Source organism: Geotrypetes seraphini, chromosome 15 (genome assembly GCF_902459505.1).
Source record: "Geotrypetes seraphini chromosome 15, aGeoSer1.1, whole genome shotgun sequence".
Lineage (NCBI taxonomy): Eukaryota > Metazoa > Chordata > Amphibia > Gymnophiona > Dermophiidae > Geotrypetes > Geotrypetes seraphini.
In genome coordinates this window covers 20,861,835-21,105,855 of record NC_047098.1, presented here as the reverse complement: position 1 = coordinate 21,105,855, position 244,021 = coordinate 20,861,835, and the positions used below count along the sequence as shown (strand labels likewise).

Sequence of the window (244,021 nt, the reverse complement as noted above, 5' to 3'; positions counted from 1 at the left end):
ACTTCACTGGAGATGTGAAGTGACAGGTTGGGGGTGGGTGGGTTTAGAAGTGTTTTGAAACCAAGTTCTCGAGTTTCTGTGCATCATGACCTAATGGAGGGCCAGAGGGGGCTATGCCCATGGCTCCTGCTCCTCCCTGCATGTCCCATGGCATGTGGACACTCCTCAGGTCCCCTGTCCAGCACAATATTTGCATGATATAGGGGTCACACCCCCTGAGGAGCCCATCCCAATCAATTATAATTGTAAATCAAGGGGTTTTGAAGTCAGGACATGCAAGATGACCATGGTGGCAGTGTTTAGCACCAAGAAATGGCCCTTGGGAGCAAAACCAAAAAGTCCAAAATAGGATTTTAGATGAGGGGGACCCTTGGGCTAATACCAGAAAACCTTAGTTTTGCCAGATTCAGATCCACTACGATTTTCCCATAAAATAATGAGCTGTACTCACAGATCTGCCATGTGCTGTGCCAGCATCAGCTTTGCACAACTGGAAATGGAGAAGGGATTTCTGCCTCAAAACAAGCGAGGGAAGTTTCAGTGGCTTGTCCCTTCGGGCTGCCTTTTATTCAGGTTAAAAAACCTGAAACCCTCAATCCCTCACAATTCTTCAGAGGGGGATGCAGTTGACCTCTGTCAAGCCTCCTGGCTAGTCAAGGGGTCTAAAAAGCCTGTGCTCCAGCACCTGACCCCAAAGAGGCAAGCACTACTCCCAAGGAACCCAATAAGAACATAAGAATTGCTGCTGCTGGGTCAGACCAGTGGTCCATCATGCCCAGCAGTCCGCTCACGCAGTAGCCCTCTGGTCAAAGACCAGCGCCCTAATTGAGAAAAACCTTACCTGCACACATTCTTGTTCAGCAGGATCTTGTCTAACTTTGTCTTGAATCCCAGGTGCTCTTTTTCAAAAGTGTTGCCCTCCTGGCTGCAGATCCTAACGTCTGGCCCTTCTCCCAGGCAAAATTGTCCCAGGACTATTGGGAACCTCTTAGCACCAGGAAGCCTCAAACAAGATTGGATTAAGACCTGAAAATAAAGAATCTAGTGCAGAGCAGAGGAAAGACATTTTCTCTACTTGCTTGTAGAAGGGGTGCTGCCGAAGGAGGTGGAGCTGAGAAAAATGATCGACTTCTATAATCCAGCACACGAGTTGGGGTTGACAACTCATTCATACAGAAATAATTATGCTTGTACCATGCAGCAATGAAGAATGTTACTATTATGGAGCAGATAAGAAGGCTGCCATCATGAAGTAATATATTCTTCATAGGAGCAGCATACAAGGAAGCTGGCACTGGGTAACACTTAAGGCAGTGTCTCAAACTTTTTTTTAGCTCCGGCATACTAAACGGAGCAAATGTTTTTCACGGTACATTATAATTGAAATTGTAAAATTGGCATTGTCATAGTGATATAGGGACTTTGGATCATCTTATATTTTTGTCCTTTTATATTTATATTTTGGAAGTCAATTTGGGGACAAATAAATCTGGTTTTGGATTCAAATGTTCCACTATCATATGAGGCTATAATTTGTGAAACGATATTACATGTGAAACCTACTTTAAATAAATATATGGGCTGTCTTTTTATGATCATAAAAGGTTTAGCCATTCAATTGATCATGAGTAATTGGAAAAACCATGACAGAATAAGTTACACCTTTTGGTGGGTGAATGTGTGCACTACGTACAAATATGAAAGAATTAATGCAGAATGTAGGGGATTTAGTGATGTATTTAATAAAGTTTGGAGCCCATTAACAAATTTTGTGGATTTATAATGTCTATTTATTTTATATTTCCTTCTGTTCATTTACCTTTACACATCCATGGGGGGAGGGGAGTTGGAGGGAGGGGAATAAATTTTGATGGTGACATTTAGGTAACTTTATTCTTCATTTATATTATATGTTATATTATGTTATTATTAATTCTAAATCTAAATAAATTGGAGATAAAATCTATATACTAAATTCACAATTTAAACAATATAGCTAATAAAGTGAATTTGAATTATAAACAATATTAATCAATCATTAAAAATGATTTTAAGAGTGCTCAGTGTGATATCTTATTCATAACCAGCAGGTTATTGGAATGAAGATGTATACTCATTGCATCATCGCACTCACCTCCCTACCAGCCCTAAACATCTTGTAGAAGATAAACTGTTCTAACAAGTTTATGATAAACGATGTAAAAAGATGAGTACTTAGCTGAATTCACAAGATGTTGATAAGTCCACCGCTCATGAATGAGATTGCTCAAAAAGAGACGTCTTTGGAGGCTGATCATTGATTATTGATGAAAACTAATTAATTGCAATGAATTATTCCAAGTTGTTACTTCATGTTGTTACCGCTGGTTAAGAAATAATGTCAAATAAAGTGAGTCTCCACAACAACCACAAAAATGAAAAATAAATGTGTAACTAAAATGTCTTAATCTAAAAACTGAAGTAAAGTGTCCAATATCTCCTCATTTCCTCAACACCAATCGTGTTTCGCTACGAATAGCGTCATCAGGAGGAAAAAACTAGACGTAAAACAAAACATAGCAATGAATATATTATAGTTGTCAAATATCATAAATGTATTTTAAAGATAAATTTTGAAAAAACTAATAATAAATTACCTTCGGGCTTCCAAAAAGAGGGAACACACCGTCTGGGATTTTTCAGCAAGTGAGCCGAACCTACGTTTGACGTTCAAACGTGGCGCCATAAAAAGGCCGTCAGAAGGTCACATGATGTATAGCGTATTGATGAAACCTACAGACTAATTATTACCTAATGGTCCATTCTATTTCTCTGTTGAGACCGTTTGGAACTACTGTGTTCCAAGTATAAATCAGCCGTTGTTCATGGTATAAAAGAATGTGAGAGATATCACCCTGCCTATTAAAATTAAATTGCCTGATTACACTAAATTTGAGTTCATTTAAAGAATGAACTGCTGGCCATTCTTTAAATGAACTCAAATTTAGTGTAATCAGGCAATTTAATTTTAATAGGCAGGGTGATATCTCTCACATTCTTTTATACCATGAACAACGGCTGATTTATACTTGGAACACAGTAGTTCCAAACGGTCTCAACAGAGAAATAGAATGGACCATTAGGTAATAATTAGTCTGTAGGTTTCATCAATACGATATACATCATGTGACCTTCTGACGGCCTTTTTATGGCGCCACGTTTGAACGTCAAACGTAGGTTCGGCTCACTTGCTGAAAAATCCCAGACGGTGTGTTCCCTCTTTTTGGAAGCCCGAAGGTAATTTATTATGTTTTTTCAAAATTTATCTTTAAAATACATTTATGATATTTGACAACTATAATATATTCATTGCTATGTTTTGTTTTACGTCTAGTTTTTTCCTCCTGATGACGCTATTCGTAGCGAAACACGATCGGTGTTGAGGAAATGAGGAGATATTGGACACTTTACTTCAGTTTTTAGATTAAGACATTTTAGTTACACATTTATTTTTCATTTTTGTGGTTGTTGTGGAGACTCACTTTATTTGACATTATTTCCTAACCAGCGGTAACATGAAGTAACAACTTGGAATAATTCATTGCAATTAATTAGTTTTCATCAATGATCAATGATCAGCCTCCAAAGACGTCTCTTTTTGAGCAATCTCATTCATGAGCGGTGGACTTATCAACATCTTGTGAATTCAGCTAAGTACTCATCTTTTTACATCGTTTATCATAAACTTGTTAGAACAGTTTATCTTCTACAAGATGTTTAGGGCTGGTAGGGAGGTGAGTGCGATGATGCAATGAGTATACATCTTCATTCCAATAACCTGCTGGTTATGAATAAGATATCACACTGAGCACTCTTAAAATCATTTTTAATGATTGATTAATATTGTTTATAATTCAAATTCACTTTATTAGCTATATTATTAATTCTAAGAAATCTTGAATGATATACGTGTTACCTGTACAGATAATAGTACATTGTAGGTAGGATATATTGTTCTTTTTGTTTGGCACTGTTTTAGATTAAAAATCAATAAAGATTACAAAAAAGAAAAAGATAAATTGTAAAATCAACAAAAAATTAAAATTGAGAGTTATTTAAAGCTTCTTAAAGCTATGCATGGTAAAGTAGATAGAATTGCTTATCAATGCAATGAAAGTGCTTGTTTTTTTAGTGCAAATTAACTCAAATTGGGCTTTATAGTCGACAAGCAAACACACATTTCATCATTTACCATCTGTAGTCAGTCTCTTTTTTTAATTTAATTTCTGTCAGAGCTGAAAATCCAAGTTTGCAAAGCCTTGATTGCTTTGTTGCTCAAGTTAGGATAGCTACTTCATAAAAAATAAAAATCACTTGCCTTTAGTTTTCGAGGACCAATTACATCAAAGTATGATGCTTGTCTGGTTGGTTGTATCCTTATGCACACAGATGCTCATAACATTGACAGACTTACATATGCGATGTACATGTCATCTATTCTAGTGTACATGAAGGGAATTTTTAAAAATAAAAGTAAATTCTGGAATTTCTCATGGCACACCTGGAATCTCTTTGGAGCACACAGTTTGAGAGACAATGACTTAAGGAGACCTCTACATTTAAAGAGGCACATGAAGAGACTGCTATTAGCAGCGCAAAATGGAGGCTGCCTTCTTGTAGCACATCATGACACTACTATTTGCTGTTTATAATGGCATTGCCACTATACTGCAGCCACGGCTACTAACTAGAGAATGACATGGGGACAAATTTTTTCCCGTCCCCGCAGGAACTCAATTTCCCCATCCCCCATGAGTTTTGTTGCTGTCCCTATGCAGTAAGCTCTGCCTTAACCACACAAGCCTCAAACACTTATGATTTTAAAGTGTTTGAGGCTTGTGCAGATGAGGATGGAGTTTGCAGGAATAGGGCAAGGACAAGAAAATAACTCTTGGGGACAGGACAGGAAAATGAGTTCCCACAGGGACGAGGAAAATTTTGCCCCCATGTCATTCTCTACTACTAATATGATAGAACAAAAGAGAACAGGCACCAAAAAAAAAATTAGGCGACTGACCCCTAAGCCCAAAAGAAAACTGTCAATACTGAGGCAGCTAATGACAGGAAAAATAAAACCAGAAGAAAACTGCCAAGCTGAAAACAGATACTGGAAAGGCATAAACAACATAATTATTTTTGATTACTGGTGATTAAAAACTCCAAACACACTTAAATTACCGATGCCAAAGCTAGCAAACAAGAAAAAAATAGGGACTTACCTCAGTAAAACTAACTGTAGGAAAAGTAAATACACATTATTCTTTCAGGAGACTACCACACACAGAAATTCCATTAACTTTTGCCTCATTTCATACTCCAAAGTCACCTCAGTGGTCAGGAGTGGATCTGGAGCGAAGGAAGAAGAAGGAACCGGCACCACCAGATATCATCCAAGATCAATAAGAAAGTTCAGATTATAACCTGAGCAAAGATGACCAATAGAGAATGACATGGGGAAAAATTTGTCCCCGCTCGGTCCCTGTGACCACTGTCCCCGCCCCATCCCCACGACTACTGTCCACTTCTTCCTAGCATGAGGGAACATGCGCGATCACGGATTGCGCGGTCCAGAAGCCCCCTCCCGCCTGATCGCCGCGTCCTGCCATCTCCCTCCCTTCACCTCACCTTAGGTGCCTGCCTAGTTCGACTTTAATTCTTCTCCCAGCCGCACGCTTTTTATAAGCCATGCTCGCGGCTGCTTAAGCTGTTGAATCTTCTCCTTTGACCCAACTTCCTGTTTCCGATTACATCAGAGGAGGAGATTCAACAATTTAAGTAGCAGCGTGAGGCTGAGAGAATTAAAGTCAGACTTGGCAGGCACCTAAGCCACCCTATACATCCGGAGAAGGAGCAGTGCTTGATAGGCAGATGAAGCTGCTCATATGTCCAGAGATGGAACAGTGCCCAACAGGGGGCGAAAGCCAAACTGTAGGTCCAGAGATGGAGCAGTAGCAGACAAGCAGCAAAGCCACTCTGTACATCAATGATGGAGCAGTGCCATACCGGCAGCCCATGTTGCTGTGCACCTACGGTGAGATGGAGGGAGGGAGATGGCAGGACGTAGTATGCAGCGATCGTGTGGGGATGCTGGACTGCACGATCCGTGCTGGCTTCACTGCGGAGACAAGACCATTCACCACTCCACGGGGCAGTGAATGACCTTGTTCCCATCCCCGCAGCGACCACTAACCTGTTTTGGTGGGTTACCCGTGAGTAACAACCACCGTGTTATTCTCTAATGACCAGTATAACCCCTTGCTCAAATGCCACCTGAAATTAAACCAAGCCAGGAGCTAACAGACAAGCACCAAGAAGGAGCACGATCTATCCACCATCTGCTTGGAGATAGAGAAAAATACTTAACATTCCAGGCTGCACGATACCCTTAAAGGGTGAAGCTCTTTGAACTATTTTTTCTCTGTCTCCGTCTGCTGGTAGATGGACATAACCCATTTGTTCTGCATTGGTCTGGCATAAATGGAATGCCAAATAAAACTATTCATTTAGTGCATTCAGATATGTGCACCACGTTCAAGAGCGGATATGCTCAGTTTGACATTTGCATGTAAAACATTAGATTAACCTGGCAACCACACTACTTACATGAACAAATGCAGTAAGTGGTGCATGAATTCAATTCTTGTTCCATTGTAAAAAGATTCAACAATATCAGATTTGATGTTCTCAAAATTGTTAAGTCTTAAATGCAGTAATTACATTTTTAGAAATCAAATTTGAACACATAAGCAATAAAAATATTAAGCATTGTTTTGGCTTTAACCAATACATTGCAAGACCAAAAAACACATTATGAATTGTTGATGAGCCTCCTATGGAAAAGAATAAAATAGTTCCTTCTAATGGAATAGTGGCTTGGAGAAGCAATGAATTTACAGAATTCTTAATTCATTAGCCCTTTCAGGACCAAGGGACATATTTGTCCCATAACTTTAAAATCCTATAAATTTTGATTGGGATAGTCTACAGTTCTAAATTTGATATGTACGGATTCCATATGATACTGCCTTTATGTAAACAAACTGGTTCCGACATTCATTCATTAGCGTCGTTGCCAGATTGACGAGAAGATTCACTTGCCACACTGTCCATAAGCCAGAAGTTTGATTTTTTAAATAAAAATAATGATATTTCACAAAAAAAATCAATTTTTTGGCATCTGCAAGCCCTTTTTACCATAAAAATGTCGTCAAAACCACAAAAATTGGCCTACGATCCTTATGGTCCTGAAAGGGTTAAGATGTGAGGGAGTGTGTTTAATACATTATATGCAAAGATGAACGTATGAATTTACTCATCATATTTGATTAGACACATGAAGTTACCTAAAGGCAGATAGTGAATTTTACTGCTTAGACCAGTGTCCTGCAAACTTTGTCAAGCCACAGCACACTAAACGTAGTGACCGTGACACGAGGTATCCAGAAGTGAACGGACCTTGATGCGATGTCACACACATGCGACGTTATCACGTCGACATCTTTGCATGTGGAAGGCCCTCCCAGTAGGCCCTGAGCTGTCAGTGGGAGGTGACGCACAGAGAGGAGAGGCGCTGACTGATGCGGCATACCTGAAATCTCAGGAGGCAAACAGTTTGCAATACACTGGCTTAAGACAGTTCACTCTTCAGCAGTATAGCAAGACTTAAATAAATTTGAAACTGACTGAGTTTCTGCTCATGTTGTGCAAGGTGAAGATTTGCAGAGTAGAAAATGAGGGGGGGGGGGAAGAAAATCCAGAAGACCGCAGTAATTGAAGCAAGATTAAAACACCACAATGTATATGTTATTTGGTCAAACATTTGTTCTGTTGGCTCTGAAAGGGTTTTCTGTATGATGTATGCACTGAAAAGCTAAAATGCTAACCAAATTATGGAAAAAAATAAAGAGACTTGCAATAAAATCCTGTATTTAAACAGAAAAGGAGGCTTTACTTATTCTTTTTAGGATTAGAAAATTGGAAACTTTTCTTGAATGGTTAGTGTTCTGTTCACCTCTTTATCAAATGTATGCCCAAAGTTCAATGCACTATTGCAGACGAGGGCTGGAAAGTCAGACAAATGTCAATTTTTCCTTGCTTTTGGAAGCTAGAGGTTTTAAGAGGTAAAACAAAAGAAACAAATCACCAATTAAAAATAAAAATGTCCTCAAAGAAAAGCCACACAACTTCATATATGTCCAAACGAAGAAGGAATAAAATTCCACTTAATTAGAAGCTTCTTTATCAAGTCAAATAGATTTTAAAGACAAGATCTCAAATAGAAAACACAATACCTTTAATAGAATCAAGGAAAGTACAGGTCAGAGACATCAATTAAACTGAAGATATAAACTATGGGCATTGTTTTAAATTTAACGAGCAGAATGACAAAGTAACCATTCTTTAAAGCTTCAGTTCTCCTGAGTGCAGAATTAAACTAACCAAAGAAAAGTTATATTGTCCGAAACCCCTCTATATTGCTCTACCTACTGCATGCTAGTGTCCTGCACTCAGCAACTTGCAGATACAAAATACTCTTTCCAGAAATGTATCCAGACATCAAATATTTATGACAAGTCATTGCTTAAGTCCCAGTCTTCCGAGTAGTAAAACTCTCAAAACATATAATACATATTTTTTACATAGTGTACAGCATTAGGCCATACTCCCAAAGCAAACCATATCAAATGAACAGAAGATAAATATAAACCTAATATAGGCATATAGTCTATTTAAAAAGACAGGATTTTTTTACATTTGAATAATGTAACTAGGATTTCATACAAAATATCTCAAGTCCTGAATTGTTGTAAACATTAATATTTCTGTATGCTGTGCCGATTGCAAAATTGAGAAAGTTCTCAAATATCTTGTTGTCAATGCAAATGATGTATTAACAATGGCCTTGTCTGCACAATACATGAAGATACTTAAGGCTAGCACCAATTGTTGCATTAACAGCATCCACCATTTGGTGGCAAAAGCGGCATTGAGATTTCTCAGGGCATAGCTGTGCAGTGATGAAGTTGTAGTTTCAGCACCCGAATGTCACTGGAGAAAATGCACACGCTGGAAAGTCTGCCTTCACATTTGTCTCACCTCCGATGCCTGCCATGTCCAGAATGATCTCGTTCATAGCGATGGCCCATTCTCTCATAAGATCGTGAACGTTCATGTCTTGGATCTCGATAATAGTGATGTCTCTTCTTATATTTGCCAGGGTTCTCAGATGAGCGCTCCCGGGAAGAGCTTCTACTGCGTGAATGCCGATATTTCTGGCTGGAGTATTTGTGATCCTTTGCTTCATAAGCCCAAGACTTGGAACTTTTGTAGGAACTGTGATTTGACTGTCTTGGAGGAGAGTCACTTCTACTTCTGGAGCGACTGCGTGATCTGGAATCGCTGGAGGGAGAGTAACTTTCACTTTTTCTATTACAAAACAGGGAAAAAGTATTTCAAAATCTCAGCCCATATTCCTTAACTAATGCTCCTTGCACAAGAACTTTTAACATGCAATGATGTCTTCTACAAGAGAACAAGTGATAAAGAAACTGGACCAACTGATACTATCACTGAGAACTTCCTTCCCCTTCTATTTTGGCAGCCTTCACAAAATTAAACTCTGTAATTAACACTACTGTAATATTAATGTGCTTCATTCAATCTCACAGTGCCAGCAAAAAGTTTCAGCAACCCTTCAATGGAATCCAGACCACAACACAGCAAAGCTTCAAACTTGTGGTATGAAGGCCTATGGCTGCAACTCCCCCTACTTTTGGCAGGGGGGCACTTACCTCCTTTTAGGCGACTCTGACCTAGAATGGGATCTAGAGTAACTGCGATCTCGGCTTCGGCTCCTGCTGGGTCTTTCCTTTTGTAATCTGTAAAAGAGCAAACGAGCTTTCATTTTTGAGTACTACTAAATCATTTCTATAGCACTACCACACACAACACATATTACATGCAAGTACTTTTTCTGTCCCCAGTGAGCTCCCAATCACGTGCTTTTGTATCTGGGGCAGTGAGGGTTAAATGACTTGCCCAGGGTCACAAGGATTGCAGGATCAGTATGCTGGACTAATCATTAGGCAATTTCTTCACTCCACTTTGAAACCTACACAGAAAATCAAGCTCATAACAATCTTACCCATTCACAGGGCTGGACGATCTAGCTCTTTTGACATCAAGTTTTCTTTTGGCATTCTTCATGGCTTGAACCGACAGTGGAGAAGACTTGTTTGCTTTCCCTTCCTGTGGGGAGTCTGAAATAAACATTTTATAAAATTATTTCAAGTCTATTTGGAGGGAAAGCAATAAAAATATTAGATGTATACTAGCATATTATCTATGCGTACTATGCTAACAAACAAGATAATTAAAAACAAACCAGGAATGTTTCAGCAGGGAAGGATGTTGTCTATCCTTAGGCTACAGGGAAGTCAGATGAAGGCTCCTACTGCTCAGTGCTCGATATTTAGACTGCTTGCTGTGAATATTTCACCTTTCCAAAACAGCCCACCAACCCAGGCATTACGTAAAAGCAACACCATGCCAATCAACTTCTCCACAGCAAGCTGGAGAGCTGAATATCAATTCCTATTATTTAGATTCCTCAGAACACACTGCAGCAAGTTAACAAATCCCTGTAACTATCTTCACACAAAACAGAATATAGCAAAAAAAAAGCAGCTCTTGCCCATTTAAAATCAAAAGAGAAATGCACATGTTAAAGAGATGTTTATTGCCTCTCTACCAATCCAGGCAAATTGTTCTAGATACGATTACAAAAGAAAGCAGCAGACTCGTTTGGAAGAAGAGGGGCACAATTGACATCTCTCAGCTATACTATAAAAATCCATGGAAACATGGGCAGCTCAAAGTTACGCTTTGCTAAAACTCACCATTTTTTGAAATGGGAGAAAACTGAGGTGCATTTTCCATGCAGGGTGTCCCATCAGGTAACAGCCCTTTTGCTCTTGCTTTAGCTTCCTCGAGTGCAAATTTTCTTTGCTCAACTTTGCTTTCCAGGTATGCCAGGTCAGCCTATAATTTAATGGAAAAAAAAAAAAAAGATCAGTTCAAGAAACTGATATCTGCTATGCTCTAGTTGAGGGGGTGAAAGGCAGTGTGGTGATCAGAATTCAGTACATCTCTGTTTTTTAACACTTACAGTATGTCCCTTCTCCATGAAACTTGTTTTCCTTGGACTAAGCCAGGGGTAGGCAATTCCGGTACTCGAGCCAGGTCAGATTTTCAGGATCTCCACAATGAATATGTATGAGATGGATTTGCATGCATTGCCTCTTTGAGATGCAAATTTATCTCATGCATATTTATTGTGGATATCCTGAAAACCTGACCTGGCTCTGGCTCTTAAGGACTGGAATTGCCTACCCCTGGACTAGGCCTTATAAACATGCAATTAAGTTTGCATGTAGCTACGTATGTACCACTCAACAAATGAAAGCAATACTCTAGAAGCCCAATACAATATGCTCTCTACTGTGGTTTTAGGCCAATTGTATTTTCAGATGACTAAATAACCATCCAGTCTGTAACTAGAGCCACTTAAATTTTTTCCATTAGCATCAAATATAAACCAACCTTTTTCTGAGAGTAAAGTCGTAGGATTTGATAACAAATCTCTTTAATTTTTTCCTCCGATGCTCCAAACAGGAGGAACCAGTGTGGTCGATTAGGTAATGGAATCTATGATAGAATAAACCAAGTAAAATGATAAAGCTTTATAACCTGCAGGAGTCATTTAGAGCACACAAAATTCAACTAACTGCATACACATGCTACCTGAAATAGCAGCCCCTTGAAATGACAAATACCTTCTTCTATTGTCCCAGTTAACCTGAAATATCAGCTAACCAATCATAGTAGATGGGCTTGTTATGCCACTGGGGCTTGAGTGCATCTGTGAAGCTGAAAGCTACGCTGTCAGTAGTTCACTACCTGCAGGGCCTCCCAAGGCAGACAGGTTTCTGTGGAGATGTCAGACTAATGATGTACCACTCATCTGGGCAGTGTTGGAGGAGTACTATTTGGTGCAACATCAAATTTATACTGCGCAGAAGAAAGGCCTGGCAATCTACTTCTTTATTCTGCCTCAAAAAACTTGATATCAAGTCGCTAGGACTTGAACACAAGTTGATGGCACTTAACCTGAAGTAAGTCCGTTGAAATGACAAATGCCTTCTCTTTTGCCCTAGCAAACACTTTTTTCCACACTCCATGATCTATAAATTACCACCCAATGATTTAAAAAAAAAAAAAAAAAAAAAGTCATGTTATCTAACCTCTAAGGTTCTAGCAGCAAGGTAAATGCAAGCACATGCGATGGTTTCTGGATTAAATCTCACAAAGACATCTGTGCGAAGGCTGTCATTCATATAATTCCTGAAAGAGAAGATCAGAGAACTACAGATCCTAGAAGTCCCTTAGCACTGTGAAACATTAACATTTGCACTATTTGGTATGGTATTTCTACTAAATTCCAGGAAAAAGCATGAGAATGGAGAGAGAGAGAGATTAGGTTGGAGAGGAGAAAGAGAACTTGCAGTACACATACTGATGGAGAACCCATTTTAACACTGCTACTCCTACTTGCCCACATACCAACATGTACTGGCCTGGTCTTGAGCTTTTATAGAAATGAAGCTTGACATTTATCAATCTTTCCCACAGGAACCTATTCTCAAGCTTTCTTTAGGACAGAAGTAGCATGCAAATATGTAAAAAAGTGTCAGCGATCAGTGTGGTCATTTCTTGTTCCAGTTTTCCACTGCCATCCACATCAACATGCACCATTATCAGTTCCTTTTAAGAAATCCATAACCAGTCCAACAGGTTCTTCATCAAGGACAAGATGAAAGTTGCAAGTACTATGGCCATTGAGAAACAAAGCAGGGGGGAGGGGAAAGAAAATTCTGGTTGAGACTGAGGCGCACAAGCTGGTTTCCTCTTCTGTATCCCATGAAGTCCAAGTGAAAATGGTTTCCATGCTTTCCTGTTCAACAAGTCTTTTTATATTCAGAAGGCTGTAACTGTAAAACACTGTATAATGTTCCGTAAGAGTCATTAAGCATTTCATGCATTCCATAACTGTGTTTCAGCAGGACAAAAAAAGCAAAACTTTGTAAGTGCAGCAGCTCACTTCAAAAGGAAGGTGCGGTGGATCAAGACATGGAAGTAACCGGAGGGGTTTGGAGATTCACTGGGTTAGGCTCACACTAAGGAGCAACCTCAACTAAGTGTGCAAGCAGAAAACCTTGGCTGGTTTTTAAGTGGCACCCATAAATTTGCTGGTGCTGGGGGATACGGAGAAAAAGGCAAGTAACTAAACCTCTGATGAAGACTTACAATCAAATCAGGATACAGTTGACCAGGAAAGAGAAAGTGGTGAGAAGCCCTGCAGTGTAACAATGGTACCTGTTTTACCACTATCACAGATAGAAGTGCTCCAGTTGGCACACACAGGGCAAAGTCAGTCAAGTGTAAACATTCATGTACACAAAAATATACACTACATTGGAAGATTAGGTTTACTGTCAGTAATCTTATTTCTGGTAGTCCCTGGAGGATTCAATACACGTGGTGTTCAAATCATAGCTGCGATCCAGTGTTTGTAGAAATCCAAAACACTTTTCTCGTGTGTTCCTCCTACTGCTGACAGAGAGACAGAGTCACCTACAGTTACATTAAAAAGCCAAGCAAACACATTAGAACAAGGCAGTCACAAAAGGAGGATGCACGGTGAAAACTCCCCAGGAGCATAAGCATAAGTTCTGCTCTGTAAGACCTAACGACCTAACAGCCACCATGCAACACAGAGAACATTAGTGAACAATGTAGAACTAAACTGCTGTATACAATGAGCACCCACTGGAAAGCTGCCACCAGTAATGATTGTACTCACATAAGAGTGAAATCCTCCACAGGGTCTGTCTGCTGGCTATAAGATACTTCAGCCCGTTAGGAGAAAAACAGAGGAAGAAAAAAGCAGGTGATTCATCAAAACTGAGTCTATACTGAAAGGGTGGGCCGCATTGAATCCTCAAGAGACTACTAGAAAGAAAGATAAGAACCTAATCTTCTATTCTGGTATATCCCTTCTGGATTCAATACGCGAGGTGACATACCAAAGCAATGGCATCATCTAGGGAGGGACAGAAGAGTTTGCCCTCAACACCGAGGTCCCAAAAGCGGCACCAGAGAGTGCTGTCACATCCACTCGGTAAAACCTGGTAAAGGTATGAAGAGAAGACCAAGCAGCTGCCCTGCAAATTCCGTCCAGAGAAACAGTACAATCTCCATCCGTGATGCTGCAACACTTCTAATCAAGTGGGCCTTGAGAGAAACCAGCGGCTGTTTGCAACAGGCGATGTAAGTCAACGAAATGGCCATGTGGATCCAACGGGCGATAGAAGCCTTAGATGCTGGCCTACGATGAGGCTGGGCCATCAGGACAAAAAGATGATGTGAAAGGCAAAAATCATTTGTTTCCTCCAAATAGTGGAGGAGAACTCTCCGCACATCGGATCCTTTTGCACTCCAGTGGAGCAGAAGGCAGGTAAACAAACTATCTATTATGAGCGGAAAAGGCTCCTTGCATGAAACGGTCTGAAGCTCCAAAATATGCTGTGCGGAGACAATAGCCACTAGAAAGTCTTGATCATCAGATCCAAAAGTGTAGCATCCTTCAGTAGCTCAAAAGGAGCTTCCCAGAGCCCTGCAAAACATAAGGAAAAGGCTGATGCGATGGAGGAAGCAAGTGAAGTGTACCTCTGAGAAATCTGGACACTTCTGGATGAGCCATCAGCGAACTTGAACCACTGTATGCTCAAAAACATGAAAGACCTGCCACTTGAACTTTAGGGGAGACCACCACCAAACCCTTATCTAAGCCTGCCTGGAGGAAGCCATAACCACCGGAATAAAAGCCCTCACCAGCTCCATCTCATCTTTAGCACACCACTGCTGAAAAGCCTTCCATGCTTTGGCATAAAAAAGCCATAGTAGGTGGTTTCTTGTACTTCAAAAGCGTCAAGATGACCACATCAGAATATCCCCACTTCATCAAGGCTGAGTGCCCAAGAGCCATGCTGAAAGACAAAAGTGCTGTGGGTTATCCATGGGAAATGGACCCTGAGAAGGTCACGATGAGTTAGCCTGAGCTTCCTAGCTCATTGAAAACAGACCAGATCCGCATACCACGGACAGCGAGGCAAGTCCGGAGCTACTATATCACCAATCCTGGATGTGACGCTATCCTGCAGATGACCCAACCAACCAGAGGCCATGGAGGGAACACAAAAAGGAGTTCATGAGTTGGTCATGGCTGACCTAACGCATCTAGGCCCAAGCTTCCTGGTTCTATTCTTCAACTGAAGTGCCTGGCTTTTGAGTTCCATCAAGTCCATATGAGACTCACCCCAGCACTGCACTATTAGACAGAATGCTCTTTGGGAAAGATACCATTCCCCTGGTCCAGGACCTGTTGCGTGAGGAAGTCAGTTTGTCTGTTGTCAACTCCGACCACATGTGCTGTGGAGAGGGCTAGAAGATGCATCTCTGCCCAATGGAACAGCATTCAAGCTTCCTGGCCCAAGGGAGTACTTCTTGTAGCCCCCCTTTCCCCAGGGTGATTCAAATAAGCCACTGCCATGGCGTTGTCTGAAAACACTTCCTTCCAGAGTGCTCTGTAGAGTCCTTAATGGCAAACAAATGGCCCAAAGCTCCATACGACTGATTGACCAACGCTTCTGAGACAGTGTCCATTGTCCCTGAATGGAGCGAGCCCTGCAGTGGGCACCCCAGCCTGCAAGGTTGGTATCCGACATGTTAGTGATTCACTCCTCGATCTGAAGAGGCTTGACCTGCCGGACAGCCTTCCTCTGGATCCACCAGCACAGACTGCTGTGAGCTGGCTTTGTCCAGGGGAGTGGCATCTGAAGGGGAATGATGTTGTAGGAACCACCAAGAGAGAAGCAACTCCTGTAGAGGACGCATGTGCACTCTGGCCCAGGACTTCTGACATCATTACGACTTTTTAGGCACCGCTCCGGGATGAGATCCCGATACCTGTAGACGTCTGGAGTTGAAGTATAACGTGGGCAATATTCTTGGGAATATCTTTGGGACGAAGAATATCTTTGGGACAAAGAACCCGAGGGACCTTGATGAAGTCTGTGTGTGGGACAAAAGTAATTGTGATTCCCTCCTGAAGAACTCTTAATACTTATTTCTCAGGACTTAAGACGACGATCCACCACACTGGCTATAAAGTCATCCAGACCTTTACCAAAAAGTAGCTCACCCTTGAAGGGGAGCCTGCTCAGAGTCAACTTAGAAGCAGAATCACCTGCCTAATGACAGATCCAAAGAGTTCGGCATGCTGACACTGCATAAGCCAAGGCCTTACCGAGAACTCACATGAGATCATAGAGGGCATCCGCAACATAATTCATGCCTTTCATCATCAACTCGGGACCAGCATCCTCCTTTACAGGGGCACCCAGCGTAATTTCGTGTGACAGGCACACGTCATGAAGGAGGCAGCTGCAGTAGCTTTGATCACATCAAAAAGCTTTTTCAAAATAAGGTCCACTCTTATTATCCTTGGAGTCCTTGAGCATCACACCTCCATCGCTAGGAAGGGCTGTGCACTTGTTAAACTGCGAAATCCACCTTTGGCTGCTGAAATTCAGGAGCTACAAGTTAAAGAAAATATGAACATAAGTAATGCCTCTGCTGGGTCAGACCTGAGGTCCATCGTGCCCAGCAGTCCGCTCATGCGGCAGCCCAACAGGTCCAGGACCTGTGCAGTAATCCTCTATCTATACCCCTCTAATCCCCTTTTCCAGCAGGAAATTGTCCAATCCTTTCTTGAACCCCAGTACTGTACTCTGCCCTATTATGCCCTCTGGAAGGGTATTCCAGGTGTCCACCACATGTTGGGTAAAGAAGAACTTCATAGCATTCGTTTTGAATCTGTCCCCTTTCAACTTTTCCGAATGCCCTCTTGTTTTTTGAAAGTTTGAAGAATCTGTCCCTCTCTACTCTCTCTATGCCCTTCATGATCTTGTAAGTCTCTATCATATCCCCTCTAAGTCTCCTCTTCTCCAGGGAAAAGAGCCCCAGTTTCTCCAATCTCTCAGCGTATGAAAGGTTTTCCAAACCTTTTATCAGACTTGTCACTCTCCTATGTAAAACCTCTCGAGTATCGCCATATCCTTCTTAAGGTACGGCGACCAATATTGGACGCAGTACTCCAGATGCGGACGCACCATCGCCCGATACAACAGCAGGATAACTTCTTTCATTCTGGTTGTAATACCCTTCTTGATTATGCCTAGCATTCTGTTTGCCTTCTTAGCGGCCGCTGTGCACTGTGTCGTCGGCTTCATTGTCATGTCCACCATTACCCCCAAGTCCCTTTCTTGGATACTCTCATTCAATGACATCCCTCCCATCGTAAAGCTGTACCTCGGGTTTCTGTTTCCCACATGTAATACTTTACATTTCTCAACGTTGAACTTCATCTGTCATCTCGTCGCCCATTCCCCTAGGTTGTTCAAATCCCTTTGCAATTCTTTGCAGTCCTCTTTAGTCCGAGCTCCACTAAATAGTTTGGTGTCGTCTGCCTTGACATAGCTTTTGCTAGCCAGAAAGAACTATCCGGGGTATCCCACTGCTCTGTAATAAGGCCCGTGAACTCTGGATGTGCTGGAAAAAAATGAGGTCAGAGCATTAGAACGACTCGTGATTAAACACTGCGATGTACAGGGCTGACTCTCCAAGCTGAGCTCTTTCATGGCATCAGTGATAAAGGTCAGATTTGACGAGCCTGCGGATGGAAGGATCCTAACCCTGATCCAGACTCTGTGAGATATCACAGTGAAGGGACCTAGTGAGCGTATCCAAATCATCCAGGATGGAAACAAGTGTCCATAGTATACATGCACAAACTAAAACAATCCAGATCTGTGGTAGCCAGCATAGAAGGACCCCGCAGAGGTACATTTGACAAAGTAGCTATCTGTTTTTCAGCTGATGTGCTCACCTGCCATGTCAAAAGAACTAGGTGTATGGAATATGCTCTCCACAAGAGCAGAACAAACTCTAGAGAAAAGGCACACTGTGGGGCAGCGGCCGGGTCTCGCTGAGCCACTGGAGTTGCTCAAAAGGAATCCCCCGTCTTGGTACGCTGATGCTTGTTGCCATCATCCAAAATGGACATTTGGCAGGATTTTTTTATCTGGATCCCGGACACATGCCAGCTGCAAGGACCTGGAGGAAGCGAAACCCGAAGCTCCCACTCCCTCCTCTAGTGTGCTGCGATATATGGATGCTCCTGTACCGGCTATGTGGTGCAATCCAAGAATGTATTCAACAGATTAGGGGCTGAGTCGTCGATCCTTACCGATTTTAAATAAAATCAATGGGTACTGAGGCAGAATTTAAACTTTGAAAAAAAGAAATCGATAGAAATCCAAGATGGCCGCCGCCATTTATTTCACTTAATGCTAATGAATTTGCACCAAAAACAACAAAAATAAACAATTTCTGAAAATAAATAGCAATTTGGGGTTTGGGGAGGTGGGAAACCTGAACCCTACCTTCAGAAAGCCTTAAAATTCAATTTTACAGACCACCCCCTATTCTCCCATAGGAAATAATGGAGGTGTACTTACAGTCACAGAAGTGTTTTGCCTGTCAGCTCTTTTCACTACAGCTGAATGGAGGAAAAGTATTTTCTGCCTCAGAAAAGCTCCAAAAGGACCAAACTTCAAGATCTTCAGACTGCCAATCGGACACTGACTGAAACCTCTGCTCCCTCAGAACCTCTCCACGTGACCAGGGGCAGGAAAATGCAGCCTGTACCATGAGGGCTGTTACTCACGACGCATCCAGCCTGTGCTTAAACCTCTGACACAATCAGAAGGCAAGCTAGCTCCTAGGGGGATGGACCCGAGCCCAAAAAGGGTGGCACACAACAGGCTGGCTCCACAGATCCATCTAAGTTTCTCTGTAAAGCAATAGTCCAGTTCCTTTCCTCCAGCAAAAGACTACCGCAAGGGGTCTCGCGGCACCCAGTAACTTTAAATTGCAAAAAAAATAAGAAAAAGAAGCAGAGCAGATCACTTGCAAAACTTGAAACTATATTTATTTTAAAACTTTCTTTTCCATCTACAACCTAAGCAGTGGCTCTGTCTCTCTCTCAGCAGTAGGAAGAGCACCTGGTGAGAAAAAAAAGTGTTGGGATTTCTGCAAACACTGGATGGTGGCTATGGATTGGACATCTCACATATTGAACCTGGAAGGGACGTACCAGAATTTCATATACACATTTAAGTGTTAAAAATATGCACTTTTTCTGAATACTTTTCACCATAAGATTAAGAACAAAGCATCATATACATATGCTTATGTAAAAAGTAAAAAAATATGTGCTAAACTCTTGATTATGCACATCCCTGGCTGCCTACCCCCCCCCCCTTTTTTTTACAATGAATAAACTCTGTATTTTAAGAGTGGCTTTACAATAATTGATATCACATCCTAAAAGACTAATTGCTACAGATGCATTTAATCAGTTTAACAAATGAAAAAAGTACATTTAAATAGAAATTAACAAAGTCAGCAAGATATAAACAAAGTTAACTAGAAGTAGGCCAGTTATTCTAACCACATACTGTATATACCACCTGTCTAGAGAGTCAGCCTTCTCTCTGGAGAGCCTGCATTGGATTGACAGAAGACGGCCGCTATCCCTGCACCAAAGCGCTTGGACAGCAGAGGAGATGGCTTAGTCACTTACCATCACAGGCTACCCTTTGATCAAAAGAGTACAGAAAAGAAAAAGTTAAAATTGGTTCTCCATCATTTGTGTAACAGCACCAGACAATTTAGTCAGCAGAAACACGCCCCATACTTTTACACCCCTTTCTACTTATTAAAGTTTGTTAAAAGTACAGTTATGTAGATGAGCCCCATAAATGGGAACAGAGCAAAGGATGATGGGAAAGGCAGCCTTATGCTAGGCTGAACACAAACATACAGGCAAGGGAAGGAATGAAGCATTACTAAGACACTGCAACATAATCCCTTCTGTAGGCTGAACAAAGAGAAACAGCTCAACACACAATGGAATACAATCCATTTTTGTTATCCATAGTATCACCGACTGTTAACCCCTGCAAGAATGAACAGTTTATTTTGAAGGTCAGGCAACTGATGTGGATAGTCTTGTTTCCTTACCATCTTAATGAACATACATGTTTCAACAGATGATCAATACCGTGCAAGAGGCAGAGCTCCAGGCACCAGTGGAGTCCATTCCATTGGTGCCACTGATGACTGGAGAGCCTGCCAACCTCTCTGCTACTGCCCTTGCTGGTTTCTAAGAACAAGAGAACAATCAACTTACCATGCAGTCTGGACCAGGTGTTGGTTACGTTCACATTCTAACACCTGAAGGTACATAACGATTATCTGGAAAATATGAGTTAGGCAGTTATTGTCAAGAATTTCTAGTTGTGGGCATGTAAATTGGGCAACCACGGTAGACCTGCTAGAACCTAAAACCATTACTGCTTTAAAAAAGGATAGAAATTATGCTCTGCAACATTACAGCCCTAGGATCCAGGGAATTCTACATTGTTAGCTATGACTGAACTGGGGTTTAAACAGAAAATGGTCCACAGTATCCCAAGTTAACACCAAATCAATAATCCTAACCTAGAATAAGTCTAGTATACTTCCCCTACACCTATGAAAAAGGTTTTAAAGATATGAACTCAAACAAAAAAAATCGGAAAAAAAAGTTCTGCTAGCAGCAATATGAAATTAATTTACTAGCTTCTTCTATACACAAGTAGCCAATTGGTAAAATATTGCCAAATTTGCTAAGTAGTGCATTAACTACTTTAACAGTGTAAGATATGCAAAGCTAGGTTACATCACTTGGCCTACTGAGCCCAACATCCTGTAACTAACAGCTACCAATCACTAGACAGTACTGAGCTAATCATAAAGGGGAAGTCCAATCCCAAGGTTTACCTGACTAATAACAGCTTAAGATCTGTCCTTCAGAAACTTGTCTAAATCTTGCTTTAAAAACATAACTGTACTATTACTCGTAACCTGGATCATCTTCTGGCAAAAATTCTACTGTTCAACTGACCACCACATAAAGACTTCCTTTAAATGCAATACTGGTTAGTTCATAAAAGCATCCACTATTCCTATTTGAAAGTTTACATAACTGTTCCCTATTTACATATTCCACACCACTCAGGATTTAATAAACCTTCCATATTTCTTCTTCAAAATGAAGAACCCTAACCTGTTAAACCTTTATGAATAAAGGAGCAATTTCCATATCATTTGCTCTTATCTGTACCTTCCAGTTCAACTCTAAGATAAGATGATAAAATTGCACACAGTACTTAAGGTCTGGTGCTATTATAAACCTATATAACCTAAGATTGTGTAATAACAGCCCACATGAACATGCCTATTGAGAGGCACCTAACTTACAACAATTTTCAAAACCAAACTAAACATTTAATATCACTCTGAAAATTATCCTGGCAGAAAACCAGCAGTGTTACCCTGTCTACACTATGCAACAAGTTTTAGCAAGAAAATGTACATGCAAACCTTTCAAAGTTGAAAAGTATGCCATCAAACTAACCTACCCAGACTACTCCCTGAGAACACCACTATATATATATATATATATATGCACATTTAATTTTCACATAGACAGAACATTTTCAAAAGCTGCCATTTCTGCAGGGATCGCTTTTTTTCTGTATGTCCCTTTGAAAATCATTTTTCCCCATTTGCATCACTTTATAGGTATGCAGATTGAATTTAGATGCCCAGTTTTCTAGTCTTGCAAAATATATCAGCAACTACTTAATGTGCTTGTGAGGAAGTTTTACATATAACCAACTGCTGAAATTATTTCATACAAAGAAAAGGAAAACACTGTTCTATTAATAGTTGAATGAAAGTAATCCATTAGCTCCAGCTAACGTGTAGCCATTTTTTTAAATTAAACTGCCAATACACTTGGTAGTGCTATTACATACCTTATGAGGGTGCTTTACATGGACACAAAAACCCAGCTCCTTTAGAACTCTTCTTTCTGCTTTTATAATTTGATTTTTCAAATTAACATAGTCTTGATCCAGTATTAAAGGCACAGGTTTCCTGCAAGATCAACAGAGAATAAAAACAAATGGTAAAATTTGGTCTTACATGCCCGTTCTCGTTTCTTCAGTCCTACCAGAAGAATTCAGAAACAAAATGTCCACAAACCAGAAGATGGGAGACAGCCAATTAAATTTGGCACTGTGCAAGGTCATCTATCAGTACTGTGATAGCAAAAGTAGTGTTGAGCAAAAATACAAAACCAAACTACAAAACCAAATACAAAACAAAACCAAACTATCAGCTCCCCCTAAAAAAGGAAATTCTGTGTTTGAAAAATAAAGACTTTTTCTTCTGGAAAGATTAGGTTCTTACTTCGATAATCATCTTTCTTGCAGATGTGTCTAGTGGCCCTGAACGCTAGGGATGTACCAAAGCAATACCTGGAGTCTAGGGTAGGGCTTTTGAGCCTGCCTTCCAAATGAAAGACCTGAAAACGATGTCCTTCCTGGCTGCTACGTCCACCCTATAGAACCTGGTAAAAGGTATGAAGGGTAGACCAAGTAGATGCTCTACAGACTTCCTTGGGTGAAACCGCCCAAGTCTTCGCCCATGAGATAGCAACTCCTCTGGTGGAGTGTGTTTTCAATGTGATTGGCAGCTGCTTATCGCAGCCCACATATACAGAGAAAACAGCTATTTTAATCCATCTGGGGGGAAGGAGAAAAAAAAATCAAGGCTTTATATGCCAGCCTCCCTTTCTTGGCATGACAGGTCAGAACAAAAAGGTGATCTAATACGCAAAACTCATTGGTAACTTCGAGGTACCGGCGAAGCACTCGCTTGACATCCAGCAAATGCAATCCTTTAGGATGGAAAGCAGGCAAACAGACTTCCTGATTGATGTGGAAGGCCGAGACTACTTTTGGTAAGGACTGAACTATGCATAAAGAAAGCCCTGTGTCTGTAATTTTATGGAATGGTTCCCTGCAGGAGAGATTGCAACTTGGAAACTCATCTCGTTGATGTAATCACCACCGGAAACACCATCTTGGCCACAAGATCCAGAAGGGAAGCCTCATATAAGGGCTCATACGGAGATCTACTGAGACCTTAGAATATGATGTTAAGATCCCAGGAACGGAGGTGCACTGGAGGGCGCAAATGAAAGACCCCTCTAAAGAACAGGGTGACCATGCAGATGGCCCACTATTAAATCTGGTAAAGTTGGGACAAAGCCAAACAACCTGCACTAAAACTCCTGATAAATTACGGCTGCGAGCAGCTATGCATAGGATGGCTCCTGAGCACAAAAAAATATACAAAAGCAGACTGGCTAGCTAGGTGTCCTTGAGGGCTGATCCTGCTAGCAGCAGACTTCTGCAGTGCAAGTCTATGTCTTCTCCCAGGCAAAGGTCTCAACGAGTGAGAACGCTGGACACCGCGCTTCCAATTGAACACTTAGAAAAAAATACCCAAAAATAATAAAACCACAGAAAAGAGCAGAAACACTTCTGAGCAACTTGCTTGCAGAAAAAAACCAGAGGGGACAGGAATAGCTCCCTGGGAAGGAGGTGGATGGAGTTAAAAAGATGATTGACAGCATTCTTCAAGCAACTAGTGGGTTCAGATGCATAACCCTAGCGCTCAGTACCACTAGACAATTGCACTAGAACAAGAATAAATTTTTAAAACTGACTATGCCTAATTCATAAACACAATTTTAGATTTTTTAACTTTTTATCCCACATTTTCTGTTCTTAAACAATATTTGGTAATCTTTTCTGATTGCTCTTGTTGCTTTTGTCTTTCTGGCCTTGATGCTTCTTTTTTGTCATTTATATTGTACAAATCAAAGTACAAGATAGCATAGAAAAATTAAAAAAAAAATTTTTTTTAAATATTCTTTATTCATTTTTAAAACTTCAATTGTGCACAAAAGATGATGCATTTACATAAATTAATATCATTACAGCACAATATACTTAATAGAATAAAGACAAAACTTATTTTCTCACACCCATTTTCAATTTACAAACATCTCATAAAATATTGTAATGAACCCTTCTATATTTCTTAACAAATGCCAAAACATATCCCCCTCCCTGGATGTGCACGTTATCCTAAAAAAAAAAACATAAAAAAATTAAAAACTAGACAGAGCTTCAGAATATATGACACTGGCAGAGCCCACCCTTAGTTTCTGCTCCTAGCCCAAGTTCAATCCATTAGGGTAGCTTCTTCAAACTGACATATAAAAACTTTGAAGTACCAACTGGCGCATTGTGTTAAGAATCAGGATACTTACTTATTTTCCCTTAGCTGTCGAAGACGATGAAACACGTTAATTACATCCCTTACACGTCTTGGAGCTTCTTCAATTTTGGAAGCCAAATGAACACAAGCCATTGATACATGCTGAAAACAAAACAGTGCAACATACTTATATTTTGGCTAAATGGAACAGACAACCTCCATCAACGTAAGGAGGGATAATAAGTTAAAAAAATCCAACAACAAAACACCTCACACAAGAGTAGAGAGTGAGAGAATAGAGATTCCAGTCCATGGGAGGAGGGAAAAAAAGATTCCAGACAAGGGGATGAAAGGGAAGTAGCAAAGAGGTATCAGACCACAAAAAAGGGGGACGGAAGGATAAATATGTCAGATCACTGGACAGGGGAGGGAAGAAACAGAGATGCTAGACCAAGGAAGAGAAATGAAAGATTCCAGACTAAAGTACAAGTAAAGGGAAGAGAAGGAGGGGGAAAGAGATGCCAAACTGTAGAAAGGAGAGGAGAAAGATCCCAGACCATAGGAGGGGAAAGAGGGAAGGCAGATGTCAGACCATGGGAGAGGGAACGAGAGGGGGGAAGAAATACTGTTTATGAATAGATGGGAATAGAGAAAAAGAGGGAGGAGACTGCACATATGGATGGAGGGGAAGGGAGGAGATAGTGCACATGGGAAGGGAAGACATGGAAAAGTATGTAAGATTTGAGAAGGAAGGATAAAAACGGAAGAAAGTTGAATGTTAACATTAATGCCAAAGATGGATGTAGGTTTGATCCAAACAGACCGGGGATTTTAAATTACAGTTGAGGGGGCAATACTTTCAAAATAGAACAAGGTGTTGTACAAAAGTTATTTAACAGTAGACCACTTATCTGAAAAGGTCCGTGAACTGACCTTTTCAGATAAGTGGTCTACTGTTAAATAACTTTTGTAGAGCCATAACATTTGCCACTCCAGTAGAAGCAAGTATCCTTGCTCCATCCAATGTATTATGATTAAAATTCAAGCACCTTTCCAGCGACATTGTACCGCTGCTGTGGCGCCTTGCTGAAGAGCTTATGAGCACATTTAAATATCTAAAAGCCTTTAAATGTTATATGAAGATATTATTTGAGAAACTTGCCCAGTATTGATGAGAGGGTTTTTTTTGTGTTTTGTTCTATTTTGAAAGATGGATGTAGGGCAGACAGTGAAGGAGAGAAAAACAGCAAATGGATAAGGCAGCCCTAAAAGTAGAGTTAAGAGCACAGACAGAAGTGCAACCAGAGACTGGGAAAAGATGATTAGAAAAATAAAAATCACCAAAGATTGAAAATAAAATAAATTTTTCCTATTTAGTGATCGAATCATGTCAGTTTTGAGATAGAGAGCTGCACGGGAACGGGGATGGCGGGGATCCCGCAGGTTCCCCCTTTGGGTCACGGGGATCCCGTGGGGACGCCTCCGAGGGTCGTGGGGATCCTGCGGGGTTGGATCGCAGTGCATTCGAGCCGCGAGGGTAGTCTCCTCCTCCTTACCTGCACTGTTGCAGCACACAGCCGAACGGAAGTCTTCCCGATGTCAGCGCTGACGTCGGAGGGAGGGCTTAAGCAAAGCCCTCCCTTCCTCCGATGTCAGCGCTGACATCAGGAAGACTTCCGGTCGGCTGTGTGTGGCAGGGCAGGTAGGAAGAAGGCAATGGCGAACGAAAGAGGGGGGAGGGGGCGGTCCGCCCCGAAGAATATGCACAGCCGGTCAGGTCCCCCGATCGACCGACAACAGGCCCGGCCGACAAACCTCCCTGCCCTGTAGCCGCGAATCTAAATTACCTCTTACAGCAGCTTCAATACTCCAGCTGCTGTAAGAAGGTAATTTAGATTCGCGGCTACAGGACAGGTAGATTTGTCCGACCGGGCCTGTTCTGTTGTCGGTCGGGTGCAGAAACACCACAAAGGTAAGGGGCAGGGAGGGAGGAAAGGTGGAGTGGAGAAGAAAAGACGCTTAAGGGGGGAGAAGGCCGCTGAAAGCACTGGGGAAGACAAAGGGGTGGAGAAGGACGCTGAAAGGACATGGGGTAAACGGGAGGAGGGGGCGAAGGATGCTGAAAGCACATGTGGAAGACAGAGGGGGGTGAAGGACCCTGAAAGCACTGGGGAAGACAAAGGGGTGGAGAAGGCCACTGAAAGGACATGGGGAAAACAGGGGTGGAGAAGGCCACTGAAAGGAAATGGGGAAAACAGGGGGGGGGAGAAGGCCGCTGAAAGGACATGGGGAAGACAGAGGGGGGAGAAGGCCGCTGAAAGGACATGGGGAAGGCAGAGGGGGGAGAAGGATGCTGCCTGACAGGACATGGGGAAGATGGTGGGGGAGAAGGACACTGGAAGGAAATGGGGAAGAGGGAATGGGGAGAAGACCCTGGCAGGGAAGAAGACAGAGGTGCCAGACTATGGGGGGAGTGGAGGGAAAAAGATGGGTGCCAGACCAATTTGGGAGAGGGGAGAAAGGGAGAGGCACAGTAACAGAGCAAATGGAAGACACAGAGAGAAGAGAGGCAGTGGATGGAAGGAATTGAATGAGAATATGAAGAAAGCAGAAACCAGGCAACAAAGGTAGGAAAAAAATTCTTTTTTTTTTTTGCTTAAGGATAAAGTAGTATATTAGTTGTGTTGATAAAAATTTATAAACATTAGAGGCTCTGGTAGAAACCCGTTTACAAAGTATGTATCCTTCCCAATTAATATTTCCAAATTAATAAAGTCTTTTTGCTTATTTTTAAATGGGTTTCTACCAGAGCCTTTAATTCAGTAGCATAATTAAATGAAATAACTATTTCTGTAGTTTATAGGGGATTCCTCGCGGGGACGGAGGGATTCCTCGTGGGGACGGGTGGGAGTCCTCACGGGGACGGGTGGGACTTTGGTGGGGACGGGTGGGATTTCTGTCCCCGCGCAACTCTCTATTTTGAGACTTTACATCTGCTTTTTGCACTGCTGAGGAAGAAATGCATTTTTTTCTATTTCTTTGGTGTTGTACTGCATGCAGAGTCTAACATCTTTGGGTTTCATTTGTGTACATTAGGACTTTAGTTTGTGGTCCTGTATTTGCATGGTGTTTTTTTTATCTGCGTTCTGCACATGTAACCAAGGCCAGGTGTTCTGGTAGGAATGAATGTCATGAAGCGTTATTGGTGTCATGGTCCCAATTAGGAAGATATTTGTCAGCTCTCCTTCAGTTCTTTTGGACCCAAACGGCCCTCACTTAAAAATTAGCAAAGACCATAGTAGCGTAGTAAATATAGACTTGAATGGTTCAACTAGTCTGCCCAACAGTTACACTCATAACAGAAATTTATGCTTAAATTTAACTATTTTTCTTTGATATTACAGGGTGCTAGATTGTAGAAGTTCACCCAGAACTACTGGAGTTAGTATCAAAACTTGATACCTTGGGTTCCAACCAGGGCTGTGGAGTTAGAGACAATTTTGGATACCAGAAACTGAGAATTTATCTACTGACTCCACAGCCCTGGTTCCAACTACTGGAGCTGTCATCTAAGCTCACTCCAGCCTAACTGGTCTGACCCAGCAGCGGCAATTCTTATGCAGGATACAGACTGTAAAAGTCTGCACAGCACCTTCCTTATGTTTTAAATTACTGGAGTTTCCACTGAAGCCCTCCCCAGCCCCTTATAAACCAAAATGCCATATACAAGGCACAGATATTATTTTTCATGGAGAAGGTGGTTGATGCCTGGAATGCCTTCCTGAGGGAGGTGGTGGATACGAAAATGGTGAAAGAATTAAAAAAATAAAAATAAAAAAGTGTGGGATAAACAAAGTGGATCTCTTAATTAGAAAATGAATGTCATTGAAGAACAAGGGCCAGTACTAGGCAGAATTGCATGAACTGTGCCCTGTATATTGCATTTTGGTTTATAAGGGGCTGGGGAGGGCTTCAATGGAAACTCCAGTAATTTAGAACATAAGGAAGGTGCTGTGCAGACTTTTACAGTCTGTATCCTGCATAAGAATTGCCGCTGCTGGGTCAGACCAGATAGGCTGGAGTGAGCTTAGATGACAGCTCCAGTAGTTGGAACCAGGGCTATGGAGTCAGTAGATAAATTCTCTGACTCCTCAGTTTCTGGTATCCAAAATTGTCTCTAACTCCATAGCCCTGGTTGGAACCCAAGGTATCAAGTTTTGATACTAACTCCAGTAGTTCTGGGTGAACTTCTACAATCTAGCACCCAGTAATATAAAAGAAAAATAGTTAAATTTAAGCATAAATTTATGTAATGATTGTAACTATTGGGCAGACTAGTTGAACCATTCAAGTCTATATTTACTACGCCTGCCAGGCTCTGAACACTGTCCCCCCTCCCTGCCAGGATCTATACCCTGTCTCACTTTCCTTCCCTAAACCCTCTTCCCACTAAAAAGAGTCAACCTCATCAGTGATGTCACAATGGCTTGATTGTCCCATACTCCCCTCCCCTCTGCTATTCAACCCAACCAGTGGGCATCCCTCCCAATTTTCTTTCGCGGGGGAGTTTTGGCATGGCAGGAGGAAGTGGGCATTTCTCCTGCCATTTTCGCTGGCATTGGGAGAGGGGCAGTTTGCCATGCCAGTTCATTGGTGTGGGGGGGGGGGGGGGGGGGAAGAGTATTCTTTTTTTTTTTTTTTCTAATGGGGCAGATATTGTGCATGTATAACATACACAGCATCTGTGCCCATTAAAAAAAAAGGTCAGACAGGGAAGCAATTTGACCAGAAACTTCTTTTTTTTGGATAGCTAAAAGCGATCACTTTTTTTTTTAGTGCATTGGGAAGACGTGTTAAAGCATCAACTGCTCTGCTAGTTTGTATTTTAATATTAATTAGCTTATTAGCATGGTTGGATCAGGAAAGGTGCGATCATGCAGAAAACCAGGCATTGAGCTATTTTCTGCACCGGGTTGGCAAATGCGATCATCACTAAACCTGTTAAAACAGGTAGAGAGACAATCACTGGCTTTAGTGCATCTGGATCTTGGAGTATTGTGTTCAGTTTTGGAGGTCATATCTAGCTAAGGATATAAGAAGGCTTGAAACGGTCCAGAGGAAGGTGACTAAAATGGCAGAGGGTTTGAACCAAAAGATGTACAAGAAGAGACTGAAAGTCTTGAATATGTATATTTGAGAGAAGGGATAGGAGTGACATGAACGACATTTAAATACTTGAAATGTATTAATATAAAATCAAATCTTTTTCAGAGAAGGAAAAATGGTAAAACTAGAGGACATAAATTCAGGTTGCAAGGAAGTACAATTAGGAGTAATGTTACGAACATGCAATTCTGCCTAGTACTGGCCCTTGTTCTTCAATGACATTCATTTTCTAATTAAGAGATCCACTTTGTTTATCCCACACTTTTTTTTTTTTTTAATTCTTTCACCAGTTTCGTATCCACCACCTCCCTCAGGAAGGCATTCCAGGCATCAACCACCTTCTCCGTGAAAAATAATTTCCTAACATTACTCCTAATTATACTTCCTTGCAACCTGAATTTATGTCCTCTAGTTTTACCATTTTTCCTTCTCTGAAAAAGATTTCATTTTATATTAATACATTTCAAGTATTTAAATGTCGTTCATATCACTCCTATCCCTTCTCTCAAATATACATATTCAAGTCTTTCAGTCTCTTCTTGTACATCTTTTGGTTCAAACCCTCTGCCATTTTAGTCACCTTCCTCTGGACCGTTTCAAGCCTTCTTATATCCTTAGCTAGATATGACCTCTAAAACTGAACACAATACTCCAAGATCCAGATGCACTAAAGCCAGTGATTGTCTCTATACCTGTTTTAACAGGTTTAGTGATGATCGCATTTGCCAACCCGGTGCAGAAAACAGCTCAATGCCTTGTTTTCTGCATGATCGCACCTTTCCTGATCCAACCATGCAAATAAGCTAATTAATATTAAAATACAAACTAGCAGAGCAGTTGATGCTTTAACACGTCTTCCCAATGCACTAAAAAAAAAGTGATCGCTTTTAGCTATCCAAAAAAAAGAAGTGACTGGTCAAATTGCTTCCCTGTCTGACCTTTTTTTTTTTTTAATGGGCACAGATGCTGTGTATGTTATACATGCACAATATCTGCCCCATTAGAAAAAAAAAAGAATACTCTTCCCCCCCCCACACCAATGAACTGGCATGGCAAACTGCCCCTCTCCAAACGCCAGCGAAAATGGCAGGAGAAATGCCCACTTCCTCTTGCCCAATGCACCGGGCGCGTCTCCTCAGTTCAGATAGCTAGCAGAGAAGCCAACCCAGGGGAGGTGGGTGGGACATGAGAATAGCTGCCTGCTGTCCCTGGATAACAACTGTTACGGTAAATAACATTGCTTTATCCCAGGACAAGCAGGCATTCTCACTAGTGGGTGACCTCCAAGCTAACCATAATGGGATGGTGGGAGAGTTGGCAACTTAGGAGAATAAATTCTGTAATACAGTTTGGCCAAACTGTCCATCCCATCTGGAAAAAGTATCCAGACAATAATGAGAAGTGAAGGTATGAACCGAGGACCAAGTGGCAGCTTTACAAATCTCCTCAATCGGTGTCGATCTGAGGAAAGCTATAGATGCTGCCATAGCTCTGACCTTATGGGCTGTGACTTTACTGTGAAGGGGTAATCCAGCCTGGGCATAGCAGAAAGAGATTCAAGCCGCCATCCAGTTGGAGATGGTACGCTTAGAGATAGGACGTCCCAACTTGTTCGGATCAAAGAAGATGAAAATTTGAGGAGCAGTTCTGTGTGGCTTTGTGCGTTCCAGGTAGAAAGCCAAGGCACGTTTACAGTCCAGAGTATGAAGAGCCGATTCAACCAATGCCTGAAGCTCACTGACTCGACGAGCAGAAGTGAGGCCAATGAGAAACACCACTTTCCAAGTGAGATATTTCAGATGAGCCTTGTCAATAGGTTCAAATGGAGGTTTCATAAGCTGAGAAAGAACAATATTGAGGTCCCAAACCACTGGAGGCGGTTTGAGAGGAGGATTGACATGGAAAAGTCCTTTCATGAATCTGGAAACCAGGATGAGCAGAGAGAGGTTTCTCTTGAAGCGGCTGATGGAAAGCAGCAATTGCACTAAGATGGACTCGGATGGATGTAGACTTGAGGCCAGAATGAGATAGGTGCAAAAGATAGTCCAAAATAGAGGATAAGGAGGCATGTTGAGGCTCCTTATGATGAGAAAAACACCAAGTAGAAAATCTAGTCCATTTTTGGGAATAGCATTGTCTAGTAACAGGCTTCCAAAACATCCCGCACAGCTGGTGAAAACTGGAGGGGAGTTGAGAGGAACCAAGCTGTCAGGTGTAGAGACTGCAGGTTGGGATGAAGCAGAGATCCCTGATGCTGTGTAAGCAGCGATGGAAATACTGGTAGAAGGAAGGGCTCCCTGCTCCTGAGTTGAAGTAGAAGGGAGTACCAAGGTTGTCTTGGCCACCGAAGAGCAATCAGAATCATGGTGGCATGGTCGGACCTCAGCTTGACCAGAGTCTTTTGAATGAGAGGAAATGGAGGAAACGCATACAGAAAGAGATTCGTCCAGTCCAAAAGAAAAGCATCTGCCTTGAGGCGATGAGGAGTGTAGATCCTGGAGCAGAACTGAGGCAGTTTGAAGTTGTGGGGGGCTGCAAAGAGGTCTATCTGAGGTGTTCCCCACAGAGAGAAAATATGATGAAGGGGCGTGGAATGAAGAGTCCATTCATGAGGCTGCAGAAGACGACTCAAGTTGTCCGCTAAGGCATTGACCGCCCCCTGAATGTAGACAGCTTTAAGGAAGGTGTTGTGGTGAATCGCCCAATCCCAAACTTTTAAAGCTTCCTGACAGAGGGAAGCCGATCCCGTGCCTCCCTGCTTGTTGACATAATACATGTCGACCTGATTGTCCGTGCAAATGAGGACTACCATGTTGTGAAGCAGATGCTGAAAAGCAGTGAGAGCATTGAAAATCGCCCTGAGTTCCAGGAGATTTATGTGGCGCAGGCGGTCCGCACTCGTCCAATAGCCTTGAGTGCGGAGACCATCCAGATGAGCCCCCCAAGCATAGGTAGAGGAGTCAGTCGTGAGAACCTTCTGATGGGGAGGCGTGTGAAACAGGAAACCTCTGCGAGTGTAGGCCTCCTTGAGGTCCAGAGAGCATAACCAGTTGTTCTGCTCGAGGAGGGGCTAGAGAGAAGCCAGGGTCAACATGCGAAACTTTTCTTTGACCAGAAACTTGTTGAGTACCCTGAGATCCAAAATAGGACGTAGATCGCCCGTCTTCTTTGGAACAAGGAAGTACCGGGAGTAAAAACCCTTGTTCCGTTGAGCCAGAGGGACTGGCTCGACAGCTCTGAGCTGGAGCAAAGCCTGAGCTTCCTGAAGAAGAAGGGCGGTCTGGGTCAAGTTGGAAGGATACTCTATTGGAGGATGGTCCGGAGGAACTCGATGGAACTGAAGAGAGTATCCCTCCCTTACGATGGAAAGGACCCAGAGGTCTGTGGTAATAGCCGTCCATCGATGATAAAAATGATGGAGGCAATCTCCAATGGGGGGAAAAACAGGGAAGGGCAGAACGACGGACGTTATGTTTTCCATGAGACAGTCAAAAAGGCTGAGGAGCCTTGGGGACAGCAGACGCTTGAGGTTTTTGTGGCTGCTTCTGCGGATGCTGCCACTTAACAGGCTGACGGATAGGAGGGGCCTGTTTCGGTGGATAACGCCGCTGGTAGATCAAAGGCGGGCATGATGGACGAGGAGGAGCAGCTTCGGGCGGAGAATCGATTGGAAGGATTTTTCATGATCCGACAGCTTTTTGGTCGCCGCCTCGATAGACTCATCGAAGAGGTCGGCTCCAGCACACGGGATGTTAGCCAGCCTGTCCTGAAGATTGGGGTCCATATCGACGACGAAAACCGACGATTAAGAGCAAAATGAACCCAAAACCGCGGACTCAGAAGGCACAAGTGAAGTTACTTCGCACACAGAGTCGAAGACGGACTTCTCAGCTCCGCGGAAAAGTAAGAACTGAGGAGACACGCCCGGTGCACTGGGCGGGAGGGCACTCGCACATGTGCGGTGCGGGCGACTCAAACTTCTAAAGTTTCTACAAGCAAGTATGCTTGTGAGACATCTGCATTGGGGCTCCATCGGATGACGTCACCCACTAGTGAGAATACCTGCCTGCTTGTCCTGGGATAAAAGGCAGAACCAGTCAAAAGGGTTCCGAGAGTGGTAGCCCAATGATGAAAATTCCTGCAAGTACCAACACAACTTCAAAATAAGATAATATACTAAATATTTGTGAAAGTGGATAACCTCAGTGTGGAGGGGAAGGGAGAATTTCTGCAGCGTTTCACACAACGAGGCAAAGGTAACCATTTGCCTCGTTGTGTGAAGTATTGGAGAAATTCTCCCTTCGCTGACCCTCCACAATGAGGTTACCCACTTTCACAAATATTTAGTATATTATCTTATTTTGAAGTTGTGTTGGTACTCTCAGGAATTTTCATCATTAGGCTACCACTCTCAGAACCCTTTTGACTGGTTCTGCCTTTTTTGGTCAGTACCTCCCAATATTAAAACATAAAATGTAACCCCCAATAGAAAAAAGCAGGCTAAACCTGGTCTAAGCACTACTGTACACGTGAAAAGAATTCTGGATAACCACTACCTCCCCCCCCAAAAAAAACTCCCCAAACCAATCAACCCACCTCATTTACATGAATATTGGTTTACTAAGTCTCTTCTATTTACTGCTCTGACCTGTTGAGAAGCAGTGGCTGTGTAAAGTTTTTTCTTTACTGGCTCTCCCTTTTTATCATGCTTAAGATGATTCCTATGTTAAGACTTCTGCCATATGAACAAGATTTTCTTTTTTAATAAAATAGTCCAAGTACAGCAGTGCATCAGCTCAAGAAGCCTTAGATGCTCTGTGATATTTGGAGCCAGTCAAACTACACTACAGTATCTTAAAAATGCATATTTTTAAAGTAATCAAAATAGACTCACCTCCATTGAATGTTTTACAAAAGATTTTGTATAAAAGAAACGCTGAAACAAAACTTGCCCAGTAGCCATGGCCACCTAGGTACAAAAAAAGAAAAAAAGGAAACGTTATAAACGTAAAATGAAAACGTATTCTATTTTCAACAAACAAAATTACTTTGCACTCCTTAAAACTACTTCTCATGTATATGCTTAGAACTGGGTATTAAACTTTGTAGATTAGGTTTTTACCTTCGATAATCTTTTCCGTTAGTCCCTGTAGGACTCCGTACGCTAGGTTTTCAATCCGGGAGTTGCAGAAGTTCAGACACTTTTCTGAGCATGTGCTCCTACCATAGAGAGCAAGTTAGAGCCCCTACAGTTCAGTTTCAAAGCCAAGCAACCATACTGGAACCAATCTAGGACAAATATGGGGGCATGAGGGAATCTCCCCGGCAACAAATAATTTCTGTTAAAAGCAGCTCTGCAAAATATAAAAACAGAGAGGCAAAATACAATACAGAAAAGACACTGAGGAACAATGTAGAACTAACCTGCTGTGTGCAATGAGCACCCACATGAGACATCCTTCAGTTAAGCATATTCACAATTCACAGAAGTAGAAAACTCTCCACAGGATCCGTCAACTGGCTGGAAAGTCTTCAAGCCTGCAAGGAGAATAACCGAGGCAGAAAGACGCAAGCTATTCCAAACAACTACGTGTACACAGAGAGGGCGGGCCGTATGGAATCCTACAGGCACTAACAGAAAGATTATCGAAGGTATAAACCTAATCTTCCATTCTGTCACGTCCCTTCAGGATTCCATATGCTAGATGATGTATCAAAGCAATGGTAGCAGTTAGGGAGGGACAGAAGAAGCCCTCAACACCGAGGTCCCAAAAGTGGCATTAGAGCGAGCCGCCACATCTACTCTGTAAAACCAGGTAAAGGTATGAAGAGAGGACCAAGTAGCCACCCTACAAAGTTCATCTGGATGAATTTTGCAAGACTCCGCCCATGACACAGCAAGACTTCTAGTCGAGTGAGCTTTAAGAGAAACCAGTTGGTGGCCGTGGGTGATAAAAGTCATGGAAAGAGCCAGGTGAATCCATCGAGTGATTGAGGACTTGGACGCCAGCCAACCACAGCAAGGCGCAGCAGTCAGAACAAAGAGGTGATCAGACAGCTGGAAGTCATTAGTCCTCTCCAAATAGCGGAGCAATCTCCATATGACCAGGGGCAGGAAATGCAGTCTGCATCCTGGAACCAGGGAGACTTTCGCTCAGGACACATACAGCCTGCACTTAAACCCCTAACAAGGAGGCAAGTGAACTCCCAGGGGAATAGATCCTGAGTCACAGAATGGTGGCACACAGCAGGCTGGCTCCACAGATCCACCAAAGTTTCTCTGTGAAGCAGCAGTCCAGACTGCGTCCTTTTCTCCAACAGAGGATCACCAGAAAATAGTCTCAAGGCACTGAAGCCACCGAAAAAGACAAGCTTTAAGCGAAAAAGCAGCAGAGCAATTCAAGAGACTTCTGCATGGACTGCATGCAGAAATTGAAACTGTAGGGAGCTCTAGCTCATTCTCTAAGGTAGAAGGAGTACCTCAGAAAAATGTCTGGATTTCTGCAACTCCCGGATGCAGAAAGGGTTTAACACCTAGCATATGGTATCTGGAAGGTATGTAACAGAACTGGAACTCTGTTCACCAGGGCTGGTACATCCTGTCTGGAAATCCATAAAAACCACATCTCTGAACTAACTAACTAAACACAAAAGTTCAAAAGTATTTTAGGTAAACAAAATGTTACTAAAAGGTATCAGTAATGAAAGCTGATTTCTGGCAATAAACAACTTGTTTACTTTAACATTGCTACCTCCACTATTTTAGAGCGACTATTTTAAAGACCGACCAAAACAACTCTGCTAGTTTCATCTGAAACTGCATAAGGCCTAAGAAGAAATTAAGGCTTACCTGCTAATTTTCTCTCTTTTATTCTCTCCAGACTGGCACAGACAAATGGGTTTACACACCTCTACCAGCAGGTGGAGAATAAGAACAAATGTGGTCAGCGACAAGTATAAATGGGCTAAGCAGTCCCCTAATGTCAGTCCTCAAATAGCCAAGAAGATAAACTAAACTAGTTCATAACTGAAACAGTAAATTGATTGTGTCTTTTTAAATGACCTATGTAATAAAACCAAAAGAAATGATATGTAATAGAACCAAAAGAAAGGAAAATACCTCCTCCCATCACAGCACTATCAGTCCACCAACTAACCCAGTAGATCAACAGGCTGCTGCCCAGAAGATAACATCTTGCACCCCACAATTCAATAGAAGACAAAACGCTGAACTGAAATATCTTTGTGCACCATGTGCTGCTACTCTGAAAGGAATCTTGCAACAAGTTCCCAGGAGGGTCCTATAGCAGTCTGGAGTGACTAAAGAAAATTAACAGGTAAGCCCTAGTTTCTTCTTCTTTAGCGTTCCTCCAGACTGGCACAAACAAATAGAAAGTACCAAAGCAGTGACCAAAGGTGGGACCTCTGGAGTAATCTGCCAGTAAGAATCCACAAAAGCCAGGTTCTTATCAGGCTTAGGAATCAGCACTATATGAGCACGGTTGGCATGAGCAGGAAAAGTGCCAGCCAACACAACCATAGCAAAATAGGCCTCCAATGGTTCAGCAATATGATCCTGCAGAATTTTATAGAACTGAGAAGAAAGACCATCAGGTCCAGAGGCCTTCAAAGGCAGAGAGTCCTTAATAACCCTCCAAATTTCTTGAGCCGTTATTGGTTCATGTAGGAACTGGCTATTCACCCCTAGAAACTGTGGCAAATATAGAGTCAAGATAAGTGGCCAAAGCATTAGGAGAAGACTGCTTTCTAGACTAAAACTTCCGGAAACGTTTGAAAAAGATCTCAGTAAAGCGCTCCCTATCTGTTATAAAAGGTTGCTGTTGCAGGATCCCCTTACAAAAATGAGGGCCCTGCCAAGGATGTACTAGGCAAGCCAATAATTTACCAAAACAATTACCTTATCTATCAAATCCTCCCCCCGTGTTAGGGAGTATCTGGAAGAAGCAGGGGTGATGCCTATGTGCTCTTGTGTCCAGCACAACCATCTTGGAAAATGGTGGCACTTAATCACACATTCAGGGTCAGTTTGCCATATAAGGGAATTTCTCTCTTATCCGACAGTCTGCAGAAACTACCAAATAAAGGTAAAATTATCTTATGTAGCAAACACACTTAGTGCATCCCAAGATGCACCTTGCAAATCCACTTAGTGCGTCCCAAGATGCACCATGCAGGGTTAAGGACCATTACCACTCACACTGGCAAGAAGGGTGATGTTTTGCAAGGAAGCCATGATTTTAACACTGTAGTAAATTTACTTGCTTATTAATTGCTACAGAGCCGGAGCCATGGCATTTTTCTTGTTAACTTTGTAATAGCAGTGTGCCAAGCCAGTTTTCAAGATAGATAAAAATCAATGATATATTTTTTTTAATTTAAATTGTATTTTTTTAAAAAAATAAAATGCTTTTTGGAGGACAAAAAAAAGTCGTATCTACAATAGCTTTCTGTTTAAGATACATTATAGTCCAAAAGTTAATGTTCATGAAATACTGACAGGTTTTAAATTATGACGGAGAATGTACCTATATTCATGCAATGTTTAAATTTTTTGGTAAATGAATTTCATCAATCCATTCATAATTTCACAGGCAATTTTTCTATCTAGAAGATATTATCACAGATGCTTGATTTTGCATTTCTCAAACCTGTGAATTTGCGTCTGCAGAGATAACATGCTTCTTCGCAGCAAAACGTTTATAAAATATAGAGTTGAGAAAAAGACCTTAGCTCTATTTTTCCTTTGGTAATTGATGTACACATAATCAACCTCTTACCTAAATGATAAGTTTATATATCCACACAAAGAGCTGAGAGAGGGGAGAGAAGTAAAAATGAAAATGAAACCTTTCGAGCAGCATACTCCACAAATGTTAGGATCTTTGTGTGTGTAGCCTGAGGTTTAACATATTATTCTCTCCTTGGAGGAAAAAACTATAATGGCAGCAGGGCGTAAAAGACACCGTTTGGGAATATTTTAAAGATGTTCCTCTACTTATGGGTAAGGTAGGCATGTGTGCAAAATGCAAACATTGCAACAAAGAAATGAAAGGCCTGGTGGTCCAAATGAAACTATGAGAAGTGCTTTGAAGAAGATGACAAAAGGAACATATTTGAACAGGCAGGATCTTCAGGATGGTAGATGTTTTGATTTCATCATATTTCTAAAAGGCTGACTTGAAGAACTACAAGACCAAAGACAATATACTCCACAAAAGAGACACAGACGATATGGTGCATGTAAAACCTGTACAGTCACATTAGAGTGTGATTCTTTTTGTAATCCATATGACAAGGAATACACAGAACACAGAAACATGATGGCAGATAAAGGCCAAATGGCCCATCTAGTCTGCCCATCCTCAGTAACCATTATCTCTTTCTCTCTCTCTCTCTGAGAGATCCCACGTGCCTATCACAGGCCCTTTTGAATTCAGACACAGTCTCTGTTTCCACCACCTCTTCTAGGAAACTGTTCCATGCATCTACCACCCTTTCTGTAAAAAAGTATTTCCACAGACTACTCAGGAGCCTATCATCTCTTAACTTCATCCTATGCACTCTCACTGCAGTTTCCTTTCAAATGAAGGAGATTCGACTCATGCGCATTTACATTACATAGGTATTTAAACGTCTCTATCATATCTCCCCTCTCCCGCCTTTCCTCCAAAGTATACAGATTGAGATCTTTAAATCTGTCACCATACGCCTTATGAAGACCACATACGATTTTAGTAGCCTTCCTCTGAACCGACCCTACTCTTTTTATATCTTTTTGAAGGTGTGGCCTCCAGAATTGTACACAATATTCTAAATAAGGTCTCACAAAAGTTTTATATAGGGGCATCAATACCTCCTTTTTCCTACTAGCCATACCTCTACCTATGCAACCTAGCATCCTTCTAGCGTTCGCCGTCACCTTTTCAACCTGTTTGGCCACCTTAAGATCATCACATACAATCACACCTAAGTCCCGCTCTTCTGTCATGCATATAAGCTCTTCACTCCCTAATCTGTACCGGTCCCTCAGGTTTTCCTTAGCATTAAATTTTAGCTGCCAAATTTCAGACCATTCTTCAAGCTTCGCCAGGTCTTTCTTCATGTTATTCACACCATCTGGCATGTCTACTCTATTGCAGATTTTCATATCATCCGCAAAGAAGCAAAGTTTACCCGACAACCCTTCAGCAATATCATTTATAAAAATGTTAAAAAGAACAGGCCCAAGAACAGAACCTTGAGGCACATCACTGCTAATATCCCTTTCCTCAGAGCGATCTCCACTGATCACTATCTTCTGTCGCCTTCCACTCAATCAGTTCTTGACCCAGCCTGTCACTTTGGGACCCATCCCGATGGCACTCAGTTTATTAGACTTCTGTGTGGGACACTGTCAAAGGCTTTGCTAAAATCTAAATACACTACACCTAGCGCACATCCTCTATTCAATTCTCTGGTCACCCAGTCAAAGAAATTGATCAGATTTGTCTAACAAGACCTACCTCTAGTGAATCCACATTGCCTCCGGTCCTGTATCCATAGGATTCCAGAAACTTGACCATTCTCTGTTTTAAAAGTGTTTCCATTAACTTGTTTACCACAGAAGTCAGACTTACCGGCCTGTAATTCCCTACTTCTTTCTTACTTCCACTTTTGTGGAGAGGGACCACATCTGCCCTTCGCCAGTCCTCTGGTACCACTCCTGACTCCAATGTAGTATATATCCTTATATGCAGTTGTAATAAGCTGTACGTAGGGAAAACAACTAGAACTCTGAAAGTAAGGATAACAGAACACAGATCAGCGATTTCTACAATGAAGTTAGGTGCCCCCTTGATACAGCATTATCGAGATACTGGACACCAGTTTGAATGCTTTAAAGCATTTGTGATTGATATGATTACGTGTGTGTGGGGGGGGGGGGGGGAAATTGACAAATATCTGGTTCAATGTGAACAGCGCTGGATATATCACCTACACTCTCTTGAACCGGTGGGTTTAAATTGGATTGTGGAATGGAGGGCTTTTTTTTTTATTAAATAACCTTAGAAAACATCTTTCTGATTGGGACTGATTGCTTTTGTGAATGATGTTTTTGAATGGGCAGTGAGTGTGTGCTTAGGGATGATGGTTTTTGATGCTTGATTTTTCACAGTAAATGGTCTTTTATAGTGATTGATTTTGCTTAGCGAAGTATGAGACTTGCAAGTGAGTTCTGTCAAAAAACTGATTAGCCAGTAAGGGTTTTTGAATTGCCCGGTATAAAGTTTATACATGGACTTTTTTTTTGGTGGTGTGCCTCTAATGATCAGCTGTTTCATTAGAGAGTATTCCCACTGTGAGTGTGATATCATTGGCCACTGGTGAATGAGGGAGAATCAGTTATAAGACCTCCATGAAAATGTAGGTGAAGACCCCTACAAGACACCCAGAGGATATTTTACTATTGAATGCAGGATTCTGAATAATGAAAGAATCATATCTCTCTCTGCCAGCAGAAACAATATGCTTATGTGAGAGGTTCATCTTTGCTCTAGTAGCTGGAATATATCTGCTGACTGTAACAGCATTGGATATTTCGGGACTTTCTAAGAAGACAAACCCAAACAAGAAGATAAACTCAGGCAACAGTTCTGCGGGAAAAGATGTCCTACCGAAAGTTATCTGAACTGCTGATGAAGCTCAGGAAGGTGGGGGCCTACTCTCAGAAATTATTGAACTTAGTATTAAGAATGCATTGTCAGGGGAAATAGAGGAGTCAGATTTGACAGTAGGTGACATCATGCTTCAACATGACTCAGTGATAAATATGGTGACCATACAATAATAAATGGGAGGGGGGAGAGGGGGAAGAAATGGCCGTTTGGTTGAGGATGGGCTGGGGAGGGCTTCAATGGCTGGGAGGGTGTAGATGGCCTGGAGTAAGTCTTAACAGAGATTTCGGCAGTTGGAACCCAAGCACAGTACCGGGTAAAGCTTTGGATCCTTGCCCAGAAATAGCTAAGAAGAAAAAATTTAAAAATTTAAATTGAATCAGGTTGGGCCATTCGGGTCTTTATCTGCCGTCATCTACTATGTTACTATGTAAATGCTGAGAAGAAACAATGGGCAAAACACAGGAGTTGACTAACCCAGAAGAGGAGGATAAAAGGATTACAGCACAGGAGAAGAAAATAAAATTTGAAGTACCAGGACCTAAATTGCATATATACTAATGCAAGGAGCCTAAGGAACAAAATGGGGGAATTAGAAGTCATGGCCAAAACTGAGAACATAGACATCATTGGGGTCTCCAAAACATGGTGGAATGAAGAAAACGAATGGAATACAGCCCTGCTGGGGTACAAACTCTTATCGCCAGGACAGGTCAGATCAGAAAGGAGGAGAAATAGCCCTATACGTAAAAGAAAGCATACACTCGACCAGAGTGGACACAGCAGCAACGACCAACAATTTGGAATCGCTATGGGTTAAAATACCGGGAAGGAAAGAGCCTGAGATAAAGATGGGCCTGTACTATCGTCCACCTGGGCAAACCGAAGCTATCGATGAAGAAATGGAAGCTGAGATGAAGTGAAAATGCAAAAGTGGTAACACGATTATTATGGGAGACTTCAACTATCCCGGGATAGACTGAAGTCTTGGAAGCTCAAAATGCGCCAAAGAGACCGGATTCCTGGAGGCTATACAGGATTGCTTCATGGATCAATTTGTTAGAGAACCGACAAGAGGGAATGCCACTCTGGATCTAATCCTAAATGGGCTAAAAGGACCTGCGAAGGAAGTGGAAATAGTGGGACTGTTGGGAAACAGCGATCACAATATGATCAAGTTCAAAGTTGAAGTAGGAATACCGAAGGGAAAGAGAACCATAGCGACAACTTTTAACTTCAAGAAAGGAAACTACAAAGCGATGAGAGTAATGGTAAGGAAGAAACTTAGGAACACCTCAAAGAAATGGCAGACTGTAGAGCAAGCCTGGTCTTTTTTCAAGGACATGGTGATCGAGGCGCAAAATCTACATATTCAAAAAAGGGTGCAAAAAGAATTGAACAAAAGACCCGGGAGGGATAACAATAGAAGTGAAGAAAGCGATAGGTGATGAGAAGAATTCATTCAGGAAATAGAAAAAGGGCAAAACTGAGGAGAACTGGAAAGAGCACAGGAAGTATCAAAAAGAATGTCACCGTGTTGTTAAAAAAGCCAAAGGAGAATATGAAGAAAGGCTAGCCAAGGAAGCACGAAATTTCAAACCGTTCTTCAGATATGTTAAAGGGAAGCAGCCGGCTAGGGAGGAGGTGGGACTGCTGGATGACGGAGATAGGAAGGGAGTGGTGAAGGAGGAGAAAGAAGTGGCGGAAAGACTAAACATGTTCTTTTCGTCTGTATTTACAAAAGAGAAAACATCCAACATACCGGAACCTGAGCAAATCTTCAAAGGAGCCCAAACAGATAAACTAACATCCATGGAAGTAAGCCTTAAAGACGTACGCAGGCAGTTAGAAAAACTAAAAACTGACAAATTGCCGGGCCCAGAAGGAATCCACCCAAGGGTTCTGAAAGAACTAAAGGAGGAAATAGCAGAACTACTCTAGCAAGTTTGCAATCTAACCCTGAAACCAGGCGTGATCCCGGAGGATTGGAAGATAACCAATGTTACGCCCATCTTTAAAAAGGGATCGAGAGGTGACCCAGGGAACTACAGACCGGTGAGTCTGACCTTGGTTCCGGGGAAAATGGCGGAAGCGCTGATAAGACAGCATCGATGAGCATTTTGAAAGAAATAAACTTCTAATCACAAGCCAACATGGCTTCTGCAAGGGGAGATAGTGCCTAACGAACTTACTGCACTTCTTTGAAGGAATTAACAAACGGATTGAAAAAGGGGACCCCATAGACATCATATATTTAGATTTCCAAAAAGCCTTTGACAAGGTACCCCATGAACGCCTACTTTGGAAACTGAAGAACCATGAGGTGGAGGGAGACGTACACAGATGGATCAGAAATTGGTTGGCGGGGAGAAAGCAGAGGGTAGGAGTGAAAGGCCACTACTCGGACTGGAGGAGGGTCACGAATGGTGTTCAGCAGGTGTTGGTGCTCGGACCGCTGCTATTCAATATATTTATAAATGATATAGAAACAGGGACGAAGTGCGAAATAATAAAATTTGCAGACACCAAACTATTTAGTGCTGCTCGGACGAAAGAGGACTGCGAAGAATTACAAAGGGACCTGAACAAGCTAGGGGAGTGGGCGACAAGATGGCAGATGAAGTTCAATGTAGAGAAATATAAAGTATTGCATGTGGGAAGCAGATACCCGAGGTACAGTTATACGACGGGAGGGATGTTATTGAGTGAGAGTACCCAAGAAAGGGACTTGGGGGTAATGGTGGACAAGACAATGAAGCCGTCGGCACAGTGCGCAGCGGCCGCTAAGAGAGTGAATAGAATGCTAGATATAATCAAGAAGATTATTACAACCAGAACGAAAGAACTTATCCTGCCATTGTATCAGGCGATGGTGCGTCCGCATCTGGAGTACTGCGTCCAATATTTGTCACCGTACCTTAAGAAGGATATAGCGATACTTGAGAGGGTTCAGAGGAGAGCGACATGTTTGATAAAAGGTATGGAAAACCACTGAGAGACTGGAGAAACTGGGGCTCTTTTCCCTGGAGAAGAGGAGAATTAAAGGGGATATGATAGAGACTTACAAGATCATGAAGGGCATAGAAAAAGTGGAGAGGGACAGATTCTTCAAACTTTCGAAAACTACAAGAACGAGAGGGCATTCGGAAAAGCTGAAAGGGGACAGATTCAAAACCAATGCTAGGAAGTTTTTCTTCACCCAACGGGTGGTGGACACCTGGAATGAGTTTCCAGAGGGCGTGATAGGACAGAGTACGGTATTAGGGTTCAAGAAGGGATTGGACAATTTTCTGAAGGAAAAGGGGATATAGGGGTATAGATAGAAGACTACTATACAGGTCCTGGACCTGTTGGGCCGCCACGCGAGCGGACTGCTGGGCGCGACGGACCTCTGGACTGACCCAGCAGAGGCACTTCTTATGTTCTTATGTGACAAGCCAATGGAAAGGGAGTATGTAATCTGTAACTAGGTAGTACTCTAGGCTACTGAACTAAAGTATATTAAGTAGCATACCGGATGGCTTAAGCTTCAGAATAGATCCATAACAGCTATTATGTATATTATCCATTGGCTCCCGGGATCGTATCCTCCTATATCTCTGCTTAACTTCGATGTTAAGCTTTTGGCTAAGATCTTGGCCAACCGACTTTTGCCGCTTCTCCACGAGTCTCAGGTTGGTTTTGTTAAGGGTCGCTCGGTGGCGAGGAGCTTGCGGAAGATCTTGACTTTTTTAGAGTATATAGCACACGAATAGCGTCGCCTTCTCTTCTTAGTTTTGACGCTGAGAAGGCGTTTGATCTGGTTCGGTGGGATTATTTGTTTGCTGCTCTGACCAAGTATGGCTTTCAGGGTCGCTTTGTCTCAGCTATTCGCGTGCTTTATGCTATTCCCCAAGCCACTCTGTGGGTTAATGGCTGTAGATCTTCCTTATTTGAGATTCATAGAGGCACCCGTCAGGGCTGTCCCCTCTCTCTTTTGTTACTTGTCCTGGCTCTTGATCCGTTCCTTTGCGATATTTACTCAAACCTGGATGTTAGGGGAGTCACCCTGGGGTCTCAGAGTTTTAAAATTGTAGCTTTCGCGGACGATCTTTTGGCTCATCTGATGGACCCTAGCCACTCTTTGCCAGCTTTTTTGGAAACTATTAGAGAATATGGGGATTATGACGGATTTCATTTGAACTTGCTTAAATCCGAAGCTCTACCCTCCTCTTTGGCTTTAAAGGCTAAGTGGGGTGCCTCCTTCCCCTTACGGTGGGCTGTGGGCTCTTTTAAATATTTGAGGGTGCATCTTTTTATCTCTACGACCCATCTCTATTCTCTTAATATCTCCCGGCTCTTGGCCAATACTAGGGCTCAGCTTGAGACCTGGGGTGACCTTCCTTTATCCTTGATGGGCCGTATCGCCTTGATTTGCATGGTAATCTTCCCCCGTTGGTTGTACGTGCTGCAAACTTTTCCACTTCACCTGTTGAAGAAGGATATCTCCAGATTACATTGTTTATCATCTCGATTCTGTTGGCGTTCCCGTAAGCCAAAGCTGCGCTTTTCTTATTTAGTGGGCGGCTGGAAGCAGGAAGGCCTTGGCATCCCCGATTTTGGTCTTTATAATGAGGCTTGCTTGCTTCGACACCTGAAGGATTGGTTACGGGATAGCCAACAATATACTCTTTTGGCTTTTGAACGCGTTCTTTATTCACCTCATTCTCTCTTTAGCCTTTTGCATTTGCCTGCTAGGGAGCTTCCTACCTTGTTCCGTTCCAGTGTTCTTTTGAGATTTATGCATGCTGTGTGGGGCAGCTTGGTTGGTAAATTGGGAGGAGACCCCCGCGTGACGAATCAATTGCCCCTCCAGGGGAACTCGGCCTTTCTGCCGGGCCGGGATAATCCTACTTTTCTTCGTTGGGCTGCCCGAGGCATCACTTTGGTGGAACATTTGTTGACTGAGGATGGGAGTTTGCAACCCCTTGCTGCTATTTCTTATCGTTTGGGTAGGTGTTAGGGTGATACTTTTGCCTATTATCAGGTTAAGCACTATGTTCTGGTCAGTCACTGCCTATCTCTTTTTTTTCGGGGGGGGAGGGGGGGTTTCCTCTGGATGTAGCCCATGGTCCACAAAAGTACAGGCCTTTGGCTTTTGAGAGACCTTTGGGTGGTTTCTGTATTTTGCTGGTGGGGGACCCCGGAGGGATAGGTTTTTTTTGTTTTTTTTGGGGGGGTTGGGAGGGGTGGTGGGCGATTGGATTAGCTCTTTGTATTGTTTCTGAATCTTGAGTATTGCTGGATGCTGATTCCTTTGTTCTTGTTCTGTTTTCTTGCTTTTGTTTTTTCTCACGTTCACAATAAAACTGTTTTGAACATAAAACTAATAGGAGGAAATATTTTTTCACCAAGAATAGCTAAGCTTGGAACACACTGCCAGAGGTTGTGATAAGAACTAATAGCGTAGCTATTTTTAAGAAAGGTTTGGACAATTTCCTGGAGGAAAAGTTCATAGTTTGGTTATTTAGACAGACATGGGGAAGCCACTGCTTGCCCTGGATTGGTAGCATGGAATGTTGCTACTTTTTGGGGTTTTGCCAGGTACTAGCGACCTGGATTTGTCACTGTGGGCTAGAATAGATCATTAGTCTGACCTAGTAAGGCTATTCTTATGTTCTTATGGAAAAAAAAAAAAAAATTGTAGCAAGATATTGCAACAATTAGCCAAAACATCAAAGGTCCAGGATTGAATGAAATGTCTAACCCAGGGGTGTCCAACCTGCGGCCCAGTGAAGTATTTTGTACAGCCCTGGTCGAGGGTGAGGCAGTGTTTTCCTCTGCTGTCCCCGGGTGTTTACTGTCTTGCCAGCTCCTTCCTCTGTCTTGCTGCAGCGTTTGCATGTTTGTGTGGCCCCAGAAACATTTTTTTCAGCCAATGCGGCCCAGCGAAGCCAAAAGGTTGGACACTCCTGGTCTAACCAGTATAGAAATTACACAATGTTATTCTCTTTCCACACCTCACGTAAAAAAAACAACCCAGTTAGAAAACACACAATGTTATTCTCTTTCCACACCTCACGTAAAAAAAACAACCCAGTTAGAAAACAACAGGGATCTTTTACTAAACCGCGCTAAGGATTTAATGTGCAGTAACTGCTAGAACAGAGCCATGTTAATATGTGATTCACCACTGCTAAATTACTATAAAGCCCCTTAAAGTGCTTTTTATGTTAGGAGTGCATAGAATAGATAAGAGTGAACATAAAGGCACTTGGCAGTTAAATGAGCTGTAGTTACTACTACACTCTAAGGCAGAATGAAGGACCACTTATTGCCTTCTAAATAGGAGGCATTATGGCCTGGATTCTCTAAACGGTGCCGCAGTGGCTGGCGATAGCGTGTCAAACACGGCACCATTTAGAGAACTGTATCTCTGGCAAAGGTAGGTACCAGAAATGTAGGCCAGGGTTTTCAAGGCCTACACTTTCCATGCCTACATTTAACGTGAATCACGCCTCCAGAGATGCCTGCCAGCCACTAACACTACTTCCAGTGTTAGCCATGTCTAGTGGCATGAGAAACCATAAAGCACCTATGGAGGCGGAAGGCTGATTTTATAAGCAGCTTGAAAATCAGTTTAAAAACTGGCACTATTTACAGAATATGGGTCTATATGCTTCTACCTTAGGGCAACAACTATCTGTTAATGTGAATGCGTGAAGAACAATATAAAATACTGAGAATACCCCCAATAGGTGCCCAGAACAATTTGCATCTACAATATATCAAAGTCCCATGTTAAGTTGCAGTAACTGCAAATTTTACAGTGGTTTAGTAAAAAGGTCACAAACCGTTCTTCGAGTACTGACTGTATCAAGATTAATGAATTTTTAAATAAGTATCTGATAAAGTCACTTTCTTCAAGTAAAGAGAACACAGGCACCATTTTGGTTAAACCATATTATTCCTATTATTTTCTACGAATCTAACCAAACTTAGTTATTTATTATTTCATAAGCCTACCTAAATATTACTAATGAAATGTTTATTGGTGACGATTGCCCATATAATGATGAAGTAAAAATGTAGTTATTTAATGAAGCGAAAAAGTGACCTCAACTGTAACAGATACCAAACAAATTCCCCAGGAATTATACGCCTAAATAATCAAAAGCAATCACTTCAGCAAATTCTACCCTACCCCACCCCAGCCAGCAAACGCCCCAGTGAACTAGAATCGGGGATAGGCGTTCTTACGATCCGGGACCACCATCTTTGCACACAGCTCGATGGGCATCAGCTATGAGCCAGAAACACAAGGAAATAACATGAAACGCGCAACGCCCAGTAGGCCCAACCCAGAGCAGCCATCGAGTCTGAAGAATACGGAAAGCGAAAACACATTGTTTCCGATACCAAAAGTAAATTAAAAATAAAATAAATAAAAACTCCACTGCGAAACAAGCCCTAACGGCCTTCACATATCACCTGAGGCAGCCGAAGAAGAATACCCGCAGCTTGGATGAGCTCGCAGCCGGCGCAGCGAAGGCCCCGCTCCGTGGTCACGTCCAGCCCGTCCATCTGCGACGGCGTGAGAGTACAGCATTCCTCCGACAACAGGCAGTTCTCTAACGTGATGAGAACACCCGAGTACATCTTATCCCCGATAAGGATCCCTTGGGACCCGGGTCCCGCACTAGGCCCAGTGGCCGTCGTTACGGCCGCCATCTTCCGCTCTAGTCCTCCTTCCTCACTCTAGGCGTAGACGACGGTTACCGCTCCAGCCGGTCCCGCCTCATTGGCACATCCGGATTGGAAGAGACACCGTCATCTTTGTTCTCTCCCAGCGTAGGGATTGGCTCAAATCAATGTGCATCACGTTTTCCCGAAAGGGGGGGGGGAGTTCCGGAGTGACGTCAGGGTGTTGCGTAAGAGCACGTCGACGTGGACGTGTTAAAATAAAGTCGGGAAGTAAAGGCCTGGGTGGTGGTTTCGGCCTTGGGCGAGGTTGAAACTTTAGCTTTATTGTGCTGGGCACACAGGGATCTCATCTTAAACCGTGTCTGAAACTTTGAAAGCATGTTCGTCTTAAAGAGAAATAGAAAACATCTTGCGGGTGTGTGATTGACTACTTAACCGGAGTCCATGTTGTATAAATTGTGCGAGTTGTTCGTCATCTATTCAAAGAACGTGTAGGACAGTGGTCTCAAACTCGCGCCCCCCTCCCCCACCCGGTACTATTTTGAGGCCCTCGGTATGTTTATCATAATCACAAAAGTAAAATAAAATAGTTTCTTGATCATATGTCTCTGTAGCCAAGATTTATAAATTATAAAGAGTTTTACCTCATGCAAAATTATCATTTCTTTAATAAGACATTAACTATTTTTTTCTGAGGCGCTCCAAATCCAAAATGTGGCCCTGCAAAGGGTTTGAGTTTGAGACCACTGGTGTGGTATATTGTGGCTTGGCAATAAATGTAACCCATCCAGAGACCAAACAATAGCACCTGGAAATTGCTCATTTTATTAGGACTGGGTAAAACACGGACTCTGGCACAGGAACTTCACGTACTTAACCAAACCCCCTTAAAAATCTGCTCAGATTGTGGAAATTCAAATGAGGATCTCCACAGACCCCACGGCCGCTTTCTTTTTAAGGCCATGCGCTTTAGATCTGTGGGATCCTTGGGGGCTTCAGGTAGAAGACATTTGGTACACTGGGAAGCAAAAAAGCTGGCCAGAAGTATCACTCCTGCCCTAATGTCTCACTAGACCATGGAAGCACAGAAGGCTTGGGGGTCCTGCCAATGGGTCCAGGAGGGGGGTGGGTCATCACTCTAAAGCAGGGGTGTCCAATGTCGGTCCTCGAGGGCCGCAGTCCAGTCGGATTTTCAGGATTTCCCCAATGAATATACATGAGGTCTATTTGCATGCACTGCTTTCATTGTATGCTAATAGATCTCATGCATATTCATTGGGGAAATCCTGAAAACCCGACTGGATTGCGGCCCTCGAGGACCAACATTGGACACCCCTGCTCTAAAGGGTACGGGGAAGAGGGAGTATATACAGCACAGGTACAAGATCCATTCCAAAAACTTGAAAGCTCCGAAAACCAAAATATGCCTGGTCCTAAGGATTTCAGATAAAGAATCTTGTATCTGTACTAAGATTTGTTGTCGTTTTGAAAAGGAATCTACACAGCAGAGCTGCAAATCGTATACATAAATAACCCAGTAGCAGTTGGAGCTGCAATTCTGCAGTTCTTTCCCAAGCCAACTGCTCTTTTTATTGAATGTAAAACTTCCCTATCATCCTGTTAGACCAGTCCAGATGAGGGGGTAGAAGGGGTGGTCAGTGAGCACTGGGGGAGTGTCTTACCTTGATGCACACGATGGTCATCTGGTCAGTTTGGGCACCTTTGTGGCACTTAGACGCTTCTAAAATAGGTCTAGTTCCAAACATGTAAGTTTCATTCAGAATATCTTGCATAATGTTTGATTTTATCACTGCAAGATGTCCATGTCTAACCCGCCCTTAGGCACACCCAAAGCTTGCCCATAGCATACCTTCACCCCATCCATCTCATGCTCTGGCTGCACAGAGGCTGGGACACTACAGTAGATATCCAGAAAGGCGGTTTCAATTATTCACACTTAGACATCCTGGCAATCAGGACATCCAGGTGCCAATTTAGGATACTTTTTGGACATGTGTTTTTTTATTATGAGCCTGAAAGCCATCTATCATATACTGCATTACTAATATATTTATTTTACTGTATTACTGTCCCATGATATTCTATTCACAGACATGTTATTTCTTACATTATTAACTAACTGCCTATATTCCAAGGACTTTAGCTTCATTAGTTTTCTTTCAGTTATTGCTGCTCCAGCTCTTGTTTCTTAGCTTTAGCTTTGAAAGGGTATTTATATGTAGATTGCATCATTGATGCCTTTTGAGGCCATTTGGGTGCTTGAAATGCCTACTCTACCTGAATGTAATGTACTCTAAGCCAGTATTTCCCAAGCTTGTCCTGGAGTACCCCCTTGCCCATCAGATTTTCAAGTTATCCACAATGAATATGCATGAAAGAGATCTGCATACAATGGAGGCAGTGAATGCAAATCAATCTCATGCATATTCATTGTGGATATCCTGAAAACCTGACTAGCAAGAGGGGGGTGCATAAGTACTCCAGGACCAATTTGAGAAACAGTACCCTAAATTATTACTGAAAAAAGATGTAAATTAAATCCAGATCACTTATGAGATTACTCATTACCCTATTCCAGATTCCTAACATATCATCCCAAGTAGCGAATTATGTTAAACACCTTATCACATGCTACTTGAAATTCCTCACTATTAATCTTGCCCCTACACATTTGATGTTCTACTGGTTGCACTTTTGAAATATTTTCACAAATATTTGCTCTGCATTTATAGGGATTAGATTAATTTCTACATCTCATCTCTTTTAGGACTCAAGAGATAAAAGTGACGCGGAGCTATTGCACGTATGAAATAATCATGAGAAGTCAGCTTTTCTGCCATCATCATTGGTGCTCTTAGGGGCCCAGCACTTACAAAGCAGACAGAACACGTAACAGTCAAAACACAAATGCTGTTTCTGTGAGCTCAAGAAATGATGGCCCTTTAATTCTTCATTGATTTATTTTTGTTATATTGCTTAATTTCAGACAATTGGTTGAAAAACTGGATTACTATTTTACCCCTGAATTAGCATTTTAACCTCACCAAGAACTTGTTTTAAGATCTTGCATTCCTCTGAAAGAGAAAACAACTCCAACTTTACCTGTACAGGTGTTTCCAACTGGATGCGTCTCCTGTTTCAGTCTAGAAATCAAAAAGGTTTTCATTTTTGTGCAATCAGGAATAATCTGGCTATTTCTTTTTTCCTTACAATATTCTGCTATATGCCATCTGCATATAATGGTGTTTAGAGATGTATTTCTTAGAATCTTATAAGCTAGATGGGGATCCAAGAAGGTGGCAACTTAATTCCCTGACCCCTGCTAATTGCATTATTGACTATGGGGAAAACATAAATCTAGACTGGACTGTAGTCTATTTGCCATTGGGTACTATGGATACAATTGTGCACTGTGTCCTCTCAAAAAAAGCTCAGATGGTCAGCCAATGTTGGAGGAAGTAGGACCAGGTGGTCTAAATTCAACTTTCACCTTGCAATATCTCTCAATTCTGAGCTGCAAACTGCCTCTGCCCCTGCCTGAACAGCAGGCTACGATGAAGTCTTAACCACAACATAAGATTTTCCTGCAGGGCCAGCTGTAATATGGGAAGAGGGGTTTGCCTTTGCATATAGAGCTTTAGATTGATGAGCATGGGAAGGAGCAGCATCCATTGATGGAATGGTGAGTGAAGCGTATTGCAGCCAGTGTACAACTTTTTTTCTGAAGCATCCAATGGAATTCACTTTGGGATTCTTAATGGGAACCTATTCCTGCTTAGGGTGCTCTGTTGCTTCCTCAGATGCAAGCTTTAAATTTGAAGGTTCAGACTCATGTCTGAATTAAAGGCGTAGCAATTCATGCACAATATGAGATTGAAGAGCAGGAAGTTGCAAAGCATGGTTAAACTGGACTCAGATCTGATTAAAAATGTTACTTCTCTTGGTAGAAAACTGGAAAATTTAGAGAATGCTGTCCAAAACTTCTAATTTGCATTTGACTAATTTTCCCAAATCATCTACAATACATCCCAAAGAAATGTTTTAAAAACATAAGATTAATACTGAAAATCCCGCTCTGAGTCTTTACCTCCTATAATGAAGATTTCTTATTTCACTTCTGGTAAAAAAGGAGCTGGAGTGGCTTTGTTTGAGCAATTTGAGGATATGGATGTTTTGGATCACTCAGTAATATTAGAAAACATTTAGTGCACATCTGTATAAAGGTTCTAGCTTGATTGTTAATTGGAAATTGTATAAATAAAGAATAAATAAAAAAAATTGTGGATGCTAAGACTTGCTTCTGAACAAAGTAAAAGTTTTGTCATCAGCCTTGGCTGTTTTTATCTTACTATGAGTTTTTGTATTAATACAGTTAATTCTGCTTATGGTGAATCTCTCTAAAATTATCTAGAGACCTTTGTAATACAAATTATAAAGCTCATGTTTTTATTTTATTTTTTAATATAAGTCAAATCTTGATCTTATATTTATGTTTTCTTTTAACAGTTTTTGAAAATAATAACAAAAGAGTACCAGAAACATTCTTAGCACTAAATTCTAAGACCAATCTTGTTTCAAGACCTGATAGAAACCAAACACACAGACAGTGAAGACTTTTCAGCATAGACAGTATAAAATATACAGAAACTTGTCAGTGGCAAACTCCTATTTGTAGTCTGTGAAACAATCCAGGTTTCCACATCCACAGGCAGGAAGGAACCAAGTCTGCTCATCTAATGATGCTGGACCACACGGGAAAATATTCCTTCTGGCTCTTTGCCATCTCCCAATGCAGCCAGAAAACCTTCCTCCCTTCTTCGCTTGGCCAGAGCAGCCAATGATTTGAAGGTTTTTGGTTCATAAATGGCAAAGTCAGAGACCACTTTTCTGTTCAAAGCTACCTGGGTCTAAGAAAAGCAGAGAACAGTGGTAGATGATATATCATGTTAAATGTTCCCAGCATTTAAAATCTTTAGAATATTGCAAGTGGTATTTTAGAAAGGATGTACAAGCTTGCCTAGAAACATCCAAGTCGGGATGTCAACCTTAGATAAATATTTTTAGAGAAGGATTTACTGACAGAGATCCTCTTCTAAAAGACAAACCTACCTACATGGATTCTCAATTTAGAGAGTCAGATGGTGAAAATAAAACACTAATCACCCTGTCATATTCTTGCCAGGTTCAGCACTGCCACATCTACGAATGTGCTGATTTTATGCAGAAGCACCTAACCATCACCCAGGTAACATAGAGCCCTACCCAACATGATCCAGGCCCCTCCCCTCCATCAACTAGACCTCCCAGAACTGCCCCCTTCCTTCAGAAAAAAGTTGCCATATGTGGACACCAGCCTTTACATATGGCAGTTTGTCCCATCACCCCCCCTACCTGGGGGCCTGAGGCCCCCAAAACTGGTATAGGTCCACAAGCCCCTTCCCCCACCCCAGACTTACCAGGGGTCCCTGGTGTCTAGCAGAGCAGGAACAATGCCCATTTGCTTCTGCCTCTGCTTCATGCCCTCCTATAAATCAAATGGCCGAAGAGATCTCTAGTGGCAATACTACAATATTACTGCTAGAGGTATGGGCGACCATTTTAATTCACAGGTCATGAGGGAGAGAGTAAGTATTGCTCCTGCCCCCCCCCCCCAGTAAGTCTGAGGTCTAGATTGGGAAGTGGGAGAAGGGAGATCAAGGACTTATTTGGTGGTCTTGGGCCCCAGAGATGATGGAGAAGCTGTCATATGTTGTTCGGTTCATATCCATGCGTGGCAGGGTTCCCTGCTGGTGGAGGAGTGGGGTTTGAAAAACTGACATTGAAGTGCAGTGCAGATGTAAGAGAGGGAGAGCAGAAGATGGTCTCAGGGGGACTGGTAACAGATGTGTTTTGAAGCAGGCATAAATAGGGAATACACATCTGCAGTATTGTGCTGTCCAGACCACATCCTCTCCTCATGCTCCTTGCCATTTAGACAAAGTGAGCTTCTACACAGCTGAATGGTCCTTCTTTTGAAAAATGGCAGTTCAAAAAAGTGGGTCTCTCTAGATGTTTTAAGGCTTCCATTTAGATATGTTGGTTGTTCTAAGTCAGTGTATTGCAAACTGTGTGCCACCTGAGATTTCAAGTGTGCAGCGGCACACTGGTGAGGACGAGAGGCGCCAGCTGATTTCCTACAGAACATGCCTCTACGATGAGAGGCATGTCCTATAGGCAATTAGCTAGTGCCAGCGCCTCTTCTTTGGCCCTCTTCTCTGCTGGCACCCCCCACTGGTGTCTCAGGGCCCATGTGGTGGGCCTTCACACATGCGCGGACATCGCCGTGATGTCATGCATATACATGATATCATCATGGCACCATCCGCTCACTTCTGGATGCCTCGAGCCGCGGCCACTACGTTTAGTGTGCCGCAGCTCGAGAAATTTTGTGGGACACTGTTCTAAGTTAACAACCTGTATAGCAGAGCACTATGAAACCTCTGAAGAAGATTGTGAACTCGATACAGTATTAAGAAGAAAGAATGAACGTAGTTTATGTATAGAATTCAACTATATAATTTTGATCTGCTTTTGGTTGATTGGATTTGATGTTTTCTTTAAAGGTTTCTAAATGTGCTTCTATTATGTTGTGGGATCTGCCTCATCTATATGTAATTACTACCATGCAGTAATAACTTTAAAGTCACATACGTACCTTAACTAAATTATGGATGAGATTGGGATATTTCAAACCATGTTCTTGACAAGCTCCTGCAATTCTGCTAATCCAAAGCTAAAGGAATAAAAACATCTCAAGGTAAGAGAAGATTAGGTACTTACCTCAATAATCTTCTTTCTAGCAAATAGGCACATCATTCCTGAGCACTTGGGTAATCAATCCCTTCTCTTGAGATCTTGTGTAGACAGCCTCATTAGCATTCCTTTGCTCCACCTCCCATCATTCTGGGCTGTCCTGTAATTCATCAAAATGCAACAACCAGTGTAATCACAACAAGTGAGAACCAAGGGACTGGTAATGACTCAAACCAATATATTATAGCAAGAGGGGAAAAGACCTCAGAGACCTTTTTTATGCCATAATGATGATTGAATCAGGCTAAAAAAGCAGGTCAAGCCTCATTCATAGGTCAGACCCCAAATGCTGAGAAAGAGTTCTCTGCTTGAGAATGAATGCAGTTCCAACACCCATTGAGCTGAAGTGATTGCCATTAAAAATGCCATTTTAATTGCGAGGTCCAACATTGATGCCTGCTCCAGAGGCTCATACAGAGCTCTAGTAAGTGTCCGATGGACAAGATTAAGACTCTACACTGGAAAAGTGAGTCAAACTGGTGGACACATACGTAAAGCCCCCTTTAGAAACCCGGCCACATCTGGGTGTGAGGCCAACGTCCTCTGTTTAACCTGAGGTCTGAAGCATGAAAGACCCAATATCTTAACTTTGAGGGAGCCAACTGCCAGGCCTTTTTCAAGTTCCTTCTACAGGCATGCTAGGAGATCGGAGCTGTGACCGGGTCCTCACTCTTCTGTGCACACTAGGCCTGGAAACACTTCTAGACTTTTGCATAGGCGACTAATGTTGCCTGCTTTTTGGATTTTAGGATGGTGGCAATCACCAAGTCTGAATAGCCTTTGTATGCTAAGGCTGCACGCTCAAGGACTAATGCCATAAGAACAAAATGCTCTGGATCCTCCAGGACGATTGGGTTCTGCGTGAGTAACCCCAGACGGCGCGGTAGTCTGAGATTCTGGTCCTGCTGTAGACAGATGAGATCTGCATACCATGGACACCTCACCCAGTCCGGTGAGACCAGAACTACCAGTCTGGTGCAACCAGAACTACCAGTCCTGGGTGTGACATTATTCTTCGCAGAACTCTGCCTATCATGAACCAGGCGTCCACACCATCACTTCCTGGTTCGCATCTTCGATTGAAGAACTAAGTTTCCTTCTTGTTGGCTGCCAATGCTATCAAATCGAAAGTCAGGTGCCCTTTCTCCAGGATCTTTCATATGAGAAAATCCACTTGTACATTATCCACTCCTGCTATATGTGCTGCCAAGAGAGCCATTAGGTGAATCTCCACTCACTGAAACAAGATTTGAGCTTCTAGGCTTAAAGGCGCACTCTTGGTGCCCTCCTGCCAACTGACATAGGCTACCGCCGTTGCATTTGTCTAAGAAAACTTGTACCACCTTTTTCTGTAGAGCGTTTTTGAATGTCTACAGCGCAAGGTGGATGGGTCTTGGCTCCAACCGGGTGACTGACCACTTCCTTTGGGAGGAGCCCGGAGTGATGGGAGGCGGAGCAAAAGAATGCTATATGAGGCTCTCTACACAAAATCTTGACAGAAGGGACTGACTACCCAAGTGTTCAGGAACGATGTGCATATTGCACTAGAAAGGAACTTTTATCATACGAAAAATGTATTAAACTTTTTATTTCTCTCATATTCACCTTTCTTTAACTGTGTCGAGTGATTTCTTTAAAAACACAGAATAATGATGGGGGCCACCCCCAAATGTCTCCAAGAGCTGTAACTGGCCCCCAGGCCTTGCAGTGAAGGCACAGGAGGTTTATTCCTATCATGGAATGCATAAAACAAACCCATTTGGAGATATCACCCAGGGTACAGAAAGTCATAAGGAATGATGTTTTATTTTTGAAATGAGATATATACATATTAAAAGGTGACCGTCCCTGATACTTGTATCCATCAGTATTTAACCTAAGGATTAGATTAGATTTATATATACATATTAGGAATTACGGTATATATATTATATTTGGAGGCTATGGTTAAATCTGATGGCCATAACAAGGGTTCAATGCAGCAAGCCACGTGCCAATGCTGGAAGCACGTCTTCTTTTACAAGGTCAGTGAGAAAATATTCTGCAGTGATGCAATAATCTGAGATACAAATTCAAAGCAGCAGAACTTGCATGCTAATCAAGGAAAGCCTACTGAACGCATTCAACTTAACCCTCCTATGCTGTTATGGACCTGGTGGTGGATTTCTCCCATTGTGCGCATGTTAAAAAAAAATCATTTGTTTCTGTGCATTGCAGAGGAATACTTAATGGCCTTATTACCATGCATTTTAAGAAACTGTGCACTCAGGTGTACTGCCTGAACTAACTACCGTGGTAAATCTGTTTCTGCACTATGTAACTAGCAATGTGCTAGTTCCCATGAAGTGCAGTGCAGATGAAGTGCAGTGCTTCTGTTCACAGTGGCTTTCTGCAAAGGCCCCTAGATAATTACCCATACCATCACATGTTAACATGAGCATTTCTAAAAAAACAAAAAACCCCAACTATCCCTCTCCTTGAATAGCAATTAAACTTCCATTTTAATAGCTAGTTTACCTTTCTCATATGCCGCGCCTTAGCTTTCCTTGCTTTTGTGGCATATACAAAAGCTCTGTGAACACTTCTGATGGCCAAGCTGAAGCAGCGATTTTTCCTTCCACGAAAATGCTTAAGAGAGTAAGAGAGAGAAAATAATTGAATCTGAGTGATGGTTTATTCAATTCGTTGATAGGATGGGGTGTCGAGATGTATTTTGCTAATGGGGTTATGAGCCTAATGGTCTCAAAACAGTGTCTCTGTGGTCCTTTCTTTAACATTTGGGAACTGCTTTAGTTGCAGATGATCGCTAGCAAAAAATGTAATTTTCTTTTCTGGTAGAGCTGATGAACTATTCATGATCATTATTATGCAAAATTATGGTATTATTTTGTAGCCATGATTTTTAACGTTTGCTTGTATGTTTATTTTATCATGTTTCTGTTTTAAAACTATGTATGTAAATTATTTAAACCGTTTAGTTGTAAACAGTATAGAAATGTTTTAAATAAATAAATGTTTAAAATTTGGGATCATATTCACATAAACAAAATACACTCCACCATAGGTGCCAGCTGTGTGGGTGCTAGAGCATCCCCAATATGTCTTTTAGCATCTAGACATCAGAGCTGAGGGGGGCTGTATCTCTGCAGCTACACTTCTCCTTGCAGCCTATTGGTCAGATATTCCTTAGCCAGTCAATAAACTTCAGAGTAGCTTAGGAGACATCATTGGACAGACATTCCTTAGCCAGCTGATAGGCCACAGGGATGGACGGTTGGTGTATCCTAAGCTACTGGTCCTACCTCCCCCTGCAGCCTATTGGCTGACTAAGGAATGTCTGAGCAAGGGGATCATAGCAGGAAACAGAGTAGAGCAGGAGGGTAGGTCAGATAGGCTTCCAGCCTTTGGTCTACCATAGAGAGGGTGAGAAATACTGAGGAGGAGGCAGGGGGGGGGGGGGCACTGCAAAAAGAATGAGGACTTGATAGAGAAGCAGGGAAAGAATATATAGCACAGGCACCGATAGCTCTGAGTTTCTGGCCCAGAAAAATCTAAGAAAAAGGACCTTTAAAATTAAATGATTAATTTATAGAGCATGTATGGTTGGGCAAACTGGATGGATCATTCGGGTCTTTATCTGCCTTCATTTACTATGTAAGAGAGGGATAGAAGTGGTAGGAGTGTGAGACTAAGAAAAAATAATAAGAACAAGCAACAGCAAGAACATTTTTAGATTTTCGTGCTCTTAGTTCAAATCAATCAGTTGCATCTCACAACTGAGCAAACCCAAGAATCACCGAGTGGGAGATATATTACTAATTGAGCTGAGTAAGTTTTGGGTAGCTGCTCTTTTCTTCCAACCCTGCAGTCACTGGTGGTAAATAAGGCATTTCATTAGAATGATGGGGAAAAGGGAGAAAGTTGTGGAAGTATGGAATACCAGGAACTGAAAATCTCCCTTTCAAAACTTTATCTTGGCAGCTCTGATATTGAGAAGAGCTTTGGTCAGAGTTTGAACCAAAGAAGAATGGAATGTAGCACTGTTCCCATTCCTCACAAAAATGAAAAATATTATTCCCCCAGGCACTAGGCTTTGTAAGGCTAAAGAAATAGCACAGCAGCTGCAGTAGGAAGAGTGGCACGAGACTGTAGGGGTATATTCTTTATAAGCTTATTTTGCTACATAAAATCCTGTCTTTGTGCTAGAATGCATCCAAGGTCACATATACCCCTACAGAGACCATTGGCAGTATTGGGGATGGGGGAGAAGGGACAAACTGTCTCACAAAGTCTGTGTTTCCTGGTTTGGCTCCCTAGCTTTCTTCTTGCTTAATTGCTGAATCCTTACTCTTAGTAAAACTCTTCAACCACCTCCCAGATCTCAACTCGGCTCCTTGAGCTGGATGCTTGTTCCTTGGCCACTGGAACAATATCCTCCAGGCAGCCTAGAACACGGTGGTTTAGTATGAGTGCATGCTGCTATGCCATGGGCTGCTAGAACACATTCTCCAACTCAGCATGTAAATCTTTGACGTTTCAAATTGTGATCCTTGCTTGGCTTCCAGATCTCAAGGTGAGTATGTGGCAAAGAATCTGATGTGGACTTTGCAGGCAGAAGGTGGCCATTAGCTTGGAATCTTTGCCAGAGGAAGTGCTGCAAAATGGGATAGGGAACCAATCCCAGCAAACAGAAACATGCCTGGAGCCAGGGAGAGCACAGCAGGGAAATGATCTAAGCCTGTGGTCAATAGGGAGTCACAAATTGAAGATGAGTTAAATCTACAAACATAAGGAAGCCTTACATGTAGAGGAGAGTGAGAAGTGGGAATTGGTAAAGGGGTGGATGTGCCAAACCTGCATTGAACAGCAACTGGCTAGGGAAAAGTGTATTGGAGTTTGCTGGAAAGTGGAGGGAAATAAAAGGCTGGGTCAGGGGAAAATGAGAAACAAAACAGACTAAAAAGATTTAGGGAGCTGAGCAGGAGAAGTATGGAAGGGGGAAAAGGACAGGGAGAGAAGAGGAGGGGGGCGAGGGAGAAGAAGTTAGGTGTATGGTGTAGATGGGCTGAGGGAAGAGAGGAACTGATTGGAGAAAACTGCTATGAATGGAGGCAGAAAGTGCTAACAAGCTACGAGGGGGAGGAGAGAGTGGTAGCACCCTAACTTTTGATTTGTCCATATTACCTGCCCTGCTCTTGACATGGCTGGCCACTCACTACCAGATGTATGTTTTTTCTTTACTGGATGAGAGGGGAATATGTTGTGTTATGAGTTAATCATCTCTAATCATTTTCAAAAGCTGGCTCCTTCTATGCACTCTACATCATAAGTATCAGTTTTTCCAAATGATTGGGGTGCTAAACATAGGGTTACCAGACATCTGGGAAAACCCCAGACATGTCCTCTTTTAGAGGACTGTCTGAGTGCCCAGATGGATTTTCAAAACCTGGCAGTTTGTTCAGGTTTTGTAGGCCCCAAGCTCGGGACCACATCTGGAGGGCCTTTGAGCATGCACAGATGCAACACAATGACATCATATGCATGCATGGGATGTCATCACGTCGCATTGCACATACTCAGAGGCCCTCCAAATGTGGCTTGGACTCAGCTAAAGAGAAAAGATGAGGTTTGTGTGGGGGTGGAACAGGGCAGCGCCACATGTCCTCTTTTTCTTGAGAAAATCTGGTAACCCAAGCTCAGTGTCCCGTAAAATTTTCAGCCAGCGGCACACTAAAATCAGTGCCCTGGCCGGAAGGCACCCAGAAGTGCACGGAGGCAGCAGCCCATCTTGCCGTGAACCTGAACCTGTCATTTCGGTGGAGAATCCTGGAGGAGGGGAAAGGAAGAGAGTCTCTGGCGCTGGCTGACTGCCTACAGGACTTGCCTCTCACAGCGAGAGGCACATCCTATAAGCAGTCAGCAGGCGCCTCTCCTCCTTACCGGTGTCTCGTTGGGGCACACAGTTTGTGACACACTGCCCTAGCTGAAACCCAATAGACATGGTCAAGGTGTTTGCTCAATAGTGGAGATGCTCAAGCACAGAGATGTTTCCTATGCTCCGCATGCCTTTCAAGTTTATTAGGTTTTTATATACCGCCTATCAAGATTATCTAGGTGGTTTTACAATCAGGTACTCAAGCATTTTCCCTATCTGTCTCGGTGGACTCACAATCTATCTAATGCAGTGGTTCCCAACCCTGTCTTGGAGGACCACTAAGCCAATCAGGTTTTGGGGATAGCTCTAATGAATATGCATGGAGCAGATTTGCATACCTGGCACCTTCATTATATGCATATCTCTCATGCATATTCATCGGGGCTATCCCAAAAACCTGACTGGCCCGGTGGTCCTCCAGGACAGGGTTGGGAACCATTGATCTAATGTACCTGGGGCTATGGAGGACTGAGTGACTTGCCCAAGGTCACAAGGAGCAGCGCGGGGTTTGAACCCACAACTCCAGGGTGCTGAGGCTGTAGCATCAACCACTGCGCCACACACTCCTCTTCCTTTCGGGTGTCATACAGCTGCAGATAACTTTTTGCCATTAAATAGCAGGTGCACACGAACGCCTTCAATGGTCTATAAAGATAAATGCACCGTCACGTGAGTTAAAACAAGATGCCCGATTCAGAGCCAGAGGATTTTGCTGTATAACCTGCCAACCCCTAAAACTTCGCTACTCACCCGGGCATGTTTAAGCACCTCCTGAACCCGCCAGTATCGGTCAGGGCCGCGATTTCGAACCCAGCAGGACAAACTCAGAAATACCATCGTCTACGGCTTGGAGCCGAGCTCTTCTGATCTCCTTTCGCGCTCTCGCCCTTCCTCAGCAACCCCAGGACGCCGCCATCTTGCTCAGCAGTAAGAACTATTTCCGGGTCAGTGTGGGGTGTTTTTTTTTTAAAAAAAATGCTCTTTATTGTCCCTGTAACTGTTCTGGGATTTATCATTTGTGCAGCATAACAATTAAGAGACGAGGACTGCAACGTGTCCTTCACATGGAGCAGAGAGTGACCCTACGGGAGAGGGTCGCATGGATCGAAAGCGCACGCGGCCGTGGCGGTAGAGAATGGCACGGGGACAAATGTTTCTCTCCCCCCACCCCCATCCCCGCGAGCTCTGCCCCTTTCCTGCAAGCAATACTCTCATCTGCACGGGGTCTGGGTAAAACCAGGATTTGCAGGATCTCCATTATGACACTTGGTGCATTCATGCAGTCAGTCTCTCTGTCTTGTTGTAAACCAGTGGTCTCAAACTCAAAGCCTTTGCAGGGCCACATTTTGGATTTGTTGGTACGTGGAGGGCCGCAGAAAAAAATAGTTAATGTCTTATTAAAGAAATGACAATTTTGCATGAGGTAAAACTCTTTATAGTTTATAAGTCTTTCCTTTTGGCTAAGTCTTAATAATAATATTGTCATTTATAGCTAAAGAGACATATAAGAACATATGTCAGGAAACTGTTTTATTTTACTTTTGTGATTATGATAAACAAACCGAGGGCCTCAAAATAGTACCTGGTGGGCCGCATGTGGCCCTCGGGCCGCGAGTTTGAGACCACTGTTGTAAACCGTCTTGAACTGAAAGGTATGACGGATATAAATAAAGCTATTATTATAAATCGTCTGGGGCTATACACCAGGCTCCTTCAATTCTGATTTGCTGCTGCATGGTTACTGTGGCCCAGGTAAATATGAAGAATACATAATCCAAAGATAGTCTCCTAGACATAATAGTTTAAATTCAATTCATACTGTGAGGGGTAACCAGTGGTTAAAGCTCCTTAGGACCCTGGGCAAGTCACTCAGGGCTCCTTTTACTAAGGTGCGCTAGCATTTTTAGCGCACACTACGTGACAAGAACTAACACCAGCTCAATGGAGGCGTTAGTGTCTAGCGTGAGAGGCACTGCAACTTGCGCTAAAACCACTAGCACAGATTAATAAAAGGAGCCCTAAATCCCTCCTTTGCCCCATGTACATTAGATAGATTGTGAGCCCACTGGGACAGACAGGGAAAAATGCTTGAAGAAATTCATGTTAACTGTTCTGAGTAGAGAATGATACGGGAATACATTTTTTCCCCCGTCCCATCCCGAAGAGTTATTTTCCTGTCCCTGCCCCATTCCTGCAAGCTCTGTCCTCAGCTGCACAAGCCTCAAACACTTTAAAATCATAAGTGTTTGAGGCTTGTGTGGTTAAGGCAGGGCTTACGGGATCGGGGCAGGGACAACAACAAAACTCACGGGGACAGGAAGGGGAAATTGAATTCCTGCAGGGACGGGAAAAATTTGTTCCCATGTAATTCTCTAGTACTGAGCTCCCTTGGGAGAACGGTATAGAAAATTGAATGCATAAATAAATCATGTGTTCGAGGTTTGTGCGGTTAAGTCAAGAGTTTGCAGGAATGGGACAGGGACAGAGACAGGACTTGCGGGAACGGGATGGAGATATTGAGATCCCAGGGATCCCACTCACCCTTTGTGGACCCTACTCCACAGCCGCTTTCTTTTTAAGGCTGTGCACTTTAGATCCACAGGATCCTCGTTTACCATCAGTTTCTCCTTCCAAAACATGCTAGCTATGTTGGAAAAGAGTTTAGAAATTGCTTAAATAAAGGCTTTTTTTTTTTTTTTTTTAAATGACCCTATAGTTTCTGCATCTTTAAGCTTCAATCATACTGTATTCACCTGGCAACTCTCATCCTAATTCTATGTTTGCCAAGCTGTGTTTTGCTATGTTTTGTAATACAATGCTCATCGTGCTATGTCTCACCATGTTGTTATGTTGTGTTTTGCTATCCCTGTCGGACAATGTCCTGCCATGTCATGTTTGCCAACACCTTGTATAAAAAAACACTGTAATATATATGTAACCCCTTCTGAGCCCCTTCGGAGGATGGGTTATAAAACTAACTAAATAAATAAATAAATTGTAGGACAGTCATTTATCACATAGGCAACAGAGAGAGCAGCTGTGCATCCACTGGGCTCACACCTGAGCCTGGCCGAGCAAGTACACTTGATGTGGTTTAAAAGATCCAGCATAAGGTGGCCTCGATTATGTGCTTTCCTGAAAAATCAGCTTCATACTGACACAAAAACTGGACGTGAGAATACATCTGAGAGGCAAAAGACCTGGGGAAGGCTTCAAACAAACATTTGCTAGGGTACAGAGCGACCTGGTACAAATCATCAGTTGATTACCATATGTTCTGGTTTGACATAGTTGGCACTGAATTGCAGAACAGAGAGGCCTTAAGAAATTCAGTAATTAAAGTGGGTGGTTGGCAAATCCTCCACAAATGGGCGCATCCTGCCTTACCATGACACTTCAGGAGTGATTCAGTTCCTCCTTCAGGCAACAGACAGGATTTATTTCTGAATGATCTCCAGGAGACACTTGAGTCAATTATCACGATCAGCAATTGATGCAATAGAAACATAGAAAAAGACGGCAGATAAGGGCCGCGGCCCATCTAGTCTGCCCACCCCAATGACCCTCCCCTATTTATCTCTGTGCAGAGATCCCACGTGACGATCCCATTTCTTCTTAAAATCAGGCACGCTGCTCGCCTCGATCACCTGAAGTGGAAGTCCATTCCAGCGATCAACCACTCTTTCGGTGAAAAAGTATTTCCTGGTGTCACCGTGCAATTTCCCGCCCCTGATTTTCCATGTATGTCCTCTTGTCGCCGTCGGACCTTTGAAAAAGAAGATATCTTCTTCTACCTCGATACGGCCCGTGAGGTACTTGAACGTCTCGATCATGTCTCCCCTCTCTCTGCGTTCCTCGAGTGAGTATAGCCGTAACTTATAGTGCTCACTGATTAAAGTTGCAGCTGAAGATGGGGGATCTGTGAATCGGGAACCTTCCTCATCGTTCACTTGTCTGGTCTGTTCCCTCCTCCTACTCAGGCCCATTGGGGAAGTTCCTGCTTTTGGCTGTTCCTCCACATTAGAGCCTTCCTGCTCGAATTAATTAATTAATAGTGAAATTAAGGTAGATATGTTGCTCCATTGGACCGGAGTGAAGCTTGGTCCTAGTACCAGACTGGAATTTATTTCACTTTAATTTATAATTCATTTCATTTTAGTTTGCGGAGTTTGTTTAATTTCTGTTTTCTGTTTAATTTCTTTATTTTAATCTCTTATTTTTTTTTCTGCTTGACATTGTAATTTATATATTTATTATTTTTGATAGTTCTACTTTTTGGGGTGTCTGCCTTCCTTCCTTCACAGAAAGTTTTAATTCCAGTGAAGCAATTTCCTAAGTTAACTGCCGCTTCCACCTGATATTATTATTATTTTTTAAATTTATTTTAAGTTAAGTTAATATGTGATGGTTACCTGCCTGAATCATAGTGGCAATTGAGGGGCAGGGCACTCTAGCTGACTTACAAGAGAAACTGCCCCAGGAGTCTCCTCAAAGATGGCAACCAGCCAGACATAAGGCAGCCAACAAGATCTTCAAGAAATGAGCTAGACCCACCAGCAAGGGTAGGCGGTGGTCTAACTCAGTCTAACAGTGCTTCAGGAGTTTTTCTTGGCTTATTGGCTTGGGTGCAATGACAGATGCCCTACCCTAGTTTTTAACAGTGTGTTCGATAAAGCTGTAGCTGTATTTTTACCATAATATTCTGTAGTGCTGTATGCTTATTGGCAAGATAACCATTATTTGTGAGGGAAAGGGAGGGTGACGGGTAGAAAAAAGACAAAGTTCTGTGGTTGCTGGATATGCAAAGAGCGTTACTTCAATATCTCGAGGTCACTAATGTGTTTTGTCTCTCCAATCATTTGCTCATATTCATCAATCTAAACTGGGCAAGCCAGCTAGATTGATTCACAGGGCCATCGAGTAAGCTTACATTTATCTGCAGGAAACAGCCACCAACATCTATGAGAGTGCACTCGAGAAGCGTTGCTTCCTCATGGGCAGAAGCCTGGGTGATTTTACCGGATGAGATCTGTAAGATGGCTACCTGGTCCATTCTTCATACTTATACAAAGTTTTATAGATTGGATGTGGTGGCGAGAACAGATGCGGCCTTTGGGTCCTTGGAGTTGAGGGCAGGCTATGAGGAAAGGCTAAAGCAGCTAGGGTGCTTCAGCTTGGAGAAGAGACGGTTCAGGTGTGATATGATAGAGGTCTAAAAAATACAGAGTGGAGTGGAAAGGATAGATGTGAAATGCTTATTCAATCTTTCCGAAAATTACTAGGACTAGGGGGCATGCGAAGAAGCTACTAAGTAGTAAATTTAAAACAAACCAGAGAAAATATTTCTTCACACAATGTGTAATTAAACTATGGAATTTGTTGCCAGAGAATGTGGTGAAATCGGTTAGCTTAGCAGGCAAATCTCTCTCATGCATATTCATTGTGGATATCCTGAAAACCTGGCCTGCCAGTAGATCTTGAGGACCGGAATTGGGCAACCCTGGCTTAGATCATTTCCTAAAAGAGAAGTCCATAGGCTATTATTGAGATGGCTTGGGGAAATCCACTGCTTATTCCTAGGATAAGCAACATAAAATCTGTTTTAATACTTGGGATTTAGCTAGGTACTTGGGACCTGGGTTGGCCACTGTTAGAAACAGGATACTGGACTAGAAGGACCTTTGGTCTGTCCCAGTATGGCAAGTCTTATGTTCTTATTTTAGTGAGAAAAACATCCAAGTGCTGACTTATTTGGGTTTTTGGATGTTTTGCAGTTTGAAAAATGCCCCTAATAGTAAATTTTTAATAAATTATAAACTACTAGTCTTTAAGCCTGTTACATTAACGGGTGCTAGAAAGCAGCCCCCTTTCCCTCTCCCCCTCCAGTTCCTTCCCTCCCAAGCAAAGCTGTCTGCCTCCCAGCATACCCCTCCCCCCCCCAAAGCCGACCCCTTTCCCTCTACCCCTCCAATTCCTCCCTGACTGTCTCTCCGTGGCCCCCCATTTTGTCTCCCCCCCCAAGCAAAGCTATCTACCTCCCAGCACACCCCTCCCCCAAAGCAGACCCCTTTCCCTCTGCCCCTCCAGTTCCTCCCTGACTGTGTCTCCTTGGCCCCCTTCTGTCTCCCCTCCAAGCAAAGCTGTCTGCCTCCAAGCACACCCCTCCCCCAAAGCAGGCTCCTTTCCCTCTCCCGCTCCAGTTCCTCCCTGTTTCTCTGTGGCCCCCCTTCTGTCTCCCCCCCCCAAGCAAAGCTGTCTGCCTCCAAGCACAGCCCTTCCCCAAAGCAGGCCCCTTTCCCTCTCCAGCTCCAGTTCCTCCCTGGCTCTCCGTGGCCCCCCTTCTGTCTCCCCCCCCAAGCAAAGCTGTGTGCCTCCAAGCACACCCCTCCCCCAAAGCAGGCCCCTTTCCCTCTCCCGCTCCAGTTCCTCCCTGTTTCTTCGTGGCCCACCCAATTTTCTCTTCTCGCGGTCTGGCCAGCTCCCCTAGTTCCTTGCCGCCGCCGCCACCCCCTTCCCTTCCCGCGGTCGACAAACCTCTTGGCTCCAGCAGCGGCCGCAGCACTGTAAACACGCTGCTTCGCGGCCTCTACTGCCTTAATTTGCTCTTCCGTGTCCCTGATGACGTCATCAGAGAAACGGAAGAGCAAATCAAGGCAGTAGAGGCGGCGAAGCAGCATGTTTACAGTGCTGCGGCCGCTGCTGGAGCCAAGAGGTTTGTCGACCGCGGGAAAGGAAGGGAAGAGGGTGGCGGTGGCGGCAAGGGACTATGGTAGCCGGCCAGACCGCGAGAAGAGAAAATCGGGTGGGAGGCTCAATGGGGATTGGGGGGGAGGGGCGAAGACGAACTGAGCCCTTGCTTTCTCCCTAGCTCCCAGTGCCCTACCGGTCTGTACACCGCGATCTGGAGAGCAGGGAGTCCAACGGTTGCGGCTGGCAAGCAATGCGGCTGGGAAGCAGTAAGGCTGGGGACTCGCGCATGCGCACGTCTGCAAAACCACGGACATACATCTCACAGATCAGGGATTTCAGATCATGCAGATCTGAGTGCGCATACGCGTCTAGCGTTTTATTATATTAGAAAATTGGTAATTACTAAGCTGTGACAAAAATGTAGTATTATATTACAGCAAAATTTAAAGTATAAATTACTCACCAGTAGTAGTGCAGGTTAGTGACCAGCACAGTAATTTGAATTTGGTATTGCTGCAGCCAGGAACATAAAGTGCTCCTTTTGCTAAGCTGCATTAGGGCATTAATGTGCGGAATAGCGCACGCTACAATGCCGCAGGCGCTAGATGCTAACGTCAGCATTGAGCTGGCATTAGTTCTAGCCACGTAGCGCGGGTTTAGCGCACACTAAAATCCTGCGTGTGCTAAAAACGCTAGCGCAACCTTAGTAAAAGGAGCCTCAAGTTTATTTATGGCTTGATATACCGTCCATCACATGTATCTGGATGGTTTACAATATTAAAAATTAGAAAAATCTAATAAAATTTAAGATTTAGTTAAAATAAAAGGGGGGTAAAACTAGGACTAAGACAGATTAAGACTTAGAAACAAAAAGTGCTAGGGGGATAGGGAAGTTTTAATTACAATCTATTTATATATATAAAATCGGAGGTATGTATGTGTGTATGTATGTGTGTGTGTATGTATGTGCCGCGATCACGCAAAAATGGCTTGACCGATTTGAACGAAACTTGGTATGCAGATCCCTCACTACCTGGGGTGATATGTTCTGGGGGTCTCGCGGCCCACCTGCACACGTGGGCGGAGCTACAAACAGAAAATCATATTTCACCCATTCATGTCAATGGAAAATATGTAAAAAGCTGCCATTCTCACAGTTATTCAAAAACGGCTTGACCGATTTGAACGAAACTTGGTATGCAGATCCCTCACTACCTGGGGTGATATGTTCTGGGGGTCTCGCGGCCCACCTGCACACGTGGGCGGAGCTACAAACAGAAAATCAGATTTCATCCATTCATGTCAATGGAAAAAATGTAAAAAGCTGCCATTCTCACTGTAATTCAAAAACGGCTTGACCGATTTGAACGAAACTTGGTATGCAGATCCCTCACTACCTGGGGTGATATGTTCTGGGGGTCTCGCGGCCCACAACTCTATGTTGCTTGCTCAAGGGTGGGTTCACCCAAGAATTTATATGTTCTTGCTCCAGGAGGTGAAACTAAAATTGTTGTTTATAATCACGTTTTGCGTTAGTTGTATTGTATTCATTTTGTCAAATATTTCACATTATAATTTGAATATTGTACTTTTTATTAAGCTATAAAAATATAATTTCATTCACCACTATAAAGTATCTTTGTTTGAATCCATTTACAGTGTTATTGCTATAATTAAATACCCGTGCAACGCCGGGGCATCAGCTATTATGTAAATAAAAAGGAGGGGTAGAGGGATAAGAAGTAACAAGAGGGAGACGGGGATGTCGCTTCTTAAAAGCATTTTTTTCCCCTTATTAATAGGCCTCTTTAAAAAGAAATGTTTTAAGATTTGTTTTAAATTTATTTAGGGAATTTTCACTGCGGTGATAAAGTGGCATTGCATTCCAGAGTGATGGTGCGACTACAGAAAAAATGGAATTTCTAGTATACAGTAGTATAGATCCTTGATTGAGAGTACTGTAGGTAAGTTCTGATTCGTAGATCTAAGGGCCCTAGGAGGGGTATGTGGAATGAGATATTTGTCTAAGAAAGCAGGGAAGTGAGAGGTCTTAATTTTAAAGGTTAGAAGAAGGATTTTATATGTTGGTCTGTGAGAGACTGGTAGCTAGTGTAACTCTTGAAGAAGCGGGGTAACATGATCATATTTGATGGCCTTATAGATAAGTTTGATCGCAGTATTTTGGATTAGTTGTAATCTATGGGTTTCTTTTTGAGTTATGCCATGGTAAAGAGAGTTACAATAGTCTATGTGTGAGATGATTAATGAGTGTATTAAAATTTGGATCGAAGTGGGTTCTAGAACAGAGGTTGCAATCTACGGTTAGCCAAATCTCTGTTAAAGGATTTGCAGATTCTCTCTCCCCCCCCCCACACACACTCTCTTCATGGGTGCAGCATCACTCCTTTCTCTCTCTCACTCTTCTCATTTCTGTAAACCAGTGCGCGGCAAACGTTTTGAAGCTGTGGCACACTAAACTTGGGGCCCTGGCTGGAGGGCATCCAGAAATGCACGAATGTCGATGTGATGACATCACACGCATGCACGCCGCGGCTCTGAGCCCCTTATTACTGCCATGGGGGGGGGGTGCAGAGAGGAGAGGCATTGACACCAGCTGAATAAAGGATGTGCCTCTCCGCAAGAGGCACGTCCTGTAAGCAGTCAGCCGGTGATTTTCCTCCTCGCCGGCATCTCACGGCAGACAGTTTGTGATATACTGCTGTAAACTGTGAGAATTGCCAGTAGCAGCAGCAGCCTGAAGATAGGCTGCCTCTGCCCAGGCCCTCGGTCTTCCCACAGGAAATTACATCACAGGAGGCAGGACACGGCAGAGGGAAGACCTAGGGATTGGGTGAAGGCAGCCTCTTTTCAAAGCACCCACTTAGCAGTAATCTTGAGGTAATACTGCCAAGAGGTTAGGCCACTATTTAGGCTACTCTGAGACTAGTGTTAGGGAGCTGGCGCTATTTTGATTCCAGGTGTCATCTAGCCCTCTACTAGCCGCCAAGAACACCCCCCCCCCCAGTATGTATTGGGAGGGTGGGGAGAGGATCTTGGAACTAGAGTAGAGAGGCGATTGGAGGATATATGGTGATGGTGAGGGATTGGAGAGTGGTAGTTGGGGTTTTTTTTTCTTTATTAACTACTGACCCTTTCAAAGTTCGGATGCTCAACTTTCTGCCCACTGTCTTTGCATTGCTGTGGCCAGGAGCTTCTGGAACCCAAATGTCAATGTACCGCAGCAGTCATTGTACTGCTGGTAAAGTGATTCATATGGTAAATACTGCTGCAGTAAAACTGCCCCCCTTATTATAGCTTAGTAACAACCTCTATTACTCCCCCCCCCCCTCCCTTACTCTGAGCGTCGGAGCATTTAGCACAGCGGGCCTTGGTAGAAACCTCTACTGCAGCTTAATAAAAGGGTGGGGTGGGGGAGATTCCTCAATTTTTCTGAAATGTCATTTTCAATCATTCTTAAGAGGGAATTTGTACATAAAAAAGAGAACACTCCTTTATTTCTGTAGCAAAACTAATAGCGAATATGATAATATAATCTAATCATATATACCAAAATCAGTGAACCATTTGTCTTTCATCGTTGAATTCTAATTACTAAGAGATAAATCCCTAGTATCTGGATATGCTATCTAATACAGTTGTATTGTTTAAACGTGTGCAGATTCTCACTTGCAAAGGGGCAGGGACTGCACCTTGCAATTAACATATGATACTTACTGCAGGTAAATTGTTATCATGGCAGATAATGCACATCACTTACTGCCAAATAGGTACAACCATGTTAACTGCAATGCAGTTAAAAAAGAGACAATGTACTTGCCATGTATTACTAACTGCATGGGAAGATGCTGGATATGCCCTCAACAGTTACGAGAGGCTTTGCCATTTACAAGCACTACTTTTTGCAGCCAACGCTCAGAATGTGACTGTTGGGCAGACTGGATGGACCACACAGATATCTGCCAGCATTTACTATGTTTTTTCTAAGGTGCACTAACGGATTTAGTGCACCTTAACACTTAGCACATGCCAACTGCTCAGAAGCCCATTATATGCCCGTGGGCTTCTTAGCATTTAGTACGCGCTAAACCCATTAGCACACCTTGGTAAAAGGACCCCAGCAATTGCTAATTTTACTGCCTTACAGTAAAAGGGCTCCTTAATCTGCTCCGAGAGGCATTGTTCATTATCACGGATTACAGAAGAGCACATGTTAGTGGGGTAAACTAACATTTAGAGAGCTCTAATTTTGGCATGATCACCTCTCAATATCCGCACTGTAGCTTAGGTGTTCCTACAGTTCTGTCAGCACACCATGCTCTGGTAGGGAGTTTAGATTTTTACAGTAATAGAATCCAGTTTGTGGCATGCAATGAACTCTTCCTTTCTTTAACTGTCGCTCTGGAGGCTAATTCTTTGACTATTTCGCAGTCATACAGGCATTCAGGGCGGGCTGCTCCCTATTGCAGTAATGACTCAAAATGGACGTGACCCTCTTCCATAGCCAGCTGAAGGGGAGCTTTTTTTAACCACTCCAAGGTTTCAATGTTGGCCCCATGGTCTAGGAGATAATTTGTGACATCCTCATGCCCATTTCTCATGGCTCTGTGAAGTGCAGTCAGGTTGGTATCATCTACGGAGTCAACACAGACCCCTGCCTCCACCAGTGCTTGCACTATTGTCACGTGACCAGCTGCTGCTGCTCGATGCAGGGCAGTACAGCTGTGGTTATCTGCTAGAGATACATCAGCCTTCATGTGCAGCAGCATTCGGGCAATCTGTGAAAAGGAAAGAAGAAAATAATAACTTGTACTTGCAGAGAAATATAGAATATAGACACTGCAAACTTTTTTGCAGCTGCTGCACACTAAACTCGGGCCACGGCTGGAAGGTATTTGGAAATGCACGGATGTCGACGTGATGATGTCATGCGCATAGGCCCTCCAGATGGGGCCCCGAGCCTGCAATTATTACACCGGTGGGGGGAGGGGGTGCTGCAAGAGGTAGAGGCGCTGGCTGCCTGCCTACAGGACGTGCCTCTCGCTGCGAGAAGTACATCCTGTAAGCAGTCAGCCGGCGCCTCTCCTCACTGGTGTCTCGCGGCACACAGTTTGCGATACACTGACTTAGTCCTTGGGTGGGCATTCTCGGTCCTTTAGGGCCATAACCTAGTTGGGTTTTCAGGATTTCCCCAAACAATACACATGCGATCTGTTTGCATGCCCTCTCTCCGTTCTATGCAAATAGATCTCATGCATATTTATTGTGGAGATCCTGAAAGCCTGACTGATTTGCAGCCCTCTAGGACGCCTAAAGTTAAGTGCTTAGATCTACATGCCTAGTCTATCTAGGTGCCTAACTTACCGCCTCCCCCTTTTACAAAACTATAATAGTGGGCTTTAGTGCAGGCTGGTGCGTTGAATGCTCTGTGCTGCTCCCAACGGAGCGTCGGGAGCACTGCAGAGCATTCAGCGTGCCAGCCTGCGCCACAAACCACTATTATGGTTTTGTAAAAGGGGGTGTTAATTATTTAAAAAGCGTAAACAGCACCAGTAAAAAGCTTAATTGGCTTAAATTAAAATTAGTTGCTTTCTAGGCACCTAACTCAGCAGGCGCCCACCACATTCAGCTACGCACGGAAACCAAGGCGCCCACCAGAAAGTGGGTGTGGTTAAGGGCAGATCGTGGGGATGTTCTATATGTAGACACCTAAAGTGGACATAGGCACTGGTATTTAGGCCAAGAAAACCATGGCGCCTAAGGTTTTGATGCCTACCGGCGCCTAAATCCAATTTGGGTACCGCTAGGCGTGATTCTATAAATTGCACCTAACTCATGATTGACATACGGCATGTGGTGCATTCCTCGGTACCAATGTTTTAGGCTCTGTTTATAGAATCAGAGCCTAAAAGATTTACGCACGGATCTTTAAAGAATGGCACTTAGCAAGATGTGCGCGCAAATCCTAACTGGAGCCAATTAACTGCAGTAATGGCTAGTTATCAGCGCATTACTCAAAACAACTTAGGCGCACAGTTTAGGGCACCTGGGGGGGGCTTACGTGCAGGAAAGGTTTGTCACATTACTTCCTATGTGCACGGAACTGAAAATGGGACACACAAGGGAGGAAGAACGTCTATATATGTTGCCTTACAAGAAGGGTGTCAAAGTCCTTCCTCGAGGGCCGCAATCTAGTTGGGTTTTCAGGATTTCCCCAATGAATATACATGAGATCTATTTGCATGCACTGCTTTTATTGTATGCTAATAGATCTTATACATATTCATTGGGGAAATCCTGAAAATCCAACTGGATTGCAGCCCTCGAGGAGGGACTTTGACACCCCTGCCGTACAACATTCAGAACCATGTGCACGCGCCGCACCTCTTCATTTCCGGCGCTAGCTGCAATTGCAAGCGCGGTTCTTCCAATTCCATCTTTCCTGTTTATACAGGCCCCTTTTGCGAGTAAGAACTGGGCCACTTCTGTCTTTCCGATCTCTGCCGCCACGTGTAGTGAAGTCATGTTCCCACCACAGCCGAGATCAGGGCACACACCCTGGTGAATCAGCAGGTCCATAACATGGAGCTGGTTGCTGATGGTGGCCCAGTGCAGAGGGCTCCACCCATTATTGTCACAGCAGGTGTCCAACCCTGCACCCCACTTCATCAAGATCTGTACGCTCAGTATGTGTCCATTGGTGGCAGCGTAGTGAAGAGGGCTAAGTCCTTCCTTAGTGACAGCTGTCGCCAGGGCCCCTCGATGCAGGAGAAACTCAACTACTTGGGTGTGTCCGCTCCAGGCTGCTCGATGAAGAGGTGTGCAGCTGTACTTATCCAATATGTTCACCGGTGCCCCACGTTGAACCAGAAGCTTAACCAGTGCAATGTGACCTCTGAATGCAGCCCAGTGGAGAGGGGTCCACTCGTTGGCATCCCTGAAAATTTAGTGTCAGAAACACGGAGAGAAAAGCATGATTATATGTTACAAAGTCTTGATTTTTCAGACAGCAAACAAAAGTGTGTGCACCAAACAAGGGTGTCAGGTCAAAATCGCGCCTGGACAAAGGCGCGAGCAGACAATTGAGCGCACCACGGAGGCGAGCGCCGAAGAAAATTACTGTTTTTAGGGCTCCGACGGGGGGGGAGGGCATGGCGGGGAACCCCCCACACACTTTACTTAATACAGATCACGTCGCGTTGTGGGGGGGTTTGGGGGGTTGTAACCCCCCACATTTTACTGAAAACTTCACTTTTTCCCTGTTTTTAGGGAAAAAGTTAAGTTTACAGTAAAATGTGGGGGGTTACAACCCTCCAAACCCCCCACAACACCGGCGCGATTTGTATTAAGTAAACTAGGGGTGCTCCCCAACAAAACCCCCCGTCGGAGCCCCTAAAAACAGTAATTTTCTTCGGCGCGCGCCTCCGTCTTGCGCTCAGTTGTCGGCACGCGCCTTTGTCTTCCGCGTTGTTGTCTATGAACCCGAAACAACTGAGGCTGAGCTAAGAGTCAAGTTCAGTTTAGGTAAATTTTTTTACGTTTACAAATCTTGTGTTTAATGACCTTTTCGTTTAAAGAGGCCTTCAATATTGACTTAGGTGCTGACAGTACAGTGCTCTAATGCAGTGGCAAAATAAGGGGGAGGGGCCGGAAGGGTGGCCTGACCTGGGCGCCATCATGATGGGGGCACTGGCATCTCTCTGTCCCCCATGCCACACTCGTGACCTCCCTTCCCCCACCCCCATACCTATTTAAATCTTCACCAGCACGAGCAAATTCTCCAGCCTGCTGCTCGCACCAGCCTGACTCCCCTGTGAAATCACTTCCGGGTCATAGGGCCAGGAAGTGACGTCAGAGGGTAAGCCAACTCATGTTTCGTGTCTTTTATGTTTATTAAAATTTGATGCAAACGCTTGTAATATTAATTTCAAAGTGAATTACATATATTAAAATCAGGGTAACAAAAACACATAATTATATGTACAAGGACAAATTCTGCGGACCGACTTACAGAAACAAGAGAAAAGAGGGTAGAACTACAAAATTCTAGAGAAAGGCAACACTGAAGGATAACATAGTAGGTTAGGGAAGAAAGAAAAGAGAAGATGCTTGCATGGGCAAAGGTTTAAAGAGGTACAGGGGATGGAGGCAGGGAAAGAGTGTGTATGGACGCGTTAGTGTTTAGCGCGCGCTAAAACCCTTAGTGCACCTTTGTAAAAAGCCTATGTAGGCTAAATAGTCGTATCTGTGCTTATTGGGGTACAGCACAGTACTTAAGGTTGTACTGGCTTGGGTATGGTTCAGGGATGCTAAGAAACCGTGTCCCCAGATTTTGTGACATTAGTAACTAGATAACATTTCTACCTGGTGCCAGTACAAGAGTTCTCCTAGGACAAGCAGGATGAGTCAGCCACATATGGGTGTTGTCCCAACAGCTCCCAATTTGCGGATAAGCTCTCCAATAGCTCAGAGAGATTTTTTTTTCCCTCTCTCTCTGAGCACGTGCAGTGCCCAGGCCCCACTGGGCATGCCCGAGCCCTACCCATTTCCCCCTGCTTCCCCCTAATCCCCAGTCTTTAGTTTCCACCCGTTCCCATCGGTCGGATTTTCTACAGCTCTCCATTACAACTTTTCTACTCATCACCTTGAAGATGCCTGAATCATCTAAAGAAACGACTGGGATGCAGGAAAAGGATGAATACACTGGATCCTCATGAATTGTGCGCCCACTGATTGGATCCGGCGCTTGAGGTTTCCGTGTTGCTTGCATTGTGCGCACATGTCACCATGTGCACGCAAGCTAAGGAAGAGGGCACTGAGAGACTTCATGAAGAGAAGTGAGGCCCGAGAATCTTCCTCCAGCAGCCATCCTCATCGGAATGCAGCAGTGGGGGATCCACAAGCTACAGCGGCAAGGAGCCTCCAGGATGCCCTGGCTCAGCTAATCCCCCCGCCTGCACTCGGCCCGAGAGAGAAATATCTCCCGGAGTCCCTGCATGTTGCCGCTTACAGCCAGCCTCTGCAGGGCAGCCAATAGGAGTCTCACCAGACCGAGAGATCTCTCCAGGAGTCACTGCATGCTGCCGCATAAAGCCAGCCTCTGCGGTCAGCAGATCGGGGTTTTCGCCCTCCAGACTGATAGATCTCCCCCGGAGTTTTTGCATGCTGCCGCGTAAAGCCAGCCTCTGCAATCAGCAGATTGGGGTTTTCGGCTGACTATCCTGTCCACGGAGAACCTACGTTACAGGTAAGTAACTACACTTTCAGGGTGAGGGAGGGTGGGAAAGTGGTTTCTATTACTGATGAGAAATGTTTGATGACTCGCATTTCTTGTATCTTGTTCTGTTGCCAAGGTTGGCTGCAGTACTATGGATATTAGGCATTCTTTTTAATGGTTGTCATTAATAAAACTGTTTGAATTTTTTAAAAAAACAATAACAGAACGACCCCATCTAACAAAAATCATGTATCACAGAGTAGGACTCTTCACCAATCCAGCATAGAAACGCTCAAATGGCACAGTTTTCAACATTTTCCTAAATTGCAAAACACCGAGCATTTGTCTCAATTCCAGTGGCAAAAGGTTCCAGCAAATGGCCCCCCTGAACTGTCAACACAGTCTTCCAGATCCCTGATAGCTTAACCAGACCGAGAGGCGGGACATGAAGACAAAACTCATCCGCCGATCGTAAAACTCGTGTTGGCCGACGAGCATGTAACAACGCCCGCAAAAGGTGCAGGCGCGTCGTCCTGCGGCAATCTGAAAATGATGCAAAGAATTTTGAATTCAATGCGTACGGTAATCGGAAGCCAATGTAACTCCTGCAAAATAGGTGTGATGCCCACCACAATAAGAAAAGGATGCAAATCCACAAAGGCTCCAGGCTGGCAACTTGGCATGATGTGGCAGAAAATCACCACTGATGATATTCAACATTTGCACTTTATACCACTAAATCACACGATTCCACCCCTCCAGTCAATCCCTGATAGATTAAAATCTGACTTTAAACACCTACAGGTCTGCTGAAGATCACACAGTAGGTGGTGGGGTGAGATTATACCCTAAGACTCCAGCCCCCTAATTCTATATTGGGTGCTAAAAGTTAGGCGCCCAGTTATAGAACAGGGTCTGATACATGTGTAACTCAGGGCCGGATTCTCAAAATTTACCATGCCCTTAACGATGGTCGATAAACCAGTTCCAGCTGGTTTACTGCACCAGTATTTTACCAGCCGGTTATCAGAATAGCTCATCGTGGTCTTTTCCAAGCTTCCTAGCAGTCTCCGAGGTTGCTAATATTAAAATGGTAGTAAAATAGGCTCATTAATATATAAATGAGCATTCCGGGTGATTCTCTATCATTGCTGGGTGATTCCCTAACCTAGTTGTGACACATTTTCTTGGAGGCTCTGAGCTGTCAAAGTCTTACTTTCTGGTCAGTGCTCCTGAGTGATGATTGGCTCAGGAACTGACAAGAAAGCAAGGCTTGACAGCTCAGAGACCGTTCCCCCCCCCCCCCCCAATTAATAATAATAATAAAGAGAAAGAAGACCCCCCATTTCCTCCCTTTCATTGATCCCTCCCAGGGCCGTTTGATGCCGTCCACGATGCCGGTATCCCCCGCTCCCCTGACAACCCCCGAACCTTTAAATTGTAGAACAGCAGGAGGGATGCCCACTTCCTCCCCTCGCCTCCCCCCAACCTTTAAGACAAAGGCTGGCGAGTGAGATGCTTAATCCCTCTGGCCGGTAGACCTGCTTCTTCAAAATGGCAGGCCTTCCTGTTCCTGGTGCATCCTGGGATGCACTAAGGAGGGGCCTAAGGCTCTGACTGGAGCTTGAGTCATCAATCCCATTGACTTATGAAGTCATAATACGTGAAACACTATTACATGTTAAACCCCCTATGGATCGTTATAAATGCTGGCATTTCTTAACTATGATGGGAATAGCCATGCAGATGATAACACGCAATTGGAAGAACTATGATCGACTTAACTTTCCTTTCTGGTGGGCGAACTTATGCTCTAGCTACAGAGCCTTACCAAAGGTACCATTCACTTCCCGAAGTCTAAGCATCTTAACACTTCGGGTAGTGAACGGTACCTTTGGAAAAATATGTCTTGAAAGTCTTTTTCTTTAATTTTTGTCTTCACTGATGTAGAGCCCTGATGCAGTGATTTGTTGAGTCATGAAACGTTGGCCATTGTCGACGAAATGAGAATACATGGAGGAGCAAGCGTTACCTAGCTTCTAGTTACCATTGAGTGCGATTATCAGTCATCCATTAGGCACCATTTAGCAGTCTTAAATGCCAGTAGATGTTGAATCCTTAGGCACACTGTCATTTAGGCCGGGGTTTTCTTGACGTAAATGAGTGCGCCTAAGTCAAACTACACTCTAAATCTACCCCCTAACCACGCCTACTTGCTGAGGCACCTCGAAGTGGTAGGCGCCTACTAGCTAATTAATTTTCTTAAATTGTTTTTAATGGTGCACTGATTAAGCCAATTAAGAAAATTAAGTTAAGCATCTAGATCGGCTAGGCATGCTGATCCTAACTTTAGGCATCATTTATAGAATCTGGGCCTTAGTGCGCTATTAACTCGATTACTTTGTTAAAATTTTAACCCTGATTAAATTTTTTAACTCTGATCTAAATTTTCAACTCCCCTCTATGGTCCAGCATTGCTTTCTCTCCCCTTGCCTATCCTGCAGTCCAGCATCTCTTCTCCTACCTCCCTTTACTCTTTAATAGCTCTTCATAGAGTCACCAGAAAAGGCCACAATTCCCACCCGCTATCTGCAGCCGACTCAAAAGCCTTCCCCCCCCTCCCCCAACTGCTTTCAACTCCTAACTCTTCTCACCTTAGGTTCTGCATCCTTAACCCTTTATGTCATGTCTGTCTGTCCATCCAAGTTAGATTGTAAGCTCTTCTGAGCAGGGATCATCTATTAAATGTCAAAAGGTACAGCACTGTGTACATCTTTCAGCGCTATATGTGATAAATCAGGGGTCTCAAAGTCCCTCCTTGAGGGCCGCAATCCAGTCGGGTTTTCAGGATTTCCCCAATGAATATGCATGAGATCTATGTGCATGCGCTGCTTTCAATGCATATTCATTGGGGAAATCCTGAAAACCCGACTGGATTGCGGCCCTCAAGGAGGGACTTTGAGATCCCTGTGATAAATAGTAGTAGTAGATGAAGTGTTCTGCCCCTCCCTGCCACAACTTCCTATTTTGCCTTCGCATCACGATCAGTCGTGTGATTAAAATTTTTAATCACAGAATTAATTGTGATTAAAATTTTTAATCATTGCCCACCCCTAAATGGAATAGAATTACCGTAAGTATCTGGGTTTATGCAACCAGCTATCTCATATGCAATTAAAATGTGATTTTCAGACTTAAGCACATAAGCATCACCACATAAAGATAGGATCTACTTTCATGCAGTTTGATTTGACTACATAAGTGGTTAAATGCTAAATATCGCCCTTAACCACATCATTGCCAACTCTGCCCCTAGTATACCCACAAAATATCTGGCTATTATCGCTAACAGTTAAGTGCCACTGAATTTCATCAGATAGGCTCACACAAGCAATTTAACTAGCCAGCTAAATTGTTTTGATGTTGACCCAATTTATTGCATAAAATTATCCAAGATCAACAGGTCTTTCCTCAAAACTATAAAGTGATTAAAGCCAAGGAGCAAATAAAAGTGAAACAGAAGAAGCTGGTTGGAAACAGAGCTAAAGAAAGGGCATAGGGTTTGGGGGAGGGGGAAGGAAGGGGCTTGCCTGCTGTCCACGGCTTCCCCTTGCTGCAGCAGCTGTTTCACCAAGCGCACGTCCCCATTCCAGGCAGCCTGGTGGATAGCCATCCAGTCCCAGGGTTCAGCGATCCAGTCCGTCTTTTGTCCAGTGAAGTCCCAGCCTATCTCGTCGCCTAACTCTATCCATAGCCTCGCGTGCTCAGTTTCCGGACTCATTCCTTTCATCTTTTCAAACTGAATGTAGGAAAAGAAACCCCAAATCCTTATTGACTTTTTTTTTTTTTTTTTTTTTTAAACCGTGTTTTGTTTTGTTATTTTCTTTTATAATAAATACATGTCTTGCATGCGTGTTGTGTCTTGTTTTTTTTAGACAGCCACATCCATTTGTGTGTTATTTGTCCAGGGCTGTGTACATTTAAAGAAATAAGTGCTAGTGATACAGTGCGGTTGCTCTGTTAGTCCACCTTAGAAATAAATAAAGCAAAAAGTAGAGGCACTCATCTGTGATCTCTTGGTGTGATAATAAGCAGCGCAGGACGTTTCTCGTCGGAAATCCTGCACACCTCGACCTGACAGACTGACACTTTTTTAGGGCAAATAAAGACGTTATTACCATACCATATCCTTCAGGCCGGTGAGCTTGCCCTTCTGTAATATTAACTGCTGGAGAGGAATTAAACAATAGGCGTTTGTGCAATAACACTGGCAAGCACGGGCATGTCCAGTTTTGGTTAACAGATAACTAGTGCAGGAGTGGACTTCAGTCCGGGCTCGGCGCTTTGGTGCTACGCAAATTACACGCACATTAGCCGTCTATTTCAAGCCCCCCCCCCCTAAGACGCACCTAGTGATACGGAGAGAGGTATTTTACGTGATCCTCGGGTTTTCTTTCACCATCGGACAGAATCAAATTGAAAAATACAACTACGAAAATCGGCGAATCCAGTTTGTAAGTTGTAATGTATTATTAGGGGAGGAGAAGCCCGCCACACTTAGGCGCCCGGGGGTTGTTTTGCTGCGGCTTCTGTTTGTGTCATTCGGCGGGTAATTTGATATTTTAATTGGCAGGGGGAGGGGAAGGAGGTGTTGCAGGAACTGATTTTATACCTGACGTTGGGCGATGGGAAGGATTGATCTTTTTTTCCCCCTGGCAATAGTCTTTATAGCGGTGTTGTCGAGTTGGTAGGGCGTTAAAGTCCACCCTTCCCCCGGGTTTTCAGTCTCCGCCTAAAGGCTTTAAATGGTCAACAGCCATTCAACGAATTATTCCCATCGGAAGAGAATCTGGATTCTGAGAACTAGGAAAACCAGTTTATTACACTCGGCTTCCTTTTGGCACTCCTTCTAAACTTTCAGAAGTGATGTTCTCTCTCTTTGCCTCAGACACGCTTCACACATGTAAGCTCTTTGGAGCAAGCTGAGACATTACTGTATCTGAATTACTAAAAAAAAAAAAAAAAAAAAATAGGATACATATAGCATAATGTTACAAGAGTTAAAAAAAAAGGTTTCTATACTGATCCAAATGTCCACTATCCATCAGATTCCCCAAGAGTCATGCCGCTGAATTTAGTTCAATCAATATGGGAAATATCTGATAAAATGAAAAAAAAACTGTGATACAGATGTTCTGGAGATAATTTATTATACACTGACATATAAAAACATGAAAATTCAATTAGAAAAGTACACTGATAAAAAATACAGTGGTACAAATCCAACTGGACCCTACACGGTCCGTGTTTCGGCGAACACGCTTTCCTCAGGGGTCCAATGGTTTGCAAACTCACATATAAAGAATTGGACTGAAAACTGTCTATTGTCTTTAAACATGTGAGCAAAAAACACCGCAGACAAGCTGAAGTAGCAAAAAAAATGCTAAGGATATGTCAGTTCCAAATGACTCCTTAAAGTAGAAGGTCTTAAGCCTAGTTTTGAATGCCTTTGTGGTTACTTCTAATCTAATATCCTGTGGTAGATGATTCCATAATTGGGGACCAATGAAATAAAAGGCTTTATTTCTTGTAGATTCCCATTTGGCCCTCTTTGCTGAAGGGAGGATCAGCTTAAAATCCTGCATTGATCTCAACATTCTGCTCGGAGAGTAAGAAATTATTTAAGAATGTAAATATTCAGGTTGCTGATGATACAGGACCTGATGAACTAGAGTTAGGCCTCCTTTTGCAAAACTGCGATAGCAGTTTTTAGCGCGGGGATCAGCGCTGAATGGTCCACGCTGCGCCCGATGCTCATTGAGTTCCTATGAGCGTCAGGAGCAGTGTGGGCCATTCAGCGTGGCTTCCTGCGCTAGAAACTGCTATCGCAGTTTCGTAAAATGGGGGGGGGGGGGAAGGAGAGTGGGGAGGGGGGGAGGGGGGAGTGTTTTGAATTGTATGCTAGAATTAATTATTTGCTAGATCCTGGAAAAGACTCTGCTCATGCAATGCAAGAGACCATTGACAATTACAATGTTTTATGTAATTTTTCCTGTGGATGCCTAAATTGATAAAAGCAAGCCAAATGCTAAAGACCAGAATCAACCTACATAGATATATTAAAAATTGCAATACCAACCAAGATGTCACATCTGTCGGACAACACTTTGGAAAAACTGACCACTGCGTCAATGATTTTATGGTGAGAATACTAGAACTTTAAAACAATCCAAGAACGTGAAACCTTTGAAATCAAAATAAGGTATTTTGACACCTACCTGACAGGACTTAACAGAGATCTGGGCTTCCTTTCCCACTGCAAAGACATTTAAGACTACTCTGCCACCTTTCTGTCGCCTGCCCACACACCCACCTCTCCCTCTTCCTAGCCCTGAAAATGCTTTGATGTTTTCCTTCTATATACTATTATATGTCAACATTTGCTTTTATTTGATCTGAAGAAGGGTTGTCTTTGAAAGCTCATCATAAAATGCATTGAGTTAGTCCAATACAATGAAGCCGTCTGCGCAATGTGTGGCGGCAGCGAAAAGGGCGAACAGAATGCTAGGAATGATAAAGAAGGGGATCAGGAACAGATCAGAGAAGGTTATCATGCCGCTGTACCAGGCCATGGTACGCCCTCACCTGGAATACTGCGTCCAGCACTGGTCGCTGTACATGAAGAAGGACACGGTACTACTCGAAAGAGTCCAGAGAAGAGAGACTAAAATAGTTAAGGGGCTGGAGGAGTTGTCGTATAGTGAGAGATTAGAGAAACTGGGCCTCTTCTCCCTTGAAAAGAGGAGACTGAGAGGGGACATGATCGAAACATTCAAGATAATGAAGGGAATAGACTTAGTAGAGAAAGACAAGATGTTCACCCTACTCCAAGGTAGAGAGAACGAGAGGGCATGCTCTAAAGTTAAAAGGGGATAGATTCCGTACAAATGCAAAGAAGTTCTTTTTTACCCAGAGAGTGGTAGACAACTGGAACACTCTTCCTGAGGTTGTTACAGGGGGATACACCCTCCAGGGATTCAAGATAAAGTTAGATAAGTTCCTGGTCAACCAGAACATACGCAGGTAAAGCTAGTCTCAGTTAGGACACTGGTCTTTGACCAAAGGGACGCCGGGTGAGCGGACTGCTGGGCACAATGGACCACTGGTCTGACCCAGCAGTGGCAATTCTTATGTTCTTATGTTCTTTCCTTTGTTTTTTTGTTTTATTTCTTTATATTACCCTGGAAAGTGGACTAGCACGGCCATCACACCATTTCACTCAAGAGATAAAGTTGAAACTGAATCTGAATGGTGTGGGGTCTTCGTGATAAGGTGTATGGGGTCAGACTTAAAGATCTCAATCTGTATGCTTTGGAGGAAAGGTAGGAGAGGGGAGATATGATAAAAACGTTAAATACCTACGTGATGAAAAGGCGCATGAGTTGAGTCTCTTTCATTTGAAAGGAAACTCTGCAATGAGAGGGCAAAGGATGAAGTTAAGAGGTGATAGGCTCTGGAGTAATCTGAGGAAATACTTTTTTACAGAAAGGGTGGTAGTAGAATAGTTTCCCAGAAGAGGTGGTGGAGACAGAGACTGTGTCTGAATTCAAAAGGGCCTGGGATAGGTATGTGGGATCTCTCGGAGAGAGAAAGAGATAATGGTTACTGCGGATGAGCAGACTAGATGGGTCATTTGGCTTTTATCTGCCATCACGAATCTATGTTTCTTTAACCATAAAGTTGTATGATCTCACAATGCAGGTGTAAAGAGCCTTAGCCTATAGGAAGAGGAGATGCAAATGTTAAGAGCCTTAGCCAATAGGGAGAAGAAGAGATAATGTTTACTGCGGATGGACAGACTAGATGGGCCATTTGGCCTTTATCTGCCGTCATGTTTCAATGTTGCTATGCACGGAATACTAGGCTTGCTGATTTCTTAGGAATTACTTCACCTCTCTCTCTTCTTAATATGATCTTTCTCCTGTTGTCGCCCTTTCATAATCCTTCCTTTTCTAGTTTTTCTTGAACCCCTTTCCTCTAGTGCTGTCTTCTATTGCTCTGCGGGTCCTGCTGATTTTATCTGTTGTAATACTGCATAGGTGCCACCATGTGGACACATTGCGGTATATCAAGCAATGTAAGTAAAATAAAATCTGGAGATGTCAGAGCCTGGTATCTACTGTCACATCTTAAGACATCTTTGTCATGCCTTAATCCCTCCAGGGGTGAGCAGGTCAGTTAGGGCGTCTTTTTCTGATTTAGTTGTGACTGAAACAGGTCTAGATAAAAACAAGCTTCTTTTATGCCCTAGACCTTTTTTTTTTTGTTTTTTTGTTATGAAAGATGCTTTTAATGTGATGTCAAGTCTTTATGGCAGCCAAAGAGAACAAGGAATAATCAGGTGTACAAGACCTTTTTTTCTGTTCCATTATAACTGAGAAATGGCCAGATTTTGAACCCACCCACGTCCTCCCCAAACATGCCCTCTTGCGATTAAGACCTGCAGAGTAAAACGTCCCAATTCGGCATTACAACTTAGACCTTTTACTAATTTTGAGATGTTTTTCTCTTTTGAAAATGAAAAGCTGGGTGTCAGAAATTAACACACGGCGGAATTTCATCTTTTCCGTTACAGCTCCTCAAACATGGAATTCCCTCCCTATGTACTTAAGGGAAAAAAAAAATTTGGATAAATTTAAGAGCAAACTAAAAAGCTTTCTTTTTAAAGATGCATTTAAAAATTAGAAAGCCTAACTAGGAGTTTCATTTCAATCCCATAACTTCTCTGAGATTTATTGTTCTTTTCCTTCCTATTGTTTTTTTACCATAATTGTCTTCTCTTTTATCAATTAATTTGTATTTCTTTTCCCATCCTTTCCTCGTGTTTTATTATGTTTGTAAAGTTATTTTTCAATATATTTTGTAAGGTTTAGTTCTCTGTTTGTTTTGTTGCCCTCTTAATTTTGTAATTTTACTGAGATGTTCATCGCTTAGAATTTTGAATAAGTGATCAATCAAATTTATAATAAACTTGAAACTTGAAGGGTAGCAAACGAGCTCATAGTACAGCAAGCTGAGTAGAGCAACATGGTTGGTGGAGATCCCTCTGCCCTCAAGGCCAAGAAAGAATAAAGTCATCTGCAGTGGCATTTCGCCTTCTCTCTTCTACATGCATCTCTCCCTGCCCTCCACCCTATGTCCAACATTTCTCCTTCTCTCTTCTCCATGCATCTCTCCCTGCCCTCCACCCTATGTCCAACATTTCTCCTTCTCTCTTCTCCATGCATGTCTCTCTCTCCTCTACCCTATGTCCAACATTTCTCCTTCTCGCTTCTCCATGCATGTCTCCCTCTCTTCCACCCTATGTCCAACATTTCTCCTTCTCTCTTCTCTATGCATGTCTCCCTCTCCTCCACCCTATGTCCAACATTTCTCCTTCTCTCTTCTCCATGCATGTCTCCCTGCCCTCCACCCTATGTCCAACATTTCTCCTTCTCTCTTCTCCATGCATGTCTCTCTCTCCTCTACCCTATGTCCAACATTTCTCCTTCTCGCTTCTCCATGCATGTCTCCCTCTCTTCCACCCTATGTCCAACATTTCTCCTTCTCTCTTCTCTATGCATGTCTCCCTGCCCTCCACCCTATGTCCAACATTTCTCCTTCTCTCTTCTCCATGCATGTCTCTCTCTCCTCTACCCTATGTCCAACATTTCTCCTTCTCTCTTCTCTATGCATGTCTCCCTCTCCTCCACCATATGCAGGATTTCTCCCTCTCACCTCTTTCTATCTCTTTGTTGCATCTCCCTATTCTCCAGCCCATGTGCAACAATTCTTCCTCTCTCCTTTCTCCCCCCTGTACAGCAGTTTTCCATCCCTCCCTGTGTAGCAATTTTCAATCTCTCCTTCCCATCCAAGGTCGGTTTTAGACATGCTGGGGCCCAGGGCAGAAATTAAGGAGGGGACTCTTGATCCTCTCTCTTCCTTGCCTCCTCCCTTTAATCTCCTCTCCTGCCATTACTACTACACATAAAAACAACTTTAAATGACTTCTAAACACACAAAACACAGACCTTTAGTACTGGGAACCCCAATAAATTAAACTCAGCAAGTGTCTATCATGAATTACTTTGTCAAGTGCCTTTTGAAAATCCAAATGAACAATATTGACAGCTCACCTTCATCCACATGTTCATTCACCCCATCAAAGAAATGCAGTAGATTGGTGAGGCAAGATTTCCTTTGACTAAATCCGTATTGTCTTTCTCTCATGAATTCATGCTTATGTTCTGTCATTTTGCTCTTTATAATTTTGCCCAGCATTGATATCAGACTTACTGGTCCATAATTTCCTGGATCACCTCTGGAGCTCTTTAAAAATCAGTGTCACGTTGGCCACTCTACAGTCTTCCAGTACTATGCTGGATTAAAAAAAAAATAAAATTACACATTACTAACAATAGCTCTGAAAGCATTTAAGTGGGTAGAGAGTCCCTTGAAGATGGCCCTCACACTGGATGGCCTGTGGAAGCAACTTCCACAGAAATGTGCAAGAAAGTCAAGGATTTAATTTTGTCAGACAGATGAATTAAGGTTTCCCAAATAGCTGAAGAAATGGGCATCTCAGCAGGTACAGTTTGGAAAATAATTCATGAAAGGTTGGGCATGTCCACGGTTAGTGCAAGATGGGTTCCAAGAATGCTGATGTCATGTCAGAAGGCCACGAAGCTCCAGTGCTGTCAGGAGAAATTGGAGATGCTCTGTAAAAACCAAGTGACCTTTTTTTTCATCTTTTGGTGACGAGATCCTGAGTCCAAAATGGAGTCAATGCAATGGAAGCACAAGTCATCCCCCACCCCCAAAAAGTTCAAGACAGAAAAATCTGCCGTCAAAGTCATGGCAACTGTCTTCTGGGATGATGAAGGACTTTTTTGTTCTGGAGTTCATGCCACACAAGACAACCATAACCGGGGAGAGTTACACCAACACAATGATCACTTTGCGGGAGTCAATCAAGGAGAAAAGATGAGGAAAACTCATAGCGGACCTGCTGCTTCTTCACAACAATATGCCGGTGCATATGACACAGCAATCACAGGCTGCCATCCAAGAATGTGGGTTTCAGCAGCTGAACCATCCACCCTACAGTCCTGATCTGGCTCCCTCGGGTTATTTCCTGTTCCAGGTTTTGAAGAAATCTCTCCATGGACAGCAGTTTTCAAGTGATGAAAATGTCAAGGATGCTGTGAAGTCCTGGTTTGAAGGTCAAAGAGAAGAATTATTTTCAAAGGGGTTAAAGACATTGTGGGGAAAGTAGATGAAGTGTATGGAGCTTTCAGGGGACTATATTGAAAAATAAATAAAAATTTTTTTTGAAAACTCTTTTCTTTCCTAATGACATAGTAACATAGTAGATGACAGCAGATAAAGACCCAAATGGTCCATCCAGTCTGCCCAACTTGATTCAATTAAAATTTTTAAAATTTTTCCTTCTTAGCTATTTCTGGGCAAGAATCCAAAGCTCTACCCGATACTGTGCTTGGGTCCCAACCAGTGTTCCCTCTAAGCGGGCGGGTGTTGTGAGCAAACTTTTTTCACCGTGAGCCAAAAATATCGGGCGCCAGCAAGTTATGAGCCAACTCGCCCGATTCTCCTCTCGCCGCCCTGCCATCTGCCGTACGCCTCTTCCGATCGTGCGCTGTGACGAGAAACGTGTGCGCTGCGATGTAATATTTTGTGCGCCAGCGCACGCCAGCGCAGCTTAGCGGGAACACTGGTTCAAATGGTTTTATTTATTTCCCCAAATTTATTTTTGTTATACGCATTGAAAATATTTGATATTGCGTTTAAATCAAAATCTCAATAAACTTGAAACGAGTGCCCGTGAGATTGTGGGAGGGTTAAATACTCAAAACTTAGAAGTTTTTGCTACGCCAGCTTTCTGGTATCTTTACATACAGTGGCGTACCTAGCATATGTAACATCCGGGGCCCATCATTTTTTGGCACCCCCCCCCATCTGTAAGAAAAACATGATTTTTAGTAACAAACCACACGTCACACATGAGTACCTAGGAAAAGGCAGCATCTTACATATTGCAGTGAGCAGTACATCAATACACCCATTGTAAAACTAAACAAGCCAGACCAGCACAGATCAATCCTACACCGTCAATCCTAACAGAAAACCATGTCTTTCGAACACACAGAACACAGAAAACACCTTCGCCTAGTAAGGAATATGTAATCACAAACTAACCCCTCCCTCTTTTACAAAACTGTAGTGTGGATTTTAGCTACGGAGGTAACAGCTCTGATGCTCATAAAATTCTGAGCATCAGAGCTGCTACCACCAAGGCTGGTGCTAAAAACGCTTCACAGTTTTGTAAAAGGGGGGATAAAATAAAAATACATAGACAAAGGTTAAATTGAACCAGCAAGAAGCTGGACTCTGCATATAATGCTTCACAGAAACAGTGACACATGTCTCCTAAAGCAATAAATAAATAGAAATTTTTTTCTACCTTTGTCTTCTGTGGTTTCTCCTTTCCTCATCTTCTTGTAACTCTCTTCCTTCCATCCACTGTCTGCCGTCTCTCTTCCCCTATATGGCATCTTCTCTCCTTCTATGCCCCTTCCAGAAACTGTATGCCTCCCCCTTCCATCTCTCCTTTCACCCCATTGGTCTGGCATCTCTCTCCTCGCCTTCCCTCTCCCACACCTCTCCTCATAGTCTGGTATCTCCCCTTCCCTGATTCTCTGGCATCTCTCTCCTTTCCTTTTCTTCCATCTTTCGCTCCCCCTCCATGCTCTCACATCTCCCCCTTCCTTTTCCCTTAGACTGGCATACCTTCCTCCTACGCTCCAAGCCCTGGCATCTCCTTTAATTCCCTCCCTCATCTTCCTTCTCCCTCCAGCTGGGTACCGCAACACTCTTCCCTGCAGCTCTGCACTTCCCCACAATTGCCATGCTTCGGTTCCTCTTCTTCCTTCCTTCCTCCCCCCCCCCCCCCGCGGGACCCTGCGGCACCATCAACTCTTACTCCCTCTAATGTCGGCCCTGCAGCTCCAGACTTCCTCGCACCTTCTCCCCTCCCCCTTTGGATCGCTATTATTTTAAATGTTATAGCCGCGGAGCTGTATCCATCAGTGGAGATGTCTAACCTCGGCCTGCCCCGGAACTCTTACTGCAGCAGACGCCCGTCTAGGCAGGAACAGGAAGTCACTGTTGCAGTAAGAGTTCCGGGGCAGGCCGAGGTTAGACATCTCCACTGATGGATACAGCTCCGCGGCTATAACATTTAAAATAATAGCGATCCAAAGGGGGAGGGGAGAAGGTGCGAGGAAGTCTGGAGCTGCAGGGCCGACATTAGAGGGAGTAAGAGTTGATGGTGCCGCAGGGTCCCGCGGGGGGGGGGGGGGGAGGAAGGAAGGAAGAAGAGGAACCGAAGCATGGCAATTGTGGGGAAGTGCAATCCCCCCAATGCGTCCCCTTACCTTACCGACGCGTGTGTGCGCTGTGAAGAGAAACTTTGCGCTGCGATGTAATATTTTGTGCGCGAGCGCAGGCCAACGCAGCTTAGCGGGAACACTGAATTTTTACTGCTGAAGTCTCTGTCAAAGCTCACTCCAGCCCATCTACACCCTCCCAGCCATTGAAGCCCTCCCCAGCCCATCCTCTCCCAAACGGCCATTTACAGACACAGACTGTGCAAGTCTGCCCAGTACTGGCCTTAATTCAATATTTAATATTATTTCCTGATTCTAGATCCTCAGTGTTCATCCCACGCTTCTTTGAACTCCGTCACCGTTTTCCTTTCCACCACCTCTCTCAGGAGCGCATTCCAGGCATCCACCACCATCGCCGTAAAGTAGAATTTCCTAACATTGCTCTTGAATCTACCACCCCTCAACCTCAAATTATGTCCTCTGGTTTTACCATTTACCATGAGGTAGATAAATTATTGAAAACCCCTCATACCTTATAAGTACATAAGTAAGTACATAAGTAGTCGCCTCCGCCGGGGCAGACCAGAGGTCCATCCAGCCCAGCGGTCCGCTCACGCGGCGGCCCATCAGGCATATTGCCTGAGCAGCGGTCCCTGACTAATTTTATACCTACCTCTACACTTATCTCTAAATCTTCCACTGTTCTTATCTGTACCCCTCAATCCCTTTGTCCTCCAGGAACCTGTCCAGGTCTTCCTTGAAACCCTGTACTGTGCTATTTCTTATCACGGCCTCCGGAAGGGTGTTCCATGTGTCCACCACCCTCTGTGTGAAAAAGAATTTCCTTGCGTTTGTTTTAAACCTGTCCCCCTTCAATTTCATCGAGTGACCCCTTGTTCTTGTGGTTTCTTTCAAATTGAAAAATCTGTCCTTGTCAACCTTTTCGATGCCCCTCAGGATCTTGAAGGTCTCTATCATATCTCCTCTGAGTCTCCGCTTTTCCAGGGAGAACAGCCCCAGCTTCTTCAGTCTGTCAGTGTATGTAAGGTTTTCCATACCCTTAATCAGTTTAGTTGCTCTTCTCTGGACTCCCTCAAGCATTGCCATGTCCTTTTTGAGGTACGGTGACCAGTACTGTACACAGTATTCCAGATGCGGGCGCACCATAGCCCGGTACAGTGGCAGGATGACTTCCTTCGTTCTGGTCGAGATACCCTTCTTAATGATACCTAACATTTGGTTTGCTTTCCTCGAGGCTGTGGCGCATTGTGCCGACGCCTTCAATGTCGTGTCCACCATCACTCCCAGGTCTCTTTCCAGCTTACTGACACCTAGCATTGATCCCCCCATTTTGTAAGTGAACATCGGATTCCTTCTCCCTATATGCATGACCTTGCATTTCCCTACATTGAAGCTCATTTGCCACTTTTTCGCCCATTCTTCCAGTGTCGTAAGATCCCTTTGGAGATCCTCGCAATCTACCGTGGTTTCAACCTTGCTGAATAGTTTGGTGTCATCTGCGAATTTGATGACCTCGCATTTTGTTCCCGCCTCCAGGTCGTCAATGAATATGCTTTTTTTTTAGCAATTGTCGACCTTCATTCAACCCCTCCCCCCCCCCCAGTTTCTACTTTAAAAGCTGCTCTATCTCCTTTTTAAATATTGACACCCGAAGCCTGGTTCCACCCTGGTTAAGGTGCAGCCTATATTTGTGGAATTGGCTCCCCCTTCCTCAGTATGTCACCCAGTTCCTAAGAAATTTAAAACCCTCCTCCCTGCGCCATCGCATTATCCACACAATTGAGACTCCGGAGCTCTGCCTATCTCTTGGGTCCTGAGCATGGAACAGGGAGCATTTTTGAAAATTCTACCTCGAGGTTCTGGATTTTAATTTCCTACCTAAGAAGCTAAATTTGGTTTCCAGAATCTCCCTACCACAATTCCCTTTGTCATTAGTACCCACATGTACCAAGACAGCAGAGTCCTTCCCAGCACTGTGTAAAATCTTATCTAGGTGACACATGAGGTCTGATACATTCACACCAGGCAAGCAAGTGACCAAGTGTAGAGAATGACAAAATTCATCACCGTTCCCATCCCCGTGGATAACCACGGGAAATAATCCCATGTCATTTTCTAGTGTCTCTTTCAACCTCAGTCCTTCTACACCAGCATTCTTCAAAGCAAAGCTTGCGGGTCAATGGTTGTGGCCATTCATACTCTGATTCTTATGTGAGCCAAGGATAATGAAGCCATTGTGACATCACTGATGTGATTGGCTCTTAGGCACTGGTGGAATGAGGCATTATGACATCATAATATCTGCTCTGGATACCAGAGACTGTCATTCTGTAGTGTCTGTTTCAACCTCAGTCCTTCTACACCAGAATTCTTCAAAGCAAAGCTTGCGGGTCAGTGGTTGTGGCCATTCATACTCTGATTCTACCCTCTCTCCTTAAAAAATGACATGAAGATGGTTTCCTGCGGTTATTCACAGGGACGGGGACGGTGATGAATTTTGTCACCGTGTCATTCTCTAACCAAGTGATCCTCTTGTCCACCAATCTACATGCCTAATGATTGAATCTCCCACTATAATGACTGTCCTAACCCTTCCCTGCAGGACAGAAGCCCCTGAAGACACATCCTCAGTGTGAGAGGACATTGCATCCCCTGGTGGGCAGATTCTGGCTACAGGATTGCTTCCTACTTCACCAGGGTGATTCTCTCCTTTAAGAAGATCCCTCCTCCGAGGCTGCAAAGAGGCTGCCAGACTGGAGGGGGGACTTCTCTACTCTCCCTGTAGATCTCCTCTATGTATCTCTCTGTCTCCCTCAGCTCCTCCAAGTCTGCTACTCTAGCCTCAAGAGATCGGATCCATTCTCTTGAGAGCTATGAGCTCCTTGCACCGAGCACACACATAAGACCTATCTGTCAGCCTAGCATTGCAGTCAGCATTTTCGTCAACCTAACCCCTCCAAACCTTACACTATCACTAACTGGGAGATAATCAAACATGTGACACTCGGTACAAAAGACTAGATAGCCCCTATCTTTCTACTGCTGCCTGCCTCTTAATAATGATAAATTCTTTGTTAAGTTGCTAAGGGAGTTGGAATATGTACACTAAGGTCCCCTAAGAGTTATATGTTAGGCTATGGTAATGTTTAATTGTTTGGTTTTTTTGTAATATTGTAATTGGTAGGTTACCTTCTAAAGATTTCGTAGACACTTTCTTAAGAGCTAATTACTAGCTAATAGAGATTACCAGTTCATTAAAAGATATTTTAAAGGTATTGATTCTAACTTATAGGGACTTTCTGGAGGAGCTCCCCCCTGCCTCTTGCTCAATTAACTACTCCTTACTTGCCTGGGCATTTGTTACAATTGGCAAATGAATGTAGACTCTGTGTTCCTCCATTGTGATGGAGCTTTCTTGTACCTGGCCTCACTTTGTGGAATGCATTACTAAAGCATTATGGGAAGGCGGATTGTTAAGGTGATTGAAATGTTTGTTGAAGCCCATTATTTTACCGCTGCTGTTAATGCCTCTCTTTCTGTGCACTAGTAGTTTATTGGGCACAGGGTCTGACCGCTTGATTGTTGCAGGTCAAGTGTGTTCTTTTATGTCAGGGTGATTTCCTATCGATTTTATTTTCTTTTTTTTACGGTGATTATTGTACACCACCGTGTTCTTTAATGAATCTAAGTAGCAGAGCAAGTTCAATAAGCTATAAATCGGGGTTGGCAAAACAGGTGGGCACAATCCCATTTGTTTAAGATGCCCAATATCCCTGGTGGCACAGGGAGATTCCCCCGGCCCTACCACCTTAAAAATGTTTCTGATGGCCAACACGGGCCCCTCATACTTCTCATCCCCTGACCCCCATAAATCCCCTGGTGATCTAAGGGGATAGGAATTGGGGGAGTCGGGTTTGTGCTAGTGTTAATTGGAGCTCTCGCGTGAGACCTCTAGTTGTCACTAGTGCAGACCTGCGTTTACCTGTGTCTGGCATGCTCTCCCATGTTAGGATACATTTTTTTGTGCTGGGCCTATTTGCAAATTATATGGTTACTGCATTGGGGAGCTTAAATTTTACGTTACAGCTTTAACCCCATTACTGCAAAGCCCCACAGGATGGCAGTGCAGTTACAAAGACTGGCCAGCAAAGAAACAGTCTGTGGTAGAGACTGTTGCTTCTCTATTGTGAGCCACTGATGTTGGTTAATCAGAGCCCTTCAGCATTCAGCAGGAAGTCACATATGCTGGGTGTTTCTGTGCTCTTACTGACTATGCTGTTGTGAATGCCAAAGTAGGTCATGAGTAAACAGTAGTAGCTGAGAAGGTAAGAAAAAAGAGGCTAGTTTTCATGAACTACAAAAGATCACAGAAAGAAGAAGATAGGCAAAAATATCTGGAAAAGTTAAGAGAGGCTGAGCAAGTAGTCAGGAAGGCAAAGATGCAAATTGAAGAAAAAAAAAATAGCCACCACGGTAAAATGGGGAGACAAGACATTTTTTTGACGTATTAGTCATAGCAGGAAGTGCAAAAGTGGCATTGTGGGACTCAAAGGGGAAGGGGAGAAAAATGTAGATGCTGATAAAGATAAGGCTGGATTGCTTAACAAGTATTTCTGTACAGTATTCACAGCTGAAGTGCTGGGAGCAGGACCGCAGAAGACAAAGGCAGATAGGGCTGGAGGTGTGGTAGACCCTGAACAATTTTCAGAGGACTGTGTTCGTAAGGAGCTAACTAAACTAAAGGTGAACAAAATGATGGGGCTGGATGGTATACATCCGAGGGTGCTGAAGGAGCTTAGGGAAGTTCTGGTTGCTCCACTGGCTGACCCTTTCAATGCTTCTTTAGAGTTGGGCGTGGTATCGGAGGACTGGATAAGGGCAAATGTGGTCCCTCTCCACAAAGTGGAAGTAAGGAAGAAGTAGGGATCTACAGGACCATAAGTCTGACTTCTGTGGTAAGAAAATGAATGGTATTTTTTGGATACAAACTGTTTGTTGATTCAGATTAAAGACTTGGCATTTTGTACATCACTTTTCCTTTTTGTTTGTTGGATTGACATATTACTGCAGTTTCATTGGATTTCTTTGTGTTTGCATAAATGAGACTGACCCATTGTCGAATATACGGAGAACAATGGTTACCCCTGAAAAATGCACAGAAAGCTTGCTTTATGCATAAAGAAAAAGCAAAACCAGAATCCAGATCCAAAATTTGCTGCACATGCTGGAAAAGCATGGTCTCAGCTCAAAAACAAAAACATGGCTTCCTTGCAGCATATGCTTCATAATGAAACAATAACATCACGATTGGTGGGGGTGGGGAGTCTGTTGGATATGATGGATGGTCAGATTAGCGAAGATTGGATAATTAGTAATAAAAATTGGTGTTAATAATTCATTATAATTGGAGTTAATTGGTGCTAATTGGCACTTGAAGACCCTAGGCCTTCACAGATAGACCACTCAACTCTCCTTATGCTGGTTCAAATAATATGAATTTAATAATAAAATAGTAATAGCTTACAGGAACAAATCACACAGCATACAGAGTGATAGAGCACACATCAGACTGGCCAGGCTGATGGAGAACCTCCGATGAGTTCTGAAACCATGGTTCAGGGAGCTTTCTTTTATATGATTCTGGCAGCTCTGGCCCACGTTGGTGCATGTTACATTTCACACTTTCATTGGTTAATCATATTCATTATCTCATATATTAAGCTATGGGTTGGTTAACATAAATTGAGTGATTCTGTGTCACACCTTTTCCATATGCTTCTCCCTCATTTTCCCGTAAATGTCCCGTTAATATACCAAGTTCCTCTTTTTGGACACCTGGGCCTAACGGTTTTTCAGCTCTGTGGTTAGCCTTTTTGTATACTTATGTCCGTGGTTCTTCTTTCCTCTGGTGAAAGTTATCATGTTGCTTGTCTTTTCTCTAGTGAAAGTTATCATGTTACTTATTTTTTTCATCAGAGTTATTTTTCTTTATAACCACACTCTCTGTTTCTAGGAAAAAGCACAAGTCTTTCAGAGTTCACGGCTGCTCTCAGAGTTGACAATTTCTAGTCAGAGAGCCTATTTGCTTTTTCAGCAACCATTTTAGGTCTTAGCTGTACTGGCCTTGCTTAGGCCTGCTACTGCTATGACAGGGAAATTCTCGGGGGTCTTCACCTGAGCTTACAGGACTTTCCCCTCCCCCCTCTCACACTAGTTTGCAGTTACAAACATAACTGCTGGAGTGGTATGAATTGGAGTTACCAGATGTTCGGGGAAAACTCAGACATGTCCTCTTTTTAGAGGATTCTCCGGGCTCCAGGACAGACTTTCCAAAAAGCCAGCATTTGTCAGGGTTTTGGACAGCCCCGATGAGCTCCAGTCACATCTGGGGGGGGGGCCTCTGAGCTTTCGCAGATGATGTCATACACATCTGCGCATGCTCCAGGCCCTCCAGATGTCACTGGAGCCCTGTCGGGAAGAAGAGAGGAGGCTTTGTGAGGCGCGGGGCTGGAAGTAACCCTAGGTATGGACATGGGAAGGGCATGGGCATGCCTAGCACTGACATGCATGGGTTATAGAATACAGTACTCCCCTGAAATTCACAAGGGTTCTGTTCCAGGAACCCCCCATGAATTTCAAAAAAACTGCGAATACGGTTTTTCACTTGTCAAAAGGCAGGCGAGGGCGTTATGCTCCGACCGCCTCATCCTGTGTGTCAAAGCAGCTCCTGATTGGTGTAGCCTGACTTTAGTACATAAGAACATAAGATTTGCCACCGCTGGGTAAGACCAGTGGTCCATCGTGTCTGGCAGTCAGCTCACACAGCGGCCCTTAGGTCAAAGATTAGGGCCCTATATGAGTCTAGCCTTACCTGCGTATGTTCTGGCTCAGCAGGAACTTGTCTAACCTTGTCTTGAGTCCCTGAAGGGTGTTTTCCCCTATAACAGCCTCCGGAAGAGCATTCCAGATTTCTACCACTCTCTGGATGAAGACAAACTTCCTTACGTTTGTTCGGAATCTATTCCCTTTTAACTTTAGCGAGTGCCCTCTCGTTCTCATCATCTCGGAGAGGGTGAACAATCTTTCCTTCTTTACTAAGTCAATTCCCTTCAATATCTTGAATATTTCGATCATGTCCCCTCTCAGTCTCCTCTTTTCAAGGGAGAAGAGGCTCAGTTCCTCTAACCTCTCAATATATGGAAGAGGCGGTCAGAGCATACTATGAATTAGTGAGACCACTGTTCACTCAGTTTTGCACCTAATTGACAGCAGTTAGGCACGAGCAGTTATACCAGCCATTGATCTAGTACAGTGTTCCCCAAGTCGGTCCTGGAGTACCCCCTCGCTAGTCAGGTTTTCAGGATATCCACAAAGGATAAACATGAGATTGATTTGCATACATTGCTTCCATTGTATACAGATTTCTCTATTGCATATTCATTGTGGATATCCTGAAAACCTGACTGGCAAGGGGCTACTCCATAGGGTTGCCAGATTTTTCCTTTTGGAAAATATGGACCCCCTAGCTCCGCCCCCCAGGCCTATCCTAATCCCGCCCATTCCCGCTCTAGCCCTGCCACCCGCTGCCTGCCTTGTCGGGCAGGGAGGAAGTCTGCGCAGGCGCTACGTGATGATCGCACGTGCACATGACGTCATCACGTAGCGTCCGCACATGCGTGGACTTCCTCCCTGCCCGACACAGCTTTTCAAAAACCGGACAAAGTGCCAGGTTTTGAAACGCCGTCTGGACCCCCGGAAGACATGTCCGGGGATATCCAGACATCTGGTGAACCTAGTACTCCAGGACCTTGGGAAACACTGATCCTGGTGTAAGTACTCATATGTAAAGTTAGACGCTTAACTGCGGACTTACGCTAGAATTCTGTAATGGCAATTGTACGTGTAATTGCCCTTACAGAGTTGGCACTTTGCAGACATACTTTAGGCGCCCAATTTTAGGTGACCTTTTGAGAAATACCTCCTTAGTGGGGGGCAGTCTTGGAGTGGAGTCGGGGCAGAGGAAGAGCTTACCTGGTTATTGATGATTTTCATTCCGCTAACTGATCTCTTGAAAGAAAAATCCATAAGCCACTATTAAGATGGACCTGGCAAAATCCACTTCTTATTTCTAGAATAAGCAGCATAAAATCTGGTTTACTCTTTTGGGATCTTGCCAGGTAGTGATTTGGATTGGCTCCTGAAGGACCTTCAGTCTGTCCCAGTGTGACACCTCTTATGTTCTTAAGTGTCCAGATAAGGTTAGAACAGCAAAAGGTTGTCCAAACCTCATCTGCTTAGTTAATCGAATACTGATCTAAAAATCGTCTGGCATCTGAATAACTGCTGACAGCTGCATATGACCTGGATATTTAATGCAACTAATACAGATCCAAATGCAAGTAATACAGATTCATGCAGTAGTGGAAAAGCACACTAAAAGGACTATAGATCGCTAAGGGAGAAAAGAACCTCAGTGTATGGGTGCTGTAGAAATTTATCACAGTTTATGGGAGTTTTTGTTCTATGATGTGTTTGCCTCTTCTGATTGGATATCAGTAGCTGGTAGCCAGTGGTGGTTGGCTATTTTTGCCTTTCACTTTTTCTGTGTAACACGGTACACCGACATTTGAGCACAGGACAAAAGTGCTCTGACAAAGTCGCGCCGTCAATTGTGCGTAGGGTCGAATGTGCGCCGCCGCCTGAAGCCGCTCAGACCGTTCCCGTTAGCACTGTGAGGGTGTGTGTGTTGGGGGGAACCCCCCCCACACCGTCCCACAGAGTGGAAGAGCCTGTGTTCAGGAGGAGAGTGGGACTTTTCGGTGTATTAGGGGGTTCCCCCTCACACCCCCCAACGTGGGCGCGAGTATTTCTCAGTGTAATGTGTGTGTGTGTGTGGGGGTGTCCTCCCCCACGCCCCCTCACAGCGCTAATGGGAACGGTCAGAATGGTATCAGGCGGTGCACATTTGTCCCATTGTGCAATTGTCGGCGTGCCAATGTCCGGCGCACTTTTGATGGGTCACCGTTCAACACTGAAGTTAATAGGCTTAGATTAAGCTTTCAGAAGACGGTGTTGTGCGTCACAAGATCACTAGGTTCTGATGTCCCAGCAGCATTTGAGTTACTGGGACAAAGTGTGCCGGTTGTGCGGGAAGTGAAATATTTAGGTATTCTTGTGGTCTCAGAGCTTACATTTAAAGGGCAGGTGCTAGCAGTAGTTCAGAAGGTGTATTTCCATCTCCATTTGATGAATGGACTCAGACCCTATTTGGCAGCACATTCTTTAAGGAGAGAGGGAAGAATCAGAGTATAATTGGGCACAACCAGTGACCCGCAAGCTTTGCTTTGAAGAATGCTGGTGTAGAAGGATTGAAGTTGAGATAGATACTACAGAATGACAGTCTCTGGTATCCAGAGCAGATATTGTGATGTCATAATGCCTCATTCCACCAGTGCCTAAGAGCCAATCACATCAGTGATGTCACAATGGCTTCTTAGCAGTATTATAAACACGTTACGTTTCTGTTAAGTGGTCTAGAGAAAACCATAACCTTATTCAAGTTCAAATATCATGGTCTAATTATACGACACAAAACCCAGGCTAATGAGAAATATCTTTATTATGAAAATAGAAAAATATAATTCACAAGCCAGCTGCAGATCTAAATATTGTTCAAAATATCTAATTACACAAATGAAACTCAGTACATGATTATCACAATCTAATGGTTAGACAATTAAGTAAAACTTCTTGTTAAACACACACTATTCCTTATAATAATAATCCCTGATTAGCAAATGATTATATTATCACCCAGGTAACTTTTCAACCCTTTACCTTTATCAATAGATTCCTATCTAATTCCCAAGCTAATAAAAGTAATTTCCGTATGCTCACCCTTAATTAGCCTCTCCGGCACGATTAGGTGGAAGAGAAAATTTTCTTGTCAGCTGGAAGACGTCAGGAATACCGTTGTAAAAGTTACACGTGTTGAAGATCCTTGATGAGGCTATAAATCATCAGCAATAAGTTCCGTTTATCTGTGCTAAGTTCAGAACAGTTTTTAAATGTCCGAATTTCTATCTCTTAGGCAGAGAATCACACAAGGTAACTTACAGGTCTAATTATTGAAAGAAAAAGTTTACAATTAGAACATCTGTGAGCAGATCTGAGCTTCCCCGGACCTTATCACAGACTAACTAATTATTAATTAATTAGCACCTTTCTTTTCTTGAATCTCATCAGATGACTTCCTCGGACCAATCCAGAAACAGAACTTGATGAATAGCCTTTCTGTATAAAGTATCATATATGCTGGAAGACCCAGGGCCGTTAGACAGATAAGAACAGAATAATTTCTTCAAGATTCACACTGTCCCATTATTAAAGCACAGATGAATGCCCTTGAATAGCAACATTCGGGTACATCCCCATAATGCATCACTCTTCTTACTTCTTGCAAAATTCATGCTGGAAAGTTGCTTGCAGAGAGAGATTCTTGAAACAATGGTTCAGGCTTGATGACATCATAGAGGCCTAACCTCAGGTGTGAATACGGAAATATCCCTACAGTCCCCCCTTTTGGAGGAGAAATAACTTCAATGGAGTCTATTTCACCTTCAACCTAACTAAGTAGGAAAGGATCGACAAGACCCAAGGTGATATAAAAATGCATAAACATAAGCAATACCATATAAATCAGCAATAAATCAAAGATATCAATAATCAATGTATAATAATCATAAAGGCAAGGGCAAAATATGTGAACCCAGCCAAATAAATGAATAAAATCACTGAATAATGGCAATATATGATAAAATCAAAAATCATAACTACTTAGCAAGGCACAAAAGGTATGCCAAAGCAAAAGTTAAGACAGAAAGATCATAATCAAAAATACGGCTAGCAAAATTACTCTTTCATAGCCGCAATGAAATCATGCATTCTTAAGTCTGTATGTGATGGTTTCTGTTGAATAAGACGTCTAATCCGGATGGTCTCATAGAGTGCAAAAACAGAGAACCCAAATAAGAGAACCCACAAGATGGCAAAAATTGGAATAACAACAGTGATAAAAAGATCAATACTGCGGGTATCAACAACTTCATGTACATTGGAGGAGCCAATATGAAAGTCCTCAATATGAAGCTTATCATTATCAACTTTCAGTTCAATGGTGTGGGAAAGTTTTGTCATCAAATATTGTTCCACTTCAAGGGTAAAGTTGATGGAATGTCCACGGAAAACATCCAGGATTTCCAATTCAGTTTCAGTAGGAGTAGAGTCCAAATGGAAAAGAGAAACATCGAAAGAAGATGTTCTGGAGCAGGATCTGGAATGGGAAGAACAAGAAACCAGGAGAATCTTGAAGGACAACACGGGACTGCGGACCAGGATCGATTACTTTGGTACCAACGCCAATCAGCAGGACAACCAGGAACAGCATCGGCAGAACTCGTTTCGCCATCTGAAAAACAGAAAAGAGAGAGAACAGCCTAGGCTGTTGCTAGGTTAATGTCTTCATCACAACAATGGTTTCATCCTGGGCAAATTTACTGGGATGACATGGTCTCAGTTGATTAATGTGGACCCATTTAAGGACATCTGCACCTGGAGAATTTGATTTGATGCAAATTTGATAAGCCACAGGTGAAGCTTTTTCCACTATAGGGAATGGACCATGCCAACTTGGCAAAAATTTACTTTCTTTGGCCTTGGTTTTGCCAAAATTGTAATAGAATACCTTGTCGCCAATTTGGTATTCCTTTGTGGTAGTCCTATGATCATAATAGGCTTTTCTACCTTTAGCAGCAATTTCCAGATTTTTCTGGGCAAAGGAAAATGCACCCTGTAAATGGTTACGTAAATGGGTGACATATTCATGAGCAGTAGTAGCGCTAGAAAGATTTACATCATTAGTTCTATACAACAAATGAATTGGTAATGTCATTTCTCTACCTGTCATCATTTCAAAAGGCGTCACCCCCGTAGACCGGTGAGGCGTGGCACGAATAGCCATCAGTACCAAAGGTAACTTCATGTCCCAATTCTTACCAGAGGTAGACACGTACTTCTTCAGGATCGTGATGATGGTACGATTCGCTCTTTCCACTTGTCCCGATGATTGAGGGTGGTAAGCTATGTGCAATTTACTTTTCACTCCGAGTATCTTCCACATGTGTCGCATCACATCCGCAGTGAAATGTGATCCTTGGTCTGAGTCCACTCTCATGGGCAAACCCCACCTACTGAACACATGATTCAGTAACAAGATAGCGGTAGTCTCTGCCGTACAATTGGGTGCAGGCAAGCACTCAATCCACTTTGTAAACAAACAAGTGACAGTCAACATATACTTATTACCTCGGGAGGAACGGACCACTGGGCCAATCCAGTCAATCTGGATGTCGGACCAGGGCATGACCAAACCCTTCTTTCTCAAGGGTGCTCGGTGAAGTGGTGTAGAGGGTTGAAATTGACAACAAGTCAAGCAACCTCTCATATATAACTGCACATCTTGCCGCATATGAGGCCAGTAGGCCACTTGCTTCAGTGTCTCATAGGTAACTTCTTCACCTCTATGTCCTGCACAAGGTTCATCATGGGCATGTTGCAACATGATTCCTCGATATGCACGGGGTACAACCCACTGCACAATACCATGCTTACTCGTCCGAGTGAGCAGGTTCTGATGAATCGAAAATTTCTCTCTGGAGGTGTAGAGTATCCTAAGTTCTTCATCCTTCCGATCGTCTTCAGACAATGGATGATCCTGTGGATTCTGTATGAAGTTATAGAACTTTCCCAGGATAAGATCGGTCTTCTGAGCGGTTACAAGATCAAAGGAAGGGATATCATTACCCCACTGCACTACAGGTGTTTCAGCTACCTGTTTAGCTTGGCGTCGAGTAATAGCATGTACCATCGAGAACAACTCTTCAGGGCATTGCCATAGTTCACCTGACAAAGCACCTTCTTTGGCCAGTTGATCCGCAAGGTCATTTCCGATCTTGTCAGAACTATTAACTTTAGCATGACCTTTCACTTTCTTCCAGTAGATGGTCATGTCATTGTCTCGTACCAATTGATCTAAGGCTAGAATCAAGTCACCATGATGGACAGGCTTTCCTTTGGAATTTAACATGTCCTTCTTTTTCCACACAGGTAAGTGAGACACAAAGTTTTGACGCACATAATCAGAATCTGTACAGATAATCAGTTCTGGGATCCCCTTTTGTACCGCAGACTGTACAGCGACCAAGGCTGCTACAATCTCTGCGTATTGGTTGGTTTTAGCACCCAATCTATACTTCAAAGTTTTCATAGGTGTGTCGACATTCCACACTACACCTACTCCTGCGACCAGAGTATGGGTCGAGGTCTGGTGGAAGGCACAGCCATCTACGTAGACTTGAGGTATATTGGCACATAGCTGTTCATCATAAAGATGATGACGATGGGGTTCCTCCTCTTCTGGTGGAACATCAGGTTCCGGTATACCTGTAAGAGAATCTTGTTCTGTACAATCATGTAATTCTGCTATCCCTTGGGCTACTGTATTTCGATGTTTCAGGGCATACTTTACCTGTAAAGGCCATCCTTGGAGAGCCAAAGTCCATGAGACTATTCGGCTATTGGAGACACGACCAGTCTTGATCTTGTCACTACCCAAGAAACTAATGGGTTGATGACAAGTCTCTACAATGAGTTTTTCTCCTTGGATGTAACTCCGAAAATGTTGAAGAGCCCAAACAGTTGACAGTAGAGCTTTCTCACATTCAGAATACTTCTTCTCTACATCGGTGAAGCCTTTGCTGGCATAGGCCACCACACGCTTGTCAGAGTCGTATTTCTGGTACAGGACAGCACTCATAGAGTGTTTGGAGAATCCTAGGTCGATGAAGAATTCACGACCACTCTCGGGGTAGGCCAAGCAAGGAAAGTGACTAAGCTGCTCTTTCATCTCTCGCATAGCATCGTCCTGTTCAGGACCCCACGTCCAAGGTACATCCTTCTTAAGTAAGGCAACCAAGGGTCTAGAGATCTCTGCATACTGATCTATGAACTGTCGAGAATAATTGCAAATTCCTAAAAATGAACGAAGTTCCGTCAAATTGGTAGGTTTCCTCAACTGTTGTAGGGCCTGTATCCTTTTCTTCTGTGGTCGAAGACCTTCAGAGGAAATGTCATACCCTAAATAATTCAGAGATGTTCGGCACCATTGACCTTTGGCAAGGGTCAATTTAGCTCCTGCATTTTGCAATTGTTGGAACACATGTTCTACCTCTTCCAGGTGTTTCTGAAAGGTGGGACTCTTGATCAGGATGTCATCCACATAGACTAGAGTTCCTCGAGCTTCCGCATCTGGAAGGGCTTTATGGAGAAATATATTGAACTCAGCTGGAGAGTTCAGAAAACCAAAAGGTGTTCTATTCCACGTGTACTGTTTCTTCCCAAAGGTAAATGCTAGTTTGTATTGATCTGGTGGATGTACAGGAACTGTCCAAAATCCAGAAGCTAAATCCAAACTGGTAAAATACTTAGCTCCTTTGATGGTAGTCAAGCTCTGGTCAAGATGGGCCATAGGCCACCTAGACAAGGGTACCCGCTTGTTTAGCTGTCGGTAGTCCAAGGCAATTCTCCAACTGTTATTCTTCTTCAGGATTGGCCACAAGGGTGAGTTGTATGTACTGTTGCAAAGCCTAATGATACCCCTAGTCTCCAGGGTATCAAGTATCTCTTGCACGGACTCATACGAGGCCAAAGGAATCTTATACTGACGTACGAAGACGGGCTTACTGTGGAGATCCGTAGGAATCTTGGTCACATGTAGATCAGTCAGACCAGTGTCATAAGAATCCACTGCAAAAAGGTCTCGATACTTGTACAACAACTGTGTGAACTGAGCCTTTTCTTCATCAGAAGAGCACGCATCAGCTAGGTCCACTAGTTCCTTTACCATAGCATCAAACTTAGAAAAAGGTTGGTTGGAAGAGATTTCCACTTGGTCTTCAATCTGTTCTTGCAAAGATGAAGAATCAATGGCATTCACCGCTTTGGATTGGTCAGACAGAACTAACTTCCTGGATAAAATCAAAAAATCATTTTCCACTGTTACATGGGAAGTCGATGCATCATATGGCCAAAGGAAGTCCAGTGAAATGAGTCCTTTAGGTGAGGTAAAAATATGGTCCAGTATATCCCCCCCCTGGCAGGGGTCAACAATGGAAGACAAGCTGCCAATGATAGGCAATGTTACCTCAACATCAGGAAAAGATTCACCCACTAGAAAACCCAAATGTTCTCCAGCGGAGAGAAAGACTTCCGTAGGTTGAGCATTGACAATCAATACATGGAAAGAAGAGGTAGGTACTTCAAGACATGGTAAAGCACCTAAAGAAAGACCATGCTCGAGAAAAGAGGAATTTGGGTTGAAAAAGCCAATATCATCGAGCATGCGTTGACCATGGGCCAAACGAAGAGGAAGAGCAAAATCATGCACAAGGCCAGGAATCTTGACGTCTTCAGCACAAACCACTTCACAAACTTGAGGAAGAAGTTGTCCAGCCTTCAGACCATCCATCAGGTCCACATCTTCTACCGGGGTGCCTTGCAATCTGCTCCAAAGCACACCGTTCACCAAATCAACGTAGACTCCTAGACGAACAAGACATTCTGATCCTAAACACAAGGATGTGTATAGGCCTTTCACCACAGAAAAGTGATGAGTGAAAGTCTTAGAACCCAGGGTCAGCGAAAGGCTACAAACCCCAACAAGAGGCTTGACCCCCTGACCTGGTATAGGTAGGTGAGTAGAATGGCGCCGAACAAACGGAACTGATGTGGTTCGCTGAAGTTGACAGTAAAAAGATTCACTAATCATGGAGATGTCACTCTGGAGTAGCAGTTGAGCTTGAACTGGGACAGAACCGTGCAGGTGAACATCAACAAACAAGTCAGTATCATCCTGGTGAAGTACAGCCAGTAGACGAGGATGAGAGGTCAAAGAACTGGAAACAGATGAGGTCGGGTCTTGGACAGTCTCTTGAGGTGGATCTGGCACGGGGAACGTAGACTTCAGAACAATCTCCAAATGGTCAGCCTGGAGAACAATGTCAGATATTTGTTCCTTGGGAACGCTGACAATCTCGCGGTCTGTGGGACCCCCTTCTAGAACATTGGCATACCGTAGCTCCAAAATGTGTGGATCCGCTGAACGCAGGAAATTTATTCGAATTGAAGTATCGTTTCGTTCCACAGTACTGGTAACCTGGGGAAGGCGTGTAGTCGGTACCTTTCCAAAAGGAAGGGGACGAGTCACCTGAGCCCAGACCACTTCTTGGACGTAATCCAAAATAGGCCGCAATCTTTTCAAAAGATCGTTTCCAATCAAAAACTCCTCTCCTGGACTAGTGGTAATAATCACTGGGTGTTTAACATTCATTTTGCCTAACTGCAAGGTTAGCCAAGTTTGACCAACTGTCTCAATGTTCTGATGTCCATATGCAACCAAAGACAAATCACTGGGAACAATCAACAGTGTATTCTGGGTACCCAGGGTAGTCTGCAAACGTTGGAATAGTCCCTGAGTGATCAAAGTCACTTCGGAAGCCGTATCAAGTAAACCGGGACAAGACAAAACCTGTTGGAGAAACAAAGGTATAGTGTACCGTTGACCCATAGGCGTTAACCTACCCAAGAAATACTTGTGTGACTTAATGGAATCCCACGAAGGAAGCCACTCGGTGTTCTCAGATAATTCACTGGATTGTACCATATCTATGTCTTGTGTAGCATCAGGAGATGTTGTTTGGACAGAAGATACAATAGTGGGTGGAGAAATTGGTTCTCGGACTAGTCATGCGTTATCATCCTCTAACAATTCGGGTGTGTCATCCAGGTCATCTACTGAGGAAGCATGGGTATCAGTTGCTACAGACTTGACCACTCGAGTTCCGGAAGGCCTGTAACCGATATTGTTATCCTTTCTCCTTGAGGTCTGTTCCTTTCTCGCGGGGACAGATGCTGCCAATTGTTTAGAAGTCAATTCCAGGGCAGAAATACGATCCACCACCTGAGCCAATTGTTCCACTATCACACTGAGGTCACTCTGCTTCTGTTGCTTATTGGGCCGTCTCTTCTTCTGTGTCTTGGGTCCATCCCTATTGGGTGGTGCATCAGAAGAGGAAGTCTGGTCTGCTGGACGAGATGGAACAGGTCCTGGAGTGGAAACTACAGAGCTACTAGGTTCCAAAGCAAGTGAAGTCTGAACTGCGCATACACTCAGCTTAGGTTCCTTAGATCGTGCTTTGGGCACCGGTTTCTCAGATGAGCCTGCAGGAACCCTGACTTTATGATCATAGAAATCCTCGGCTACGGCTAAGATCGATGAGTAAGAGGCCTTTTTCATACCAGCCACAACCACACTCATATATTCAGGCAAGGCTTTTGCAAAGAGAGATCGGAATTCTCCATACTCCAGTTCGTCCTCAGAAGGAGTCCTGTCTGGAAAGAAATGTCGTTTCAGACGGAAAGCAAATTCACGGGGATTTTCTTGGAGTCCACAACGCAAATGGAATGCAGCTTTGCGAGATTCAATGGAATCAGCATATGTACCATAACGTCTTTTGAGTTGTTGTTCCACCTCTAACACATCCGAAGTACCAGTGATGATGGATCGCAACGTCTCAGAACACTCAGAAGCAAAGGACCAACGGAGTAAACGAAGCTTATCACTGTCCTCTGTCACTGCATAAGTCTCAAAGAACTCATGTATTGAGGCCAAATGTGCTTCAATAGTTAGCTTAGTTCCCTCTCTAAAAGGTTCTATCATTTGTTTAAACATCTTCATTATCTGTACGTGATAGGGTGGTATAGTATAACTACCTCCTTTCTTTTGAGTTTCTTTCCCTGTTTCATTATTGTGCTGTGACCTTTGTGGAGTATGTTGTGAAATGTCTGGTGCTTTGGTGCCATCTGGTGGTTGTTTAGGCTCACTGTAAACTAACCTTACCGGGCGTGGTTTAGAGTCAGAAGGTTCAGTGACGTCACAGGAATTTGAGATAGACCTTACAGGGCGTGGTTGCTGCACTGGGCGGTCAGCTAGTGTCACTAATTTCTCAGGGCAGGGTTTGTTACTAGGCAACAAGTCATCTGCAGTAGAATCAGAACACTCCTGCGAATTCCTGTTCCCACCTTCCCCACTAGAGCTATAAAAAGAACGAAAGACGGTCCTAGGAGCCGGTTTAGGAGAATGAAGAGGTGACACAGGGGGAAAGGGAGCTGGAATATCCCTCTCACTACAAATAGCAGCAACTTTGTCTTGTAAAACTTTCACATCAGCAGCAAACGTAGTTCTTTGGAAAGATATATCTTGAACATTCTGGCGCAGAGCCAAATTATCGGCATCTGCTTGACATAACGAGTTAGTTAACTTTGTGACCTGTAACTCGCTTTCGGAAAGTCGTTTCTGAGACTCAACAAAGTCCGCTTGTAAGGCACATAATTGTCTGTCAGCACGGGCTGCCTTTTCATTAGACAGACGTTCGGTAGAGTTTAACTTTTCACCCAGACAAACATAAGCAGAAGTTACGTCTGCAAGTTCATTCTGCAATCTGGATAAAACCTCAGCATGATTTTTCTGACAAGTAGATAAAGAAAGCTGTAAATCTGCCTTCTGAGCCCGGACAGTATTAAGTTGCGTCACTAAAGATGTACACTTAACACAAGAAATATCCACTGAAATTTTTTTCTGACTTTCAAGTTCAGCATTCAACTCAGAACATTGATGTCGTAACTCAGACATCACCTGATCAAAGTCGGAATGTTGATCTTCACAATTAGAAGCTAACAGTTCAAGGGAATCATTACGAGTCCGTTCTGCTTGCAAAGAATTTTTACAATCCTCTAATTGCTCATATAAATCACTCTGAAGCTGACGTTGTTGAGATAAACCAGAAGAGATAGAAGTTTTAAAAGCCAACAACGCACAGATAAGCTCTGAATAATTTTCTCCTGTAGGTTTAGTACGAGCATGTAGGAGACGCTGCAATACTGAACAGTACGCCTGATTAGAGTCCTCTATATCTGCATGTAATAAACGTACCAGGTCAGAAAAATACACATCAGAATCTGTCTGTTTTAAAACTTGCACAGCTAATTTCTGAAAAACATCTTTTTCAAGAGCATGCCACGAAATCTGAGCCTCAGTGTCAACAGACATAGCTACAGTCGCAAATTAGAAACCTAGATATCCCGGCCAACGAGCCCCCAAAATCTGTAGAAGGATTTATGGTTCACTTAGCAGTATTATAAACACGTTACGTTTCTGTTAAGTGGTCTAGAGAAAACCATAACCTTATTCAAGTTCAAATATCATGGTCTAATTATACGACACAAAACCCAGGCTAATGAGAAATATCTTTATTATGAAAATAGAAAAATATAATTCACAAGCCAGCTGCAGATCTAAATATTGTTCAAAATATCTAATTACACAAATGAAACTCAGTACATGATTATCACAATCTAATGGTTAGACAATTAAGTAAAACTTCTTGTTAAACACACACTATTCCTTATAATAATAATCCCTGATTAGCAAATGATTATATTATCACCCAGGTAACTTTTCAACCCTTTACCTTTATCAATAGATTCCTATCTAATTCCCAAGCTAATAAAAGTAATTTCCGTATGCTCACCCTTAATTAGCCTCTCCGGCACGATTAGGTGGAAGAGAAAATTTTCTTGTCAGCTGGAAGACGTCAGGAATACCGTTGTAAAAGTTACACGTGTTGAAGATCCTTGATGAGGCTATAAATCATCAGCAATAAGTTCCGTTTATCTGTGCTAAGTTCAGAACAGTTTTTAAATGTCCGAATTTCTATCTCTTAGGCAGAGAATCACACAAGGTAACTTACAGGTCTAATTATTGAAAGAAAAAGTTTACAATTAGAACATCTGTGAGCAGATCTGAGCTTCCCCGGACCTTATCACAGACTAACTAATTATTAATTAATTAGCACCTTTCTTTTCTTGAATCTCATCAGATGACTTCCTCGGACCAATCCAGAAACAGAACTTGATGAATAGCCTTTCTGTATAAAGTATCATATATGCTGGAAGACCCAGGGCCGTTAGACAGATAAGAACAGAATAATTTCTTCAAGATTCACACTGTCCCATTATTAAAGCACAGATGAATGCCCTTGAATAGCAACATTCGGGTACATCCCCATAATGCATCACTCTTCTTACTTCTTGCAAAATTCATGCTGGAAAGTTGCTTGCAGAGAGAGATTCTTGAAACAATGGTTCAGGCTTGATGACATCATAGAGGCCTAACCTCAGGTGTGAATACGGAAATATCCCTACAGGCTCCCATAAGAATCAGAGTATGAATGGCCACAACCACTGACCCGCAAGCTTTGCTTTGAAGAATGCTGGTGTAGAAGGACTGAGGTTGAAACAGACACTACAGAATGACAGTCTCTGGTATCCAGAGCAGATATTGTGATGTCATAATGCCTCATTCCACCAGTGCCTAAGAGCCAATCACATCAGTGATGTCACAATGGCTTCATTATCCTTGGCTCCCATAAGAATCAGAGTATGAATGGCCACAACCACTGACCCGTAAGCTTTGCTTTGAAGAATGCTGGTGTAGAAGGACTGAGTGTCTATTTCAACAATAGACACTAGAAAATGACATGGGATTATTTCCCGCGGTTATCCGTGGGGACGGGAACGGTGATGAATTTTGTCACCATGTCATTCTCTAGTCTGGTGTTCCTGGGAGTGCCTGGGGCAGCTCTGTGTGCGTTACAGGTTGCAAAAAAATTAAGTGGTAAGATCTCTGTTTAGATTGGGAAGACGAAAACACATGACTGAATATTATATAAGTTTGTATTGGTATAGGTTAGGGTCTTAAATACATTTTTTTCAATTTTATCTTTTATTCTTTGTAATATTCTCTGCATTCTTTTACATCGCATGTATTTTACATTGTATGTATTTCTTTCCACTGTATGCCTTTTAATTTGTTGAATTTTTTTCAAAATAACTTGCACTGTTTGTATCATGTTCAAATGTTGTGAACCGCCTAGAACTTTCAGGTATGGCGGTATATAAAAATACATTTTTTATTATTATTATTCTTTTCTCCTTTAGCGAGCTGTAGTCCTTTTAGTGTGCTTTTCCACCGCTGCGTGAATGGTTTTGTTTGTGTGAAGTTGTATTTAATGCAGGTGCCCGGATTAGGCCTGGCACTGCGTACCCAATCGAATTCAGCTCACAGCTTTCAGAGGTTTTAAAACTGCTGGCTGCCGTGGGCTAAATATTGGACGGTTTATTTTTAACTAGTGAATTATGTAAAGAAGGAGCCGAGAAGCAGATAAAATTTTCCGGTTGGTAAGAATGCTATCAAATCCTTAATGAATTGGGCCCGGGTGTTGTCTAGTGTAGCAATATTGCTGAATATCTTCAAGAAACTGTGATTCATTTTTGGGAAAAGGAATAATTTGAAGGCAATTTGCTATCATTATTTTTATTTATTTATTTCTTGCATCCCACCTTTAGCTCTCGCCACATTATTCTGAAGCATGCAAAGGACTCTTAGGAAGTCCCTCTGCTGCAGAATCATTTAATTAAATATGATAATGAGCTTGCCTTCCGCTAATCTATCTTGGCTAACAGCAGTCTGCTTTGATTAATTTTTTAAGCAGGGCTGGATTAACATATCAGGTTCTAGCAGTTTGGGAGGTGATTTTATAAGGAAAGACAGCAACAGTTAGATGCCAAGAAAGCATGTAAATGACCAGGATGTCAACATATATGCTGTGTTCTCTGGCAGCATAAATATCAACAAGGAGGGTCATATATTTTTTTTCTCTTCTACGTCGGAGTGCTTACCCCCACCCGCGTAGTATAAGATGAGTATATCTACTTAATATATTTATTGAAATAAATTAAAAAAATATATTTAAAATAAGAGACCAATGACGATTAGGGGTGCCGTAGCTCTGTATGATCTAATAATTTAGTGGCATACAGATGGTACCACTGAGGTCTGTAAGCTGATAAAAATATACATTTGAAAAAAATACAAGAAGAGAAAAAAAAAATATATGACCCTCCTTGTTGATATTTATGCTGACTTGATTTTGAGGAGGTCTGAAAACAATTAGAGTCAGTTCTTCTGGGTTGTGTTCTCTGGCAGCCAGTCCCAATGCTTGGGAGCCCACAGACTAACAGAAGGAAAACTACCTCATGTCATAAGTATCGGACAGATAAATAATGCATTTCACTGCAGCAATACTTACTGTGGCAGTCACTAACCCGTAGTACCTGAGGTGATTAATTGCATTGCTGAAGCCAGGACCATTATGCATTCATGGCTGCAGTAATGCAGGTACTGGGCCCCAACTCAGGACTGCTATCTGTTATAGAGCCCAGTGATGGGTTAAATTAAGCTCTCAAAATTTTTTTGGAGCGTGAGTAAGTTGGCAACCACACAGCAAGAAAATCCTTACTCAAATTCAATTGCGGGAATCTTTTAACGCACCAGGGCACACCGTTATAACAATAATATTCAGCAATGCCACTATTACTTGAAACACTGCCCAAACCCATTCAAAAAATGGGAGAAAAAAAGGCCTCAGTTCGGCTTCATATGGCCCCAAAAAACTCCCAATTGAATCAATGAAAGGCTAGTATCAAATAGTGCAAGTCCATAATAACAAGCACAGCTCCCTGTAGAAAAATCTTCCAGCCAAAAACGATGGTTCAACAATAACGAACAAATAAATGTTCCTTAGCTCTTGTTGAAAATTAGCCATTCTTCGTTCTCACAGTAACGATCCTGCCCCGCGGCGTTTCTTTCATCCGCACAGGTTGAAACAGTGCAGAGATCCTACAGGGTCATCCCTGTTTCGCCTCCACAGCTTCTTCGGGAATCATCCGCAGCAGCTTCCAGAATGAATGCAATTTCCCTTCCAACATTAAGCATAGCTTTCGAAGCCCCTGATTCTTCCCTCCACCGACATCGCTCTTTTCACCCTCTGCCAGCATCTATTGGAGTGTCCTTGGTGGCTAGTGGGGGATAGGATGCGCTAGCCCCATTTGTATCCAGATTGAAAAATGGCAGGGCTCAAGTCTTAGGGCTCCTTTTACAAAGGCGCTAAAAATGCTAGCGCAGCTTCATAAAAGGAGCCCTTAGTGGTGGTCTTGTGATACCGCCATGAGGAGTCGAGCATCAATGAAGAATGTAAATGTTATACTGTAATGCCCTTGTATCAAAGATGAAAATATTATAATCGCTCTATGGTACGGCCGCACCTTGAATACTGTGTGCACGTCAGGTCGCCATATCTCCTACTAGGATTATTTTATTTCAGTTAATGCCTATCTTCTTTTTAATTTAATTTTATAACCTTTTCCATTTGTTGTTTTCCTTTTGTCCTTTCCTAAGCTTTTGTACACCTTTTCATCCCCTGTTATCCTACTTTTTTTTTCTTTACTTTCAGCAGCCAGACTCACTCAGTGCGTCAGCTCAGAAGGAGAATTTTCCCACATTAGTCTCGAAAATTTTGATGAACATATTACTACATTGTTTTCCATATTACTCTCTACATGTGACACATTGAACATCTCGGACCCCTGAGGAAGGACTGTTTCTCTGAAACACGGACTGTGTAGGATCCACATTCCATCTATATGAGAGCCATTTTTTAAAGGATTACAAATTTATATGGTTTTTTAATAAAGATTCCTGTCCTTGTACATTTTCATCTGCAGTTTTTTTTTTCTTGTTTTTGGTGTTTGTTTTTCACTGCAGATTCGTTGGATTTTTCTTTGTTTTCCTTTGGGAATTAGAGAAGGACAACAAAAATGATAGAAGGTTTGGGACAACTTCCCTATGAGGAAAGACTAAAACAGCTAAGGCTCTTCAGTTTGGAGAAGAGACTGCTCAGGGGTGATATGATAGAAGTCTATAAAATACTGATACATTAAGCCTATTTGTTAATCAAATTCCTCTTTAATTTTCTCTATAATTTATTGCTTGACCATCCCCCTATTATAGTGGTCTAAGAAGGGGATAAAGAAAGTATATTTGTAAGAATGAATTTTTATTACTTTTGGTTTGTTTTTCCTCCCTGTGTTTATTGCAGCAAGATATATTCTTGTAAATTTTGATGTATAATTAGAAATAAATAAATAAAAAAAAAGAAGTCTATAAAATACTGAGTGGAATGGAAAGAGTAGATGTGAATCACTTGTTTACTCTTTCCAAAAATACTAGGACTAGGGGGCAAGTGATGAATCTACTAAGTACTAGATTTAAAACAAACAAGAGAAAATATTTCTTCACTCAACGTGTCATTAAACTCTGGAATTCGTTGCCAGAGAATGTGGTGAAATCAGTTAGCTTAGCAGGGTTAAAAAAAAAAAAAAAAGGTTTGGATGATTTCCTAAAAGGGAAGTCCATAGGCCATTATTGAGATGGCTTGGGGAAATCCACTGCTTATTCCTAGGACGAGCAACATAAAATCTGTTTTACTACTTGGGATCTAGGTGCTTGGGACCTGGATTGGCCACTGTTTTGAAACAGAAGACTGGGCTTGATAGACCTTTGGTCTGTCCCAGTATGGCAATTCTTATGCCCTTAGGCAATAACTAGAAACTCTATTTGGGAGATGTTATAGAAACATGATGGCAGATAAAGGCCGTGTGGCCCATCCAGTCTGCTCATTTGCAGCATCCACTATCTCCTCCTCTCTTTGCTTTGTAAGGTCATAGAGTATTGTTATAAGCTAAGGCTTTTAACACTTGCATTGTGAGATCATAGAGATTTATGGTTATAGAAACATAGAAACATGGCCATAGATAAAGGCTGAATGGCCCATCAACATCTGCTATCTCCTCCTTTCGTTAAGAGATCCTAAATGCCTGGTCCATGCTATCTTGAATTCAGATACAGTCTTCTTCATCTCCACCACCTCCATTGGGAGACTATTCCATGCAGAAGAGGGAGGGAGAAATGGCAGAACCCCACCCCCACCACACATACACACACAAATATAGAGATTTGCTTGGGATTTGTTGGACATTCAGCAAGATGCTGTCTAAGGCTATGTTGTTTTCAAGACTGACACTTGTGGACTCGGAGCATTCCTTCTCCATCTGCAGCGGGACCTTTCTGCTCCTGTAATTACACTGCAACAGTTCTAAAAAAAAAATATTTATCATATTAACTTCTACATGTTGTCAGCTGGGACTCAGATTTATTTAATATTTTCTGAATGTCAGAAATGTGCCGTGAAAGTGAATTTTCCTCTCCAGGCTCCCAAATTATTTATTTAGATTTATGGACAAATCAGTGAAGAGGGAAAAGAAAAACAAACAAACCATGTTAATATAGCACAAAATATCTGTAGCTCAATAAGGCAGTGCCACCATCTAGAACAGTGGTCTCAAACTCCAATCCTTTGCAGGGCCACATTTTGGATTTGTAGGTACTTGGAGGGCCTTGGAAAAGAGAGTTTATGTCTTATTAAAGAAATGACAATTTTGCATGAAGTAAAACTCTTTATAGTTTATAAATCTTTCTTTTTGGCTAAGTCTTAATATGATCAAGAAACTTTTATTTTACTGTTGTGATTATGATAAACATACTGAGGGCCTCAAAATAGTACCTGGCGGGCTGCGAGTTTGAGACCACTGAATTAAGGGGAACGATTAATCTGCTGGCTGGATTGGAGGGCAGAGGGGAGAACAGGACAATCAAGCCATTGCGACATCACTGATGGGGTTGGCTCTTATTGGTGGAATGAGGCATTATGACATCAAAATCTCAGCTCTGCTTCCCAAAGACAAACAGGATGTCATGGTTACAGTTAAGCCAGTGATCTCAAACTCCAACCCTTTGCAGGGCCACATTTTGGATTTGTAGGTACTTGGAGGGCCTCAGAAAAAAATAGTTAATGTCTTATTAAAGAATTGACAATTTTGCATGAGGTGAAACGCTTTATAGTTTATAAATCTTTCCTTTTGGCTAAGTCTTAATAATAATATTGTCATTTATAGTTAAAGAGACATATGATCAGGAAACTGTTTTATTTTACTTTTGTGATTATGATAAACATACCGAGGGCCTCAAAAGAGTACCTGGCGGGCCACGAGTTTGAGACTACTGAGTTAAGGGGAACAGTTAATCTGCTGGCTGTGTTGGAGGGCAGAGGGGAAAACAGGACAATCAAGCCATTGTGACATCACTGATGGGGTTGGCTCTTATTGGTGGAATGAGGCATTATGACATCAAAATCTCAGCTCTGCTTCCCAAAGACAAACAGGATGTCATGGTTACAGTTAAGCCAGTGATCTCAAACTCCAAACCTTTGCAGGGCCACATTTTGGATTTGTAGGTACTTGGAAGGCCTCAGAAAAAAATAGTTAATGTCTTATTAAAGAAATGGCAATTTTGCATGAGGTAAAACTCTTTATAAATCTTTCCATTTGGCTAAGTCTTAATAATAATATTGTCATTTATAGCTAAAGAGACATATGATCAAGAAACTGTTTTATTTTACTTTTGGGATTATGATAAACATAGCGAGGGCCTCAAAATAGTACTTGGCGGGCCGTGAGTTTGAGACCACTGATCTAGAACGAAGAAAGGTGGGACAATGGCATATAATGCATCTCTCTTCATAGCACCACCATTGTCCCATTTCACCTTTGATCAAACTGGGCCCGGATATTCAGCCCTATTTAGACAGCTGGGAACAGCTCCCGGCCGTCTAAATAGCACATAGTGGCAATTCACTGATATTCAGCAAGGGATAGCCTGATATCTTATGCTGAATATCCCAGTCTCTGGATCGGCCAGTGACCGGCTAAGTTCAGCAGCCACCCAAAAAGGGTGATATTTCTTTGGCTGTTGAGACTTACTGAATATTGACATAGCCAGACTTTGGGCTCCTTCTACGAAGGTGCACTAGCGTTTTATAGCGCACGCACCAGATTAGCATGCACTATAGCGCGCGCTAGCTGAAAAACTACCGCCAGCTCAAGAGGAGGCGGTAGCGGCTAGCGCGCGCTATTTCACGCGTTAAGGCCCTAACGCGCCTTCGTAAAAGGAGCCCTTTGTCTCGGCCATCCAAAATTAGACCAGAAATTCAATGCCAGTGGCCGGATACAGCGCCGTCATTGATCGCCAGCAATCTCCCGTGGTCTGAATATGGGCCTGACCGTGTCTACTGTATATTTGGGTCTTTATCACTGAAAGCAGAGTGTTCTTCAATAACTCCCATTTCAGCCTCCCTATCAGACAATAATAATCTTTCATGCCCCTCCTTGCCCACTAACCGTTTACACTTTTTCAGCGCCTACATGAAAAGAAAGCCAAGTATGCCTCTCCTGGGCCGGGAAGTCAAGTGGCTTACTTAGGACTTTCCAAGATAGGCGATACGAGATGAAGAGAGAAAGAGGAGCTGCAATTCATTTTCTGTGCATGGTGCTGCTCCTGACAAAAGCTGCCACTTGATTCATGGAACTGCTTTGCTTTCAGACGTTATTTGTGTCTTTTCCTTTTTTATTCTTCTCCTGACAGAACCAGAAGAGATAATGGCAGTATATTCTGTCACTAAAAGGGGTCAGGTTTCTCCTGTAGAAAATAAAAAGACTCGATATACGTTGCAACATGTTGATCTGATCCTGGTTCTTGAATATTCTATTCTCTATGTACGGTCCTCTGAACAAAGCCAATAAACATCCACATGAGAAGGCTCACTTTCTTAATTTCCAGCAGTTGTATTGCAAATCTATAAACAGGGAATAGACTGTAGATACTGTAGTTGAAATCAAGAGTGCTGTTCTAATTCTGGGTCACTAGAGAATGACACGGTGACAAAATTCATCACCGTTCCCGTCCCCGCGGATAACCGCGGGAAACCATCTTCATGTCATTCTTTAAGGAGAGAGGGAAGAATCAGAGTATGAATGGCCACAACCACTGACCTGCAAGCTTTGCTTTGAAGAATGCTGGTGTAGAAGGACTGAGGTTGAAACAGACACTACAGAATGACAGTCTCTGATATCCAGAGCAGATATTGTGATGTCATAATGCCTCATTCCACCAGTGCCTAAGAGCCAATCACATCAGTGATGTCACAATGGCTTCATTATCCTTGGCTCCCATAAGAATCAGAGTATGAATGGCCACAACCACTGACCCGCAAGCTTTGCTTTGAAGAATGCTGGTGTAGAAGGACTGAGGTTGAAACAGACACTACAGAATGACAGTCTCTGGTATCCAGAGCAGATATTGTGATGTCATAATGCCTCATTCCACCAGTGCCTAAGAGCCAATCACATCAGTGATGTCACAATGGCTTCATTATCCTTGGCTCACATAAGAATCAGAGTATGAATGGCCACAACCACTGACCCACAAGCTTTGCTTTGAAGAATGCTGGTGTAGAAGGACCGAGGTTGAAATAGACACTAGAAAATGACATGGGATTATTTCCCGCGGTTATCCGCGGGGATGGGAACGGTGATGAATTTTGTCACCGTGTCATTCTCTAGTCACTACAAGCGCGATGAGTCTTTCTGTAGATATGTTGGTTCAGGCTAGGGAGGTGGTGGAGAGGAAACCGGTGACGGAATTAAAAAAAAAAAAAAAAAAAAAGCATGGGATGAGCAAAGAGGATCTCCAATTAGATTATGAATGGGCAAACTTTCATGGTCTGAATCCCACAAAGGAGATGGTTTGGATAGGCTGGAGTGAGCTTTAATGGTAGCTCCAGTAGTTGGAACCTAAGGACAGTACCGGGTGGACTTCTAAGGTCTATGGCCCAGAAATAACAAAGGAAAAAGACCTTTTAATTTAATCATGAAATTGTGTAATGCATATCATTACGTTGTTGACTGGACTGTTTAGGACTTTATCTGCTGTCATTTACTATGTATATGCCGGGCAGTGTCTTGCAAATTTTTTTGAAAGCCGCAACATACTAAACTCGGGGTCGCATCTGGAGGGCGCGGACATCGACGCAATGATGTAATGTGCATGTGTGATGTCATTACATCGACATCAATGCATGCGTGGAGGCCGCCTTGAACTTGCTATTATGCCGGGGGAGGGGTACGAGAGGAGGAGAGGCGCCAGTGCCGGCTCATTGCCTACAGGATGTGCCTCTCGCCACGACAGGCACATCCTGTAGGTAGTCGCTGGCATCTCACGGCACACCCGCAATCTTGCCGCGGCACACAGTTTGTGATACACTGTTGTAGGGTAAATGGAGAATGCATGCTGCTTGTGGAGGTACAAGGAGCACTATAGCAGAAAACAATTTGGTATTCCCCACCCTGGCATCCTGTTTGTCTGACTTGTCTGTTTAGATCAGGGGTAGGGAACTCCAGTCCTCGAGAGCCGTATTCCAGTCGGGTTTTCAGGATTTCCCCAATGAATATGCATGAGATCTATTTGCATGCACTGCTTTCAATGCATATTCATTGGGGAAATCCTGAAAACCCGACTGGAATATGGCTCTCGAGGACCGGAGTTCCCTATCCCTACCCCTGGTTTAGATTGTAAGCACTTTTGAGCAGGGACTGTCTCCTTTGTGACTCTGTACAGCGCTGAGTATATCTGGTAGTGCTCTAGAAATAATAAATAGCGTCAGTAGTGGCCACTTTCTGCTAAGACTTGAGCTCTAGAGCAGTGGTTCCCAACCCTGTCCTGGAGGACCACCAGGCCAATCGGGTTTTCAGGCTAGCCCTCATGAATATGCATGAGAGAGATTTGCATATAATTGAAGTGACAGGCATGCAAATCTGCTCCATGCATATTCATGAGGGCTAGCCTGAAAACCCGATTGGCCTGGTGATCCTCCAGGACAGGGTTGGGAACCACTGCTCTAGAGGAGGCAAGAAGGCTATCTGCACTGTTATATATATATATTTTTAATAGTAATTAAGGCTGCAAATACAATGAAGTTGATATAGAGACTGATGAAACTGTGATTTATAATTTAGAAAAACAGCGCTGCCCTTTTCTGGTCCCAGGAGGGCGGAGGATAGCGAACACTGCTGCGTGATCTTAGAATCCCTTTGGCATTTGTTCTGTTACGCTGGCTCGATCCCAATGGAAATGAAGATTTTTGAAATTGTAATGCAGCTGAACAGGTGGTGAACGCAGCCCCAAAGTATGGCAGCCCAGAGCAGAGGAGACACATTTTCAAAATGATGAAGGGTGCTAAATCAATACAAATCACCCTTCCCCGGGCATAGTGAAGGAGGCTGGCTGCTAGTAAAAGGGTTTGCAGTGACACAATAAGAACAAATGGGGAGACTGGGTGAACGTGCAGACATGTTAGAGAGAAAGATTGACTGAATCTTAATATTCCAACCTTCAGCTTCAAAACGAGAGGTATTTTAGGGAGGGAAGAATGGAAACATCCAGGTCAATATTCAACTGCCACAGTTGCCATTTTTAAAAAATGTCAGACATGGCAGTTAATATCTGGATATTCAAGGAGTTCCAATCTGTGTGTTGGTCCTGGGGGGGGAATTTACAATAGGAAGTGGAACACGATTATATAGCTAACAGCCTGGATAGTATACCTGCCTTGACACAGTGTTCTTGATTGTGAGAATGCTATTGTAGGTGAATTAATATGGGTGTATTTTCTGAAAAACAGTTTTATAGTGGAGAAATTCAATGTCAGAAATGTGGACAGGCCGAAAACACTTTGGGACATGCATTTTGGTTTTGTCCCAAAATTTGCCTGTTTTGGGCAAGGATTATGAGTTACATGCGTAGGCTATTTTGCACTCTCTTGCCTGGTATGTTAGCCCAGTTGGATTTGGACATTCCACGGGCATTTGAGCCCATGGCTGCAGGCACCCGTTCGCTCTGCCGTAAGAGGAGCCGGCTGGCATGCGAATGTATACAGAAATGGACAGTGGAGAAGGCCCCCTTCTGGCGTAACCAATTGCACCAGTTGGCTTGCTGGGAGGCAAGGGATGCACAAGGGATATGGAAGTGGAAAACACAGTATATAAAGGTGTGGGGGCCTTATTTGAGATGACATAGCTTGTTAAATGAGTTAGATGAACATAAGAATAGCATTTCTGGATCAGACCAATGGTCCATCAAGGCCAGTAGCCCATTCTAATGGGGGCCAATCCAGGTCACTAGTATCTGGCCAAAACCCAAGGAGTCCATGCTACCGATCCAGGGCAAGCAGAGGCTTCCCCCATGTCTTGATAACAGACTATGGACTTTTCCTCCAGGAATTTGTCCAAACCTTTCTTAAAACCAGCTACGCTATCTGCTTTTACCACAACCTCTGGCAACGCATTCCAGATCTTAACTATTCTCTGAGTGAAAAAAATGAAGTTATGAAGTATGTGTTATGACGAATGGGGAAGTCATTAAGGGGCGGGATAACCAACTAGAGGACGCTTTTATTGGGGGTGGGGGGTAAGGTAGGTCGGAGGGAGATTGGACGTTACTCATTGCGTGAGTTGTGTTATAGGTGCTGTCAGTCACAGGAGAGACTTTTATGTGATTGAATCTGTTTCTCAGTGGGAGCATTGAGGGGTTGGTTTTGTGTTGCTTGAATGGAAACATCTGATTTGAGACTATTATTTGTTTACTAGTCTTTAAGCCCATTACATTAACGGGTGCTAGAATAGATGTCTGTCTGTCTTTCTTTCTGTCTCTCTGCCTCCTTAGCCACTGTCTGTCTTTCTTTCTGTCTCTCTCCTTGGCCGCTTTCTGTCTGTCTGTCTTTCTTTTTGTCTCTTTCTCTCCTTGGCTGCTGTCTGTCTATCTTTTTTTCTTTGTCTCTCTCTCTTTGGCCGCTGTCTGTCTGTTTTTCTATCTTCTCTCTGGCCCCCTGTCTGTCTGTAATTCTTTCTGTCTGTGTCTCTCCCTGGCCGCTGTCTGTCTGTTTGTCTCTCTGGCCCCCTGTCTGTTTGTCATTCTTTCTGTCTGTGTCTCTCCCTTGCCCCTTGTATGTCTATCTGTCTGTCTTTCTTTCTTTCTCGCTCCTTGGCCACTGTCTGTCTGTTTGTCTCTCTGACCTCCTGTCTGTTTGTCATTCTTTCTGTCTGTGTCTCTCCCTGGCCCCTTGTTTGTCCGTCTGTCTTTCTGTCTGTCTCTCTCTCTGGCCCCCTGCCTATCTCTCTCTGGTCCCCCGAGCAAACCAAGATTGCTACCTGGCCCCAGCACACCCCTCCCCTCAAAGCAGCCCCTTTTCCTCTCCCCCTCCACTTCCCTGTGTAGCAGTAGCAGCAGGACGCCTCGCAGCACCTTGGACACCCTCCTGCTGTTGCTCTCACCGACGCATGCCGCCCACCACCTGTGCCACAAGCCGCTGTGCACCGCAAATGGAACACGGCACGGAAGCAGAAATCACGGCGGCAGGGATCACGCCATGTCAACTGTGCATGTGCGGGTAAGGCTTTTATTATAGAGGATTTATTGAATTAATTTGTTTTCTATCCCGTTTTCCCCAAAGAGCTCAGAATGGGTTACAGGTTAAACATACATAGCTCTGGAACTCCCTTCCGCTATATCTGCGCACAGAAAAATCTGTTAAATCACATTTGAAAGCCTATTATTTCAAGCTGGCGTTTGACCGTAGTTCTTAACACTTCAGTTTAATTCATCCTTTGCTTTCTTCTTCTCGTATTTGGTTTTTTTCCCCCTATCCTCTTGTTTTTACCTTATTTGTTCTTACCACTTGATATTGTAAACCTTTCCTGCCCTTGATTGTCATTTTGTGTCTAGTATTGTTAATTGTACAGTATACATTTCCCTGTTGTGTTTATTTTATTGTTGTTTTTTAAAATTATTTCCTTTTGATTTTTATCTATTGTTAAGCGCTTTGATTTGACTTTTTTTGTTAATAATGACAGTATATCAAATAAAATAACTAACTGTGTACAGTTAAAAGGTTACATTTTGTACTAGATTTGCCATAATTACGGTGACGGGACAAAAGCGCGCAAGACTTCAGCGCGCCGACAATTCGGCGCATGACACCAGTGAGCCGCCTAAAAAGTGACTTTTAAAGAGCTCCAACGGGGGGATATGGGGGAACCCCCCCACTTTACTTCAGACTGTTTGCGCTGCAGTTGGGGGGGTGGGGGGGGTGCAACCCCCCACATTATAGAGAAAACTTAACTTTTTCCTAAAAAATTGGGAAAAAGTTAAGTTTACTCTATAATGGAGGGTTCCAACCCCCCCAATCCTCCTCCAACAGCAGCGCGAAGAGTATGAAGTAAACTGGGGGGGGGGGTGTTCCTCACTCACACCCCGCGTCAGAGCTCGTTAAAAGTCACTTTTCAGGTGGCACGCTGGTGTCTTGCGCCAAATTGTCTGTGCTGCAATGTCGGCGCGCTGAAGTCTCGTGCGCAAATGCCTATGAACCATAATTACAGTACAAGTGTGCAAGACAAGTTTTCATCTTGACACATATAAAAATAGGCAATTAGTAGATTTATTGTCTGCAGTACCTTTGAGGATTAAAAATCATTGCCCAACACGGACATGTTTTTCCCTAAGCACAGGCTGCGTTGGGGGAGGTGGCATGTAGAATTGTCAGGATAAAAGAAAATATAAACACGCTACCATAACATAAACCATAGCACTACTTAAGTAAAATCATAAATGATTAAGAGGTCCTTTTTACTAAGCTGTGGTGACAAGTGGTCTTAGTCGGGCTACCAGATTTTTACTATTGTAAAGTCCGGACCGATGGCCCCGCCCCCTGGCCTACTCAGTTCTACCCAGCCTCGCCCCGTTCCCTCCAAGTCACACCCCATTCTGCCCCAGCCTCGCCCCCCCCCAGCCCTACCCCCTCAACCTGTTCTCGTGCTCAGAGCCGCATTGTGAGGGCATCTGCGCTTGCGCAGGTGTGACGCGATGATGTCACATGCATGCCCATGAGGTCACCGTGTTGCATCTGCGCGTGCGCAGATGCCCTCCGGACGCGGTCCTGAGCTGGAAGCTTATGAAAACCTGAACAAAGTGGCAGGGTTGGAAAAGCCGTCTGGATGCCTGGACATGTCCTCTAAAAAGAGGCCATCCTATGTCTTCTTCTCTTCTCTTTTCCAATTTAGTTACAGGCACATACACTTCAGTCACACTACCAGTAATTCACTACTACTTAGAGGCCCAGAGGGATGTCAGACTACCCTCCAAGCAACCTAGCTCGGGAGGGTTACTTCCTCATATTTCCCAAAAGGCACCTCTATTATCATAAGTCCTTAAATTATTTTTCACTTTTCATCTTAATTTTGCATTATTTATCTTCTATATATTAATACTTTTTGTTATAATTATCTTCTATTCTTTTCTGCCATTGTTAAAGATCCCCTCAGCCGCCAACGCGTTTCGATCTCTTTTTCAAGGCGAGTGGGGAAGCTAATTAGTTACATCTCACATATTCAGTTGTGGAGAGCCGACGGCTGGATATGTGAGATGTAACTAACTAATTAGCTTCCCCACTCGCCTTGAAATAGAGATCGAAACGCGTTGGCGGCTGAGGGGATCTTTAACAATGGCTGAAAGTTGAAAGTTAAGTACATTAAGCAGAAAAGAATAGAAGATAATTATAACAAAAAGTATTAATATATAGAAGATAGATAATGCAAAATTAAGATGAAAAGTGAAAAATAATTTAAGGACTTATGATAATAGAGGTGCCTTTTGGGAAATATGAGGAAGTAACCCTCCCGAGCTAGGTTGCTTGGAGGGTAGTCTGACATCCCTCTGGGCCACTAAGTAGTAGGGAATTACTGGTAGTGTGACTGAAGTGTATGTGCCTCTAAAAAGAGGGACATGTCCGGGTGAATCCGAACATCTGGCACCCTAGGTCTTGCGCAACCTCACATGGGGTTTTTCCCATGTGCTAAGCCTGTTTTTCTGCAGCCTTTACCTAATGTTTTGTATTAATAGCCATGTTACCATTACCTTGCAAAAATTATCTTTTCATTCACTTCAAAGACTTATATTTCAAAGTTCATTTTGCCTTACATATCAATATATATATATATATATATATATATATAGAGAGAGAGAGAGAGAGAGAGAGAGAAATCCAGTCCAATCTTTTTAAAACTGATTATAATGGCAACAGCCTGGCATAAGTATAGATGTAAGCACTTCCATTTTGAGAGCGGCCATTTTGAGAGGAGTCAACCCTATGAGTTCGGTACGGGGAAGTGTTTGGAGAAAACATCAATTTACATGATTACATTTTTTCCCCTGAAATAGACTTTTAAGGCAAAACAGAAGTGCTTTCTGTCGGGATGTGGCAATTTGAATGAAAATATGTTTGCTGCTGCAATTTGAGATAAGTTTTTCCAAGTTCTATTTTCACTGCTTTCACGTTACTACTAAGAAGTGCTTACATCTATACTTATGCCAAGCTGTTGCCATTATAATCAGGTTTAAACAGATTGGACTGGATTTCTCTGTATATATATATATATATATATATTTTGATACGTAAGGCAAAATGAACTTTGAAATATAAGTGTTTGAAGTGAATGAAAATATATTTATATATTTATGTATGGAGTTTTTTCAAACCAGTGATGATACAGGTGGCTTAGGGTACTTGTGTAGTCCCGGCTGCCTGTGTATGAGGTTTGTTTTTCTCCGTTTGTTATATCATTTTTTGTCTATTGTATCTTTTGATGTGAATGAATGAAGTCCTGCTGTTAAACTTAATCTACAGTACGTTTTTGGATAATTTTTTTGGATATTTACGACTGTACCCTTACATATACCATTAGCTTGCGACCATGTCAATAAAATTGCTTCGTGAGCACCTGCTGCCATCCACTCTGGGGTGGTAAGGATTCACACGTACCCTGTGCTAGCCAGTTAGGAGGAAATTTTAGGAATGGAGCCCAGCCGGCAGCTAAGTTAATTAACAAATGCCAAATTAGTATTAAATATGTCAAAAACAGGAGCATGCTGGATCTCAGGAGATAAGGCCCCACCTCAATTAGACTTCTCATTAGATCATTATTGTGTAAGGATGGTAAATAGCTTTAAGTATTTGGGAATTATAATTGATTGTCATTTGAATTTTGAAGAACAGGTCTCGTCCTTAGTTGCTAAAGGATTTGGGGCGTTAAGACAGCTTAGAGCTATTTGAGATTTTCTGGATGAGAAATCTTTACACACCTTAATTGTATTAGCTAAGTTGGATTACGACAATTTAGTATATGCAGAAATAACAGCCAGGCAATTAAAGCGCTTACAAACGGTACAAAATGATTCGCTTGTTAGGCCATGTGCATATTCGTGATCATGTGACTCCTTTGCATTTGAAATGCCACTGGTTACCAATGGAATTTAGGATCAAACTTAAGATTTCGATGTTGGCGCATCGTGCATTATTTGAGTTACAACTGCTATATCTTTCTAACTTACCCCCTCTTGTACGAACACTTAGAGCGGGTTTTAGAGCCGTCAGCGGCGGTAACTGCTCCGACGCGCATAGAAATTCTGGGAACCCTCACTTTGACACCTTTGGCTCGAAGTCAGATCCTCAATATGTAGCTATTGAATGGGTGGGGAGTGCCTGCAGCAGATGGAGATATTTAGGGATAGGGAGGGTTTTTGAATGGGAGGTTGGGCGGGTTTGGAAGGTGATTTTTAAAAGCTGTACTTGTTGAACCGTGTTTCTATGGAGGGATTATAAGCAGCCCCCGCTCCTTCCCCGCCACCCCTCCCGGCCGCATATGCGCCCTTTCCCTTCCCCCATACCTGTTTGGCTTCCCCAGTGTGAGCAGTATCTCCAACTTGCTGCCTGCGCCAGCATCAGTTCTTCCTCTGGCAATGCATTCCAGAGCTTCACTCAGAGGATAGTGAAGCTCTGGAATGCATTGCCAAAGGTTGTGGTAAGAGCGGATAGCGTAGCTGGTTTTATGAAAGGTTTGGACAAGTTCCTAGAGGAAAAGTCCATAGTCTGTTATTGAAAAAGACATGGGGGAAGCTACTGCTTGCCCTGGATCAGTAGCATAGAATGGTGCTACTCTTTGGGGTTCTGGAATCTTTTGTTACTCTTTGGGATTCTAGAATCTTGCTACTCTTTGGGGATTCTGCATGGAATGTTGCTATGCCTTGGGTTTTGGCCAGGTACTACAGACCTGGATTGGCCACCATGAGAACGGGCTACTGGGCTAGATAGACCATTGGTCTGACCCAGTATGGATGTTCTTATGCTCTTATGTGTGCCAAGTATAGGACAATCAAGCTATTGTAACATAATTTATGAGGTTAGCTCTGAGGCACTGTGGAATGAGGCATTATGACATCACAATCTCACCCCTGGAATGTTGCTCTCATTGGGGTTCCGGAATCTTTCTATTCTTTGAGATGCTGGAATGTTGCTACTCCTTGGGTTTTGGCCAGGTTCTAGTGACCTGGATTGGCCACCGTGAGAACGGGCTACTGGGCTTGATGGACCATTGGTCTGACCCAGTATGGCTATTCTTATGTTCTTACGTGAGCCAAGTAAGGACAATCAAGCCATTGTAACATCACTGATGAGGTTGGCTCTGAGGCACTGTGGAATGAGGCATTATGACATCACAATCTCAGCTCTGGAATGTTGCTCTCAATGGGGTTCCGGAATCTTGCTATTCTTTGAGATGCTGGAATGTTGCTACTCCTTGGGTTTTGGCCAGGTACTAGTGACCTGGATTGGCCACCGTGAGAATGGGCTACTGGTCTTGATGGACCATTGGTCTGACCCAGTAAGGCTATTCTTATGTTCTTATGTTCTCTGACATCACTTCCTATTTGTGGAACTGGAAGCAACATCCGAGAGGAGCACTGAGGCCCGGCTTGAGCAGCAGATTGGAGCTGCTGTTCGCGCCAGTGAAGAGGTAGAAGTACAATGAGTGGGGGGAAGTGAAGGCACGCACGTGGCAGGGAGGAGTGGGAAGGAGCTGGGGGGGAGGGGAGGAGGGTGCGGAGAGGAGGAGAGGTGTCGGTGCCTCCACCAAGACGGCGCCCGGGCCTGTCTGCCCCCGCCCCCCTTTACTACGCCACTGAGTACTGTTGTGTTCTTTGATCTGTTCAACAATAAAAAAGATTTAAACATAAATAAAAGAGCTGAAGAAAATTCTGATCTGGTGTGAGATCTCCACTCCTCAGCTTTCAAGGTGCACAATAAGATCCATCAGTTGCTTGTCATCACCTGGCACTTCCGTGGAAATTCTAAACTGGGCTGCACGCACTGTTCAGAAGTAGCAGCATCTGAAATTTACTCACGTAGTTCTGCTATAGGGTCGTGTCAGAGAGCCTAACTGGAGTTCAGTCTGTCAGTAATAATCCAGGCTGCATGAATAATGAATGCGAGCTCTGCTTGTTTAAACAAAAACACTTATTTTTCACTCCTAGGGGTATCACGAAATTGTCTCTTAATGATTATTTAATGGAAGTGAAACTGAGGTAATAATAATCATTTTAGGTACATGAGAGAAGGCAGTGGCCACTGAAACTGGCACTTATGTGATTTAACTTGTGCTTTACCTATTAAAACCCTAAATTATTTCCATTTGTTTATAGTGCTGTATTTTTTCTCTTTATTACATAGGTTGGGAGAAGGAAAGCAATGTTTTGTTTTTGAAATCAGCCTTTGGAAAGTACTCAAGATTCTGGGTCATCTTCCTAGATTGAACCGAATAAGGAACCGGTGTGAGGAGATCTTACTCCTTACCATCTAATGCCTTACTGCACTTCTTCAAAGGAGTAAATGGGCAGATAGATAAGGGTGACCCGGTCGATATCATCTATCTAGATTTTCAGAAGGCGTTCGACAAGGTTCCGTGTGAACGTCTACTGCGAAAAATTGCGAGCCATGGAATTGAGGGTGATATACTCACATGGATTAAAAATTGGTTGGCGGATAGGAAACAGAGAGTGGGGGGTGAATGGACTGGAAAAGTGTCACGAGTGGAGTGCCGCAGGGTTCGATGCTCGGGACTGTGCTCTTCAACATATTTATAAACGACCTAGAAATTGGCACGACGAGTGAGGGTGATTAAATTTGCAGACGATACAAAGTTATTCATAGTGAGGACACAGAAGGATTGCGATGACCTACAAAGCGATATAAATATGCTCGAGGAATGGGCCGTGAAATTGCAAATGAGGTTCAACGTGGATAAGTGCAAGGTGATGCATGTCGGTAACAAAAATCATATGCACGAATACAGGAGTACTTGGGAGTACTTGTAGACAAGTCACTGAAACCATCCGCGCAATGCACAGTGGCTCCCTGTGGAGGCCAGGGTTGCTTTAGAAAGTTCTTCATTGTATGGTGCCTAATTATTTGCTGGATCAATCTGTCTTTGCCATCTTCAGATGTTCATCTAGGACAGCGGTCTCAAATTCGCGGCCCATGGTCCGCATGTGGCCCTCCAGGTGCTATTTTCCGCCCCGCGGTCTGGACGTGATAATCAACTGCTTCATTGCTGCAGTTGATTGTTCCGGTCAAAGCTGCGGCCGGCGGCAGCTCCTCGTACCATCCACACCAGCATTTCTCTTCCCCCTTCCCTTCCTTGTGGAGCAACAGCATGTCTGGCCGGCTCCCTTGCTCAGTCGATCGTTCCATTCAAAGCCACGGGTGGCGGCTCCTCGCGCTATCCACTCCTGCATCTGAAACCTCTCTGATGTCACAACATCAGAGAGGCTTCTGACGCAGGCGCGGATCTCGCAAAGAGCCGCCACACGCGGCTTTGAACGGAACGATCGACTGAGCAAGAGAGCCGGCCAGACACGCTGCTGCTCCACAAGGAAGGGAATGGAAGGGGAGGGGAAAGAGGAATGCTTCTGCTGCATAGGAAAGGAGGACCCTAGGGAAATGCTGCTGCTGCTGCTGCTGCACAGGGAAAGGGAGAGGGAGGTAAGGGGGAAGAGAAATGCTGCTGCTGCTGCACAGGGAAAGGGAGGGGGAGGGAAAGGGGAAGAGAAATGCATCTGCTGCACAGGAAAGGGGGAAGGGAAATGCTGCTTCTGTTGCTGCTGCATCCAATTGGGGAAAGAGAGGGAAGGAAGGAGAAGGGAGAGGAGAGGAACAAGAGTTGCCAAGTTCATGGGAGGGAGGGAAGGAAAGGAGATACCAGACCATGGAGGGGGAGGGAGAGATGACAGGGTATGGGGGGGAGGGAAGGAGACAGATGCCAGACCAGGGGAAAGGAAGGAAGGAGGGAGGGAGAGATAGGAAGGAAAGAGATGTCAGACCATGGAAATAGGGATGGAAGAAGAGAGAGATAGAAGACATGGAAACATAGATTTTGAAAAGAAAGCAGAAAAACTGAATATTAAGTTAATGCCAAAGATGGATCAAGGCAGAAAGTGAAGACAGAGAGAAAAACAGTCAAAGGACAAGAAGGCCCTGGAAACATAGTTAAAAACACAGAAAAATAAAGTCACCAGCCAACAAAGGTAGGGAAAATGATTTTATTTTCAATATAGTGATTGAAATGTGTCACTTTTGAGGAAAAAAAGATATTAAACTTTAAAAGTGAGGGCTGCAGAAAAAATAGAGTACTTGGAGGGCCGCAGAAAAAATAGTTAATGTCTTATTAAAGAAATGACAATTTTGCATAAGGTAAAACTCTATAGTTTATATATATTTCCTTTTTATCTGTTAAAGGAAAGTTTTATAAACTATAAAGAGTTTTACCTCATGCAAAATTGTCATTTCTTTAATAAGACATTAACTATTTTTTTTGCGGCCCTTCAAGTACCTACAAATCCAAAATGTGGCCCCACAAAGGGTTTGAGTTTGAGACCACTGATCTAGGGCTACTTTGGTGTATGAAGGGTAGAACTTGAAAGCGATTTATAGAGCATCTGATGTCTTTCTAGCTTGGGACCTGATCTTATTCCTTTAATTCTTGGTGCTCCTTCTTACTTGCATTCTTTGAAAACTTATTTGTTTAACACATTTTTACTGGAATAGATTTATTTGTTTTCTTTCTGTGGTTCACTGATATTGTCAGTTATTTTTAATGTAAGCCACATTGAGCTGCAGTATATAAATAAAATTATAATTGTAATGGTAATTTATCGAATAAACATTGTTTGAGAATTGATATGGGTGCGTTTCTACAAAGTCAGGGCTGGCCCCACCACTGGGCAGACTAAGCATCTACCTAGGGCAGCACAATTCCTCACCTAGAGGGGGTAAGACGGGAAGAGAAGCTGCTGAACATCTTGGGGGTGGGGGGAAGAAATGTTGGATGTGATGGATGGAGGGAATTGAGGCTGCCCCTTGGTGGGAGGAGGAGATACATGGCTAAAGATTCACCTAGGTCCTAGAGCAGGGGTCTCCAAAGTCCCTCCTCGAGGGCCGAATCCAGTCGGGCTTTGGAGATTTCCCCAATGTATATGCATTGAAAGCAGTACATGCACATAGATCTCGTGCATATTCATTGGGGAAATCCCGAAAACCCAACTGGATTCGGCCCTCGAGGAGGGACTTTGGAGACCCCTGTCCTAGAGTGTCAAGATGCCCTAGGACTAGCTCTGATAATTACTTTCACTAAGGGCAATTTCCAAAAGTCATTTCTCTGGATAAATGGGTTATTTGAAAATTGTCCACACTCCCTGTAGGTAGTAATATGTTTTTTGGGGTTTTTAAAAAAAATAAAATTTGTACTCCATCTATCATGGTTTATCTTATTTTCATATAAGAATGGATGACCACGTTATTTTACTCTTTCCTATAATTTTATTGGCGTTCCTTGCTTTTTCTGCATTTGTTCGATTTGAGTCCACTTGCCCCTGAAGCAATATAGCAAATGCAAATTATGAATAAACATAAACCATAAAAATAGATGCTAATGGTTCTTTGATTTTATGTAGCCGTCAGGAGCTATTCTTTTCCTTTGACTACAGCTTCTCAATGCTCTCTCTCTCTCTCTCTCCACCGCCTCCCCCAGTTGTAGCTGCCAGTTAAATTGGCCCTATTGCGTCTGACCCTGGCCTGAATGTGCTTCTGACAATGGCCTTACCTGTTTTATTCAAAGGGTATCAAGTCACAGTGTAGGACAGGGGAAGGGGAATATTTTCATAATTCAGCTTTCTAGCGAGTTTAATGCTCAAAATGAAAAGAGCTGGGTTGACAGCACATAACATGAATCTCGCCAGACGTAGCCTGCAGCCATCCTAAGAGTTTTCCTCCAGAGGTACCAGCTCAGGGTCCTGAGAGAGGCCTTTCTTTCCCACACCAGTTTAGTTCTTGATTTCTATCCAGATGATGCTAACCAGGGCCATTGATGATGGTGTTTGTTTATTTCGATTTCTATCCTGTCCTCCCCGAAGAGCTCAGAATGGGTTACAGGCTAACATACTGTTTCTTGTGATGTTTTTTGGTGCCTATTAGGAGCCTTCAAGGACCAGAATAAATAGCTGTGATAGTTGAAAGCTCCAGGATTGGATTGATAGTTCATGACCCAATGCGATGATTTTTGGGTACAAGGATTTGGAATTGAGGCTGCAGGAGGCATACCCTTCATTAACTCTGGCAACTGAATGGAAACGTCAATTAATCCAAACAAGGAATCCCTGCTGTGAATGTTAATGGCACAGTAAGTTGCAATAAATGAACAGATGATGAATGCTTAGAAGACAAATTGCTTTCATTAATATATTGGCTGGTTTGATGCCCACGGTTTCCACTGGTATAGGCATTTTTCCTGTGAAGTGATGGAACTACAGCTGATGGCAGCTAGTAGATGCCAATAAATAAATAACCTCCTTGTCGGTGCGTCTGAAAATACAAGGGTCTGTTTGCCAGCAGCCTCATTGATTCCTGCTGCCTTCTCGATGGATCAACGGGACAGACAATGTATTTCCCACATAGGCTACATCTTCTCATCATTCAAGTTCTTAACCATTTTCATTATTTGGTAAATATCCCTGATGACCCCCCCAAGACATTAGGAATAAAGTTGAGTCAGCATGCTGTTCTGTAATGATTTTTTAAATATTCTCAAATGCTACAAAATATGAGTAGTTGGGAAAAAAAAAAAAAGAAAGAAACTGATCTCACTGAGCCTGGTTTACATAAAGGGCTCCTTTTACTAAGGTGCGTTAAGGCCTTAACACGGGGAATAGCGCGTGCTACATTACCGCGTGCGCTAGACCTTAATGCCAGCATTGAGCTGCCGTTATTCTAGAAGCGTAGCGTGCGGTAATTTTGTGCGTGCGCTAAAAACGCTAACGCACCTTAGTAAAAGGAGCTCAAAGCCTCATCAATGTTGTTTAAAGTATTAAGTCAAAGTACTTATCAATTATAAGAATGCATGCGCACTTCTAACCTGGTGGCTCCATGCGTCCGTAGCTCTGTGGTCAGCAGAGAAATTATAGAAGAAAAAAAAGTTGGTAAAGTGTGCGCGAGCGTGCGAGGCGTGCGCGAGCGTGCGAGGCGTGCGCGTTCCATTTTCTTCTCCCAGCAGCGGTTATTATGTGCCGGTTGCCGCGGTTGCATTTGATTTAAAAAAAATGGTAGGTGGGAGAAGGCGCGCAATCCCCGTAAGATCCCTAATATTCCCCCGACATCCCCGACCTCCACCGACATCCCCCTGACATCTCCACACACACGGACAGGGGCCAAACAGACAGGACTGACAGAAAAGGTGGCAGTGAAAGACACAGAAGGACAGGGAGCCAAACAGATGGGACATTGACAGACTAACAGAAAAGGTGCTCTGGGGGGGGAAAGACAGAAGAGGGCCACGGAGAGACAGTCAGAGAAAGGGAAAGGGGGCTGCTATGGGGGGAGGGGTGTGCTGGGGGGCAGACAGTTTTGCTCTGGTGGGGGGAAATACAGAAAGGGACCAAGGAGAGACAGTCAGGCAGGCAGAAAGGGGGCCAGGGAGAGAGACAGACAGAAAGAAAGACAGACAGCAGCCAAAGAGAGAGAGACAAAGAAAAAAAGACATACAGTCAGCCAGCGTCCAAGGAGAGAGAGAAAAAGGGAAAAAAAAAACCCAGATAGCGGACAAGGAGAGAGAGAAAAAGAAAGAATAACATAAAGAAATACAGACAGACAGTAGCCAAGGAGAGAGAGAGAAAGAAAGAATGACAGACAGACAGAGGGCCAGAGAGACTGATAGACAGCCAGCGTCAAAGGAGAGAGAGAGAGAGAGACAGAAAGAAAAAAACAAAACAAACAGCGGCCAAGGAGAGAGAGAGAAAGAAAGAATGAGAGACAGAAAGAAAGAAAGACAAACAGACAGGGGGCCAGGGAGAGACACAGACATAAAGAATGACAGACAGACAGCATCCAAGGAGAGAGAGACAAAGAAAAAAAAAAAAAACAACAGACAGACATCTATTCTAGCACTCGTTAATGTAACGGGCTTAAACACTAGTGTAATAATAAAGGCAAATGCATATTTTAATACTTAAGTAAAAGTAAAAAATGTAATGAAAACCAAATTAAAATTGTACTCAAATAAAAAAGTGCCAAAAATAATACTTTTTAAGTAAAAAGTAAAAGTACTGTAACTACAATGTCTGTTTATCAAGAATTGCTTCCAGCTGCAGCTTCATCTCCACTTTAAAGTGACCCAACTCAACTAACCAGTTCAAAACACAGGCAACACCACTGTTCTTATAGGCTATATTCACTGAACAGCAAAATTTAAGATGGATGACGAGGTTTGCAATAGCAAACTCCTCTTCCCAGTTTGGCTGTTTCGTTTGGTCTACGGAGGAATTGTCATTTTCCTCTCCCTTCCACTTTCACTTTTTACTTTTAAATGCAAGCATCAAATGTAACTAGGTAAAAGTAGTAAAAATTGGGAGAATTATTACTTCAGTAACAGTAACAAATGTTATCCTGTACTTCTTTACACGTAAAAGTATAGAAATTAAGTTACATGTACTTATTTACTATACATGTGTGATTAAATTGTGAATGTATTTTGGTATCTGCTTTGACACCCAGCTCCTGATTGGTGAGGCCTGACGTTAGTGTAGGAAGAGGCGGTCGGAGCATACCGCGAGTGATTTCCTTCACTTGCTGATGTTCCGGCTGCTCTCTCCTGCTGCCCTCTCCTGTCTCCCCCGCTGAAAACCGTATTCACGGGTTTTCAAGATTCGCGGGGGTTCCTGGAACGGAACCCCCATGAATATCGGGGGAGTACTGTAATCAATTTCTGGGGAATAACCTATCAATTTAAGGTTTTCACCCGGGTATATCCCACAGACAGTGTGCACCATAAAGCACACTATGGGTCTTACCCCAAAATACCATTTATATCACCATTATTTTTACTTTTTCAATGATTCAAGAGTGCCTTGTGCAATAAAAACTTTTAAAACATTTAATGTGTCACTGTGATTCTTTAAGAGAATAAATCAAAATTGCAACCACCAATCAAAAATGTTGCTTTAACTTATCTTGGAGAGGATAGCAGCCATTCAAATCATCTAGGGTGCCTTAGCTGAATGCCCTACGGAGACTTCCTATTTTGTTTCTTCCTCAGGGGCAAGCTCAGAAGTTCAACCTGTTGCCTTCGAGAAACCGCTATCTCCAGAGTTCTGTGACTCCACAGGAAAACATAGTTACACGTGAGATATTCAGTCTCAATTCCCTTACAGATGGCACAGACAAATCACCATGATGGGTGCTGCCAAGGTACTTGAACTTTTCCTAAATCTTGTGGGTTTGATCATTTACTATAATTGTAAAGTTTTCTTTAATCAAGCTGGTAAATAACACTTCTGCCTTCTTGACATTATTTGAGCGGCCAAACCTGTCACAAACTAAAGAGATGATCCATGATGGTGCTGCAGATTGGGCCTATTTTAAGTATTCACGGCCTTCAATTGTTTTTGCCTCCAGTCTCATTAGATTGAAGAGCTTGCCACTTGTCCTATATGTGATGTCAATTTCAATTCCACCGTCACAAGAGGCATTTGTAAGCATGGCAGAGCGCATCGCTGTAAAGAGAGCTGAAGCCAACAAGCGGCCATGCTTGGCTGCACCAGTGACTGGAAATAGATCAAATAATGCACCACCGTACACAACATGAGCAGGAATGATATCATGAAATGACTGAACCATGGCGATAAATTTCTTTCAGCAATCAAATCTTGTCATCTTCCAAAGGACTTCATGACCGACTCTGTCGGGCCATCAAGCAGTCAGTCATGAAGAACATGCATAAAAATGCAACTTCAAGAGACTGCCAGGACAAGCAGCAAGCGTCATATCCCCATGTTCTGTTCTGAAACCGCACTGACATTCAGGCAGGAGCCCTTAGTAAGCATGTTGGCACAAAGTGATTCAGCAGAATTCTGGAAAAAATGTTGACAGCAAAGAGATGCATCTGTGATTTGCACAAGGATCGTCTTTTTTTTTTTTTAACTTTATTACATTTTCAAGGTTAATACAAAGTGCATAAAATTATACATACATTAATAAACAGAACCAGCATTTACAATCCATCAGTAACAATACAAAATGAATTACCCCCCCCTCCCTTCCAGTACATTCAATCAAGGGATAAAACAAAGGAGATAACCCCCCTCCCATCCTTCCCTGGATGTGTGCATAAATCTAAAGGAAATTAAAGGTAAAAGACAACTATACCGAAGTAACAAAAGAATCATCCAACGCCTTTCCTCTCTTACTAATCCAAAATACGGCAGCAAAGCTAATATTTGGTAAAAGAAAATTTGATCATGTGCCTTCTCTTTTGAGAAATCATCACTGGCTCCCTGTCTGTCTTAGAGTACAGTTTAAATGCACTTCTATGGTTTTTAAAATCATACATGGATACTCTCAGAAATTTAAACTGTCCTTTCCATTTTTAAAAGGAATAAAATCTATTGGTAATATTACTTGATCTTTCTAATATACTTTTACAATGATTTGGTAAAGGTGGATAGCGTAGCTGGTTTTAAGAAAGGTTTGGACAAATTTCTGGAGGAAAAGTCCATAGTCTGTTATTAAGACCTGGGGAAAGTCTCTCATTGTCCTGGACCTGCTACTCTTTGGGGTTCTAGAATCTTGTTACTCTCTGGGATTCTGACTTGCTATTCTTTGGGATTCTACTCCTTGGGTTTTGGCCAGGTACTAGGGCCCTGGATTGGCCACCGTGAGAACGGGCTATTGGGCATGATGGACCATTAGTCTGACCCAGTAAGGCTATTCTTATGTTCTTATGGAATGGGATTCCCTCTTGTGTCAGAACTCTTTTCTCCTTCCAGATTTTCTGTAAATCTATGAAAACACTGTTTTAAGGAAAATTAGTTATCTTCTCTCTAGGATGTCGGATGAGGGTCTTTATTAATAAGTTAATTTTCTCTCTAATCTAACTACTTTCACCTGTATTATCAATTTTTATGTGAACCAAGTCAAGCTCCTTTTGGGGAGGTGACATTTTATTTACAGTGTTTCCCCGGTCATTCGCGGTCCCGGTCATTTGCGGTATTTTCCGACTGCGAACCGCTGACCAGGAGAGGACAGCTGGAGAGGCAGGAGAGAGCAGCCGGAGTTCCGGCGAGTGAAGGAAATCACTCGCTGTACGCTCCGACAGCCTCTTCATGTGCTAAAGTCGGGCCTCACCAATCAAAAGGCCCGACTTTAGTGCAGGAAGAGGCAATCGGAGCATACAGCGAGTGATTTCCTTCACTCACCAGCACTCCAGCTGCTCTCTCCTGCCTCTCCCTCTGCCCTCTCCAGTATCCTCCATAAAAAAAACGTATTCGCAGTTTTTCAAGATTCGCGGGGGTTCCTGGAACGGAACCCCCGTGAATATCAGGGGAGTACTATATTTATTTATTTGTTCATTTTTATATCCCGTCCTCCCCAGAAGCTCAGAACGAGTTACAATTAAATAAAAATAATCATTAAAATTAGGTACTTGGAAGTTCCCTAACTATCCCGAAGGCTCAGAATCTAGCTAAAGTACCTGAGAAAACAATTATTAAATAGTAAAGATATAATAATTCAAATAATAAAAAATAAATCCATTAAAACATATTCACATTAGCATAGCGGTTGAACTGTTAGAAGCGCTGATACGAAGAATGCAGAGAAACAGCGATGCTAATGTGTTTTGCCCTGAAGAAGTAGCGTATTTGGCTATGAAACAATTGTAGGCCGTTGGCTGTTTACACATAGCAGGATTGTAATAATAATAATAATAACTTTATTTTTTATATACCGCCAGCTATCTTGCGACTTCTAGGCGGTTTACAATAAAAGAAACTGTGAATACAATGAAGGAAAATGTAAATACAATAAAGAGAAACTTTACATACAATGAATTAAAGAATATAGCAGTATACATTTGATAATATTAATAATGTTAGTAACCGTTTGTGTGTTGCAAGTCCAGGAAGTGCCAAGCTGTTTGCATAGAGGTAGAAATGTTCCGTAAATTGAATAGAGTGTTCATAGTTAGTGGTTAGGGGTTGGGGTTAGCAGTTTGTAAGATCAGGTATGTGATGATGTTACGAGGGGGGTTGATGTTCCGGTTCGTTGCCTAGGTATTTCAAGTATAGGTAAGTTTTTAGGTGTTTCCTGAATTCTTCATAGTTGTTTGTTTGTGCAATTAGTTTTTCTAGGTCTTTACCCAGTGGCGTACCTAGGGGGGGGCGGGGGGGCGGGCCGCCCCGGGTACCAGCCCTGAGGGGGTGTTCCCGGCCTTGCCGCTCAGTCCCCCCCCACGCCCGAAGGACCGCTCGCCCCACTGACCTTCCAGCACACCTATGAAGCAGCCCGCAGCAGGATCGCGACGTAAGCAATCCCTCAGCTGCTTGGGCGCTGCTTCCTGCGCCGCGGTCCAGTCCCTCCTCTGACGTCAGAGGAGGGGGCGGGACCGCGACGCAGGAAGCAGCTCCTAAGTAGCGCAAATATAGCTGACGTCGCGATCCTGCTGCGGCTGCTTCATAGGTAGTGCGGGGAGGCCAGGGGGGCGAATGGTCCTTCGGGGTGGGTCGGGGATCTGACCCAGTTCTAATACCTCTCCGTCTCCGTGCCGACCGACCCCCTCAAGGACCGACCCTTGGAAACATGTTTTCAGGCTTGGAATCCAGTTAAAAGGCAATAGACGCTCTGTCTATACCTGGGACCAAACTGAAAGAAATTTGTCCAGCCCTGGCAAGTTCAAACCCAACTCAAACCAAATTCTGCACTCCTGGGGAAGGGGGAGGTTTTGCTTCTGAGAAAGTGCTCCTTAGTACATCAGAATCTCTGTCTGCTTCTTGGCACCAGCACTGGAGAAATAATGAGACGCCCTACTTTCTTTCTGCATGTGAAGCCATCTGGAGGGGGGGGTGTGTGTTTGTGAGTACCAGAAGGCACTGCGAGGAAGGAACGGGGTATATTAGTAGATCTGTGTGTGATGGAGGGCACTAGGGCCAGCAGGAGTGAGGTACATAGTTAGAGCTGTAGAGGGGGGGGGGGGGGGGGGGAGAAGGAGGGTGTCCCTATTGCAAGGGAGGAGTGAGGTTTTCCCTCGCCTTTTCTTCAGTCCTAAAGTTCACATTTTCTGGCTTTGGCTGCCTTCAGCAGTCATGCGACCGGGTAACAAAGCCCCCCTGACCCTGCACGCTGTCTGATTCGGCTGCTGTTGAACAGTTTGCGTGCCGGAACCCTTCTCAGGCTGAGTGGAATTTGGGTTATGAGCTGCAGGGAGTGGTTGTGAATTTCTCCGTGAGAACCTTGTGCATCCTCCTCCAGCTTGAGTCCGCACTAGACGTCCCCACGTAGACGTCCGCAATAGACGTCCCCACTAGACGTCCGCAATAGACGTCCCCACTAGACGCCCGCACTAGACGTCCGCAATAGACGTCCGCACTAGACGTCCCCACTAGACGCCCGCACTAGACGTCCCCACTAGACGTCCGCAATAGACGTCCCCACTAGACGCCCGCAATAGACGTCCCCACTAGACGTCCGCAATAGACGTCCGCAATAGACGTCCCCACTAGACGTCCGCAATAGACGTCCCCACTAGACGTCCGCAATAGACGTCCGCACTAGACGTCCCCACTAGACGCCCGCACTAGACGTCCCCACTAGACGTCCGCAATAGACGTCCCCACTAGACGCCCGCAATAGACGTCCCCACTAGACGTCCGCAATAGACGTCCGCAATAGACGTCCCCACTAGACGTCCGCAATAGACGTCCGCAATAGACGTCCGCACTAGACGTCCCCACGTAGACGTCCGCACTAGACGCCCGCACTAGACGTCTAGTGCGGACGTCTACGTGGGGACGTCTAGTGCGGACGTCTACGTGGGGACGTCTACGTGGGGACGTCTAGTGCGGACGTCTAGTGCGGACGTCTACGTGGGGACGTCTAGTGCGGGCGTCTACGTGCGGACGTCTACGCGTGCGCGTCCTCGTGCGCGCGTCTTACATTCAGCACCAAGTGGCAGAAACCTAAACCCCAAACTCAGATAAATGCATTCCCAGGCCTTGTTCTCCCCTCCTCCAGGTCAGATTGCTGTTGAAAGCTGAGGCAACAGGAAATACGTCAGCCTCGGGGAGGATCGGAACTCAAGCTGGAGGAGGATGCACAAGGTTCTCACGGAGAAATTCACAACCACTCCCTGCAGCTCATAACCCAAATTCCACTCAGCCTGAGAAGGGTTCCGGCACGCAAACTGTTCAACAGCAGCCGAATCAGACAGCGTGCAGGGTCAGGGGGCTTTGTTACCCGGTCGCATGACTGCTGAAGGCAGCCAAAGCCAGAAAATGTGAACTTTAGGACTGAAGAAAAGGCGAGGGAAAACCTCACTCCTCCCTTGCAATAGGGACACCCTCCTTCTCCCCCCCCCCCCCCCCCCTCTACAGCTCTAACTATGTACCTCACTCCTGCTGGCCCTAGTGCCCTCCATCACACACAGATCTACTAATATACCCCGTTCCTTCCTCGCAGTGCCTTCTGGTACTCACAAACACACACCCCCCCCCTCCAGATGGCTTCACATGCAGAAAGAAAGTAGGGCGTCTCATTATTTCTCCAGTGCTGGTGCCAAGAAGCAGACAGAGATTCTGATGTACTAAGGAGCACTTTCTCAGAAGCAAAACCTCCCCCTTCCCCAGGAGTGCAGAATTTGGTTTGAGTTGGGTTTGAACTTGCCAGGGCTGGACAAATTTCTTTCAGTTTGGTCCCAGGTATAGACAGAGCGTCTATTGCCTTTTAACTGGATTCCAAGCCTGAAAACATGTTTCCAAGGGTCGGTCCTTGAGGGGGTCGGTCGGCACGGAGACGGAGAGGTATTAGAACTGGGTCAGATCCCTGAAGAAGCTCATTCTCCTTCTATCAGTTTGGTTCGGTGCAGTGGCGTACCTAGGGGGGTGCGGGGGGGGCGGGCCGCCCCGGGTACCAGCCCTGAGGGGGTGTTCCCGGCCTTGCCGCTCAGTCCCCCCCCACGCCCGAAGGACCGCTCGCCCCACTGACCTTCCAGCACACCTATGAAGCAGCCCGCAGCAGGATCGCGACGTCAGCAATCCCTCAGCTGCTTGGGCGCTGCTTCCTGCGCCGCGGTCCCGTCCCTCCTCTGACGTCAGAGGAGGGGGCGGGACCGCGACGCAGGAAGCAGCTCCTAAGTAGCGCAAATATAGCTGACGTCGCGATCCTGCTGCGGCTGCTTCATAGGTAGTGCGGGGAGGCCAGGGGGGCGAATGGTCCTTCGGGGTGGGTCGGGGCATCAGGCCTTCAGGGTGGGGCGGGCGGGCGGGCAGGCAGACTTTCAAGGGGGAGGGGGGTGACAGGCAGGCAGGCAGGCCTTCAAGGGGGGGTGCAGGTCTTCGGGGGGGGGGTGCAGACCTTCAAGGGGGTGCAGGCCTTCAAGGGGGGGACAGGCAGGCAGGCCTTCAAGGGGGGGACAGGCCTACAAGGGGGGGGGGACAGGCCTACAAGGGGGTGCAGGCCTACAAGGGGGGGGGACAGGCCTTCAAGGGGGGACAGGCCTTCAGGGGGGGTGCATGCCTTCAGGGGGGGTGCCGACCTTCAAGGGGGTGCAGGCCTTCAAGGGGGTGCAGGCCTTTGGGGGGGTGCCAACCTTCAAGGGGGGGTGCAGGCCTTCAAGGGGGGGGACAGGCCTTCAAGGGGGGACAAGCAGGCAGGCCTTCAAGGGGGGGACAGGCCTACAAGGGGGTGCAGGCCTTTGGGGGGGTGCCAACCTTCAAGGGGGGGACAGGCCTTCAAGGGGGGACAAGCAGGCAGGCCTTCAAGGGGGGGTCAGGCCTTCAAGGGGGGGACAGGCCTACAAGGGGGTGGGACAGGCAGACCTTTAAGGGGGGACAGGCCTACAAGGGGGTGGGACAGGCAGACCTTTAAGGGGGGATAGGCCTTCAAGGGGGGGGACAGGCCTTCGGGGGTGCAGGCCTTCGGGGTGGGTGCAGGCCTTCGGGGTGGGTGCAGGCATTCGGGGTGGGTGCAGGCCTTCGGGATGGGTGCAGGCCTTCAGGGAGGGACAGACCTTCGGGTGGGGGGTACAATCCTTCGGGGAGGGTGCAGGCCTTCAGGGGTGGGGTTTAGGCCTTCAGAGGGGGACAGACCTTCGGGTGGGAGGTAAAGTCCTTCGGGGGGTGCAGGTCTTCAGGGGTGGGGTGTAGCCCTTCGGAGGGGGGACAGACCTTCGGGGGAGGGGGGTCCTGGTGTAAAAGTACACAGAGGGAGAGAGGGAAGGGGGGGTTCAAAGATACGTGCATATGCCAGACTTTGGGGGTTAGAAATAATGGGTCTAAAAACAGAGGAGTGGGAGAGAGATGGTGCATAATGGGATTTAGGGAGGGAAGGAACAGAAAGGGAGAGAACTTGGAAACAGGGGATGGTGTGGAGGGGGGATAGAGATACTGGATAGGAGGATAGTTGGGAACAGAAAGGGAGAGATGGTGGATCCTGGGGTGGTGGGGAGTTGAGAAAAGGTGAATCTGTGGATGGAGACAAAAAAAAGGAAAGATGCCAGATCTCCGGGAGAGGGAAGGGAAACGGAAGGGGAGAACAGAGATGGCAGACGGATGGTTAGCACGGAGAAAGGAGACCCTGGCAAGCAAGACAACAAGAGCCTGGGACCAACAAGATTTGAATATTGATCAGAGAACAAAAGGTAGAAAAAATAATTTTATTTTCTGTTTTGTGATTACAATATGTTAGATTTGAAAAGTGTACATGAGACAGCTTGAAATGGGAACTTTTCTATTTTTGTGAATGGCAAGGCTGAGTTCAGTTAAAATATATGCTTTATAAGAAAATATAATAATGTGTTTTATAAAGTTTATAAGCATTGCTGGCATATTCGGTGAGGTGTTCCTAGTGTTGGTGGTGGTGGTAGCATGTCAGTGTGTTGAGAGGAAGAGGTAGTCTGGGAAATTCTGCTGAGCAAACTCTGGGCCCATTTCCACCCCCAGTTAGTCCACTCCACTCAACTGGTTCACACACTGAGTGGGTCTTTGGGTGTTATTTCTGGGTAGTTGTTTTAGAATCTCTTCCAGTGGTTTGTCAGTATCTCCTTCTGGTCCAAGGAAGGAAACTTTGTCAACCTTAGCATTGACCTTCAGAATATGTTTGTAACAGCGCTGCTTGTGTGGCATTAGGCTATGTAGTGATCGAAAGAAAAAAACAGACCTTTGCACATTTTTGCACTATATGGTGGGTGTATGAGGAGATTCATTTCCTGCACAGTTAAGTCCATGTGAAGTTACCTTGTGCTGTATTTGACATCTAGCAAGGTCTCTGTTTGGAAGGAAAGATCTAAGCTTAAAAATGAAGTGGCCAGAAGTTATGTTAAAAGTAGATAGCGTAGCTGGTTTTAAGAAAGGTTTGGACAAATTCCTGGAGGAAAAGTCCATTGTCTGTTATTAAGACATGGGGGAAGCGTCTGCTTGCCCTGGATTGGTGCACTCAGTTGTTCCCACTTGGAGAACCTATTGACTTTTACTGCTTTTCTGTGTGGCTTTAACATTTTTGCTATTCAGTATACCTAAACTATTATTCAGTAGAAAAAATTTGTTTGTTCAATCAAATCCTGTGTGGACATTGGACTTCTATGAGTGAATGTTCTGCTTGATTGAACAAACTAAATTTTTTCTACTGAATAATAGTCTAGGTACAATGAAAGTAAATAGCAAAAATGTTTGAGTAGATAATTAAGGAAATCTTTTTCATATTGCTTGCTTATGGACTGGGAAAAAAGACTGTTCAAGCAAATGTCTCCAGAACTGCTTTAATGGAAAAATGTGATTTTTTTTTTTTAAAGTACTTTGTGAAATTTATTGTTGTTGTGAAATTTATTGTTATACTTTGTTTAAACTTAAAAAGCGGTGTCATTAACAGTGAATCTAATCGAAAAATCGATTCAACAGGGTGAATCGGATCGAATGAAATATTTTTCTCTGAATCGGGCAGCACTATTGGCTACCATGAGAATGGGCTACTGGGCATGATGGACCATTGGTGTGACCCAGTTAGGCTATTCTTATGTTATGTTCTCATCTGTAGGGGCCTTTGTTTTCACTTCTTATTTTAATGTATTTTTTTCCTGGGAACTTATCAGTGTTTTTTTATAATGGGAACAAAAATGGAAGAGAATTAATGTGTGTGGAATGGGGGGGGGGTAACTAATTTCTTCAGCTAAATAATTCAATCCACTTCAAACAGACATAGGAGAACTCACGCACCATTCACACACCCTCCAACCAAAAACGTCAAAAGAAAAAAACTGTTCGACAACCTCCTAGCCATTCGAGCTGCAACACTTGACCCCCAACTCTACAACCTATTGACCTCGACCACAAACTACAAAACCTTAAAAAAAGAAATAAAAACCCTTCTATTAAAAAAACACATAAAACCAAACTAACATAATCAGAACTGTCCCAAGCATCACCTGCAACTACTCCATATGTACTTCTGATGTCATGACAATTCAGACATAATTTATGTTATGTTATGTTTGGAATAATGGTTACATAAATGAGGTTCAATAAAAGAAAATTTTCTGTGGGAGCATTTGTTGGAACTTCTGTTATCCTGATTTCTTCTATCTGTGGGCTTTCTTTAGCTAACCTACTTATCTGGGGCTTTCCACTTCTGCAGCTGCCCTTTTCACGGTCCACTTTGCGCTTGCACTCTCTGGGGAGGGGGGGTTGGGTCTGGGCTTGGTGGGGTAGGTGTGTCTGGTAGTTTTGTCTGGGTGGTGGCTGGGTGTTTCTTGGGTGCTTGTTGTGCGGATTGGTGTGTCTGGTGAGCGGTCTGGGTGTTGTTGCTTGTGGGGGTTTTTTTCATTATAAAATATGGCTGAGGGTCTAGTCCGGCTTATTATTCTTGTGGGTTCTGGGGTGGGATTTGTTTGCTTGCCCCAAGTTTTGGCCTTTTGTTGTGTATTGCTATGCCTCTCATTGGCAATTTTCTCTTGGGAGAGGCTTGTTCATGCTTGTTGTTGCTGTTACTCTCATTCTGTGTTCTTTTTGATAATGTATAAGTTTCTGTACAGACCATGGTTGCTTGTCTGGACCTTTTGCCATTCTCAATAAAAATACTTTGAAAAAAAAAAAAGAAAATTTTCACTGCCTGTTTCTATTCTGACCATTTATTCCATTTCATGGTTATTGCAAAAAAAAAAAAAAAAAAAAAATTTTACATGAGGGGGGGGGGGTGTCAAAAAATGATGGGCCCCGGGTGCCACATACCCTAGGTACGCCACTGTCTTTACCCCATATGGCTGCTTGATATGATAGCAGTTGTTGATGGTGTCTCTTATATTTGCACCCTCTAGCTGATGGGGAGACAAATTTCATGTGTGTTTTTCTTTCGTGTCTGTTGGTTGGGAATGAGAAGAGATCTGTAATGTATTTTGGGGCTAGACCATTTAATACTTTGAAGCAGAAACATCCTAGCTTGAACTTTGTGCGCGCCTCCATCGGCAGCCAGTGTAGGAGTCGGTAGGAAGGGGTTATGTGATCGGACTTCTTCAGCCCGAAAATCATCCTGAATGCTGCATTTTGTACACTGACTATATTTTTGCACGAGAGATTGCTCCCAAATTTTCACATTTTTCTTTATTTAAAATACACTATTATCTTGCAGCGAAAGTTTTTTAGGCCATGAAGTGTGGTGGTAGAGTGGGTTTTCCCTCACCATTGTGACTGAGGCTTTTTCTTTTGCTAGCAAGTTATAGTACTGTGTTCATTTGATTATTAATGGTGTGTTTATGACTGTAGTTTGCATTAAAAATATTCTGCCCATTTTTTATTTGTTAATGTTTACCGTCAGCATTCAGTACTGGAGCTGTTCCCATGACTATCAGAGCTTCAAAAAAAGTTCCTCTCTGCACAAGGATCAATCCCATTGCATTAAATTTAATGGTTTATAAACTGCTTTCTCTGCAACAAGACCAAAACAGCATAAAACATAAAAAAAATCTAAAATGCAGCAAGATGTCAATTAAATACAATAAAAAAAAGCAATCTTTCCCAAATTATCTGCTTGGTTGCTCATCTATAATGTTTCTATCTAACAGAGCTTGTGCTGAAAAGGTCTCTTGATATTATCAAAAGCTGCTTTCTGAGATGTTGACATGTTGTCTTCTAATAGGGCTTTGTAACGTTGGTATTTCTCTTCTAGTAGCCTCCCTCTGTCAATACTGTCACTAAGTTAGTCTTAATGCTTACGAGTAGTAAAGGGAAGGATATTGGATGCAGCTGAGTACACATGGTCTCTACGGGATGTCCAGTTTTGCTTAGTATTAGGGATTGTGTCAAATGCTGCAAATTTGTGGTGCTATTCCTCAGTCAGGGTTGGTTTCACATTCACTCATTTCGACTTGTTAAAAAGGATTCCTGTACATTATAACAAGGAAAATGTACGTTACATGCTGGTCAATATTCAAAGCAATTCAACCAGTCAGAAATGGCTCCTGGCCAGTTAAACTGCATGTTAGTGCTGAACTGAACTCCAGCTATTTGGGGGGCATTCAGGGGGCAGAGATGGCATTTGCCTGGTTAAGTGCTTTTTCAACATCCACTAGCCACTTCCACTTATTCAGCTGGTTTTAAAATGATCATTCCTGCCTCTATGATCTGGGGAGGTCCCATGGAGAGAAATCCTCCAGGAAGAGATTTCCCAGAGAGAGGAAGCTTCCCTCGCCTTGGAAAGCCTTGGGAAGTACTGACCTTCCAGGAGAGGTCCCTGAGAGAGAAAGAGGACCCAGAGGGTGATTTCAGAGGGAGCCAGGCCATTGCGAGCAGCAGGCCAGAGTAGTTGGGGGGTGGAAACATGCCGGCACCCCCACCAAGACAGCGCCTGGGCGGTCCAAACTCCCCCCTCCCCCTCCCCATTGGCTCAAGGTGAGTTCATTCAGGTATTTCCCTGTCCATTACGATCTTATTCTGTACCTGAGCTAATGGAGAGTTAAGTGGTATATGTTTTGCTGAATTGCATTCTCTGTCTATATAGAGATCCTCTGTGTTTATTTTGGATATAACTGTGAAGACTAGTGGAAGAAAAAAAGATTAATGAAATACTGAATTAATGTTAAAAGGGATTTTGATAAATGATTGAGTGAAATATGGAGTTGCTTCACTTATAATAGATAAAGAACATTTGCCAGCTAAGTGAGAGCTTTAGGAAATATGCATTCCCTCCCCTTGGAAGAGATGGTGTTATAGGGGGGCTCATCTGAATTTTTCCTCCTGGTGCCCATTCAGTCCTGGCTTTTACTAAGAAGTGCTAAGAAATGGATTTAGCGCTTGCTAACGCAGGTCTTTCCTGCACACCATTTCTAGTACGTCCATAAAATAAGGCTTTATTTTTTTTCTTTTTACAAATCCCATGCTAATTTTTCCAATAGCATGTGTGACGTGCAAAATAAATAAATAAATAAATAAATTTAACCCAGGAGCACTTACTGCTCCTAAATAGTTGTGTCCCTAAAAAGGAGGCGGTAATTCCACATTAGTCAATTACTGTGTGCTAATGTGAATGCACTAACTGGTTAATGGTTCCATGCTCATTCCTCATCCATGACTGCCCCATGCTCAAAAATAATTTTAAAAATAGCATGTGATTAGCATGTACTGAAATAAAAATTACAGCAAAATGCTTTGCAGTAAGCTTTTTTTTCCCATGTTAAGCACATGCTAGCCCTTAATGTGGTTTAATAAAAGTGCTTCAATAGGAGTCTTTAAACTCCTCCCTTGGGTACGAGGGGCTGCTGAAAAATTCTCAGCCCAGCCAAGAAGAGAATGATGTGGAGCCATGAAACTTATTCCACACTTTTCTTGACACTTTTTGTTTCAATGATATGAAATGAAACAAAAAGTGTGGAATAACCTGTATGTTTCATGGCCCCACATCATTCTCTTCTTGGTTGGTTCAGCAGTCCTTCCTATTGTGATGTCATAGTGCCTCTTTCCACCAGTGCCTAAGAGCCAGCCTCATCGGTGATGTCACAATGGCTTAGTTTCCCTATACTTGTGCTCATGTACTAGATGCATTTGCCTCATTGAAACGAAAAGTGTCAAGAGAAGTGTGGAATAACTTGGAAGTTTCATGGCCCCACATCATTCTCTTCTTGGTTGGTTCAGCAGTCCTTCCTATTGTGATGTCATAGTGCCTCTTTCCACCAGTGCCTAAGAGCCAGCCTCATCGGTGATGTCACAATGGCTTAGTTTCCCTATACTTGTGCTCATGTACTAGATGCATTTGCCTCATTGAAACGAAAAGTGTCAAGAGAAGTGTGGAATAACTTGGAAGTTTCATGGCTCCACATCATTCTCTTCTTGGTTGGGTTGAGAACTTTTCAGCAACCCCTCCTACATCCAAATTCAGTCAGAACAATCAAGTGCAGTGCCATTCCAGAAAGAGCATGTCAGATAAATGTTTCTAATCAATCTTACTTCCTTAATGTCTGCGTCCACGATGTCCTCTGACAATAATGTATTAGGCTTCTCGATCATAACCTGAATTTCCCTTACAGGTCTCCAAACGAAGCACTGACTTTTTTTTCTAGTATATACCTATGTCATTTGTTTCTTTGACATTCTGTTCATGATTTTCTGTTATGTACATTTGTTTCTCACTTCTGAGCTAGAACAGATGGAGTTCACACACCACAGCTAACATTGTCAGAGTGTGATGTGTAACCTTGAACTCTTCAGCCATTTTGTAAATCCAACTGCGACTTTAAGGTTCTTCAAAATCAATAGAGGGTTCATTTAAAAGGCTGAGGTTTGGAATTTTAATATTTGCATGTAGGGATCAGGATTAAAATGCTAGATTTCTGACCTCAGTCCCAGGGAGCTATTTACCTCTCATTGCTGCTCTGTTCCTTCTCAGCTTAATAAATTTGTGACTTCCTTGATATCAGACTTAATTTATTTCTGTTAACAGAAACACAGCAGGCAATATTCAGCTGTCATGAGCTACCCATAGGAATATAACATAAGAATAGTCAAACTGGGTCAGACCAATGGTCCATCAAGCTCAGTATCCTGTTTCCACAGTGGCCAATCCAGGTCACCAGTCTAGGGTTATCATATGGCTCCAGAAAAAAGAGGATGGATTGAGACATCCAGGTTTTACTTCCGTTGAAAGCAATGGAAGTAAGGAGGACAGATTGGCACTGCAATTTTAAAACTTGGGGCTGCCGGCCGCGTTAGCGATATGATCCTTCTGCCATCGGCCTGCCCCAGAAGCCTTCACGGTGTCAGGTCAAAAGGGCGCCGGGACAAAGGCGCGCGCAGACAATTGAGCGCAGCGCGGAGGTGTGCGCCGCAGAAAATTACTGTTTTTAGGGCTCTGACAGGGGGACGTGGGGGGGAACCCCCCCACTTTACTTAATAGAGATCGCGCTGCGTTGTGGGGGCATTGTGGGGGGTTTGGGGGGGTTGTAACTCCTCACATTTTACTGAAAACTTAACTTTTTCCATTTTTAGGGTAAAAGTTAAGTTTACAGTAAAATGTGGAGGGTTACAACCCCCCAAACTCCCTACAACGCTGGCGCAATCTCTATTAAGTAAACCCCCGTCGGAGCCCCTAAAAACTGTAATTTTCTTCAGCGCGCGCCTTTGTCTTTCGCGGGGTTGTCTATGAACCAGCCTTCACTCTGCAGCACTTTCATTTCCCGCCTCGGCAGGATGCTACAGAGTGAAGATTTCTGGGGCAGGCCAAGTCGACGGCAGAAGGATTGCATTGCTAATGCTGCTGGCTGCTGGCTGCCAGCTGCCTGAAGTTTTTAAATTGCAGCGCAGGAGAAGGTACTGTGGACGGGGGAGACTCACAAAAGCCATACTCGACTCCAGGATAGGGGCTGGACTGGAGAAAGTGAGTCCAAAACCTGGGCAACTCTCTCCAGTCCAGGAAACCATCCGGACACCTGGACAGTCCTCTAAAGAAAGGATATAGCTAGGTAAATCTGGATGTCTGGTATCCCTACAATAAATAAATGGTCAGTATTCTAAATGGAGAAGGATAGATAGTGGGGTCTGTGCAGGGACTGCTGCTTTTTAATGAAGTAATTATCCCCCACCCCTTTTACAAAAGCATAGTGTGTTTTTTGTGCCGGCGGTGGTGGTAACAGCCCTGACGCTCATAGAATTGCTATGAGCGCAGAAGCGGTTACCGCCATGGCTGGTGCTAAAAAACACGCTACGCTTTTGTAAAAGGGGGGTAAATTTGCTGATGCCACAAAGTTGTTAAATTGCAAAATTGTGAAAATTTGTAAGAGGACCTTGCGAGGCTGTGAGACCGAGCATCAAAACGGCAGATGACATGTAATGCAAAATGATGCATGTAAGAAAGAGGAACTTAAAAACATAGTACCTCTGCAACGTTCCTGGCGCGAGCAGCAACCCCCAACCTGCTGTTACCCGCCAGCTTTGGTTTTTCTGGACCCACGCCTAAGAAGCGACATCAGAGGACAAGCCAACGCTTGGGGATGGCTGCTCGCGCTAGGAACGTTACAAAGGTACGGGGGAAGGGAAGCGGTGCACGCAGGAGGGGGCGGGGAAGGAGCGTGTGGAGGTGGGGGATGGAGAAGAGGGTGGGGGAGGGGCACCAGTGCCTCGGGTGCCTCGAACCCTTGCTACGCCACTGGTAGAAACATTCCCAGGACACCTGTAAGTGAATTGCAGGGAAAGAGAGGATGCAAAGTCTGAGAAGTGAATATATATACGTGTACACTGTATGTATCCAACATTTTTCTTCCTAAGGTCGCTGTGGTTTGCAGTGAGTATGAGAAGACTGGAACTAGGATTGTGTAAACAGAGGGGATGGAAGCAAACTTGGGAAGCATGAGAACTATGTTGGAAGGGGGATTGAACATAAGTTTCAAGTTTTATTAATTTTGATATACCAACCATCAAGTTAATATCTGGCCGGTTAACAGTATATTTAAAAGAAAGAGAAGCTAAAGAAACTAAAAAAAAAGGTATTGTGTATATACAAATAACATTACCAGATGAACTAGACAGTGAGGATAGAGGGGAAGGGAGGGTGAAGTTACATATTTGAGAAGAAAAATGGAGATAGTAGGGTTAGGATCAAACATAATGGAGAGGGACGCTTTAAAGAAAGCGGTTATTATTGATAAATAGAATAAAGAAAAAAAAAATAATAATAAAAAAAAAAAAAAAAGGAATGATGGCTCTAGGTGTTAGCGAAAGCATCACGAAATAAAAAAGTTTTCAAATCTGTCTTAAATTTGTCGAGTCGTGATTCGTCGCGGAGTAGCTGTGGCAGGGAATTCCAGAGGGTAGGGGACATAAGAATTGCCGCTGCTGGGTCAGACCCGTAGTCCATCCCGCCCAGCAGTCCGCTTACGTGGCGGCCCTCAAATCAAAGACCGATGCTCTAAATGAGTCCAGCCTCACCTGCGTATGTTCCAGTTTAGCAGGAACTTGTCCAGCATTGTCTTGAAACCCTGGAGGGTGTTTTCCCCTATAACAGACTCCGGAAGAGCGTTTCAGTTTTCTACCACTCTCTGGGTGAAGAAGAACTTCCTTACTTTCATACAGAATCGATCCCCTTTCAATTTTAGAGAGTGCCCTCTTGTTCTCCCTACCTTGGAGAAGGTGAACAACCTGTCCTTATCTACTAAGTCTATCCCCTTCAGTACCTTGAATGTTTCGATCATGTCCCCTCTCAATCTCCTCTGCTCGAGGGAGAAAAGGCTCAGTTTCTCTAATCAGCCCCTTAACCATCTTAGTCGCTCTTCTCTGGACCCTTTCGAGTAGTACCGTGTCCTTCTTCATGTACGGCGACCAGTGCTGGATGCAGTACTCCAGGTGAGGGCGCACTATGGTTAGGTACAGCGGCATGATAACCCTCTCCAATCTGTTCGTGATCCCCTTTTTAATCATTCCTAGCATTCTGTTTGCCCTTTTCGCTGCCATCGCACATTGCGCAGACGGCTTCATCGACTTGTCGATCAGAACTCCCAAGTCTCTTTCCTGGGAGGTCTCTCCAAGTACCGCCACCGTGCGTGAGATTTCTCTTACCGACATGCATCACTTTACACTTATCCACGTTGAACCTCATTTGCTATGTCGATGCCCATTTCTCAAACTTGTGCATGAAAAAGCATAGAGGAGAAATTTGGGGGTAAGCGAGCTGTTAGAAATGGGGCAGATGAGTGTGAGAGAACTGGAAGGGGAGTTAGTGCGTGAAAGAAAGCCAAAGATAGTACTGGGGAGGGGTAGAGGTGGTAATTAGGAATGTGTCGGAGAGAATCAGTAAATATAGAAAGAAGGTAGCAGATAGACAGAGATGGTCAAGTTTGAAAGGGAGATGGATAGTCAGAGGTGGTGAAAGAAAGGATAGAGGGCTAAGAGAGAAAAACAGAGGTGGTGATGGGGGAGGGGGTAGGTTTAAGAGAGAGACACACACACACACTCACACTTCCAGGTCCCAAATACACACATTTAGAATCTACAAGCCATGGGACATTTTATTTTTTCAGCTCATTCGACATAGAACACATTACCACTATGCGTTTACAGTATCTTCTCCTTAAGGGAGTTCAACATAACCATTAAGACTGGCTCTTTGAACAAGTGTTCGACATTCACTCTTACATATGAGGGGCCATTGAAAAGTTCTCAGCCCAACCAAGAAGAGAATGATGTGGAGCATTGAAAGTTATTCCACACTTTTCTTGACACTTTTCTTTTCATTTCATATTATTGAAATGAAGTGCCAAGAAAAGTGTGGAATAACTTGTAGGTTTCATGGCTCCACATCATTCTCTTCTTGGTTGGCCTGAGAACATTTCAGAAGTCCTTCCTAGTGTGATGTCATAGTGTCTCTTTCCACCAATGCCTAAGAGCCATCCTCATTGGTGATGTCACAATGGTTTGATTTCCCTATACTTGTGCCCATTTACTAGATACATTTGTCTCACTGAAACGAAAAGTGTCAAGAGAAGTGTGGAATAACTTGCAAGTTTCATGGCTCCACATCATTCTCTTCTTGGTCGAGCTGATAACTTTTCAATGGCCCCTCATATAATACTTTTTGGCTTCTCTTTGGCACTATGTATCCTTTGGAAGATGTACTACTTAGCTTGTTTAATTATTGTGATTCCAAACTGGTTTTCTTGTATGATTCCACACTGTCCTTTTTTTTTTTTATCATTGCAGTACCTTTTTCTTTCCTTCAGTGTAAATAAATTGTACACCGCTCAGCCCTGTTTGTCAGTATGCATGGTATAGAAAATCTTCAATAAGCATAAACATAAGTTTTTGGGGAGGTTTGAATTTAAGTACAGAATGAAAGAAATCCCTGGTTACACGAGGGCTGGGCTAGACTACAGATCTTTAGGAAGTTGCAGAAAGAGAGATTTTCCGATCCCTTTCCATCACCCCAGTTCCTAATGATAATGAGTTCAGCACTGCAGCTTTTTCTCAGCAAGTTAATGATTCTTTAATGACTCTCATCTTGCTCTTCAGAAGCCCAAATAACCTTCAGATCTGGTCAGTAGGGAAAAGCTTCACCTCTGGGAAGAGCCACATGTCTTGCTCTTTCCTGTGTGACTGATTTCATAGAAAAAGCCAACAAAGGCAAAGTCAAAGAATGACAAACACAACACACAATGTATATATTGCTGACCTTTGAATTAGACTTCCGCCAACACCTAATGCACTTTTACCAAACCCTCAAATATACCTATAAAGGAAGAAAAAGACTTCAAGGGCTCAAGGGTGCAGGACTCTAGAACATTCTTGTCCAGCCACCACTTTGAGCTATCATTAGTCACAGCTAAAACTCCTTTAAGTAAAGTTGCGCCTATAAATACTTTAGTTTTAACAGCAACATATCCCCTCTTCTACGAAAACGTGCTAGCAGTTTTTAGCGCAGAGAGTCATGGAACTCAATGAGCGTCAGGAGCAGCGCCTGCCTTTCAGCATGGCTCTCTGCGCTGTTCCATAAAAGAGGGGGATAGTCTTTTAGTGACTTTTATAAATAGAGGGTAAATCGACCACTTAGCTTGGGCAGAGACCATGCATCCTCAGTTCAAAATTAGAACTCCTTAGCTGATTTCATTACCACATATATGGTATCTTTATAAAACCTATTGCAGCAAGGGTCCTCTATCTCAGTGTTTTTCAACCTTTTTACACCTATGGACCGGCAGAAATAAAAAAGTTATTCTGTGGACCGGCATCGGTCCGTGGACCGGCGGTTGAAGAACACTGGGCTAAGTCGTGGGCCAGACCCCACCCATCTCTACCCAATCTCCAGACCCCACCCCCATAATAGTACTAATTGCACCTTGCACTTCCAGTGCTTCATCTGGAAGCCTTCCCTCTGACGTTGCAACGTCAGAGAGAAGGCTTCCGGTTCAGATGCAGGATGCCCGTAGGAGCCGCTGCCCGTGGCTTTGTGCACTGAATCAGTTAGGAAGAGGGAGCTGGCTCGAAAATAACGCCGCATCGATCGCACCGTGGACCGGCGGTTGAAGAACACTGTTTTGGGCCTGATGCACCTGCTGGCCCTGTGGACCGGCAGGAAATTTCTGTGGACCGGCACTGGTCCATGGACCGGTGATTGAAGAACACTGCTCTATCTTGTCTCAAATGTCTGTGTGTATTATAGTGTCTTTGGATAATTCTTACATTTATTCAATAAAAGGTACCAGAACCTGCAATGAATGCAATGCACTCACCTGAGCTCGTACTATTTACAGGTACATCGTGAAAGCATGGCCTGGTATTTCAACAAGTCCAGTCTATAAACGGTTTATAGCACTGCCGTCCATATCACATAACTCTGTATACTCACAAGAAATAATGACATGCTGAGTGAGGATCTGCTAAGGGGAAGAAAAACTCCATTGGAATATCTTGCCTGCTAGTATTCAAACTTGAGAAAAGGTAAAACTTGGACTCCATTGCCTTTCAGTTAAACAATAGTGCCTGATTAAAGGGTGACTTATCCAGGAGGTGTAGCTGACTTCATATTCACTTTAGAAGTGCAGCTAACAAAAAGGGAACCCAGACCTCAACTGCTCCTTGCCCTGAAGAGGTGCTGCGTGAGGATCTGCTAAGGGGAAGAAAAACTCCTAAAAGGGAAGTCCATAGGCCATTATTGAGATGGATTGGGGAAATCCACTGCTTATTCCTAGGATAAGCAGCATAAAATCTGTTTTACTAGGTACTTGAGATCTGGGCTTGATGGATCTTCGATCTGTCCCGGAATGGCAATTCTTATGTTCTTAATGCTCCTTGCCAGGCTCGCTCAAGGGTCCTGTACATTGCAAGCAAGATGGAGAAAGTGTGGCAGAGAGCCAGATATAGTAAAGCATAGCATTATGGCATATCTTGGACCCTTTACATTTTTTTTACCATTAACAAACTCATTAATCCCCTTCCCTTCCCATTGTATTTTCCCTTTTATGTAAATTCTAACAGAAAATGAAATTGTAACTTTTCCCTCCTTTCCTCTTCACTCATGTTTGTCTTTATTTCGATTGCTAAAATGTTAACTGATCCATGTAGTTTGTTTTGTGATTGATTTGTCCAATTGTATGTGAGACCACTATCTAGTGCAGTGGTTCCCAACCCTGTCCTGGAGGACCACCAGGCCAATCGGGTGTTCAGGCTAGCCCTAATGAATATGCATGAAGCAAATTTGCATGCCTATCACTTCCATCATATGCAAATCTCTCTCATGCATATTCATTAGGGCTAGCCTGAAAACCCGATTGGCCTGGTGTTCCTCCAGGACAGGGTTGGGAATCACTGATCTAGTGGCTTTTAAATTGTACATCGCTTAGAAAATTTGTATAAGCGATTCATCAAACGTTAATAAACTTGAACTTGAACATCTTGGAGAGTGGAGAGTAAAACTGTGACTGAGTTCAAAGAAGCGTGGGATGAACACAGAAGATTTAGAATCAGAAAATAATATTAAAGATTGAACTAGGCCAGTTACTGGGCAGACTTGCACGGTCTGTGTCTGTATATGGCCATTTGGTGGAGGATGGGCAGGGGAGGGCTTCAATGGCTGGTAGGGTGTAGATGGGCTGGAGTAAGTCTTAACAGAGATTTCGGCAGTTGGAACCCAAGCACAGTAACCGGGTAAAGCTTTGGATTCTCGCCCAGAAATAGCTAAGAAGAAAAAAAAAAAAAAAAAAAATTTAAATTGAATCAGGTTGGGCAGACTGGATGGACCATTCGGGTCTTTATCTGCCGTCATCTACTATGTTACTATGTTACTATGTATCTTTCACTCTACATACTTGACTTTAACTGTGCTTAAGGGTGTAGGGAAATTGCTTTGCATTAAAGGTGCAGTGCATATAATATTGATCTATCCTGGAGCTTAAAGCTTCAAATCCTGATATGGTAGAGCAGAGTACCAACTGCTTATGATATTTGAAGTTGACTTTATCCCCAGGATAACATGTCAGAGATTTAGACAAGTTGTTATAGGGTTAGGAGATGTCTTTTTAGGGCGGTTTTTACTGCTTTGCTGAAGTTTAATAAACCCGCCAGTGATCTAGTCTTAGCGAGAGTGGCTGAAGTAAAAACAGACATGGTGGGGGCAGAATTAAGTTCGTGTTGAAGCGGGTTCTCTGAGGCAGCATGGCGAAACGCGTCAGAACCCATTGAATCCCTGCATTAAAAGCTAAGGCTGTTTTGAAGTTGAGCATTTAAAAAGACAAAAAGAATTTGAAAAGATCAAAAAAAGTGAGAGAATATTATACTTATAGATACTACAGGGACCAGTGCAATGGTTGAGAATTGAGCCGTATCAGTAGTGGGCTAAAAAATTTTGTTTACCCAGTAGTCTCATAAGCTAAAAATGGTTCTCTGAGCACTGAGAAGTGTTAGAAAGTGTGTGTTAAAATCACCTGTGTGCACATTAGTTCATATCTTTTTCCAGAAAAAGGAGGACAGATTGAGACATCTGGGTTTTACTTCCATTAAAAGCAATGGAAGTAAAAACTGGATGTCTCAATCCGTCCTCTTTTTTTTCTGGAGTAATAACCCTAATATAAACCGATGCCTAAAGCAGGGATGTCAAAGTCCCTCCTTGAGGGCCGCAATCCAGTTGGGTTTTTAGGATTTCTCCAATGAATATGCATGAGATCTATTTGCATGCACTGCTTTCATTGTATGCTAATAGATCTCATGCATATTCATTGCGGAAATCCTGAAAACCCGACTGGATTGCGGCCCTCGAGGAGGGACTTTGACACCCCTGGCCTAAAGCCAGTAGAGTAGACATAATACACAGACATGTTCACTTCCTTATCTTCAGGGAAAAAGCTGCTCCTCTGAATACCTTTCTCTCTTCTCCTTTCATTTCAGTAGATGTCCTGGCCAATGAGGCCAGAAGGAGCAACCTTAAAATTGAGGAGCAGATTTCAGTGTCCTTGACCCTCTGAGAGGCTAGCCACATACTTGCTCTTGATGTACAGGGCCAGCCCAACTATTAGGCAAGACCAGGAGGTCCCCTAGGGCAGCAGCTTCCAGGGGGCAGCAAATAGCATCTGTAATCACAACAAAATAATAGGTTCTGATAGTCACACAAACTCAAAGAACTATATTATCTACTCATTTCTCCTGGATTAGACTTTGGTCCTTCCACCAGTACCTAACTGATAATGAGAGCCCTCCCCATGTTCTGGGAACTGGAAGGGTATAAGCAAGTTACAGGACAATACTTTAGTAGAGCCACTAGAGGTCTCTGCAATTAAAAAAAAAAAGGCAGAACTCTAGAACTGTCTATAATTATGCAAAAAAAATGTAATTTCAACCATTGGAAAGAAAAAAGTCAAAAACTGCTGTAGGTAGTAGCACTAGTGTGCAACCAAAGGCTGAATGCAGAAAAACCTCAGAGGGTGATTTTAAAGAGGAAAGGCCCGTTTGACCTTCTTTCCAAGATGTACTTTGCAATTTTCTTTACTACATCTGGCTCTCAGTAAGTCTGCAGCTTGACCCTGTAATAGTGGATGAAACTGGGGGTAAGCACTGTGATGATATGTGTGGGGAGAATAGAGTCTCTCCGCAGTGTTCTCACTTAACTAGATTTTGCCCACAACGTCCCTGTTCACTGATTCCAGCAAATAATATTTACTGTCTTAAACAAGATGTTTTGCCTCTGAATTTCCACTCTCCTGCAGCAAGGAGGACCACAGTTCAAATTGCACAGCTTGTATTTTCAGGATGCAGTTGTTTCAAAGAGACACATGGGCACAGGAAGATTGATGCTTCCTGATATGATGGTTTTGCAGCATTATAATACATGCCAACTGACTCCCAAAAAAGAATTGCCAACGAAACTTAAAAGAATCCAACAATGAGGCAAAAAATGGTCAAAAGGTTCCGTGAGTGATTGCAGAACAGCAAAACCACCAACATACAAAGGAATATGTATACTAAAATAATAATGAGTGTGACAATGTAAGGTACCCTCAGTGCGCAGGATAAGCGACAGGAGAAAAACTCCAACGCTTCAAGCGAAGAGGTAGAGGCTAGAAAGCCCCCACCTACACACCATCATGGGGTACCTATAGTGTGTTTTGAAATTAAATAGCACAATCCCAAACAAGTGCACAATGAACACAAATAAAAAAATGGATTCACAAACTGCAATCACTCAGGGAACCCCCCAGCCAACTCCCAGCAAAAAATCAAAAAAGCAACTTAGCTTGAAGAGTCTTCATTCAACGTCCAGGGGTGCGGGAACAACGTAGATGAAACACCGCAAAACCAGGTTCAACCAAGCCTGGTTTCGGGAACAAAATCCCTTCCTCAGGAACCCATGAATCAAGTATCCAAACGGACTTCAAGGCAGGCTGGAGAGAAAGAGAGGAGCTTTCTAGCCTCTACCTCTTCGCTTGAAGCGTTGGAGTTTTTCTCCCGTCGCTTATCCTGCGCACTGAGGGTACCTTACATTGTCACACTCTTATTATTATTTTAGTATACATATTCCTTTGTACGTTGGTGGTTTTGCTGTTCTGCAATCACTCACGGAACCTTTTGACCATTTTTTTGCCTCATTGTTGCATTATAATGCATGGCATTTCTTTCCAGACAGGGATCCAAGTTTCTCTGCCATTTTGCTTTTTATTTGCTGTTTTCTTTTTTATCCTATATTTTCAAATTGTTTTTGAGGTGTAGCTACGGGTTGTGCAAGGGCATTTAAATGCCCAAATGAACCTTCAGATGGGAGGGGGAGCCATGTGTTTATTCAGTATTCAAAGCGTATATACCGCTACTAATGACTGAAACCAGTCAAATCTGAGCAGTTTGCATGAACTAATGCAATGGTGTCACAAAGCCTAATCTTTGTACTGGTGTAACAATACAGAGCAATCTACTTGAGTTGATATACTGGTGTTACAATGCATCATCCTAGGTAGTTATACTATGTCTATACATCTCTCATTCATATACAGTACTCCCCCGAAATTCGTGGGGGTTCCGTTCCAGAAACACCCACGTAGTTTGAAAAACCGCAAATGCGGTTTTGAATCTGTAAAAAGGCGTCGGGATTGCTATTCAGCAGTCTGTTGGGGACATGATTCTGATCGCCCTCATTTGCGTGAGGGCAATTCGTGAATCAGCCCCCCGGCCATGGATCGGATTGAATCCGTGGCGTTACTGAATCTAGCCCTATGAGATTTAGGCAGTCCTAATTTGTGTGAATTAACTCCAATAATTGATTGCATGTGCCTAATTGACTAGTTAGTTTGTGTGTGCATCTGCAATCTGTGCTCAATTTTGGGCTACCTATATAGAAACATAGAAACATAGAAGATGACGGCAGAAAAGGGCTAAAGCCCATCAAGCCTGCCCACTCTGCATACCCACCCCCTGTCTATGCCCTAATGACCCAATTTCCTTATCTTGACCCTCGTAGGGATCCCACATAGGTATCCCATTTATTCTTAAAGTCTGGCACGCTGTCTGCCTCGATCACCTGCACTGGAAGCTTGTTCCAATGATCAACCACTCTCTCTGTGAAGAAATACTTTCTGGTGTCTGCAGCAGCCACTCTCTCCTCCTCTCCCTATTGGCTAAGGCTCTTAACATTTGCATCTCCTCTTCCTATAGGCTAAGGCTCTTTACACCTGCATTGTGATGTCATAGAACTTTCTGATTATAGAAACATAGCAACATGATGGCAGATAAAGGCCAAATGACCCATCATAGAAACATAGAAGATGACGGCAGAAAAGGGCTACAGCCCATCAAGTCTGCCCACTCTGCTTACCCACCCCATGTCTATGCCCTAATGACCCAATTTCCTTATCTTGACCCTCGTAGGGATCCCACATGGGTATCCCATTTATTCTTAAAGTCTGGCACGCTGTCTGCCTCGATCACCTGCACTGGAAGCTTGTTCCAATGATCAACCACTCTCTCTGTGAAGAAATACTTTCTGGTGTCTGCAGCAGCCACTCTCTCCTCCTCTCCCTATTGGCTAAGGCTCTTAACATTTGCATCTCCTCTTCCTATAGGCTAAGGCTCTTTACACCTGCATTGTGATGTCATAGAACTTTCTGATTATAGAAACATAGAAACATGATGGCAGATAAAGGCCAAATGACCCATCATAGAAACATAGAAGATGACGGCAGAAAAGGGCTACAGCCCATCAAGTCTGCCCACTCTGCTTACCCACCCTCTGTCTATGCCCTAATGACCCAATTTCCTTATCTTGACCCTCGTAGGGATCCCACATGGGTATCCCATTTATTCTTAAAGTCTGGCACGCTGTCTGCCTCGATCACCTGCACTGGAAGCTTGTTCCAATGATCAACCACTCTCTCTGTGAAGAAATACTTTCTGGTGTCTGCAGCAGCCACTCTCTCCTCCTCTCCCTATTGGCTAAGGCTCTTAACATTTGCATCTCCTCTTCCTATAGGCTAAGGCTCTTTACACCTGCATTGTGATGTCATAGAACTTTCTGATTATAGAAACATAGAAACATGATGGCAGATAAAGGCCAAATGACCCATCATAGAAACATAGAAACATAGAAGATGACGGCAGAAAAGGGCTACAGCCCATCAAGTCTGCCCACTCTGCTTACCCACCCCCTGTCTATGCCCTAATGACCCAATTTCCTTATCTTGACCCTCGTAGGGATCCCACATAGGTATCCCATTTATTCTTAAAGTCTGGCACGCTGTCTGCCTCGATCACCTGCACTGGAAGCTTGTTCCAATGATCAACCACTCTCTCTGTGAAGAAATACTTTCTGGTGTCGCCATCAAAAACACATCACCAAACCAAACACATTTACTTTCTATAATTATTATGGACCATGATAAGACAGAGGCATATTTATTTATTGGGATTTATTAACTGCCTTTATGAAGAGATTCGCCTAAGCAGTTTACAGCTGTCATTTATGAAATATCTCTTGATTTCTCAAAGTTAATCTTTGGTTCAACTTCACTTTTTATTATAGAAATTCATTTATAATAGGTCCAAACACAAAAGGTTAAATACATGAAAAAAGCAATCTTCACAAAAGTACCATAATCCATACATCTTTACTGTGCACTTATGGCCCATAAATCTTCACTACAGGCTTCACTGAAAATCCATAACACACAGCTTCCCCCACATCAATCAAAATTTTGTCACATTAAATCAATGTCGTCCATTCGAGTTCTTCATTCAAACCCGCAGTACATGTAATTTATATATGTAATTTGAGTGCCTGTTACCTCTAATATATGCAAATCTGCCTCATGAATATTCATTATGTGAAAACCCAACTGGCTGGGGGTCCCACAGGACAGGTTTAAGAACCACTACCCTAAACCAGTTCAAGGGGGGAAACAGAGACAATTCAGGTGAAACTCTGGGATAGGATTATTTACCTATTTTCCCCCGACAGATCCAAGCTCTAGGGCCTCTAGAGCCTCTAGGCCATAATGTGTTTTGCAGTGAGATTCCGGGTGTGTAGCGAGATACCTATTGAGGAGGAGAGGTGCCGGCTGACTGCTTACAGGATGAGCCTTTCGCACCGCACTCTCCAATGACCATCCTAGATGACCAACCATCCATCCTTAGCAAACTGGTCATCACATACAACCAAATCATCATACTTGGAGACTTCACACAAGACACAAGACCGGAGCCCCAGTATACTTCACTATTGGACCTAGGTCTCCAACAAATGGTCCCCCTCGCCGATTCACTCTGCGAGCCACATCCTATCCCTAATCTTTATTCAAAAAGACACTTCACTCACCACACAAACCCCAGCCTTTGCCACCAAATCAGTACCCTGGTCATTTGATCACATTCAACCTCAGCTACATAACAAAACAACCATCAACCAGGAAGCAACCCAGCATAAGATAATCAACCTAGACGCAATCAACCTAGAGAATCTTTCCACAGGCCTTTCTAACCTAGCGGGAACATCAAAACCAAATTCTCAATCTGTTGACGAAGCTGCCATGGACTGGTACACTGAGGTAAAAACCCTATATAGAGGGTTAGCCCCAGTCAAAAAGATCAAATATTACCCCCGCAAGTATTCCTCCCCTTGGTTTGCCGACAACTTAAGAACTAAGAGAAGAAAACTAAGGAAAGCGAAAAGGAAATGGTACAAATCCAGATTTAACAGTGACAGGTCCAAATGGAAGGAACTGCGGGAAGAATATAAAATAGCCACCCTAGAGGCTAAGAAGAAGTACTACTCTGAACAACTATTAAAGACCTCCAATAGATCAAAACATCTTTCCAAACTAACAAAAAATATACTCACAACATCACAAGAAGACAATCAGTAACTCAACACTGACTCAACAGCAAAACACTCTCAGACTACTTCGCTGACAAAGGAGACAAAATACGGTCTCACCTCAACTCCGCCATGCTACAGACATTGTCCCCCTGCCCCCCCCCCCTCCCCCAACTCAGACATAACTAAAACCAGAACTGGGAACCTAACTAACTTCATCGCTGAGATACTAGACACAATTCGCCCTTCCGGCTCCAACCTGGACTCCTGTCCACCACACCTCCTAGTGGCAGTGAAAGACACCTTTGTAGACTCCATCCTTCCTTTCATCAACATCTTTCTACAAACAGGCATAGTGCCCGCAAACTGAAAGTCGGTGGTCATCAGACTGATTTGGAAAAAATCCACGCTTGACCCTAATGTGCTCAGCAACTTTAGACCTGTCTCCAACTTACCCTTTGTGTCCATGATCCTGGAAAACACAGTGTTAACCCAATTACACTCCTTCATCGATGAACAAGGCACCCTATCTTCCTTCCAATTGGGATTCAGGATATTCCACAATACCAAAACTGTCCTTCTCGACATCATTGACGGCTGCTGGAATCTCATGGACAAGGGTAATAATGTCCTTCTGGTGCTACTGGATCTCAGCGTGGCCTTAAACGCTATTGACCATCCTCTCCTCGCTGAGCAGCTCTCTGAAATCAGAATCCGAGACATCGCACTACGATGGTACCTTTCTTTCCTAAATAACAGATCTCAAAGCATTCTGCTTAATGACGTGCTATCGAAACTGAAACCGATCAAATATGGTGTTCCCAGGGGGCTCCGCTCTCCCCCCCCCTATTATTCAATCTCTATATTAGACTTGTCTTGGACATAGCCCGCAAATGTCAAATACAGATTCACTCCTTCGCAGATGACATCCAATTGTACCTATTACTAGGAGAAGCCCATGATGCCCAGATTACAAAACTCCTAAACTGCCTCTCGGAAATCAAAAACTGGATGTCCATCAACAAATTGCAACTAAACACCTCCAAGATGGAACTCCTTTGGATACGCAAAGAATGCTGTGACCGCGCCTGTCCTTTGCTGTGCTGGGACTTGACTTCTGTAACTGCAAAAGATCAAGTGCGCAGCCTGGAGAACTCCTTGATTGCAACCTGTCATTCTCTGACCGTATCTCTCAGATGATATCTTCCTCATTTCATTACCTGTAACGATAAATAAGGAACTGCTTTTAAGAGTCTGACTTCGCCCAACTACTCTATGCCTTAGTACTTTCCCACATGGATTATAGTCTCACGGCGAAGAATGTATGATGTCTCCAGCATGTTCAAAATGCAGTGATCAGGCTTCTATAAAAACCTCTGTGCCCGCGACCCTGTCTCCCAGACTCTAATGTCAGTGCACTGGCTGCCCGTAGCCAAACGTTGTGTCATGCAAGGACCTGATGCTAGCATTCAAATCCTTACATGTATGAAGGAAGCTTAGCTGTCACGTAGCCTGGCGCCATGGCGCCAGGCTACGTGACAGCTAAGCTTTCTTCATACATGTCGAACCAGTCCCTCTGCTCCCAGGTCGAAATATGCCTCAAAACGCCCCCCTGGTCATTTCCTTCGACTGCCAACCGGCAAGCGACAGTCCTACCCCCACTTCATACCAAGCCACTGGAATCAACTTCCCCCACAGATCAGATCCCTCGACAGACTCCTCTTCACCTAAACCCCTGCCCTTGACTGATGGACTACAAAGAAAAATATATAAAAATGCAAAGTCATGCACCTGGGCAGCCAGAATCCATGCAAGTCTTATACCCTTAATGGCAAGACCCTAGCAAAAACGGTAGCAGAACGAGACCTGGGGGTGATCGTCAGTGAGGACATGAAGTCTGCCAATCAAGTGGAGCAGGCTTCGTCCAAGGCAAGACAAATCATGGGCTGCATACGAAGGGGTTTCGTCAGCCGTAAGGCGGAAGTCGTTATGCCATTGTATAGATCCATGGTGAGGCCCCACCTGGAGTACTGTGTGCAGTTCTGGAGGCCGCATTATCGCAAGGATGTGCTGAGACTGGAGTCGGTGCAGAGAATGGCCACCCGGATGGTCTCGGGACTCAAGGATCTCCCATACGATGAACAGCTTGACAAATTACAGCTATACTTGCTCGAGGAGCGCAGAGAGAGGGGAGACATGATCGAGACGTTCAAGTATCTTACGGGCCGCATCGAGGCGGAGGAAGATATCTTCTTTTTCAAGGGTCCCACGACAACAAGAGGGCATCCGTTGAAAATCAGGGGCGGGAAACTACGAGGTGACACCAGGAAATTCTTTTTCACTGAAAGGGTGGTTGATCGCTGGAATAGTCTTCCACTACAGGTGATTGAGGCCAGCAGCGTGCCTGATTTTAAGGCCAAATGGGATCGGCACATGGGATCTATTCACAGGGCAAAGGTAGGGGAGGGACATTAGGGTGGGCAGACTAGATGGGCCGTGGGCCCTTATCTGCCGTCTATTTCTATGTTTCTATGTTTCTATTGGTACTAGAACCAGTATGTGTCACATAAGGAAAATGTGTATTGTAAAATCTTACACTATAATTATGGCATATCTAACCTGTAAACTATCTGTGTGTCAAATTAAGATAAAACTTGTACTGAAAACCTTGCACTATAAGGATAACTATGGCAAATTGTAACCGGTAAACTGTATATTATCACGTATATTAGTATTAGACTCCCTAGTATGTGTCAAGTTAGGATAAAAACTTGTATCGTAAACTTGGTCTGAAATTATGGCAAATCCAGTGCAAATTGTAACCTGTTAACTGTATACTCTGTATGTTTAATTTGCAACCCGTTCAGAGCTCTTTGGGGACAGCAGGATAGAAAACATATTGAATAAATAATTAAATAATGCTATAGAGATGTTTGACTTTGACCAGTGCTTGATCAAGGGCTTGTGGCACCCTAAACATAGTAACATAGTAGATGATGGCAGATAAAGACCCGAATGGTCCATCCAGTCTGCCCAACCTGATTCAATTTTAATTTTTTCTTCTTAGCTATTTCTGGGCAAGAATCTAAAGCTTTACCTGGTACTGTGCTTGGGTTCCAACTGCCGAAATCTCTGTTAAGACTTACTCCAGCCCATCTACACCCTCCCAGCCATTGAAGCCCTCCCCTGCCCATCCTCCACCAAACGGCCATACACAGACACAGACCGTACAAGTCTGCCCAGTAACTGGCCTAGTTCAATCTTTAATATTAATTTCTGAGCTATTGCTCTGGCTCCTCCCCATCTGCTTTGGTGCTTCACTGCTCCGCCTCTACAGCATGGGCTCTTACCTTTGCTCTCACCGCTGTGCGCTCCACGCTTGGTTGCCAGCCCCACCCCAGATTTCAGTGCAAGAATGGGAAGGATCTGTCCTCACCTTTTTTAAAAACTGGGAGCAGTGCTGGTGGCCAGGCACAGCAGCCAAAACATGCTCTTGCTGCTGTGAAGGCAGAGCCGGTGAGGCAGGCTTTGGCACCCTTGAACCAGTGCCTCTCCTGGCTCATGCCATGAGCTTAGGGTCCAGAAAAAGGAGGACGGATCGAGACATCCGGGTTTTACTTTCAGCGCTTTCAATGGAATTAAACCCCCGATGTATCAGTCTGTCCTCCTTATTCCCATTGCTTTCAATGAAAGTAAAACCCAGATGTGTTAATCCGTCCTCCTTTTTCTGGAGCCATATGGTAACCCTACAAGCTGGCCCTGCCAAAGACTCAAACTAACCAGTTGAAATCTTTGATTTAGAGCTTTTAGTACAAAGCGGCTGTGTAGCCAACCATGGACGCTTAAATTAAGCTCTAAGTAATGAATAAAGAAAGCAGTAAGTGCACAGGGTCTGGGTATGTTATCTGCGTATATCTCAAAAATCTATTTCTGTCCCTGCAGGAAAAACATCTCCAGCGGAGTTTAATGGCTTTTCATTCATTGTTTCCAGTATATTTCACTTATGATGAGGCTAAGGGAGTTGATTCGTCAGGGCATTAAATTAATATCCTTGGTAATTATTTTAGGTGGTGCTCTGTTGAGAGAGTAGATGGAATGCCAGCATTAGCAGCCTCCACTATCCAGCATCAGCTGAGGAGGAGTGAGAGACATGCGGAAAATTCGAGATCTAATTCAAGCACCGGATCTAGTTTCTTTCTTTCTTAAATTCGTTTTCTATCCTGTCATCCCCAAAGAGCTTGGGCAGGTTACAGGTTAACATACATAATATACGCTTCTTCCTCCAAATCCGTGGTTTCAGTATCCGCGGATTTGGTTATTTGTGATTTTTTTTTTTTGGGGGGGGGGAAAGAAACGCTGCATCCCGGACCTCCCCGGACCTTACCTGGTGGTCTAGCGGGCTTTCAGGGCAGGAGCGATCTTCCTATGCTCCTGCCCCATGCAGATCACTCATACAAAATGGCTGCAGGGAGTTCCTGTCGTTTTTAGCGCTACGCTTCTAGAACTAACGCCAGCTCAATGCTGGCGTTAAGGTCTAGCGCACACGGCAATGTAACACACGCTGTTCCGCGCGATAAAGCCCTAACGCGGCTTAGTAAAAGGAGCCCTTAGTTAAGGTTCACGGTCGCTCCTGATCTTTGCAGGTGGTGATATTTCTTACAACACACATCATGCTCCATTTAAATGGTCAAAATGATTCAATAGCCACTATGTAGTTTGCGGGCACTATGCCTGTTTGTAGAAAGATGTTGATGAAAGGAAGGATGGAGTCTACAAAGGTGTCTTTCACTGCCACTAGGAGGTGTGGTGGACAAACTCATCTTTTTATGGACATTTGGGATCCTTATATTCAGAATCTTTCACCAAAAATACGAAGTTTGGTTATCAATGATTTATTATGAAAATTAGGTTTAATAATTACATTCCAGTTATTTATTTTAATTCTTTATTTTTGTCAACTTTCATCCAGGGTGAGGGATTTCATTTAGGGGAAGATAGTGGGTAGGGGATGGATTTAAGGGGGGTGTAGATAAGATTGAATTAGTTCATATGGAAACTAAATTTGAAAGAATGATTTAAATTTGTATGAAATATTATTATTGTGATTCTTATTGTATTGAATGTATTTTTGTATTATCCTATTGTATTGATTATTTGATTCTTTCAATAAAAATTGTTATACATAAAAAATATTAGGGGTTATGCTAGATCGCTCATTATCTTTTGACGACCATACTGATCCACTGATTAGAAAATGCTTTTCAGTACTATGGAAGCTTTGCATTATCAAAAAATATTTTGATTTAACATCTTTTAGCTTACTGGTTCAGTCATCAGTTTTGTCTATTCTGGACTACTGTAATATTGTTTATCTGGGATCTCATTTAAAAAAAAACTCTTAACAGACTCAGAATAGTACAGAATACTGCTGTTCGTCTTATTTTTGGCCTTAAAAAATATGATCACGTAAGCCCTTTTTACCTAGAGCTCCATTGGCTGCCATTTGAGGCTAGAGTTTTGATTAAATTTGGTTGTATTTGTTTTAAAGTGCTCTTTGGGTTGACTCCAACCTACCTCTCTTCCCACTTTGAATTTTACAATTCAAACAAGAATACATGAAGGACCTGCTGGTTTATGTTCCCGTCGGTTAAAGCATGTCTCAGCAAGAGATTCTTGGGAAAAACTTTTGCTTTCCAGGCTAGTGCAATGAAGTCATGTTGGAATGCTCTTATTCCCCAAGCTCAGTCTTATCTATTTTGAAAAATTCTTAAAACTTACCTCTTTGATAAATATGTGATTTAACGGCAATTTGTATTTTCTGAGAAACATTAGGGGCTCCTTTTAGTAAGGGGCGCTAGCGTTTCTAGCGCACACACAAAATTACCGCACGCTATTCCGCGCGTTAAGGCCCTAACGCACCTTAGTAAAAGGAGCCCTAGATGCTTATGTATGTAATTCACTGTTTGTTCAGCCTCTTCTTGATGCGAACCGCCTTGAACTGATGGTTTGGCGGTATATAAGAATAAATAATAATTATTATTATTATCATCATACACGTGGTGCTCTACCACAGCTAGGGGCAGTCCAGACTGAGGAACTTCATGTCATGGTCATCTCGTATCCTAAGAGACATCTTTACCCCCACTGAGATGGGCACTTTGGCCCTTTCCCCTTGTATTCTGTGGTTGATATGCAGTAGGATCACGTTTCAATTCCCGGGATCGCTCATCTTGGCTCTTGTCTTCACCATCATTAATTGTTTTCATGTCAATGTCTTTAAAAAAAGAAAAAAAAGCATTGTAGTGACAAGGCACAAAGGTTTAAGAAGGCCAGGAAGAGCTGGGGAGGTAATCCAGCCAGAAAGCAATGAAACAGCTCTTGGGAACATTACATTCAGCCAGAAATCAGGAGGAAAATGTATGTTATTAAAAGTGAGGGAGTAAATGAAACAAAAGGACAGAATATGAATAGATTTTTCATTTCTGACTGGGTTTTTTTTTTTTTTCCCCCTCATCTCTTTAATAAAAGTTTATAACAAAGAACAATCTCAGCAAAACTTGGCTGCTTTGGACATAAATTAATTTTCTATTAGAATCCAGTTCCTGAAAGGGGAGACTGCAGCAGAAGTGACAACGCAGGGGGCTTGCCAGGACGTAGCAGATAGAATCTGGGGACCAAGGAAGAGTTTTGGCTGGTGGAACATATCTGTGCTAAGGGGTTTGGGGCTATTTCCAGCAGTTTTCGGTTGTGTTTAATTATATATATATTTTATTGTGCTATGAAATCTATTTAGGAGGCTGATCAATGATTATTATGGCACTCTTATTATGTATTATTTATGTTTGATTATTGGGGGGGGGGGCTGTATATTTTATTAACTATGGGATGGAGAAGTTATGCATTATGATTGTAAGAAATTTGATTTCGGAAGGTCGGGGTATAAATATGAACTTCAATTATTTGCATCACCTGTTTCCATTTATTGTTTAGTCCTGAATAAGTGACGATGGTTGCTCTTGATGGCTTTAAATGAGTAGGCGTTCGGCTAGGAAAATTCGTATGTTTATGGAAACTTGGGATCCGTATACTCAGAATCTTTCAACTAAGGCAAGAAGTTTAATTCTTAATTATTTACATTTAAGCTATGATTATTTATTTAAAATTCCAGTTCTTTATTTTTATTATTCTTTATTTTTGTCAACTTTCATTGGGTTTGGGGGGGTTTAGTAAGATTCCTTCAATAAAATGTTATAAACTAAATTTGGGGGGAGGATAGGAGGGGGAGAGGTCAATAGGGAAAAGGGAAAGGGGGTAGGAATTAGGGGGAGGGTATTGAGAGATGTAATGGGTAATTTGGAAATAAATTTTGAAGAAATGAAAGACATTTGATGGAAATTAATATGATGAATTTTAATGTAATGACTATTTTATTGTATTATATTATTGTATATTTACTGCTTTCTTCAATAAAATGTTAAATTAAATTAAGAAAAAATAATGAGTCGGTGTTCTGAATCCCAAGTGCATCTTTCTTAAATGGGTTTCTTCTCCCAGCTTGCAGTCCATTTGTAAGGTTGCTGTCCTTGGGCTCCTAGTCCTGAAATCCCCCCCACCAGTCACAGTCTAAGATGCTACTGAGGATAACACAAGCTTCCCTAAAATGCAGAGCAGGTTGGCTGAAGAGCTGCGGGCTCGGGCTCAGTCAGGCAGGCCATCAAAGGCCAGGGTGGGCTTATATTCGGGAAGATGAATCGGGTAGGGCGAGCCCTGTTCATCTTAGTTGTACCGAGTTCAGCAAAGGTAGCATCCGCGGATTGTCATCTACAGTTTCGGAAACTTTTGCTTTTGAGATGAATTCTCTTCTTGATTAATTAGTCACGATACCACTAGCCCACGAGCCCAACCGTGCGAATTATTAGGCACCGGCTGTTTCCCCAAGAAACGTCGCAGTTCGCCCGAAAATCAATCTTTGCGGCGTTGGATTCCGGTTCAAGAAAGGCGGCACTTCTTTTGTCCCGGGATGAGAACAGCCGCGGCGAATGGTTCGAGAGTTAAGTGGGAACCCGGAGCCTTTCGTGGGCTGAGAGCGGGGACCAGGTACGCCTGGTGTGAGCACATTCTAAGCGATGGAACAGACGCAGTCGGAAGAGCAGAGGAGGAGGAGGAGGAGGAGGAGGAGGGGAGAGAGAGGCAGCCTCGCACATCCAGCGCAAGGAAGGCACAAGCACAGCAGCCTGCCCGATCCCTGCCAGAGCTGCTTCCCGGTCCCGACCATGGCCGAGCCCACCTAGCTGCTGACACTTTAGGGTTCGGGAAGCTTCTTGTGCACCCCCTGAAGCCATCGGGCTTATTTGTGAAACTGGGAAAGAAGCCCTGAGGGGGGACCCTGCTCACTGGAAGAAAGTTGCACGATTAGGACTCTGCCACTGGGGATAAAGGAAGCTGGTCACCTCTGATGTCTTAGGGACCCCTGGCAGCCATGGGATGTGAAGGAAAGGATGCTTCACTACCTGTGTGCAGCTTCTTAGACTGCTAAACCCCGTGGAAGGCACAGAGGCTGGACCAACTCTGGCAGCATCAGCAGGAACTCTTCTCTCAACTCCATCTCCAGCTACTGCAGGAAAAAAAAAAAAAAAAGAAAAGATCCCCTCCCTCTCCTCCCCCAGCCAAGGAGAAAGCATCTTCCTCGATCCGTTCACTCGGCTTTCCTAAAGGTAGCCGCTTTCTTTTTGCCTGAAAACAGGGCAGGAAGGGGAAAAAAAAGATTTAAAAAAATCAGGAGGCAGAAAGAAGAAAAAGAAGAGAGGGAAAAATCCAAGAGAAAAGGGAAACCGAAAGGGAGAAAAGAGAAATAAAGTGAGCTAAACTAATCTTGAAATTCCCTGAAAATGTCTGACCAAGAAATTGACGACTTTGAGGTGGACAGTCTCTCGGACACTTCCCGGATGATCCCTAGCCTTCCACCCTACGACATAAAGGATCAGCTGCTCCCCATGGAGCGCCGCAGCGTGTGCAGCTGTTGGGCCTGGACTCTGCTGGTCACCACCATGAACATCCTAGTCTTTCTGATGAATGTTGCCTTCATGGCCACCATCTTCAGCGTGATGCTTCTGCCCACTATTGTGGTAGTGTACTTTGGGTTCAAATGCCACTCTAGGGTAAGTACGGCAGATCTCAGTCTTCCCCCCACCCCAAAATAGAGTTTGTTGTACATAGATTGAAAGAAGAGGTGGGGGGACATGGATGCTACGAGCAAGGGGCTTGTTTAGTTAGGGGACGCAGAGACACATATCCTGAAATTATGAAAAGGAAAGATTGGAGGTTTTGGATGGTTGTAAAGTGTTTTGGAGCATTGTGGAGGACCAGTCCATAAAGGTTTTATATCCCATCTTTGACACGACATCATTTTCACTAGCTTCGCATTCCTTGCACGACCCCTTGAAGAATTGGTGTTGGCTGAGGTGCTAGAAGAAAACAACTTAAGGTGATGTGTAGGGTGGAAGGCGAAGAATTAGCCATGAAATGCACATTTCGCCGGAACCCAGGGCAGTGTTATCTTTGGCCACAAGTGGACCTATGGGAGAATAGCATAGTGACCCTTAGGGCTCCTTTTACAAAGGCGCTTTAGGGCCTTAATGTGCAGAATAGTGCACACTAAAATGCTGCGCATGCTAGCCACTACTGCCTCCTATTGAGCAGGTGGTAGTTTTTCGGCTAGCGCGCGCTAATTCAGTGCGTACGCTAAAAATGCTAGCGCACCTTCGTAAAAGGAGCCCTTAGTAAGAGTAAATTGAATGTCTTAATTAAGATAGTTGCAAGTTTTAAAGACTGTACGTGTGTCAATATGTATTGGGTATGGGTGTATGCTCGTGTTTGTTAAGATTTGCATATGTTGTTGCAGGCATCTACATGTATTTGTATTAGAGAGTTGCACGGGGACAGAAATCCCACCCATCCCCACTCATCCCCTCAAAGATCCTCTCCATCCCCACCTGTCCCCACCAGGATCCTCCATCCCCACCCGTCCCCACCAGGATCCTCTCCATCCCCACCCATCCCCCGCAAGGAATTACCTCTATCCCCGCCCGTCCCCATAAAAAGCAGCAATTACTTCTGACAGGATCATCCATTCCACAGTTTCTTTTGTGTTTGTGCTGCTGTTTTCCTTGTGAAATCTCTTTGGTGGAACCCATTTTTTGTTTTCTGTTCAGGTAATTAACTTATAAACCCCCTCTTTTACTAAGGCTGACATGTCCATTATATTATATGGACGAACCCTGTTTCCAAAGCCTTCCACCCCCGTGGGAGTCCCGTTGCCTAGAGGGGGGTCCCTGTGGAAGTCCCGTGGGCCAGAGGGGGGGTCCCTGTGGGACTCCCATGGGTTAGGGGGGATTCCTGTGGGACCCCCGCGGGACCCGCGGGATTCCCGCGATCCCCTTTCTCGTGCAGACCTCTAATTTGTATGTCTGTGTGTAAGTCTATATTTGTGTGTCAGAACATATTTGCGATTTTTTTTTTTTCTCAGTGGCACCTTAAAGGTGAATTTCCTTCAATATGGGTAGATGTGAAATGAATATTTAAATAACTTTATTTACTTCCCAAAGTTTCCTACTAATGTGATTTTGGAACTTTAAGCACACATCTCTCCAAGATGGTTTAGGTACCATGGGTCCTGCCTGGGCAGCAGGGAGATAGACCATAAGACCTCCAGAGGTCCTAGCCAGAATATCTTCTATATAGGATGCTTTGATTTTGAGGCTCCTCCAGCTTCCCTCCACCTTTCATTGGAATTAGATAATAATAATTATAATATAACCAAGGTCAAATAAGTAAAAGGTCTTGTAGCCAGAAGTCTTTTCTAGGACAAACACAGTAGTAACACAATATGTAGATTAAATAGGCTACACTTTCGAAAAATGCACCTTCCGTTCTTCTGTTTCAGGTGGCAAAGTTTCCACACAGGGTTTACAAGTGCATGGGGCATCCTCTCTTACTGCTCAGCTTTTTGTAGGATATAAATCCTGAGGCAGGCATCTTCAAAGGTAAAATATAAATCCTCCTGCCTCTATCTAAGACACCCTTAGGCAGAAATTTCCATTTGAGCAAAGATGTACATTAGAAATACAGTAATTGCTTATAATAACAAGCATCGTCTTCTCTCCTGGGTATTAAAAGCTCAGATGGAGAAAGACAAGTAGGGATGAGCAACAATCGTCCCATTCTTTTGCCATGTGTTTTTTTTTTTTTTTTTTTTTATAATTGATCCAATTTTAGGTTCTATGGTCATGAATTAGCTAACGTCTCAGAACCTTCCAGCATATAAAAAGCCTTTCATAAGAGAATGAGACTCACAGGGCACCTTTACAAGACGTTACTTGTATTTAATGAATCTTTCATCTTCTGTATCAGTAGATTACTATATGCAAAAAGAAAGCAAGGGAGTATGAAAAGCAATGCCAGCCTGACTGCCGCCAACGGTCTTTGTTCCGTACTACAAACACTGGATCACAATCACCACAGCAGCATCACACCCAGCTTCCTGACACAAGGTTTTTAATTCACAGCCTAGACCAGGGGCAGGCAATTCCGGTCCTCGAGAGCCAGAGACCGGTCAGGTTTTCAGGATATCCACCATGAATATGTATGAGATGGATTTGCATGCACCGCCTCCTTGAGATGCAAATCTATCTCATGCATATTTATTGTGGATATCCTGAAAACCTGATCTGCCTGTGGCTTTCGAGGACCGGAACTGCCTGTCCCTGGCCTAGACCCACCACAGGCTCTTTTGAACAAATGACCACCCTGTATGTTATGACCTGTGTTAAGCAATTAACACTTTATTTATAATTTAGCTAGCAGAGAGCATAAGCAAGGAAGAAGAACTAGGCCATGAGGTACTGTGCTTGGCTTTTCTTATTAGTTTGCCAGGTGATTTTGATACATTTGTGCGTATGGAAGCCCCAAAATATGGTGATGAGGTTAGACACTCGCCTCCTCTCTTTAAGTGACACATTCCATCTTGGATTTCCAGATTATTGAGATGATAACCGTAGTAATGATTCTGACTACTCTTTTCAGAGATGGCCATAAAGCAGCATGGAGAATGCTTCATGTCTGAACAACATGCCCTTACCCACGATGAAGATTTTTTCGTTTGTATGTTTGTTTCCAAAGCCTTAACTTCAGATCGATAACTAACTCTCTTTCTGATACTTCTGAGTTCTTCTGTTTTCCCAAATCGCAACACCAATATTTTAATCACGTTTATAAGAACATAAGAATTGCCACTGCTGAGTCAGACCAGTGGTCCATCATGTCCACGCGGAGGCCCTCTGGTCTAAGACCAGCAACCTAACTGAGACTAGCCCTACCAGCGCAAGTTCTTGTTCAGCAGGAACTTGTCTAACTTTGTCTTGAGTCCCTGGAGGGTGTTTCCCCTATAACAGCCTCTGGAAGGGCGTTCCAGCTTTCTACCACTTTCTGGGTGAAGAAGAACTGGTGGAGAAAAGTGGCGGTTCAGGATCCAAATCCCACTCTTTGAACAGGTTAGTCTCTGACTTCACACAGTTCACTCTTAATCCTGAAGATCTTTCAGACTCATCACATAATGTCAATTGCTGTTCTTGCTAAGATCCGGGATGCGCCAAAGAAGCAGACGTCATCCATGTAGAGCAAACCTATTACCATCATCCCTGGTTTACCACCTGCTATCCCAGGGGATAATTATGGATATTTAATTCAGGACATGAAGAAACAATCTAAATAGATATGGCCTATTTTCAAACTTCATATTTTTACTATAAATCCAAACCGCTGGGAACCAATCAAATACCAGTAATTGGTATGAGAAGAGCTCTAAGAACAAGTACAGAGCTTGGGCAAATAGGAGGCCACAGTTTAAAAAGAAGAGATGGAAATCATTAGTCACTTTATTTTTTTTTTTTGGGGGGGGAGGGAGGAAGAAATTAAATTCTGTATAAAGAGTACTTCTGTTTTTTCCATGTTTTTTGGCTTTATCAGTACTCCATGGGAACATGTACCTAGAAGTACACGCCACTTGTGCACATCATTGACACCAGTAATTGGCAGTGGGAACATGTACCTAGAAGTACACGCCATTTGTGCACATCATTTGACACCAGTAATTGGCAGTGGGAACATGTACCTAGAAGTACACGCCATTTGTGCACATCATTTGACACCAGTAATTGGCAGTGGGAACATGTACCTAGAAGTACACGCCATTTGTGCACATCATTTGACACCAGTAATTGGCAGTGGAAACATGTACCTAGAAGTACACGCCACTTGTGCACATCATTGACACCAGTAATTGGCAGTGGGAACATGTACCTAGAAGTACACGCCATTTGTGCACATCATTTGACACCAGTAATTGGCAGTGGGAACATGTACCTAGAAGTACACGCCATTTGTGCACATCATTTGACACCAGTAATTGGCAGTGGGAACATGTACCTAGAAGTATACGCCATTTGTGCACATCATTTGACACCAGTAATTGGCAGTGGGAACATGTACCTAGAAGTACACGCCATTTGTGCACATCATTTGACACCAGTAATTGGCAGTGGGAACATGTACCTAGAAGTACACGCCACTTATGCACATCATTTGACACCAGTAATTGGCAGTGGGAACATGTACCTAGAAGTACATGCCACTTGTGCACATCATTTGACACCAGTAATTGGCAGTGGGAACATGTACCTAGAAGTACACGCCACTTATGCACATCATTTGACACCAGTAATTGGCAGTGGGAACATGTACCTAGAAGTACACGCCACTTGTGCACATCATTTGACACCAGTAATTTGCAGTGGGAACATGTACCTAGAAGTACACGCCACTTGTGCACATCATTGACACCAGTAATTGGCAGTGGGAACATGTACCTAGAAGTACACGCCACTTGTACACATCATTGACACCAGTAATTGGCAGTGGGAACATGTACCTAGAAGTACACGCCACTTGTGCACATCATTTGACACCAGTAATTGGCAGTGGGAACATGTACCTAGAAGTACACGCCACTTGTGCACATCCTTTGACACCAGTAATTGGCAGTGGGAACATGTACCTAGAAGTACACACCACTTGTGCACATCATTTGACACCAGTAATTGGCAGTGGGAACATGTACCTAGAAGTACATGCCACTCGTGCACATCATTGACATCAGTAATTGGCAGTGGGAACATGTACCTAGAAGTATACGCCACTTGTGCACATCGTTGACACCAGTAATTGGCAGTGGGAACATTACCTAGAAGTACACGCCACTTGTGCACATCATTGACACCAGTAATTGGCAGTGGGAACATGTACCTAGAAGTATACGCCACTTGTGCACATCGTTGACACCAGTAATTGGCAGTGGGAACATTACCTAGAAGTACACGCCACTTGTGCACATCATTGACACCAGTAATTGGCAGTGGGAACATGTACCTAGAAGTACACGTCACTTGTGCACATCATTGACACCAGTAATAGGCAGTGATGCACAGAGATGCACTAGGCAATGTTCTATAAAGTATTTTTTTTAATGCCCCCTTTTATAAAGCCGCATTGTGCTTTTTTATCTCTGGCCGTGGTGGTATTAGCTCTGATAATCATAGAAATTCTATGAGTGTTGGAGCTTTTACTGCCATGGCCAGTGATAAAAAGCCTAGAGCGGCTTCATAAAAGGAGGGGGTTAGTTAGTTTTGTAGCTCGTCCTCCCAAGACAGCGCAGAACGAGTTACAGATCAAATATACATAAATATAACGAAGGGGCTGGGAAACTCTATAGATCACTTACATAACAGGGTCAAACAAAACATAGTATAATTAGGCAGTTTGTGGAAAATTCTAAAACCAGTGCCTAAGTTACTTGAAGAACACCATTAGAAACGTAAAAAAATGGTGAGGTTGAAGTGCTTATCAGCGCCTAAATAAAAGGCATTGGAATTGCTTTAGGCCACCAAATGTCAGAGTAGGCGTGGCCAACACTAGAAGTGGTGTTAGGCGGCCTAGAGTACCTGCATAGGCGCGATTCGTGCAAAGATAGGTGCCGGAAATGTAGGCATGGAAAACCCTGGCCTATATTTCTGGGGCCTATGTTTTCCGTAGGCACAATTCTGAAACCAGCGACGATGCGTGGCTGACACTTTTAAGGTGGTTTTAAGGTTGGATACAGAATCTGGCCCTTAGGAATTACAGCCTGAAGCTCTAGAAATCGACTTATGTAATATACAACAAAGAGTCTCGTTTTCTGGTAATTTCATGTGGAGAGGTAGGATTTTACTGCTATAGCACCTGACTGCAAGGGGAACATAGACATGGTTGGAGCCTGGGCATATCACCAGACAATGCGTGCAAGTTATAGAATACTATCGATGGTTCGTGTTGATTGGTGCACCTAGGCATGCCCATTTACACTAGCCATTGACCTGGCATAAATGATCATGCCAAACTTAGGGCATGCCAAAGCGGGTTTGTGCTAGTATTCTATAATGACTTTGGCGCATCTAAGTGCTGTTACAGAATTAAGCGCTACAAAGGGGCGTGCTTAGCGCCTACTTCTTGGTGCCAAATTATAGAGCTGCCCCTTTAGCAAAGTGCCAGGCATTTAAAGGAGACAGAAGCATAGAGATCCTAAAGGTCGAGGGGTTTCCAGGATCTACAAATCTGAAAGAATTGTCCACATTTGCGGTTGCATTTTCTGTAATTCCTTCAGTAGTTTCTGGGTTTAAGTACATTTTAGTAATGGAGTAACATAGTAAACAACAACAGATTAAGACCAAATTGGACCTTCCAATCTACCCTGCTTTGATCGTTCTCTTGGGAGATGCACATATGATATTTTCAAATGCAACACAACAACAGCTCCCCTCTTGTCCATGGCCTGTACCCAAACTTTCAAACCTCTTCTACTCCCTGACACAAGCATGATCAATCCATCAGGCTTTGACACCCCCATGTTTATGTTTTTAGAGCCCTAATACAATGATATGCCAGCTGTTTAGGATCGTTGACAGGAAAACATGCAAGACAATTTGCATAGGCAAAAAAATATATATATATAGTACAAAATTGGTGTGTTTCACTTGCACAGTACTGGACAGATGGGCTCGTTTTCAGTATGCAGCTGTCTCCCCATAAACCTGAAGGAAGCAAGGCTTAACAACACCCAGGAGAGAGTCGTCAACATAAGAAGGAACTGTCTAAACATGAGAGCAGCGATCCCAGGCAACTCAAGTTCCAATTGAGTTTGGCGATGGGAAAATATATTACTCATCCAAGATATACGTATATTGTGCAATCCTCCCTCCATGTATGTATGTACCTATTAGGGGCATTTTCAAAACACAAAAACGTCCATTCAGTACTTGGACTTTTTTCTCTGCAAAACATCCAAGTGCCGATAATCGAAACAAAGAACGTAGACATTTTCTGAGACGTTCGCCCTCCAAAATGTCAAACTTAGAAAGGGGCATATTAGAGGCGTGTTTTGGGCGAGCCGTGGGCCGGTTTAGACTTGGACTTTTGTGGCAATATTCAGACCTTTCACAGAACGTCCTAGATGGAACTTAGATGTTCTGAGCTAGACCTGTTTTAGAAGTGTCTAGGTGCCGAAAAGGTAGCCAAACGGACTAGATAAAATGATGAATTTAGGTCCCAATTTTTTCAACTGTAGTTTGAAATGAGGTACGTTCGCCTACAGTAAGCGTTTCCTCATCGTAAGAGGGTCCTTTTAATAAAGCTTAGGCTTCTTAGCATTTAGGCCTTGATTCTATAAAAAGTGTCTACCTGATCTAGGTGCCTAACTTAAATTTTTAATTGGTTCAATCAGCGCTGTTAATTGAACAGTGCCATTAAAAACCAATTAAAAAATGATTTAAAAAAATTAATTTTGGGGTAGGTGCCTAACTTAGGGCTCCTTTTATCAAGGTGCGGTAGGCGGTTAATGCGCGGAATACCGCACGTTCAACCGCCTGCCACGCTAGTTGCTAACGCCTCCATTGAGGAGGCATTAGTTTTTTGGCTTGCCGCAGGGGTTAGCGCGTGATGAAATGTCCAACGTGCTAACCCCTGTAGCGCACCTTGTTTAACAATACTTGGTGGTTTGATAAGGCGGCGAAAGCTAGTTTAGGGATATGAGCCTTGAAAAAACCCGCTGGGTGAAACGTGTCGGCATAAGTGTCCCTACAAACTGACCACCTAATAGGCAAAAAGGCAAAAGCTAAGTACCTTGGTTTAAATAGTTTGACAAAATGTTTAAAAAAATACTAAACTTAAAAGGTAGAGAATCGTTAATAGTATGACCCGGTGAAGATATGGTGCGTGAAGCCAGTTACTATGAAACATTTTGAGTATCATGGTGGCACCTCTGAGGGTCGGTGAACATTGAAAAAAGCCTGTCATAAGTGTGAGCCTATTGAAAGGGGTGTGGAGGAGATACCCTTGTCTTACTTTTTCTTTTTTTTTTTTTTTAATCTTTATTCATTTCAAATCTTAAATCAAGTACAATATTGACATTTATCAAATACACTTGAAATCCTATAATTGATCATCATAATATAAAATATTACCCCTCCCTTATTTATTTATGAAAATGATTTGTTTCAATTATAATCAAAAATACCTCCCCCTCCTCCCCTTAATGTCTTAAAATTTTTATACAGGGAAGAATATTTTTAATCTTTACAATAATCTATTAATGGCCTCCACACATCTTGAAATTTGTTATAATTTCCTTTTTGGCCCTCTTCTTACTTTAACATAAAAAAATTACTGCACCTGGTGGAAATTCTACAAATTCCAGAGGAAACTTTGCCACCTTTTTCCCCAAGTGTATTATTCGCCTAATAAAGGAGGGAATCAACTACAGATTAAAGTAACTGATCAAGCACCATTAGTAACTGATCAAGCGCTGCGTTGTGGGGGCGTTGTGGGGGGTTTGGGGGGTTGTAACCCCCCACATTTTACTGAAAACTTCACTTTTTCCCTGTTTTTAGGGAAAAAGTTAAGTTTACAGTAAAATGTAGAGGGTTACAACCCCCCAAACCCCCCCATAATGCCGGTGCGATGTCTATTAAGTAAAGTGGGGGGATCCCCCACCCGCCCCCCCTCCGTTGGAGCCCTAAAAACAGTAATTTAGAGCGGCGCGCGCCTCCGCGCTATGCTCAATTGTCCGGCCGCGCCTTTGTCTTTCGCGCCATTGTCTATGAACCGATATAATGTGGTTATTGAGGCTTTTCTTCAAAAATAAACAGAAAGAGTTTCTTGGGTGTAAAATTCAAATGTTTCCTGATCTTTCAAGTGAAACTCAAAAGCATCGTAGAGAATTTCTTCTCCTGAGACCAGGAGTCACTTCACTGGGGGCAACATTTTATTTGAGACATCCTTGCAAGTGTATTATTTGCCACCGTTCAGTTAAATACGTCTTCTTTGAACCCCAACAATTAAGTGCTTTTTTTGGCAATGTCCCAGCTAGATGAAGGAAAATCAAGTGCTCAATAGTTATAGAGATGCTCCTACCTCAACATTATCTGTAGTTATCTTGCTATATTATAGTATATTTTCCTTTATTTTTCGTCTGTATGTAACTTGGAATCCTAGGTTGAGGACTTGAGCGACTTAGTCAAAACTTTTTTCTTAGTTTTTAAATTTTCTTTGTAAATGGCATTAAGGTATGATTTACATTGTATGAAGTAGTATTCTGACTAATTAACTTTCTGTACAAGTGTTTGTTTACTTGGTTTGTAAATATTGAAAACTTATAAATTAAAAAAAAAAAAAATTGACTGCAGTAGCACTTACCGACATTATTGTGTTGGTGGTATGGGCTCACGCAGTAATCCTGCGCTAATCAGTTGGTGTATGCTAATGCAGATCTGCTGATTAGCGCAAAAATGCACTCTGTGCCCAAGACAGCGCGCGCGCGCACCCCCCCCCCCCCACCCCAGCACATGTGTGGCTTTAAAAGCAGACTGGAGAAAGCTTAATCTGAGCAGCAGTGGCAAACTTTCAGTCATTCAATTTTCTATAGTGTTCTCCCACTCCAGTTCTTCTCAGCCTGCTTTCCCTGTGCGCTGAAAATTATGAATTCTAATTTCAACCCTGATGCTCTGTGCAGATGTACTAAGGTGTTCTACCATTTTGGTCAATGGGGAATATATTTAGCCCATAAGGCCCTTGGCTTGGAGAGACTGGGGCTCTTCTCTCTGGAAAAGCGGAGACTCAGAGGAGACATGATAAAGACCTACAAGATCATGAAGGGCATAGAGAGAGTAGAGAGGGGCAGATTTTTCAACCTTTCAAAACATAAAAGAACAAGAGGGCATTCGGAAAAGTTGAAAGGGGACAGATTCAAAACGAATGCTAGGAAGTTCTTCTTTACCCAACGTGTGGTGGACACCTGGAATGCGCTTCCAGAGGACGTAATAGGACAGAGTACGGTACAGGGGTTCAAGAAAGGATTGGACAATTTCCTGCTGGAAAAAGGGATAGAGGGGTATAGATAGAGGGCTACTGCACAGGTCCTGGACCGGTTGGACCGCCGCGTGAGCGGACTGCTAGGCACGATGGACCTCGGGTCTGACCCAGTGGAGGCATTGCTTATGTTCTTATGTTCTTAATATTTCAACACTAGCTATAGCGCAGGAGGGAGTTAAAGAGATACTCTCACCCTTCCTCTCCTCATGCAGATTTCCCTTTATGGAATTAAGCACTGGTTTGCCCCATAAAATTAATGGCCACTTAATAACAGATGCTTCCTTTCCAGCCCCCTCCAAAGCCTTCAGCACCTGTTCAAGAGAGAACAAAGGTTTGCCCCACTTGACAGTTTTAACATGCAGGAAAACTTTGAAGAACCTCAGTGTGTTTCTTCCCGGCGTTTGTCGAATGCGTTTCTCTCACAGCTGTGGCCCTTTGAATTATTTATGGCTGTTGGGAGCTGGAGGCCAAATTTCCCTCGTGTGAGCTCATTTCGGGTGTGTGCAGGAAGCACTTTGCAGAGTTCAGTGGGACCTGCCTCAGTCCCTCTTGTCAGCCCTTCTCATATTAAAGGCTGAGGCAGAGAGGGAATGAAGGGTTCACCCTTAAACCTCCAACCTACAGTACATTTGCTTGAGAGATGGAAGACAAAATGCGGTGTGTAATTTCTCGTACAGAGAGGAATGAGTCTCCCAGTGGGGGAGGCAGTCAGACTCAGCAGGCGTGCGGCGTTTGTTTCTGTTTCGAAAACCACTACAGCTTAGAAACAGAACGTGTTACACAAGAGCAAATAATGACCACATCTCATGGGTGTCAGGTCAAAAGCGCGCCGGGACAAAGGCGCGCCCAGACAATTGAGCGCAGCGCGGAGGTGCGCACCACTCAAAATTACTGTTTTTAGGCCTCTGACGGGGGGGCGTGGGGGGGGAACCCCCCCACTTTACTTAATAGAGATTGTGCCGCATTGTGGGGGTGTTGTGGGGGGTTTGGGGGGTTTGGGGGGTTGTAACCCCCCACATTTTACTGAAAACTTCACTTTTTCCCTGTTTTTAGGGAAAAAGTTAAGTTTACAGTAAAATGTGGAGGGTTACAACCCCCCAAACCCCCCATAACGCCGGCGTGATGTCTATTAAGTAAAGCGGGGGGGGGGGGGTTCCCCAACATAAACCCCCATCGGAGCCCCTAAAAACTGTAATTTTCTTCTGCACACGCCTCCGTCTTGCGCTCAGTTGTCGACGCGCGCCTTTGTCTTTTGCGTCGTTGTCTATGAACCCATCTCATGTGCTATGTCTGTCTTACAGTTTATTGATTTGAAATACTATCTATTCCAAATAAAAATTAAATGGTTTACAAAAGTTTCCAAGTTTTATTTAAAGTTTCATAAAACCCTTCGATAGAACACAGTTCCGGCTCTTAGTACAATCCCTAGTCCTGGGCCTTTTAGACTACTGCAACATTCTCTACCTCCCCTGCCCAGCAACAATGATAAAACAACTACAAACAATCCAAAGCACAGCACTGAGACTTATCTTTTCATTGAGGAAACACGACCACATCACAGAGGCATAGCTCAACTCACTGGCTTCCAATTCCGGCAAGAATACTGTTCAAATTCTACTGTCTACTATTTAAAACCATAAACGGTGACAGCCCAACCTACCCGAACAACCGCCTCATCCAAACTACATCAATTAGACATAGGAAAACCCACACTCCATTCACGCACCCCCCTAATCAAAGAAATCAAACGGAAAAAACTATATGATGGCCTCCTAGCCACACAAGCAGCAAAACTCGACAACCAAATCTCCAATCGACTGATTATGACCCCAGACTACAAAACATTCAGAAAAAAAATAAAGACCCTACTTTTCAAGAAATTCCTGCAAACGACTTAATACCGCTAGTTCCTTCCCACTCCCAATACCATTTCCCAGTACCCCAAAGCAACCTCATCCACTCTTTATCTCCACTAGATGTGTGCTTCCAGAGGGTGTGATAGGACAGAGTATGGTATTGGGGTTAAAGAAGGGATTAGATAATTTCCTGAAGGAAAAGGAGATAGAAGGGTATAGATAGAGGATTACTATACAGGTCCTGCTTGGCACGATGGACCATTTAGATTTGCATGCACTGCCTCAAGATGCAAATCTATCTCATGCACCATTTATTGTGGATATCCTGAAAACCTGACCTGGCTCTGGCTCTCGAGGACTGGAATTGCCTACCCTTGCTCTAGTACAATAAAAAGCTCTTTCTACTGCATATCACTGGCCCTACTTAATCTCCAGCTCTGTCTTTGTCCCATGCTTACTGGAATTAATCCGTTACCATTTTTTGCCTCTATCAGGAATGGAGTTAGAGCAGAGCTGCCAAGTTACCTGGTTCAAGCAGGGTTGAATTTACATGCCAAAAGCAGGTAGTATCTGAAGCCTGATTCAAGTCCAGTGAAATCATGGCTGCAGTGCTATGACAGTGCAGAAGGATAGACTTGTTAGAAATCCAGGATTGCCTTAAAGTCTCCTTTCTGGAACTGGATAACATGATTGCTCTAGTTCAGTGGTTCCCAAACCTGGGGGACCTCCAGCCAGTCAGGTTTTCAAGATATCCCTAATGAATAGGCATGAGAGAGATTTGCATACCTGTCACTTCCACTATATGCAAATCTCTCTCATGCATATTCATTAGGGATATCTTGAAAACCTGACTGACTGGGGGTCCCCCAGGACAGGTTTGGGAACCACTGCTCTAGTTGGATATGCTGGGACCCAGGGCAGAAACTTGGGACAGGACCCCAAAGCCAGTGTCTCCTTTGGCTTCAAGCAGGCTTGGGGCTCTCTCTGGCTTGGGTTCTAGGGCAATCACCATCATTCCAAACCCCCTAATGCCAGTCCTGCCCTCCTGCTGTGATATACTATTCATGTCTAAATCAGTGGTTCCCAACCCTGTCCTGGAGGACCACCAGGCCAATCGGGTTTTCAGGCTAGCCCTAATGAATATGCATGAGATAAATTTGCATATAGTGGAAGTGACAGGCATGCAAATCTGCCCCATGCATATTCATTAGGGCTATCCTGAAAACCTGATTGGCCTGGTGGACCTCCAGGACAGGGTTGGGAACCACTGGTCTAAATCACACATATACGACTCTTCTTCTGTGGATGACTGAAGGAGATCTAATTTCAACCTAAATATGTGTACATATTGTATAGAAACATAGAAACATAGAAAGATGACGGCAGAAAAGGGCTACAGCCCATCAAGTCTGCCCACTCTTCTGACCCACCCCATCAAGTCTGAGTGCTAAAGACCCAGTTCCTTAGCTCGACCCCCGTAGGGATCCCACGTGGATGTCCCATTTATTTTTAAAGTCGAGCACGCTGGTGGCCTTGACCACCTGCACCGGAAGTTTGTTCCAGTAATCTACTACCCTTTCTGTGAAGAAATACTTCCTGGTGTCACCATTAAATTTCCCTCCTCTGAGTTTGAGCGGGTGCCCCCTTGTGACCGAGGGTCCCCTGGGGAAGAATATATCGCTTTCCGCCTCGACACGACCTGTGATGTACTTAAATGTCTCAATCACAGGTCGTGTGTGCTTGTGTTGAGAGAGAGAGAGGTAGAGGTAGAGAGAGAGAGAAATTGCACAATTCATCCTTTTTTTTCCCCCTCATTGACAGCTTGATTTTCCTAGTTGGCTTGTTAATGATCACCAATGAAATTAGTCACCTGGGATTAATTGATATGTGCAAATCAACGGAGTGTAGACAGATTGCAATGTACCAGCTCTGCTATTAATTTACTGGGAGATTATTTACAGTTGTTATCTTGCTCAACACTTTTGAGGTTGCTCATGTCTGGGAAATCATAGGCCTCTGGAGAGCATGGGCATCTTGCCGTCTGGTTCATCTCATGCCCGACAGGTTGCTGTGCTCCTGGTTGTCTGAAATCCCGTGTGGAGAACCAGGTGGGCCTGATGTCTGCAGAAGAAAGGGAGGCACACCTACCCCTGTAGTACTATGAGCCTTGGGGTGGCACCTGGGGCAAATGTACCAGAAGTACCAGCTCTTTTCTTCCCTATCATTTTTGCTCTCTATTTTGAAACCCTCTGCCCAGTGTGCGACAGTGACTTAAGAAAGCTGATAGAATGTTAGGAATTGTCAGGAGAGGAATGGAAAGCAAAAATGCTTTCATATCGCTCAGTAGTGAAACTGCACCTCCAATACTGTGTGCCAGTGGTCCTAAAACCTTTCCTGGGGGACTCCCAGCCATTTAGGTTTTCAAGATATCCCCAATGAATATGTTTGAGGCAGATTTGCCTAGAAGAGAGGTGACAGGCATGCAAATCTGCCTCATGCATATTCATTAGGGATTTCTTGAAAGCCTGACTGGCTGGGGGTTCCTCTGGACAGGTTTAAAAACCACTGTTGTGAGCAATTCTAGTCATCACATCTCAAAAATATAGAGGAATTAGAAAAGATAAAGAGAAGGGCGGTAAAAATGCTAAAGGGGATGGGACAACTTCCCTAAGAAGAAAGGTTAAAGCAGCTAGGGCTCTTCAGCTTGAAGATGAGATAGCTAAGGAGGGATTTGACAAAGATCTATAAAATACTAAATTGGTGTGGAACGAGTAGTCATTAATCGCTTATTTACTCTTTCCAAAAATACTAGAACTAGAGGGGGTGGAGGGCATGCAATGAAGCTACTAAATAGTAAATTTTAAATAAACTGGAGAAAATATTTCTTCACTCAGTGTGTAATTAAACTTGTAATTTGCTGCCAGAGAATGTGGTGAAAGCAGTTAGCTTAGCAGGGTTTAAAAAAGGTTTGGATAATTTCCTAAAAGAAAAGTCCATAAACCATTAAGAAGGACTTGACAAAATGCACTGCTTATTTCTAGGATAATTTATTTTACTCTTTTGGGATCTTGCCAGGTACTTATGAGCTAACCTAGTATTCTATAATGACAGAGTTGCATGCCAAACCTATTACAGAACACTAAAATAAGTCCGCAGTTACACACCAAACTTTAGGAGTGACCACTTACGCCATGTCTAAGACTGGCATCAATGGCGGCACCAAAATACTGCAGTTGGGCACATAAAAGCAACTAGTCCATAAAGTGCTGCCAAAAGTCTCCAAAAACACACCTCTGTGAAATCTATACGTCCCAGGCCATCTCCACATGGTAATGGCAGCAATGCTTCCAAAATTATCTCCATAATGAGATAATCACAACATCAAAAGTACTAAAATAAAACATGAGAATATAATCAAATAAAACTGAAAGCAGCTTAAAGCATAGACCAGTGGCACCAGTAGACCTGGGGTGGACCAGTGGTCCACCACAGGTGACGTCTTAGTGGGGGTGCCAGCACCCATTCTCCTTTCTGCCTCCCCACTCCTTCCTCCCCCCCCCCCCGGTACCTCTAGCTCTTCACTGGCAAGAGCAGCAACGCCAACCTGTTGCTTGCACCTGCGTTGGCTCTCCCTCTGATGTCACTTCCAGGCCTTGGGCCTAGGAAATGACATCAGAGGGAGAGCTGAATCCAACGCAGGCAGCAAGTTAGGGATGCTATTTATGCCGGGAAAGTTAAAGAGGTACGGAGAAAGGAAAGGGCACATGGCAGGGGGGTGGGGAAGGAGCGAGGGGGGGCGCCTCTCACCCTCGTTATGCCACTGAAGTAGACTATAGCACGAGCCAATTTATAACACACCTGTACAGAGCTTGTGCCATAGTTCAGGCTTGTCTCACTGTATTGGACTCAATTTTCTCTATATAACATATATAGTAAAGAATCAAGATGTCTAATCTAGACCAGTGTTCTTCAACCACTGGTCCATGGACTGGTGCCGGTCCGCAGAAATTTTCTGCTGGGCCTAAGACAGCATTCTTCAACTGCCGGTTCACGGTGCAATCAATGCGGCATCTTCGGGCCGGCTCCCTGAGTGCTGCAGTGCACACAGCCATGGGAAAAGGCTCCTACTCATGTCCTGCACCTGAACTGGAAGCCTTCTCTCTGATGTCGCAACGTCCGAGGGAAGGCTTCCAGATGAGGTGCGGGACGCGCGTGAGGAGCCGCTGCCCACAGCTTTGTGCAATGCATTACTCAGGGAGCCGGCCCAAAGATGCCGTGTTGATTGCACCGTGGACCAGCCCAAAGATAACACCAGGGGGCAGGCCAGAAGGCAAGGCACAGCAAGGAGGGAGAGAGACAATAACGGTAGGGGAAATGCTTTTATTTTTTATTTAGTGATTGATTTGTTTCTTTTCCTCTGGGGTTGTTCTGCTTGCACAGCCTTGCATCTTAGGGTTTGTTTGTGAATATTAGAACTTTTAGTTTTTGGTCCTGCATTTGCATGGGGTTATCTGTTTTCTGGTAGGAATGAATGTTGAAAAGCATACAGTGTGCTTTGTGTATTTTAATTTTGTGGTTAACCATTATGTGTTTTTAATACAATTATATTGAGTGTGTATATGAAAAATGGATGGGAAAAATGGTGTTACAATTAGTACTATTATGGGGGTGGGGTCTGGGGCGGAGATTGGGTGGAGATGGGCACGACTTAGCCCAGTGTTCTTCAACTGCCGGTCCATAAAATAATTATTTTATTTCCGCCGTTCCATAGGTGTCAAAAGGTTGAAGAACACTGATCTAAACCACTTAAAAATGTCTTTGTGAAAGCAGATTATGTGGATACAATGTTACCATTCGAAATGCCTCAGATCTTCAGACTGACAAAAGAGTAACATAACCCAATCTGGCATTAATCATCATTGATCCCGGCAACTATTCTGTATGAATTTAAAAAATATATATATATCTGTTGCTTTTAAAAACAACGGTGGCAGCTTTGGTGTGTTAGCAGGATTAACCAATAGGCCAAGAAGGCACGTGCCTAGGGGCCGAAATGGTCAGGGGGGCCCCGATGAAGGAGGGCATCAACACTGTTTTTTCCAAATGGCGATGGGCTCCTCCTGCATCGATCGGCAATGCGGGCTCCCCCCCCGATCGGCAACGCGTCTCCCCCCCCCCCCCATCGATGGAAAATAAGACAAGCAAGCAACGCGGGTAAGAAAGGCAACGGGAACTGTAATTGTGCAAGCGGTGCTGCTTGCTCAAAGCTTCCCTCTGACGCAGCTTCCTGTTTCCGCCTGGGCGCATGGTGGGGTGGGGCGGGGCAGGAAGTACACTAGGTCCCTCGACGAATTAATCCTGCCCTGTTCATACCGCACTTTGTACATTCCCGACCCCGATGAAAGTGTTGAAACGCGTCGGCATGGGGTGTTGCTGCATCATAGCTAAGTCTTTAAATAATTTATAACACCATCCATTAGACAATTATAAGTAAAAGAATAAAAGCAATAGATATACAGTGGTGCCTCACACAACGAACTTAATTGGTTCCAGGAGCAAGTTTGTTATGCGAAAAGTTCGTTATGTGAAACGCGTTTTCCCATAACAATACATGTTAAAAAAAATAATTTGTTCTGCAGCATAAAATATGCTAAGATGACATAAAAAAAGATAAATTTGTCAAAATGGTGAAAATGGTGGTCTTGCTGAGGCCAAACTCTTTGACGAGGTCACACTGTTTTACCCCACATTCACTCCTTCTAATTATTTCCCGCTTCATTTCAACAGAAATCACCTTCCTGCTTTTTTTAGAAGCCATGATATATAAAAAATATTGAGTTTATCTTAAAAGGACGACTGCCGTGATACATGCGTGCGTGCGTGATTTAATTCGTAATGAAGAACGATTGCCGCGATATGTGCTTAAGTTAAGCGCAGTGACTAACGACTGCCTGCAGTGCCTGCGCGGAAGGATGCAATACATCGGCAGCGTGTGTGAAACGAAGTTCGTTGTATGAATCATGAAATGAAGTTCGTTGTGTGCAGCGTTCTTTATGCGAGGCACCACTGTATTAAAAAAAAAAAAAAAAATTTGTACAGAATAGTTGCCGGGATCAATGACGATTAATGCCAGATTGGGTTATGCTACTCTTTTGTCAGTCTGAAGATGTGAGGCATTTCGAATGGTAACATTGTATCCACATGATCTGCTTTCACAAAGACATTTTTAAGTGGTTTAGACATTTTGGTTCTTTACTATATATGTTATATAGAGAAGATTGATTGCAATACAGTGACACCTGTACAGATACATTGTCTCCCCCCTAATCTGCAACATCACTAAACCTTTATCATGTTTAATACAGTCTAAGCAAACAGTTAATAAAGTGTAAGCCTAAACAGGTGTTCATACATTTCTTGTGAAAGCTTGGATAAAAAGCCAAGTTTTTTTTTTTTTAAATTTCTTTTGGAAGGTCGGATAATGCCTAATTTATCTCTGCAGTTCTTAAGCAGAGCATTCCAGAGGGATGGTATTGCAAAAGAGAAAGCCTTACTCTTTCGTGTCTAGCCTTTTCTTTTTACAATTGGTACCATCAGCAGAGAATTCTCTGCAGATCTCAAGAGGTGTCCTGGAATATAGATTTAGGGCTGGCGTCAGTTCTAGCTGCATAGGGCGGGTTTAGCGCATGCTAAAATGACGCGTGCGCTAAAAACGCTATTGCGGCTTAGTAAAAGGAGCCTTTAGTAAGAACTTCCTGCAAATACAAGAGTCCTTGGATCTGGAGAGCCCTGAGATTTAAAAAAAAAAAAAAAATAGAAAATAGAAAAATCTGCACTTTCAACTTTTCTCTGCACTGAACCATGCACCATTGCTCCAGGCTAGCATCATGATATTTTGGAACTGTGAGAAAATGAGCTTCCATATTCTGTAGCAGTTGCAATTTGCAGAGGGGCCAAGTAACGTAGAAGCTTGTAATTTTGGTTTCCGAGTCCAGGCATGTGGAGGGGTATTTTCAATATGATGCCTGAGTTTGGACGTTTTGCAGAACACACACAGAAATCCAGTCGCGAACGTGACCATTTTTGAAACAAAAAAAAGTCTTATCTTTTTGTTCCAAAAATGGCCATTTCTCTGATGTGTTTATTTTCAGTGCATCTATCTTTTTGAACCATTTTTGAAAAGAAAAAAAAAAAACAAACATTGAAAAGAAAAGCACACATAACAAGCCACTGGGATGTAGGAGTCTGGCCACACAGACATCCCAACTAGGGGACACTCAGTGAACCTCACATCGCCTACTTGGCACTCCCCCAGAAGTACATGCGGCGATTGCAACTAGTTCAAAATAGAGCGCTTAGACTACTTTGTGGATTGGAGAAGTTTGATCATGTGACACCTTCCTATCGACTTTTACACTGGCTACCGATGGAGGCACGTCTGAAATTCAAGTTTGGTTGTTTTTGCTTCAATGTACTCTATGGCTTAGCCCCTAAATACATAACAGACCTTTTCTCTTTCTCAGCCAACAGACACAAGCGAAGCTCACACCTGAACTTCGTTTCTCCACCGGTTAGAGGTTGTAAATGTAAAAGTCAACATCAACATCTTCTCGCACATCAAGCAGCATTATGGGGTAAAGACCTTGAACAATTGCTTTGTGCCTACTACCTATGGAGAATTCAGGAAACGCCTAAAAACACATCTATTCCTGAAATACTTAGGAAACCAACCTATTCAATCTTAGTCCTTAACAACCGAGCGCAAGAACCACCTGTCGCTAAATCTGTACTTTGTTTATTCATTCAATCTGTAACTTTTTTATTCACTCAATCTGTAACATTTCTAATCATTGTAAACCGCATAGAACTTCACGGACCTGCAGTATATAAACTGTTATTATTATTATTATAAAGGGCCCAGGTGCACTTCTCACCATAATACCTTCATACAGATTTTCCCGAAGGAAAATCTGGACCCATGGCCACGCCTCCAGGCCCACCCAGTTCTGTCCATATCATGCCCCATCCTGCCCTCCCGCCCCACTCCCTTAACCTTGTTTTAAAATCTTTTAAAATCCATGGAAGCTAGATATCTTGACCATATCCCCTGCAAAAATATTCACATTGTTTGTTGAGTGAAATAATATTTTCTCCAATTTGTTCTAAATGTTTTATATATTAGATTCAAAGGATATCTTAGAACTCAAACAACTGAAAGGATAAACCACCATTCCCTATATAGCCAGAACTGGTGATAGGGAATTAGATACTCTAGAGCAGTGTTTTTCAACCTTTTTACACCTATGGACTGGCAGAAATAAAATAACTATTCTGTGGACCGGCGGTTGAAGAACACGGGGCTAAGTCGTGGGCCAGACCCCGCCCATCTCTACCCAATCTCCACCACAGACACCGCCCCCATAATAGTACTAATTGCACCTTGCATGTCCCGTGCCTCATCTGGAAGCCTTCCCTCTGACGTTGCATCAGAGAGAAGGCTTCCAGTTCAGGCGCAGGATGCCCATAGGAGCCACTGCTCATGGTTTTGTGCACTGAATCAGTTAGGAAGAGGGAGCTGGCTTGAAGATAACGCTGCATTGATCGCACCGTGGACAGGCGGTTGAAGAACACTGTTTTGAGCCTGATGCATGTGCTAGCCCTGTGGACCGGCAGGAAATTTCTGTGGACCGGCACTGGTCCATGGACCGGTGGTTGAAGAACACTGCTCTAGAGGGGTGTCCAACCTTGGGCATCGAGGGCTGCAATCCAGTCAAGTTTTCAGGATTTCCACAACGACTATGCATGACATCTGTTTGCTTGCACTGCTTTCACTGTATGCAAACAAACCTTAAGCATATTCGTTGTGGAAATCTGGTGAGAGCCAAGTTGGACACCCTTGCAAGGTAATCTTTCAACCATGCAAACTCCTCTCCCCCACTTAACTTTCATGTTCTTAGACCCCCTCTAAAGTTTTAATAATTATTTATTTTTCATACATTTATGCATTTAATCAGCTGAATTTTGCCACTCCTATATAGCTTTAAACCTCATCTGTAGAATACCACAATCCCACTCCAGTCCTAAATGGATCTCACTGGCCATTTACTATTACTACTGCTACCAGAGGCATGTGATCAGGACCTCCGGGGGATTCACCCCACCCCCTAAAGGCCCTGAGGGCACTGCTCTGAATTTGATTGGTCGAGCAGGCAACAGACAGATGCTGCGCAGCCAATCAAATTCAGATCAGTACTGTCAGGGCCTTCAGGGAGGTTTGGAGAATCCCTAGCTCAAGATCCCTGCTTTTTTATAAACTTTTTGTTCGATGCAGTTTGACTGGTTGAGCAGGTTGCCTACTTAACCAATCAAACTGCATCAAGCAAAAAGTATACAAAAAATAAAAAAAAACAGGTCTGTAGAGCTGGGGATGCACTGAATCCCCTGAAAGCCTTCACTGTACACCACTGATTGCTACTTATTTCTATAGCACTGTTATATATATTGAAAGGAGATAGATTCCGTACAAACGTAAGGAAGTTCTTCTTCAACCAGAGAGTGGTAGACAACTGGAATGTTCTTCCGGATTCTATTATAGGGGAAAACACCCTCCAGGGATTCAAGACAAAGTTGGACAGGTTCCTGATAAACTGGAACGTACGCAGATGAGGCTGGACTCATTTGGAGCACTGATCTTTGACCTAAAGCCGCCGCGTGAGTGGACTGCTGGGCAGAATGGACCTCTGGTCTGACCCTACAGCGGCAATTCTTATGCTCTTACGTTAATGTAGACAAACACATGAGACAGTTCCTACTCAACAGAGCTCAGAGAGGCGCAATTTCTTCATTTTAAGTGACCATGATTTAACAAATAAGTCACAGGCCTCATCGGTACTTCTGCATATCAACCAGATTAAATTTCATCTGTCATTTAGTTGTCTGCTCGCGCCTTTGTCCCGGCGCGCTTTTGACCTGACGCCTGCCTAAACAGCTCTGCTGGCTATACATCCTCGAAGGGGTCTCCCTCCATCCAAGGCTGACTAGGATGATCTCGGGGCTCAAGGGTCTCTCGTACGAAGAAAGACTAAACAAATTGCAGCTCTACACTCTAGAGGAGCGCAGGGAGAGGGGGGACATGATTAAGACATTTAAATACATCACGGGACGTGTCGAGGTGGAAGAAGACATCTTCTTTCTCAGGGGACCCTCGGTCACGAGGGGACATCCATTCAAACTCAGAGGAGGGAAATTCGATAGTGACATAAGGAAGTATTTCTTCACAGAAAGGGTTGTGGGAAGGGGTAAAACGCGGACCTCACGGACCTGACGGACCTCGCGGATCTAAACCCGTACGGCCTTAAAAATCTGAGGTCCGTGTCGGTCCGTGTCCCTGCCACTTGTAGTTTCTGTCGCTGACAGACCTTGATTGAGATTTGAGCGCTGACGGATCCGTCTCAGCATAGGGAGGGAAAAGTGTTAGGATCCGTCAGCGCTAAAAATCTCTTCGAGGTCTGTCAGAGCCAGAGACTAGTGCTGGAGCGGCAGAGCAGAAGCCAAGAGAGCGGGGACATAGGTTTTGGACGTGCATTATGGAAAAGAAGTCTCCAAACTCCAGCACTAGTCTCTGGCTCTGAGAGACCTCGAAGAGATTTTTTAGCGCTGACGGATCCCAACACTTTTCCCTCCCTATGCTGAGACGGATCCGTCAGCGCTCAAATCTCAATCAAGGTCTGTCAGCGACAGAAACTACAAGCGGCAGGGACACGGACCGACACGGACCTCAGATTTTTAAGGCCGTACGGGTTTAGATCCGCGAGGTCCGTCAGGTCCGTGAGGTCCGCGTTTTACCCCTTCCCAAGGGTTGTAGATCACTGGAACAAGCTTCCAGAGCAGGTGATCAAGGCCATCAGCGTTATTGACTTTAAGAATAAATGGGATGCCCTAGTAGGATCCTTACGAGGGTCGAGTTAAGGAACTAGGTCATTAGTACTCAGACTTAATAGGGTGGGTCAGTAGAGTGGGCAGACTTGATGGGCTATAGCCCTTTTCTGCCGTCATCTTTCTATGTTTCTATGTTTCTATGACTGCACTATTGGGAGGAGACACCTCCCCCCCCCACCCCATCCTAGTTCTCACATTGAAACTTCTTGTCTGTTTTGAAACAGAGTGAACCTCACTGTGTTTCAGTGGAAGGTCAAGTGACACAAGAGTTTCTGAGGAAATCTCTTAACAATGTAAGACTTGCCGCTGCTGGGTTAGACCAGTGGTCCATCGTGCCCGACAGTCCGCTCACGCGGCGGCCCCCCAAGTCAAAGACCAGTGCCCTAACCGAGACCAGCCTCACCTGCGTACATTCCGGTTCAGCAGAAATTTGTCTAGCCTTGTCTTGAATCCCTGGAGGGTGTTTTCCCCTAAAAGTGAAAGGTTCCACTTGCTGGGTGCATTCATTCTTTGGCTCCGTTTGAATCCAGCTATAGAGTATGGTACCCACCAGCCCAGCACATTTTAATTAAGTCCAACTGTCTATAAAACACCTTTCAATTCTGGACAGTAGAGAATCATTAGAAAAGAGTCTCCTGTTGAAGGTTTATCTTTTAATTTTATTGTTTATTCTGGGATTTTATCAGTATTTATTACAAGAAGAAAAATATGAGAAAAACTGTGGGGAAAAGATTCAATATGTCTAGGTAAATATCAGAAGAATATTTAAAGGACAGAAGCCATGAGGTGAAAAATTATATATATATAGAAATAGACTAAGATCCTGGAGTAGAATTCCAATACTCTTAAGTAAAAGGCCACATTACTTCAAAGTCATTACTATGGTTTGATTAAAATTTTAATGACCTCCCCCTTTTCCTTTCCCTCTCTCTCTAACATCTCCCAACGTTCTTCCTTTCTACCCTCAATGCCTCCACTCTCTCCTTTCCCTCTCTCTCCTTCCATTCATCTCTCTCCACTCAGTTCTTTTTCTCTACTGCCTTCTTTCTCATCTCTTCCTTTTTTTTCTTTTCCTCTCCTCTCCTTCCATCTCTTTCCCCCATCCTTCAGTATTTTCTTTCCCTTTCTCCCAGCATCACTCTGATTTTTAGTTTCTCCGATAATCCTCTTCTTTTTTCTCTCCTTGTCCCAGCAGGACACAGTTCCCTCCTTTCTCATTGATGATTCTAGTGGCAGGTGAGGCCTTCAAAATTTAGAACCCTCATTTAGCACAGATCCAGCAGATATGTCTCTCCTACAGTGGCTGCAGCAACAATAGCTGTTTTGACCTCCCTGGGGCTCCAGCAATAGCTTCCACTTTGGCAGTGGATCCAATGTCCCTCTTCCACTAGCAACTTCTTTCTGTAATCATAGCTGCAGGATTACATTACATTACTCTTCTCCCTCGAGACTACAACAGGAACTCACGGCAGCCATTTTGATGACGGCTCTGCATGGGGCAGGAGCATAGGAAGATCGCTCCTGCCCTGCATCACCGCTAGACCACCAGGTACGATCCGGAGATGCAGAGGGAGGTGTGAATGGGTCAGAGCCGGCCGAAAACTTATTCACGATTTTTCACAATTTGCGGGCCAGCTCTGCACCTAACCCCCACAAATATGGAGGGATAGCTGTACATGATAAAGACAGGTTGTTCACCCTCTCCAAGGAAGGGAGAATGAGAAGGCACTCTCTAAAGTTGAAAGGGGATAGATTCTGTACGAACGTAAGGAAGTTCTTCTTCACCCAGAGAGTGGTAGAAAACTGGAACGCTCTTACGGAGTCTGTTGTAGGGGAAAACACCCTCCAGAGATTCAAGACAAAGTTGGACAAGTTCCTGCTCAACTGGAAAGTACGTAGGTGAGGCTGGGCTCATTTAGAGCACTGGTCTTTGACCTAGGGGCCGCCGCGTGAGCAGACTGCTAGGCACGATGGGCCACTGGTCTGACCCAGCAGTGGCAATTCTTATGTTCTTATGGATCACCAATATGCCCCAGAAGGAGTTCTATGTGATTTACAATTTAGAAGAGCCTGTCCATGTCCAGGATTTACATTATTTCATTAAGGTTTATGAAATCTTGGTTTGTGTTCATGTAGGCATATGATTATGGCGTATGGTTTGGAGAGAAGATTGGCCATATCTGGTGTTGTAAGCTTGACATTACAGGTTCTAGTATAGTGTCATTTTCCTGGTTACTGGGGAGATTGATAAGTAGAAAGCAGTGGCAAGTGGTGAGAACTTTCAGGGGATTCAATGAATCCCCAGCTCTATAGCTGCATTCCTTCCAACTGTTCTTGCTGAGGGTTTTAAAAATTATTATCTATTTGGGGGTTTTTTGTTGTTTACTTTTTTGCTTGATGAAATTTGGTTTGTTGAGTGGCAGCCTGCATCAAACAAAAAGAAAAACCCTCAGCAAGCAAGGCTCTTGGGCTGGGGATTCTCTGAACCCCCTGAAGGCCCTGACAGTACTGCTCGGAATTTGATTGGCTGAGAAGCAGTTGCCGGTTGCCTGCTCAACCAATAACATTCAGAGCAGTACCCTCAGGGCCTTTAGGGGGTGAGGCAAAGCCCCTGAAGGCCCTGACCACATGCCACTGGTAGAGAGCTTGATTTTCTATTGAGATGAGAGAGGTGGTTGGTATCTTGTTTGGTTTCTGTTGGTCATAGCCTGTTGTTTGGGGGGGAAGGGTGGAGAGTAAGATATTTTCCAAATAGATAGGTTTTTAGGCCTTTACGAATGTTTTGGTAGGAGGAGGTATTCCTTAATTGTGCTGGTATAGAATTCCACCATTTTGCTGCCAGGTATGGGAAGGTTGTAAAGTGATTAGTTTTGTACCTGATTTCGTATTCTCATATGATTACTAATCAAAATGTGTTTGTCATTGGGTGGTATTTCTATTCAATTCGACATGTAGTCTGGTGTTTCACTATGGAAGATCAAAAAGATCAGTGTACATAGTTTAAAAATACACCGTGCTTCAAAGGGAAGCCAGTGTAGTTCGAGGTACAGGGGTGTCACTTCGTCGTATTTAGCTGCTGAAAAAATAAGTCTGGCTGCTATGTTTTGAATAGTTTAGGGGGGAGGGGGTGTTTCATATGTATTCTTTGCTTGCGTATGCTGCATCTACAGTGCCACACGTTGGAGCACCTTTACAGTGTCAGTCTTGTGAAGGTAGGAAAGCGCTATGGGCCCTGCAGCTCTTTTCAGTTAGGACAGTGGTTCCCAAACCCTGTCCTGGATTTTCAAGATATCCCCAATGAATATGCATGAGAGAGATTTGCATTTAATGGAAGCAACAGGTATGCAAATCTCTCTCATGCATATTCATTGGGGATATCTTGAAAAACCGACTGGCTGGGGGTCCCCCAGGACAGGGTTTGGGAACCACTGAGTTAGGATGAGAATCCGTCCAAACTGCTCGTCACCTTTACACAAACCCAGGAACTTATCGGCGAAAATCAATTTTTTAAACTAATAGCGAAGGACACTATAAACATACCAACTGAAGACCTCGTCTTTCCGAGCAATGGCTTGAGACAAATTTCAGGGATCTCAAAGTCCCTCCTTGAGGGCCACAATCCAGTTGGGTTTTCAGGATTTCCCCAATGAATATGAATGAGATCTATTTGCATGCACTGCTTTCATTGTATGCTAATAGATCTCATGCATATTCATTGGGGAAATCCTGAAAACCCGACTGGATTGCGGCCCTCCAGGAGGGACTTTGAGACCCCTGTATCTAAACCTTGCCAGTTGTTTGTCTTTTCTTTATACCAGAGGTAGGGAACTCCGGTCCTCGAGAGCCGTATTCCAGTCAGGTTTTCAGGATTTCCCCAATGAATATGCATGACATCTATTTGCATGCACTGCTTTCAATGCTTATTCATTGGGGAAATCCTGTAAACCCAACTGGAATATGGCTCTCGAGGACCGGAGTTCCCTACCCCTGCTTTATACTTTGTTCTTAAGTTTTGAGACACATTCGCAATCCAGTGCTGCAGAGCAGACAGCACGTAGTATGCATAGATTTGCATATCGCTTGTTTTCCTCCTATTGTTCCTAGAGTTAAGCCTCCTGAAGAACATCTTTATGAATTTTTATGCCTTGCAGTATTTTTCGTTTCGTCTGGCTCTTCTGTTTCCTATTCTTAACTGTGTGTTCAACTGGACAAACTAGCAAACAAATACTGAGAAGAAAATCTAGCATAAGCTGAGAGCGTTACACCTCTGATCCTAGTCTTGTAATCAGCTGTGCCAGGGTCTGGTGACATTATTGGGCCGGATGTACAGAAGGACTGACTCCCCTTTTATGACTCGTTAGTGCATCTTTCAATCATAACATCTTTGCAGTTGTCACCCAAGATTCCTCCGTCTGCATTCCTTCCAACAGCCTTTCTCCTGTTCTTGCTGTGGTTTTTTTTAAAATTATTACTTGTTTGTTTGTAAATCTGTCTGTCATTTTGCCACTGAAATTTGATTATGGATTCTGCCTGGGTCTTAGTATAACCAGCACCATCTGTGGCTGACGCGACAGATTAATGATAACTTCTAAAACCGGTAATGCGATTCATTCAAATTGGCTTCTTCTATTACTTATCCAACAGGAGCATATTGAATAGAGAAACCAGAGTAACCCTTCTAAAAGGAAGAGCAAAGAGTAGCAGTCAAGTGGCGTGATTTTCTGTTTCCCCTGCTTCAGATGTTAGAAATGCTGCAGGGATAAGATTTGCCGTTTAGGCTGTGCTGAAGTAGAGAAAGAAAGGATGAGCCTTGATTTTCCTGAAATGCAGGTAGTGAATCTCAGAAGGAACCATGTTATCAGGGACTTTGTACAAATGTTAGCTGTTTTAAAAACATGCCTTATTTACTGTGACATAACAGCAAACCGATTGCAGGTACCTTTTGCATATCTAAGCAAAAAATAAAGGAATAAAAAGTGCAAAAAGCACCAAGCATGCAACGGAAAAAAGCCCAATTGGCCTTTAGAACTGGAACGTAGAACACTTTAACTGAAACGACGTGACATGACCCGTGTTTCGGCTGGAAGTCTGCATCAGTGGTCTAAAAAAAACATTCAAAATTCGTATAAATGCATCAAATAAAACAATGATATGTAATTTAAGTCGTTAACAACATATAAAAATACAAATCTGCCATGAAATAGCAGCGACTTTGTCGAAGGGCTGAGTGTTCCTTTACATGGTCTGCTTTGTAGGGGTTGCGGAATGCTCCGTTAACTAGAACTCAAGCACTTGCTCAGAGATCCTGAGCATCATTATGGCAGGAAAGTGAAGGCACTGAGCTCTCCTGGGATTTTGGAAATGTCATGCTTCATTCAATGAGTTTATCCAGACGCTGTCATTGTCACCTTGAAGAATTCAGCAGGGCTGTGTATTTTAAGATGTGAGAAAAGAGGCAGGCAGCATGTAGTGTAAACCTTACCCAAGCAGTGCAGAAAGTGATAACGCACCAGAAAGGTGTGAATTCATTTCAGGGAAGCAAGTGTCAGACTCACAAACTATTATTAATTCTCTACATCATCCACATGCTCAAAATCAACATAAAATGGATAAGCTTGTCAAACCTTATTTTTAAAATTTATCTAATATAATAAAGCCCACCTGCGTGCTCCCGTTTTCCGTGAGCTGTAGGGACCCGCAGGTAGGAGTGCGCATGCGCGCGGCGGCGCAGAGCCTGTTGGACACGGCAGCTCTTGCAGTCTCAAGGATGTGAACTGGCCAGGATGTGATGTCAGCGGGGGCCGGAACGGACTTTAATTGCTGCCTCCCAGGCTTCTCCTCCTGCTCCGGCTGGGCCCGCATAAAAAAAAAAAACCAACAAAATCCAGAGCTCGCTTCGGGTCTGGCAAGGGCTGCGGGTCCTGAAACCTTCCGATTCAAGCAGCATCTGCAGCACTCTACACACGCTGCTTCGGGGCCTTCTACTGATAGCCCCGAAGCAGCAGTGTGTAGAGTGCTGCAGACGCTGCTGGAATCGGAAGGTTAGTTTGGACCGCGGGAAGGGAAGGGAAGGGGGAGGGGGGCGGTAAGGGACTAAGGGAGCTGGCCAGACCGCGGGAAGGGAAAGGGGGATAGGAGAAATGCTGCTGCTGCACAGGGAAGTGGGTGGGGGGGAGGGAAATGGAGGGGGAGGAAATCCTGCTGTGGCTGCTGCACAGGGAAGTGGTGGGAGAGAAATGCTGCTGCATAGGAGGCAGGGAGAGAGACAGATAGATAGAAAAGAAGAAAGACCACAGGGGCAGGGAGAGACACAGAAGGACAGACTGACAAAGGGGGCCAGGGAGAGAGACAGACAGTGGGAGGGAGAGAGAAACAGAAATAAAGACACACAGACATATATTCTAGCACCCGTTAATGTAACGGGCTAAAATACTAGTATAGAATAAGGGTGAAGAGCCTTTTTGTCAGAAAAGGCAGAAGTGGAGGTGAAAAGACCAATGAAAGGCCACATTAGCTGCTCTCAAGGGTCTCCTCTGAGTCAAATGGCAGGGGAAGGTCCATTCTGAACTTCATTGGCTTCCCTCCATCAAAACAACCAACATCATTCCCCCTCCTTTTCTAAGTTTGAAGCAATTTCATCACCCTAACTTCCCTTTTCCATCCTCATTCTAGCACCTTCCTTCCTCATTAGAGCATTCCACCCTCTTCCACATTCACTGGCACCAGTCATAGTCCTTCCGCTGTTATTGTCATTTCTGTGACCTTAGAAGCAACACTCTTTCCAATCGGTGAAAAAGAATGATTCCATGACTTTTCCAGCCTTTCAGATCCTTTGTGACCTCCATCTGTGGATCTGAATGAGGAAACTGTGATTTTTAGTCGCTCCTGCACTCTATTACTGCTCATGGTTTTCAAAATGGCAGCAGTTAACCTTAGACAAGTGCCATTTCGTTCTACAGATAAACATCACCATTCTGAGGAAGAGGAGCAACTGGAGGTCAAGACAGCCAAATTGACTCAGAAGAGTTTAAGGGGATGGTGTTTGAGGATGGCATTCATTTTTGTTTTGGAAGTGCAAAGATAGGGAAAACATTGCTTTTGGGGGTCCCAGCAGCATTGGAAGTGATTCTCGTTCTGCCCTGCTAACCTCTCCCCAATGTAGCATGTTCTCCAGCAGATCAGTGGATTATGATTGCGTGAGGTTGTGTCTGTTTAATTTTACTTCGTGTTAAATGATATGTTACGCTGTAAACAGGCGAACATAAGTTTAGGTTCTGTGAAAATAAGAATTGCCTTTCTGGGTCAGACCAATGGTTCATCAAGCCCAGAAGCCCATTCTCATGGTGGCAAATCCAGGTCACTAGTACCTGGCCAAAACCCAAAGATTAAGAAGGGGATTGCAAACAGATCGGAGAAGGTTATCATGCCACTGTACTGGGCCCTGATACACCCCCACCTGGAATACCGCGTCCAGCACTGGTCACCGTACATGAAGAAGGATACTGTACTATTCAAAAGGGTCCAGAGAAGAGCGACTAAAATGGTTAAGGGGCTGGAGGAGTTGACGTACAGTGAGAGATTAGAAAAACTGGGCCTCTTCTCCCTTGAAAAGAGGAGACTGAGAGGGGACATGATCGAAACATTCAAGATAATGAAGGGAATAGACTTAGTAGATAAAGACAGGTTGTTCACCCTCTCCAAGGTAGAGAGAACGAGAGGGCGCTCTCTAAAGTTAAAAGGGGATAGATTCCGTACAAACGTAAGGAAAGTTCTTTTTCACCCAGAGAGTGGTGAAAATCTGGAACGCTCTTCCGGAGGCTGTTATAGGGGAAAACACTCTTCAGGGATTCAAGACAAAATTAGACAAGTTCCTGCTGAACCGGAACGTACGCAGATAAGGCTATACTCAATCAGGGCACTGGTCTTTGACCTAAGGGTCACTGCGGGAGCGGACTGCTGGGCACGATGGACCAATGGTCTGACCCAGCAGCGGCAATTCTTATGTTCCATGCTATTGATCCAGGGCAAGCAGAAACTTCCCCCATGTCTTACTAACAGACTATGGACTTTTCCTCCAGGAATTTGTCCAAACCTTTCTTAAAACCAGCTACACTATCCGCTTTTACCGCAACCTCTGGCAATGCATTCCAGAGCTTAACTATTCTCTGAGTGAAAAAATATTTCCTCTTATTAGTGTTAAAAGTATTTCCCTGTAACTTCATTGAGTGTCCCCTAGCCTTTGTAATTTTTGACGGCATGAAAAATCGATCCACTTCTACCCATTCACAAACCCTTGCATACAACAAACACTTTAGCACTGTAGTCTCGTTTCTGAACCAAAGAGAGTCTTGATTCCATAATCTGCCAAGAGATATCTGAGTAGGAAATACCGAAATGTCATTTGAATTAGCTGCTGGATAAATGGAAATGCCAAAGCTAAAACAAAAATAAAAGCACCTTTCCTCCCCAAAAGGCAACAAGTACAAATGCTGAAAATGGAAGCCTGAGAAAATGAAGTGTCAGCTTGTATTAGAAGCCGTTTATTAGGGTAAATGATTTATTATAACCTTCCCTGCAGCTGCTGACTCCAATTTCGAAATGACCTACCAGTGATGATAATTTCATTGGACACTAGTGATCAATAATCTTCTCACTCCAAGTTTGATCCGATTATTATCCCCTCTTTCACTCCTTCCAAGCTGTCAAATTGTGTTGGGGTTTTTTCTTTTTTTTTTTTTCTTTTTACTGCTCTTTAAGAGGTTGTGAAATTCATGGAACGTTATATTTATTACCAGGTCTTATAAATTGCATAATTAATGCCAGAAGCAGAGAGTGATGTGGGGACAAAGATTCATCCCTGTCCCCTCACTGTCCCCCACATTTTCCATCCCCACCCCCGCAGTCTTAATTTTCTTCCCCACCTCTCCCTGCTCAAAGCAGAAAGATGACGTTTTGTAATTTTATGGGCCTAAGGCATTGCAAATAAACATTTTAAGCCCAGAGTGGGGAGTTTCTAACTTCTGTTTTGATTGAGAGAACATTAATAAAAGTACAACTAAAATGATATGTGGACTTTGTCATAAGGCGTATGGGGATAGACTTAAAGATCTCAATCTGTATACTTTGGAGGAAAGGCGGGAGAGGGGAGATATGATAGAGTCGTTTAAATACCTACGTAATATAAATGTGCATGAGTCGAGTCTCTTTCATTTGAAAGGAAACTCTGCAATGAGAGGGCGTAGGATGAAGTTAAGAGGTGATAGGCTCAGGAGTAATCCGAGGAAATACTTTTTTACGGAAAGGGTGGTAGATGCGTGGAACAGTCTCCCAGAAGAGGTGGTGGAGACAGAGACTGTGTCTGAATTCAAAAGGGCCTGGGATAGGCACGTGGGATCTCTCGGAGAGAGAACGAGACAATGATTACTGCGGATGGGCAGCTCTATGACCTCACAATGCAGGTGAACAGAGCCTTAACCTATAGGAAGAGGAGATGCAAATGTTAAGAGCCTTAGCCAAAAGGAAACTCTGCAATGAGAGGACATAGGTTGAAGTTAAGAGGTGATTGGCTCCGGAGTAATCTGAGGAAATACTTTTTTACGGAAAGGGTGGTAGATGCGTGGAACAGTCTCCTAGAAGAGATGGTGGAGACAGAGACTGTGTCTGAATTCAAGAGGGCCTGGGATAGGCATGTGGGATCTCTTAGAGAGAGGAAGAGATAAAGGTTACTGCGGATGGGCAGACTAGATGGGCCATTTGGCCTTTATCTGCCATCATGTTTCTATGTTTGAAAAAAAATAAAAAAATAAATAAAAAAGTAGGGCTATTGAGTTGAGGATTCACTGAATCCCATGATCACATGCCACTGAGAGGGACCATAGTGAGAAAATATACACTTAAACAGATCAGTTGTGTCATGCAAAAGATATGGGCTAAATCCAAATAAGCAAATGCTTGACTACTTAGGATGTCTCTCAAAACTGGATGGAATCAAACCTCTGAAGGCATTTAATCATTTTTAGCTCTGTAGTGTACCAATATTCCTTTGTGTATTCATTCAAAATATGTTTATTGGATAGTGAAATAAATTGGTTCCTTAGGATCTATGCCAGGGGTGCCCAATAGGTCGATCGCGATCGACCGGTAGATCGCCAAGGCAAAGTGAGTCGATCGCGGAGCCCATCCCTGGCTTTGTGATAGACTCACTTTGTCTTGGCGATCTACCAGGCCGATCAGCCTTCCTCTCCCTGAAGTCAATTCTGCTGTCGAAGAGGAAGTTCTGGCCAGCCAATCACTGCCTGGCTGGGCCGGAACTTCTTCTCCGACGGCAGAATTGACGTCGGGGAGAGGAATGCTGGTCGGCCTGATGCAGGGAAGCAGGAAGAGCTTGGGGTGGAGGCAGGCTTTGGGCCTGTTATTGGATGGTGGCGGCAGTGGCAGTGGCTTGGGGGAGAGAAGAGAGAAAGAAAGAAAGAAAGAAAGAAAGAGGGCAGGCAGGGAGACAGAAGGAAAGAAGAGAAACAGAAAAAAAAGAGGCATGAAGAGAGAAAAAAAGAAAGGGAGGCAGGGAGAGAGGAAGAAAAAATTGGGGGAGGGAATGAGGTCTGGAGGAGAGGAAGCATACAGGCTGAAAGAAGGGAAGAAAGATTGGATGCACAGTCAGAAGAAAGTGCAACCAGAGACTCATGAAATCACCAGACAACAAAGGTAGGAAAAATGATTTTATTTTAAATTTAGTGATCAAAATGTGTCTGAATTTATATCTGCTGTCTATATTTTACACTATGGTCCCCTTTTATTAAACCGCAATAGCGGTTTTTAGCGCAGGGAGCCTATGAGCTTCGAGAGCAGCGCTGGGCATTCAGCGCAGCTCCCTGCGCTAAAAACTGCTATCGTGGTTTAGTAAAAAGGGAGGTGGGTGGGTATTTGTCTATTTTTGTATGGTTGTTACTGAGGTGACAGTGCATAGAGTCACCTGCTTTGACCTCTTTGAAAAAATCCCGGAATAGGAATGATAATTAACATTTTCTATGCGTACAGTGTACTTTGTGGGTTTTTTTTTTTTTTAATTTTATTGTTGGTAGATCATTTTGACTTGGTCATTTTAAAAGTAGCTCGCAAGCCCAAAAAAGTGTGGGCACCCCTGATCTATGCTATCAAGAAAAGATCAGACAGCGAGCCAAGAAGCTCTCAGAGCCTGACCTATAAAGAATTTTCTGTTTACAGACAAAAAAGATCTTAGAGCTTCAGGGCCTGAAATTGTTGCCGTAATTGTTATGGTTAACAGTAAATATTAGAAGCAAGGGGGCCTGTGTTCTAGAAAAGAACCAATAACTGAAGAAGTATCCAGCTGTCTAATGCACCGACCAGATTCATTAGGTAGCCTCTCATCTCTGAGCAACGGCAAAAGTAGCCTGTGGGAAATCAATGGGCTCGAGGCTTCGGTTAGCTTTTCCGAGCTCTCTTCCTCCACATTGCGTAGAAGAACCATCAAGGCAGAAAGGCTGAAAGAATGTGATGTCCACAATGTGCAATTTTCTCGTTTCCATGTATTTATTTTGTGCCTTTTTAATCACAAATTATGACACAACTGGGCTCTTTTGCTATTGTTATGTGAACAAATGAAAATACTTGGGTTTTTAGTGTGTCTGAAAGTCTTGGGGAGGAGCCGCCTCGGCACCCAGGGCTGCTCCTTGTGTCCCTGGGCAAGTCACATACGGCACCTTCTTATGGCGCCCAACGGTGCCTAACTCCAAAGTGGGCATGTTTAGGGGGCAGAGAAGGACGTAAGTCCCACTAGGCGTGATACTCTAAAGCAGTGGTTCCCAACCCTGTCCCGGAGGACCACCAGGCCAATCAGGTTTTCAAGCTAGCCCTAATGAATATGCATGACAGAGATTTGCATATAATGGAAGTGATAGGCATGCAAATCTGCTCCATGCATATTCATTAGGGCTAGCTTGAAAACCCAATTGGCCTGGTGTTCCTCCAAGGACAGGGTTGGGAATCACTGCTCTAAAGTACTTAGGCACCCATAAAAACCCTGGCCTACATTTTAGGTGCCTAAGTTTTAGTTAAGCACAATTCCCTGCCACTTCTTCCTCTATAATATTGCCAAAATCTGACACTTCCTCTCTGAGCCCACTACCAAAACACTTATCCACACCCTCACCACCTCGTGCTTAGACTACTGCAACTACCTACTTTCAAGTCTTCCGCATAGCCATCTTGCTCCCCTCCAATCCGTCCAGAATTCGGCTGCATGACTCATATTCCGGGAGAGCCGTTTTACTCATGTTACCTCTCTCCTAAAGTCACTTCATTGGCTTCCCATCCGTTTCCGAACACAATTCAAACTCCTCTTACTGACCTACAAATATACTCACTCAGCTGCCCCTTACTATCTCTCTTCACATCTCCACCTATGATCCACCCCCCCCCCCCCACCGGGTGAGCTCCGCTCAGCTGCTAAGTCCCTCCTAACTGTGCCCTTCTCTTCCTCTGTCAACTCCAGACTCCATCCCTTCGGCCTTGCTGCGCTGTATGCATGGAACAAGCTGCCCGAATCCCTACGGTGGACTCCGTCTCTGGCAGTGTTCAAGGCCTAGTTAAAAGCCCACCTCTTCGAGAGCGCTTTCGACTCCTAACTCCTCTCACCTTGGGTTCTGCATCCCCCAACCCTATATGTCACGTCTGTAAGTCCAAATTAGATTGCAAGCTCTTCTGAGCAGGGACCGTCTATAAATGTTAGCCTACCTCTTCGAGAGTGCTTTCGACTCCTAACTCCTCTCACTTTGGGTTCCGCATCCCCCAACCCCATATGTCATGTCTGTCTGTCCAAGTTAGATTGTAAGCTCTTCCGAGCAGGGACTGTCTATAAATGTCAAAATGTACAGCACTGCGCACGCCTTTCAACGCTATATAAATAATAAGTAATAGTAGTAACGGGTGCCTTAGGGCGATTCATATGAAATGGGTGCCTAACTTTAGAGGCCTATCTTTTTTAGGCACCCAATTACAGAATCTGTGCCTAAATGCCTTTTCACAAACAAAATAATACACAGCTGCAGTGGGATGCCAGCAGGATTTCCTCCACCCACTCGGCTCGACCAGGTAACGTGGAGTAAGTGGATAACACCGTCCCATCTCAAGATCTCAACGTGCTTGTTCCTGTCTAAGCTTTTGACAAGAGGCCACAATTCATAGTTTATGACGTCTGCAGAAGAGTTCACGTATGTAAGGAAGGAAGGACTGACATGCTCAGCATTATCTAACATTTCAATTGGAGGAAGTGACAAAGAGCAATTCAGACAAAACAACGGTAAATGTAAAACCCAGACATTGTTATAAATAGCATAAGCAACAAGGGAGCCGTCTGGCTGGTGCCTATAATGGGAACCTGAGGGCCTAAAGTTAACTACACCCACAATATCAGGATCTAAAAGATTGTTGTTAAAACAGGCCATGAACGCCTTCATTCTATAACATAGAAACATAGAAGATGACGGCAGAAAAGGGCTACAGCCCATCAAGTCTGCCCACTCTGCTTACCCACCCCCTGTCTATGCCCTAATGACCCAATTTTCTTATCTTGACCCTCGTAGGGATCCCACATGGGTTTCCCATTTATTCTTAAAGTCTGGCACGCTGCCTGCCTCGATCACCTGCACTGGAAGCTTGTTCCAATGATCAACCACTCTCTCTGTGAAGAAATACTTTCTGGTGTCGCCATGAAATTTTCCGCCCCTGAGTTTGAGCGGGTGCCCTCTTGTGGCCGAGGGTCCCTTGAGAAAGAAAATATCATCTTCCACTTCGACACGTCCCGTGAGGTACTTAAATGTTTCGATCATGTCTCCCCTCTCCCTACGTTCCTCGAGAGTGTAGAGCTGCAATTTGTTCAGTCTCTCTTCGTACGAGAGACCCTTGAGCCCCGAGATCATCCTAGTGGCCGTCCGTTGAACCGATTCAATTCTGCACACATTTTCCCTCCCTATGCTGAGATGGATCTGTCAGGGCACCTTAAGGTAGGTGTCATTTGTGCGTGTGGGGAAGGGGTAAAACGCGGACCTCACGGACCTTGCGGATCTAAGCCCGCACGTTCTTAAAAATCTGAGGTCCGCGCCACTTGTAGTTTCCGGCTCTGACAGACCTCGATGACAGTTTAGCGCTGACAGGTCCGTCTCAGCTTAGGGAGGGAAAAAGTATTAGGATCCGTCAGCGCTAAAATGCCATCGAGGTGTGTCAGAGCCAGAGACTAGTGCTGGAGCGGCTCTAAAACGAATCCTTTAAACCGGTTTCCTGCAGCCCCAGTAAATTAAAAAAAATCTGAGGTCCGCGGCTCTGACAGACCTCGATGACATTATAGCGCTGACGGATCCTAATACTTTTCCCTCCCTATGCTGACATGGATCCGTCAGCGCTAAATTGTCATCGAGGTCTGTCAGAGCCAGGAACTACAAGTGGCACGGACCTCAGATTTTTAAGGACATGTGGTTTTAGATCCGTCAGGTCCGCGTTTTACCACTTCACGTGCGTGTAAGATACCAGTGCGCTTGCACATTAAAGGGAAAATTCTAGAAAATCGTACTCAGAATTTGGTGCTGAATGGCATTCTGTAACGGGTGTTGTGGGATTGGCGCCCTTTATAGAATAGTGTGTTAGTACCAGGATTCACGCGCAGCTCTGGACACAGGGAGTTACATCAACTAAAGCCAGGTCTAAAGCCTAGCCTGCAAGTTGAGCACAGATTAGGGTTACAAGATGTCTGGATTTACCCGGACGTATCCTCTTTTTAGAGGGTGAACTGGTCGGGTACGGTGGCCCAATCTGGGGTGGGCTGTGCCGGCAGCAGGGAGGCCTAAGGAGCAGGAGGGACTGAGCACCCCTCCTGCTCCCAACTTTTACATAACGGAGGGGGGCTGTTGGGGTGGGTAGCCACGACTTTTTTTTTTTTAACTTTTCCTTCACGTGGGCTGGCTCTCCTGCTCCCCCCCCTTCCAGGCAATCTTGCCACCCAGACATTCCTGCTCTCTGCCGCCTTCTGTGCAGTGCGAGCCCGCGGGTTTAAAGCAGGTTTAGACTGCGGCGTGCAGCGCCGCTTTAAACCCGTGGGCTCGCACTGCAGGGAAGGTGGCAGAGTGTAGGAGCTCAGGGCAGAAAGCAGGGCTGGTAGATCGGGGCGAGCAGGCAGGAGACACAGGGCAGAGCAGGGCTTCTCTGGAGCTGGAGAGTCAAAAAGACGTTTTTGACTGGCCTCCAGCAGTCGTTTCTTGGGTTGAGCGGCCTGCCCAGTCGGATCTGAAATTTTGTGTAATGAATTGGGTCACTGTCCAATTTGCATGCGTTTCACTTCATTTGCATGCATGGATTCGAAGCGGATCGCTTAAGTGAATCAGGCCGGATGGAAATTTGTTGGTAAAGGGGTCATAAACCGATCGGTTTGCTTAGTGAATCTAGCCCTTAATCCCCCCATTACCCCAGGTACATTAGGTAGATTGTGAGCCCATCGGGACAGACAGGGGAAAATGCTTACGTACCTGAATAAAAATTCATGTAAACCATTCAGAGCTTCTCTGGGAGAACAGTAATAGAACATTGAATAAATAAATAATGTGAAAAGTTTCAGCCTCTAATAACCAGACCTGGTTTTATGACATCATAATGCCTCATTCCACCAATGCCTAAGAGCCAACCTCATCAGTGATGTCACAATGGCTTCATTGCCCTTTACTTGGCTCACTTTTACTATATTTTGATTTCTAGAGTGGCGCAGTGGTTAAAGCTACAGCCTCAGCACCCTGAGGTGGTGGGTTCACACCTATGCTGCTCCCATGTGACCCTGGGCAAGTCACTTAATCCCCCCATTGCCCCAGGTACATTAGATAGATTGTGAGCCCACCGGGACAGACAGGGGAAAATGCTTGAGTACCTGAATAAATTCATGTAAACCGTTCTGAGCTCCCTTGGGAGAATGGTATAGAAAACTGAATAAATAAAAAAATATCAACACAGGAGCCCAAGTACAGTAGCCTGAGCCTCCTAGCTCAAATGAATGTTATCGTGGAAAGCTATGCCAAGGTTTCAGCGCTTAGAATGTTTGGTGACAAACAAGTCAAAGGACTAATTGAGCTACGGTGTTTAAGAAAGCTTCATGGGTAACTTGGGGAATGCCTTTTGCCTTATGCTATGCTATTACAACTGGACAAAGGGGAAGCACATAAGCTGAGGTAAGCTAAAGGTGAGAATCCCTATAAAAGGGATAGTTTTGCTAGTCTGAAAAATGCACTTAGGGAAATTAACTGTAAATATTCATTAGAAAGTGAGCTGCTTAAAGCCATAAGCTTTGGTCTTAATGTAAAAAGACACAAAATGGGAGTTGCTGTAGAGAGCTGCCAGCTGGCTTAAAGCTACAAAGAGGGCCTATTTAACTTTCGGGTTTAAAACAAGTACTGCAGATCAATGTTCCCTCTAATTTTTCATAGGCTGTGTGTGCAAAAAATTTCATCTGTGCACATTTTAAAGAGAAACTAAATTTGTGTGAGCTATAAAAATGATTGCCAGAGGGCCAGGAGTTCAGTCATGGGCAGGTCTTTGAGTTTAGTCTGAATTGTTAAAAACTGTTTCTTTAAATTACGTCAGATTCGCTCAATCGCCAAATTTCTTAATTCAACTTCAATAAAAATACTTATTCACTCCCTAGTAATATCAAAAATTGACTACTGCAATGCTCTACTTATTAATATTATGCAGAAAGAAAAAAAGAAGATTGCAGTTAATACAGAATACGGCCATAAAATTAATTTATAACGCGAAAAAATATGACCATGTTTCCCCACTACTAAAAGACGCTCACTGGCTACCAATCGGCCATAGGATAATGTTCAAAATAATGCTTCTCATTTTCAAAACTTTAGCATCTAACGAACCACAATTTATTTCTAGATCATTAATCCCATACAAAACCCAACGCCCACTCCGATCATCAGATCAAAATCTACTTTCCGTACCCTCTTTGAAAATTATAGGGACAAGGAGATCAGACATGTTTACAGTGATGGGACTACAATGGTGGAATGCCCTTCCTCAATATATTAGAATTGAACACGACATTGTAACATTTAAAAAACTTTTAAAAACTTATTTATTTAACTAGTGTTTAAGCCCGTTAGATTAACGGGTGCTAGATGTCTCCTGCTTTTGAACCTGGGCAGGGGCAGAGGCAGAGCCGGGGCGGGAGGGAGTGACGGTGGGAGAGCAATTTCAAAGCTTCAGCAGCGGCGGCTCCTTGACCAATCCGCGCTTACAACGTCCCCACACTTGTGGTCTGGCTGGCTCCCCCACCAAAGCCCTTCGCAGCGGCAGCCCCTCCCGCATCCGTCCCCGCGTCCCAAGCCTCTCCGAAGGCCGGCTCCCACGAAAATGGTACCCCTCTGTCCAAAGCCGCAGCAGAAGCCTCCCTCAAGACACATTTCAAATCTGACATATTGTAATCACAAAACAGAAAATAAAATTATTTTTCTTACCTTTTGTTGTCTGGTCATTATTCATATCATGTAGGGGTCCCAGGCTATGGTTGGCTTTTGATAACTCGCTTGCCAGGGCCCCTTCTTTCTTCTTCCCTCCCTCCATCCCTGCAGCTGAAGACAGGCACCTCCCCCCAGTGGTCTGAGACAGGAGGGAGCAGTTAGGAGAGGGTCTAAGGCTAAAGAGGGGCTCAACAGCGCCCAACCACCTTTCCTTCCCTCCCTCCATCAGGTGCAGTGAATCCACCAATGTTAAAAGGAGCCGCGTCGAAATCGGAGGCCTGCCACTGCTGTAGCACGTTCCCCTCTGCCTTGGTCCCGTCCCTTCTCTGACATATGGGACCGCGGCAGAGGGAATGTGTTACGGTGGCGGCAGGGCTCCAATTTCAAAGCAGCTCCTTTTAACATAGGCGGAGGTGAACTGTACCTGATGGAGGAAGGGAAGGAACGGTGGGCCAAATTTCGGCAACGGCAGGAATTGTTTTGCGGGCCAAGCACCGTGAAACTTTGTTTCTTTAGGCAGCCCCGGTTGTTTACTTGGATTCAATGTGAGCCGGGTGAGGAAGGCCGCCGCAGCCTCGCGGCTAGGTAGGGGGACAACAATGGCGCTTATGCTCAAGCCCCCGCCGCAGCTCCTCTCTCGATCCTGGTGCGGTTCGAGAGGGGAGTCGTGGCGGTGGCTTGAACATAAGCGCGATTGTTGTCCCCCTACCTAGCTGCGAGGCTGCGGCGGGGTTTCCATGGCAACCCGATCGCGGATCTCAGTGTAGGGCCGGGTCTGGCGGCGCCATGTAGTGCGGAAGCGGGAGGCGGGACCTCAGCACAGCGCCGCCGGCCCCCAGGAGCTCGAGGCCGGCTGCGGACATGCCTGGCGTGGCATGGTGCAGGAGGAACAGTGATCGGTGGAGAGCAGGTGATGACAGTGATAGGTGGCGCAAGGTGGAGAGTAGGTGATGATGTAAAACGTGCGCATGCGCACTCGTGTTTTCGCGACGGATCAGGGAACATGTTTTTTTTAGTGCGCATGCGCGGCCTAGCATTTTATTATATTAGATGATGCTTTTAACACTTGAAATTTATTTGTTTTAGGGACACCTCTTAAATAGTGCTTTACCCCTGCTTTAGGATTCTGAATGGAATGTTACTACTCTTCGGGTTTTGGCCAGGTACTAGTGACCTGGATTGGCCACCATGAGAACGGGCTACTGGGCTTGATGGACTTTTGGTTTGACCCAGTAAGGCAATTCTTATGTTCTTAGAGACAGAATATAAAATTTAAATCAGGGTTTATAGCAGGGGTGTCAAAGTCCCTCCTCGAGGGCTGCAATCCAGTTGGGTTTTCAGGATTTCCCCAATGAATATGCATGAGATCTATTTGCATGCACTGCTTTTTTGATGAAATAAAGGATCATTATGAAATACATCTGAGTCCACCAGTCTATTTTGGACATGTCCACTCCTTGCCTTGCATACTGATTTTTCAACACCATATAATAATAATAATATACCGCCATACCGGAAAAGTTCAAGGCAGTTCACAGAAGTTAGAGCTAATACATACAATGCAGATAAAATACATCAGATCAAAATAAGAAAACTTATTAAGTTAAAACAGGATGCATTAAGATACCAACCTGTCGAATTGTTGTGTCTTTAACAGTTTTCTAAACTCAAAATAGGAAGAAACCTCTAACATAATTTTTCCAAGCCATATATTCAATTTAGCGGCCTGAAATGAGAGAATTCTCTACGTGTGTACTTGTTAGAGTGACTCAAAGAAAAGCGAGAAACAAGATAGCCAAGCGCCATAACAAAATCTGATTTATAACAAATACAAGAGAATTATGGACTCTGTTTAAATTCTCTTGGCCTCTATCTGCAAATTCCAAGTTCTCTAACTGCATGCTTACCAGCCTTTTGATTCCTGTAATTTTTGACTCCTGCTGAATCCCGCATTAACCAGTCCATGACTAGGCTGAAGAACAATGTTGGCTATACACAACAGTAACTCCAGTTGCTATTTGAAACCAATTCTGACACAGATTTTCAATAACTGATGAACTTAGCAGGTTTTCCATGTGATTTCATAATACTCCATAAGCTATCTCTGTTGGTGCTTTTAAAAGCATTTTCCGAATTAACAAAATAGATAACTACTGGGATTTTATACTCAAGAACATTTTCTAATACTCTGTGCAGTGTGAAAATTTGATCTATGTTGAGCCAGAACCCTGCTGGTTCTTCCTTTTAGTAAGTTGTTCACTTGACCCTTAAGCCAACTAAGAATTATTTCACTACCGTATAAGCTTTTTTTTTTTTTTTTTTTTACAGATAATAGAACAATTCCTCTCCAGTGACTGCATTCCAATAAATCTTATTGCAATTATACCTTTCTTCCTGTGTTGTATAGAAACCAAGTAAATGTATAAGAGTCACTGTACTTTTACTTGTATAGAAGTACAGGATAATTTGTTACATTTACTGAAGTACCGTATGTACTTGAATATAAGCTGACCCAAATATAAACCGAGGTAACCTCCCCCCCCAAAAAAAAAGGTAGACTCGAATATAAAATGGGGAGGGTGGTTTAATATTCAAGTGCCCTGCCATGCCAGGCTCTGCACCCAGTCCCTCTCCCTTCTTGCCCAGCCAGGCTCTACAACCTGTTCTCCCTTACTCCCTGCCAGGCTCTGTAACCTGTTCCCCCTCCCTCCCTGTCAGGCTCTGTACTCTGTCCCGCTTCCATTCCTGCCCTGCCAGGCTCTGCACCTAGCCTACCTCCCTCCCTGCCAGGCTCTGTATCCTGTCCCCCTCTCTTCCTGCTCTGCCAGGCTCTGTATCTTTCCCCCTCCTTCCCTCCCGATGTCTTGCAGGCCTCCAGCGGGCCTGCCATATGGTCTAGCGGTGGGCCGGGACAAGAATGATCCCTCCCGTCTCTTGTCCCAACCAACTGTTAAAACTTTTACCTCCCTCCTGCCTCCCCCGCATATCTTTAAAATCCCCAGTGGTCCAGCAGTGAATAGGAGCAGGAGAAGTATTCCTGTGCTCTTACCCCATGCAGAGCTGCTAGTGATTGGTTGCTGCGAGTTCTCATGGGCCTCACGATGGCTCACAGCAGCCAATCTCTAGTGGCTCTGCATGGGGCAGGAGAACATGAAGACCACTCCTGCTTCGGTTCATCGCTAGACCACCGGGGACTTTAAAGATACGCCGGGGAGGCAAGGGAGGTAAAAGTTTTAACAGTTAGCTGCTCAGGCCCATACCCTACTCTACCTACTACACTTTGGTGGAAAATATGAACCTTGCAAGCCACACCATCATGAAAGGTAGTAAATTAGTAAACATATAGTGGTAGAGATTTCTACCATGGGCCAGTGAGGTAAATGATGTGATGCTCATAGAATTCCTATGAGCGTTGGAGCATTTACCTCATCGACCCATGGTAGAAGCCTCTACCGTGGTTTTTCACTGTACTTAAGTATTAAAAAATTACTGCTGAATATCAGCATAACCTGTAAGTTGCCGTGGCTAAAAATAAAACTGGATATTCAATGTCAGTCGCCAGTGGTGTAGAAAGGGTGTGTGTGTGTGGGGAGTCTGTCCCAGGTGCCCTCTTGGGGCAGCACCCATCCTCCTCAACACCCCTTCCATCTACCCCCCCCCCCCACTACCACACGCACACCGATTCCCTTCCCTGTACCTCGTTAGCATTCACAGAGTGAGCAGCAACCCCAACCTGCTGTTCGCACCGGCATCAGTGGCTCTTCTGTCGTTTCCTGGACCCCCGTACCTAGGAAGTGACGTCAGATGACGAGCCGACACTGGCGCGAGCAGCAGCTCAGGGGTTGCTGCTCGTGCCGTGAACGTTAAAGAGGTACGGGGAGGGAAGGGGCGTGCATGCATGGCAGGAGGGGGCAGGGAAAGAGGTGGGGGTGGAGAAGAGGGTGGGGGAGGGGCACCTCTCACCCTCGTTATGCCACTGCCGGTCACAGAAATTGGCTCGGCATTAAATATCTGGGTTGAGCGGCAGTGTTGGGCAGATAGCGCGCTGTCCAGCACTAGTTGAATATTAGCAAGAGAGTCTTTAGTCATTGCTTGAATTATTATACTGTGTTTCCCCGAAAATAAGACAGTGTCATATTACCGTATTTTCACGCATATAACGCGCGCATTATACGTGTTTTTACAAACCGTGCATAACCTTGCGCGGTATACGCGTGAGCGCGCTATATAAAATTTTTTTTACATAGTTCCCACCCCGCCCGACGCCCAATTCATCATCTGGAAGGACCGCTCACACCCCCACCGCTCGCACTCCCACCCCGATGGACCGCTCGCACCCCCACCCGAAGAACCGCTCGCACCCCCACAGCCTCCCCCCCTCCCCCATGGAGAAGCTGTCTACCTTGTTTCCGGATGCCAGTGAGCCCAGCTGCTTCTTCTGCCAGCGGTCCTGCCCCTTCTCTGAGCCCTGCGCTACGCTGCTTCCTCTTCCGGCGGTCCCGCCCTTTCTCTGACGTCAGACCCCACCCATCTCTACCCAATGTCCACCCCAGACCCCGCCCCCATAATAGTACTAATTGCACCTTGTACGTCCCTTGCCTCATCTGGAAGCCTTCCCTCTGACGTTGCAACGTCAGAGAGAAGGCTTCCGGTTCAGGCACAGGACGCCTGTAGGAGCAACTGCCCGTGGCTTTGTGCACTGAATCAGTTAGGAAGAGGGAGCTGGCTCAAAAATAACGCCGCATCAATCGCACCGTGGACCGGTGGTTGAAGAACACTGTTTTGGGCCTGATGCACATGCTGGCCCTGTGGACCGGCAGGAAATTTCTGTGGACCGGCACTGGTCCATGGACCAGTGGTTGAAGAACACTGCTTTAGAAGACAGTATAATGAGTGTGGACGGGTGCTTGTAACAAAGGGAAGATGTAACCGTTACCATATTGAGACCCTATTGGCTGAGAGGAGACCAGAGGAATTGATGATTTGCCAGATAAGTACTATAGGTACTGCGGTACAAAAAGCTAAATGGGCCAAGGCAAGATCTTCTATTTCAAATGGTAGATAAGAGGTCAACGTTGGTAGATAAGAAACGATGTAACCTGTTCATACCGTCAAGCTGACTGCAGTAATTTCACGGCTATATTCGGAGCCTTTTATAATCACATTAATAGAGAAGTTATCAGCCCGTTGTGCAAAATATTTCTGTAGTCTAAATGGCTAAGTATCGGAGCCGCACGTTCTTCTAATTTCACGACAGCCCTAAGTTGCAAATATAATTTCGCAACATCCAGAGCCTTCAATCTGTCAAAAGCAGACAATAAAACCTCAGGAACTAAAAGAGTCATTTACTGAAGTCAATGCTCTACCATTAAAGGGCTTATTACTAAGACAAGAAGCCAAAGTATCTTTTCTGGTTTATCCCTGTCATAATGCTGAATCGATAGTATATTGATCTCAGCAGTCAGATTTCAGTTTTATCAGCTCGCGAAAAAGAAAAGGCAACAAGATTGTCTTCACTTATCACTTTAACCCATCTGAACAGGTAGAGTGGCTTTTCTCATGGAAATGTTCTGGCTGCAGTATTGCCTGGTTAAGCAACGTACTAATGTACTGAAGGAATCATCTAGCCACAACAATGGTCTGCAACTGCGGCACACGTAAGGGGTAATACATATTTTGTTTAAAGTTCCTTCGCTCTTCCCTGTGCAGAGCTGCTAGCTAATTGGCTGCTGAGAGTTCTCGCGGGACCCTGATAACTCCCAGCAGCCAATTAGCTAGCGCCTCTGCACGGGCAAGAGCGAATGCAGGTCCCTCCTGCCCATGCAGAGCTGCTAGCTGATTGGCTGTCCATTCAGCCAATCAGCTAGCGGCTCTGCATGGCCAGGAGAGATCTGCCCGTGCAGAGCCGCTAGCTAATCGGCTGCCGGGAGTTCTCACGGTCTCGCGAAAACTCACGGCAGCCAATTAGCTAGCAGCTCTGCACTGGCAGGAGTGAAGGAAGAGTGCTCCTGCTGTGATTTACCACTGGACCATCAGGATACTAAAGGGCACGGGCAGAGCCGCTAGCAGCAGCCAATTAGTTAGTGGTTCTGCAGAGGCAGGAGCGAAGGAAAGTCGCTCCTGCTGTGATTCACCACTGGACCACTAGGGAAGCTAAAAGTACACTGGGGAGGCAGGAGGGAGATAAAAATAATTAGAATTGGCTGGGACAGGAGGCAGGAGGGATCCCTCCTGTCCAGGCCACCGCTGGACCACCAGGTCTCACGGCAGGCCCAGCAAAAGCTTACAAACTGGTTTGGAAGGGGGGCAGGTCTGCACTGACCCAAAATACTGGATCTGGCTATGCCATTGGCATGACTTATACTATATACTCATTGAAATCTGTGAATCTCTTCTGAAATTGTGACATCACATACACAAAATAGTTCTGTAATCTTAAGTGTGATGCATTCCAAGGTCAATTGGACCGTGAGGCACATATTGGATACCTCTGACAATCGTATTAATATGAAATGATAAACCCAGGCTCTTGTATCATCTATTTCTAACCAACCTCAAAGGATTCACATCTCTAGGAAATTTATAGAACATGCATTTTTATTTTTATTTCAGCATTTCATGGCAATTTGGATTTCAGGACTCTGTTTTGTCTTAATTCTCTTCTAATCTCAGCCATTCCGCTTTTAGTGTGCCAGCTAACAGATCCTCCTCTACCGCTAACACACTTTCAGGTGTTCTTGGCCCTTTTTTCTTATCTCTGTCTATATTCATTCCCTCGATGCTCCGATCCTCTAGAACAGGGCTGCCCGAGTCTGGTCCTCAAGATCTACTGGCAGACCAGGTTTTCAGGATATCCACAATGAATATGCATGAGAGAGATTTGCCTGCGCTGCCTTCTTGGTATGCAAACCTCTCTCATGCATGTTCATTGTGGATATCCTGAAAACCTGGCCTGCTAATAGATCTCGAGGACCGGACCTGGGCAGCCCTGCTCTAGATCATAAGAATAGTCACACTGGGTCAGACCAATGATCCATCTAGCCCTGTATCCTGTTTCCAGCAGCGGCCAATCCACGTCACAAGTACCTGGCAGAAACCCAAATAGAAGCAACATTCCAGAATCCTAAAGATTAGCAAAATTCTGGAATTCCAAGAGTAGCAACATTCCATGCCACCGATCCCAGAGCAAGCAGTGGCTCCCCATGCCCGTCTTAATAGCTGATTATGGACTTTTCCTCCAGGAACTTGTCCAAATCTTTTTTTAAAAAACCCAGTTGCACTAACTGCTGTTACCACATCCTCTGGCAACAAGTTCCAGAGCTTAACTATTTGTCGAGAGAAAAAAAAATATTTCTTGCATTCAATTCAGCCACCTTACCTATAGTGATAATGCCAGCTGCAAAATGTGGTACAATGCTGGCTGTGGCTTTGCAGTCCATGAGCTGAGAGACTAAGACCTAAGGTTGGTTTGTTTTTTAACATTTGGCTTTCCCTGTGCTTTTTCAGTTGCTACTGACACATACAAAGCAATGCAACTTTTGTATTGTGATGTTCTGTCTAATGATATGAAGAAAGCCTCCAGGACAACTACATCAGAATGTTTCATGTGTTAGAAATAATAGCGTAGAAACTCACTTTAAAACATCCCAGGTTGCACAACATAGACCTTTTAATATTTTACTGCCTTGTGGCAGTTTTTATCTCTATGGAATCTCAGCAGCTTCTCCGACTTGCTCCAGCTTTATCTGCCTAAACCTTGCACCCACTAGCATCCTACTGCAAGAGCGTTAGAGTGTGGTGGAGTCACAGTGGTTAGAGCTATAGCCTCCGCACTCTGAGGTTGTGAGTTCAAACCCTGTACTGTTCCTTGTGACCTTGGGCAAAGCACTTAATCCTCCACTGCCCCAGGCACAGTAGACAGATTGTGAACCTACAGAGAGGGAAAAATGTTTGAGTGCCTAATTTATAACCTGTTCCTTTGAAAGGATGGACCAAAAAAAGGTGGATAAATAAAATTTGAAATGTAGAATTTTGTTAAGTTTCATGGCTTTTACAATCTCTAAGGTTTCAACTGCAGCTCTTTCAGCAATGTCTACAAACCAGGATGGGAGTGAAAGTAATATCATGGCATTACAGCTCACTGCTCAGTGACTGTGATGTCAGAGAGATCTTATGACATCACCAAAAGTCATGCACAGAACAGAAGCATTATAAGCAATGGGCATTCTGGGCCTTTTAAAATCTCCTCAGTGTTCCATCAGCAATGAAAGAATTCAAATAAGAATTTAGTTGTACAAAAGAATAATTTATAATGATAGAAAAAGAAATAATAAAAAGGAGTTTGAAAAGTGTACATTCTAAACTGTGCCTGACTTGGATGCTATTAAGTACTTTCCAGACCTCTTTTTACTAGCCCAGTGCATTGTCATTGGCTGCTTGAATTGTTGAGAGAATCACTCAATCATTTTAATTAACTTCTCCTGCAGTCTCCTTCCAGTAAATTCATGACAATATACACATTCTTCTGATAAGAATAAGCTCTGTAATGACTTTGCTTCCTAGTTTCATACTGAAGAGGCTCCTCGATGTGAATTCCATTTCTTCGTCATCAGTCTTGAACAAGCTCTCGCTAGAGGAGACATTTGTATTCCAGAGATCATGCAGTCATTGAGGGGGAAGTCTATGCACTTAAGCAGGATTTTATACAGGACAATTTGGGCAGAGAACCAAAAATAACACTGTGCAACAGAAGTTTTGGGACATGAATTGTAGTGGGTATTCTATAGTGATTTGGGGTCGATGAATTCAAAACTGACCTTAATTTTTTGGTATAACCCTCTGATCTTTGGCAAAAGAGCATTATAATGTAAAAATTAACATTTTTGCTATATTTTCTAATGCTTGGAGTAAATGTTATAATAATCTGTGAAATATTAAAACAGTTTGCCTCAAATTAGATTCCCTCCCCCCAACCCCGATAATCTTGGCAGTGTTAGTGATGAGTACGGGGAAAGGTTTTACTGGGACATTGCTACAATGGAGAAACAATATCAGGGCAGATGGAATTCATTATAAATGCTCCCAATCTCGCTTATAAACGCACTTCAACAGCAAAGCGATTCTAGAAAATAATATAGGAACTCTTAAATCGGTGCAATGCGTTACATTATAACTTCTCATGCTATAAATATTTGCAATTTGCTCGAAAAACTATGGCCTCCTTTTATCATGCCGCGCTAGCGGGGTTAACGAGCGTGACTTTTCGTCACGCCCTAACCCCCGCGCTGGCCTAAAAACTACCACCTGCTCAAGAGGAGGTGGTAGCGGCTAGCGCGCCCGGCGGTTTAACACGCACTATTACGCACATTGAACCACTAGCGCAGCTTGATAAAAGGACCCCTATATGCGATAGGAGATAACCGAGGCTATTTTCATACACAGGTCAAATTCTATAAAGTAAACTTCATTTTCTTCTTGCCCCAGAAAAAAAAGTTAAAATTTGTTGCACAGTGTAATAAGCAGGACGTTTTTAGTAACATGAATACTAGATTTCTCATTAAATATTGCATTGGAAATACGAATAAGGTGTCTTGTTAAACACGTGTATTAGCTGATAGAAACATAGAAACATAGAAATAGACGGCAGATAAGGGCCACGGCCCATCTAGTCTGCCCACCCTAATGACCCTCCCCTACCTTACTCTGTGAATAGATCCCACGTGTCGATCCCAATTGGCCTTAAAATCAGGCACGCTGCTGGCCTCAATCACCTGAAGTGGTAGGCCATTCCAGCGATCAACCACCCTTTCAGTGAAAAAGAATTTCCTGGTGTCACCGTGCAGTTTCCCGCCCCTGATTTTCCACGGATGCCCCCTTGTTGCCGTGGGACCCTTGAAAAAGAAGATATCCTCTTCCACCTCAATGCAGCCTGTGAGATACTTGAACGGTCTCGATCATGTCTCCCCTCTCTCTGCGTTCCTCGAGTGAGTATAGCTGTAATTTATCCTCGTACGGGAGATCCTTGAGTCCCGAGATCATCCGGGTGGCCATTCTCTGGACCGACTCCAGTCTCAGCACATCCTTGCGGTAATGCGGCCTCCAGAATTGCACACACACAAAAAAAGGGAGGGCTTAGATTTTCAATGCGCTATAAATTACTTGTTATATGTCTTATTCTAAGGTCAAATCTCTAAACCACCCTCTTTTTGGGATGCCTACACTGTGTCCTCTAACTATCCTTACACACTTAACATGTTCATTTAAAAATTTGTTAGATATCCAGGAGGTCACTTTACAGCTCTGTATTACAATTTCAGATGCCCAACTGCTCTGCAAACCTTTGAAATCTGAATTCGTAAGGTTTTGTTGCACTGTACAAGAAGGCTTTTGTGCTCCATCTGTTCACTTGGAAACTGAATTCCAACCTGCAGACCACTCCGAGAAAATGGCCATTTCGTCTCGGGTAATGCCTTAGATTAAAGCAAATGCGTCAGCTCTTGTAATCATTTCAACTAATCTCTCTGGCAGGTTACCATGCTGAAAACTGCATTACAAAGGGAAGGAGACCATTAGCGCCAGCAGGACCTCAAAAAGCTCCTCGGCCCCTAAAAACTACAGCTAAAAAATTAAATCTTGAGCTGTAATGATGGCAGATGCCAGAGGTTTTTTATCTCTCCTAGTTTGGCATTGCTCAACTTTTATTCAGGGAGTCTGCCCAAGTTTGCTCTACCAGGAGCAGCTGAGCATCTTCTTGGCTAGGGGAGGGGAGATTCACGCTCTGCCCTCCCCCTTCCAACTCTGTCCTACTAGTTTCCAATCCCAGTTTCTCAATTTATATTTGCACTAAGGGAGTGGGGTAATTTCATGAAGGCTTTTCTGCATGTAAAGCCTAATTTAGATATGAAAAAAGGCCTTTTTTGTGGAGGATATTGTGTGGGGGTGTATATAAGTACACACAGCAACAAGACAGTATGTACTTATGGGCTAGATCAGTGCACCACCCTGGGCACTGTCCTTGCGGGGGGGGGGGGAGGAATGCACCCACGCTCCTTCATCCCCCCTCCCCACTGCACGCACACACCTTTCCTTCCCTCCAGGACCTCTAGCTCTTCACTGGCGCGTGCAGCCTCTCCAATCTGCTGCTTGTGCCGGACTCCCTCTGACATTACTTTTGGGTTGCGGGACCAGGAAGTGGCATCAGAAGGAGAGTCGAGGCTGGCGCAAGCAGCAAGCTGGAGATGTTGGAGATGCTGCTTGTGCCAGGGAAGTTAAAGGGGTACAGGAGCAGGGAAGGGGGCGCACACAGCTGGGAGGAGCATGGAAGTGGTGGTGGGGGGGGGGGGGCAGAGAAGAGGGCATGGTTGCAATCAGAACTAGGGAGTTTGGGGGTGGGGAATAAGACCTGAAGGATCAGAATTGTACCTCCGCTAGTATTCCACTTGGAGGTCTCAAATGCATTCAAATAGGAATAGGAGATTAAAAGCTCGATACTTAACAAATTAGATAATTGGCGAGCTATAAATGAAATCAGGAGCATTAATGGACAACATAAACAGAGTTTCACCTCAGACAGTGTTTTTCTCCAGATGCAATTAATTTATAGGCATTAGGAAAAAGCAATTTAGATAACGCCTGAAGATCCTAAGCTATGAATATGTTCGTGCGATTTTAAAGAGGAGCATACTTGTTACCATTCTCCTAATGCCTACTGTAGGATTCTACTTATTACACCAGGTATGGCCCTCTCACTAATTATCCCAGCTAAAGAAGTGGTTATTTAACGGGTGGCATGATGAGAGACAATTTAACCAGATGGATATGCCAAATACGAAGGCTGTCCACAGTCCAGAGGAACAACATTATGCAAGCTGTAATTTTCTGTCAGAAGTTCAGGAACAGTCAGTATCTAGTCAAGCACTGCTGGACAGCAGAGGGTAGACAGTTCATATCCATGCCATTTTTGAAGGGTTCAAGTGGCTCCTATCCTGTCAAGACAAACTCCTGATACAACCAATATCCTCTCTCCGTCACCATCCCAGTTTAAAGAGCATTATTCCAGAGCTAGCAATCCTTATCCAAGGAAGAACAGATATACAGTGCCATAATGCACAAAAGTCTATTTGAGTGCAGGACATAATACATGATTTTATATATAAGCTGCAAATAGGGATCTGTATATAATATATGTGAATTGCTTTCAGTTTAACCATTGAAAGGCAGTATATCAAATTCCATCTCCTTCCCCCTTTCTCATTGCAATTAAATCTATGAATAATGCATTGATTAATCAAGATTTTTTAAAATTAATCATTTTACAGCATCTCCTGTCTCCTCTACTTCCAACCCCTGTCATCAACACAATCCCCACCCATGTTTCAATAACATCATCTTCCCCATGCCATTCTACCTTAAAGTTGGTCTTCTGTTGGTCCCCAACAGTGGCAGGTTGCATACATGCTGCCTGTGATCTGATCCGAAGCTTTCCTCTGACCATCATGTCCATGCAGAAACAGGAAGTGATGTCATAGCAGGCGGCATAGGCCATAGGGAAAGCTTTGGAGCAGGCTACGGGCAGCATATGTGTAGTTTTGCTGCTGGAGGACCAACAAAAGATCACCTTTAGGGTAGGCTGGTAGGGGAGGGATTGAGGGGGGAAGGACCATTGTTGGAAGCCATGGCCGAGGTGGTGAGCTCCAACAGCCACAAGAACTTGGTGCCGTTTACCATGTGTCGCTGCTCATGGGGTTGGAGGACAGGAAGGAAGAGGTGCTGGACAATGGGAGAAAGAGAAGACGGGAGGAGAGACAGAGAGAGATAATAGACCACAGGAAATAAAGAGAGATAATGGTCCTAGGAGAAGAAGAGAAGGAGGAAAGGAAGAGAAAGGGAGACATGTTGGATTTGGAGGTTGGAGGGAAGGAGATTATCAGTCCTATAGGAAGGGAGGGGGGATGGGTTTTGATATACTGTCTTTCTGTGGTTATCAAAGCAGTTTACATATTACATATTTTGTACCTTGGGCAATGAAGGGTTAAGTTACTTGCCCAGAGTCACAAGGAGCTGCAGTGGAAAATAAATAAATAAATAACCTTTAATTATGTGATAAATCATGATTAAAATTTTAGTCAAATTGCAGCTCAAATATATATACCAATGGTCTCAAACTCAAACCCTTTGCAGGGCCACATTTTGGATTTGTAGGTACTTGGAGGGCCTCAGAAAAAAAATAGTTAACGTCTTATTAAAGAAATGACAATTTTGCATGAGGTAAAACTCTTTATAAATCTTTCCTTTTGGCTAAGTCTTAATAATAATATTGTAATTTATAGCTAAAGAAACATATGATCAAGAAACGGTTTTATTTTACTTTTGTGATTATGATAAACATACCGAGGGCCTCAAAATAGTACCTGGCGGGCCGCATGTGGCCCCCGGGCCGCGTGTTTGAGACCACTGATATATACTGTATATGTATGTAAAAAACACTATGAACATTTTGCTGACTGCTGCTGGTATTATAACTGAAATTCAATGCTGGGCCAAATCCAGGCTCCAGTGTTGAATTTCTGGGTATATGGAGCCAGCAAAAATATAAGTGGTTAAGTGTAATATTCAGTACTTAACCGGCTATGAAGAACCACTGCTTTTTATGTAGTCCTCTTTATGCTGTTATCTTAGCTGCTTAACTGATGAATATTAGCACTTAACCAATTAAGTACTGGCTCCACCTCCAGAATGCCCACAAAATAGCCAGTTTCAGCTTGGGTACTTATTGGGTATTTTCAGCCACACTATCTGGTGATTTAAACAACCAGTATCTTCTCCTAGCTATTTAAACTGTTTTTGAATTTGGGGCCCCTCATACCTAGAACTGTATGTGCCATTTTTCCTATTCCTGCCTGGAGAAAAAGCAAGTTCGTCGCCAAAAAAACATGCCAGCGAGAAACAGAATCCCTTTCTTCTGAGAGGAGGAGGAGCCTACTAGAGCAGCTGCCTCAGATTGTGAGCTCAATTCTCACTGCAGCTCCCTGGGACTCTAGGCAAGTCGTTTAACAAGTTTATTCAAGTTTCAAGTTTATTCATATTATTTGATTGAACGCTTTTCCAAATTACAAAGCGTTATATAAAAGATAAAAATATGATTTTTAGAGAAATCACATATACATAATACATTAACCAGACCTACATGGGTAATTGCTTATTAAAACCACGGGAAACAATAGGAAAGAGGGGAGGAAATACAATTTTTAAAGAAAAAGTACATAAAAGGGAAGTACATAAGGAGGGCAGGAAGAAGAGGATTGCTGGCAGAAGTGGGGTCGAATAAGAGAGCTATTAGAAATCTTGATTTGGAGATGGCAGAAATCGTAAAGTATTACCTCTTGAATGGACATTATATTTTCAGTTAAAGGCTTCTTTAAAAAGAAGGCACTTTAAGCTACTCTTAAATTTCTGCAAATCTTGTACGAGTCTTATATATAAAGGAAGAGAATTCCAAGTCATTGGAGCAGTTACAGAAAAAATAGAAGCACGGCGTGTTCCAATAATTTTCAAGGAAGGAACGTTAAGGGTAAACTGTGAAGATGATCTAAGAACTCTCGATGAGCTATGTGGAATCAAAAGTCTATCTATAAATGCCGGAGTGTTGGTCTGTATAGTCTTGAAGACTAGAAGAGCTATTTTATATGTAATCCTATATGTTATTGGCAACCAGTGAGCTTTTTGCAAGGCACAGGCGGAATAGAAATCCCTAATGTAATGTAATGTAAAGGTGTGACATTTTATTGCCCCAGGTATAAAATAAGTACCTGTCTAAAATATGTAAACTGCTTTGATTGTATGCAGGATTTCAAGTCCTTTACCCTTTACAATTAAGCTATTGTGACATCATCGAGGAGGTTGACTCTTATTGGTGGAATGAGGCATGATGACATCACAATCTCAGCTCTGGTTATCAGAGACTGAAACTCTTCACTCTAAGGGGGGAAGTTAGCAACAAAGGCCACAGGGAGTGGAAAAGTGGCCCAATTGCCAGAGCAGCTGCCTCAGCACACTGAGGTTGTGAGCTCAATTCCCACTGCAGCTCCTTGGGACTCTAGGCAAGTTATTTAACATTTCATTGCCCCAGGTACAAAATAAGTACCTGTCTAAAATATGTTAACCAAAGAGAAAAAGCAGTATATCAAGTCCCATCCCCTTGACCCTCACCCAACCCTTCTACCGGACCTAGAAGAGCCAAACCATTACCAGATAGAATGTGGCTTAGATTATAGGATCATTTAACTGTTCACTCCTATTTCTCACTTGACAAAGGTCAGCTCCAAACCACAGAACCTTCAGAAGGGAAATATGTCAAGGCAAACTCCTGATGCAACCAATTATCCTCACTCCATCACCAGACTCCAAATGTTACAACCAACAGCTTCCCTGTAATCTGGAAATGACCAGAATCTCTTCCTTTTGTAATCCGCCTAGAACCGCAAGATATTAACGGAATAATGTAAAAGTCATCTGTTTAAAGAAGCATTCACACTATGATGATCTTCATTTCCAGACTTTGCCCGTTACCTATGAAAGAAACATCTTTTTTTCTTTTACCCAGTCCTCCTGTTCTTTCCTTAAAAGTTCTCGTTTACTTTTACAATTGTATTTCATTCCCTCAGACCTTCCATTTCCCTTTAGTCAAAAGTCTCCATTTAGTTTTGTTATCTATATTTTAAAATTTATGGGGTTGGGGTTTTTTTTTACCCCTGAATCTATTTTTTTTTATTATTATTATTGTAACTCGCTTAGAAATCCTGATAAGCGATCTTATAAAATTTTTTATAAAACTTGAAACTCTAGTTACAGCCTAAACAGGAAGAGTTTTCTAAAAAGAGTCGTTTTGAAACATTTATAGCCCAAGAGACAGAGTAAATATAATTTCCATATTTCTTGTCTCAGTACTCAGTGGCGATGTTGACACTGACATTGTGAAATGTGACTGATTTTCATCTCGATGGCACTGAAGGGCGAGCTTTTACTGAGGTCGATGACTCAACACAATAAATAAAAGATCAGACTGACGAGCAACCCACACAAATAAATTGCCTGTGATGGGCTAATTATGTGGAAAGCCATAGAAGACAGAGCTTGATCTTGGCTTATAATGTGAAAATAGAATATAAATAGATGTTGATTTGGGGAATGACACTGTTAACCTGCACTATATAACCCAGCGCTGTGTAATATTTCAGGACATATACTTAGAACATTAAGGTAGAACTAGAATCTTTATTTACAATATTATGATTATTAAGATTATTTACAATATTATGATGGCAATGCAGTGATTTTAGCCCTCAGTTTTTAGGAATCTTTATATAGGGTGAATGTGCCATAAGATAAAATATTGCTGAGTGAAGCAGAATGATTAATTAAACTGGATTAAAAAGTAACTCATTCTGATAAATAATAATAATAATAATAATTTATTTCTTATATACCGCTATACCGTGAAGTTCGAAGCGGTTTACAATAAAGATACATTTGACAGTACATGGGATAGAAACGGTTTACAATAAAGATACATTTAGTCAGTACATGGGATACAAGTGGGTTACAATACAAGTGGTTTACTATCAAGGTGCATTTTGTCAGTGTAAGGGATACAGGTGGGTTACCATAAAGATACATTTAGTCAGTACATGGGTTACAATAAAGATACGTTTTGTCAGTACATGGGGTGCAGGTGGGTTACAATAAAGATACGTTTAGTCAGTACATGGGTTACAATAAAGATACGTTTTGTCAGTACATGGGGTGCAGGTGGGTTACAATAAAGATACGTTTAGTCAGTACATGGGTTACAATAAAGATACGTTTTGTCAGTACATGGGTTACAATAAAGATACATTTAGTCAGTACATGTGATTCAAGTGGGTTACAATACAAGTGGTTTACTATCAAGGTGCATTTTGTCAGTGTAAGGGATACAGGTGGGTTACCATAAAGATACATTTAGTCAGTACATGGGTTACAATAAAGATACGTTTTGTCAGTACATGGGGTGCAGGTGGGTTACAATAAAGATACGTTTAGTCAGTACATGGGTTACAATAAAGATACGTTTTGTCAGTACATGGGGTGCAGGTGGGTTACAATAAAGATACGTTTAGTCAGTACATGGGTTACAATAAAGATACGTTTTGTCAGTACATGGAGTGCAGGTGGGTTACAATAAAGATACGTTTAGTCAGTACATGGGTTACAATAAAGATACATTTAGTCAGTACATGGGATACAAGTGGGTTACAATACAAGTGGTTTACTATCAAGGTGCATTTTGTCAGTGTAAGGGATACAGGTGGGTTACCATAAAGATACATTTAGTCAGTACATGGGTTACAATAAAGATACGTTTTGTCAGTACATGGGGTGCAGGTGGGTTACAATAAAGATACGTTTAGTCAGTACATGGGTTACAATAAAGATACGTTTTGTCAGTACATGGGGTGCAGGTGGGTTACAATAAAGATACGTTTAGTCAGTACATGGGTTACAATAAAGATACGTTTTGTCAGTACATGGAGTGCAGGTGGGTTACAATAAAGATACGTTTAGTCAGTACATGGGTTACAATAAAGATACATTTAGTCAGTACATGGGATACAAGTGGGTTACAATACAAGTGGTTTACTATCAAGGTGCATTTTGTCAGTGTAAGGGATACAGGTGGGTTACCATAAAGATACGTTTAGTCAGTACATGGGTTACAATAAAGATACGTTTTGTCAGTACATGAGATTCAAGGTGGAAAGTATAATTAGTTTCGGGCCTTGGAATAAAGGCCCAAAGGTATTCTTATTGTTGCTTCTGTTGGAAGGGTGAAAGAGGTCTGCAGAGAGTGACTTGAGTAGATGAGGTCCTTGCCGGAAGAAAAATTTATTTGCAGAATGGTTGAGAGTGGAATATGGAGCCTTGGGTGCAGCTGAGAAGTCCCTAAGAACATAAGAATAGCCTTACTGGATCAGCCCAGTGGTCCATCAAGCCTAGTAGCCCGTTCTCACGGTGGCCAATCCAGGTCACTAGTACCTGGCCAAAACCCAAGGAGTAGAAATATTCCATGCTACCAATCCAGGGCAAGCAGTGGCTTCCCCCATGTCTTTCTCAATAACAGACTATGGACTTTTCCTCCAGGAAAATGGCCAAACCTTTCTTAAAACCAGCCACGCTATCCGCTCTTACCACAACCTCTGGAAACGCGTTCCAGAGCTTAACTATTCTCTGAGTAAAACAAAACTTCCTCCTATTGGTTTTTAAAGTATTTCCCTGTAACTTCATCGAGTGTCCCCTAGTCTTTGTCATTTTTGACGGAGTGAAAAATCAATCCAGTTCTACTCCACTCAGGATTTTGTAGAATTCAATCATATCTCCCCTCAGCCGTCTCTGAGCTGAAGAGCCCTAACCTTTTTAGTCTTTCCTCATACGAGAGGCGTTCCATTCCCTTTATCATCTGGTTCATAGACAACGGCGCGAAAGACAAAAGCGCGCGCCGACAGAGCGCAGCGCGGAGGCGCGTGCCGCACAAAATTACAGTTTTTAGGGGCTCCGACGGGGGGTTTTGTTGGGGAACCCCCCCAGTTTACTTAATAGACATCGCGCCGGCGTTATGGGGGGTTTGGGGGGTTGTAACCCTCCACATTTTACTGTAAACTGAACTTTTTCCCTAAAAACAGGGAAAAAGTGAAGTTTTCAGTAAAATGTGGGGGGTTACAACCCCCCACACCCCCCACAACGCCCCCACAACGTGGCGCGATATCTATTAAGTAAAGTGGGGGGGTTCCCCCCCCACGCCCCCCGTCAGAGCCCTAAAAACAGTAATTTAGAGCGGCGCGCGCCTCCGCACTGCGCTCAATTGTCTGGGTGCGCCTTTGTCGCGGCGCGCTTTTGACCTGACACCTTATCATCTTGGCCGCTCTTCTTTGAACCTTTCCTTGTGCCACTATATTTTTCTTGAGTTAAGGAGGCTAGAACTGAACGCAATACTCCAGGTGAGGTCGCATCAAGGAGCGAAACAGCAAGGTGGGCCAGAGTCCAGCGGTGATCCAAATAAAAGAAGGAGCTTAGGTGAATCTTCCCTTTTACTAGTGTTACCAGGTTTTACTACTGTAAAATCCAGACCCATGGCCCCGCCACCAGGCCTGCTGCGTTCCACCCAGCCTCACCCCGTTCTACTACTACTATTTATTATTTCTATAGCACTGAAAGGCGTATGCAACGCTGTACATTTTAACCCTTTCAGGACCATAAGGATCGTAGGCCAATTTTTGTGGTTTTGACGACATTTTTATGGTAAAAAGGGCTTGCAGATGCCAAAAAATTGATTTTTTTTGTGAAATATCATTATTTTTTTTTTTTAAAATCAAACTTCTGGCTTATGGACAGTGTGGCAAGTGAATCTTCTCGTCAATCTGGCAACGACGCTAATGAATGAATGTCGGAACCAGTTTGTTTACATAAAGGCAGTATCCTATGGAATCCGTACATATCAAATTTAGAACTGTAGACTATCCCAATCAAAATTTATAGGATTTTAAAGTTATGGGACAAATATGTCCCTTGGTCCTGAAAGGGCTACCATACAATAGACAATCCACCCAAGCCGCGCCCTGTTCTGCCGCAGTCCCACCCCTCAACCTGTTCTTGTGCTCGGAGCCGCGTCGGGAGGGCATCTGCACGTGCGCAGGTGTGACGTGATGACATCACACACATATGCGCATGCACGTGACGTTGCCGTGTTGGATCTGCTCATGCACACATGCCCTCCCAACGCTGGAAGCTTTTCAGAGCCCAGACAAAGTGCTAGGCTTTGAAAAGCCGTCCGGATGCCCGGACATGTCCTCTAGGACAGTGTTTTTCAACCTTATTACACCTATGGACCGGCAGAAATAAAAGAATTATTCTGTGGACCGGCATCGGTCCGTGGACCGGCGGTTGAAGAACACGGGGCTAAGTCGTGGGTCAGGCCCTGCCCATCTCTACCCAATCTTCACCCCAGACCCCGCCCCCCTAATAGTACTAATTGCACCTTTCACGTCCCATGCCTAGTGTGACCATATGGCTCCAGAAAAAAGGGGACGGATTGAGACATCCGGGTTTTACTTCCATTGAAAGCAATGGAAGTAAGGAGAACAGATTGAGACATCTTGGTTGCTTTCAATGGAAGTAAAACCTGGATGTCTCAATCCGTCCCCTTTTTTCTGGAGCCATATGGTCACACTACTCATGCCTCATCTAGAAGCCTTCCCTCAGATGTTGCAACGTCAGAGAGAAGGCTTCTGGTTCAGGCGCAGGACGCATGTAGGAGCCACTACCTGTGGCTTTGTGCACTAAATCAGTTAGGAAGAGGGAGCTGGCTCGAAGATAACGCCGCATCGATCGCACCGTGGACCGGCAGTTGAAGAACACTGTTTTGGGCCTGATGCACTTGCTGGCCCTGTGGACCGGCAGGAAATTTCTGTGGACCGGTGGTTGAAGAACACTGCTCTAGGAAATGTCCACTTGAATGGCTAAACTAGCCTTCATCCAAATCTTTTTCTCCAGAGACCAAACAACATCTTCAAATACTGGTTGCAGCTAAGTTTCAAGTACTGGTTAGCTAAATTTGTTTGGATAAATTTCTACTATTTGCTCTCTTTTTAATTAAGAGACTTTCCTGCAATTTCTGACCACCTCGATGTAGATGATATCTCTCCAGTAGAAAGACACTGGTCTTTTTCTCATATCACAGAGACCAAATTGTCTCTTTATTACATAAGCTAAGTTCATCCACATGTCAAAAATCTGCCCATTCCTCAACTGCAAAGTTAGAAATTAGGTTCCCAGTTTGATCAAAATTCAATAATGCAAAATTATGCAAAGTCTCAGTCTGAATATTAAAACAGCATTTGCTGGTCCTGCAGGAAGATAATTGTTTTCACCTATTGAAAAAATGGAAATACCCTTATGATTCTCAGATGAGTCCAGTGAGAACAAAAATGTGGCTTGAATCCCTATGATTCTATTATATAAAGCAGTGACCAGAACATGACAAGAGGGCACAGTGGACTGTGCAATTAGATAGGAAGAAGAAGGATCACTCAATAACTCGTGAGAGAAAAGAACAGTTTCTTGGCAGAGTTTTTGAACCAAGAATATGACTGGTGAAATAATCCTGCCTCACTATATCCACAGAGCACAGCTGTCACTGGAGAACTTAGATCAATGTGATCTGAGCTCAAGATTAGAGAATGACACGGTGACAAAATTCATCACCATTCCCGTCCCCGCGGATAACCGCAGGAAACCATCTTCATGTCATTCTTTAAGGAGAGAGGGAAGAATCAGAGTATGAATGGCCACAACCACTGACCCGCAAGCTTTGCTTTGAAGAATACTGGTGTAGAAGGACTGAGGTTGAAACAGACACTACAGAATGACAGTCTCTGGTATCCAGAGCAGATATTGTGATGTCATAATGCCTCATTCCACCAGTGCCTAAGAGCCAATCACATCAGTGATGTCACAATGGCTTCATTATCCTTGGCTCCCATAAGAATCAGAGTATGAATGGCCACAACCACTGACCCGCAAGCTTTGCTTTGAAGAATGCTGGTGTAGAAGGACCGAGGTCGAAATAGACACTAGAAAATGACATGAGATTATTTCCCGCGGTTATCCGCGGGGACGGGAACGGTGATGAATTTTGTCACCGTGTCATTCTCTACTCAAGATCCCTTTGATTACACCAACGGATGATACCCCTCTGCCATCCCAAAAAATTCTTATCCAAACAAACAATTGATTTTAAAGGTAGCTGAAAGAAAAAATTTTAGTAAAATATCATAGCATTCAAGAATATATCATCCTGAATTCAAGTGAGCACCTCTATTTCCATCTGGAACTGCCGAATGGCTATATGCAGTGGTGTAGCGAGGGTGAACAGCACCCACGGCTGTGGCACCCTCCCCCCCCAAGCATGCACACCCCTTCCTCGTACTACCCGCGTCAGCTTCAGCATGCTCTCCGATGTCACTTCCTAGGCGTGGGTCCCGGAATTGACATCAGAGAGAGCGCCGAAGCCGATGCGGGCATCAAGTTGGTGGCTGCTCGCACTGAAATTAAAAAGATACAAGGGAAGGAAAGGGGCATGTGCAGCAGGGGGAGGAGTGGGAAGGGGGGATGGAGAGGAGGAGGGGGGCCAGTGACCTGGACAAGATGGCGTACGGTGTCAGGTCAAAAGCACGCCGGGACAAAGGCGCACGCAGACAATTGAGCACAGTGCGGAGGTGCGCGCCGCAGAAAATTACTGTTTTTAGGGCTCCGACGGGGGAGGCGTGGGGGGAACCCCCCCACTTTACTTAATAGAGATTGCGCCGCATTGTGGGGGCGTTGTGGGGTTGTAACCCCCCACATTTTACTGAAAACTTCACTTTTTCCCTGTTTTTAGGGAAAAAGTTAAATTTACAGTAAAATGTGGAGAGTTACAACCCTCCAAACCCCCCACAACGCCGGCGCGATCTCTATTAAGTAAACTGGGGGCGCTCCCCAACAAAACCCCCCATCGGAACTCCTAAAAACTGTAATTTTCTTTGGCGCGCGCCTCCGTCTTGCGCTCAGTTGTCAGCGCGCGCCTTTGTCTTTCGCGGGGTTGTCTATGAACCGGGGCGTACAGTTCCCATTGCCCCCTCCCCCCTAACTACGCACTGGCTATGACTCCTAGTCAAATTAGACTTAGAAGACCCTGTGATTTCCACTCTTCCAGCTAACTTTCCTAAAGAAATTGACATTACAAAATGATCCATCAAAATAATGGATACAGATTTCAGATCACTATTTTTCAAAATCAGATCCTTAGACTTCATTTGTAAGTCCAACGTATGTCCCTCTGTGTGTACTGGAAATGGATTCAATATCTCTGTATCAAAAGCTGTAAGCGCTGCAGTCAAATTTATTGGGGTGAGACATCTCATTCATATGCAAATTGAAATCTCCAAGGACCAGTTGATGAGATGTCTTCAAAACCAATTCATTGAAAAACACATTCAAACATCAAAATAAGACTGCAGTATGGAAGGAGGACAGCGCATCAATAAAAGCGGTGAAGGAGAAGCTCGAGTGACTTTTGGCAATAAACATTCACAGTCGGATGGACTTCTAATAGCAAGTTTAGAGATGTCTACACTAGCTTTAAAAATAATAGCTCCCCACCCTCTCCCCCACTACAGCTTTTCAATGCTGTAGAACAGTGGTTTTCAACCTTTTTACACCTATGGACCGGCAGAAATAATAAAATTATTCTGTGGACCAGCATCGGTCTGTGGACCGGCAGTTGAAGAACACTGGGCTAAGTCGTGGGCCAGACCCCACCCATCTCTACCCAATCTCCACCCCAGACCCCACCCCCATAATAGTACTAATTGCACCTTGCACGTCCTGTGCCTCATCTGGAAGCCTTCCCTCTGACTTTGCAACGTCAGAGAGAAGGCTTCCGGTTCAGGCGCAGGATGCCCGTAGGAGCTCCTGCCCGTGGCTTTGTGCACTGAATCAGTTAGGAAGAGAGAGCTGGCTCGAAGATAACGCCACATCGATTGCACCGTGGACCTGAAGAACACTGTTTTGGGCCTGATGCACGTGCTGGCCCTGTGGACCGGTAGGAAATTTCTGTGGACCGGCACTGGTCCATGGACCGGTGGTTGAAGAACACTGCTGTAGAAGGCTGAGCCCCTTTGTTTCTATCAGCCACAAACACTAAATCCACAAAAATATAAGAGCATACAAATAGTCATACTGGGTCAGACCAATGGTCTGTCTAGCTCAATATCCTGCTTCCAATAGAGGCCAATCCAGGTCAGAAGTACCTGGCAGAAACCCAAATAGTAGCAACATTCCATGCTACCGATCTCAGGGCAAGCTGTGGCTACCCCCATGTCTGTCTCAATAGCAGATTATGGACTTTTCCTCCAGGAACTTGTCCAACCCTTTTTCTAAGCCAACATAAGGTAGTGAAGGATAAATGCTTTGCTAACAACACAAACCAGCATTTAAAAAAAACAATTAGAGGTCAATATTCAAAGAGATTTAACTGGCCAGAAACGGCTCCTGACTAAAAAAATAATAAATAAATAAAAAAATACCTGGAACCTAATTCACCCTACCGAAACCGATTACCTACCAACGTATGGAAACAGAATATTTGATATGTATAGTAATGTAACCTGATTTATCTTCCATTGTTATTATGTCTACACCCTCACTCTGTCATTAAGTCTATACCCTCAATCTGTATTCTCCAATGTCATGTACCCTCCTGGAAATGTCCAGCTCTCTTCTTATGTAATCCGCTTTGAACCGCAAGGCACAAGCGGAATAAAAATCACTAATGTAATGTAATGTAATGTAATTAAATTGCTTGCATGGGGCTATATTGCTTAGCGCAGCTGCATTACACCACGCAAACTGGTTAGCGCAGGATTAGTGTGTGAACCCTTTCCACCTGCAAAATATATGGCTCTGTTGTCCGTTTAGATTGTAAGCTCTTTGAAGAAGGGACTTTATTCTTTGTGACTCTGTACAGTGCTGTGTACGTCTGGTAGCACTATAGAAATAATTAATAATAGTAGTACACACAATTCTATGAGGAATCCAGACTTCTGCTAGATAAGCAATTTCAGAAAGAGCACCGATTAAGGACAGGGATTGGACCTGAGAGTATAGAATAACATGGGGACAGAATTTGTCCCTGTTCCCGTGGCTTAGCCGCGGGAAACCATCCCCGTGTCATTCTTTAAGGAGAGAGGGAAGAATCGGACTATGACTGGGCCCAGCCACTGATCCTCAAGCCTTGCATTGAAGAATGCTGGTGTAGAATGACTAAGGTTGAGATAGTCACTAAAGAATGACACCGGATGGTTAGAACATAAGACCATAAGTGTTGTCCATCAAGCCCAGTATCCAGTTTCCAACATTGGCCAATTCAGGTCACAAGTACTTGCCAGAAACCCAAAGAGTAGCAACATTCCAGTGCTGAGATTGTGATGTCATAATGCCTCATTCCACCAAAGCCTATGAGCCAACCTCATCAGTGATGTCACAATGGTTTCATTATCCTATACTTGGCTCACATAAGAATCAGTATGAATGGGCCTAGCCACTGACCCTCAACTCTTGCATTGAAAAATGCTGGTGTTAAAGGTTGAGGTTGAGATAGACACTAAATAATGACACAGGATGGATTCTCTCGGTTATCCACAGGGATGGGGACAAATTATGTCACTGTGTCATTCTCTATGTGTTCTATTGTATCATAATTTCAGGAGTTGAACTGGGCCTTGGGAGGCTGAGCTCTGCTGAGTTCCTGGTTCCTTTGAGCATATGGTCAAGCGATGGGTGGTATACAGGGCAGTAAAAGAGAACCAAGGGTCCCATTTGAGACCACTGGTATAGATATAAGATCTTAGATAGGACCCTAGCATTTCAAGCTGGAAGGCAACAATCCTGATTAGGTAAATGTATTCAGCAAGCTATGTTATCCTGTTGCAGTTTTCGGAAATTAATTAAGACCACTTTGTTCGATAAGTTTATTACTTATTGAGTTTTATTATTGAAATTCTATTTTACAAATATTTGCATTTTTTACTGTATTATTGTATTTTGCTGATTGTCCAGCTCATTTTAGTGTAAACCGCCTAGAACTTTTGGTTATGGCAGTATAAAAGAATAAAGTTATTTTTATTATTTATTTTTTTATTATCTGGTTATGAAATGCCTGATAACAACCCCAGCCCTTTTTTTTTTTTTTTTAAAGAAAGTGTCTGTGCTTCCATGATGAGGTTTCTGCTGTTTTCTAATTTCTTGCATGGCTGGGCTTTTGATTATCTCAGGGATTTCAGCACCTTCCTTCAAGGCAGAGAAATGAGAGAGAAAACTCATCATTTACACTTTAATTCTTTTCTGTCAGGGTGAATCGGTCTGGCTGCAGAATCTTTTCACCCTCTTATGGGCATTATCAGCATGATTAATATAACAAGGAAGCCAAATGCAACAACCAAACACCGAAATTACCTGGGGGGGGAAAAAATCCAGCCTATTATCCACATATGTCAATACGTTATAAATCACTCAGCATATTAGAAGGCTTGAAACATACATTTTTAAATAAATAATTTCAATGAATGTTCACTGTGCAAATGCTTTTCTCTGTCTCTTCTCCCCTTTTGAGACTGGTTCTCATCCAATGTCTTTGTGTGTCTGAGACCTTTATGCTAAAAAGAAGAGCCGACACAAGACTCACTATTAATGTCATGACAAAAGTCTTGGCGAAGGGGTTCTTAACTATCCCCCCTTTTACAAAAGCGTAGCGCAGATTTTAGTGCCGGCCACGGCAGTAACAACTCCTACGCTCATAGGAGCTGTCTACCCCTCCCCCAGGTGCAATCAAAGGAGGGGATGTGGAGTGGGTGCAGGCCATTGGCTCCCCTGGCCCCAGCCTCCTCTGACGTCGATTTCCTGCTCCAGGGCAGGGGACCAGCAGAGCCAACAGCTGCGCACATATGGACCACAACCCCAAGGCTGCTCCTCATACCTCTCTCACCTAGAGGAGGGGGTGCTGCACCCCATGTGGCCACCGAGCCAGGTATTCCACCGCTTCAGTTGCTCTCTGAGCCCTGCTGCAGCACTAGGACTGCATCTATGATTTGGTAGAGCATGTTCTTGAAGTGTTCTAGAGAAGGAAGATTACATGTGTTGCCCAATGGCATAGCCACGGAGGGGCTTTGGGGACCTACTTCCCCCTCTCCTCCCTCCCTCCCTCCCTCCCCACCTGAGGCTCAGGCCCTGTCCAAAACTGAGGCAGCCAATAAATTTATTTATTTAAAAATGTATATAACACATAAAACTATGCGGTTTCCATATCACATACATAAAATCTTGTTTCTCAATGATTACCACATTAAACATAGATATATCTAAACAACATCATAATCGTCCCTGTTATGAACAGGGATAAAACGCAAATTCAGTCAATTCAGAAATACGAGCAGGCTTTAAATCATACATTACTGTCAAAAAAAAAAAAATCTAAAAAGGAGATTATCAGCAGGAATAAGCATTAGCATAGGAAGGCATTGACAAATAGAGTTTTCAGCATTTTCTTAAAATTCATCCTTTCCATACAGAACCGCAAGATACCAGGCAAGGCATTCCATAATTCTACGCCAGCCACAGATATCATTGATGCTCCAATCCTAGCGTGTAATTGTGGCCAATCCTAGTGGCAATTGTGCTCAAGCCTCACCAGCTGAAGAGTTTCTTTGCTGGAGCCCAGCCTATGCTGCCTGAGCAACAGGAAGATAGCAGGATGCCCTAGTGGCTGATGCCAGCACCTCCGTACACGCTCCATTCATGTATTTGAACTGGGTACGTACAGCAGTCCTGGCGTTGGCATCTGGAGAACCCTGCTTCTTAGGTGGTGCCTGCAGGGCTCTGGCGGTGAAAATTCAGCTGGCAGGGCTTGAGCAACTCCGCCAGCAAAGGTATGATTTGAGGGGGAGGGGTGCGCAGCAAAAGCAGCAACGGTGGCAGCAGGAGAGGGGGGACTGAGGAAATGCTTCCAACCCCCCCCCCCCACACACACACAAACACACACACACACACACACACAAGGCAGCGGCGAAAAGGGCGAACAGAATGCTAGGAATGATAAAGATGGGGATCACGAACAGATCGGAGAAGGTTATCATGCTACTGTACCGGGCCATGGTATGCCCCCACCTGGAATACTGTGTCCAGCACTGGTCGCCGTACATGAAGAAGGACACGGTACTACTCAAAAGGGTCCAGAGAAGAGCGACTAAGATGGTTAGGGGGCTGGAGGAGTTGCTGTACAGTAAAAGATTAGAGAAACTGGGCCTCTTCTCCCTCGAACAAAGGAGATTGAGAGGGGACATGATCGAAACATTTAAGGTACTGAAGGGAATAGACTTAGTAGATAAGGACAGGTAGGGAGAACGAGAGGGCACTCTCTAAAATTGAAAGGGGATAGATTCCGTACGAACATAAGGAAGTTCTTCTTCACCCAGAGAGTGGTAGAAACTAGTGCTTCCCGATTCACAATTCAAATCGATTCACCGATTCGAATCATGTGAATCGATTCGAATCGATTCAATTAAAAAAAATCGGCCTCCCGATTCAATGGCCAACCCTTCCCCCATGCCTTCCTAAAGCAGGAGCTGCTTTATAGATTTGCACAGTTACCCAATCTTCTACGAAATTGCGCTAGCAGTTTCTAGCGCAGAGAGCTGCGCTGAATGGCCCGTGCTGCTCCCGACGCTCATAGAGTTCCTATTAGCTTCGGGAGCAACGCGGGCCATTCAACGTGGCTTCCTGTGCTTGAAACTGCTAGCGCAGTTTCATAGAAGAGGGGGTTAGTTTGTTAATTTATCTTATAAAATCAATTTTTTAAAAAAGCTAATGCTAATGGTGTCTTATATACCGCCATATCTCCTACTGTACACACTGAAAAAAACAATTAAAATAATATGTTGAATGTTTTCATTATATTTATGTTGTGAACATTTAGAATTAGAAGCCCGTTCATGTCTCCAGAAATGTGATATCCAATGAAGATCTTTAAGATAGGTTTCACTGTGAGTCTTTCTTCTTTTTGCCCTTGCATATATGATAGCTTTATTATTATTCTTTTTTTTTTTTCTGCCTCAGGTGTTCCACTCCAACGCTTACTACTGCAAAACTGTCCTGGACGATAGCAGCTCATCTGCGCTGATCATCTTGGGTTTTGTCATCATGTCCCCCCTCATTGTGCTCGCTATGGCCATCTACTGCAGCCTGGCCCGTCGCTTCCGCCTCTTCCTGTGCTTTCAGCCTTATGCCAGGGCTGTCTATAAGGGTGTCAAGTGGCGGTGGTATGAGGATGGCGGCCTGTGCGGGTGCGCCCAGGTGTGGAACAGTCACGTGAAGGCCTGGGTATAAGCAGGTTCCGCTTGACTCTCCAGTGCTGGTGGTGTTTGGAAACCGGAGAAGAGCTGCCCAGTTGGGAGAATGGGGTGTGCAGTTGCTTCTTTACTAGACAAAAGGTGGATTTTCCCCAGAGCCCCTAAACAACATGTAACTGGTTTTAACCACATGATCAGATGCATCACACTGTAAGAGAGACTTGGAGTCTGGAGGTTGCTGGTGGTAAATCATGCTTTCAAAGCTGTATAATAGAATGAATGTGTGAAGGGTATAAACATGCAAATTTAAATATAATTCTAGCCTCGACTGGTAGCCAATGTAATTTTTTTTTTTTTTTTTTTAATAATATGGGGTAATATGTTCAGATTTTTTCAAACCAAATATCAAACGTACTGCTGTGTTTTGAAGGTGTCAGGTTAAAAGTGCGCCGGGACAAAGGTGCGTGCAGACAATTGAGCGCAGCGCGGAGGTGCGCGCTGCAGAAAATTACTGATTTTAGGGCTCCGACGGGGGTGGGAACCCCCCACTTTACTTAATAGAGATCACGCCGCATTGTGGGGGCATTGTGGGGGGTTTGGGGGGTTGTAACCCCCCACATTTTACTGAAAACTTCACTTTTTCCCTGTTTTTAGGGAAAAAGTTAAATTTACAGTAAAATGTGGAGGGTTACAACCCTCCAAACCCCCCACAACGCCGACGCGATCTCTATTAAGTAAACTGGGGGGGCTCCCCAACAAAAACCCCCGTCGGAGCCCCTAAAAACTGTAAT

The 244,021-nt window shown here is 43.7% G+C and overlaps 4 protein-coding genes and 1 long non-coding RNA gene across 6 annotated transcripts; 2 read left to right on the top strand and 3 right to left on the bottom strand.

Moving 5' to 3' along the window:
• Positions 1–8,310: 8,310 nt before the first annotated feature.
• On the bottom strand, positions 8,311–49,113 carry CCNL2 (cyclin L2). Of its 2 annotated transcripts, XM_033921638.1 has the most exons (11): positions 48,774–49,113; positions 34,523–34,597; positions 24,515–24,624; positions 22,146–22,266; positions 20,474–20,538; positions 12,342–12,441; positions 11,641–11,745; positions 10,938–11,079; positions 10,184–10,298; positions 9,831–9,917; positions 8,311–9,465 (listed from the first exon to the last, which is right to left on the bottom strand). In XM_033921638.1, the coding sequence occupies exons 1-11, from the start codon at positions 49,011–49,013 to the stop codon at positions 9,132–9,134; spliced, it is 1,494 nt and encodes a 497-aa protein (XP_033777529.1). In that variant the 5' UTR covers positions 49,014–49,113; the 3' UTR covers positions 8,311–9,131. The 2 variants fall into 2 exon arrangements, with proteins under 2 accessions (XP_033777529.1, XP_033777530.1); XM_033921639.1 differs by lacking the exons at positions 20,474–20,538; positions 22,146–22,266; positions 24,515–24,624; positions 34,523–34,597; positions 48,774–49,113 and adding an exon at positions 19,865–19,878.
• A 4,317-nt stretch (positions 49,114–53,430) lies between these two features.
• On the bottom strand, positions 53,431–62,926 carry MRPL20 (mitochondrial ribosomal protein L20). The gene is made up of 4 exons (XM_033922847.1): positions 62,545–62,926; positions 58,377–58,487; positions 55,702–55,779; positions 53,431–53,914 (listed from the first exon to the last, which is right to left on the bottom strand). Exons 1-4 carry the CDS (start codon positions 62,629–62,631, stop codon positions 53,741–53,743), a joined length of 450 nt encoding a protein of 149 aa, XP_033778738.1. The 5' UTR covers positions 62,632–62,926; the 3' UTR covers positions 53,431–53,740.
• An 8,483-nt stretch (positions 62,927–71,409) lies between these two features.
• Positions 71,410–82,096, bottom strand: ANKRD65 (ankyrin repeat domain 65). Its single transcript, XM_033922009.1, has 4 exons — positions 81,903–82,096; positions 81,310–81,518; positions 74,887–75,439; positions 71,410–73,280 (listed from the first exon to the last, which is right to left on the bottom strand). Exons 1-4 carry the CDS (start codon positions 81,903–81,905, stop codon positions 72,963–72,965), a joined length of 1,083 nt encoding a protein of 360 aa, XP_033777900.1. The 5' UTR covers positions 81,906–82,096; the 3' UTR covers positions 71,410–72,962.
• Positions 82,097–123,544: 41,448 nt separating this feature from the next.
• On the top strand, positions 123,545–171,640 carry LOC117349069. The gene is made up of 5 exons (XR_004537108.1): positions 123,545–123,653; positions 133,620–133,824; positions 136,732–136,883; positions 156,400–156,586; positions 170,961–171,640. It is a non-coding gene; the product is annotated as an uncharacterized LOC117349069 (long non-coding RNA).
• Positions 171,641–172,832: 1,192 nt separating this feature from the next.
• TMEM88B (transmembrane protein 88B) lies at positions 172,833–243,443 on the top strand. Its single transcript, XM_033921295.1, has 2 exons — positions 172,833–173,590; positions 242,998–243,443. The coding sequence occupies exons 1-2, from the start codon at positions 173,321–173,323 to the stop codon at positions 243,265–243,267; spliced, it is 540 nt and encodes a 179-aa protein (XP_033777186.1). The 5' UTR covers positions 172,833–173,320; the 3' UTR covers positions 243,268–243,443.
• Positions 243,444–244,021: the final 578 nt, after the last annotated feature.

Bases quoted from the DNA above. Each gene is read 5' to 3' on its own strand.
- ANKRD65 (XM_033922009.1), bottom strand. The intron at 75,440-81,309 runs GCAAGCCCCTTC...CTAAATTTTCAG, and splicing joins GGGGAAGCCGTGGACAGCAG to GGATGCCAACGAGTGGACCC. The intron at 73,281-74,886 runs GTGCGGCGCGTG...TCCTTTTCACAG, and splicing joins CTAGCGCCGGAAATGAAGAG to ATTGCCCGAATGCTGCTGCA.
- CCNL2 (XM_033921638.1), bottom strand. From the start codon at position 49,013: ATGGCGGCCGTAACGACGGCCACTGGGCCTAGTGCGGGACCCGGGTCC. The intron at 20,539-22,145 runs GTATGTAATAGC...CATATTTTCCAG, and splicing joins ATGTAAAGCACCCTCATAAG to ATAATCGTTATGTACCTTCA. The intron at 9,918-10,183 runs GTAAGATTGTTA...GCTCTTTTACAG, and splicing joins TCGTCCAGCCCTGTGAATGG to ATTACAAAAGGAAAGACCCA.
- MRPL20 (XM_033922847.1), bottom strand. From the start codon at position 62,631: ATGGTATTTCTGAGTTTGTCCTGCTGGGTTCGAAATCGCGGCCCTGAC. The intron at 58,488-62,544 runs GTGAGTAGCGAA...TACTCTCTTAAG, and splicing joins AGGTGCTTAAACATGCCCGG to CATTTTCGTGGAAGGAAAAA. The intron at 55,780-58,376 runs GTAAACTAGCTA...TTATTCCTTTAG, and splicing joins AGGCGCGGCATATGAGAAAG to CTTTGGATTAGCAGAATTGC.
- TMEM88B (XM_033921295.1), top strand. From the start codon at position 173,321: ATGTCTGACCAAGAAATTGACGACTTTGAGGTGGACAGTCTCTCGGAC. The intron at 173,591-242,997 runs GTAAGTACGGCA...TTTCTGCCTCAG, and splicing joins GGTTCAAATGCCACTCTAGG to GTGTTCCACTCCAACGCTTA.